This window comes from Vulpes lagopus, chromosome 20 (genome assembly GCF_018345385.1).
Source record: "Vulpes lagopus strain Blue_001 chromosome 20, ASM1834538v1, whole genome shotgun sequence".
NCBI classification, from domain to species: Eukaryota; Metazoa; Chordata; class Mammalia; order Carnivora; family Canidae; genus Vulpes; species Vulpes lagopus.
In genome coordinates this window covers 2,176,251-2,457,518 of record NC_054843.1, presented here as the reverse complement: position 1 = coordinate 2,457,518, position 281,268 = coordinate 2,176,251, and the positions used below count along the sequence as shown (strand labels likewise).

The following is a 281,268-nucleotide window of genomic DNA, read 5'->3' as shown; positions in this document are numbered from 1 at the left end:
AGTTCCTACTGTTTGTCAGAACTGTGAACAGGCGTGCGCCCAGACTCCGGCGTGGGCAGTGAGCGGCGCGCCCGCAGGGACGGAGTGGGCAGGGAGGGGCGGGTCTGCAGGGGAGGGGAGGTCCGGGCACGTGGTGCTCCGAGTCACCCCTCGGGCTCCCGAGCGTCTGCCAGGTGCCGCGGATGGTTTGGGAGCAGGAGCACAGCAGGAAGGGAACAGACAAGGTGGCTCCTCTCCAGGGCAGGCGTCTAGTTAAGGAGACAGACAACAGGACATGAGATGACGGGGGATATGCTTTCAGAAGCTGAGCCCGAGGGGAAGAAAGTGTTTCCAGGCGACAGAGCAGAGGGGCTGGGCTGGGGATGGGGCCTGGCACAGGGGGCTCCCTCCGGGTCCCCCAAGAGAAGGCAGAGGGAGTGGACACAGGCCAGGAGGAGGGCAGGGGGAGGCAGCTGAGGGGGGAAGCAGGCGAGGGGGATCTGAGCCAGCTCCCAGGCTAGAGAGTCACAGGGGGTGGGATCGCTGACATCATTGGACGTGCCAATGTGCCATGTGGCTTCTCTGGAGGTGCTTGGATGGGGACCGCTGTGTCCTAAGTGGGGATCTGGGCTCCAGCAGGGGTGAGGCATTGCCAAGCAAGGGTGGTGGCAGGGAAAGAGGCCAGGATGGGGAGAAAAGAGTTTGGGATGTCCCCCTGGCAGTGGCCAGGTCCTGAGCGTGGCTTCCCCACAGGGAAGGAGGGTGTGAGCACGGGGGTGTGAAGGGGTGATGGGGAGGGGGAGGAGGTCCACGGAGCAGCAGGGGGAGGTGAAGTGGTTTGCCCAGCCTAGGCCCTGCAGCAGATGGAGGACTCCCCCGTCCAGCCCAGGGGCAGCTTCCTGGGGGAGCCATGGGAGGACAGGCAGTGACAAGGAGGCGGGGCATGGGGGTCCCTCTGCAGCCACGGGATGGATCCAGACACTTCTGGCAATGCCAGGTAGGCACAAAATCAATAGAAAATGTAAGGTAGGACATTTAGAAAATGCAAAAGTACCTAAAGAGGAAAACAGAAACCACTAGTGATGCTATCGCAGTGAGACAGTTGTCCCCCAGCCCCAGCCCCATCTTTTCATTAAAACAGCGTGGACACCCTTTCCGCCGGCCTTTTGCACCTGCCGCGTAGGGAAGTGCCGCATTCAGGGCACCGTCACCGAATCGGGTTTTAGTGGCCGCCTGTGTCATCCCCGATTTACCCCCCTGCTGTCCTCCCCTCCGGGCCGACACCTGGGTCCCTCCGCCCAGGCTCTCCTCTGACATCCCCGGGGAGGAGGCCGGCTGGGAGAGGCTGCGGCTCCCCTGGCTGTGGAGAGGCGGCCAGGGTCACGACGGGTCGCCAGCGGCGGCGGGGACCACGCGGCCTGCAGACCCGGGAACCCGCAGGCGCAGGCTTGGGGGCCTTGGGGAGCCGAGCACACCTCATCGCCCGGTTACCAAGGCGACGCGGAGGCCTCCGACTGCCCAGGAGGACGCGCGGCTCCGGGCTCCGCACCGGCCTCTTGCACGCGCAAGGCCTGCCGAGGTGCCTGGTTTCCGTGTTTGCAGGATGGTCGTTGTGTTGTTCGTTTAGACAGAAAACACGGAGGCTTACGTCGCGGGGAGGGAAGGACGTCACGGGCATCAAGTAGTAAAAGTGACCGTAAGCTGGCGCCCCGACCGCGACAGCTCCCAGGCACAGCGTGAGCGGCGGTGAACAGAGTGGGACAAAGCGCAGTGGTGCTGGCAAAGGACAAAGCCCCGCCTGTGCTCGCGTCTCCACCGTGGTCCCCGCGAAGCCAGAGGGGACACAAACTGGGGTGGGGGAGAAAACAAGACAGCTCAGCCCCAAGCTACTGGGAGTAGCGGCAGCTGAGCGCGGGAGGCATCTGGGTGTCCACCGCAGGCTGTCACAGCCCAGCTCCCGCCGGCCCCGTCCCTGGCCTGGGCTCCCACGGCCCTCAAGTCGGCGGGACGAGTGCAGCAGAGGCTTTCGAGCCCCCCCCGCCCCCCTGCCCAGGGCAGGGAAGGCCGACGAGGGGCAACTTTAGAATAATAGGGCAAGTTCAGGAGCGGGGTATTCCAGAGAAGTTGGCCACAAGGGCATGTGGTCTGTGGGGCCGTGGGGTCACGGAGACGCCCAGCCTGCAGCTGGGGGAGCTCAGCTGAGCAGGGCAGCCTCCTGGGCTGGCAGGCAGCAGGGGTGGGGCATGCGGGCAGCGGACCCTACACAGGAGCATGAAAGGAGGTGCCTTGTGTCGCCTTGGCCTCTGGCCCCCCAATTGACTTCCCCTGACCATGCTTCCCCCCATCTGTCCGCTCAGGGAATGCCTCCCTCTGGGTCCCCCCACCTAAAGCCGGGCCACTCAGGGAAGGTGCCCAGACAGGGCCCGCCACACCTCCCCTCTCCCTTCCGGGTCCCTCCACCCCTCCTGGGTGCTCCCCCCAGGCTCCTGGGCCCCAGGCTCGGTGCTGCGACCCTGCTCCTTCCAGGCCTGAGCCGGCGTCCTCCCCGAGGGGTCCCCGGGGATACTCCACAGCACCCCCAGGCCCAGCCACTGTGAGTCCTCAGGTCAGATGCTCTCTCACCCTCTGCCCCCAAAACCAGATGAGGGAAGGGGAAGAAAGGACGAGGACGGAGACGTTCGGGTCCTAGAGGCAGGAGTCTTTGCAGGATTCCTACTGGCTGCAGGATGGGGTTCAGCGGCTCTCGGGACACCTTCCCCCCGTCAATCAAGAGCCTGCACCTCCAGAGGGAGGTGTCCAGATGCCCCAGGGCCTGAAGTTTGAAGCGGGCATGGCCAAGGAGGGTCATTCAGGCCAACTCGGCTTGCTCCACCCCTCCCCATCGGCTCGAGGTGACGGTGAGGTGGCTCCTGAGACCCTGTCACGGCAGGAAGGAGCCTCAGACGCCTTGGGGGTGGGTGGGTGAGTGGGGAAGCGCAAGATGTCCCCTAGCAGCGTAAATGCTTTTCTTATTTATTCTGATTGCTCTTTATATACTGAGAATATGAATCCTTTACCTCTTTCTTCCATATCTTTCTCATGGCTTGTCTCCTGATTCTCTTCCTGGAGGCCAATGCCGTCTTTTGAGTTGTGTCACCACCACGGTACCCCTGCCCTACAGCGGTCTGGTGTAATGACATTAATTCAGGGGGTTTGGTTGGGCCGCATTCCCTGGGCGTGAATGATGCCACCAAACAGCAAAGGAAAACACCTCTGGCCAGTACCTCAGTAAACGACTAAGCACTTAAGAGCTTATCTTGGGCAGTACAGACGTCACAGGTGCACGCAGAAGCCCGGAACCGCCCCGCACCCAATAAAAGCACAACCACGCCCACGACGGCTCCCGAGGTCACGGCAGTAAAAGGAGACAAGGGCCAAGGGCTGCTCCTCCAGATGCAGGGCACAGGCCCCCGCTCGCGCTCGGAGATGTGATAAGGGGTGGACTCGGAGCTCGTAAACCCTGTGACGGGGCGCCCGAGCCTCCCAGAGGCTGGCACCGCCTCCCAGAGACGAGGGCTCCAGAGGCCCAGCTCTGCAGCACCCTCCCTCCAGGGTCCCGCGCCCCTGCACCCTCCCTCTGCTCCCTCCCAAGGTGGTGAGCATGCCCATGTGGACACTCAGCTCCTCCGCCCGGCCCCTGGACCCTGTCCGCGGCCAGGATCCCAAGCCCAGACTGGAGGCTGACATTCCAGGGTACCGGAGCGTGGCCCTGTGGGCCCGGGGACAACACGTTCCCTTCTGCAGGGCTGCCGGGGGCTGGGCCTGCGGCGGGGACAGCGGCCAGGTAGGCGTGCAGGTGGCTCCCAGGGCACTTGTGGCCCACGCCACTGCTCGGAAGCAGGCCTCCCCGGGGACACCCCTCAGGGTGCGGGGGGGATGGGGCGCCCCTTCCACAGCCCGGCGGGAGGGGTCTTCGGGGCAGACAACACAGCCCAGAGAGGTGACTGGAGGGACGGGCATGGGGACGGGTCGGGAGACAACTGGAGCATCACCTCACAGAGGCTGACCAGCCCCTGGTCCTGCCGAATGCAGCCTGGGGACCAGGACCTGGGAGCCCTGGGGGTCTGAGTCCCAGTCTGAGTGGAGGGCAGGAGACGGAGCCGTGGGGGCCCCTTCACCTGAGCACCCTTCACGCCTTCCTCCTGGGGGCCTCCTGCATCCCTCCAGATGCCCAGCTCCTCAGGAGGTGGCCTTGGATTGTCCCGTCGGGAGCCATCCAGGCCTGCTGCCCAGGTGGGGGCACGGCCAGGGAACAGGGGGCCCCGCGGGGGCCGCCCTGCACACCCACCCCTCCTGTTGCCTCTCCAGGGCCGCTGTTGGGTCACCGTGTTGTTCATCTTTGGCCCAACAGGGGACCAGGCCCAGGGCTCAGCCAGGACAGGGAGGCCTGCCCCTCGCTGTGTGTTTGCCCTGAGCCCTGCACCCCCATGGAGGGGCCCAGCTGTCACGGAGCAGCATTGGGGAAGGATCCCTGTGTCTCTGATTTGGGGACAATCCCAGCTTCCTGTCATTTTATTATATTCAGGACACATGATTTTCTCCCTTTCAGAGATTTCAGAGAACTTTACAAATCAGAAAAATGCTTGCAAGCCTGCGGGGTCAATCTGGCTGGCAGGGACACTGGCCAGCGGCCCCTGCACACACTCACGCTCTCCCACACACTGCCACACTTGTGCTACACACGTGTACACACGTAGTAACGTCCGCACGCCCCCTCCACCACCCCGTCCTGTGTGGCCCGCCCTGCCTAGCCACCCCGTGTGTCCCCAACCCCGGGACACCAGTTGTCACCTCCATTCCCGGCCACCTGGCATCGCTGCAGGCCTCCCGGCCGGTGGGACACAGTCTACCACGTGCCCTCGGCTACACCCCGTGTTTACACGCCGGCCACCGTTCACACCGGAGGCTGCTGCACGTGTTTCCTGCTGGGAAGACCGCGGCCCCGAGGCCGGTTAGGACAAGGCCGGCCAACGTAGGCACCCTCAGCCGACCCGCCCGGTGAGCTGGGTCCCCAGGCTGCGGGAAGGTCCCCGGGCTGGGGCTGGTCGCCCGCAGGGTGGGGTCCTGGCTTTGTGGGGCCGGAAGGACCGGCAGGAGCACGGCAGGCAGGCCCGGGCCCAAGGCAGCCCAGACCCCATCTGCCGAGGGACGAGGGCGCCTGGAGGGAGATGCTGGACAGCCTGAGCGGGAGGGCGCCCAGGGAGCAGGGCTGGGGGGGTGACGCTGAGCCCGAACCGGCAAGATGGTCAGAGGCAAGAAGAGGGGCCGGGGTGGGGGGCGCGGTTTGCTCCAGGCCCCTGCCCAGCCGGAGAAGGAGCGTCCACCGGCCGAGTCCCCGGCCCGCTCCGTGCACGGCCCAGAGCTGACCCTAACAGCCCCAGGACCGCGGGCAGCCGCCACGTGGGGCTCCTGGGGGAACCTGCACGTGTTCTTGCATCCGGAGCACAGGCGGCGGACTGGGGGGGACTCCCCTGCAAGGACCGGAGCCAGGGAGCCCGGGCAGGCCCCTGCAGGACACCCCCAGCGTCCCGGCTGCCCCGCCCCTGTGCCCAGGTCCCCGCCATCAGACACCACCCGCCACCGCCTGACACCAGCGATCCCGAGCCACCAGCAGCGGCTTCTCCAGGGGTCCTGGGTTCAAGCCCATTTTCCTCAGGGGCATGCCTGTCTCTGGCTTGTCCCTCTCCTGAGCGCCAGGTGGGCTGCGGGGACAGCAGACAGCGGGCTCGTGGGGAGCGGTGATGTCACTGTCCCTGCCCCACGCCCTTCCGCCCTGCCCAAGGGCGTCCTCGGTTCACAGGCTGCTCAGCCTGTCTGAACTCCGGGAGCAAAGTCCCACGGTGCTGGTGGGGGTGGTGGGGTGGGGGGTGTGACCAGGACACGGCTCCATGGCCGCGGAGGCACCACGTGGGGGTGTGGTCCGCGCACCTGCCAACGGCCGGTCCCCTCGCAGCCTCCGTGCTCGCTGGGCTTCCTGGGATCGCCTGCACGTAAACCACCCCCACCCGAGCCCTTGCCTCAGGGCTGCCTTGGGGTGGGGGGAACCCCAAGTGGGAGAACTTGACTTCACTCCCAGCAGGTGCAGGAGAGCGGGGCAGGGGCCCCAGGCCCAGCCCCTTCCTCTCCTCCCCTCGCTAGCTGGGGGAGCCCAGGCCGGGAGCCGGGCAGCAGGGAATCGAGGGTCGGCTCAGAGCAGCTTCCAGAAGGCGGGGCCAGGAGGGCGATGGGGTCCGCTCAGCCGCAGCAGCCTCGTGCTCACGTCTGCTCTGCGGTAGCAAAGGCTCCAGGCGCCGTGAGGCCGTCCGCGCCCCCCCCCCAGAGCCCATGAAGCCCCCACGTCACTAGCAGATTAGGTTGGGAGGAAGCTCTGCTGCAGCCTCGGGGTATTCCATGGGGGAAGAGGTGTGGAATCTACTAGAACACTGCTGGGAGTGCTGTTCCTCACCTGCGGCTACGACCTCGTGGGACCATCCAGCAGCTTCGTGGGGATCCACCTTCGGGAAACCCCTCGCCCGCATCTTCAGGTACAAATTGAAATAAAACACAAGTGGCTGAGGAACTTTCTTTGCATAATAAATTCCCCAAAGGATTCCCTGAACCGCGGCCTGGCTGCTCTCGCTGGGCGGGGGCCTTCCCGGAAACAGGTCAGGGGTGACCAGGGGCCCAGCACGGGGAGAGGACGGGGCCAGCGGATGCCCTCGGGCCAAGCACGAGGTGCTGACATCTGCGGATCTGTCGTGGGGACTCCGCCGAGGCCAGGGCGACACAGCACCGCCAGGCAGAGCAGCCCCCGCCCCCCCCACCCCCCCGGCAGCCTCTGCGGGGCGCAAGCAGAAGCGGCGCCCTAGCACCCCGGGGCTTCGGGGGCTGAGCCCGACCTGCCCAGTGTGGTCCTCCTCGAAAAATGGGGGAGCCTCAAGGTGCCACCCCTGCTCCCCCACGGCACCAGAGGGCAGGGAAGATCGCATCCGGGTGGGGGTATTGCTTTGTAAGCTGTAACATCTACGTGAACGCATCGGGGCCTGGGGTGGCCTCACAAAGCACAGCAGGTGTTGGGGGGTCCCCGTCCTGGAGGCTGGCATGGGGGTCCAGGCCTGGGCAGGGCGGGCTCCCCCCAAGGCCGCTCTCTGTCCTGTCCGTGTGTCCTCCCGTGCTCCCCCATGACCGTGTCTGGGTCCTTGCCCCCACCCTCACCACCTGACTCCCGCCCCATCCCCGTCCCCGTGTGAAGGCCCCATCCCCAAATCCACCCCGTCCTCGGGGGTCAGGGCTTCCGTGTGGGAATCTGGGAGGGACGCAGAGCCCGTGCCAACACCAAGGAACGGGGGAGGGGACTTCAGGAGGACAGCTTCTGGACGCTTCCTCTCTTAAAGTTGTGTCGGGTCTTGTTTTACGGGAAGGGGGAGGGAAATCGAGATGCACCCCGGGGCTGAGCGCAGGAGACACCCTGACCAGGCCACCTGCGCAGCAGCTCTGCCCCTCGCCCCTTGGGGTGCGGTCACCGTGGGTGCCGAGCCCCTGCTGCCTGTCAGCCGGGGGTTTGTGTCCGGCGGCCCGTGGGCCGTGGGCGGGTCAGTGCCTCACCCCGGCCAGGGGTCCCAGCCATGGGGGTCTCCCCCAGGGAGCCCGGTCTCTGTTTCCAGAGCTGTCCCTTCTGCAATAGCTTAAAAAATAAATGAATGTGAGGGGCACCTGGGGGGCGCCTTTGGCTCAGGGCGTGACCCCGGGGTCCCGGGATCGAGCCCCACGTCGAGCTCCCTGCATGGAGCCTGCTCCTCCCTCTGCCTGTGTCTCTGCCTCTCTCTCTGCGTCTCTCATGAATAAATAAATAAAGGCTTTAAAAAAAAATGAATGTGAATGCGAATGAGCCAGCGTATGGACGGAAGACGGGACGAGGACAGCCCTGCCCGCGGGGACCAGCGTGGCTGGAGCCCAGGTGGGCTGAAGGGCAGCCAGGCAGACGGTTGCGCAGAGCACTGTGGTGGCAGGTCTGCGGGGCACTCGGCTCCCGGCGTCCTCCTGACCCTCCTCCCCCCACCCCCAGACCTGCTCCTTCCACACACAGCTGAGTGGGGCTGAGAGGGGCTCCCAGTCCCACTCTGCAGGGACGTGGGGCCAGAGGGGGTGAGGGGCTGCGTGTGTGCTGCATTTCCAGAAGGTTCTTCCCAAGTGCAGAGCGATATGTGAACCTGGAGATTCGCTGTGGTTCTATCAGTTTTCTCATTGATTAGCAAGGAGTCGGGGGCTGATGTTGAAGGTGCTCAGCTCCCGCAGAAGCTACTGGGCCCACCCGCTCTGCCCGCGCTGTGCCTGCCACCAACCGGAGACACGGCCTGGGTCAAATCAGCCTGGGGGTGGCACACAATGTCCTTCTCAGCATAGCCATCCCATAGGGCGGCGGCACAGGCCGAGGTCTCCAGGCCCGGACCTCACTGTGGTCAGGGGGGCATGGTGCTGGGGAGCAGCCCAGGGTGGCCCAGGGCGGCCCAGTGTGGCCTAGAGTGACCCAATGTGACTCACAGTGACCCACGGTGGTCTAGAGTAACCCAGTGTGCCCCAGGGTGCCCCAGGGTGGCTCAGTGTGGTCTAGAGTAGCCCAATGTGACCCAAGGTGGCCTAGGGTGGCTCAGTATGGTCTAGAATAGACCAATGTGACCCAATGTAACCCAGGGTGGCTCAGTGTGGTCTAGAGTAGTCCAGTGAGACCCAGGGTGACCCAGGGTGACCCAAGGTGGCCCAGGGTGGCCCAACGTGGTCCAACATGGTCTAGAGTAGCCCAATGTGGCCCGAGGTAGCCCTGGCTCAGAGGTCACCTCTCCTGCCGGCTTGGGGCTGCATCAGCGCATGCCTTGGCCTTGGGCCTGGTGGGTGTCCTGGGGCCCCCCTCAGGCCCACTGAGGTGTAGGGGCACCCGTGGGCACTGGTGTTGGCCCCCACCAGTGTCCAGCACCACACCAAGCTCTTCCCAGCATCTTTGTCTCATTCACCCCCAAGGGCCCACGCTGTCATTGCCACTTTATGCAGGAAGAAACGGGGTTCAGAGCTCCTGGTATGCAGCAGGGGGCACAGCCAGGCTCCACACCCACGGCGTCTACAGTGGCCCGGGGGCCACTGTCCACTTCCAGGCTTTCCCATCTGTGTGTCAGAAACCCTGCGTCGGGGGACACGCTGGATGGTGCAGGACCGCTCGTTCTCTGAGACCAGACTGAGTGTGGAAGCGCTGACCAAGAGCGTCAGGCCCGCTCAGAGGACACCCGCCCACCATTCCGCTCGCCAGGCTCCAGACGTGGCTCGGCCACCGACGGGTGGTGTGACCCCAACATGGCTTCCCCCCCGAGGTCCCCCCACTTCCTGGAGAGATCCCGGCCCCCTCCAGCCCTGACCCGACCCGACCGGGCCAGCAGGAGCCCGTCAGAGGTGGGGGAGCGGCTGTCAGCAAGGAGCCCCCACCCCGGGCTGCAGCCTGCGAGCATCCGGGACGCCACTTCTGGGGTTCCTGGTGGGATCCGAGCCCCCCGAGGCGGGTTCCCGCCGTGCCCTCTCACATGCTGGGCAGCGGCTCCCCACCGCAATCCTCTTCATCAAAAGTGCGCCGAGGGCCCTTGGGGGAACAGGATTGGGCCAAATGGGCCCCCACAGTGTCCTCTCAAAGTGCCACGTGTGGCGACAGGAACAAGGATGAAGCCCCTCCACGTTGTGAACACACAGGATCGCCACGTGGAGACGCGGCCTGGCCAACCCTGCTGGGGACAAGCGGAGGACTCGGCCCGTGACCACCCCCTGCTCCCTCTCCCTGCACTGCACGGTGTGCGGCAACCGTGCTGGACATGGGGGGGGAGGGGGGACTCTTCCCAGGCAGAGCCCACACCCCGGGTGCTCCAGGCCACCATCCCCTGCCCCTATCACCCCGGGGCCAGGAGCCAGACGGCCAGGGACAGCCCCGTGCCCCTCCAGCCCGCCCAAGTTAGGCAAACAGGCTGCCCCTGCCCAACCCTTCCTTCCCGTGGAAACCACAGTGAGGCTCCCGCCCCCGCTCGCCGGCCCGCTGCTTCCCCACGAGGGCATGTGCTGCGCCCCAAACTTCAGTGACCGGCCATCTCCTGATCTGCTGACCTCACCACACGGGCAACAAATAAAAGCTAGATTTTATCTTATTTATTTTATTATTTTTTTGAGATTTTATTTATTTGACAGAGAGAGAACATGAGCAGGGGAGGCGCAGAGGGAGAAGCAGGCTTCCCTTCCCACGGAGCAGGGAGCCAGACGCAGAATTCGATCCCAGGATCCTGAGATCACGACCTGAGTGGAAGGCAGATGCTTCACTGGCCGAGTCATCCCTGCCCCCTGTACCCCAAAAGGAAGATTTTAAAACCCAGTGTGTGCAGGGCCGACCCGACAATTCCTGCATCCTGGGAGCTCGAGGTCAGGGCTCCAGGCTCCTTGTCCCCGGCATGTGGCCCGCACTGCATCCGTGGGACCTGGGCCTGTGCCCTCGCTGGCTCCCCCACCCCGGGGCCCCACGGCCCACGTCCCCTCCTCATGGGGCAGCCTCCACCCCCCCCCACCCTCTGGCCTCGGGGGCAGGGCCCGTGAGGGGTCAGCTTCTGGTGTCCACAGAGACGGGCTGCCAGGGGGCAGGGGGGCTTCCTAAATACCCCCTGGGTCTGCCCCCACCCCGGAGCCGCTGAGCGCCCCAGATCCCGCGAGGGGGACGCCTGCCTCAGGATGGACCCCGGGACCAGGGAGGCAGCAGCGTCGCCTGGGCCAGCCTGGCCGCCTGGGCTCGCTGCTGGAGCCTCGGGCTGGCCCGGGGTCCCGTCCGTCCCGTCTCGTCCCTCCGTCCGGTGTGGCGTCGCCCGTCTGCCTATGTTCCAGCTAGTGTGGCCGGACGGCTGCCGCAGCCCCGGGCAGCTCGGGCCGTGCCGCCCTGGACCCAGCGGCCTGCGGCCCCCGGCGTCCTCACCTGCCATCCTGTCCTGCCCCCTCCTCCCCCGCTGCCGCGTGACTCAGCACCCCTAATCCCCAGAGCTCCGTCCTCCGGAGCGCCCGGGCTCCCTGCCCGTGCTGGAAGCCGGCGCCTGCGTCTCCAGACTCCGTGTCGCTCACACGGCGCTCCGACCTCCTGCGTCCACGCACCCGGTTCAGGGGCACCCTCGGGGCTCCCCGGTGTTGGAGGACTCAGCCCCCCTCCGCCTCCCCTGGCCCCAGCTGGCTGGCTCCCCACCGCATGGCCCAGGGACCATCTCCCAGAATGTGCCAGAACAGGAAGGCAGCAGCGACAGAGGGAAGGGGTGAGAGACCCCAGCGTCTGCTTGCCTGGGCGAGGCCGCTCCAGGGGGACACGGGGCCTCCCCAGGGGCAGGACAAGAGGGCAGACCTGGGGCACCCGGGGGGCTCGCAGTTAAGCATCGATTCTTGGTTTCAGCTCAGGTCACGATCTCAGGGTCATGGGATCGAGCCCCGTGTCGGGCTCTGTGCTCAGCGAGGAGTCGGCTTGGGATTCTCAGTCTCCCTCTGCCGCTCCCCCCTCTGCGTGCACACACGTGCTCTCGCTCTCTCTCTCTCGCTCTCTCTAAAGAAAAACAGAAGAGCAGGCCCAGAGGTTCCCCTTCCTAGGGGTTTTCCACAATCCTCAGGAGCAAAGAGCCGTGGCCTCAGGCAGGAGGGGTCGAGGTTCTTAGCTGGGGTCATGATGGGTCACGAAGATGCCCCCGGGGACCCCTGACCCCAGCGCAGGCAGGGCCACCCCACTCCACAGACCCGAAGGCGCGGCCCTGGACGTGGGCCGACGGGGACGGGACTTTGCCCTGTTGGCGTCCCTGGGGACGTCCCGGCCAGACACAGCTCACAGGGAGCCAGCGTGTGCAGCAGCTTCAGTTTCCATGTGCAGATGTGACCTCAAAATCCTGGCAGCTCCCTTTCTGATCTGAGTCCCCAGGACCTGCACCTGGGGCCCCAGGAGGGGCGGGAAGCGGATGACCCCAAGTGGAAGCCACACCCCAGCTCCGTGCTGCAGGATAATCCCCCAGGAGTGGGGGACCTTGCAGCGCCCCTCGGAGCAGAGGCATTGTCTCCCCTGGAACCCCGGCCCCATAGCCTTCCTGGGGCAGCAGGTTCTGGGTTTGGCCCTGGACTGGGGCTCCTGCGAGTGGCAAGCCTGGGAGGCCGCGTGGCCAGACCCCTCACGGTCCGTCACCATCGCAGCGATGTGGGCCAGGCCACCCGGCACCCAGCAGGCACGGCACCCCTCAGCTGCTCCCTGCTCCTTCTCCGTCCTCCCCCAGGGGCGGCTACGTGGGCGCTGACGTTTGCCACACTCTTACGCGGTGGGGCATTTGTCCTCGTGGGTGAAGTGCAGGGCACCGCGTGGAACAGAGTGTGCCGTTCTGCTGGACTTTGAGCCCACGCGCCTTTTGAGGCCTGTGGCTCTTTCGGTTGGGTTTTGGATCACATAATCCAGTAGGTTGGCCAGTGTCCCCTGGCCCCTGCCTGGATACAGTCCGCCCCGAACCTCAGCGTGGGGACCTCATCTGGAAACGGGGTCTTGGCAGGTGCAAGCAAGTTAAGAGGGGGCCTGGAAGGCAGGTCGTGCCGCCGGTAAGCAGACCCTCCGGGACCAGCCAGGGAGGCGCGCTGGCCTTACTACGGGGGTGACTCCCCCTCCCAGGGAGGCTCAACTGCACCAGCTAGCTGCAGGGGGGGTGGCTGGGGGGTGGGAGGTGGGGGGACAGCCTGGCCCAGCACCTCCCTCCGGGGCCTCCCCCCGTGGCTCCAGCAAAAGCAGGGCTGAGCCTGACTGCGGCGTGTGTGGTGGTGCAGGTGGTGCCGGAGGCTGTGGGCTCCAGGGACCCGAAGTGCAGGCCACAGCGTCAGGTGCCCACAGCCCCTGGGCGACAGTGACCGTGCGCCCGATTGGCCAAGGAGGTGGACTCGGGTGCCCCTTACCTGGAGGGAGAACGAGAAAGGCCAGGGGGCAAGATGATGGACAATCAGAAGCTAAGGAACAGCAAAGAGGAGGGAGGCGGGGCAGGGAAGCCACGGGTGCTCGAGGGGTGCGGGGGGAGGAACAGGCCGCATGTGGGGGCTCCCACCCGCCTCCCTGGACGTGCTCCCTCCTGTAACGAGCCTGCCCCCTGCCAGAAGCCCCGCCGGGTCCTCGCCAGCTGAGAACCCAGCCCTGATCCTCGCCGCTCAGACCCCGTGTCCCCATCTGTAAAATCGGGGGATTTTGCCTCCGAGCCACCATGCCAGTCAGGCCGTGCGCCCCTGAGAAGCGTTTACGGGGAGCCCGCGGCCACCTTTACAAGCGGGGAAGTAGTGACGCGAACGGAAACTGCTCGCCCACCACCGGCCAAGCGAGCAGAGCCCGGCCTTCGGCAGAACCGTCTGGATTTGTCCGTCTGCTACGGCCCGGACAGAGCTGCAAGCCCTCCGTGTGCTGATAGCAGACCCCCCAGGAGCCGGGCCCCACGGCGGGGGGCGCGGGGGACAGGAGGCCGCCTGGGCCTATCGTCCCGGGGTCTGGATGCCTTTCTAATTCAGGGCTTTCCTTAAATGGTCAAACGCGGCCTGATGGCCACCGGCCCCGTTATCAGCCCTGTGTTCGATCGCCCGCCACGTCCGCTGTCCCTGGGACACGTCTACAGGTGGGAAGGGCCGCTGTCCCCCAGCCCCGGGGTGCGCACGGCTGCACGACGTGGCCTGGGACGGAAACTGCTTCCTCTGAGCGCTCAGGGCCTGACCCCAGCCACGCGGGGCCCTGGAGCGCACCCGGCCTGGTGGGGGGCGGGGGGGGACACGCATGCTGGCAGCTCCAGCAAGTGACCAGACGTGTGCCCGTCACAGCGACAAAGTCAGCTCCATGCCCTGGGGCCCTGGGAAAGCAAGCACGTTCCTGAAATCAGGGAAGAGCCTGATTGGAAAGAGCAGGTGATCGATCTCGAGGGCTCGGAGCAGAGCCCTGCCCAGGTGCGGCCAGTGTGAGGGGGACAGTCCCCCAGCACCCCCCGTGGGGCGGCGACAGCGCAGCAGGGGAGGTGCCGACCGACACCGTGGGGCTGGGCCCTGCGGAGCACTGGGTGTGGGTCTGCGTGTCCCTGGCCGTCAGACGGCGCCGTCCCCCGTCCTGCCCTCAACGACCCTCCTCTCTCCAGTGTCCCCGTGACGGCGCCGTCCGTGCTGGACCTGCACACACGCCGCCTCCTGGCTCCCGGGGGAGAACGGGCCACATGGAGCCCCCGCCCCGGCTGGCCGTCAGGGGGTCCCGTCTCAGCAGGGCGCTCCCTGAGCTACGAGGGGCCCAAGCGTGGCTGGGCCGGGACACCCCGGGGGCCCAGGGGGCTTAACAAACAGGGAAAGTAGGTCCCTTTATTTATTTTTTAAATATTTTATTTATTCTTGAGAGACAGAGAGAGAGGCGGAGACACAGAGGGAGAAGCAGGCTCCCTGCGGGACTCGATCCCAAGACCCTGGGGTCACTCCCTGAGCTGAAGGCAGGTGCTCCACCACTGAGCCACCCGGGGGCCCCTAACGTAGGTCCTTTTATGGGAGCTCAGGGGACCCCGATCCTGAGGAAGAGGTCAAGGTGCCCCCCATCCGGGTCACCCAAGGCTGGTTCAGAGCATCACCACAGCGGTGGGATCCTGGCTCCGAGGGAGCCCCTAACGCCGCCCTGCCCGTCTGCCTCTGCTGCTCCTCCCCGGCACCCCTCCGTCTCTCTCGTGGCCCCCGACTCCCACTGGTGACCCCATCTCTACCCCTGAAGGGGAGGGTGTAGGCGTCTGGCTTCACATCACCGTGGGACGGGTTGCCCCGCACCCCCCACCTGTCGCCGTGAGTGTCGGGGGTACTGCCAAGCCTGGAGTTCGAAGCCCGTCCGTCTGCAGGGGTGCCACCGGCCACCCGACCCTCGTTCAGCCCCTGGCCTGTGCAAGACGAAGGTCCATGGGAATGAGCCGCCCCCACCCCCCTGCACATCCGGGTCCCCCGCCCACCTCCTCCCTCCTCTGCCATCCGCCCTCCAATCTGGGGCACGCGCCGTGGCCAGGGGTGGGGAGAAGAGGGGCTGCATCGGGTGCCCTGGGGCCTTGCTCTACCCTCCTAGGAAGCCCTGGGAGTGCACCTGTGAGCCCCGACTCGTGCCGTGCTAACTCTCTTGAGGTGCACCCTCCTTTCTGAAGAGGGCCTCCTGCCCAAGCCCCCGGGAGGAGGCGCATCAGCGAGCTCCGAGGCACACTCCTGAAACAGCCCGTGCCCCATCTGCTGAGCCTGCCCCCAAGCTCACTCCCCCGGCCAGGGCAGCCCGCTGGGTCTTGACCCTTTACTTTCTGGAAGCATCTTCCCAGTGGGGAGGACAGAGAAAGCCGCGTCTATCATCAAAGTGTTAAGAAGGGAGAGGCCTCGGGACCGCCAGGGCTCGGAGGCTGGCCGGGCCTCGAGGGGATGGACGCCCTTGCAGGTGTCCTCGCTCCATCTGCAGTGCCAGGCGCCAGGAGCCAATAGTCAGGCCACTGTGTGCCAAGCGCTGAGCTAGAGGTGGGGGGCGTCCCGGGAGAGCCCAGACACCCCGTGTCCTCCAGGAGCCTCAGCCCAGGAGAGGACACACGGGGGCCTTAGCTCCAAGCACGGGCTCCCAGCTCAGGACTAGGCCACGGCCCCGACACCACCCAGCGGGTCTCCGCACGGGCCGCCCTGAGCCCCCACCTCGCCTCCCTGGCCCTCGTGCCCAGCCTAGGGCCTGCACGTGGGGGTCCCTCCTGGGACCTGCATCATGGCTGGAAGGAAGGGGGTGCCGGGGGGCCGGAGGCAGGAGCTGGAGAGAACCGGTAAGTGGCTATGTTGTCTGCTGCCCGTGGCACAAGCTCATCTCGGGCACGTCCTTACACACGTGTGTCCCGGGAGGGCGATGGACACCATCCCAGGGCCCGAAACACAAACTGTACCAAGCGGAACCAAGAATGCTTGATGGGCACAGACGCCAGGCGCGTGTTCCGAGTCTCCTCCAAGCAGGAAGGGTCCCCGAGCCCCGCCTGGCCCTGGCCCTGGCCCAGCTCCCAGGAGAGGCGTCCCCTCCCAGCGACTCAGCGCCTCTCGTGGGCCATCCTGAATTGGTGGGGAGCGCGTGGGGCAGGGGGTTCTGGCCCCATCCTGTGACCAGGGCCTAGGGCCGCGCTGCTGGGTGCACAGGGGTGCGCTGGCGAAGGGGGTCTGCAAACAGCACCGTCCCTCGGCCGAGGCGGGTGCTCCCACGAGCAGGGGAGCGCCCCAGGAAGCGGCCAGCACTCCGAGGCCCTGTGCACCCCCTCCCCCAGTGTGGGAGTCCCCCATTCCGGCCGGGACCTGAGCAGACCTGAGCGGGACCCGGCAGAGGCTACGGGGACCCACGGGGCCGGGTGGCCTGCCTGCTGATGATCCCCCGCGGGCGCCCGGCGGGGACACAGAGCAGGGTTGAGGTGTCCGGGGGGGCTCCCTGCCTTGCCACCCCGGGGAGACGAGCGGAACCTGCTGAGGCTCCCGTGACGCGCGGAACCGCGCCTTTCCCTGGTGACCCTCCCGCCACAGGCTCAGCAATCGCCAATTTTTCCGTCAGGGCTTCCCAGTCAGACTCACGGCGCTGCTGGAAGTGGCCCCGGGCCTGACGTCAGCCGTTGGCTCAGCACGTGGGGCCGCTCGGTGGCGCGTGGCCCCGCGCCCAATGCTCCCAATGCAGGTCCCCCCCGGAGAGTCAGGTCTGGCGCTCCTTGGCTTGGGGGGCCCAGCTCTGCTCAGAGAGGGAGGGGGTTTGGGGCGCCCCATGCCTTGCCACCCGGCCCGGGGGTCCCCCGCACACGTGCACACGGCGCCAGTCTCTGGGCAAGTCCCGAGACCCCCAGCTCCGGGACCAAGGACTCGGCCCTCCAGACGCCCTGCGGGGGGACCCGCGCTGCCGACACCCCAGCCCTGCGGCTGGCCTCCCTCCTGACACTCCCCTCGCCCTAAAACCCTGTGTCAGTGGCTGCTGGCTGCATGGACGCACCCCTCCTTTCCGTCTACGTCTGGAAGTGAGCCGACGAGGGCGCCGACCTCCAACCTCAGCCTTCGGGGTGTGTCTTGAAGGGCTTTTCCCAAATTAAAAAATAAAGTATAAGCATTTAAGGGTTACTTTATATTCTTGAGATTTTTTTTTTTTGAGAGAGAGAAGGGGGAGGGGCAGAGGGAGAAGCAGTCTCCCCGCTGAGCAGGGAGCCCGATGTGCGGCTCGATCCCAGGACCCGAGGTCATGACCTGAGCCGAAACCAAGAGCTGGACGCTTAGCCAGAGGAGCCCCTCGGGTGCCCCAATATTTGACATTTACAAGTAACTGCTAACAGCAGATAAACTGAGTTTACTTGTTTTTTATTCTAAAAGGCACACTTTCCCCGGAGCCCTGGAACATTTGGGGTGCTGGTGGGACACTCGGGACAGAGGGGCCCATGGGCCTCGGGGCCGCGGGCAGGAGGGAGGGCGGGGAGGCTGGTCAGGAGGCCTCGGGCCCCCCAGCGGCACCACTAACCGCTCCCAGGGGCCGCAGCCACTTGCGTCCACCGAGGCCGCTCCCCGCACGCTCGCACCCTGCCCTCTGTATGGGGTCGTCCCATTTCCAGGGTTGAAGAAGGGATTCATGGACCCACTTCACAGCCGGAGACACTGGGGTACAGGCCAGGTTCTTGCAGGGACCCAGGTCCCATGAGCAGTCAGTGGGGGCCGTTCCTCTCCCCTCTCCCGAGTCCCCCCAGCCCACGTCCCCGCAGGCCTCCTCCTATACCCCGGTCCCCGGCCCCGCCTCCCTTCCCCCTCCACGCCCGGCCTCGCACCCTGAGCTCTGGACTGACCTTCAAAGTGGAGGCAACTGTTTAAATATTAAATGGTCCTTGGAACACGCGGGCTTCCATTAAGACTCTGAATCAAAAGAGAAAAAGAGGCATTTTAAAGATCGCTGCAGTTCTGAAAAGCCGAATTATCGATGTCTGTGTTCCGGGGCTGCATCCACGTCCTCCTCCCGTTGGCCGCGGGCGCCTGGCGGCAGGGCGGCTCCTGGGTGCTCCTCTCGGGGCGCCCTGGCCGGGAGCGAGCGCGGGCAGGGAGGGGACACGCGCCAGGCCCGAGGGGCGTCCGGCCGGCCTGCCCGTGACGGGCCTGGGGTCCCGATGTGCCGAGCGACGGCGCCGCCCGGGAGGGCCCAGGGTCCCCGCCACGCCTCCTCGGTCACCCAGGCCAGGAGCGGCCGGGAGCAGCAGGCCAGCGTCCTGCGTGGGGAGGGCCGTGGCCGCTCCGAGTGCCCTGTGTCCTCTGCCGGCCGCAGGCCTCGCGCTTCCTGCACAGAAACGAGAACTTCCTTCGTGAGGGACGTTTTGCCTAGAGAGTCCCCTAAAGGATGTCGGAGGAGGGTCCTGCGCCCGGCCCTGCCCGACGGCTTCTCCGCCTTCTGTCTCAGGTGCTGAAACAGGCCCAGGTGACGGCGCCGGAGGACGGGCCAGCGCCCCGCAGGTGCCCGTCGGCGCCCATCCAGGCCCGGGCTATGAGCAGCCGCCGGGAGCCGCGTGGCTGCCACGTGCCGTGCGTCCCACCGCATGCGAGCCAGGGAGAGACGCAAGGACACAGGCCCAGCCGCCAGCTGGGAGGGACACCAGGATGGAGAGGACGCCTCCCCGTCCCACTGGCCGCACGGGGGTCGCAGTCACTGGGAGGCCTGGCTGGAGAGGTGTCCCGGGCCTCGGACCTCATGACACCTGTGCCCTCGGCCTCCAGCGTCTCAGACGCACCCAGCACGTTGCGCCTGGCCATTCCTTGTCCCCTGAGTGACAAGCCCCCTCTGTCTTCCATCTGGCAGCCTCTCCTTCCCTGAGCTTGGGACCCGGGGGCAGGTCGCCCGGCACCTCTTAAGGTCCTCTTGTCAGCTCCTCTTCTGTCCCTTCCAGGATGGCCCATCCCCAGACCGCTCCAACCAGGGGCTCCTGGGACCAGTTTCCAAGACATCCCCGACCCTCCTGGGCACAGGGCAGCCAATCCCCAGGGCCTCACAGCCAGAGGGAGGAGGCGTCCAGCCCACAGCCCTGAGTAGACTCTGTCCGGGATGTGGGCAACCAGGATGCTTCACTGGGCCACGACTCCAGCCTGACCCCTATCGCCCAGCCCAGAGTGGCCAGATGTGACTCTGGGGCTCATCCAGGTCATGGGGCCGGGGCTCCAGGGCATGTCCACTGTGACCTAGTCGTGCACTGAGCCAGCCTGCTCACCCTCCCTGTGGCTGTGGCAACAAAGAAGATGCTTCTTTGTCCCCTCTAGGCCTTAAATACCTGGGTGACCCCAGATAGTTTAGGCTTGCTGGTCCAGCTAAGTCCACACCCTGCATATTCCTCCCCTCTACTGGGGTCCGTGGGCCCCCCAAACATCCCACCAATACCGCCCCACCACCACCAACAACACCTACACCAACACCAACGAATCTACGTCATCAGCACCAGCAGCAACATTTTGCCAACGTCGCGGCCACCATTAACCCCACTGCCATCGACACCGCTGCCACCGCCACAACCCTCAGCTCCGGCAAGGGAAGCCTGGCACGCAGAAGTGCCCAGCATTCATTCTCTCATTTGATACCCGGGGTCTCCCTTCATTTGCAAGTCTTCGCGGCCAACAGCTAGCTCCACCACAGAGGCTCCAGACGGGCGCCCAGCCCAGGAGCTGTGGGGAGCCCCAGGGAGCCAAGGGCCCAACCACACCCTGGCAAGCAAGAGGGTGACAAAGACGGCTCCCTCCTTCCCGCTGCCTCGCAGGTTGGAAAGGCAGTGAGTCAGGAAGGGGTATGCTGTGCCCTCAGCTGTGTCGCTTCCTAACGCTCCTCCAGTCACTGCATTCTTCTGGCCAGCAGCCACCTGAGTGCCATGGCTTATCCCCTGGTGCCCCGGGGCCATCCCCACCTGCCACACACACAACATGCATGCAACAGCCCCAAGACACACACAGCACACACACACAAGATATGCACAACTCACACACACCAGCCAGCACACACGTGCACACGTGTGCTATGATATTTTGTGCGTATGTGAATTGTGTTGCACTCTGATAAGCTGTCCTGTTGAGGCCTAGGACTAAGGCCATCCCCTCCGCAGGGATGGAACAGACTGGCTCAGCTGGCCAGAGGAGGGAGTTTTATCTGTCAGCCTTGGAGAAGCTGCAGACCCTGGAGAAGCTGCTGGCCCTGGAGAAGCTGTGACCCTAGAGAAGCTGCTGGCTCTGGAGGAGCTGTAAACCTGGAGAAGCTGTTAGCCCTGGAGAACCTACTGGCCCTGGAGTAGCTGTAGACCCTGGAGTAGCTGCTGGCCCTGGAGTAGCTGTGGCTCTGGAGAAGCTGCTAGCCCTGGAGAAGTTGCAGACCCTGGAGAAGCTGCAGGCCCTGGAGAAGCTGCAGGCCCTGGAGAAGTTGCAGACCCTGAAGAAGTGGCAGACCCTGGAGTAGCTGCTGGCCCTGGAGAAGCTACAGACCCTGGAGAAGCTGCAGATCCTGGAAAAGCTGCAGGCCCTGGAGAAGTTGCAGACTCTGAAGAAGTGGCAGACCCTGGAGTAGCTGCTGGCCCTGGAGAAGCTGCTGCCCCTGGAGTAGCTGCTGCCGTTGGAGAAGCTGCGGCTCTGGAGAAGCTGCGGCTCTGGAGAAGCTGCTAACGCTGGAGAAGCTGCAGACCCTGGAGAAGCTGCAGGCCCTGGAGAAGTTGCAGACCCTGAAGAAGTGGCAGACCCTGGAGTAGCTGCTGCCCTTGGAGAAGCTGTGGCTCTGGAGAAGCTGCTAACCCTGGAGAAGCTGCTAACCCTGGAGAAGCTGCAGGCCCTGGAGAAGTTGCAGACCCTGAAGAAGTGGCAGACCCTGGAGTAGCTGCTGCCCCTGGAGAAGCTGCTGGCTCTGGAGTAGCTACAGACCCTGGAGAAGCTGCAGGCCCTGGAGAAGTTGCAGACCCTGAAGAAGTGGCAGACCCTGGAGTAGCTGCTGCCCCTGGAGAAGCTGCTGGCTCTGGAGTAGCTGCAGACCCTGGAGTAGCTGCTGCCCCTGGAGAAGCTTCAGACCCTGGAGAAGCTGCCACCTCTCACCCTTTCCCGTCTATCCCAGGAGGCTGAGACCTCTCCAGGTATAAACCTCCTTGAATGGTAGGCAGAAAATCACCCCAGGCACTAACTCCACGGCCTGAGGACAATCAGGACTGGTTTGTACAGACTCACGTGCAAGAGAGAAAACTCAGCGAAGCAGCCCGGCCTGCCACACCCTCGCCTGGCTCCAGGATTTCACGCACCACATCCTCTGAAAAGAATCGGGTGGGTTGAGGGTGTGTGATTCCAGCTCTGTGACATTCTGGAAAAGGCAAAGCACAGGAGACAGCAAACGGATCAGGAGCTGCGCCGTGGGGGAGGGAGGGGCGGCTCGGTGGAGCACAGGCCTGGGGGGCAGGGCCTCCTCCGTATGATTCTGGAATGGGGCACACGTCAGCCTCCATTTGTCAGTACGGCCCGAGGAATGAACCCCGCGGGAACCATGGCTTCGTAGGAGCGCATCCACCCGGGCTCAGGGATTGTGAGGAGCCGAGCGTGGCACGCAAGGTGGGGCCCACGGGGGAGGGGTGGGGACTGCACTTTCCATCAGATCCTCTGCAAAGGGAAATTCCTATAAAAGGAACTAAGTCCATTACTTTGAAGGAGGAGGAGGAGAACCAGGCTGCGGCCCGGCCACCCGCTGCCCCCACCCCACCGAGAACCTCCTGCACCCCCACAGACACAGCCCACCCCAGGGAGCCTGGGCTCAGTGCAGCAGAGGCGCCAGCCTGTGAGCAGCCCCGCTCTAAGGAGCCGCCTGGCGCAGTCCCGGCAGGCGGGCAGGCGTCCCGGGGACTCCAGGCTGGGCCTGGGCAGCCTGCCAGGCCGGGGCCCGCACGTGCACACACGTTTGCTTTGACAAATCGCCACGTGGCTCCGTGGTGTCAGGACCTTGATGTACGGGGCGCGGAAGACTCCGGCTCCTACAGCTGGGCCCTTCCGTGATGCGCAGGGTTCGGGGCCTCGTGGGTAAGCCCCGCTCCAGGCTGTGTGCCGCCAACCAGGGCCGCGAGCTCCAAGGGGAGGCGCCGTGTGCCCCAGGCCTGCCCGCGGAGCCCTGTGCCTGCCGTCCTGCTGACTGAGCCTATAGCCCGTGCCCACCACCGCCCCACCCACAGCCACCCTCAGCCTCGGCTCTTGGTAGCGGGGCCTGGGTCAGAAGACCTCCCTCTTGTGTGCCTAAGGCCCATCTTCCTGAGTAAGTTCATTTTCCTAAGCAAACAGTCCCCGTTCCCAAACCTATTCTCTCTAGATCATTCCTTCAGCCAGCTTTTTCTCAACCAGGACTCCAGGACAGAAGGAGGCCCCTACAAAGAAACGACCTGAGTGGCCGTGTTCTGGATTCACCCAGGGTGGTGGGGGACCCCCCACGGGGGCAGACGGTAAGGCACGGGGGTCTCAGGGCCCGGGCTCTGCTCTCTCTTGGATCTCAGCGCAAGGACCCCCCCCACCACCCCCCCGCTCACCCTCGCCCTCAAGAACTACCCACAGGCCCCACCTCCAGATACCGTCCCGTTGGGACTGGGGTCTCCACGTGAGAATCTGGGAGACAGACGCCTTCAGACGGCAGCAATCATGAAAGCGTGGCGGCCACCCACCCTCCCGGGCACAGGGGCACCACAGGTTCTGTCCCCTTCGGCCAAGGCCATCCTGCCCTGACAGGGAGTTCCGAGCCCACTGGCAGCCGCGGCTGCGGGGAGCAGGTGGCGGCCGAGCGCCCACGATGTGCGCCTGGTCTCCAACCAGCTCTGATCCGCTGCCTGCCGCCCGCACCGTGTTCTTGCACAGGTCACCGTCCTCCCAGGAGCTGCCGGTGGCCCCCGGCCTCTCGGTGCCGTGTCCCCAACAGGACAGAAACGTATCTTTCAGTGGTGTCTCTTAGAAAATACCCAGCAACAGACAGTTGGAGACTAAAGCCCTCCGACACCCCATCTAAGTGACCCCCCTCCCCGGGGGGAAGCCCCAGGGGGACGTTCCTAAGTCCACCCACAGCGAGAGTCCCGGGTTCTCGGATTTCCCACTCGGACACGCGCTCCCCGCTCCCCGCTGCAGAGGAGGCCACGGGGGAGGGGTCCGGGGCTCGCTTTTTCCGGGACAGGAAATTTAAACGTTTTTAGACATGGCAGGAATCACGGATTTCACCCAAAGGACACGCTTTCTTTGATGTCACGTTGGATCACAAATCACAAAGTCCACGCACGATCGATCTTTGGAAATATCCAAACACAAGAAGAATGCTGGGTGGTTTGTTTAACCCGAGTGTGGCCTGGTCTTCCAGGAATCCCTCGGGTCCGCGGGGCCTTGGGCGCGCAGCTCCGGAAGCGGACGGGCCGGCGGGGAAGCACGGAGCCACGGCCCCCCCACGGCGGGCGGCTGCTGGCGCCCCACTCCCTCGGGCCCGGAGCTGTGGGGCTGGGGTTCTGTTGACCTCCTTCACCCCGGCTCGAGCGCAGGCGGGTTAGAGAATCCCCGGGAAACAGCTCATGGGAGCGCCGCCCTCCAGAGTGCCCCCCCTTCCCAGGGACGCCCCTCTGCCCCCGGGGAGCCTGTTCAGGGAGCAGCGGGCTCACCCCCAGTCAGGAGCACACCCCTTTGCATTTCAGTCCCTGCTGAAGACTTCCTGAAATCTGCTCCCTGGCTCGGCAAGAAAAACAGAAAGCCGAGCTGACGTTTCAGGTGTCTGGAACATTCCAGAGCTCTGGTCCGACTGCTCAGGGCCAGAAACACATGCTGACCATATCCTGACCTCAGGACGGCTCCATGAAGTTAATATTGTTTTTTTCTTAGCTAAATCCCTTGCATTAAAAAAAAAATTTTTTTTGAGCTTTCCAATGTTTTCCCTCTTACTTCTGGAAGCATTTATTTCGGGGCCAAACTCCAAGCTTCCAGCCCCTGGGAAGCCCCCTTTGCCTGAACTTGGAGCTGGCAGTCGCGAAGGCCCATCTCCGCGCCTCCATCCACAGGAGCTGTAAACCCGCACATGCACGTGCCACACAAGCACACCACACACGCACACTCATGCAGGTGCCGTGCATGCTCAGGTATACACATGCCACACACGCGTGCACACAGGCACACGCCCACTGCATGTGCCACACACACGCTGCGCATGTGCTGCTCATGCACACACACAAACACACACATACCTCGTCTGCACACTCACTCACACCCTCATGTCCCTCAGTCTGCCCCGAACCTGGAGACCTACTCTGTGTGCCCACAAGAAGCCTCTGGCTCTGAGGTTACCTGTGTCTCTCCCCGCACGGCCCTGCACCCCCAGTCCAGCCCCGCCCATCCCACCCCATAACCTTCCCTGCACCCTCTGAGAAAACAGGTGTCAGCAGAGGCCCACAGGGCTGCCTCTTGTCCCTGCCTCCCGCCGTAACTGGCCCCAGCCTCCTGAGAGCCTGGTTCCCTTGCACCCTCCCACCATGGGGGGGCCCCTCCCTCACTCCCTCCACGGGACAGGGGTAGGGGCTCCTCCTGGCTCCTCCTTGCCACCCCAGACCCCGTTCCTCCATCCTCTCTGAAGCCTTCATCCTGCCATGCATCCTTATAGACGATACTCTGTCCAGGTGACATCCCTCTGGGATGCGTGGGACTGTCCCACCCCCAAGGCACTGGCACTTGTTTCTGTCACTCTTGCCAACTCCACCCCAGTTCCTGAAGAAGCCGGTGTCCACCTGGACAGCCGTCCCCACCCCACCTGCTCAGCCTGCTGACCTCACCCAGCCTGCTGCCCTCCCTGCCCGCGGGGTCCTAGAGGGGTCGACCCCAGGCACCACCCGTCCCGGTAGCCCTGTCTCTCAGGCTCACTCCCCCCAGAGCCCAGGACCATTGGTCCCTTCCATCCTGTGTCCTCGCCTCCCTCCTGTCCCAACGGAGACACATCGTAGGAAGAACTTGGAGGTGGACAGAGTCCAGGAGGGCACACAGGAGGGGGGACGAGAAAGGGCTGGAGTGTGTGTGTGTGTCTGTGTGCGTGGTGTATGCCTGTGCATGTGCTTGTGCTGTGTGTACGTGTGGTGTGTGCGTGAGTGTGGGCATGTGTGCGCATGTGCACATGCGGTATGTGCACGTGTGCTGTGTGTGCAAGTGTGGGCATGTGCACTGGTGTGTGTGCGTGTGTGCGTGTGCACACAGGCTGTGTGGGCGTGGCCCACGGGGAAGCGAGCGCGGAGTGAGCGTGGCTGGGTGCTGGCTATCGGCCCCTCCTCTCTAATGGGACTCGGGCTGCACCGGTGCCCCCAGGGGAGCGGAAGTGGATGCCGGGCCCCTGGGGGCAGCCTGTTAAGCCCCCGGAGTGGCATGGCGGGAGCACCAGGGATGTGGGCAGGGAGGACTTGGCCGGGCCGGGGCTGCTGCTGCTGCTGGAGCAGGGCCCGTGAGTCCCTGCAGGTGGGTCTGACTCCGCAGTCCGGGGCGCGGAGAGGCGGGCAGCGCGCACCTGCTGGGGGTCCGGGCCTGCAGAGCGACGGGCCGCGGAGAAGAGCCCGAGCTGGAGGGTGGCAGGGACCCGAGGTCGAACAGCCACCGCCAGCCTCTGCTTGGTCCGCAGACACTGACGACCTCCTGACGTCGCATCACCGTCCCCAGGACCCACTGGGGGAGGAGTCCCCGGAGGGAGCAGCAGACAGGACGATGCTGGCGGGATGAGGTGGGAAGGGGCCCCAGGGGGAACACACCTGCCCTGCAGGCAGAGGAGCCCCAGACAGAGGGACAGAGGGGCTCCCGGGACACAGCGGGGAGCGTGGGTAGGCCGGTCCCCACCCCTCCCACGGCTCCTGGGCCTCGCAGAGCCCCTGTTCTTCCCTGCCTGTCCCCCCAGCCTGCTGTTCCCCGCGGTCCCATCTCCCTTAATGTCACTGCCCCCGGGACACGGGGCCACGGAAACCAGTAAGAGTCAATCGACCAGTGAGCACATCGCTGAGCACCTGGGAGTCGGGGGGGGGGGGGGGTGGTTCGGAGGAGGGGACGTGGCAGCTGGGCCAGGAAGGCTGGGGGGGTGCAGGGGCTCGGGTGGGGGCCTGGGTGCCCAACAGACATGCAGGGGCCCCCAGGTGACAGGACTCCTCTGCTCACAGAGGGAAACCCAGCTCGGAGGGGCCTGGGCCAAAGGGAGCCCGGGGGTGCAGGCACCCCACTCAGGCCAACGGGGCCACCACTTCGGAGCACTGCGCCCGGCCTGCAGCTGCAGAGCAACCCCAAGACCTCACATGTCCCACCTCCAGCCCAGCCATCTCCACCTGCTGGGGCGACCGGGCACACCTCCTGCCAACCTCTGACCCTCCAGGCCTCACCTGAACTCCACCCAGCGGCGTCGAGGAGACACTCTGACCCACACCCAAACCCCGACCAAGCCTGGCGTGGGTCACAGGGCTCTGGGGCGCCTGCCTGGAAGGGGCGCCGTCGCGGGGGTTCCCATTCCAAGGTGCGAACACGTGGACTGCACGTGCTCTGTGGTTCTAGGCACGCGTGCACACGTCTCAGTCCTTTTGCTCTCAGTGTGATGATCAGTGTCATTCTTCACAGAAAGGACTTCCTGGGGACTTCATCCCAGCAAACCTCGCTTTACGGAAGCACGGCTTTGTTTGCACGCGGACTTTTTACGATCTTTGCGTGGCCCCGACATAGCGAGCCCGCTGTTGGCGGCTGAGGCCCTGAGAGGCCTGGAGGGAACAGGCCAGCTCCGACGTGCGCTTAGCAGCTAGCTGGGGGGTCTGACTTGTCCACTTCTCTCTGTGTGTAGAGCGGAGGGTGTGTGTGAGGGCTGATGTGCGTGCACGTGTGTGGTGTGCTGTTGATGGGCATACGTGTGACGGTGGGCTCATGTGCAAGCGTGCATGGCACATGCAACACGTGACCATGTATGTGAGTTCGTGTGTGACTGTGGGTACACATGTGAGTACATATGTGTGCACGCTGTGGGGCATGTGTCCAATCCTAAGTGTGTGTGTCGGTATGACTGTGTGTGAGTTCACGCGTGAGCGAATATGGAGTGTGCTTGTGGATGCGACAGGCATGACTATGTGTGTGAGTTCGTGTGTGTGACTGGGTACATTCTTGTGTGAGCACACGTGTGCACATTGGTACACGTGCACCTGTGTGTGAGCATGTGCGCACATGCAACGGGGTGTGTGTATGTGTGTGTAAAGCACACTCAGGCTCCTTCACAGTCTAGTGTGTGTGTCTGGAGCATTTCTACTCAACGGCACGTGAGCCGTCACACCCTTGGCCCCTGGCCCCGGGGAAAGCCCACTGGTGGGTGTGAGCCATGCAAACAGGGCCCAAGAGCACAGATCCCCCTCCTCTCCTGGGGCTCCCGTTGGCACCGGCCCGTCCGAGCCAGGGCACCCGGGTGACTTCTCAGCTCCTCCAAGACGGGCCGCCCTACCCCGGCTGTCAGGGCCCGGCGGGCAGCCCCCAGGAGGGCCACGGAGTCGGAAGGGCCAGGTGCCTTGCTGCCCTGCGTATGGGAGGCCAGAGCCCCCTGGGCACCAGCAAAGAGGTGTCCCAGAGTGTTCTGGGGTTCTCCGACTCGGGCAGCATGCTCGTGGCCACGTGGGTGCTTCCTGCCACGGCTAGGCCAGCTCTGCGTCCTCCCAAGGACGCCCAGCCCCCGTGGGTTCCAGGTTCAAAGTGGAGAGGTCTCTTCCCATGCATTTGTTCAGAACTTTAAGGCTTTTTTTCCCCTAAGAAAGTAAAAGGAAACAGGTTTTCCTCCCATTGTGCTGGCAGTTGGTGTTCCTCCGAGTTTTGCTCTGCCAAGAGGAAAGCTTGAGGCTTCGCCCCCAGATCAAGGCCCCATGGCCTCAGAGGCTTCCCACAGATGCCACTTCCTCACCACCCAGCTCGAGAACCTGCCTGCAGGTCAGGGAAGGACCTAGACGGCTCAGCCGGCCCTGCACCACCCTTCTCAAGTGGCAAAACCGGCCTCCAGTGACCTCTCAGGGCCGTGCCTCACCTCCACCTCCCTCTTCTGCAGCCGCCTGACCTGCCCTCCCCCGATCTGGCTTGAAGACCCTCCTCTGCAGCCACCAGCCACACCTGCTGTTGCCCACCCTCCTGTGAGGGCAGGTCTGCCACCTGGGTTCCGTCCTGCAGCGCCTTCAGCACCACATGCCTGCATTCCCTCCCATGAGGGAATGAGACGGAGACCACCCTGCAGGTTGACGTGTTTCCATGTCAGACCACAGAGCCTGCTTCTGAGTCCCCATCACTGACCCCAACATGTGCTTAGTGTCCATGATACAAGGGCATCCTTGATGATTCCAAGACATCAGCTGGCTGGGGTGTGACCTCACGGGCCAGTGTCCTGAGCCAGCCCCATGGGAACCCCAGCATGAAGGCCGTGAAGCCCATGCAGACATGATCCTTTGGTCTGGAGCTCCCAGGGTATGGGAGGACTTGGGCAGGGATGGAGGGATTATGGGATTATGCAGGAATTTAACCACTATTTATATGATTTATATGAAAACACACACAGACCTTGGACAGCCAGGACAGGCAGGTCACAGGGACAACCACAAGTCCCCCCAGATCACTTGATGCACAGGGAGCCACAAAAATTCTCAAGGGAATGACAATCCATAGATGCCACCCCCTCGATATGACCCAATGCTGGAACCATCTGATAAAGACTTTGAAGCACCTGTTATAACTATGCTCCACACGGTAAAGGAAAATACATTTGAAGTGAGTGGAAAGATAGAAATCCTCTGTAGAGAAACAGACACTACAAAAACCAACTAAATAGAAATTTTAGAACCAAAAGATAAAAGATCTGAAATTAAAAAAAAAAAAAAAAGCCACATCATTGAGTGGGCTTCGTAGCCGAATGGCAGTGATCGGAAAGGGGAGTGAACATATGGAGAGATCCCTAGAAAATTTCCAGCCTGTACGACAGAGGGAAAAATAAGCTTGAAAAAAGAAAATGGGCAGAAGCTTAGGGTTTGGTGGCACGATAGCGAGCAGTCCGCCATTGACAGCACGGGAGTCCCGGGGGAGAGGACGGAAACGGGCACAGAAAAATATTTGACGTAATAATAGCAGAAAATGTCCCAAATCTGGGGAAAGGCAAATGGGCAGTTTTAACAAGCTCAGCAAATCCCAAACAGGCTCCACTCAAAGAAAACCGCGCCCAGCCGCATCACAAGCTGCTCAAAAACAAAGCAAAACAAAACAACAAAAACCACGAGGATCTCACGAACCCAAGAGAAAAATGATGCATTGCCCTGTAGGGAGGAGCAATTCAAGGGACCATCGATTTCGCCTCCACCTCACGGAGGCCACAAGAAGCCATCGTGGAGGAACCTGGAATGCAGATCGCTAAGGAAAAGAGGTTGGTGCGGAAGGCCACACGCACACGGTACACTTCCAACTCGGATATTCTGGAAAAGACAGAATGACGGCGACAGGAGAAAGGTGGCTGGGGTTGGGCGGAGGGCAGCGAGCCTATTCTGTAAGATACTCTATGGTGGCCGCGCGTGGTCGTTCTGCGTGTCTCCAAACCGCAGAAGCATGACACCAGGAGTGAACCCCACTCCTGAACCCCCATGTCAGCTGCTGGCATGGTTACTAGTAATAATGGGGCAGCACTGGCCACCAGTTGTGACAAACATGCCCCGTTCCAGCCGGCGGGGTGACCTCCGAGCAGGGGAGCAGGGAGTGTTGGCTCCTCCCTGGCTTTCCCGCTCAATCACTCTGCAAACATAAATCTACTCTAAGAAAGACCATTAATTAAAAAGAAATTAGGCACAAAGTAGACCAGAACAAACATCTTTTTTTTTTTTTTAATTTAAATTCAACCAGCCAACGTCTAGTACATCATTAATTTCAGAGGGAGAGCGCGACAGTTCATGAGTTGCCTGTAACACCGGGTGCTCATCCCATCCTGTGCCCTCCTCGATGCCCGCCCCCACCCCCGCCCCTCCAGCGACCCCAGTCCCGGAGTTCAGAGTCTCTCCTGGGTTTTCTCCCTCTCTCATTCCTTCCCATTCACTTTCCCTCCTTCCCCTGACCCTCTGGGCTGTGTCCTCCAGTCCCCGTGTGAGGGGGGCCGTGCGATCATGTCTCTCCCCGGCCGACTCACCCCCCTCGGCATCACGCCCTCGGCTCCCCCCACGTCACTGTAAATGGCGAGATCTCCCCCCTCTGACGGCCGAGTGACACCCGGGGTGAGCAGGGACCACATCTCCTCCCTCCAGCATCTGTTCGTGGACGTCGAGGCTCCTCCCGCAGCGCGGCCCCCGTGGACACGGCCGCTGGGAACGCGGGGGTGCAGGTGCCCCTGCAGCTCACCGCCTCTGGGCTGTGGGGTCGGTACCCAGCAGTGCAATTGCCGCCTCATAGGGCAGCTCCGTGTCCGGCTCCTTGAGGCCACCCCCCTGCCGTCCCCACGGTGGCCGCCCGCCGGCGTTCCCACCAGCCTCAGACAGGCTCCCCTTTCTCCACGTCCTCCCTGCACCTGTCGCCTCCCGACGGTGGCCGTCCTGATGGGCCTGCGGGGTGGGGGGGTCCCACGTGGTGCTGGTGGGTGTCCCTGACGCCGAGGGACGGGGAGCATCTTCCCGCGTGTCTGGGGCCCCGTGTGGGTCTCCGCTGGAGACGTGTCTGCTCACGTCCTCCGCCCATTTCTCGATAGTCAAACGTGTCTTCCGACGACGTGGAGGCAGGGGGCAGTGGACAGTGAGTCTAGAGGAGGGGGAAGCGTCTGGGGGCTCGTGCACGTTATCCGAGGCCGCCTTCCCGGGGCGCGGGGGGGCGCGAATCACAGGCTCGAAGCAGCCTCCACGGCAGACACACGGAGGTCAAGCAAGGAGCCAATCGCTAAGTTAAAATGGAAAACGACAAAATACTGAAGGAGGGAGCGGCCGAGGAGCGAGGCAGGAGCCCGAGTGGACCGACACACCGAGGGAGGAGCCCGAGTGAGCCCAGTGCCCGCAGGCACCGCTGTCAGCGCCTCAGCTCGGGGCCCAGAGCACAAGGTGACCGGCAGCTCGGGCTCGTGGGAAAGCCCCTGCACAGCGCCTCCACGCTCACGTGACCCAGAGGACCTCGATGTTGGGACGGGGGACAGCTCTCGGCAGGTACGTCCTAGAAGGGGGCCGGAGCCCCGGGAGATGGACGGTGAGCCTGCTTTAATCCAGACTCGGGTCACAGTGGGGGGCAGGGCTGTTTGGGGGCTGGCGGGTCTCCGGCCACTGCCCTGAGGGTGCCCTGTCACCCCAGGTGGGTTCACCTGCTGTTCCCCTGTTGGGGGAGTGGCATCCTGGGGTCCTGTGCCTCTCCGCGGTGGTGGGGCCAAGAGTGGGTTCTCACGGTCACGGAGCTGGAAAGCACAGGTGGTCCCGGAGCACCCGCGAGCACCCCCACTTTCCATCCTGACTCATTGTTGGCTCCCTGAGAACATCCCTTGTCTGGTCACTTGCTGGGGGTGCAGCTTCCGGGCTCCCTACCAGCCGTAAAAGGAAGCTGGGACCGGGGGTGGGGGGGCACCTGCTGGTGGGCTGGGGACGGGTCCGTGCACACCCGAGGCCGGGCCTGGGCACTACCCACCCTCAGGCCGCTACCCCAGGGCCTCTGGGGACGCAGGGAGGACCCGTGGGCATCACCTGGGTCAAAATACTGCTCTAGAAGGTGCCAGCTGAGGCCAGAGGACCCCAGCAGGTTCCCCGGAGAGGCAGCCGGGGACAGGAGCTCACAGGGACCCACGGCCACCGAGGGCAGGGCACGGCCAGCGTGGACAAGCCACAGACCTCTGCCTGTCTGGGGGCTGAGTCCCAGGAAGCTGGAAGATGGGGCTCAGCTTCCCAAAAAGAGGCCTGTGGCCACTTAGAAAAATAAAACTATTTTTCTACTTCTGCCGTCCTGGGACTGCCCGGAGTGGGGGCCGTGGGGGCCTCGGAGCTCCCAGCTTGTCCAGGGACAATTCAGGCAAAGGGCCAGCCCCCTCCGAGGACTGAGAATAAAACACAGCACCCCGTTCTCTGGGTTTGCCGTAACCGTGGGAACCGCTGGGTCCCTGTGAGCGCCAGGGGACCAGATGGGCCAGAGGCACGGAGAGCCTCACACAAGGGATGGAGATGCTCCTGGGGGTGGGGCAGGGGCGCCTGGGCGGGAAGGAGCCCAAGGAGGGACGGGGGGCGGGGCGTGTTTGGGGCTCGGCTCCTAAGGAGCAGCCCTGCTGGGGGACGCTGTCCGGACCCCACTGGTCCCACCAAGTCGGGAGGCCTCTGGGAGCCTCCCCAGCTCACAGCACAGCCAAGAGGTTCAGGGGGCACCTCCTCCTACCAACTGGCTTGGAGGCATGCTGGTCCCCCAGGCTGTGCGCATGTCCTGACCCCCCGAGCCCGTGGGTGAGGTCTCATGTGGAAAAGGGGTCTTTGCAGATGTGACCAAGTTAGGGACCTCAGGATGAGCTTCCCGGGAACCCCGTGGGCAGAAGAGAGGGGCCAGCGCGGGCCTCCCCGACCCGGTTAGGGCAGGTGGTCAGCCGTGCAGGCGCGTGAGCCGTGTGAGCGCGGACAGCGGGACGCGGCTGGGGCAGGGCCGGGGCTTGGCCGGGGCGGCCTCCTGGAGGCTCAGAGCCTCCCTGGCTGAGCACTTTCTCTGCCAGGGCCGCCCCGCCCAGAGTCCCTTTCCTGCCAGCCTGCCAGCCGGGGCTTTCCGCCTTACTCACCGCGTTCCCGGGGCTCAGCCACGTGGCTCCCCGCCCGTTGGTGGCTGTTCCGACTTGCCCGGGGCTGTGCGTGTATCTTCACGCCGCTTATGTAAGGAGGGCTTGATGCCACCAGCAGGCTCTGTGGTCCCAGGGAGGCTGGCAAAGCGGAAGCCTGTCCCCCGGGCCCAGGGTCTGGCCAAAGCCCGGCACCCGTCAGAGCACCCAGCCCTCCCCACCTCCCGAGGCAGCCCCCTCCCTAGCTCTGCCTTCCTCCCCTGCCCCCGGTCTCAGGACGGGGGTGGGGGGAGGCCTGGCCAAGAGGCAGGCCCACCGGCCGCCCTGGACTGTGATGCTCGAGGGGTCCAGAGGGAGAGGACCCCTGAGAGGCCTTACCCGGGCCGATGAGGCAGGAGAGGGAGGCTGGCTGGGGCGGGGCCCCCAGAGGCAGAGGCTGAGGCAGGATTCCTGTGTGGGAGGTGACCCTGAGCCCCAGGAGGTGAGTGGGGGAGGGCAGGACATGGGGTCCGCCCGTGGGGGCCTTGGGGACACCGTGGTCACATTCAAGGGCTGCCCGCCTGGAGAGAGGAAGGTGTTTCTGTCACGGCCAGAGGCTCCTGGGGCCGGGGGAGGCTTCAGGCGGCCGTCAGCGCGTCTGGGATGCCAAGTGCTCCAGGACCTACCCTCCCCAGGCTGGAGGGACAGAGCAGGAGGAGCTGCTCCAGCGGCAGAGACACAGTGGGGACGGGCGCAGGTGCAGGAGGACGGGGGAGGGATAGCTGGCTCCTCCCCGGTTCGTGGCCAGGCCCCCACCTGCCCGTGAGATCGCCCAGGCCCTGGGGTCGGGGGTGCCTCTAGATCCTGGGACTAGAGCCCCAGAGCCGAGCTCAGGGCCGGGCCTGGTGCCCCACGTGGCTCTCAGAGGCCGAGAAGCCTGGTGTCAGGGGGAGGCCGCGCCCAGGCCACCACAGGGGTGTGTCCAGGTGCAGAGCCGAGGGCACCTGGGCGCATCTGGGGTGTCAGGGGGGCCCTAGCCGGGGCCAGCCTTCCCAGCTGTCCCCCGGACAAGCCCCCACCCAAGCTCCCCCCGCCCCCCCATTTCCTATGGGCAGGAGCTCGGGGCCAGGACGTCAAGGCCCGGGGCCGGCTTCCAGGGAAGGCCGCGCTCTGGCGTGGGCGCTCGGCGCAGGCGCCGTGTCCCCGGTGTGTTGTCTTGCCCGCGGCTCCGGAAGGGGCTCTCCTCTTCCTGGACGCTCCAGAGGCCCAGCTCTGCTGCATTCCCCAAATAGGAAGTCTCCTGCGAGCGGACTCCAATTCGGCAGGAAGCGTCATTCCCTAAAGGGCCGATGGGCCGATAAGGAGCCAGGGGGAGAGCCCTCCGCAGGCCTTGGCCCAGAGAAGCCGCAGGAAGGGGCCGCCGGCAGGGAGGACGGGTCCCGGAGCTCGGGCCACCACGCCGCTGGCCCTGCGCCCCCGCATCCCCTCCGTGCTCAGTGCGCCAGCCGATCCCCAAGGACAGAGAAGTCCCCAACAGCGGAACAAGGGCCCCTCCCTGAAACAGTCCCACTTGGAAATATTATGACGCCACCTGATCCTCCCACGACGGGGAAATTGTTCTAAGCAGGAAAGGTGTGAGGGCGTGCCCGTGACGCTCACCCGACACAACCTCCTGCGTGGACTCCCTCCGTGGGCGCCACGACGTGGGACCCTCGGCCTCAGGGGCTGTGGTCGTGTCTCGGACATTGTTAGCCCCACGCGTGTTTGGAGGGACTGGCTCCGCAGGCAAAGGCGCTGTTCTCCATCCTGGGCACCAGGTCCCTCTGCCCACACGGGGCCCTGATGGGGAGACAAGGGGCCCAGCCCTCGGGCAGAGCCAGGCCGGCTCGTCCACGCAGACAGTGCAGTCTGGGGGCTCCCGGGGGGCGCAGCGGTGGAGCGTCTGCCGTCAGCTCAGGCCGTGACCCCGGGGTCCTGGGATCGAGTCCTGCATCGGGCTCCCCGCAGGGAAGCTCCTCCCTCTGCCTGTGTCTCGGCCTCTCTCTGCGTCTCTCATGAATAAATAAATTAAAAAAGAACAGTCCGGTTTGCCGCGGCTGCTGCTCTGATTATTCCCCCGGCCCCTCCTCCCCGGTCCTGCTGCCCAACCTGGAGACACCACAGGCTTCCCGGGCAGCAGCCACGTCACCCCGGCCTCTCGGCCTCGAGGGACGCCGCTGGGCCCCCAGGACGGTGGCAGTGGACACGAGCGGGGGCTCTGGGCCGGGGCACTGCCGGGAGAGTGTGTGGGCTCTGGGACACCCCAGCCTTCCAGCCCCGGGCCGCACCCCCTGTGGTGCATCCGCGGGTGGGACCCTTGCCCTCCCCGCCAGCGCCCTCGTCTCTGGAGGGGCCAGGGAAGCAAGCGCCCGCCCGGCCGCCCAGGGAGCCTCCGGCAGCAAGATCAAGCCCCTGCCCGGCCGGCAGCTCCGGTTCGTCGGCACCGTCCCCAAATCGGCCCCCGACAGCCGTTTGTAGGTTTTGCAGGGTTTGCCTTCTGGAGCCCGCCTCTTTCGGGAAGGGGCCCGGGCTGAGGGGCCCCTCGCGGGCCGGGGGGGGGGGCAGGGGCGGCGTCGAGGCAGCCTCAGACCAGAGGGGGCAGAGGGCCCGGGCAGCCCATGAGGGGGCCCCGTGAGCACCCAGGGCTCCGGGGGGTGGGGGCAGCTGAGAGCGGCCCCGGGCAGAGGACGAGGTCCCGGGTGAGTTCCCGCACACCCTCGGGCACCACCCACAACTGCCCCGCGAGGAGGAGGCTGCGAAGTGGGATTCTCGGGGTGCAGGTGCTTGCCCGGGACCACGCCACAGGAAGGGCAGAACCAGGGGGCCTCGCACACAGGGCTCCTGCGCCCCCGCCACCTCCAGTCGGGTTGCCACACACCTGGTCGGTGGGGACGAGGCTTGAACATGAGCCTCTGGGACTCCCTGAAAACTGGTGGCCCAGGAGAAGGCAGGGCTGAGCAGGGAGGGAAGCACAGGGCCCCCGCTCCCTGGACGGAGGGAGGGCAGGTTGGGGTGCGCGGGTGTCCAGGTGCGGCCCGGCTCGGCGGTGACGGAGCTCAGCCGGGGGGCAGGGGCCAGGGTGGAGAGAACGCAGGGGAGCACACGGCGCGGCCAGGGGCACAAGGTGGGCAGGAGGAGGAGGAGCTCACCCGGTGAGGGTCACAGAGGCCCCTGGGCCAGGTCGGGGGCCGCGGAGTCCCACGGACGGGGCAGGCGAGGGACCCCAGCGTGGGAGGTAGCCCCCGTGCACTGCCCGAGGCCGCCTGGGAACCGCTCATGCCCGGGAGCGCCCCCTGTGGGCCAGGCTGGGCCCACTTGGCATGTGACATCACTGCTGTCACCCATTTCCACGTGAGGAAACCTATCGGCCTGGGAGTCACAGGACTCAGAACTTTCCCTTCATCCAGAGGGACAAGCCTGTGGGGGCCCCTGGCAACACAGTCACACAAACCCCCCCTGGCCCGGAGCCCTGGCCAAGCCCCGGGACTGATACGGAGCCGGGGTGGGGGGTCCCAGTGACTCTCAAACCACGCCCCCCGGCCCCAAAGCTCCGTCTCCAGGCTCATCACCAGGTAGGACAGGCTCCTGGGCCCAGGCCGGGTTGGCCGCTGGCCACGTGTGTGAGCTCCGGCCGGCTCTGTCCCACAGGCCCGGGTCCCTGAGCTGGGGCGCGGGGGGCGGGGGACGGTCAGCTCCAGACTTGGGCAGACACCAGACAGCCCGAGTGTGAAAGAGCAGGGCCATCGGGGTGACCTCGTGAGTCACCGTCTCCAGAGCCAGGCCTCTTGCCATCCCGGCCCGGCCTGGAGGAGGGTGACGCAGTTTCCAGCGAGAGGAGCCCCAGCCTCCGTGCCGGGAATGCCCACGCCCAGGGTACGCCGCGTGCCCGCGCTCCACCGCAGACAAGCCCCGGCCTGCGGGGGCCGCCCTGCATTCCCGGGGCCGGAGCGCCGCCCCGCTCTCAGCACGGGCCGTGCGGGCACCCCGGACTCGGAGCCCCCACCCCGGGCGGCTGCCCCGGGCGCACCCCCACCCACACGCCGGGGGCTCTGGGCCCGGGGCGCTGGTGCCAGGTGCTGGGCTGGGGGCGCCTGGGGAGAAGAGCTGTAACCGGCTCGCGTCGGGCAGAGGGGCCGGGAGCTGGCGCCTTCCCGTCGGGCCTCCGTGGACCACCGTCCAGAGGACGACACCCGAGCAGAGCCGAGGTGTGTCCCATCGGCCTCTGACTGGACACGGACAGCACAGCCCGTGGGATCTGGCCCGCGGGAGCCACGGGCAGGCTGATCTGCCACGTGGGGTGAATCTCGGGGCCTCGATGTCCTTATCAGGGACGCGGGTGATGGAGTCCACTCTGGGGAGGGCGGCACGGCCCTGGGAGAGGGCCCCGGCCGGGGGCGGGCGGTGCATGTGCCCCGAGCCCCATGAGGGGCGCGGGGGTGTCGGTGCTCGATGTCAGGCCAGGAGTCCAAGCGAGCATCCGGGTTTGTGGGCACCCTGGAGTCTCGGGGAGCAGCCCTGACCGTGTCCCCAGCCCGCTTCCAGCCCCGCCGAGTCACCCCGTCCACGTGCCACCTCCCTGAGTGTCCACGCAGGTTGCAGGCTCAAGGTCATTCCTTGGCAGAGCTTGGCCACACACTGGCAAGGCCTGAGGTCCCCAGGAGACCCCGTCAAGGGCAGGAGGGGGCCAGAGACAGCGGGACCCCGGGGCCCGGGCAGGTGGTGGGAGGCGGGTGGGGCTCGGCTGCGCCCCCGCGTCGTCAACAGCTTCCGATTGTTGCCTAGAAACTTTGTTCTACCTTTTCAGCCACCAACACACCCCTTGTACGGCTGCGATCAGTCCCGCCCTGTTCCACAGCCGGTGGCATCTGAGGCGTCCTGGCTGTCACCCTGCACCCGGAAACGCGTCGCCTCCCGCCCACAAAGGATGACGGGTGACTTCCTCCCGCCCCTGCACCTGCCGGGCGCTGCCCTCCTCCTGTCGTCCCACCCTTCATTCTGCACCTTCTCCGGACATGCCGAGGACCCAGGCCCTCCTGCCCGCGGCCCCGTCCCTCGGGGACAGCCCGGCCTCGGCCGCCTCTGCCTCTAGAGGTCCGGCGAGTCCCAGAGCTGCCTGCAGCCTCCACCCACCGCCTTCGCCTTCTGCCAAACCAGCTCAGCCGCCTTCCTCGAGCCGCATCCGCAGACTCGACAGACCCACTGAGCAGCCCCACCGGAGACGGGCCCCCACGTGCCAGCATCGCGGGAGAAGAGGCTCGGGGCCAAACCAGGGTGGGCCCTGGCACATCTGCCTGGAGCAGGTGCACAGGGCGAGGCAGGGGAGCCACGCGGGGCAGGCCCCAGGTGCGGACACTGACGCCTCGCAAGCCCCAGCACCTGTCACCCTCCCGCAGCCCTGTCCCAGGGTTCAGGGGACACGAGCCCAGGAGGCGGTGGGGTTCCCCTGGGCTCGGGCTGGCACCACAACAGGACCGTCCACACACATCAGTCTCCCCGGCGGCCTCACAGACACATTCAAGACTTTGGGAGGGTCTGGGAAACGGTTCGGAGCGAGAGACAGGACATCTGTTCTATGAGAGCCAATGGCCTTAGTTGGCCGCGACGCCAACTCTCTAGACGATCCGTTTATCCAGAACGTCACAGGGGCCTGGGCGGGGGGGTGGGGGGGCTCAGTCGGCTGAGGGTGTCATTTGGGCTCAGGTCATGACCTCAGGGTCATGGGATCAAGTCCCCAGTTGGCTCCGGGGAGGCTGCTTCGCCCTCCGCCCCTCCCCGTCCTGTGCTCTCTCTCTCTCCTCCTAAATAAATAAACAAATAAATACATAAAGAACAAAACAAAACAAAAACAACTTCAGATCAGTATTTAAACCCAGTCCAGGCAGTTGGCTGCAGCCCTTCGCTGGCAGGGGCAGGAGCCGGGGCTGAAAATTCTGGCCAGGATCCAGGGCACGTTCAAAAGAAAAGACAGTGGGTCAGGCTGGACCAATGCATATGGGCAAAAATGGCTGCCGTAAGGCAGCAAGAAAGAAAGTTCTGGGACGTTGTGTCATTCACCAAATAGATCTCTTGGGTTCCTACGGCTCCCGGCAAACGGGCTTTGGCGGACGGACCTAATCCTGACGATGCAGCAGACAGTAGGGTCCCCGTGGTTCCACCTCTGCCAGCTGTGTGACCTCGAGCTGGTCACGCTCCCTCTCTGGGACTCAGTTTCCGCCTCGCAGGTGTAGTAAGGATTCAGGGACGTCACACAGCCAGGAAGTCCCTGGAGGTCAGTAATGCTCCTTGCAGGGCGGCTCCCCGCCACCCTGTTCCTTCTGTCCACCCCGCCCCCCGGGCCCCTATTGCCCCAGTATGACGTTCAGGGGGCTCGTGTGCAGAAGCTCCCGGCCAGCTGTAGGGAAGGGGTGGGCGGAGGGGGGCTCCCGGAGTCCCCAGAGCACGTCTCTCCTTCTTCCCCCTCCCCCCTCCCTCCCTCCTTCCTCCCGTCCCTCCCTCCTTCCTTCCTTCCTCCTTTTCTCCCATTTCTGTCCCTACCCCGTCACCCGGTGCCCAGTGCCACCCTTGGAGCAGCCGTGCTGGCACCCCCGGAGCACAGCCAGCCCCGTAGCACTGTGTCTCCTGCGTGGCCTTTGGAGACGCGCAGTGGGGGCACCCAGGTGCCCAGCCAGGTGCTGGCCCGGAGCCGGTTGGGGTCCCACCTGCGCTCAAGTCCCCGTCCCCAGCTCCGCTTTCAGGGGACCGCAAAGGAAGGTCCGAAGATCCGTCTCTTTTACATAAAACAGTGATGGATGGGCAGCCTGGGGGCTCAGGAGTTTAGCGCCGCCTTCGGCCCGGGGTGTGATCCTGGAGACCCGGGATCGAGTCCCGCGTCGGGCTCCCTGCACGGAGCCTGCTTCTCCCTCTGCCTGTGGCTCTCTCTCTTTCTGGGTCTCTCATGAATAAGTAAAATCTTTTTTAAAAAGTGAAAAAAACAGTGTTGGAAATGTTCTAAAAGTGGGTCACGGTTGTGGCTGCCTGACTTGGGAAAGTTACTAAAATTCACCCGCGACACCCCTAAAACAGGTGGATTTCATGGCAGAGAAATCCCACCTCGATAAAGTCGTTGTTGAACCAAACGTCCACAATAGGCCAGAAGTTCAAGCGGGGGGAGCCCGCGGGGCGGGGGTGCAGGCGCCCCGGCCCTGCCCGCCTGGGGGACCCGCCGCAGCCCCCCTGCCTCGCCCGTCCGCAGCCACAGGCCCTTCCTTTCTCAAGCGCGGTTCTGCAGCCCAAACAGAGGAACCCAAACAAACAACACAAGCGGCCCGAGCGCGGTGGCGGCGGCGGGCTTCCGGCTGCGGTGGGGACACTGTGTCGGGCCGCCGCGGCTCTGTGTGCAGGGAGGTGGCCGGCCGCCAGCGCCCGCAGCTGCACCCCGGGGCCCCCACCCCCTGAGGGGCCGTGAGCCCAGGGCGCCTCAGGGCAGGGGCCCGGCTGCCGGGCGGCTTCCCGCACCTCCCACCCTCTCCCCGGGCTGGAGGCAGCGCCCGGCCCGTCCGTGCCCCGGTGCCCAGCGGCGCCCGCCCAGCGGCCCAGCCCCCGAGCCAGTAGGAGGACTGACGGGTGGCCACCGTCCCGGGGTGCGCGGGGAAGCGCAGGCAGGGATGCTCAGCGGCACCCGTCCTGTTAGCTGTAACGCCGTACCGATCAAGCTTAATATAAAAACACAGGAAAATAAAAATAAAATAAACCACAGGGAGCCTCAGGATCGTTTTCTTGCCGTTCAAGGCTCCAGCGGAAGCCCCGCGGGCCGAGCGGGAGCGGCGCTGCCGAGCCCGTCGGGCCTCCTGCACAGCAAATAAAACGGACACAAGCAGCATCGCCAAGACGATGGCCCCGGCCGCGCGAGGACACAGTCCCCGACCCCCGTGTTTCCTCTCATTCTGCATCTTCCTCCTGCCTTGGTTTTAAACCTTCCTGGCAAAAATAAAAAATAAAAATAAAAATAAATAAACCTGGCTCATGGCTCTGCTTGCTTTAACATTTCCCTGGAATTTGGGTGATACGAGGTCGATGCTTCCTGGGGACCCAGAAGGAAGGGGGGACCCTCTCAATGAAGAGCGACGATGGGAAGGATAACCCGCCTACCTGCTGGCTGATTGCCTGATTTTGGACTTTTTATTAGGGAGTCGTCAAGACAGACGCTAATGTGGAGACAAGGCTGGCACGCCGATGGCCAGTGTCAACAGCGACCAGTGGGCCACAGTGGCTCCTGCCCACGGCCCACCCACAGCCCGGCCCCGGGGGGACACCCCCACCCAGACCAGTCCCGCCACAGCGCTGCACAAGCACCTCCAAGGACAACTCTTTTAAAAACTGATAATAAAGACTCCTAACTCTGGGAAACGAACTGGGGGTGGTGGAAGGGGAGGAGGGCAGGGGTGGGGGTGACTGGGTGACGGGCACTGAGGGGGGCACTTGACGGGATGAGCACTGGGTGTTATTCTGTATGTTGGCAAATTGAACACCAATAAAAAATAAATTTATTATTAAAAAAAAACACTGATAATATTAACCACACCCAGAAATGAAACGAATGGTTTCTTACTGGTGTCAGAGGGCGGACTTCCCGCCCGACTCACGGGGGCTGCAGGAGAGCTTCTGCGTGTCGCTACGCTGGGCTGATGGGAGTCGGTCCCCGGCAGGCCAGCGGCTGCGCTCGTGGCTCTGACTCCCGTGGATGTGGCCGAGGGGCCTCGCCCTGCAGCCAGGACGGGCCTCTGTCCTCTGAGCTTCTGGAAACCAGCGATCCCACAGGGAGCTCGACCCCAGCCAGAGTTGGGGTCTGTGCCATCCCGGGGTGCACGGCGTCTGGCTGGCCCTCGCCTTGAGACGGGCTGGAGGGGGGCTGGAGGGGGCAGCGAGCTCAACCATCCTGGCGGCGCCCACAGCCGGGCCGCCTCCTCCCTGGGAGCCACCAGGACGTGGGGCACGTCCGGGTTTCACGGGAAGTTGCAAAACGGCAATATCTGAATTCCACGGTTCAGGTCATCGGTGTTTGCTGGCTTTTTTCTCTTTTTTAAGATTCTATTTATTCATGAGACACACAGAGAGAGGCAGAGACCCAGGCAGAGGGAGAAGCAGGCTCCATGCAGGGAGCCCAACGCAGGACTCGATCCCAGGACCCCAGGGTCACGCCCTGGGCCGAAGGCAGACTCTGGACCACTGAGCCCCCCGGCGTCCCTCGTGTGTGTTCGCTGATTTTTATAAAGAATTCTCCTTCGTCAACGTGTTGTTTGCCAGGAAAGACAGGACGGAGACTTGATTCTGGCCCCTGTTTCCAAATACTGAGTCGGCTCCCCGGCATCCTGCTAAGCGATTAACAAAGATGAATAAACAGGACGACAGCACTGGGCACTGGTGCGGGCTGGGAAGGAGGGAGGTCAGGCGCGGAGGTGTGTGCAGGGCCCCGGGACAGGAAACCTCACCTGGCAACGCGAGAATGGGGCCAGAGGGAGTGAGCGCGCGACCCTTGTGGGGTTCCAGAAACCCCGTGTCATGTGCAAAGGTCCTGAGGCAGCAGAGAAGCCCAACTGCTCCAGGCTTGGCAATAAAGACCCCGGGGCTGCAGAGAGGGGGCCGAGGGCTGAGGGCCCACAGTGACGCACAAGTTGGGCAACCGGGGAGCACACACGGCTCCGAGCCGTCTCCACAGTCCTTCTGTGAATCTCAAATAAAAACCTATTTAAAAAGCAGGGGGGGATCCCTGGGTGGCTCGGCGGTTTGGCGCCTGCCTTTGACCCAGGGCGTGCGCGATCTTGGAGACCCGGGATCGAGTCCCATGTCGGGCTCCCGGCATGGAGCCTGCTTCTCCCTCTCTGTCTCTCTCTCTCTCATAAATAAATAAATAAATGTTTAAAAAAAAAAAAAGCAGGGGCCGCTCAGAGAGCTCTGGGCAGCAGGGGAGTGGCGGTGCGGGGCAGGGGGTCTCTCCGCTCAAACCCCAGAGGGGCAGGTGGAGGCGGGAGGGAGGCCCGGGGGAGCAGGCTACGGGACGGCCAGGCCTCAGGTGAGGTTTGGGCACTGAGGCGTCCTTGAGACTCCCGGGGGGGCGGGGGACAGGCGTGATGGACAGCCACGCGGGGCCCAGCTGGGGGCAGAAATATGGGGGGTGTTGGGGGGTGGACACGGGATGTGCAGCCCAGGTCTGGAGGGCAGGGGTCCTGGTCACAAGTGTAGACAGAGGGAGGCCCCTAGACCAGCCCTGGAAGCGGGGGGGGGAGGAAGGGCCAGGCCAGCAGGCTATGGGACCCAGACACCTCGAGCAGGGGGGGGGAGGGGGGCACGCTGGGTCAGCGAGGACTGGACCTCCAGCCAGGTGGGGGCCCCTCCTGCCCGAGGCTGGACAGTGAATGAAGGGGGCACACGGGGAGCACAGTATAGACGGCTCTCCCAGGACTGGGGGTGCAGGTGCAGACGTCCCTGGGGAAGCAAGGGTAGGAGCCAAAGATCTAATGGAGGGTCACAGGGACAGGTCACCTGGCTGCAGGCAGGGGGTAGTGGGGACCGGGGGGGACCAGACTGGGGTGGACTGGGGGGCAGGGGCAGTGAGGCGAGGCCGGGGCTGACTAGAAGCAGGAACACAGGGGTGAGGTTTCCGGGGCCAGCTGGGCGGAGGGAGGGGGATAACGAAGTTTCCAGGCAGCAGGACATCAACTGGGACCGTGTCCTGTGGCTGAACCGGGTGAGCTGGCTGGGAGGGCAGGAGGGGGTCCGGCACCCCAGAGGGGTGCGTGGGGGTGGGGGCCGGGAGCCCAGAGGGGCACGCAGGGGGTGGCGGGAGCCCAGCAGGGGCCGCTGAGCTGGGTGGGTGTCCGTGGTGCCGTCAGGCTGAGGGCACCCAGATGGAGGGTGAGCAGGGCCGGCTTCAGGAAGGAGGGGCGGGAAGGCCTGGGAGCCCCCACCCCGCACAGCTCCGAGGGGACGGGGTGGGGGGCGGCAAGAAGGCCGCAGGTGGTGGCTCGTGGCGCCCTGAGCACAGTCCCCTCGGGGGACCATCGGGCCGTGTCCCCTGAGCCAGCCCGTCCTGCAGGCCGCATCCCCTGAGCCCCGTGAGCCCCCAGCCGGGGCGGGGGCACAGTTGCGGGTGCCCAGCACCTGGGGAGCCCCGACGGCGTCCTCTCCTGCCCACAGCAGCCCCCAGCCCCCGCCATCCTGCCCGGCCTGACCCCGCGGTGCCCGCTGTACAGAGACAGACGCGGGGCTGAGCGGCTCCCCTGGCCCCGCCGCGTGTGGGGAGCGGGAAGGCCCCGGGTGGGTCTGCGCGGGTGGCGCCCGTCCAGCAGAGGCCGACCTGGGGGCTCCCGGGGCGACGGCATCCCCACCCCCGGGGCTGGTCCCCCCCATAGCGAGGGTCTCTGAGTGGCTAGAGAGACTTTGGGGGAGACGCCGTCTGGCGCAGAGCCCCGGAACCCCTCGGGGTCTCCCAGGTGCAAGGAGCCCACGGAGGCTTATGCACCACAGGCCCCCAGGGACCTAACCTGAGCTCCGTGTCAGTGAGGTGACCCCCCAAAGCCCCTGGAGGACCCGGGGGGGTGGGGGAGCTAACCCACAGAGGGAGGGGTGAGCCTCAGGGAGGGGCTGGGGCCGGACTAGCCAGTGACTCACTGAGTCATGCCCGGGCAAGGGGACCGCCACAAACCCCACTAGGACGGGGTTCAGAGGCTTCCAGGCTGGCGGGCGGGGGCGCCAGGAGGGCCAGGCCGTGAGAGGCATGGGAGGCCCCCACGCACACCTCAGCCCCCGCCCCGAGCCCCATGCGCTTCCCCAGTCCTGTCCTTTATCATAAACCCGGCGAGCCAAGCGCTTCCCTAAGTTCTGTGACCCAACGGTCACCCTCCGATGTACCGCCAAGTGGGACGGCAGCGTGGGGACCTGGGGACCCGCTCCTTGCGCCTGGCATCACAAAGGGGCGTCCCGTGGGGCTGAGCCCCCAGCCGGGGGGCAGCACTGCGTTGACAGGTGGGACGCGAGAACCGAGTAGAACACAGGAACACGGGCCTCCCCTTGCGGGTCCGTCACCCGCCGGGAGTGCAAACGGGCGACTGCAGGTCCTGCCCGGGCCAGGGCTTAGGGCCACAGGCCCCCCAGCTGCCCTGGCCGGTGACGGGGAGCCCACCCCGCCAACCATCAGGGCCACCCCGCTTGTCCTGTCTCAGCCCGGGAAGGGCCCGCCGCCGGTGACCCACCAGAGCCTGGGGTCACGAGCCAGGCCGCGGGGAGCTGACCCCAGCCCCAGAGGATGGTCCACCGTCCTGGACCCTCCCTCCCGCCAGGCGCCCCCTGCGCCCTCTCTCTGTGTCTCTGCCGCCCCCCATGCACAGAGCAGCCCCTCCCGCGTGGGTCCTCTCACTTCAGGGCACGTGGAAGGGGACACTGAGGCCTGGGTCACCTGGCCAGGTGCTGGCGCAGGGACGTGGGGGCCCAGAGCATTACTCAGGGCAGAGCCCGACCCTGGGAATAGGCACTGGAGGTCGCCGTCCCCGACAGGGGCCATGTGCTCCCCGCTGGCTGGCTGGGGCACAGAGCGCAGGCAGGTCGGGACCCCGGGATCACGCCCGCCGTGGCTGGCACGGGGCTCTGGCGAGGGTGCCCTCGCCCGGGGTGGCGGGAGGTGGAAATCGGTGCTCGGTGGAGCTCCTCGGCGCAGGTGACCGCGTTTCCTTCTCCCCACGGCCCTGGCTGGCGAGCTGGGTGACGGCCCCAGTTCGCAGAAGACCCGGCCCCCGGCCCGGCCTGTGGGTGGGGACAGACGGACGGCCACAGGCCTCGGTCCCCTCTCCTGGCCCTTGGTGCCCGCCCATGTGTGATGGCGGCACTGGTGGCTCTCAGGGACCTCTAGAGTCACGGACGATGGGGTGGACTGAGCACCTGCTCCAACGGGGACGAATGCTGAGGACACTGCGCAGGGACACCAGCCAGTCACGGGACGAGTCCCTGGAGGGGGGATCCAGAGACAGGGCAGGGACAGCAGGGGGCACCGGGGGTGCTGGGCGGGGACGCCGGGGGGGCGCAGTGGGGGGCTGCTCCAGGGTCCCCATCCCAGCCACCTCGCCCGGCCCCGTGTCCCCTAACCCACCAGGGCCCTGGCACACATCCCACCGTAGCAGCCATGTGGCCTCATCCAAGGGCACCCAGGCTGGCTCCGCCACTGCCCCATAGGAAGGCCAGCTCGACCGGCCGACACACTGGCTCACTCGGGAAAGCCTGGCCACCAGGGACCAAGACCCGTCCACCCCACGCGTGCGGCCATGATCCCCCTCCCAGGGCTGGGTCGTCGGTGCATGTAACCGGGCTTCATGTGTGTGCGCGTCTATGCAGGCAAGTGTCCCCTGCAGTGTGTGTGGGTGCAGCCTGCGTGCACAGCGTGGGAGCATGCACACTACATGCATGTGCTTGTGCACGGAGCACACATGGTGGGCACATGGGTGTGTGTGTGTGTGTGTGTGTGTGTGTGTGTGGAATGGCCTCTGGGTTCCCAGGATGTGTGAATTCAAGCCCTCGCCTGGTGGCACCACACCTGCCAGTCTCCCGTCCACCCACTCCTGCGGGGCCAGAAAGCGCGGGCAGGGGCTATTGGGGTTTGGGTGAGGGCCAGGCAGGGCTATGCGGTGCCCTGTCCCCCAGCCATCCCGGCGGAGGGTCCAGCGTCTGCCTGGGGGCGATGGGCTGCAGGAGGGACCCCCTTGACGGCCCTATGACACTGGGAAGTGCCAGGCACCCCACCTCCAACGCTCTGTGAGACTGTCACGGGGGGCTTGGCCAAGGGCACAGCTTGGACGAGGAGGTGGCCAGGCCGGAGGCACCCCCACCCAGGCCCGCGGTCCCCTGTGGGCTCAGAACCGGGAAGCCCTGGCAGCGGCACCCGGGCTGTTCCCAGGGGCAGGAAAGGGAGAGGCGGACACTGTCATCAGCCGCTGATAAGAGGGGGGCCTGGTGAGGTTCAGCCCCCGGGGGTGGGAGGGGCTGGGCGCCCCTGGATGTGGGTGCAGGAGGGCCGCTGCAGGGCTGGGGCGGGAGGTGGCAGGCCGGCCCTCCCTGGACCCACCCGCACACGCGTGCCCTGCAGCCTGAGAGCAGCTGGCTCAGATGCGCCAATACGAGCGGAAGCTGCCGGAACGCGGACCCCCGTGTGTTCAACACGAGAGGCCCGTGAAGGTGGGCAGAGGGCGGGAGGCCGGCCCCGTGATCGCCCACCCACGCAGGGGCCGAGCTCAGAGCGGGAGACAGGGTGGCGGCCACAGTGCCCGAGCCCGGGCGCCCTGCCTCTCTGCTTCCATCGCGCCTCGCAGATGGGAAAGCGAGACCCACGTGGCTCCAGCAAGGGCAGTCGGGAGAGTCCCCCGCAGAGTCCTCGCGGGACCCCGGGCGGCCCGTGCACACCTGCCATGTGCACCGGCGTCCCCGTCGGCAGGGCTGTGACCCCGCACGGGCAGGTATGTCCAAGGGCCCCGACCCAGCCCTGGTGGAGTGCGGGGGCCCTCAGGGCCGTGCTCCTGCTGCCCAGGGCCCCGGGCCTCTGTCTGCTGTTCTGGGACGTGAGCGGCGGCCAGCGTGGCCGTCCCACGGCGCGAGGACACCGGAGCTGCCCGCTTCTGTTCCCCAGCTCCTCCTTGGGCACGTCTGGGGCAGGAGGGGGACGGGCTGACTCCGGAAACTTCAGAGGGTGGGACCCTGGAACCAAGATCCTTTCAAAGAGCAGGAAGTCCTTGGCCGGAGGGTGGGGCTTCCCTTCGGGCTCTGAGGCCCTGACCGCAAGGCCAGGCCCGGGACTGGTTCGGACCTTCAAAGGGACCCGGAGCTGCCCCGAGGGGTCAGCACCCGCCTGGCTCCCGGCTGCCTCTCAGTCCCAGCGTGGGGAAGCCTTTGCCGTAGGACGGACGCAACCAGACGGTGACCCCTGGCCCCTGGGGCCCCGTGGGGTCGCCAGGTCGTTAGGGACACACCTGAGGGCTCCGAGCGACCCTGGATGCTGAGAGGCAGGGACCGTCATGCGCCCCCCGCCCCCGGGCTGTCCACCTGGGCCTCTGCTGGCTGACCGCGGCCACCACGCTGGGCCTCCAGACCCTCGCACCGGCCCTAGCAGATGGCAGGTTGTCCGGCCTCCACGCCGCCCCAGCCGGGGCTCCCAGACTTTTCTGTGAGTGATTAGCGCCCCTCGGGGCACCGTCTGCCGCACGCAGAGCTTCAACGGCATCTCACACCAGACCTCGCCCCTAAATGGCCGGTTTACAACAGTCTGGCTCAACCTCAGGTCGGGACCCTCGGGCCCGAGAGCCACTGCGTCTCACCCCAACCTCCCTGGACCGGGCAGGTGAGGGGCAAGCAGCCCCCATCCCGGCAGCTCCGCTGGGGCCACGGGCTCAAGGGCTCAAGCCCCCCCACCCCCGACGTTGCTGAGTGACCCGCACCCCAGCCTCCAGCAGCGGGGTTTTCACCGCGGTGGTTTTCAAATCAATGACAAGTTTCCTGCCGCAGAGGCAGCCGGACGCGGCGACCCGGCGTCTGCAAGCAGGCGGGCAGGGGGATCCTTTCCTTCTCGCAGCCTCCAGCGGGGGGCCGGCGAGCCCCCCACCCCAAGGACCTTCTGGGCCTCCCGCGCCCCGCGCCCCACCCGCGTGGGCTCCCTGCACTGCGGTGCCGCCCTGGGGTAACCAGGAGCTTCCGGAGCCGCAAACCATCCTCACCGCTGCGGAGAACAAGCTTGTGGGGCCCCAACAGCTCCTGCTGGAGGGACCCGGGGCCCACACCCGTCCCAGACAGAGAAGCAGCCACCTCCCCCTCGCACCCCAGCACACGTGCACACGTGCACACACAGGCACGCGCAGGCACACGCAAGGCAGGTGTCCCAGGGCCGTGAAGGTGACCGGGAAGGGTGGCCGTGGAGCAGGGGTCTCCAGTGAGCGGCCTGTCTGGACGCCCTCCACTCAGCTCCTGGGAGTGGGGACCCGTGTCCGCAGAGCGCCGTGTCCAGCAAACAGAGCCCCAGGCTCAGGGGCGGGGGGGTGCCCTGAGCCTGGAGTCCCTGCACACCAGCACCCTAAGAGACAGCAGCCCCATTTTCAGGGAACCTATGGGGGCAGAAGGGGTCACCGAGAGACCCCTGACGCACAGGTGACAGGTGGAGAGGCCCTGTGTGTGTTCAGTCTGCAAACCATCACAGCGGGTCGTGTCCCGGCTAGAGGCCAGGGCTCTCGGTGACATGATGGACGTGGTGGGTGCCCGTCCAGAGGGAAGACACGCGAAGTCACATGTCAGCGTCCCGGGGCGGCTGGGACTCGCAGCTCCGGGGATGAGGGTGTGGGCACGGGGGGCATCTGTCTCAGGCTGTCCCCAGCTTCTGGTGCTGGCATTCCGCGGCTTACGGTATCACCCCCACCTCGGCCTGCGTCGTCACATGGTGTCCTGCCTGTGGGCCTGTGTCCCAAGGTGCCCCGTTCACATGCACACGCCAGTCCCATTGGATTAGGACCCCTCAGACGAACTCACTGCAAAGATCCTCTTTCCAAATCAGGCCACGTCCACAGGTCCTGGGGGTTAGGACTTGAGCGTCTTTTGGGGGGCGTGGGGAGACGTGACTCAGCTCTAACAAGTAATAAATCCCCAGGAAACATGTTAAGGTCAAATTCCCATAAGTGGGGGATCCCTGGGTGGCTCAGCAGTTTCGCACCTGCCGTTGGCCCAGGGCACGATCCTGGAGTCCCGGGATCGAGTCCGACGTCGGGCTTCTGGCATGGGGCCTGCTTCTCCCTCTGCCTGTGTCTCTGCCTCTCTCTCTATGTTTATCATAAATAAATAAAAATAAATCTTTAAAAAAAAAATTCCCGTAAGTGCTTCAAAGAAAAATCTGGCGACCAGGGCAACCGGGTTCCACCTGGAATTCAGGAGGCACCGCCATTAACCTTGGTTGCTCTCCTCCTCGCCTACAGCGCCCTGCGGCTTGGGGCCCCCCACGGAGGGCTGGGGGCACCTCGCAGGAGCCCAGGCTGGCGGGCAAGGTCGGGGGGCTCGTGCTGCCAAGCGGGGCCGCGGCGCTGCGACAGCCAGCCTCCTGCTGCCCCGGACACGGGCACCCCTGGGTCCCTCCCCCAGGCCCCACTCTGACAAGCCACCGTCCGTGCCGGGGACCGTGGCTTGGATGTGGGGTCCTGCCTGCAGTCCCCTGCCATTTCCAGCGACTGCCCCGGCCCCCTCCCAGCCCCCACCCCAGGAGCCCGCTCCGGGAGGCCCCAGACTGTGAGTCTTCCCGGGAGGGAGGAAGCAGGCCTCACACCACCTTCTCCAGCTGCAGAGACGGGCTCTGAGGTGCCGGGCACAGAGCTCTGGAATGGGCCTTTTACACAACAGCGGGAGGAGGTGTGGGGTCGGAGGGGAGGGGAGGGGAGGGGAGGGACGGGCTGTCGGCTTGGGGAGAAACCTATAAAGCTTTGAATCCACTGTGTGGCCACAGGGCCCTGAGCCTGCACCTGCTCCTGGCAGCCCCTGCTGGGTGCAGTGTGACCCCCCACCCCTCTGCACCACAAGGGCAGTGCTTTGCCAAATTCTTTCCCTCAGGATTTGCACCTCCTTGTAATAGCAATGTACCAAGTGGGTGGAAGTTTCTAGAAATTATATATACAGCAGGAGAAAACTCGGAGTATTAGGAGCATCCCTTGCAAGGGCTTTTCCGGAGCCTCGGCACCCCTCCCTCCCCGCTCTCCTCCGCCTCCGCCCCGACCCCAGTCGTGTCCCCGAACCCACGACCTGCTTCCTGCCGCCAGCGATGAGTGCGCACTTGCCGAACGTACACACGGCGTCACAGGTGCACGCTCCGTCTGGCCTGCCTTCGCTTCATCAGCGGTCTTGGGCTCCGTCCCGCCGTGGCGCCCCCTGGCCCCCTGCGCCTTCCCCGGGCCAGCCCTTCACCTCCCGGGGCGTGTTTGTTTGGTTCCCGGTTTGGGGCGATGACAGACGGAGCCCCTAGAGCACGTGTGCACGCGTCTTCCACGGGTCGGTGCTCTCCTTTCTCTACGAGCGCCGTGGTCAGATCCTGTGCCTGCCGTGTGCTCGGCTTCTAAAGAAACTTCCAGACCGTTCTCCTAAAGAGGGCATCAGTTGGTCCTCTCGCCAGCAAGGACCGCGAATTCCCGCTCATTCCCAACCGCGTCCGCCCTTGGGAAGGTCAGTCCTGTGGATCTTAGACTTTCTCATTAGTGCACGGCGGCGTCTCGCTGTGGTTTGCACTCGGTTTCCCGGGTGACCAATGACGTGCACCTGTTTCCCTCTTCGCTGTCAGTGTGTCTTCTTTGGTGAAATGTCTATTCATATTTTTTGGCCTTTAAAAAAAAAAACTGGGGGATTTGTCCTCCTGTTTGGGTTTAGGGCGTTCTCTACATACTCTGACGTAAGTCCTTCGTCACGTACGTGCTTTGCAAAGACTTGCCTTCCGGTCCGTGGCTTGTCATCTGCTTCTTAACGGAGGCTTCGGAAAAAGCAAAAGTTCTTAATTTTGATGGAGTCCAACTCATCCGCTTTCTTTCACGGCTCACGCCTTCGGTGTGAGCTAAGGAATCTTTCCCCAACTCACGGTTATAAATATTTGCTCCTGTTTTCCTCTAGAAATGTTACAGTTTTAAGGTATATATTTAGGTCTACGATGTTGAGCTATTGTTGAGTCCATGGCCAGAGGTACGGGTCAAAGTTCCCTTTGTGTGCCTTTGGACACGCAATGTGTGGGAAAGACCCTCCTTCCTCCACTGACTGTCTCTGCACCTTTGTTGAAAGTGGGCCGTCTATTTCTGGGTCTGTTTCTGAACGTTCTATTCTATTCCATTCATATATTGTCTTCCCCGATGTCAACATGCACTGTCTTGATTGTGACAGTTTTTTTAAATTATTTATTTATTTATTTATTCATGAGAGACACACAGAGAGAGGCAGAGACACAGGCAGAGGGAGAAGCGGGCTCCATGCAGGGAGCCCAACGTGGGACTCGATCCCAGGACCCTGGTGTCACACCCTGGGCTGGAGGCAGATGCTCCACCGCTGAGCCACCCGGGTGCCCCAATTGTGATAATTTTATATTAAGTCTTGAAACCAGATGATATATACTCACTCCTCTTTACCCCATTTAGACTAGGTATTGTACGACTTTTACATGTCCCTAAGAACTTGATAGCTCACTTGTCAGCTTCTGCAAGAGTCTGATACGACGTTGGTTGGGATTGCTCTGGGGGAGCAGATCTATTTGGGGAGAACGGACGTCTGAACAAAACTGCATCTTCCCATCCATGAACATAGTTCATCTCTCCATTTATTTAATTCACCTTAACTTCCTTCAGGGATATTTTGTCAACTACAGTCAGAACTTACACATTTTTTAAAAATATTTTATTCATTTATTGATGAGGTACACAGAGAGAGGGAGAGAGAGGCAGAGACACAGGCAGAGGGAGAAGCAGGCTCCATGCAGGGAGCCCCACATGGGACTCAATCCCGGGACTCTGGGATCACACCCTGGGCCGAAGGCAGGTGCTAAACTGCTGAGTCACCCAGGGATCCCTGAGAACTTGCACATTTTTTTGATAAGATCTATCCCTAAATATTTCATATTTGGTGTTTTATTTAGATTTTGGATTATCTTTGTCGCTTGTAAACAGAATACACGGTACTTCTGCACGATCATCTTGTATTAACCTTGCTACGTTCACTCGTCCCAGAAGTCTTCTGCACATTTTCATAGGACGGCCCAGACCCTGGGTTCTGATTGTGCAGAAAGACAACTAACTACTTCCTTTCCAATCTGGATGCTGTGTTTTCCTTTTTCCTTCCTGTTGCACAGGGTGGGATGTTCAGAATGATGATGAACCGAAGTGGCGAGAACAGACATCCTTGCCTGCTCCTGACCTCATGGGCTGAATCGTGTCCCCTAACGCTTCCTATTATGTTGAAGTCCTAACCGACAGCACCTCAGAAGGTGAGGCTCTTTGGAAATAGGGTCACCGCCGATGTTGTTGGTGAAGATGGGGTCGTCCTGGAGAAAAGGGACCCTAAACCCAGTATGACTGTGTCCCCGAGAGCGTGGACACAGACGTGCACACAGGGAGAAGGTTGTGTGAGGATGAAGGCAGAGGTCCTGGTGATGCACCTACAGGCCGAGGACCAGCAAACACTGAAAGCTGCAGGGGATCCTAGATTCTCCTTCACAGTCCCAGATGGGGCCAACCCTGCCCACACCAGGATTTTAAATGTCCAGGCTCCAGGATGTAAGACAATAAACCACTCTTGCTTAAGCCTTCCAGGGTGGGTGCTGGGTTGCAGCAGCTCCAGCAGACTTAGGGTGGGAGAAGCATCCAGGCCTGCACCAGTCAGTGGGTATCAGCTGTGAATTCTTCATAGATGCCCTTCATCATGTTGAAACCCTTGTACTTGCAAATAAAATAATAAATGAAATTAAATGAAAAATGGTGCTGATCCGTGTCCAGGTGGCATGGCCTACCAGGTGTGCTCACTCCTCTCTGCAGCTGTACTCCCGGGTGCTGCTCACTCCGCCTGCCCGCAGGACACAGTCAGCGGCCACTGTCCTCCTGCCCCACCTGGCCATGGGGACACAAGCCTGGGGCACAAGCCTGCTTTGCCCCGGGGGGCTCCTTGGCCTGGGCAGGGCAGTCTCCCTGGCCTCCACCACCCCAGCTATGACATGCCGCGGCAAGGTGCTCTCCGTGGCACGAATGCAGCTCACCTGCCTGCTGTCCGGCCAAGGCAAAGCCGCCCACAGGCGCAGGTGCGGCATCTGCTCCCCTGGACTGAGCGTGGACCACGGAGTCAGCAAGCAGCTAGCTCCTCGTCCAGCGCACACTTGCGGGGAGCCCCCAGAGGTGGCGCAAAGGGCATGGAGACCCGGACCTGCATGCCGGGAGCTGCCGTACCCGGAGGCAGGCCTGTCAGGGTGACGGTGCTGGTGCTGCAGGGGCCGTGGTGGGCAGGGAATGAGTCTGGGGGGCGCAGGGACCCTGAGGCGCCAGCTCCGGGGTTTCGAGCCTGCAGCGTCAGGGCTCCAGGTTCCTGCAGAGTCTTTCCTGGGACACATCTGCCTTCCCGGGGGCTCGACAGTGGCCTGGAGAGCGTCCACCAGAGCCCCCGCGTGCCAGAGTCCAATGTGGCCCCTCTGCCAAGCCGCAGGGCCCCTTTCGCCCTGACCCTGGTGGAGCGTGGATGAGGGACACTCAAGGGAGCCTCAGAACGTGGAGGGGTGCTTCCCAGGCTTCCGGAAGTCACGTCCTCCCGTCCAGCCGCCCACCCACACAAACCTAACCCGAGACCCTGGGTGGTCCCGGCCTGGGGTCCCCCATACTCTCCCTCCCGCCCTCTCCGGGGGAAATGCTGTTGGTTTTGAAAGTAGCCCAGAGGCAGGCCAGACAAGCAGCAACATGCTGCGCAGAGGGTCCCGGGGCCCTGGCCCCCCACCCACCAGGACTCGGAGACGCCCCGACCCCCACCGGAAGCCCAGGCTTCTCTGCAGGCCTTCTCTCCGCCCCGGCCAAGCACACACGCCAGCGGAGCGGCTCCGGGGGGATGTCCGTGCGCCCCCGCCCCGCAGGTGGAGCTGGCACGTGGGGCCGCGGGACAGGCAGGGCTGGCTGTCTGCCCAGCCAGGAAGAGCTTCCTGCCCTACTGACGCCCGGCTCCGGCGAGATCGCATTTCAGCCGCGACAAAGGCTGGTAATGGAGGCGCTGGCCCAGAAATGCCCTTAAAAGGCCGAGGCCGGCCAGGCTCCGCGTTCCCAGGGGGAGCGCAGGGGGCCACGGGGGCGCCGACCAGGGCCGCCCCAGGAGCAGTTGCTGGTCACCATGGCGACGGCCGCGCTGGTCCATTTATAACTCCTGCTGGAGCCGGCGGCCCTGCCCACACCCTGCACACCTGGAGCCTGGTGGCCCCGCTTGTCACTGGCCTCCCAGTCGGAAAACAGCCACCTTCACCTGCCACTGACCACACTCCTGGTCGCCGCTGCCAACCGTGTGCCGGGGGGAGGCCAGGGCCCTTCCCTGTCCCGACCACCTGCTCGACTAGGTGGGGTCAGGAGTGAGCTCTGGCCTTTATCAGGGTGAGATCCAGATCCTGAACCTTGCTCAGAGCTCCTCCAGCCCTGTGGCCTGTCTGCTACCTACCGGCTCTCCTGCCCCCGGGCCTTTGCACAGCTGGAGCTGTCCCCTGTGCCGACCGCCCGTGCCCTTCATAGCTTTCATGCAGCAGCAGTGTCTCAACGCCGTGACTCCCCCGGCCCGTGCCCTCCCAGCCCACTTCTGCGGGGCCCTGCGCCGCCCTGGTGTTCACTGGGGCAGTGGCCAAAGGACCAGGAAGGGGAGCGAGGGGGAGAGAGAACGGTCGGGGCCACGGAGGCTCCTCCAGAGAGCAGGGTTCCAGGACGCTCAGAACCAAGGCAAAGTCCCCACGTGGGCCCAGCCATGCGAGGGTAGCACTGACACCGCAGGCCAGGGGTGGGCAGGGCCTGCGCTCCCCAGGGCTCCCCTCACCCCCTCCCTCCCGGCGTAGCCTGCACTGTGTCCCCAGGCTCCCACCCTCCTGCAAGCCTCCCTCTGTGCAATCTGGGCCTTCAGCCAGACACCCCCTGACCTCTCGGGGCCCCCCAGCGACAAAGGACAGTGTCCCCTGGGGGACAACAGGCGCCACCCACAGCAAAGGCCAATCCCACCGCCCCCCTCAGGCCCACGTGGTCTCGACGGCCCCCACCCAGCCCCACAGGCTCAGGGCTGTCAGGGTGAAGCCTCGGGGCCCAACCCCAAGAGCCGGAGATGCAGAGGCCACTCAGTGAAGGCCGGGGGGCTCGCGGGCTCGGGGGCTCGGGTCCCAGCCCCACCCCGCAAGTCCTGAGACTCGGCTGCTGTACGCCGGAGCCTGGGCGCCCCAGCCCAAGTCGGAGCGTCTCCTTTGAAGCGGAGAATCGGCCAAGCGGGTGCGCTGGCCGTCCCGGGGCGGCCTGGGCTGCCTCCGGGGGCACACTGCTGCCCGCGGCCTTGGCACCGCCCCGCGTCCCTGCCCAGCCCCCACCCCCAGCCGGATCCCCGGCCTCGCAGGCTCCTCCGGGCCCCGCGTGCAGTGGAAGCCGCCCTAGCCGTGGCTCCTCGACCCTCGCGTGGACGCCGCTCTCGGCTCCCAGGGCACAGCTCGGCCCGCAGCCTGGCCCGGTGCTTCCTGGCTGACCTTCCGCAGGAAGCCCGGACAGCGACCCCGTTCCCCCGGCTGTCCACGGGGTTGTGGACCTGCCTCGGGTTTGTGGGATCTCTTTTATGCACCGACCCTGTGGGCTCAAAGTGCTATAGACCCCTCTCCCGGGGTGTGGCTGCTCCTGCATCTCCCCAGGGGGGCTCGGCAAACTGACCACTTTAGGGCGCTCCAGGCTGCCTTGCGGCCCGGCTCGGGCTCTGAGCGGCCCACCCAGCACCCCTCCACCAGCTCAGCGCAGGGGCAGTGCTCCCCTCCTCCTCCTCTGCAGATGTGGAGGCTCCTCCCTCCGGGGGAGAAATCGGTCCTCGGAGAGGACCCTCCCGGCCGGCACCCCCCCTCCCCCGCTGCTGGCTGCAGCAAGACGGCTTCGGCTTCGGGGCACCTGCCCGGGGTGACAGCTGGGCTGGGAAAGGTCTCTGGGGCACATCTCAGAGGGGAGGGGCACCCCAAAACAGACCAACCACACACACGGCCAGGGCTCCTCAGCGGCCCAGGCTGGACGGAGTTCCCAGGAGCCGGGGCCACGGGACCCCCGACCCTCAGGACGGTGGCGGGCCGGCGGGGCTGACCCGGCAGGGGCTGGAGGCCCGACTGGCCCAGGCAGCCCCCAGTGCTGCTGCCAGTGTGAGTGTGGGTGGCCCTCGAGGACACAGGCCCTGGACTGGCCTCCGCGCTCCACACTGCCTGTCCTCACAGCACGTGGCCATCCTCTCGGCCCTGCAAGCACGTGAACCCAGGCCCGGGGCGTCAGCGTGAAGGGCAGCGGGAAGACAGGGCAGCAGCTGCAGCAGGAGAAGCCAGCTCCACGGGGCTCCCGGCTGTGCCCACAAAGCTCTGGTCCTCCACTCACAGCCACCGGGACAGGGACGACGGGACGGCCGCAGGGGAAGGGAACAGCGCCTGTGGGGCCGAGTGGGGCTGTGTTTATGGTCCCTGCTCTTCCTCAGTGCTGCCCAGCCCCTCAAACAGTGCAGCACAGTGGGTGGGGGGGGGGGAGGTGGGATGGAGGGAGGGGGTGATGGAGGGGGGATGTGGGGATGGAGGGTGGAGATGGAGGGTGGGGGGTGAAGATAGAGGGTAGGAATGGAGGGTGGAGATGGAGGGTGGGAGGTGGAGATGGAGGGTAGGGATGGAGGGTGGGGATGGAGGGTGGGGATGAGGGTGGGGATGGAGATGGAGGGTAGGGATGGAGGGTGGGGATGGAGGGTGGGGATGGAGGGTGGGGATGGAGGGTGGGGATGAGGGTGGAGATGGAGGGTGGGGGGTGGAGATGGAGGGTAGGGATGGAGGGTAGGAATGGAGGGTGGGAATGGAGGGTGGGGATGGAGGGTGGGGATGGAGGGTGGGGATGGATGGTGGGGATGGAGGGTGGGGATGAGGGTGGAGATGGAGGGTAGGGATGGAGGGTGGGGATGGAGGGTGGGGATGGAGGGTGGGGATGGAGGGTGGGAAGAGGTGGGGATGGAGGGTGGGGATGGAGGGGAGGAGGGAGGGGGGATGGAGGGTGGAGATGGAGGGTGGGGGATGGAGATGGAGGGTAGGGATGGAGGGTGGGGATGGAGGGTGGGGATGGAGGGTGGGGTGAGGTGGGGATGGAGGGTGGGAAGAGGTGGGGATGGAGGGTGGGGATGAGGGTGGGGATGGAAGATGGGGGGAGGTGGAGATAGAGGGTGGGGATGGAGGGGAGGAGGGAGGGGGGATGGACCACTGAGCTCTCAAGGCCACTGAAGCCTGTGCTTGTTCCCAGCCCAGGAAGGGTGTGTCGGGGCAGCGTGTGGGTCGTTGGGGGGAAGCCCGGGCAGGGCAGGGAGGCCTGTTCCCGCCTTCCCTGTCCTTGCCAGCAACACCCGCCTCCCACGCAGCCTCCCACGGCCTCCCCAGGACGAACTCCCCTAGTTCCAGGTGGGCAGGGCACCGGCCGTACTGCTCTGGCTCCAAGCTCTGGGAGACAGCATCCATCCCATTCCCTAGCAAAGCCAGGAAGCCGCCTTGCCACCCTGGCGACCCCCCCTCCGGGTGCTCTAGTGGAGACCCCCTGAGGAGGGTTCAGCTGGGGCTTGGACACAAAACCTGAGAAAGGCAGCAATCCTCGAAGGAGAAGAGGGGACAGAGTCCCCACCCCCACCCGGTGTTGCACATGCAGAAGTGTGGCCCATGCCCACCCAGGGGCCAGACACCTGTGGGTCCCCTGGGAAGCCTCTCCTGTAAGCCCAGCAGGGATCAGTGGAGCCCCCGCGAGGGCATGCCCACCTGTGAGCAACCAGGGTTTCCAGGTCACCCTTTGAGAATCTTCTTCCTTTGCGTCTCCTAAGAAAGTCACTGTTGTCGCTCCGGGGGCAGGAGAGGAGGGGATGGTGCACTTCGAACAGCAGAAAACTGCCGAGCGTGGGAGGGGACGGATGGGTCTCTGCAGCGCCTGGCACAGCCTGGCACCAGCCAAGCCATCACACAGGAGAGGACGGAGCTCAGCACCAGCTGTCGATAGGGCAAGCTCCACCGCCTCCTCCAGAAGGTGCCTGGGGTGGATGCAAGGTTCACGGGCAGCTACCGCAGAGCCCGGGTGAGGCCCCACAGCACAGAGGGGCCGGGTAGGTGCGGCGTCGGCTGGGCAACTCGAGCCTGCCAGCCGCTCAGCCTGCCACCCTCCACAACCCACTCCGTCCCTGCCGACAGAGACAGGAGGACAGGAGGGGGCTGGTGGTGGTCCCCAGGTGGCACAGCCCCATGGTGAGGTGGCCTGCCCCCTGGCAGGGTTCACTCAGCTAATATTCCGTGCCTATGGGTGCCAGGCAGGTCCCGGGCCGGAGGCCCTCCAGGCCCCCCTCTCAGACAGGACGCAAAAGCCACATAAGTAGCAAGAGCCGTGCGGGCTGGTGCAGGCATCCACGGTGCTTGGGGCAGCGGAGCCGGGCACAACAGGTGGGCCGCACGCCCGCTCCAAGTGCCATGGGACATCACGGAAAATGTCTAAGCAAGGGATTACGTGGTCAGGTCTGTGTTCCTAGAAGACGCAGCTGGCTGCTGGGTGGAGAGTGCACAGGGCACCGCAAGGAGGGACACTGAGCAGGAGCCCAGGAGGCCTGACGCCGCCACACGCGCGGCCCCGGGCCTGGGTCATCGCACCTGCTTTTCCGCCAGCTGCTGCCCCCAGCGTTGGGTGCGGCGGTGCCCCCGGGCAGCACCCAGCCACCGAGCTGGTCCAGCCCTGCCAAGGGAGTGCTTCCCCCAGAGGGAAGTTTTCTCAGTGGGAGAGTGGGGCAGGCTGGGGCGAGCTCAGGCCCCGCAGCCCTGGCTGGAGTGGCCAGAGTGGGGGTCCCCGAGCAGATGAGCAGGAGTGTGGGTGACGGCAGGCAGTGACGCCTGAGGGGACCAGTCTTATGGGCGGGGGGTCCGGCTGAGGGTCTGGGTGACCTGGGTGGCAGGTGGGACTAGCGCCCGGGCCCGTGGCTGATGGTTTCGACGGCTGACCACGGAGACGAAGCGGTGAAGGGGCAGGGCCACATTCAGACGGGAGGCTCGGAGAGGCGGGTGGAGCAGGAGCTTTGCCCCCCTGCGGGACTCCAGTTAACACAGACACAGGGGCCCGCACCCTGGCCAGCCGCAGACTCCTGGGCGCGGGGCCCTCCCTTCCCTCCTGCTCCGGGCTCAGCTGTGTGCGCACCCCCGGCCTCTCTCCAGACTGCCCCCCGCCAGGACCGAGAACCCCGCGGCCTCCTTCTGCTCAGAGGCCCCGTCCTGGTGGGCAGGACCCCGCGGAAGTGAATGGGGGAACATGAGGGACGGGGTCGGGACGTGCCCCGAGATGTCGCCAAGGCCCTTCCTGGCCTAACTCGGAACAGGTCTGCAATCCCGCGTGTGAGCCCAGGACTAGGATGTTTGTGCGCACACGCGCTCGGCCCTCCCAGCTGTTCCCAAGAAGGGCTCCAGCCTGCAGGAAAATTCTAGTAACCAGCTTTCTAGGAAGTGGCGGGGGGTGGGGTGGGGAGGACAGTCTCCAGGAAGGACAGAGCTCAGGGAGCAGCTGGGCAAGGGCAGTACGCTGCTGGAACGTTCCGCTGCCAGGGAGCAGGAAGGCCCTGGGTATCCTTGCTCAGAGCACCCTCCCTGCCGGACGCTGGCCTTCGCGCCGGCCCTCTCCGCCCTCCGACCCTGACAGGCCTGAGGCCCCGACGCCTGTGTCCGCCGCCCCAGCCTCCGCGGGCCGCCTCCCACCCGCTGTACCAGCAGGAAAAGCCCTGGCGCCAAGGAGACTTCGGCCACGAAAGAAGGGCCCGTGGGTCCATTCCTGCCGCTCTGTCACTCCAGCCCTGTCGGGGCGCGCCCGCCACGGTCCCCAGGCTGCCACACGAGAAGCGGGGGCTGGGGAGCGGCTCTCGGCAGGCTTTACCTTCAGGAGTGTGAGCCCTGTGGCAAGGTGACGTCCCTTCACTGGCCTGACCTCCCGCCGTGCAGGGTCACCGCAGGGCACGACCGCCCACGCAGGCCCAGTAATTATCCCCGAATCAGGCCTCCCCACAGCAGCTCCTGGCCGAGTTACAGCTCGCAGCTCAGACGTTCTCAGGGGCAGGAGAGAAGGGGAGGCCCCAGCAGGAGACCAAACGCTGAGTCCAGCGCAGTCCCCGCGTCCCCGACTTCCCCGGGACGTCCTCACTCCAGAACCTCCTTTCCTCGGGGCAAGCGGCCCTCACGGGACGTGGTGCTTCCGTGGTCCACACGCCGGCACCAGAAGGCAACGCCTGGTGGAGAACCCAGGACACAACCCGAGGCCACGCTGGGGCCGGGCCAGCCTGCCAGCGCCTCGGGGACCCCGGCGGCCTGCTCCCCACCACCTGGCATCCCACCCTGTCCTCTGCCCAGAATCCGCCTTCCCACCTGCAGACTCACCCCGACTCCCCGACTCTGCGCCCCTCCAGCCCTGGCTCCCCTGGTCGAGGCAGCTGCCCCTTTCTGCTGTGCTGCTCCAACCGTTACATGGTGTTCTCGGATCACGGAGGGACGCGGGCCGTGGAGGCCTGTCACCGTGGGAACGTGCTCTGGTCTTCCGGGCTGCAGGTCCCCCCGGGGCCCCGTTGTCCCCGCCGTCCGCCGCCCGCTGTGAGTACAGTCCCTGTTCACAGACTGCTGCGGTGGATAATTTGACCCCCGCCCCTGGAAAGACAGTACCTACGGATCTGTAAACAACAGAAACAAGATGAAATGTGGTTGGTTTTCTTGGTGTGCACATCTTCCAGTCCCTGGGAACCCAGGGAGGGGAAGCAAAAACGTGGCCCCTTCGCCCAGCCAGCAGCTCCAGCCCTGCTGCCCCGCACTCTCTGTTCTGGAAGAGGAAACTCCGGGAGCTACCCCCCCACTCCAGCCCCCCAGTTGGCGCAGCAGCCCCCGGGGGAGGCCGAGCCCTCCCAGCACAGAAACATAGCTTCCTTCTGGGTCGGCTGCCTCTCCTGAGCAGGGCAAAGCGTAACCCGGAGCCAAATGTTCCAGAAGGACTTGGAAAAGAGGAAGCATGTGCTGCTGAGCAGGGCAGGAGTTGTGAATCTGTGGGACAAGCGAAGCCACCAGGCTGCCCGAAGTGCTGTTGTGCAAGCTCGGTGGCTGCAGCCAGACTGTCATCTCTGGCCTGGGGATTAACATCGATGCAGATGGTGTGTCTTGGCCCAGAATCCGTGTGACTAATTGCTCGACAAACAGGAAAGCTTTTCACCTGCCCAGAGCTCTGTCAGGGTTTCCTACCAGATGATAGCATCAGGAGCCCGAGTACAGGCAGTTTTGTTCCTTGCCGGGAGTCTCTCCTGCTGCTGACGTCAACAGAACAGAAGGCAGTACCCGGTCTGGATGGGTGCGGGGCAGGGAGCTGGTCAGCAGGCATCTGGGCCTCTGGGACAGGGACGCTCAACCCAAGGCTGGGGCCTCTGGCCTGAAGATAGGGCTCTTCTCCCGGCAATTTCCAGGAATGGGATTTTTTCCAGCACAGCAGAGAAAACAAGATAAGGTTGTAGGACAGCGGGGAGTAGAGGTAGCCGCAAAGAAGGCTGGTTCTGCCTCAGGTTGGCCTGCAGCCCAGCACCCTAGTCATTCTGTTGCCGGTTTGTTGGGTGTTTTTTTTAAGATTTAATTTTATTTATTTGAGAGACAGAGTATTTGTATGCACCAGTGGGGAGGGGGAGAGGGAGAGGGAGAGGACAGAGAATCTGAGGCAGACTCCACACTAGGCATGGGGCCTGATGTGGGGCTCGATCCCAGGACCCTGGGATCATGACCTGAGCTGAAACAAAGAGTAGGACGCTCAACCAGATGAGCCACCCGGGTGCCCCCTGTTGCTGCTTGTAAGAGCAAACATGAGCCTGACCTAAGCTGGCCCCGAATGAGGAGGAGTTTCAGGTTTGTCCTGTAGAGCTCAGAGATGGCATCTGCCCCTGTCACCATCTCCTTAGGCCTAACCGAATGTCAGACCACAAGTACTCATGGTCTACAGCCAAAAATAAACAGATACACATCCCCAGAGATCGGGATGTGAATGACTTCGGTGTCATTAAGGGTCCTGTACCCATGGAGCCTCTGTTGAGCACACAAACCCCAGACCCCTCCAACATGGGGACTCAAAGGGAGGGGAGAGAATGAGAGGGGTCCCCTCCGAACCCCAGTCCAGCCCCCTTGGTGGAGCCACATGTGCCCTGGAAAGCCTTACTATGGACAACCTTAGTTTTATGCACGAAATGCTTGAACACATCAGACAGAAAACCATGACCCCTTTGTGACCAACCCTCCACTCAAGACACAGGTCAGGAAAGGCAGCACCAGGCCAGCCCCGGAGGGGGACTCAGTGACCCAGCCCCCCTCTCTGCGCTGCCTGCTTGACAATGTGCCCGAAGCAATCTCCCAGGATGCTGCTGCTTCTGGATTTTTATTCTTATATGTGCTTGCCCTGTACTCCTGGAAAGAAACCTACACACAGAGGCTCGGGCTTTCGTATTTGTAGCCAAATTCCCACTAGGATTTCACAGGCTTGGAGAACAGACATAACCTGGCAACCCAGCTGGACCAAGGGTCAGGCTCAGCAGTGAAGGAAGGTACAACAGACGCCACACACAGGCACAGCTCCCCCCAGGCACAGGCTCCCCCACGGGTACAGGCTCCCCCCAGGCACAGGCTCCCCCACGGGTACAGGCTCCCCCCAGGCACAGGCTCGCCCACGGGTACAGGCTCCCCCCAGGCACAGGCTCCCCCACGGGTACAGGCTCCCCCCAGGCACAGGCTCCCCCACGGGCACAGGCTTGCCCACAGGCACAGGCTCGCCCACAGGCACAGGCTCTCCCACGGGCACAGGCTCCCCCCAGGCACAGGCTCCCCCACGGGTACAGGCTCCCCCCGGGCACAGGCTCCCCCATGTGCACAGGCCGCCCCAAGAGGCACAGGCCCCCACACAGGCACAGCCCTTCACACACCCCCGTGTGCACACATGATATGCGGCTATATCCACTCACTGACCTGTCGGGACGTCATTACAGAGGCTGACCTATGTCCACACCTGCGTCGGGCACAAAGTGTGTGGTGTGAGGGCAGGCTTGTGGGATGGCCCCACGGCGGTGTGTACGTGGGAGGGGACGGGGAGAAGTCAGGTGGCCACTCAGCAGCAGGAGCAGGCACCACAGGAAAGTGGCGGTTGTGGTGCTAGCTAGAGCCACCCCCGGCCACCTAGGGGCTCAAGTGAGCTCCACAGCATGAGGACCCCAGGAGCCCAGGGCCTCAGCCACCGCCCCAGAAAGGCCTCTCCCTCCTCTCTCCCAGGGAGCCTGGACTCTGAGAAAAGGGAGGAGGTGCTGGGCCTCACCAGTGGGTGTGGGGGCTCCAGTCCACGGGGGGGGGGGGGGGGGTGGAGGCTGCCTCTTTCACCCAAGGGCAAACCTTCCAGCACAACCCCCAGGGAGGGGCTCCCCCAGAGGCAGGCAGAGCCAGGCAGGGGCTCCACCCTGCTCCCCACAATGCTTCTCAAAGGCACCTCATTGCAGACCAGGAGGACCTGAGGAGAGAACCCCGAGGTCTTGCTCCCACACACCCCAGGCTGCTATGCGGGCAGGATCACAGCCCAGCTGGGGCAGAAGGCCCCGCCACCCCCTGTGCCCGGCCAGAACCAAACAGAAACCACCTCTGACCAACAGGGATCTAGGCCACCATATGTGCCCCTGCCCCCAACCCCGTAAGCAGGGGGTACACGTGGGCGAGAAACTCATCTCGATGTGAGAAACCACCTCCCACTCTCCTAGCTGGAGGAAGTATGCTCAAATGCTACAGCGCAGCTCTCAGACTCCCCCCCACCCCCGCCCGCGGCGGGAGGCAGGCGGAGGAAACACTGATTCATCTAGAAGAGTGAACATGCCAAGTACAACGCATAAAGGCAGCCAGTGTGCGAAGTGTTTATAAAGATTGCCATGAAAACGGTTCACCTCAAAAAAGCAGCTTGGATGCTTAAGAGGTGAGTTTCCGGTCTCGGGAAAGTGTGCCTTCTGTGAGTTCGGTGCCAGCAGGAGGAACCTGCCCCACTCTGCCCTAAGTGGTACCTTCCAAGCTCCCGCTGTCCTTCATCTCTGCTCCATGGGCATCGAGTTAAAGATGGGAAAGAAAAGCAAAAGCGCCAGCCCTTCTGCATGGGGTCTCCTCTCCCCCGCACCCACCGCCCTGCCCATCAGCCCCAGCCCAGCCCCAGCCCGGCCTCCGGGAGCTGGCTCGCTGGCCTACAGCAGGCAGGGAGGTCTCTCTGCTCCAGGCCCGATGGCCTCCGCTCTAGGGGATCTCAAACAAAGAATGACACAGAGAAATACCCAGTGTTCCCAGCAAAGGCAACCAGCAGGCTGGAGACAGAAGGACATACTTTTATAAACTGACCTGCAGACACTGAACAGAACCTTTTAAAAATCAAAGTTTTCAATACTGATGATTAACCTAGGTCTCTCCCTCCGTGTTATCTGCCTGTTTCCATGCAATCAGGCAGCTACAGGAGCCTGTCATGGATCCCAATGTGTGGTCCAAACGCCACCTGGGTGGGTGGGCAGAAGAGGTAACCGGTGGCCATCACTGCTGTGTTCTATTTCCCCTGCCTCTCTGCCGGCCACAGGAGCCCCAAGGGACTGAAACCACTAGTCACCAGAACTGGGAAAACCCAGGAGCAGGATCAGACCCTGGCCTGGAGAACAGGTGAGCACAGGTGAGCATGGACGCACACCCAGCGGGGAGAGGCTGCCATGAGGCTGTGATCTCATCAGCTCAATGGCCTGGGCTCCCCCCCTACCTGCAGACAGTGAGTGTGAGGACTGAGCTGGAGCAAAGTGGACACAAGCCCCGGCGGCTGCCAGAAAACCAATGCGTCCAGCTACAGGGCCAGCTCCCAGGGCCTGTGGGAGGCCTTACAGTCTCACAGAAGTCATAGCGCTATCAAATGCCTGTCATGCCACAGCCCCATGTCATGTGATTCTCACACCCAGGGCAAGAGGTCACCTACCTGACACTGACGAGGTCCCCACAAATGCCGAGAGATTGTGCTTTCATACACATCTGTGGAGAGCAGCTCACTGCACTAAGCACTCCAGGATTCCTCCATTGCTAAAAACCTCTGCGGTGAGGTCTGCAGTCCAGGAGAGAGTGGACCCGGGACAGCTGAGGAGCTGATGGTGCAGGTGGCTGAGAGCAGAACTGGTAGTGAGCGGGCTCTCCTCCACCCCACAGGGACACATCCCCTCTGCCTCACCCATGCTCTGCACGACACACGTGTGGGGCAGCGAGTCAGGTGCCAGGTCCACCTCCAGCCTGGGTGTGGAAGTACAGGTACTGGCCCAGGGCACCAAGGCTGCAGCCTGGGGAGGCATGTGTCTCACTGGTCTTGGTATCGTGAACCCCTGTGGCTTATGGTGGTAGGGCTGGCAGGTGATCACTAGGCTGAAGCCAGACAGTATAGCCACCTACTGATCCTAAAAATTAAATCTATTCTTTTTACATTTTAAAAAGGACAATCAGATATTGCTCCTGCCCCCAACTCTCTAACAATGCACCATCACACAAAGCAAACCATGAAGGCTGTCCCATGCTGGTACCCAGACGCTCCCTGCTATCTTCAAACTTCCCCCAAACAAGTACTGCAGGGCCCTTGCCCCTTGCACCTACCCTTCCTGCTCCCTGGATTCTTCTCTCAGACGTCCAAGAGCAACTGTTTGCATAAAACCATTTATGCTAAAAAGCTGAACTATGAATATGCCTTCATTTTTATTTATTTTTTTAGTCATTTTGGGCTAGGTATGTTCTAAGAATATTAAATATGCATCCTTGGTGGGAGAGTAGCTGCTGAGGAAGCTCTGCTAGGAACAACTTAAAATCCTTACAATACAATACTCACAAAAAACACCAAAGGCTCCTAAAATATAACATACACGAATCTTTGTGTTTTGAAAATCACACTTGTAAAAATATTTCCAAATGACAATCACAAAATTCAACAAATGGTTGGGAACACTGGAAATCCACAGGCAAAAGAATGAAGGTGGGCCCTTACCTCACACCATACCCAAAAATTGATTGAAAATGGATCTAGGACCTAAACTACAGAGACAAAAATAATAAAACTCTTACAAGAAAACATAGGGGAAAATCTTCATGACTATGAATTTGGCAATGATTTCTTAGTTAAGGTATAAAAAGCACAAGCAACAACAAAAAAAAACAGATTGACTTGATAAAAATTTAACTCTTATACATCACGGGACACTATCAACAGAGTGAGAAGACGACCCATAAAACGGAGTGAATATTTGCAAATCATCTATCTGACTAGGGATTGATATCCAGAATATATAAAGAGCTCCTGGAACTCAACAAGAAGCAGCAAAATGCACAATTCGAAAAAGGATAAAAGACTTGAGCAGACATTTCTCCAAAGGAGATATGCAAATAGCCTGTAAGCACATGAAGAGATGGCTCAACATCACTGGGTCATCAGGGAAATACAAATCAAAAGCACAATAAGATACCACTTCACACTCATAAAGATGGCAGTAACAAAAACAAACAGAAAATAGCCGGTGTTGGCAGGGACATGGAGAAACAGGAATCCTCATGCACGGACACTGTTGGGAATGTAAAATTGTGCAGCTGTTGTGGAAAGCGGTTGGCAGTCCCTTTAACAGTTAAACATAGGACTACAGTGTGACACAGCAATTGCACGTTTAAGTATACACCCAGCAGTCTTGAAAGCGGAGACTCGGAGACCTGTGCGCCAGTATTCACTGCAGCATTATGCCAACAGTCAAAAGGTGGAAACAACCTATCAACAGATGAATGGATAAACAAAATGTGGCACAGGCGTACCTTGTTTTATTGCACTTTGCTTCATTATCCTTCACAGATACTGCTTTTATCTTTTCTTTTTTTTTTTTTAAACAAATGGAAGGTTTATGGCCTTCACCAAGTCTACTGACACTATATTTCCAATAGCATTTGCTCATTCATGTCTCTGTGTCACATTTTGGTAATTCTTGCAACATTCCACACTTTTTCATTATTACTACATTTGTTGTGGGGAGTCTGTGACCAGTGATCTTCGATGTTACTACCCTACCTGTATTGGGGTGCCCTGATGGCACCTATATAAAATGGCAAACTTAGCCAGTAAGTGTGGTGTGCATTCTGACTGCTCCACTCACTGGCTGTTCCCCCATCTCTCCCTCTTTCCTTGGGCCTCCCTGGCCCTGAGACACGGTATTGAAATTAGACCAATGAATAACCCTACGATGGCCTCAGAGTGTTCAAGTGAAAGGAAGAGTTGAACATCTCTCACTTTGAATAAAAAGCTAGAAATAATCAAGCTTAGTAAGGAAGGCATGTCAAAAGCTGAGACAGGCCAAAAGCTAGGCCTCTTGCACCAAACAGCCAAGTGGCAAATGCGAAGAAAAAGTTCTTGAAGGAAATTAGAAGTGCTACTTCAGTGAACACACGGATGATAAAGTGAAACGGTCTTATTGCTGATGTGGAAAAAGTTTGTGTGGTCTGGACAGGTCAAACCGGCCACAACGTTCCCTTAAATCAAAGCCTAATCCAGAGCAGGGTCCTAACTCTCTTCGATTCTGTGAAGACTGAGAGGTGAGGAAGCTAGCAGAGGTGGGTTCACGGGGTTTAAGGAGAGAAGCCGTCTCCACAGTGTAAGCATGACAGGTGAGGCTGCAACTGCTGTCGTAGAAGCTGCAGCAAGTTCTCCAGAAACCCCAGCTAAGGTCATTATGAAGGTGTCTAAACAACAGGCTTCCCAGATCGTAAAAACTCTTTTACATAGGAAGAAGATGCCATCTAGGACTTTCACGGCTGGAGAGGAAAAGTCGATGCCCAGCCTCAGAGCTTCAAAGGACAGGCTCTTTTGTCAGGTGCTAACACAGCTGGTGAACTTCATTGGAAGCCAATGCTCACTGACCATTCTGAAAATCCTAGGGCCCTTAGCAATTATGCTAATCGACTCTACTCTGCTCAGGCTCTATCGATGGAACAACAAAGCCTGGATGGCAGCACATCTGTTTACAGCATGGCTTACTGAATGCGTTAAGCCCATCGCTGAGACCTACTGCTCAGAAAAAAATATTCCTTTCAAAATATGACCACTCATTGACAGTACATCTAGTCCCCCAAGAGGCCTGCGGGAGATGTACAATGAGCTTACTGTTTTTAGGCCTGCTAATACAACACCCATTCTTGCAACCCATGGGTCAAGGAGTAATTTTAGCTTTCCAGTCTTATTAAGAAATCTATTTTGTAAGGTTTAGCTGCTATGGATAGTGATTCGTCTGACGGATCTGGGCAAAATCAATTGAAGACTTTCTGGTAAGGATTCACCATTCTAGATGCCATTAAGAACATCTGTGATTCGCAGGAGAGGTCAAAATATCAACTTTACCAGGAATGTGGAAAAAGTTGATTCCAGCCCTCATGGAGGAGTTAGAAGGGCTCAAGACTTTAGCTGGGGAAGTCACTGCAGATGTGGTGGAAAGAGCAGGAGAACTAGGATCAGAAGCAGGGCCTGAAGATGGGACTGAGATGCTGCAATCTCAGGATCCAACCTGAACAGACGAGGAGCTGCTTCTCACTGATGAGCAAAGAAGTGGAGTCTTGAGATGGGATCCAGGGCTGGTGAAGATGCTGTGAAGACTGTTGGAATGACAATGAACGATGTCGAATATTAAACATTCTTAGTTGATAAGGCGGCAGCAGGATGTGAGAAGTTCTCCTGTGGGTCAAATGCTATCAAACAGCATCACAGGCTACAGAGAAATCGCTCACGAAAGGAAGAGCTGATCAATGTGGCAAACTTGATTATTTTCTTATTGTAAGATGTGCGTGGCCATCCCAGCCTTCAGCAGCCACCACCCCAATCAGTCAGCAGCCATCAGCATCGAGGGGAGACCTTCCACCATCAAAAAGACCACAACTCCCTGAAAGCTCAGATAATGGTTAGCGTATTCTAGCAATAAACTGATTTTCAGACACAATGCTACTGCACGCCCAACAGACTACAGTGCGGTGTAAGCGTAACTTCTACATGCACTGGGAAACCAGAACATTAGACTCACTTTATTGCCATATCCGCTTTGTTGTGGGCACCTGGAACTGACTCCGCAATATCTCCAAGGTGTGCCTGCATGCAGATACAATGGAATGTTATTTAGCCATGAAAAGGAATGAAACTGAGACATGATACCACCTGGCTGGCCCTTGAAGACTTTGCATCCAGTGAAATAAGTGGGCCCAGAAGGACAAATATTTTATGAGCCCACTTATAGGAGGTATGTAGAGGAGCCAAATTCATAGACAGAAGTGGAACAGAGGAGACCAGGGGCTGGGAAGAGGGCAGCCGGGGAATAGGAGATCTTGTTTAATGGGTACAGAGTTTCGGTTTCGTATGATAGAAAGTATTGGACATAGACGGTGGTGGTGGTTACACAACACTGTGAATGTACTTAATGCCACTGAATTCTACACTTAAAAACGGTCAAAATGGTAATTTTATGCTTATCTTCTACGTCTATGTGGTAAATCCTGCCACAATTAAAAGACACTTGAAGAATTACAAGTGAGAAAAGACAAGTCTTCATTTTGCAACGTGCACTAGCACAAAGGACTCCTTATTCTACATCTGGAGACAATTTTAAATGTGCACACTCTCAGAGCAGAGGGACAGCTGTGAGCCTACAGACGAGCTCGGTGAAGACGCAGGTGTACCAGCTGTGTCTTGACCTCCCCACCTGAGCCTGGCCTGGAAAAGCATCAAAGAACCTCTACTGGGTTCGTCACTCCACCGTCCGAGCCAGCATACTCCCGACAGGGTGCTGTATCCTGTACTGCGTTCCGTACTACACCAGGACCTACGCCCAACACTCTACTCTGGTCAGAGGAGTCCTGCTCAGGTAGTCAGCATCCACGGCATAGGAGAAAACAGCAAACCTTGTCTCAGGAAATTAGAAGTCTAATTCTAATTCATCAACCTTTCCCCCTTCAAATTAATGTCATGGCAGGACAGCTCACGGCAGGACTGGTTAGAACCAGTGCAACAGGCACATTTACGACTCTCATTTGCACCCTTCTTTGTCCCTGGTCTGAGTGCCAGCCTTAGGCTGGTTTCAAGCCCCAGACCTGCGATGCTCTGCTTGGTGTTCCAATTAATTTTGAAATCCTCTGAAATAAGTTAAAGGCATGGGGCTATGTAAATATCCGGGATGAGGACTTCTCAACCCCACTCTGCGCCGTGCACAGACCCAGCTATGGAAAGCCAGCCTCAGAACCGCAGCATGGGTCTGCTTCTGAATGAGGATCTCTGAGCTCCGTGAGCAAGAGGGCTGCTCTGAGCACCGTCTCGGGCAGGATAGGGTGGCGTGAGGCCTGGCTGCTGCTGGCCTGACAGGCTCCAGGCCTTTATAGACAAACTGACAGCACCGTGGAGAAAGAAACAGTGCCTCAACTTAATGTCAGAGGAATTCTTTAAAAGAAAATAAATTTAAAAATATATGTGCTATTTTACTGCTTTTGTTTCTGATTTTATTTTTTATTTTTTTAAATTTTTATTTATTTATGATAGTCATATATATATATAGAGAGAGAGAGAGGCAGAGACACAGGCAGAGGGAGAAGCAGGCTCCATGCACCGGGAGCCCGATGTGGGATTCGATCCCGGGTCTCCAGGATCGCGCCCTGGGCCAAAGGCAGGCGCCAAACCGCTGCGCCACCCAGGGATCCCTTGTTTCTGATTTTAAATTCACAAGAGACCCAAACACTGCCAAGCACAAGCTTTTATACATACTTTTAAACTGAGATTTCATTAGAACTCATGTGTCCCCCTTGACCTTCACAGGAAAAACAGAAATATTAGAAAGGCTAAGCCATTCCTTAAGACTGGCTGTAAGTACTTTTCCTGTGATAGACACTCCACACATGGCATTTGTCATGCGTTTCTCCCTGAAGGAGTTTTCATGAGGACTCCTGCTATCCCTATAACACTTCAAAATTAGGAGAAAAAAAAAGTATCCTTCTTGATCACATCCATCTACTAATTAGCTAAGCTATACAACACTCATGTTTGGCCCAGTTCTGTGTCTCTATACACTGCAGATCCTGTTTTTGGCAGGAACAGACCCAGCATTTCTAGAGGCAGCACAAGCTCATTACGCTAGTTTATCTCCCATTACCTTATCAAACAAATACCCGAAAAGAAAATACCATGCTCGAAAAAGTACAAACACACAACATCCTCAATTTTATTCGCCAATAGTCAGACCTACAGAACCACAGCACACAGATGGATGGATTTCTGCACCCATGAATTTCAAACTGCCTCTTACAACAGCTCTCTGGCTCCGATGAGCTAGCAGTGCTCCGCAATCTGTCAGCCTGCAAGTCAGCACTGTGCCTTCCTCCAAGCCCCTGGCTTCAGCTTCAGCCATAAACTACACATTGCCTATAAGATCCATTTCTAAGAAGAATGAAATTACTCTAACATGCCACGCAGCAGAAACAGCTTATAAACGTATATTAGGCTGCCACCATCAGGGGATGACAGCTCTTTCCTTCACTCTGAGAGGATGCCCAGAGCCTAAGGGCCCGCAGCGTCACTGTGAGGGAAGCAGCCCAAGGGAGGAGCGAACGTGTTCCCTAATGTGACTTTATAGGGTGATATGGATGGAACTTGCACTCTGGCACGCACGGTGTCTGTGAGAAATGAAGTGGATCCCTCTGTGCTCTCTGCCAGTGGCCTAGGTGTGGTTGAGAAAGACATACATGGTGAAGGGATCCTGGGACACACCCACCTATGTCATGTGAAGAACTGCAACCAACTGCATGGACTCTAATCTATGAGGCCCTTTTCATGATATTTGTTATAGGAAAAATGGGACTTCTGAATGTATAGCCAAATGGCCCAGAACAATGGAAGGAGGGTTTTTTCTACCCACCAAGCACATGCATTATAATATACAACTTCCTAATAGCAAGTATACATTTCAGAAAACAATAGTTGTGCACATCAGTGACTCTTCTGGCTTTCTTTATTCAAAAATAAAACAGGCACAAAAAATAGAACTAAAATGTCCAATGTCACCTGAAATAGCAGGTTCACCAAAAGGTTTAAAGGTAAACTTGCATTTTAGGGTATTAATTATAACTAGAGAGAGAATGAATTGTTTTTCAAAAAAATGTATCTCAGGAAAATGCTGACCAATGGGGCAGATGGTTATTTCATCCTCTCTGTATGGGGAACCCACAGGTGTCAGAAAGTCTCCTGAGCAGCAGGAGCCGCTCTAAGACGGCCCTCTTCTAGGTGCAGGACATGGGCCTTTCTAGAAGACTGCCCCTGGGCCAGATTAGCCAGCCACCCACAGGAAGGAAGTTCTGTGGTTCTTCGCTTCCAGGAAGTTGTGTGGATACAAACACGTTCACGTCCCTCTCAAGCACTCACATTCTACCATCTAGAACACATGGCGCACAGTGATGGTTTCAGAACACAAAGTGGGGGCCTGGGGGAGGGGAAGGGACACACCAAGCATCCCTACACATCACGCTCCAGGGCGCGGAGGTCATCCAGGAGCTCCTGGGCCACGGTCTGCAGGTGGTGGTTGCGGCTCTTGGCCATGGCCAGGATGCGCTGCAGGGGCAGGGAGCTCCGGAACTCAGAGGCCGACTTGGATAAGACTTCCGGCTCCAGGACCAGAGACTGGACGAGTCGCAGTGCATGAAGACACACTTCTGCATCTGGGTCTGGGGGAGAGAGGGAATGCTTCTGGTTAGAATGAGACTCTACAAGAACGGAGGCAAAGTCTATTCCTCCAGAGCTCTTGGCCCTTCTGAATGACAGGTCTGACTCTCCAGCAACTACAAGCTGAATGAGAAACAGTGTTACTTCAATGTAAGAGCTCCACTCATAAGAGCGACACAATAAAACTCAATGACCATCTATTTAGTGACATCCTGTCTTCAAATATTACTCATAATCAGATCACTTTAAGATTCTGAACTAAAAGCACAAGGGCCTTTCATGGTGTTCTAATTCTGTCCACATAAGATTGTTTGAAGAAGTATTACTTCATTTGTATTCCACGTACATCAACCCCTCAGAGGCCACGTACAGGTACAGCAGCTCTTGGGGCCCCCAGGTCCCACAGAGTCATAGGCTACAGTATGCACAGTGTTGCCATGTTCCTGAGGAATTCTCTCTGGAGTTCAGAACCTGGTACCCTGCATGGACTCTAGCACCACTAAAACACAGCTAGATGCAAACAGCACGACACAAAGCTACGCTCTTAACCAGGATGGATCCAACTCTCCTTACTGCTTACTCCTCCCTACTGGGAAACTTTAATATGCCATAGATCCACTTCTTGATTGGATATCATAATTGGATCCAAGCTCAACATAGGTACCTCTTTCTTAGCACTACACTTAAACCTTTTAAGAAGTAAGCGTGGGTTGTAAGAGCAGACTTAAGTCCTCAGTGGGAAGTGTCACACACCAAGGCCACCCAGAGGCTTTTGCTGTTGACCCAGGGTTCCCAGGGCAGAGTGAAGACTGCTGTGCTCTACCCATGGAGGGGGCAACTTTCCCTACCAAAGGCCAGGTGCAGAGTGTGGCTGTCACAGGGAGGAGGCCTGGGAAGGCCCTACCAGCCAGACACAGATAACAGGGGCTGAACTGAGATGACAAACAGTTCCCCTCATCCTCCAGCATCAGCTCAGCAAACATTCAGCAGCCAGTAAGGGCAGTCTACAACTGGGACAGGAGCAAAGTAAGAAACAGACACAGAGGGAAGGTCAACAGTGAGGGGCAAACTAGGGTACTGAGGAAACCACTCAGGCACCTCAGCCCTCACCCTCACTCAGCACAGGGGAAAGAGAGGTATTTGAAGCCCATGGTACATAGAAGGCAAGCACGGCAACAACAAAACCCACACTCATCTCATCCCACACCAACAGCCCAGCAGAACGAGGCATGGCCATGTCCACACGTCAACACCAGTGACCTCATTCTCTGCTGCAGTGGCTGGTACACTGTGGCCCAGAGGCCAAACGCAGCCCAGGAACGGTTTCTATACAGGCTGTGAGCTAAGAGGGATTTTTACATTTTAAAGGGATATTTTTAAAAAGAGAGATAGAGAGAAGAAGAAGAATATGCAGCAGAAACCATATATGGCCCTAAAGCTTAAAATATTTACTCTCCAGACCATTACAGAAAAAGTTAGCTCTACTGCCCTGCACATAATGTCCAACGTTCAATCAGAAATGATGATGACAAAGCAATGGAGACAGAAGGCCCAGCGTCGAGCAATAAAGTAATCAACAGAGCCAGGCTGGGAGATGACCCAGCCACACGAACATCTAGAAAAGGAATCTGAAATAAGTATGATTCATAGATGGAAAAGCACTGATGTAGGGTTCCTACAGTACACCCCAAGCAGTGTAGTATTATTTAAAGATTATATTGTAACCCTAGGGCAAATAATAAGAAAAGTTTTTAAAGTGATAAGCCAACGGTGTAGATAAAATAAAATATTCAAATAATCTATAGCAAACAAAAAAAGAGGAAAAAATAAACTAGAGATATTTTCATATTTCTTTCTATATACATTAAATGAAAACTCTATAAATGCACTGACTGGAAGACAGAGAATGCATAAAACAGTAAGACCTTACTATACATTGTCCACAAGACACCCTAGATAAATATAAAGACAAAAGTTAAAAGTAAAAACAAATATTTAAAATATGCCGTACAAATACTACTTAAAAGAAGGCTACAGAGCCTATATTACTACCAAACAAGGTAGACTTCAGAACAAGAAATGTTACCAGGACTACAGAGTGACACCGCATAATTATAGAGAGGTCAACACAACATGAAGACATAATGGTCTCAATTATGTATGTACCCAAAAAAAGAGCTTCAAAAGACACAAAGCAATATATGATAGAACTCTATAGGCAAATCTATTCACAATCAGAGTTGAAAACTTTAATGCTATTTCCATTACTGACTTAAGAAAGGAAGGAAAGAAAATCAGTTAAAACACAGAACCCCTCAGTGAGAATGGGGAAAATTAACAAGGCAGGAAACAACAAATGTTGGAGAGGATGCGGAGAAAAGGGAACCCTCTTACACTGTTGGTGGGAATGTGAACTGGTGCAGCCACTCTGGAAAACTGTGTGGAGTTTCCTCAAAGAGTTAAAAATAGACCTGCCCTACGACCCAGCAATTGCACTGTTGGGGATTTACCCCAAAGATTCAGATGCAATGAAACGTCGGGACACCTGCACCCCGATGTTTCTATCAGCAATGGCCACAATAGCCAAACTGTGGAAGGAGCCTCGGTGTCCATCGAAAGATGAATGGATAAAGAAGATGTGGTTTATGTATACAATGGGATATTACTCAGCAATTAGAAACGACAAATACCCACCATTTGCTTCAACGTGGATGGAACTGGAGGGTATTATGCTGAGTGAAATAAGTCAATCGGAGAAGGACAAACAGTGTATGTTCTCATTCATTTGGGGAATATGAATAATAGTGAAAGGGAATATAAAGGAAGGGAAAAGAAATGTTGGGAAATATCAGGAAGGGAGACAGAACATAAAGACTCCTAACTCGGGGAAACGAACTAGGGGTGGTGGAAGGGGAGGAGGGCGGGTGTTGGAGGGGAATGGGTGACGGGCACTGAGGTGGACACTTGACGGGATGAGCACTGGGTGTTTTTCTGTATGTTGGTAAATTAAACACCAATAAAAGTTAAAAAAAAAAAAAAAGAAAGTGCTACAGGATGTTACCAATGTAATTAATTTTATGTTTTTAAAAAGGTCTTCAAATTATAATAGAGTCCTTATAATAATAAATAGGAAACAACCTTAAAATTTTTTTCTTTAAAAAAAAAAACAAAACAAAACAAAACAAAAAAAACACAGAACCCCTGAATAACACAAACTAATTGACTTTAGCAAGGTCAGCAAACAATGATCAATTGTATCCACATATCGGTAACAATACAATGGGAAAGGAATTTTTTTAAAAAAAGAGTATCATTTACAATAGCACCAAAAACATAAAATATTTAAGTATAAATCTTACAAAATATGTGCAAGATTTGTATGCTAAAAACCATAAAACACGGACATAAGAAATTAAAGACAACCTAAGTAAACTGAGAGATATAACACATTTATGGACCAGAAGACCCAATACTGTTACAGTGTCAATCTCTCCAGTGATCTATATATTCGGTGTAATCCCAATCAAAGTCCCAGTAAGGCTTGTTTGCAGAAATCAACAAACTGATTCTCAAATTTATTTGGAAAAGTGAAGGAACTAGGACAGCCAAAACAATTAGAAAAAGAAAAACTGAAAGATTCAGAGTACTTGATTTCAAGACTTAGTTATCAAGACAGTGTGATATGGTGAAGGGACAATCATAGAGACAAATGAAATAGGATTAGAGAAACCTGGAACAGACTGCAGTTTTGTAAAATCTCAACAAACACATAGATGCAATTGATATATTTTTTAGAAATGCATTTTAATAAAAAAAATAGCAGCCTTTTCAGATTGCCTGTCTGGCTTAAGTCAGTGGAGCCTGGGAATCTTGATCTCAGGGTCCTGAGTTCAAGCCCCACATGGGATGTAAGCATTATTTAAATTAATTAATTTTTTAAAAGGATTCCTCGGGGCACCTAGGTGGGCTCAGTTAAGCGTCTGACTCTTAGCTTCAGCTCAGGTCATGGTCTCACAGGTGGTGAGACTGAGCCACATGTCAGGCTCCACACTCAGCATGGAGTCTGCTTGAAGATTCTCTCCCTCTCCCCTGCCCCTCATGTGCTCTCCCTAAGATAAATAAATCTTTCATTAAAAAAAAATTCCTTAAGTAACTCCTAGCTGCCTTAATGTTGATATTTCATTAAAGACTAAATACAACCTTATCTTGACAAATAGTCAGACCTTCAAGGCCCGGTATACCCTACTTTCAACAACAGATTAGAAATTTATGTCATCTCTCCCCACCTCTTCCCTCCACAAACTTAAAAGTATATAATCAGTTGCTCTTTATCTTCCCCAGTGTAGCTCCTTAGTCCAGGGTCCCATCCCCATGCTATAATAAAAGCAACTTTCTGCACCATAAAAAAATTAATTAATTTTAACAAATAACAGCCTTTTAACAAGTGCTGGAAAAAGTGAACACATGTAAAACCAGAGAATGTGAATCCATACCTCACCTCACATTTAAAACTTACATGAAAATTAGTAATAGACTTAAATGTAAAACCTAAAACTAAAAAACATCTAAAACACAAGACAACATCTTTGTAACCTTGAATTTGGTAAGAATTTCTTAGATAAAAAACCAAAAGCACAATTCATGCAAGAAAAAAAAAAGAATAAGCTGTATCAAAATTGAAAACATCTGCTCTTCAAAAGATAGAGTTAGCAAATAAAAAGATGAACCTGGTGGCCAGGAGAAAATACTTGTAGAATATGTATCTGATTTATTTTTTAAAAATACCTGAATATAGACTATAAACTCAAATATACTCAATAACAAAACAAATAACTCAATAAAAATTATCAAAATATTGGAAAAGACACATCTTTTCATGTGCTTACTTCCAATTTATGTATCTTCTTTGGTTAAATGTATTTTCAAATATTTTATTCACAATGTCTTTACTCACAGTTGCCAAAAACTGGAAATAACCCTAACATCTTTCAACTGATGAATAGAGACCATGGTATCTCCATAGAGTAAAAAAAAAAAAAAAAAAAAAGTAAATATCAGTAAAAGAAATTAACAACTGATACACACAAATACATGATGAATCTCAAATGAATTACACTGAGAAAAAAGCCAGACCTCAAAATCTACACACATCATGATTCTGTTTATATACGCAAAACTACAGGAAGAGAAAAGAGATCTGTGGTTGCCAGGGCTTGGGAGTGAGGAGGAGGTGATCACAAAGTGGCGTAAAGAAAATATTCTGCAATGATGAAACTATCCTGTGTCTTGATTACAACAGTGGTTACATGGTGTGTGCCTATGTCACAACTTCTAGAACTCTGTAGTAATAAATGAATTTTACTCTATGTAAAATTATAACTCAATAAGCCTGACCTTTACAAAAAGAAACAATTACATCTCTGGACTCTTACCCTTTTCCCTGCCCCTAAGCAATTGCTCTTTCCCTTGAGGACTGGGAATTTATTTTCTAAAGAATCCAGAGCAGGGACATTCAGCACAATTGAAGATGGAGGCTCTGTCTGGAAAACACATGAATTATGTGAAAACACATCCACAAATTCTAAGATACTCTCTCTTCCCTACTCTGTTTCCAGAGTTTGTAGGCCTCTGCCCTATAGACAGACTAGATGAATCCTCTCCAGCCGATCTGAATAACCCAAGAGAAAACACCTAAGGGTGCTGACCTGTGGGTTCCCACTGAATGGCTGAACAAGCTCTCACTACAGTCAAGTTCCCAAGCCTCACCCACGTGCCAGGGCTCCCAATCAGCACAAATCCCTCCCATTGTTTTTTCTAGTGTAGGTAGCATACGGTGTTATGTTTCAGGTATATAATACAGTGACACAACACTTCTATACATTACTCAGTGCTCATCAGGATAAGTGTACTCTTGAATCCTCATCATCTATCTCACCCAGAACCCCACCCACCTTCCCTCTGGTGACCATCTATTTGTTAAGAGTCTGTTTCTCAGTTTGTCTCTTTTTTATCCTTTGCTCATGTGTCTCCTTCCTGTTTCTTAAATTCCACATGAGTGAAATCGTATGGTACTTGTCTTTCCCTGACTTCCTTCACTTAGCATAATATTCTCTAGCTCCATCCATGTTGCCGCAAATGGAAAGATTTCATTCTTTTTATGGCTGAGTAATATTCCATTGTACAAACACACCACATCTTTATCCATTCATCAGTCAATGGACACTTGGGCTGCTTCCACAGTTTGGCTATTATAGATAATGCTGCTATAAACATAGGGGTGCCTGTATCCCTCTGAATTGGTGTTTTTTGTATATGGGGGGGCTAAGTATCCAGTATTATAATTACTGGATCATAGGATAGTTCTATTTTTAACCTTTTGAGGAAACTCCACACTGTTTTCCCAGTGGCTGCACCAGTTTGTATTCCCACAAATAGTGCACAAGGGTTCCCCTTTCTCCACATCCCCACCAACACCTGTTGTTTCTTGTGTTGTTGATTTTAGCCATTCTAAGAGGTGTGAGGTGATATCTCAGTGTGGTCTGGATTTGCTTTTCCCTGATGATGAGTGATGTTGAGCATCTTTTCATGTGTCTGTTGACCATTTGTATGTCTTCTTTGGAGAAATGTCTGTTCATGTCTTCTGGCCATTTTTAAATCGGATTGTTTGGGTTTGGGGTATTGGGTTGTATCAATTCTTTATTATTTTGGATACTGACCCTTCGTCAGATATGTCATTTACAAATATCTTCTCCCATTCTGTAGGTTGCCTTTTAGTTTTATTGATTGTTTACTTGGCTGTGCAGAAGCTTTTTATTTTGATGTAGCCCCAATAATTTCCTTTTTATTTCCCTTGCTTCAGTAGATATATCTAGAAAAATGTTGCTATGGTTGATGTCAGGGACATTAATGCCTGTGCTCTCCCCTCTAGGATTTCTATGGTTTCAGGTCTCACATTTAATATATTTTGAATTAATTTTTGTGTATGGTGTAAGAAAGTGGTCTAGTTTCATTCTTTTGCACATAGTTGTCCAGTTTTCCCAACACTATTTGCTGAAGAGACTGTCTTTTTCCCATTACATATTCTTTCCTCCTTTGTCAAAGATTAAATGACCATATAATTGTGGGTTTATTTCTGGGCTTTCTATTCTGTTCCATTGATCTCTGTGTCTACTTTTGTGCCAGTACATACTGTTTTGATGACTACAGCTCTGTGATAAAACCTGAAGTCTGGAATGTAGTACCTCTGGTTTTGTTTTTCTTTTTCAGGATTGCTTTGGCTATTCAGGGTCTTTCATGATTCCACACAAATTTTAGGATTGTTCATTCTGGTTCTGTGGAAAATGCTGTTGGTATTCTGATAGGAATTGCATTAAATCTATAGATTGCTTTGGGTAGTTTAGACACTTTATCAATACTTGTTCTTCTGATCCATGAGCATGGAATGTCTTTCCATTCTTCATTTCATCTTCAATTTCTTTCATCAATGTTTAGTTTTCAGAGTACTGATCTTTCACCTCTTTCAGAGTACTGATCTTTCACCAGAGTACTGATCTTTAAGTTTATTCCTAGGTATTTTATTATTTTTGGTGCAACTGTAAACGGTATTGTTCTCTTGATTTCACTTTCTGCTGCTTCATTATTAGTGTATAGAAATGCAACAGATTTCTCTATGTTGAGTTTCTGTATCCTGTGACTTTACTGAATTCATTCATCAGTTCTAGCAGTTTTTTAGTAGTCTTCAGGGTTTTCTAATATAGAGTATTATGTTGTCTGCAAATAGTGAAAGTTTTCCTTCTTCCTCACCAAGTTGCATGGCTTTTATTTATTTTTCTTGTCTCATTGCTGTGGCTAGGACTTCCAGGACTATGTTGAATGAAAGTGATGAGAGTAGATATCCTTGTATTGTACTTGACCTTAGGGTAAAAGCTTTCAGTTTTTCTCCACTGAATATGATGTTCACTGTGGGTTTTTCCATATATGGCCTTTATTATGTTGAGATATGTTCCCTCTAGATCTATTTTGTTGAGAGTTTTTATCACGAATGGGTGTTATACTATAAGTCCCACCCTTAAATGTAAGAAGACAATGCACATCATCAGACCCCTGAGAAAAAGATGGTCATTATTTTCAGCAGAAACAAAAGGAGGGAAAATAAGAGTGTGTGTAATAAGAAGAGAAATTTTTTAAAAAACATTGCTGATACTTTCCTCAAGGAGATAAAAGAAGTTATATCATCCATTAAGCAAGAATGAAATGTTGTATTTTTTAATCCCCCCTAAAAAAAAAAAAAGGCTGTTAGAAATTAAATGCATGATAGTAAAGATGAAGACCTCAATAGGAAAGATAGAAAATAAAGTTAAGGAAATCTCTTAAATGTGGTGCTAAAAAAACAAAGAGATGAAGAATAGAAGAAAAGAGGACTAGAATAGGAGGCTCAACACCCAAATAACAGATATTCCAGAAAGAGAAAACTGAGTCAACAGAGAAAGGAAATCACTCAGTAATGATTCAGTAATTCAAAATAACTGATAAAAGGTTGCTAGAATTAAAAGACAAAAGTTTCCAAACTGAAATGGGACCTTTTAGTTTCCACCAAAATTAATAAAATATACATGTAACAGACCAGGCATATCAGTATAAAATTTCAGTTCAGAAAATGAAACAAAGAGGGATTCTATAAGCTTCTAGAGGGAAAAACAGACCACATACAAAGAATTAGGCATCAAAACTACTCAACATTGGACATTACAGGATAATGCAATAATGTCTTCAAAATTCAGAAATAAAAAATAATTCTATACCCAGCCAAATTATGACTATTATAGGTGAGGGTAAAATAAAGACATTCCAAACATATAATATCTCAAAAGTTTTTTGTCCCACACACCCATTCTCTGGAGACTCAACAGGACACGCTCCCCCTAAACAAGGGATATACCAAGAGAGAAGATGACATAGGATACACAGAATCAGGAAGGCTGACACACACAGGAGAATCAGCCTGGTGACAGTCTTGGAAGGGAACACAGACTAAGAGAAAGGTAATCATCTTATGTACCAAAACTGTGCAGGGAGGAAAGTAACAGAGAATTTGGGTCTGTTCAGGCCACATATCAGCAAATTCTGGTTATAAGCAATCATGGAAAATTTATTACTTGAGACAGAGACTGTTCCTGTAGATGGCTCAATTATGGGTTTGGAGATAAATGAATCAACTAGAGTGTGAAAAGGCATTTACCTGACTCCCACACAAAAATGACATAGATATGAAGATTATATGATGAGAGTTTTCAAGCAGCCAATATAAAAGTTATTCAATGAGTAACAGCAATCTGCTGGAAGCAAATAAAAAACAGAAAGTCTCGGAAAAGAAATCAAAGATATAAAGGACAACACAGGGGAAATGTTAGAACTGAAAAATATAATAACTGAAATTAAAAACTTGATAGAGAAAAAAATGGAAGGGACAGAGGAAAAATCAGTGAACTGGAAGATAGGAAAATAGAAATTATCGAATCTGAGTAACAGAAAAAAGACTGAGAAAAAAATAAACCTCCTGGGTCCAGTGAGACTGTAAAGAAGATCTAACATTCATATGGCTGCAAGCTGGAAAATACTCTAAGAAGCAATGGCTGAGATTTTACCCTATTTGGCATAACACAAGCATACAGATCCAAAAAGCTGAGCAAACTCAAAGTGGGACAGACCTCAAGAAATCTATGCCAAGACACATCATAGCCAAACTTCTGAAAACTAAGAACAAAGAAGATAAATATTTAAAGCTGCAGAGAGAAATGACACATTGTTTACGGAAGGAAAAACAATCCAATGATATTGGATTTCTCACCAGAAACCATAGAGACTGGAATAACATGACACAACACTTTCCACATGTTGAAAGAAAAGAATCATCAACCTAGAACCCTATACCCAGTGAAAATGTCCTTCAGAAATGAAGAGGAACTCCAGGCATTCTTAGATGAAGGAAAATTAAGAAAATCTGTCATCAGCAGACTACACTAGCAGCAAGGCTACACCACACAAACTTGTACAGAAACATTTGCTACAGCACTGCTCAATAACAACCTGTTGAGAGTGTAGCTCAGCTGCATCCTGGGATTGCTACCTCACCGTGCATTTCATTGGTCAAATGGCCTAATGGTAGCCTCTCAAGCACAGCCCGCAGAGTAACAAGCAAATGTTAAGTCCCTGCTATGACTTATCCCACAGCCCTTATGATCAACAACCCCCCACCTCACCTACCAGCATCTTCCCCTCATGTGCCCTCTACTTAGATAAGATCCCCCACAGGGCTTCCCTGAGTCCTAACTCTTCTGGTTTGAACTGACCAGTCCAGCCCTAACCCAGGAACCCCAGACCCTGATAAAGTCCACTTGGCCCCCTTCTACCCCTCCCCCCGTCTGCACTCCACCTTCATCTCCCAGTGTGACACCTCAAGGTGTCCTCTAGGACCTCTTTTTCAATTCCTCTTGTGGCCTACTGTTGAACCATAGCTCACCATCCAGCAACCTGTGCTCCACTTAATAAGTGTTGACAATTTATAACATGGCCCCAAAGTGGAAATGACCCAAATGTCCATCAAGTGGCAAATGAAAAAAACAAATTTTGGTATATCTACACAGTGAAATATCATTTGGCAATGAGAAGGAATGAAGTATTGTTGTACACACTACAATACAGATGATCTGTGAAAACACACTACATGAAAGAACCTACAAATTGTAAAATTCCAATTTTATGAATGGCCCAGATTAAGGTAAATCCATAGACACAGAAAGCAGATTAGCAGTTTCCAGGAGCTAGGTGAAGAGAATGGGGAGTGACCGCTAATGGGCATCCTGGTTTCTACTAGTAGTGATGAAAATATTCTAAAATTAGGTAGATGGTAGCCATGCTTGCACTACTCTGTGACTATACTAAAAACTACTAAATTATACACTATAAATAGTTGAATTTCATTTTTTGTGAATTACATCTGTTTTTAGAAAAAGATTAGTGGAAAAACTAGCAAAATTCTAATGAGCTAAAGATGAGGTTTCTAATAGTGTACCAATGTGGGTTTCCTATTTCAGTAACTAGTCTATGGTTATGGAAGGTATTAACATTAGGAGAAGCAGGGTGAGTATCACTGAATTATTTTTCTCCTACAGTTGACATGCCATTTTTTCTCACATGACTTTCAATATTTTTCTTCTTTGTACAATCTCACATGTACAACTTCTGCAACTTTTCTGAAAATCTGGAAGAATAAACTGAAGAGACAATTGCTAAACGACATTCTCTAAACAGGAAAAAATGATAAAAAATAATTTTGGAACACTAAGAAAAAAAATAATGAAAAAATAAAAATAAGGGTACATATTATATTTGCTGGTTGATGCAAAAATTATCTTAATGTCTGATATGGTTCTCAATATAAACAGATGGAATATTTAAGACAACTGTAGAACAGGGATCCTTGGGTGGCGCAGCGGTTTGGCGCCTGCCTTTGGCCCAGGGCATGATCCTGGAGACCCGGGATAGAACAAATGGGAGAAGATAAAGGGAGGGAAAGCTTGCACACTGCACTTGAACTGGAAAAAGGTTGACACCAGTAGATAGGGGTTAGTTATTATAATGAATGTAAAAATACATAATAAAAAGCATTTTTCTTGGATGGTCTTGTCAAAATGAAGTTAAATTTTACATCAACTGCACAAATCTGACATGTACAATTCAAACCTTTTGACAAACATATATATCCATATAATCCTAACAGTGTATGGAACGTTTCCGTGACCACTGAATTCCCTCATCCCCCTTCCCTCCTAGTCAAGCCCTACCCTTACATAACTGATGTTCTGATTCCTATCAGCATAGATTTGTTTTACCTCCTCTTGAAAATCAGACATGTGAGACCACACTATTCTTTTAAGCACTATTTCATTATTAAAGCTCAGGGAACTCAAAACAAATGAAATAATATTCTGCTTGGAGTTTTCCTATATTTTTACCCTTTTTGACCTTCTGGGGATATTTTCTTCTCTCAAAGTCCTATTGAGCAGTGCGATGGACAGGAAACCACTGCATCATACCAAGTTTCCTTCTAAATAGTACATGGATTTCTTTGTAAATGTTTTTTACATTTGGGAGTGAGAAGGACATGGTAGGAGAGAAGTGCACTAGGAGAGCTACTGGCAATTATAACCCAGCAGTGCGACTTTCCTGGTGACATCCCCCGTAGCACTGAGCTCTCACGTCACTGGTGTCTGTCACAAACGCCTCTGAGAAGCACGCAGCTCACACAGTCACATCTGTCCCCAGCAGCAGCATCTGGAAGGAGCTGTGCCTGTAGCCAGGCTAAGTAATGCATCACATCCATGCTGAACAGCTGAGAAGGAACTGGTGCTGCAAGGTGTGCCAACTCAGTGTGCACTGCCCACGTGGGGAAGGAGGATTGACTACCGGCCAAAGATTCAGTGGCAGGCAACTTCCCTATTACTCTATGCAGGGATTTGGGGAAAAACCCAAACTGGCAGGTTAGGATATAATCATATTTCAATAAAATAATAAGGAATTTTAAAATTGCAGTTCTTTGAACACAAGCAGAACTGAAAAGTTTAACCCAGGTTCCTTAGAAAGAAGGCCCTGACAGGCGCACCTTCCCTCTGACACCAAGGAAGGTCCAAGAACTCCCCTCGCCCACCTGCCCCCTCACTATCCCTTCCCATTCTACACACACACACTCATCATCACCGTCCAGGTAGCTCTATGGCCCCAAACTGTGTCCCCAGGACACTAGCTTCCCAGATGGTGACAGGTGTTTCCATCTACCCCACACCCACCCCACTGAGCAGAGGAAGGAAGGACAAGGACATGTGACTAAGACATCCCTACCTCCACACACCCTATTACAGACCCTATCACAGGCACTGACTCCCAACACCACATGCCTCAAGCCATAGGCACTCACATGGACGCAGAGAAAGCTCACCGGACCCAGCCCAATGGATTTCTTGACAGCTGAACTGGCTCCTTAAATAAAGCACAGCTCCCACACACACTCTCACACACCTATTCACACGCACACCCCCACAAATGCTTCCACACTCCCACACGCACTCATGCACACACAATGCTCCCACATACACTTGTACACACATGCTCCAACACACGTGCTCATGCGCACACACTCCCACACTGCAAGCTCCCACTGCTGCAAGCTTCCACATATACTCATGTTCACACACACCCACACACACACTGCCACATGCACTCATCTGCACATGGTCCAACACTCATGCTCACGCACATACACTCCCACACGTGCTGTGAGCTCCCATATATACTCACGCACACACACTCCCACACATGCTCCCACACACTCGTGCACATGTGCTCTCACACACACTCCCATACACACTCCCACATGCTCCCACATGCATTCATGCGCACACACACACATGCTCCCACATACTCTGACATGCACTTATGCACACAGGCTCTCACACACAACGCTCCCACATACACTCATGCACACGTGCTTCAACACACATGCTCATGCACACCCACACACTCCCTCATGCACTCATTCACACACACTCACACATACATGTTCCCACATATACTTGTGCACACATGCTCCAACATACACACTCCCACACGTTCCCACATGTACTCATGCACATAGGCTCTCACACACATACTCCCACATACACTCGTGCACACATGCTCCAACACTCATGCTCATGCACATACACTCCCACACATGCTGCAAGCTTCCACATATACTCATGCTCACACACACTCCCACATGCACTCATGTGCACATGGTCCAACACTCATGCTCACATACACACACTCCCACATGTGCTGTGAGCTCCCATATATACTTGTGCACACATTCTCACCCACAGACCTGTTCCCACATATACAGACATGCTCCAACACACATGCACATACACAACACTCCCACACATGCTCCCACGAGCTCCCACATACACTTGTGCACACATGCTCTCACACTCATACATACATGCCCCAACACATATGCTCATGCACACACACTCCCACATATACTCCTATGAGTTCCCATATACACTTGTGCACACATGCTCCAACACACATGCTCATGCACACACACATTCCAACACACATTCCCACATCCCCCCACACACACACACACATGCTCACACATACATTCAGGGGGTCCTTCTGTTCTCAGGCATATATGAAATTAAACACATTTGCTGTTCTTTACTTACCTGGTGATTAACTTTGTTTTTAAAAATTCATACATTTAAAGCATAAACTAAAATCTGAGGTGAACTGGGAGTTAGCTCCACGACAAGGGTGGCAGCAGCACCACTGTCATCTTAGCAAAATTATTTAAACAAAGGCTGGGGGATCCCTGGGTGGCGCAGCGGTTTGGCGCCTGCCTTTGGCCCAGGGCGCGATCCTGGAGACCCAGGATCGAATCCCACGTCGGGCTCCCGGTGCATGGAGCCTGCTTCTCCCTCTGCCTGTGTCTCTGCCTCTCTCTATCTCTCTGTGACTATTATAAATAAATAAAAAAAAAAATTTAAAAAAAAATAAAATAAACAAAGGCTGGGTAGGCATTTGTTTTCTCAGCTGTAAACTGAAGGTTTAAATCATCCACATCATTACCGTAAAGACCAAACGAGGACACACATGAAAGTGTCTATCAAAATGCTCAGACATAGTTGGCATTCCATAAATAGCAACTTCCACACCACAGGGCACAAACTTCACCCCTACTCTCTCCACCAGCGACCCATTCTTGCCACGTGGGCCTTTGGTGTCCTTCCAACAAAGCAGGGCACTCTGGCCCTGGGCTCTCGCACTGCTGGTCCCTCTGGTGAGAACACACTTTCCCAGATAAGGGCCCAACAATGACACCTGACTATTTCAGATTAAGGAGGCACCCACAAGCCCTTACATATAAATGTAAATGCATATTACTCCTGAAACACCACAAAAGATTTCTCTAAAATTAATTTTCTGTAGTGGAGGAAAAATTTATATTAAAAAAAATCCCATTAAAATAAAACCAAAATCCATCTACACAAATCAACCAAACTTGATTCTCTAATTCTTTAACCAGGAGAGAGTTACTAAGCTTTAAAGATTAAGACAGATCAAATTCACGATGTTTAATACTGCCGTAGGAGCCCTCATATTAAAATAACAGTCTGAGTAGATTTAGCACTTCGATATAAAAACAGTGAGCAAATACTTTGATGGGCAGCATCTAAGCCCAGCCATGCATCTTGTCATCCTTCTGTGAACGGCCCCTTGGCCAGCTACAGTGCTCTTCTGCTACCGGGGACCACTGGGGATGAGTTCCGGAGAGCCCAGCACCTTGCCCTATCTTCTCTCAAAGAGCCGATGAAAGATGAAACCAACACAAAAGGGCAACACACCCGAGGAATGTAGCGATAATCACAACAGGTGAGCATGGGGAAGGAGGGCAGGTGCACTCCATCCTGTCTGGAAAACTGTACAGAGATTGATAAAACCCATGAATTTCAAGGTGACTACAAAAGATTTGATCATAGAATCCTGGTTAAATTACAAAAACAATTAAAATACAATTTTATTTTTAACTTTCCCCCACAAAAATAAAAATCTACTAAATGAAACAAAACCAAACAGAAGCAAAGTGGTCTGTCCATCAACAGTTTGCTCTGGCAGAAGAAGAGGGAGGGGGTTGGCGGCTGCCCACACCCCTCCTCCAGGCAAAGGGCTCTTCAGCCTGGAGGGTCCGGCCAGGTGGCTAATGAAGAAAACAGAAACGGCTGGGGGCGGGGTGTGGGGTGTCTTCCGGGCACTTCCATCAGAGTTCCAGAACTGCCTCCAAAGCTATCAGAGATGAAGACTACATCCTCATTCCAATGACACCGCCACTGCCCAGGATGTCATTGGAGACTCTCCTGGAACCGCCCTCAGAGCTGATCTGTGAGCCACATGCAAACATCAGTGTCACTGCCTTAGATTCAGAGCCCACGTCCTCGGTAGGCGCCCAACGCTGAGTGTAGACTTCAACAGCCATGCCGCATTAAACCAGCTTATCTGAGCTTTGCGCATGTACCACTAACAAAGGGAAGGGACTGAGCGGCTGGGCTTTAGCCCCCAACCCACCCAATACCCACACAGCGAGCCCCTGGCCTCCCCAGCACACCAGCTCACTGACCACGGCTGGTAGTTCGGGAGCGCAGTCAACCTGCTGCATCTGCCAATGCTGCCTTCTCTGGGCCTCAAGGACACCACCCCTCCTGGGTTTCCTCCCACCCCATCTCCCTTGTGTGCCCTCCTCCTCTTCCTCCTGCACCGAAAATGTCAAGGCCTGGAGACAGCTGTGAAGATCCTGGGCAGTGCTCCGAGCGGGGGCCAGCCCTGGTCTGACAGGCGGTTTCCCAAGCTCATCCCGGCTCTCCTGGCGCTCTCTCCAACCCTTGCCAACCACATGGGCCTTCTACACGTCCACATTCTCATTGCCTGTGGCTGCCACAGGGCCTTCCCGCTGCCCTTCCTCGGCCTGTGAGGCTCTGCTCTCAGACCTCTGCTCGGCTTGCCATTCCACTCACACAGGCCTCACCCAAACACCTGGAGAGCAGCCTCACCCCATCACCCACTAGCCCCCCATGCCGCCCCGCCATTATCTGTATCATGTGACATGGGTCATTCTGTTTGTCCTCATGTCTCTCCACCTGAATATATAAGTTCCATGGTGAAGAACTCCATCTCGTTCACTTCTGACCCTCCGGTTCCTAGGACAGGGCTCAGAGCTCAAGAAACACCTGTAGTAAGTGAGCTGCCGGAGTGCTGCAAGCTGCCAGGTGCCCTGCCCACAGCACCGGCCACCACCGGACAGGTAAAGCCCCCCCAGCTCAGCAGCAGGGCCTCCAGAGGGGATGCCGAGCCCAACAACGTACTGCATGGGAAACAAAAGAAATACAACCTCCAGTCCTGCTTACCTAGAGATTTTTTTTCTTAAGTAAAATAATTCCCAGCCATTAATATGAAAAGATCAGAAAGTGCAAATATAAGTCCATCTGTAATATTTACCATGGGACACTAAAGAAGGAAATGATCAGACATGGGGATGGGGCATGTGGAGAGGCTCCCTAGACAGTGGTTTCAAGTGGATTTTTCAAGGTCTGCAAACATAATGCCTCAACCATTAGATGACTATGAGGTGGGTTAGTGCAACTTTATGTAGTAGGCTACTTCATTTACTTCTAAGTTTTTCTTTAAAAATCCAAAGAGAGATTATAACTTCAACCTTTATGAATTAAAATGCCCTCATAATGGATGTGAACATCTTGGCTTCTTCCATTAGCTCATCTGTTTCTGAATTACACTCTAGCAACAGATTCCTCACCTCGCTCTTTCCAAAATCACTCCTCAACTTTTTCAACACGACACTTTAGACAACAGATCACACACAGAGGGAAGTGGGAAAGGTGTTACTTATCCCAAGTAGGAATTTGCTCCCTTTCTAAAATACTCTTGCGTGGCAGATGGATCAGCTCTGATACACAGGCAGAGCCTGAACCACAACCAAATTAGTCCTACTTCAACACATGTCAAAACACATTAAAATAAGCAGATGTCAATAAGCATAACAGAAATACCCCTGGCAAACACAGGAGTCTCGGAATGGCATGTCATCTATGAAATGAAGGCAACACATAATTTTTACATTTCAAATTCCATGTCGGTTGAGCTTATGGATTCAGCCCGGCCCAGGAGAAAACGCACAAGCTCAGGCCGAGGGTTTGCAGTCAGGAGGCCAGAACATGAACACCACATGTGGAGCTTCCCAACTGCCAGGGTGTGACAAGTAAGGCAGTCGCATCTCTGAGCCTCTGTTTCCTTGTCAGTAAACAGGAGCACGCAGCCACCCCCAGAGTTTTTACTGAGCACAGAGGATCGCATGTGTAAGGAAGTGCTGGGCAGGGACTTGAACCAGAATTCCTACTGGGTGCTGTGCTTCTCCTGCAGGCCGACAGAACTTGGGCATCTCATCTGAAATACCTTTCCAAGAATTACCTTTTGGTTTAGTTTTCTGGGAAGTTTAGTCTACAGGTAATACATTTTAAACACGGGTTTGTGCCAGCAGATATGTTTCTGTTTACTGGTAGAGCACAACGTGGGAAGAAATGGTGGCAGGAATGTGAGGAGGTGGTGAGCACAGATGGCCTGCTTTACATGATTTTTGAGGATGGTGGTGGCTATCACCCCAAAGGAAAACATGAAGCTACCACATTTCTTCATATTATAATTTTCTTCACTGGACTTTTGCCCTCACACAAAAAGGAAAAAAGACTGAAAGAAAAAAAAAGCCAACAGCAGCAGGGACCTGCAGGACATCAAGCATGTCACTGGGGTCTTAGAAAGAGAAGAGGAGAAGTCATAAAATTTTGAAGAAACGATGGCCCAGAATATCCAGATTTCAGGGAAACTATAAACCACAGACCCAAGGAGATAAAACCCCACGGAGACATGTCATTATCAAAAGGCTAAAAACCAGTAATGAAGAGAAACTCTCAAAACCAAAAGAGATGTGTTCGGGAGACAGAAATGAAGGCGTGCAGGGCAGTGGACTCCAAATCTGAGACCACGTGGCCCAGACGGCAGCTGAACAACCTCGTGAAGGGATGAAGGAAAACATCTATCAACCACGAACCCTGCACCCAGCACAAGTATCTTCCAAAAATAATGGTGACTGAAGACCGTGTAAAACAAACTCATGGAATTCACTACCAGTGGACCTGCACCTCAAAAAGTGTTAAAAGTCCTCCATGCAGGAAGAAAATTATACCAGGTAGAAGTCAGGATCGTACACAAGGAATGAAGAACACCAGAAATAGTAAATATGGAGACAGTGTCCCTCATATCTTTTTGGGTTCTTTAAAAGGTAGCTGTTTAGTGGCATCTAGCTGGCTCAGCTGGTGGAGCATACCACTCTGGATCTCAGGGTTGTGAGTTCAAGCTACATACTGGGTACAGAGGTTGCTTAAAAATATATATATAAATAAATAAAAGGTAGATGTTCAAAGTAAAAATAATAAAACTGTATTTGGGGGTTTTCCACATATGTATGACAATTGCAAATGGAAGGGGGAAAGGAAGCTCAGTGTTGTAGGCTGCTTGCACTATACATGAGCAGTATGGTATGTTTTAAAGGTTGACTAAGATAAATTAAGAACGTATGTTTTATATCCTGGAATAACCACTGAATATTTTTTAAATAAAAAGGTATAGCTAATAAGTCGAAAATGGAGATAAAATGAAATCACAAAATATCATGAAATTAATCCAAAAAAAAAAAAAAGTAGACACTGAAGGGAAAAAAAAAAAGAAAGAAAGAAAACAGGACAAATAGAAAACAAAGAGCACCACTACAGATTTAAACACACTCAAGTTTATAATCACATTATATGTAAAAGATAATACAATTTAAAAAGTAGACTGTCAGATTAAGTTTTCTTTCTTTTTTTTTGAGAGAGAGAATGCACACATGCAAGTGGGGAGGAGGGGCAGAGGGAGACAGACTCTTAAGCTGACTCGATGCTCCATCTCAGGACCCTGAGACTATAACCTGAGCCCTAATCAAGAGTGGGAAGCTCAACAGACGGAACCACCCAGGAGCCCCTGTCAGATTAACTTTCAAAAGGCCCAACTATAAAGAGTTTGCAAGAATGAACGCAAAGAGAAACCTTGTTTAGAACCAGAGGCCAGCAGGGGGAGCTCTCAGCCCTCCTGGGCACCTGCTGACTGCAGGAAGAGACCACCCCAGTAGGAGGAAGGTTTCCTCCTCCCCTGGAGACAGCTCAGCCAATGAGAGACTAGCACAGCCCAGCCAATGAGAGGCCAGCCCAGCCCAGCCAATGAGAGGCCAGCACACTTCCAGCCCCCTGTTTACTTCAATGGACGTTCCGTTTACAACAGCCCCACCCCCTTTCCTCTATACTATAAAGAGCCTCCTTGGTACCGGTCTCCTGATTTGTCTATGGTGCTGTCCTGCCGGCTGCTTGTGGGCTGCGGTTCCCTGTTATTCCCAAATAAACCCCTTTCTGCTGGTAAGATAACTGGAAGTTTTATATTTAAGGTTATCACAAGGAAGTCGCAAAAAATATAAAGGCCGGGTGGGTTAAAAACATGGAAATATGTTTTTGATGTATTATATTAAAATATATATTCTATATTTCTATATGTCTTATTTTATATATACATACACATAAATAGATATACCAGCACTAATCAGAAGGAAGCTGCAGTGGCTATACTGACCTCAGCAAAGTGGAACTCAGAGGAGGAATCATGACCAGGGGTAAGGAAGGACCCTGTAACAATCAAGGAGTCAGTTCCCTTAGCAACATTAACAGCCCTAAACGTGCACGCACCTACTAACGGAGCTGCAAAACACATGAAGTGAAAACTGACTGAAGTGAAAGGAAAACAAAATGCAGAGATGGTCACAGATTCTGGCATCCTTCTCCTGATAGCTGACAAGATAAGTAGACAGAAAGCCAGGAAGGATAGATAAGACCTCACCAGCATTGTCAACCACCTTTAAAGTACTTCCACATCATTCCTGGGCCCTAAAAGAGGGAGGAGGCCCCGGCCATGGGCTGGGCAGGTTTCTCAGCAGATTGCCATCAAGCCTTCCTCTGGAAAATACTGCAGTCACTTCCATGTCCTTTCAACCCAGGAGCCTATTCAGCACTGAGATCTGACACAAACTAATCCAGCATCCTCTCCATCGGTGCCACACATGGCCCACTACTCTGAAGACACCCAACTGATCTACAAGTTGGGTGTTTACCTTCAGAGCAACAGTTCTCAATCCTCCTCCCCAACATACACACATCCATCCCTCAAGGATCCCAGTGACAACAATTGATGAGGAAGGCAGCAACCCGCCAGCTGGATCTCCATCACTACCCCATCGCTTCGCCCTCGAGACTCCTGGGACATGACCAAGTCAGAGCTGCTGGCCCTCCTCTCCTGCTTCGGGGTGGCTGAAGAGGGCTGGCCAGACCAGCCAACAGACCCACGGAGCTCTGGCATGCCTCTCTACTCCCTCTGCTCCTGGGCCTGAGGAGCCCACAGTGCACGTGAGGGCAGCAGAAATGCAGGAGTGCGTGAGGCCTTCCCTCTTCTTCCTTGCTTCTAACAGAGCTCCCACTATGCTTTTAAGACAGCCTGTTTATATTTGCTTCTGACTTCAGAATTGGAACTCAAGCTGTTTGGACCTCCAGGGTTTGGTAATTTTCAAATGCTACTGTGTGCTTATAACACAATCCTGCTAACAGGCAGTCAGCCTGTTAGGTCACAGCCCATGGACAGGCAATGCCTCGTTCCCATGCACGCCCACTTCATCTTCCTAGGGGCTGCAGTACCGGTCCTTCCCAACTTTGTTCAAAGCCTGTGCATTTCCACACAGAAGTCATAGCCTGTCATGAGAACGACACCCTTCATCTGGGTTCTGGACTCCTTGAGGAACTTGGGAAAATGCTGCACATCTCCAGCTGCAGGATGGGAGGAACTGCCACCCGACTACTGCAGGACACACTGTAGTGCTGGCCACCCTCTGAAGGACTGATTCTTCCCAGAAGACGGTGATAAAAACTTGCATGTGACCAGCAACTTACCACTTCCAAGTGCTTTCACACACTTACTGCAGTTCTACCACAGGGAAAATCTCTTTAGGCCAGAAGAAAATGAAACACTGCTGCCAAGTAACCCTGCTAAATAAGTCACCTCCGCTGACTCAGTAGGGATGAAAGAAATGGACCGTTAGGATCCTGCTGTGGAATAAGAAAATACCTAAAGGCATGTTGACAGTTGAAAGAGCAGCCAAAATTAGGGCAAACTGAAAGCCAGTGGCAGGTCCTAAGGGGATTTACATCATAACTCAAAAGTCCTTTCCAGATTCCCATGTCCGGTTTCATGTAAGGATAGCAACATCGGATGTGGGCTGCCGTCCTCCTAGGCCCAGAGCTCAGTGACTTAAATTTCTATGTGGATAAGAAGTTGAGGGTTTGCCACTTGCTTTGTACCTTTATGACTGTCCACAGCATTCACCTTGCCCCCAGCCATGCATGTGAATCAGCTCCACTAAAGCACCATACTCCCAGGTGTGGCCGTGAAGAGTGCCCACACCTCCACGAGTCTCAGTGTCTATGTGTAAAACAGACCTGTTGTAGAGACTACACAGTGTGGGGAGTATGGCCTTTAGTCCTGTGGCTGCCACACACCAAGGGCACAGGTGAGGTGCTGTGTTCATATTTGCTTCCAGTGCTGTTCACGACAGAAACAGGACATGGGGTACCAGGGATTAAAAATTAAGCCAGTCGCACATATTTTACATCATATAGAAGGCGGTACCTCCACTACCCCACCTCACATACAACAGCCTTGCCTTAGTGATGCTAAACTTTTTAAAGAATGGCAATTATGAATGACATTAAGAATGACAATTATGCTAAGAGTTAAGCGCTCTGTGCACAGTCTTGAAAAAGAATCATGTAAGTTACTTTTCTGGCTGATGTTTACAGTCGTGCAAAGTGAAGTGAAAGATTGCTACCTTAGCTTAGAGAGAAATTTCACTGAACATTATTTGAAGCCAAAATTATGCTTTCATTTATCCTGATGACATTCTCATTCCCAATTTTCACTCACTTTTGGTAACAGCTATCATTATTATGGCCTATAATGGACAAACCCTGGTGACTCTGTGTGGCCACTCTAGGCCCAAGGGCCGACAGCTCTTAGGGGCGTTCCGAAGCTCGCGTCAACATCACTGTTTTACAGATGGAGGCTGGGAGCACAGGCTGCTCACCAAACTTGGCTCAAAACCAAACTAATAAGTAGGATTTACACCCCATCCTACCATCTCCACTTCGCACACGTGGAGGCTCTACGAACTCTGGTTCTGCACTGCACATTTTGTCAAGAACAGAAAAGCAGGTAAGATGGTGCTGGCAGGATGTGTTTTCAAGCAAATGCAGATGTTACCTCCAACTATCACACCTTCTGTGCCTTCTTTCTGCATATTGAGAAACTTGGACCTGACTTAGGAAATTTTACTGGATTTACTACAGAACAGTGAGTCAGAACAGTTCAACTGAAAGTATAAAACCAGCTCAAACTGGCTTGAGCAGTAAGAATCCATCACCTCTTGTCAAGTGCAGAAGCAGGGCTGGATTCAGTGGTTCAGAGACATCATCAAAGGCCTGGATCTGTTCTTTCTGTCCTGCCCTCCAGAGCGTCACCAATAAGGCTGCCCTCCTCGCTCACACGGAGCTACAATGTGCATCCCTGTTCGTATCCAGCGCGAGAGAAGCCTCTCCACCAACTTTGGGGTCTAGATGGGCCTATTAGCTCATGCATCTACCTGTGCATCAGTGACTGTGGACAGATGGGTGCCACGCACTTGTCTTAAGCCCCAAAGCTGAAACCAATCAAGGCACAATGACGGGATCCCTACGACTGCCTCATAACACTAACCCTCAAACCTGCCTTACATATCAAAGGGATCTAGACAGATGTGAAAACCCAGATGCCTGTGCTTCACTCCCAATCAACTAAATTACAACCTTTAGGGATAGACACCTAAGTGTGAATATCAGGGCACAGGGGTATGTGTTTTCTTTCTTTTTTTCTTCCTTCCACAAAAGGCTTACTCTAAGGAGTTTAGGCTCTATTTCTCTAGGTCACATGGTCCATAAAAGGGAGAGTGAAGCCCTGAACAGATATGAGGAAGAAGACAAAGGATAAGCTGTCCACAGAGTCCTGGAGACACAGACACAACCAAACACATCACGGAAGAAAGGCACCGTGGTTCCTAATCCCAGCTGCACCAGGCTGGGGAGCAGTGTTACTCTCAGCCCTGCCCTGTACCCAGTTTTAGGTTATGCAAAGGCGGATTGTAATCTCAGACGTTGACGAGTCCTGTAACCTGCAGGAACGTGAGCAGAGCTCTAAGGGGCACCTTCCCAGATTAAACTGGCAGGGCGGTGCGGGGAGGGGGTCCTTGCCTCCTGGGCTGTTCCTGAGTGGAATCACAATGGTCTGTGGTGCCTTGGCAACTTCTCTACTCAATATAGGTCTCTGTGGCCTGCTGGGACAGTCTGGCTGGGAGTGTGATGCCAGCAAGACTAGAGGACGCTCCACCTGAGCATCTGCCGGTCCAGCCAGGACCTGTCTCGAACGGGACCATGTGACCTTGGGACAAAAACGTTTATCCTCTGTAAGTGCAGCACTTAGCATGTTATATTTGTGTCCAAGGAATATAACCCAACAAATATTTGGTAAACACTAACTCCCCAGTTTTTACCTTCTAAAGGGTTTTTCTTTGGACTTCTGAATAAAAATGGCTTCCACAAGGTTACATGACTAAGGTCATCAACAGGTGTTCACAGCTGGAAGGCCTGCAAATCAGGTGGGAAATCTCATCAGCTGAGGTTTCATAGTCTGATCAAGAGTAATAACCCTAAGCACCGGATCCCTCATGAGTGAGCTGATGAAGAATACTCAGGGGTATCTTTTCTCAAAGACAAACACAGAATTCACAGAGAGAATCATCATGAAAATTATTCTAGTATTAGGGGCCTATTGAAACAAACCACCAAAAATGAAGCAGATTTCACATTTTAGTAACCTACTTTTATGCCTGAAAAGAAGTCACTATGTAAAGACAAACTGCAAGGGATAATGACTCCTGATCCAGGATGTCAGGCTGCTGTGTGTTCAAAGTGAGACACACTAATGTTTAATTCTTTTCTATTTGAAAGGAGAATCTGACTGCCCTTGGCACAAACACCCAAAACTCCCATCCTGCCAGCCTGGCCCAAGCAGCACCCACCTCCTCATCCTTCTGAGCAGCTCCAGCTCCTGACCCCATGCGCCACAGAAGCTCTGCCCCTAGATCACCAGTCAGAGCCTTGTTTCCATTCCTGTTGATCTTCACGTTGTATCTGACCTTCCCAGAGAACTGTTTCCCCCTTTTTTGAAAATTTGTGCATTTCCATGTACTCTTCCACTGAATTGTCATGGCCTCCCTTTGACATGGCATTCAGCATCTGTCTGTTTTGTAGATGACAGCCCAAGCACCACAGAATCACCCCACACTCGAGGCCTCTGGCCTATTACACAAACTCGAAACTCCTAAGTTTCTCATCACCAATGACCTTCTGGATAGTTCCATTTGGATATAAAGTTTCTTTCTTTTTTTTTTTTTGGATATAAAGTTTCTACTGTTACTTCAAACTGAGCATGTCCCACACCAAACTCATCTCCCCATGTACACTAGCTTCCCTTTCTAAATTGTGACTGTAAGTCAGTTGTATCTTGATCAGACGACAGTAAATCTTAGATGGCTTTCAACTTGCTGGATTTGACATAATGTGAGCCAAATGTTTTCTGACATCCTTCAAGATATGAAGCAGTCATCCATCCACTCAATTCTATCAATAGCTGAAAATCAAACATTTAAATTATGTTTCTTATTAAAAGTGCTATGTAGGGGCACCTGGGTGGCTCAGTCAGTTGAGTACCTGCCTGCGGCTCAGGTCATGATCTCAGCACATGATCTCAGGGTCCCAGGATGGAGCCCCCATCAGGATCCCTGCTCAGCGGGGAGTCTGCTTCTCCCTCTGCTCCCTGCTTATGCTCTCTCTCAAGTAAACAAAATCTTTTTTTTTTTAAGTGTTATGTAAGTTTTGATTAATCAAAGAGAACAGGGCCCACCATCACCTGTAGAAAGGTTGACTTCTTTGGCCTGTTGGACCTTCTGAAGTACCAAGTATCAAGTCAATGATGTTTGAGGGGTTTTTGTTGTTTTTCTTAAAGACAAATACCACACTTACTGCATTAACAGTCTGAGCACTGGGCTAATGCAAAAAGTATTAGGAGGAATATTTAACCAACATAATAAAACATTTTTATCAAAAAACATTTGTAAATAGGGGTACCCGGCTGGCTCAGTCAGTGGAGCTTGCAACTCTTGATCTCTGGGTTGTGGGTTCATGCCCCACACTGGGTGTAGAGAGTACTTTAAAAAAAATAAAAAATCTTGGGGCACTTGGGTGGCTCAGTCAGTGAAGCATCTGCCTTTGGCTCAGAAAGTGATCCTGGGGTCCTGGGATCGAGCCCTATGTCAGGGTCCCTGTTCAGTGGGGAATCTGCTTCTCTCTCTCCTGCCCCTCCCCCCACTCATGCTCTCTTGCTGTCTCTCTCTCAAATAAGTAAAATCTTTAAAAAAATCTTTGTAAATAAAGGCCATAAACATTTTTTTAATCACATGGTTATCGTCACTGTTCATGTACAGAGATGCAACCTACCAGAACCACAACACAGACAGTGCTCTTGCAACACCACATACCCAGGCCAGCAGGGACCCTGAAGTCACACAGCCCAACTTGCTTAGCCTCCAAACCTCTCAGCCTCCTTCTGTGTACACAACCCTAAGACACAGAACCAAACCCTTCTCTGTGATATAACCAAGTTTCAAACAATGGCTTCTCATCACGGAGATGATATACAGCTTCAATCCTTCACTTGATATGTGTTTTAGAGGACCATCTGTGTTAAAGGCACTGGGTTCCATCTGTGAACCAAATGAAGATCCATACCCTCCGGAGCTTTCATTCCAGTGTGGCAGACAGACAGCAAAGCACCACGGAAGCGGAGGGAAAGTGTACATTCTGCCCAAGGTGACAGGTGCCATGGAAGATGAAGTGGAATCAAGGTGTGGGCGGGAGAGAGATACACAGCCCCAACAGAAAGGAAAACAAGGTTTAAACTAACTGAAGAAAAACAAGAGTGATTCACAGTAGCTTCCAGAGTAACTTGAAATTTGAGAAAAAGCTAAAGAACCACGACATGGAAGGACAAGATGAACTGACCAACTGCAGGATTCCTTCTGGAGTCTCCTGTCTCAGCACCTACCCTGGCTTCAGTGACGGACAGCACAGGTCACCTTCCTCCAGGCAGCCGAGAGCACCACCACAGGCAGCCCTAGACTCATGCCTAGTAGTAGGTCCATGGCCCAGAGTGGGAAAAATTCTCTTCTTTATCAGCTGTAGCCAGAAAAGTCTACAAGGAAGCCTCAGGTCCTGCTCCACGCATACACCCATCACCGAGACCATCACTTGGCACTGCTGGGTCCCTCAGTGACCAGTGGTCAATGTAGAAGGGGAAGAGGACAGGAGCATAGTGGGCAACCAGAGTGAGAGTGACAGCCCCAAAAAGGCTAAGTCAAGCGCTAACCTGCCCAGTCCAGAGGCCAGTCACGCCACCAAAGGTGGGGATTTGGTCTCAGACCAAGCTGTGTGATCCATCAATCTGAGGATCACCCCGGGAGTGTGCAGAACAGGAGGGGTCTTCGGGCAGTGCTGGGCCACATGTGGGTGGCTAATTGCCTGCAGGCCATGGCAAGGAGCCCCAGAGGCTGGGGGAAAGGTGGCATGGATTCAGGAGGTCCTGAGCTCCAGTCAGGGCTCAGGCCAGTGGAGAACTGGAAAGCAGATCCTGAATGGAGGCAAGATGAGCACGGTGGTCAGTGCAGCCATGGCCTGAGGGAAACCAGACACCGGCACCCAGCAATGCTGCGCTGTGCAGGGCTGCTTCCATGGTTTGTGGCCCCCAGGCCACCGCTGACAGGCACTGGGGGAGGCAGGCTTGTGATCACAGGAATTCCAAAGAAACCTAAGAGTTGGTTCCTACCAAAAAGAATTTTATGGTCTAGTTGGAGATAACTGGCATTTGTGAAACAAAAGAACAAGAAAATGTTAAACTGTTTCTAGGTAAAATGGAAACCAAAGGGAAGCAGCCCAATGTGGGCCAGGCGGCTGCAGAAGGCTCCCAGGAGGTGTGGCCTGAGCGGAGCCTGCAGATGGGCAAATGAGGGGGGTCAAAGCTGTGGGAATGTTTTACTACGCCATTTCGTGGGTGCATACATATGACAAAATGGGTCATACGTACACAGTTTGGGGCAGCTATTTTCTCTGAGCAACAAGATACTACAACTATCTTCCCGTGTGGCTTTTTTACACTTCGACAGCTGACACTTCAAGTGTTTTATTTTTTTATTGTGATAAAACTTACATAACATAAAACTTACCAGGTTAACCATTTTCAAGTGTACAGTTCATGGTGGAAGTCCACTCCCACAGCTGTACAACCATCCCCACTGTCCATCTATCCGTCTCTAGGACCCTCTGCTTACCTTGTAAATCTGACACTGTATCCCCGTGAAACATTCTCCTTCCCCTGCCCCTGGAGCCCCTGGTCTACTTTCAGCATCTGTGTGCAACTGCTTTATGCACTTCTTATGAGTGGACTCATGCAGTGGGATTGGCTTTCCTCACTCAGCATAATGTCCTCAAGCTTCAACCATATGGCAGCAGAGGTCAGAATGTCCTGTTCTGTGGCTGAACACACCCCCATATGGGTGCCCCGCCTCTCCTCTTTCCATTCAGCCACCGATGGGCATTCTGGTGGCCTCCATACCTTGGCTATTGTATGTAAGGCTGCCATGAACACGGCTGTCCAAACAGCTCTTCAAGATCCTGTTTTTGAATTGTTTGGGGTAAATACCCAGAAGTGGGATAAGCCCTCTCATTTTTGCTACAAGTCTTTGAAGCAGCAGTTTCTGAAACCCCAACCCTCCCCGTGTGAAACCGACAGCACCTGGCAGGGATTGGGGGCATTGTGTTCTGGCACGTTCTCTCAGCTTGAAGAACTTCTTTCCTGGTAAAGGAGGTCTGCTGCCAATAAAATCCCCCCATCTCTCTTTATCCGGGGGTGTGTTATCACCTCCACATCTGAAGAACAGTTTAGCTGGACATAGAATTTTTGGTCCACAGTCTTTCCTTTCAGAACTCTGAAAAATCATCCCCCTGCATTAGGACCGCTGTTTCTGACGAACAGAGAGCTGTTCGCCTTGCTGTGGATCCCATGCACGTGTTTCTCTCTTGCTGATTTTGAGATGTTTTCTTTGTCTCAAGTATGAACAGTTCGATGTGATACGTCTAGGTGTAGATGTGTGTTTACCTGGGAGTGCACTGTACTTCTTGGATTTCTAGACTGTTCTTCATCAAAGTTATCAAGTTTTCAGGCGTTCTTTCTTCAAATAATTTTTTCTGTTCCTTTCTCTCTTATGCTTCCTTTGGGACTCTGCACACACTGATGTACTCAACAGTTCCACAGCCTCTGAGTTTCCAACACTCTCCATTCTTCAGACCCCATGGTCTCTGTTGGTCCAGATGCTTCCCACCATAGCTCAAAGCTGCTGTGGAACCTGCTAGCAACAGCCTGGTTATTTCTGCTTTTTCCTTTTATTTTCCTCCGTGTACTTTGTTTGGGTTGTTTCAGTTTTTTAAAAAAAGCTTTATGGTAGATCTTTCAGATCATGAATTTCTGCCTTCCTATTTAAACTAATAAAATTTCTACTAAATACTTATTTAGATGCATTTCATCATTTTTGATATGTAATATTTTTGTAAAAATATGTAATATTTTTGATATGTAATATTTTTGTAAAAATATGTAATATTTTTATTATTTAGTTCAAAATACCTGATTTCTCTTATGATTTCTTCCTTCACTTATGGGTTACTTAATTTCTGCATGTGAGATTCTACTAATTTTTTTTCACTCATTTCCAGCTTCACTGCACTGTGGTCAAAGAAAATATTCCACATGATTCTTATCATCTGAAATGGTTGAGACCTGCTTTATAACCCAAAACTCTACAGTGTTTTTTTTTTTTAAGGTGTGCATTCACACATTACCCTGCACCCACATCACTGAAGTACAGAGTCAGCCGTCCCTGCTTCCCCCTTCCTGCCCACTCACATAGCAGCGCCCCTGCCTCACTGGCACCCAGTGCTGGTGCTGCTGTGCTGCCTTTGGCGCTCTAACCCCATTGCTTCATACAGCCCACGTTTCCTTAGACTCACCCACACACCCGCTTCTCCCTCTGTCCCTCATTCTCTCCCACATACTTGCTATCTGAGATCACACTCCTCCCTAGGTACATCCTGGGAAGGGCTCCAGAGACAGAGCCTCAGTTCCATCTCACCCCTGCTCTGAAAAGTATTTGTGGGAGGAGGAACATGCAAACAAGGGTTGGCAGCTATTCTCTCTAAGCATAAGATAGGACACTGTTGCCAGGAGGGTCAATTCTAAGAGCTACCCCCCTGAAGCCATAACTTTGCTGTCTGCCTACCTCTAAGACCATCTCTATCTCTAATATTCTGTGGTTTTCATTACAATGTGCCCAAGGAGAGGGTTTTCCTCAATCTTCCCACTTACAAGCAGGCGGACTTCTCACATTAAGTAACCAAGTTTGGCGAACTTCTCAGCCATTCTCTCTTGCAATATGGTTCCTGCCCCACCTGCTCTCCTCTAGCCCAGAACTCTGGTTACCCATGGGTTCCATTCTTTGTCTCTCCTCCACATCCCTATCTGTTATCCTTCAACCCTCTCTGTGCTTCATTCTTGATCATTTCTTCAGATCTGTCTATATCAATTTAATTATCTCTTCAACTATGTATATAATCTGTTTAATAAATTTATAATCACAATCATGACACTGTTCATCTCCAGAATTACTATTTGGTCCTTTTTCAGATCTGCCTGGCCATTTCTATAATCTCTTACTCTTTACTCATATATTAGTCCCTTCTTTTATTTCTTGAAACATATTAAACAAATTTATTTTATACCACAAGGAAAGGTGTATTTTATACTACCAAGGAAAGACCATAGAAAAAGGTTGGCTTCTGGCAAGTTTAATAAGCAAAGGGAACATACACAAGGCTTGTCTTGGCCAACCACAAGACCTGTGGGTCCTCACGCTCACCCACCAGAATAAAAAAATTAAAAATAGAACTACCCTACCATCCAGCAATTATACCACTAGCTATTTACCCAAAGAATACAAAAAAAGGATACATTTAACATGCACCCCAATGTTGGCATTATCAACAACAGCCAAATTAGGAAGAGGCTTGATTGTCCATTGACTGATGAATGGATAAAGAAGAGGTGGTACATATATACAATGGAAATTACTCAGCCATAAAAAAGCATGAAATCCCTCCACTAGCAACAATATGGATGGAGCTAGAGGGTACTATGCTGAGCAAAATAAGTCCGTCAGAGAAAGACAAACAGCATACGAGTTCACTCATGTGGAATTTAAGAAACAAAACAAAAACAAAGGAGGAAAAAACAGACAGTCAAATAGACTCTTAAGCGTAGAGAACAAACTCCTGGTCACCAGAGGGGAGTGGATGGAGTGATGGGGGAAACAGGGGATGAGGATGAAGGAGGGCACTTGTGATGATGAGCACCAAGAGTTGTATGGAAGTGCTAAATCACTATCTTGTGCCACTTGAAATTAATATAACACCCTGTGTTAACTGACTAGAATTTAAATAAAAACTTTAAAAAATAAATACATAAAAACACTTCTATCTTCAAAAAAAAGAAAGTTTACATAGAAGCCCTAAGTGGGTTTAGTCACGCATACCGTCCAGAAGGTCTCCACACCACATCCCTATCTCAAGGCTATGTCCTTGGGACGACTTGTGGGAGCAGGGAAGACAGAAGCTCAAACATCCCAAGGATTGGGTGCAGAGTGAGAAGCCTCCAATTGCTGGGTCCAGCTCACAAGCCTCAACCAGCCTCATGTCCTCTCAATGATTTCCCCTAAAAGCAATTTTCCTGCAGTCCCCAAGGGCTGGAGGAGTATCCTCAGTTTACCCCTGCAATGTTGGTAAATGCCTTTGGGAGTCCCTACAAGGCTACTCACCTGGGGTGAGACATGGGCTTCATTTCCTGTCCCCACACTCTGTGAGGCCATGGAAACCAAAAGTCATTTTGAGAAATGCCCTCAAAGCAGGTGTTAGTTCAGGTCTCTTAACTTCTCTGGCATCCCACTTTCACTTAGCTTTTGGGCTTTGGATACAGCTACTCTTTTTCTAGCTCAGAGGAGCAATTTTTGTATCTTTTTTACATCTCATTCAATATTTTGACTGCTTTCAGTAAGGAGAGTTGGTCTTGGATTCCTTCTGTCCTATCCTTGGCTTCCAATTCATGCCCTGCAAGGATGGACAATAGGGAAATCTATAGGAGGCTGCTGGAGTTCTTTAAAGGAAAGATGATGGAGGCTCAAGACCAGCTGGGAGTGGTAGATGGTGGTCAGATTCTGGACAGATTTTGAAAGTGGAGCCATTAAGATTTCCTAACAGATTGGATGTGGGTGTGAAAGGAAAAGGAGATGAGATTCACTCTGAGGTTTCTAAAGGCCTGAGAAATCAACATAGAGTTGTCATAGGAAGGTGTGAAAAGAGGTCAGTGTGGGAAAGATTAGGAACTGAGTCTGAACATACTGAGTCTCACTGTCCCTTAGGTGTCCATGTGAGGCTGTATGGATACCTGGTAGGGGTCATGCATACAGAAATATCTGAATGCTGTTAAATGCCTATGTGGAGATGGCAAGGAGATAGTGGGAGATGTGCTTTTGGAGTTCAGGACAGAGGTTTGGGCTACAGATACAATTTTGGTAGGACTACCAAAGTCTCCCACTGCTTAGACAACCTGAATAAGTGTAAGGTGGGAGGCAAATGCCTTCCTATCCAACACTGTGAACATAGTAGGAAATACATCACTAAAAAGTTAGCAGTGTGATCAAAATACTAGTTTGCATTAGCAGTTCCGTAACATGTGGTCATCATCCCAGCACACCCTATCCTCATCAGCCATCCACTGGTGTTCCACCTAGTTCTGCAACCTATGAGGAATGTTAAGAATGTAGAGAAAGCCTGGGGAAAAGCCAGCTACATAGATGAACAAAGGGAAGGAAAATGAAATCCAACAAACATTAAAGGAAATGAAGTTATGAAGTCAGGGATGATTAACAGCAACTGGTCCTATACTCTGGATCCAAGTACAGGTATTTGACAGCAACTTGCCACCTTCAGGTCAAAAGAAATAAAAGAAAATGAGTTTTCATTACAGCATGAAAGATTTAGATGAGGCATAAAAAGGGAAACTGACACCTATTTAACACTGACTCTGAGGTGTTGGCTGCATGTTAATACACACTAAGACCCTTGAGGTAGAAATCTTCACTTTGCAGATCAGAAAATGGGATTCTGAAAGGGTAGGTGAATTCCTAAATAGAAAATCTGCAATTTTAATGAGTCAAACGTGTCCAAAGTCAATACGCTTTAAAATACATCAAATCCCCTAAGAACCGATAAAAGAAGGACCCAATTACTGAGAGAAATAATGAAATCTTTTTCCGTAGATCTTCTAAAAAACTAGAAGAGACTTTTGTTTCTCTAGTATATTTCATAAAGCAGAGCTACCCAAAAGCAAAGTGGTACAAGAAGCCAGTTCTCAAATTCTCTCCTAGCTCTAAGCAGTTACAAGAGTCTGGAATTCTGAAAACAAACATACCACCACCACTGGGCACCAAGAAGCAAGGATTACTATTCAGAAAACTATTTTTGCTCCTATTTCTCTATTCCATAATAAAATACATACTCATCCTCTCAAAATACACACCAAATTCTGTAACAAATGTCAATTTTTAAGCTGAAGTAATTCCATACAGAATTCAGGGGTCAAACATCCTGGGCCTACTAGACCTTGTCTTTGTTTGACTATGATAACAGCTCTAAAGATATCAGGCAAAATGACCTTGCAAAGGATTTATGAGGGTTTTGGCTGTCCTCACTGTGTCAAAAGAACAAGCAATTATTTTCATGGACAAGAATGCCTAATGCCACAGTGGGAAAAAGTGTCATTAAGGCAACTTCACCACAGTTTCCTATTGTACGTGACCCAAAGTTTAAACGGGAACAACCATGTTGGTCAAAGAACAGCAGCTGTGGTGAAAGTCAGGAACTGACACTCTTGGGCTATTTGTACCTAGAGAGCTATATAAACTAGAGACTCATTACAATTGTCACTTCAGCCCAGACAATTTCTGGAGCACCACAGCTAAAATGGGCCCTACATTTAGCATACGGCCCTCTTTTGATGAGAAAGTTAACAGCTAGCAGAAGGTGCTGAGGGCTCAGTGGCTGCAAGCTAGCGTAAGTGAAGGGCATCTGGTTTCAGGATAACCGTCTCTGAGGACAAGCCAAGCTGACCTACAGGCAGGCAAAGGCGGGAAGTCACCCAGGACTAAAGCTTCCATGTCTGAGGTGCTTCCTACAAAGCAGCAATCCAACAAATTGGCCAGGAGATAGGGTCTGGAGCCCAACTGGGACAGAGTTCAGCAGGCTATAGTTTCACAAGTGCTGGCAGGAGACACATCAGCTTCCTGAGTCCAAGATAAAGAACTGCACTACTCACCAGCAACAGCCATACCCACACTTCGGCCAGTTCAATGAGACCCAATTCCATAGGGCCATGCACAGGCCATGAGTTGCATTACACAAGCTTAGGAACCCCATATCTTTCATAATGGGTGGTAAGCCTACCTAACCTTTGCCCTGGAGGGAAGCATTATCCTTACTGCATGCTTATAAACAAACCCACCCTTTGCTCTGGATAGAGATAGTACCTCTACCTACAATGGGTGCTCACTATATAAGCATCCTTGCAAAGATAGTAAGGAACAAAAGAGGTCAGCTCCTCTGCTCTTAAGACATAAAGAAACATGAGAGACCCCTGTCTCCCAACAATATCTAAATAAATGGACATATATACCATGTTCATGGATCATGAATATTGGAATTCATGAATATTGGAAGATGCAATATTGCTAAAATGTCAATTCTTCTCAAATAAAATGTCAATTCAACATAATCCCAATAAAATTCTCAACCAGGTGTTTTTTTGGTAGAAAGTGACAAACTGATTCTCAATATATCTGGAAATGCAAAGAACTTAGAAATAGCCAAAACAACTTTGAAAAATTAAAACAGTGTTGGAGGATTTACAGTAAATGACTTTGGGGAGAAGAAATGTGTGGGAAATATCAGAAAGAGAGACAGAACATAAAGACTCCTAACTCTGGGAAACGAACTAGGGGTGGTGGAAGGGGAGGAGGGCGGGGAGTGGGGGTGAATGGGTGACGGGCACTGAGGGGGGCACTTGACGGGATGAGCACTGGGTGTTATTCTGTTTGTTGGCAAACTGAACACCAATAAAAAATAAATTTATTATTAAAAAAAAGATTTATTATAGAGTATGGTATTGGCATAATGCTACAAAAATGTATCCATGGAACAGAAGAGTGAGCCAAAACCTCACCCTCACATACACTGGCATGTGATTTTCAACAAAGGTGCAGAGGTTATCGGGTGGAGAAAAGAGCCTTCACAACAAACAGCATCATATCAGCCAGGCAGCCTTATGTAAAAAAAGAACTGGGACTCCCACCTCTTACTACATGCCAGTATTAATCCAAAACAGATCATAGATCTGAATGTAAAATGTAGAACTATAGAACTACTGAAGAAAAACAAATTTAAGAAACTTTGTGATCTTGAGTTAGACAAAGCTACCCCAAAAACACAATTCATTAAAGAAAAAGAATAAGGTAAGGGGCACCTGGGTGGCTCATTAGGTTGAGCATCTCCTTTCATCTCAGGCCATGATCCTGGAGTCCTGGGATCAAGTGCCACATTGGGCTCCCTGCTCTGTGGGGAGTCAGCTTCTCTCTCCCTCTGCCCCTCCCCTTCACTTGTGTACTCTAAGAAATAAATAAAATCTTAAAAAAAAAAAACAATAAGTTAAACTTCATCAAAATTAAGAAACTGAGCCTAGGTGGCTTAGTCAGTTAAGTGTCCAACTCTTGATTTCAGCTGAGGTGATGCTCTCAGGGTCGTGAGGTTGAGCCCCACACTGGACTCCATGCTCAGTGGGGAGTCTGCTTGAGATTCTCTTTCTTCCTCTCTCTCTGCCTCTCTCCCTACTCTTGCTCTTGCTCACTCTCTCACTCTAAAATAATGAATAAATTAATAAATAAATATTTTTAAAAATTAAGAACCTCCATTCTTTGAAGATGCTCTTAAGAAAATGAAAAGACAAACCACAGACCAGGAGAAAATATTTGCATTTGTATCCAATATTTGGATTTGTATCTGGAATACACACAAAAAAACTCTTGATATTCAATTAAAACAACTCAATTTTTTTAAAGATGGGCAAAAGATATCTTATCAGAGAAGATACGTGGGTGGGAAATAAGCACATAAAAAGATGCTCAGTATCATTAGTCATAATAAAAATGCAAACTAAGACCACAACAAGGTGCCACTATGCCCTTGATGGAGTGTCTAAAGTTAAACAGAGGCCACACAAGCCCCAACAAGGACACGCATCAGCTGGAACACTGACACACCACTCTAGGGTGTGCTAAATGGTAGCATATACCACATACCCAGACATTCCACTCCTAGGTATTTACCCAAGAGAAATGAGAGCATATGTCAATGTAAAGACATACTAGAATGTTCATAGCAGCTTCACTTATAATAGCTAAAACCTAGAGACAATCCAAATGTCTATCAACACCTGAATAAGTAAAGCAATTTGGTATACCCACAGCATAGAACACTATTTAGCAATAAAAAATGATCAACTATTATCCCAAAATAACATAGTTGGATCTCAAAATAAATATGTTGAATGAGAAGAACTAGGCAGACAGAGTACAAGACATATGATGTCAGTTATATAAACACATGGAAAATGAAAACTAATTTATAGTACAGAAAGGGGGTGAATAGGTGTCTGAGAAGAGGGGAGCAGGGAAGTAAGGGAGAGGCACCACCAAGGAGCACAAGGTACCTTTTGGGGCTGATGCTCACCTTCACTACCTTTATTGCGGTGATGATTTTACAGGTGTATATTTATATCAAAACTTAATCAATTTTTTTGCCTTAAATGTGGGCAGTTAATTGCATATCAATTACAATTCAAAAAATCTGTTACATAAAATACGCATTCATCACCAAGTGGACCTGAAGCTCAAATAGAGATCAATCCAAATTACCAAAAAATAAGGAAAGTCCATTTTTTGCACACCTAAGTGAAATATGTACCTACTGAATACATAGTGTTAAAAGTTATCATGAGCAAATTGGGACAAAATCAGGTTAAATTTGTGGTCAGACACTGATTCTAACAACATTTTTGATATGTCCCCTGAGGCAAGGGAAACAAAAGCAAAAATGAACTACTGGGACTTCATCAAGATAAAAAGCTTCTCAGGGCAACAGCCTGAGATGTAGATAATTTGGCTAATGTACACAATAGCCAAATTATGGAAACAGCCCAATTATCTATCAACTGAAGATGGATAAAGAAGTTGTAGTATATATACAATGGAATATTAGCCATAAAAAGAATGAAATCTTACCATTTGCAACAACATGGATGGAGCTAAAGGGTATGATGCTAAGTGAAATAAGTCAGTCAGAGAAAGACAAATACCAAATGATTTCACTTATATGTGGAATTTAAGAAACAAAACAAATGAGCAAATGGGGATAAAAAGAGACAAACAAAGAAACAGACTCAACTATAGAAAACAAACTGATGATTACCAGAGGGGAGGTAAGTAGGGGCTGTGGGAAAGAGGTGACGGAAAGTAAAAATACACTTTTCTTGATGATGAGAGAAGTGCTGAACCACTATACTGTACATCTAAACTAATATAATATTGTATGTTACTTACATTGGGATGAAAATTTTAAAAAATAAAAATAGATAAATAAATTGGTGGTCACAGAGAAAAGATACAGTAGAAAGAGCTTTTATTTTAGAGATAACAAAAAACCCATATACACATAACACATATGGGACTTCAGAGGTGCAATCTCAGATTTTCTTAAAGATTTATTTATTTAGCAGCAATGTCCACAATAGCCAAACTGTGGAAGGAGCCTCAGTGTCCATCGAAAGATGATGGATAAAGAAGATGTGGTTTATGTATACAATGGAATATTACTCAGCCATTAGAAATGACAAATACCCACCATTTGTTTCAACATGGATGGAACTGGAGGGTATTATGCTGAGTGCAGTAAGTCAATCGGAGAAGGACAAACCGTGTATGTTCTCATTCATTTGGGGAATATAAATAATAGTGAAAGGGAATATAAAGGAAGGGAGAAGAAATGTGTGGGAAATATCAGGAAGGGAGACAGAACATAGAGACTCCTAACTCTGGGAAACGAACTAGGGGTGGTGGAAGGGGAGGAGGGAGGGGGGTGGGGGGGAATGGGTGACGGGCACTGAGGGGGGCACTTGAGGGGATGAGCACTGGGTGTTATTCTGTATGTTAGCAAAGTGAACACCAATAAAAAATAAATTTATTATTAAAAAAAAGATTTATTTATTCACGAGAGACACACAGAGAGAGAAACAGAGGCAGAGACACAGGCAGAGGGAGAAGCAGGCTCCATGCAGGAAGCTCGATGTGGGACTCGATCCTGGGATCCCGGGATCACACCTTGAGTCAAAGGCAGAGGCTCAACCGCTGAGCCACCCAGGCATCCCTCATATTTCTTTTTCCCCACATTCTTTCATCTGACATTCAGAGCCCCAGACAACCCACAGCACTGTTTTGTCCACAGAAAAAGGGACAGCTGAATGTCCTTTGCCAGCTGTTAAGACAGTTTCTCTTTTGGGGTGTCTGGGTGGCTCAGTTGATTAAGTGTCTGCCTTTGGCTCAGGTTGTGACTCTAGGTTCCTGGGATCAAGCTCCGCATCAGGCTCCCTGCTTGGTAGGGAGTCAGCTTCTCCCTCTGCCCCTCCCTTATGCTTCTGCGTGCATGCTCTCTCTCTCTCTCTCTCTCTCTCTTACTTTCTCAAATAAATAAAAATATTTTTAAAAATTAAAATTAAAAAAATTTTTAAAAGATAATTTCTCTTTGTGTCACAGAATCATAACTAACTGAAAGCAATACTTCAGAAACAAAACTAGAAACAACCTAGCATACCACTGAGTTCTCTCTAGTTTGAAATCTCTTTTAAAAAAAACACTAACAGGGCAGCCTGGGTGGCTTAGCAGTTTAGAGCCTGCCTTCAGCCCAGAGCCTGATCCTGGAGTCCCAGGATCGAGTCCCATGTCGGGCTCCTTGCATGGAGCCTGCTTCTCCCTCTGCCTGTGTCTCTGCCTCTCTCTCTCTCTCTCTCCCTGTGTCTCTCATGAATAAATAAAGCCTTAAAAAAAAAAAAAAACCACTAACACCTTAGGACAATCAACCCCTATTTCTAATACTTTACACCTTCCTCCAGCCACAGCAGACCAGGTGCCCATGCTGTATGAGAAAATGTACAGGGAAAGCCTGTCCTCACCACTCAAAAGCCACCACAGCAGTGGGATGAATCCTGGGCTCTCACTGATGTACTTCAAGCCTTTCAGGTTGATGCTCACGTTGTACAGGGACATCAGCAGTAACCTGGAACATAAAGAAGACAGATTGAGGTGACGCCCACGGGAAGTCTCACCCTAAATACAGCTCCTGGTTAACAGGGCTTTCCGACACTCTGCAGGCTGGGTGATGCACGTCAAACAATACTGATCTCCGGGACACTATGGGAAAGTGGGAAGCTCCAGCAACACAGCCACATAAAACCACCTTGTGAGAGCACACAGGACCAGGGTACACAATCACAGAGGGTCCCACAGGAATCTCAGGACCACATTTACTGAGTGATCTCTTTTATGACTGGTCCTGCATTTACACACAGGCAACCCTCAATGCAGAAGTATACTGGGCTCAAACAGTTCAATTCAGCTGCTGAAAATGTAATCCTATCTTTTCACTCACTGAACATTATCTATGATGTCTGGGTAGCCGGCTCAGGCCATACAAGTGTGTCTACCCCACAGCACAGGGGAGGAAGAGCACCCCAACCCCGACCATCTCTAACAACCGACAAGACAGTATCCAGAGTCACACAAGATCTTACAAGCTACCTTGCGAACTGACCATCATAACTGGTTAGTTAGAGTCCAATGAAAACTGGAAAACTGTTGGACAAGGGTTTTTTTTTTTTGTATATTTTTTTATTGGAGATCGATTTGCCAACATATAGCATAACACCCAGTGCTCATCCCATCAAGTGCCCCCCAGTGTCCATCACCCAGTCACCCCATCCCCCTGCCCCCCTCCCCTTCCACCACCCCTTGTTCATTTCCCAGAGTCAGGAGTCTCTCATGTTCTGTCTCCCTCTCTGATATTTCCCATTCATTTTCTCTCTTTTCCCCTTTAATCCCTTTCACTATTTTTTATATTCCCCAAATGAATGAGACCATATAATGTTTGTCCTTCTCCAATTGACTTACTTCACTCAGCATAATACCCTCCAGTTCCATCCACGTCGAAGCAAATGGTCATCTTCGTCCTTTCTGATGGCTGAGTAATATTCCATTGTATACACAGACCACAGCTTTCTTTCTTTTTTTTTTTTTTACCACAGCTTCTTTATTCATTCATCTGTCAATGGACACTGAGGCTCCTTCCACAGTTTGGCTATTGTGGACATTGCTGCTATAAACATTGGGGTGCAGGTGTCCTGGCATTTCACTTGCATCTGTATCTTTGGGGTAAACACCCAGCAGTGCAGTTGCTGGGTCAGAGGGTAGCTCTGTTTTTAACTCTTTGAGGAACCTCCACACAGTTCTCCAGAGTGGCTGCACCAGTTCACATTCCCACCAACAGTGTAAGAGGGTTCCCTTTTCTCCGCATCCTCTCCAACATTTGTGGTTTCCTGCCTTGTTAATTTTCCCCATTCTCACTGGTGTGAGGTGGGATCTCATTGTGGTTTTGATTTGTATTTCTCTGATGGCAAGTGATGCAGAGCATTTTCTCATGTGCTTGTTGGCCATGTGTAGGGTCTTCTTTGGTGAAATTTCTGTTCATGTCTTTTGCCCATTTCATGATTGGATTGTTTCTTTGCTATTGAGTTTAATAAGTTCTTAATAGATCTTGGATACTAGCCCTTTATCTGATATGTCATTTGCAAATATCTTCTCCCATTCTGCGGGTTGTCTTTGAGTTTTGTTGACTGTATCATTTGCTGTGCAGAAGCTTTTTATCTTGAATAAGTCCCAATAGTTCATTTTTGCTTTTGTTTCCCTTGCCTTCATAGATGTATCTTGCAAGAAGTTACTGTGGCTGGGATCCCTGGGTGGCGCAGCGGTTTGGCGCCTGCCTTTGGCCCAGGGCGCGATCCTGGAGACCTGGGATCGAATCCCACGTCGGGCTCCCAGTGCATGGAGCCTGCTTCTCCCTCTGCCTGTGTCTCTGCCTCTCTCTATCTCTCTGTGACTATCATAAATAAATAAAAATTAAAAAAAAAGAAAAAAAAAAAAGAAGTTACTGTGGCCAAGTTCAAAAAGGGTGTTGCCTGTGTTCTCCTCTAGGATTTTGATGGAATCTTGTCTCACGTTTAGATCTTTCATCCATTTTGACTTTATCTTTGTGTCTGGTGTAAGAGAGTGGTCTAGTTTCATTCTTCTGCATGTGGATGTCCAATTTTCCCAGCACCATTTATTGAAGAGACTGTCCTTTTTCCAGTGGATAGTCTTTCCTGCTTTGTCGAATATTAGTTGACCATACAGTTCAGGGTCCACTTCTGGGTTCTCTATTCTGTTCCATTGATCTATGTGTCTGTTTTTGTGCCAGTACCACACTGTCTTGATGATCACAGCTTTGTAATACAACTTGAAACCCGGCATTGTGATGCCCCCAGCTCTGGTTTTTTTCAATATTCCCCTGGCTATTCGAATTCTTTTCTGGTTCCACACAAATCTTAAGATTATTTGTTCCAACTCTCTGAAGAAAGTCCATGGTATTTTGATAGGGATTGCATTAAATGTGTAAACTGCCCTGGGTAGCATTGACATTTTCACAATATTAATTCTGCTATTCAACATAGTACTAGAAGTCCTAGGCTCAGCAGTCAGACAACAAAAAGAAATAAAAGGCATTCAAATTGGCAAAGAAGAAGTCAAATTCTCTCTCTTTGCAGATGACATACTGTACACAGAAAACCCAAAAGACTCCACCCCAAGATTGCTTGAACTCATACAGCAATTTGGCAATGTGGCAGGATACAAAGACAATGCCCAGAAATCAGTGGCCTTTCTATACACTAACAATGAGACTGAAGAAAGAGAAATGAAGGAGTCAATCCCATTTACAATTGCACCCAAAAGCATAAGATACCTAGGAATAAACCTAACCAAAGAGGTAAAGGATCTATACCCTAAAAACTACAGAACACTTCTGAAAGAAACTGAGGAAGACACAAAGAGATGGAAAAATATTCCATGCTCATGGATTGGACAAGGTTTTTAACAATACTGCAGAATAAATACAAAGATCCCAAAACTTCACACTGCAAAGCAATTTTTGTAAAAAGGCTACACAAAGATTTTGCAAACCCCTGAAAGAATAGATGAGCTTGTGAGAAGTGAAGGGAAAACATCCCTGATCAGGAACTGGGTAAGAGTGCAAATTCAGGGAGGCGTGTGCTGGAGAGGACAGATTCCACAAGCACATAGCTCAGAGCAACAGAGTGGCTTTGTGCAGAGTGACAGAAGGAAAAGCCTCAGACCAATGTAAGACAGGGACTCAGGTCACAGACCCCCACACAAAGCCAGGGAAGAGTAAGCTTTCAAGCTTGGCATGAATCCATACTTTATGGCCTGAAAATCCATAAGCCAATTATTTTAATACAAAGGAGAGTTGGGAGGGGCACCTGGGTGGCTCAGCCAGTTATGGTCTAACTCCTGGTTTTGGGCTTGGGTCATGATCTCAGGGTTATGAGATCGAGCCCTGTGTAAGGCTCACACACTAGGCATGGAGCCTGTTTAAGATTTTCTCTCCCTGTCCTTCCTCACCTCTCTCCTAAAAACTAAAACAAAAGTTTAAAAAAGGAGAGTTGGGATAGGAGCTCCTTCAGCTGCCTAGCCAAAGTAAACATCCTTTTGAAGGAAAGGTTCCTCAACCTGGTCTTCAAAGAATTCCCACAAATAGAGTACTAACAAACGTGGGTTCATAACAAAAATCACAAAACCATGAAAAACAAGATCCCATAAGCAACAGCACAAAGAATCGATGAAAGCCAAAACTAAAAAAAGAACTGTCAGATAATAGAAATATCAGATATAGAAAATGGCTATGTTTAGTATAAATAATATAAAAAGAAATTCAAAATACCATCAAGGAGCTACTATTATAAATACCCAGTGATTCAAAGGAGAACCTAATACTTAACAAAAAATGAAACTGTTAACAATCACAGAGTGAAAGTTCAGGGTACCTGACACAAGGGCCATGAGGTAAGGACAGGTACCCAACAGAGCCGAACAGAGCCAGGGCAGAGGGAAGGAGGGAGCCCAGACAAGAGGTCCCGAGGAATGAGAACTGGGAAACCAAGGACGGGACACAAATTTGATCGATCACCTCAGGGGAGCCAGGGTTGAAGAGTCAGGTAAAGCTAACTACCTGCTAGGACAGTCATTCTCTTCAGCAAAAGCTAACAGAATCCTGAGTCCAACAAAGACCTGCAATATCAGTGTACAATGGAATACTTAACCAGCAGGGCCCAGTAGGGTGTGGAGAGTAAGACACTTGCTTTGGGGGCAAATGTAAGGGGTGCCAAAACATTCGGTTCAGTAACCAGGATCTTTTAAATGTATTGTAATCCAAACGTCTAAAAACAAAAACAAAACTACTGCAAAAATCCTATAATAAGCAATACAATCAAATTTTAAATAAAGATGGGATCAGTAACAGTGTCATGCCAAGACACACTGGAGCCTGAGACAGAAGAAAATCAGTAACAGCCATTCAGTCCATTAACAAGGGCCTGATTAAATAAACTGTGGGAGGCGCATCCATGCACGCCACAGAAAGTGCTTATTACAGTTTTCTGTTAAAATAGCTGGTTTCAGGGCGCCTGGGTGGCTCCGTCGGTGAAGCATCTGGCTTCAGCTCAGGTCATGATCCCGGCGTCCTGGGATCAAGCCCCATCCATGTTGGGCTCCCTGTTCAGCAAGAGTCTGCTTCTCCCTCCCCTCTCCACTCATGCTCTCTATCAATCTCACACACAAATACAGTCTTTAAAAAAAAAAAAAAAAAAAAAAACAGCTGGTTTCTAGGCTCCATGGCTTATTCAGGACCTGGGACTTGTCCTGAAGCACGCAGGTTAAATATGGAAAAGTGAACCAACCCCCAGTGACTGAGAGCCTCTGCCAGGCAAAGCATGCAGAGACGGTCTTTCTCTCCCCATATTTAGATGAGCATTTTCAAAGGCAAGGCAATGCTACCAGGTTCAAGAAGACAACGCTAGACTAGCACCCGCGAGAGCAATGATGCCCGCTTCTCAGAATATGATCCTCAGCCTCACAGGCCACAGAATGAGCCAAACTTGCAAGTCCTTTCAAGTTTTCCTGACAATTTTTATACATATCCAAAGTCTATTCACTAGTAATCTGTTTAATGAGTTATTAAGAGCTGTTTAGAAGTTGTACTCATGAGGAAAATTCAGCACTTTAACTACAACTTTCTGGAGCCTCCAATCCAGGATTCTAAAAGTGAAGTTCTTACTTCAGATCACCAACACAGGTAGTTGGAAGTCCTTAAAATTAAATGTGCTGCCCATGTTGCTTCCATGCTACAATTCAGGTGAGTCATTGTTACAGAGATCGAATGGCCCACAGAGCCTAAAATATTTTCTATCTGACCTTTTCCAGAAAAAAATTGCAACCCTTCCCTTAGAAAATAAAAATAAAGTTAGCTAATCTTTAAATCTTAAAGGCAAAATTAACATCGGGGTGATAACTAGAATATAGGGCAAATTCTAGGAAATACATTCAGTTGAAATTCTTCACCAACTGCCATTTAACTTTAAGGCAGCAAAAAGGACTCACCAAATTGATAAATGTCTTTAAAATTCCTATTTGGTTAAAGTCAGCCATTGTTAAGAAGCTAGAGTGGAACAGATGTCATTGCAGTGACCACAGAACCACCTGAGACCTCATGCCATTGCTAGGCTACATCTCACAGAAGACCAGAGAGTGCTCCAAGGTCACAGAGGACTTAGCAAACAATAAACCCAGAAAACTTTCGTTCCTTATGCAAGTGCTTTCTGTTCCAAGATTTCTATCCTAACCACAAATATTTTGTAAATAATGTATCATGTTTCCAATTGCAAACTCAAGAGAAACTGCGCAATCCACTCTTCTGGCATTGAGGTATTAAAAGTAAATGTCCTTCCCCAAACTGCCATAGAACTAGGAATCAGACTTTTTATTCCAGTGACAAAAAAGGTAGGCAAATTTTGCTTCCTACCACAAACCTAAGCAGGGTATTTGTTATAAATGGACTTACAGGCTCAAAGCAGCAATTGGCCAGGCTCTGCAGCCTTGGAATTACAGATAAAGCCGACATTGGCAATGAAAGGAGAGCAAGCTAACAGAGGTACCGGCAAACTTGAAATGCTACAAAAGCAACACAAGCAGCTCTCTTTCAAGAAGGACACGGTCTTCACCTAGCTACAGCAGGCCTGGGGTTGAGGAGGCTGGCCTGGTAGGAAGTCAGAAAGCCCTTCCGACAGTCTGATGGACAACGCTGAGTCATTAGAAGTAAAGGTGATGCAACTCAACTATTGTGTTCATCTCGAAATTACAACCGGAAGTAACAAAGAACAAACATACCCGGTACTTCAAAACAAACCAGCAATGAAAATAAACAAAAAGGCACGACTGTGATGTCCACCCTCCAGAAACAAAAGCCACCAACTGGTCATCTGGAGTAAAATCTAAAGTAACCAAATTAGCACCATCATGTAATGCTAAGGAACAGTGAGCAACAAAACTCTTACAGATGACTGCAATATGCAGTTTCAGAGAGAGGCAAATAGTACAGCAATACAGTCAGACATCTCAGACCAAGAGGCCTAAAATTTTTTTTAAAAACATTTATTTACTGGGGCATGTGGGTGGCTCAGCTGGTAAAGTGTCTGCCTTCACCGCAGGTCATCATCGCAGGGTCCTGGGATTGAGCTCTGCATTGGACTCCCTGGTTTGAGGGAACCTGCTTCTCCCTCTTGTCCCTGCTTGTGTTCACTCACTTACTCTAATAAATAAATAAAATCTTGAAAGAAAAAAATATTTGAGTGAGCTGGAGAGCGCATGCACAGGGATGTGGGAGGGCAGCAGGAGAGGGAGAGTCCCAAGCAGACTCCCCATTGAGCATGGAGGCCAACATGGGGCTCAATCCTAAGACCTTGAGATCATGACTAGAGTCGAAACCAGGAGTCAGATCCTTAACTGAATGACCCACCCAGGCATCCTTTTTTTTTTTTTAAATTTCATTGAGCATTTACTAGGAGTCAGTTGCAGGAGCAAGTGCCTATCAAATGAAATTTTTTAAAGTTTTAATTTAAATTCTAGTGTTACCATACAGTGTAATATTAGTTTCAGGTGTACAATATAGTGATTCAGCACTTCCATACCTCCCCTGGTGCTCATCACAAGTGCACTCATGACTCCCCATCCCCTTTTTCCCCACCCCCCACCCCCTCACCCACCTCCCCTGTGGTGACCATCAGTGTATTCTCTATAGTTGAGTCCGTTTCTTGGTTTGCCTTTTTTGTCCCTTTGTTCATTTGTTTCTTATATACCACATATGAGTGAGATCATATATTTATCTTTGTCTTACTGTACTTAGCATAATACCCTCTAGCTCCATCCATGTCATTGTGAATGGCAAGATTTCATTCTTTTTTGATGGTTGAGTAATATTCTGTTGTGTACATAACCATTATTATCCATTCATCAGTGGATAGACACTTGGGCTACTTCCATAACTTGGCCATCATGGATAATGCTGCTATAAACATCAGGGTGCATATATCCCTTTGCATTCTTTGGGTAGGTAAATACTTGGTCATGCAATTGCTGAATTGTAGAATGACTCTATTTTTAAATTTTGTGACCCCTCCATACTGTTTTCCAGAGTGGCTACACCAGTTTGCAGTCCCACTAACAGTAACACAAGGGTTGGGGCACGTGGATGACTTCGTCAGTTAAGCATCTACCTTTGGCTCAGGTCAGGATCCCAGAGCCCTGGGATTGAGCCCTGTGTCGAGCTCCTTGTTCAGTGAGGAGCCTGCACTCCCTCTGCTTTTCCCCAGCTTGTACTCTGTCACTTAAATAAATAAATAAAATCTTAAAAAGAAAACAAAAAACAGTGCATGAAGGTTTCCCTTTCTCTACACCCTCACCATCACTGGTTGTTCCTTGTGTTGATTTTAGCCATTCTCACAGGTGGGAGGTGATATCACATTGTAGTTTCAATTTGCATTTCCTTGATGATAATTGACGTTGAACATCTCTTCACGTTTGTTGACCATCTGTATGTCTTCTTTGAAGAAATGTCTATCCATGTCTTCTGCCTATTTTTTAAATTAGATTGTTCGTGGGGTGTTAAGTTGTATCTGTTCTTTATATATTTTGGATACTAACCCTTTGTCAAATATGTCATTTGCAAATATCTTCTCCCATTCCATAGGTTGCCTTTTAGTTTTATTGACTGTTTCCTTAGCCATGTGAAAGCTTTTTATTTTGATGAAGTCCCAATAGTTTGTTTTTGCTTTTGTTTCCTTTGCCTCAGGAGACATATCTAAAAAGAAGTTGCCACAGGCAACTTAATGTCAGAGAACTTACTGTGTCTCCTCTGGGATTTTTGTTTTTTGGGTCTCACATTTAGGTCTTTAACCCATTCTGATTTATTTTTGTGTATGGTGTAAGAAGGTAGCCCAGTTTTATTCTTTTGCATGTTACTGTCCAGGCTTCCCATTTGTTAAAGACGCTGTCTTCTTTTCCATTGATTGCTCTTTCCTTCTCTGTCGAAGATTAATTGACCATATAGTTGTAGATTTACTTCTGGGTTCTCTACTCTGTTCCACTGATCTATGTGTCTGTTTTTGTGCCAGGACCACACTGTTTTGTTCACTATAACTTTGTGATATAACTTTGAAGTCTGAAATTGTAATGCCTCCAATTTTGTTTGCCTTTTCAAGGTGGCTCTGGCTATTTGGGATCTTTTGTGGTTCCATACAAATTTTAGGATTAAGTTGTTGTTGTTGTTGTTTTTAGATACGGTAATTAACTACAGAACCTACTTGTTTCAGATTCTGTGTCCCCCTCATTGAGTTAGAACCTAAAAACCAATGTATGTAACCCTAACCAAACATTGATAACTTTTTATCTACTATGTAACATTAAAGGCCCACAAAAAGATATAAAGAATACAATAGCCACCTCCCTGGTTAAGAAAGAAAATCTTATCACCATAGTCAAATTCCCTTTGTGAACCATGCCTGAACATAGCCATAGACACTCCAGGGAGGTGGGAGCCAACAGCTCCATTTGTCATGTGACAGAGCCACACACTTCTAGATACTTTCTCACAGCACATGTGCAGAGCTCAACAACTCCATCCTCCATGTCTGTCTCAGTGGCAGCATACCATATGTAATCTTCCACACCATGGTGAGATATTTGTCTACAATGACTTGTATAGTAATCATATATTTTCGCTAATGCATCCCAACTTTAACTGATCACAATCTATTTACCTTTTCTGCAGGTGACAGAGGCTTAGGTCTGCTACAAACACAGATGCTATGATGCTTCTGCACAAGCGTCCTAGTGTTTGTAGCTAAAACTTGTTCTGGAGTACATATGCAAAAGGGGATTACCTGTCCCAGGCATGAGCATATTGACCTCAACAGATGCTGCCCGCCTGCCTCCTTCCCCCTCCCATCAGCACAGTGGAAAGGTGTAAGCTTTCTCTGGGCCTCACATCTCTCTAAAGCTCATGACTTTTTTCCAGTGAAATAGAATGAAAAGTTATTTCATTATGGTTATAATTTGCAATACAATTGAAGAATCTCTTCCATACTTATGAAGCTTGTCAGTGTTTCCTCTATGAACTGCCTGATTATCTCTTTTACCCATGTGTATTAGATTATTTGCCTTTTTCTTAATGAAAATGCCAAATACAGATTTTAAAAAAATGTACACAGAATGATCAAACTAGATAGGCTGAAACCCTAAAAATACCTTTCAGAAGAAGCAAACCACCAGTTTGAAGTTATATTCAAACCACCACCTACCAATTTATAACCACTAGATGAATTCACTGGATGTTAAATATTTTGTGGCTCAAAGCTCTACTGACTGAAAAAGAATAATACATAGTAGTTCCCAGAACCCAAATGTCAGAGAGAAACATTTTAGAAGCTTGGTTGACCTTTGTTAATACCTGGAAATGCTACCGACTCTAAGGTATTTGAACATAATCTAATATTTGTCCTCAGAATGTACTTGCCTCTTAAAATATTAAACTGTTAACCAACATCCTATAAATGTGTTATAATGTCCTTAATAACAGCTTTCCTACTATCTAGGATTAATAAAGTTTTAATTGGAAATGATTAAGAAAGCCCAATCGTGTTTGAAGATTTCTTTTCCACTGGTATTAAGCTGTTCGTTATGTGAGGGTTTCAGGCCACCCAAATGCAAGGTAACACTTTGCATGACTTTTAACAACAAACAAGGTATAACCATAACCCAGAAAATGAATGTCTGCATCTCATTTGCTCACATAGCATCATTTACTGAGCACCTTTCTGTGTATTAGACCTTGAGAATACAGAGCAGAAGCACAGTCTGTGCCAACTACAAGTTTACAGTGAATGGAAGAGAGGCAGCACACCCATTGAATGCACTGTGGGGTACACTTAGAGGTCCAAGCTTAGTGTCCTAAGTGTAGTTCTAAAGCACTGACATGAATACATTTTGTGGAAATGCTTCCAGAATCACCTTTATAAAATACAGTCTGAGTTCTGACTATCCCAGACAAGTTCTCTCTTCTTTAGAAGCTAGGATTCTGTGGGGAAATTCAGCCCGCTGGTCCTTATGATGGTGAATCATCACTCAAGGAGGTTCAGCTCTGCAAATATAGCTACAACCACTCAGAGCTACATCTGTTCAAAGATGTAATAATGCTGGTTTGGTTATAAAGTATGAACTGGTTTTCCTGCAGAGCTCACAAGCTGGTTCTGGGAAATTTCATGTGCAGGACTTCTCACTGACTAAACCCTGCTGATGACAAGTGGAAGTTGTCATGTAGCAAGGCCAAGTACATCCCTAACTCCAGGGGCATTTCTTTTTTTTTTTTTTTTTTTTTTTTTTTTTTTTTTGGTTTTTTTGGTTTTTTTGGTTTTTTTTAAAGCAGACTGTCAGGTCCATCTCAGGACTACTGAAACAGGTTCTGCATTTTTTTAAAGATTTTATTTATTTATTCATGAGAGACAGAGAGAGAGAGAGAGAGAGAGAGAGGCAGAGACATAGGCAGAGGGAGAAGCAGGCCTCATGCAGGGAGCCTGACGTGGGACTTGTGATCCCGGGACCCTGGGGTCACGCCCTGGGCTGAAGGCGGCACTAAACCGCTGAGCCACCCAGGGGTCCCCAGGGGCATTTCTATAATCTTCCACCTCTAGGTGCCTGGGCACGAAACACCTTTGCAAATTTACTGTTCTCTCCGGCCTTCCCTGACTATAAACACCATATACTCCCAGGGCCCTGAACTATGAAAGGTACTGGGTCAATAGCCTATGGTTGGCACAGAGTAAACATAGTCCATTCACAGAGCATGCAGCTCAACCCCAAATCTGGGGATAGTGTTGCACTGAGAACCAGCGGTCTTCGTTCAGGAATGTGGATAAACCGATCCCTGGCAACCTCCTGGTCTCCTCTCCAGCTGGGCCTCCAGGAAACCCATCAACAACATCTCCAACAGGTCTGACCCTAAGCAGCAGCTAGAACAAGCTGCTAAGAGGTCTCTCATGGTCTGCTCGATAGGGTTGGTAAAATCATAATGAAGAACAGGCAATGAGAAACAATTAATGAGAAAATTAAAGACAAAAAACAGGGGGTACTTAGAAAGGCTGGGGTTAACCTGATTCCCAAAATTCAGATCTCCCACATGAAACAAAAAGTTTCTTTGTCCAGCCTCAGGTGTCAAAGACCAGGGCAACAGCGGTACATGTTACAGCAGTAGGGAAAAATACCAGGAGAGGATCAGGGTCCACCATACCAGGCTCAGCATCAGCATGAGACACAATGGCCCTCTGCAACCCAAGGTTGGAGTGCAGCCCCAGACACAGCAGAGACCTTGCCAACGCCAAATGCTGTGCACATGCCTGGGTGACCTGTGGCTGGGGGTGGAGAGCAAGGACTGATGCCAGTGGTGACAGGGAAGCTCCTGACATGGCACATCCTGACTGCTGGGTAAGAACTAGAAGTGCATGGAGAAGAGGCAGATAGGGACTTGCTATCAGCTGGTGGCACTGAACTTGGCGGATGGAGCCTGGCCTAGGGCTCGTCCGGGCTGTCCACAGGTTCCTGAGGGGCTATTTGTGAATGGAGAAGTGCTCACAGAGAGTGTAGCCCTAGCTGGTGTGGTAGGAAGGTGACCCCCTTGGAGGCCTGGAGGCCAAGGCTTATAAGATACACCACTGCAGCAGACAGCAGTCCAGCCGTCCTGCTGGCAGCACAAAGCACCTCAAGAGGCCCAGCATCAGCTGGTGTGTCTGGCCACCAGATATTGGAAGTTTCTAGATTTGGAGAGTGTTCCCCAAAAGAAAGCAGATAAACCAGGGCAATTGGGAAATTATAAAGCCCAAGTGGACAGAACAGTGAAAGAACTCACTGAGGCTGAGCCACAAGAATGTCCCACTTGTCACCCTGTGGGTGTGTGCCACCAAAGAAATGGCCCTGGGTCACACAGCAGAATCAAATCTATTACAAGGCTGCTGGCCCATGGGGACTTCAAGAGGAAGCAAAAGGAACCTGGTACCATGAGCCACCCTTTACCCTGGGAAATGTGTCATGTCATGTCATGGTAAACCCCAGGCTGCCCAAACTCTAGCAGAGACAGAAAATGGGCCCCAGTGAAGGTTGTCATAGCACAGCTGGGAGGTAAAGGGCTGAAGAGGAGCCAGTAGAGAGGGAGAATTTGAAAATGCTGAAGCAAGAGATGACAACTCACTGAGCAAAACCCCAGGGGACAGCTAATCAAAACCAGAGGTGCCAGGACCACTCACCCAAGAGTCCCAGAAGACCACAGGTTCCTCTGACACATGTAAGACGAAAGGGAGGATGGGAAGGTACCAATGAGGCAGCCACGATGAGTAAGCTCACACTCACACCCCCAGTGCTCCCTGGGGAACAGGAAGGAAAGCCTCTGCCGGGAGCCCATCTGCAGAGGACGGAGGAACAGCAAAGTGGCCAAGGTCAGAGTCTGAAGTCTGGCATTGCCACTGTGAGGACCAGAGTGGAGGGCAATGAGGACATGGAGAGGGCTCTGACAGGGGCTTCAGGCCAGGAGAGGGTCAAATGGCATGGATGCACTGGGAACCACCTTGTCCAGCATCACTGGGTAGCCCTGGATGCAGCAAAGGAGAAGGCCAACAATGGCTGGTCCAAGGCTGCAGGAGCGGGAAACAGTGGTGAGGGATCTGAGACTGCCGACAGGCAAACAGAAACCCTGGTGTAATCCACAATTGGGTCCAGGTGAGCTAGACAAAACGGGAAGCCGGGGAGGTCGGCAGGATGGTCAGGAGAGAAGACTGGTGAGCAGGAGCTCTCAGCAGGTTTAAGGGAGTGACAAGGACAAGGTACAGAGAGAACATGCACCTATGAGCGGCAGTGAGGTCTGCCATTTCAGAGGCTGAACAAAGGCCAGGGTGTGGCTGCAAGACTAGATTATTCACTGTGTAGAGCTCCCATCCCTGGACCCGAGAAAGGCAAGCAATCCTGACATCAGAGTATTGAAGAATCAACCACAAACATGATCAAGTCATTCAAGACAGCAGGGAATGGCATACAGGAGAAGCCAAAACCCCAGTGCTTGCTCAGTGGACAAGGGAGAGTAAGGGTGGACGGGGAGACATCTGGCTGCTTGAATTCTGAAGAAGGAAAAAGTTTTATATGAACTAGAAGAGAAATGGCCCCTTTTAAAAATGGACTTTAAAAATGAAAGCTAGGGGACCCTAGGGTGGTGCAGTTGGTGAAGTGTTTGCCGTTGGCTCAGGTCATTATCTCAGGGTCCTAAGATAGAGCCCCACACTGGGCTCCCTGCTCAGTGAGGAGACTGCTTCTCCTTCTCCTCCTCTGCCCTTCCCCCACTCATCCACAGGCACACTCTCTGTCTCCAAGAAATAAATAAAACCCTTAAAAAAATGAAAACTAAAAAAAAAAAAAAAAAAAAAAATGAAAACTACAACTTTTAGTTTCCAGTTCTACATGTTCAGGAGCTCAGTACACTGAAAGTCCTCCCCTCTTAGATCCCAAGGAGAAGGGAGCACACAGGGAAAACTGCTGCCCCAAGACAAGAAAGACAGGTGAGTACAGGGGGTCACAGCTTATTGGAGCAGGGGGTTATGAATAGACGTCACCGCAGGAGCACGAGCAGGGACAGGAAACCTGAGCTGGACTGGTGAACCACCAGAGGCTCAGTGTAGACAAGTGTGAGAACTAACACATCCAGGAGGACCCAGTCACAGAAGCCTCCACAGTACTGTGACACATACCTCCAGGAGCCCAACCAGGCTTCTAGAGCAGATATAGGGGAAAAGCACCCACAGTGAAACATACCCAGGTGTCTGTTCTTCCCAACGAGGCCTGCCCTCAGTGGAAACCAGTCAACCAGAGCCTAACTGACCTAGGGAAAGGAAATAACCAACACCAGCTCACTCCAGCCATCCTCTTCCACATAAGGGCAGCAGGGGAAGGAAAAAACTGAGAAACTCTTGAGAAGACGCGTTGGCTCACTGGAAGCCTGAGCCCTGATCAGAGGACTACAGAACACATCCCTCCCCGCCAACACCTCACCACCATGGTACTAAAGGTTATTTACAGCAGTTCCTTCGACTCAGGTCATCGTGTCTGGCTATCGAGAAAAAAAAAAAAAATCACAAGGCAAAAGGCTAAAAAACACATTTGCAGCCAGAGCAAGAGACAGAAGCAGACATGGCCGACATGTTGGAATGATCAGCCCAGGAATTCAAAACCACTCTGACGCATGTGCAAGGGCTCCAATGGATAAAGCAGACAGCAGGCAAGAACAGACGGGAAAACGTAAACAGAGACATGGAAAGAACCAGAAAGAAACAGAAATGAAGAATGCCTTTGATGGGCTTCTTAGTAGACTGGACATGGGTGAGAAAGTATCTCTGATGCTCTCTGATTTATTGGCAGAAACCCACAAAACTGAAATGCAAAGGGAACAAAGACAAAAATTAGAACAGGACACCTGAGGAGCAGAAATAATGACTGAGGCTCCACTAAACTACTGTCAGACACCAAATCACAGACCAGGAGGCTCAGAGAGCACCACCCAGGTCAGTGCAAAAATCAGTACATCCAGGCCCATCATTTCTAAACTGCAGAAAATAAGAGATGAAGAAAAAATCCTGAATGAGGCCAAAGGGGAAAAACAAAACAAAACAAAACAAAACCCTTACCTACACAGGGCCACAGGCAAGGATTACATCAGCTTCTCCTCAGAAGCCATGTGAGGAAAGGAGAGAGAAAGAGAGATTTAAAGTGTTGAGAGATGGATCCCTGGGTGGTGCAGTGGTTTAGCGCCTGCCTTTGGCCCAGGGCGCAATCCTGGAGACCCGGGATCGAATCCCACGTCAGGCTCCCGGTGCATGGAGCCTGCCTATGTCTCTGCCTCTTTCTCTCTCTCTCTCTCTCTCTCTCTCTCTCTCTGTGTGTGTGTGACTATCATAAATAAATTTAAAAATTAAAAAATAAATAAAGTGTTGAGAGAGAAAAAATAAAAAACCTAGAATTCTGCACCCAGTGAAATTATCTTTTAAAAAATGAAGGAGAAATGAAGACTTTCTTAGACAAATAATAATTGGAATTTGTTGCCAGTAGACCTGCCTTGCAAGAAATGTTTTAAAGCTCTTTAGAAAAAAGGAACATAAGTCAGAACCCAAATCTACTTTTAAAAAGGAAGAGTATGGAAAAAGAAGTGAAGGAAAAGTGAAAACTTGATTCTTACTTGATCCATCAGCAGTTCATTTAAAATAACAGCCACGACAGCAGTCGATGATCACAGCTTACAGAATGGACACGAGGCCTGGGAGGGAGGAATCAGGGTGACCACATGACCACAAGGCACTCCTACCACCTGGGAGCTGATACAGTGTTTTTTTGAAAGTGGAATTGGATTAGTTGTACATGTACTGCAAGCTGTTGGGCAACAACTAAAAAAAGTTAAGAAGGTGGTATAAGCTGACATGCTAAGAAAGGAGAGAAAATGGAACCATTTAAAATGCTCAATTAGGGATGCCTGGGTGGCTCAGCGGTTGAGCGCCTGCCTTCGGCCCAGGGCATAATCCTGAAGTCTGAAGATCAAGTCCCGCATCAGGCTCCCGTGTGGAGCCTGCTTCTCCCTCTGCCTGTGTCTCTGCCTCTCTCTGTGTGTCTCTCATGAATAAATAAATAAACTATTTTTAAAAATGGATAAAGAAGATGTGGTTTATGTATACAATGGAATATTACTCAGCAATTAGAAACGACAAATACCCACCATTTGCTTCAACGTGGATGGAACTGGAGGGTATCATGCTGAGTGAAATAAGTCAATCGGAGAAGGACAAACAGTGTATGTTCTCATTCATTTGGGGAATATGAATAATAGTGAAAGGGAATATAAAGGAAGGGAAAAGAAATGTTGGGAAATATCAGGAAGGGAGACAGAACATAAAGACTCCTAACTCGGGGAAACGAACTAGGGGTGGTGGAAGGGGAGGAGGGCGGGTGTTGGAGGGGAATGGGTGACGGGCACTGGGGTGGACACTTGATGGGATGAGCACTGGGTGTTTTTCTGTATGTTGGTAAATTGAACACCAATAAAAATTAATTTAAAAAATAAATAAATAAAAAAAAATAAAAGCAAAAATAAAATAAAATAAAATAAAATGCTCAATTAAAATCATGAAAGGCAGAAAAAGAGTGGAAGACAAAACAGGACAAAGACCAATGACAACAGATAAAGAACAGTCAGGAGTATGGTAGACAGCAGTCCAACTATCAGTAATACTGTGACCGGCAATGGTCCAGATGCATCTACCGAAGGACTGACATCAGAGCCAATCAAAAGACACGGCTCAACTATACGTAGTCTACAGGAATCCCACTTTAAATATAAACATAAATATATATTAAAAGTGGGGCACCTGGGTGGTTAAGTCAGTTAAGCATCCAACTCTTGGTTTCATCTCAGGTCATGATCTCAGGATTGTGAGACCGAGCCCTGTATTGGGCTCCGCGCTGGGCATGGAGCCTGCTTAAGATTTTCTCTTGCTTTGTCCCTCCTCCCCCCTTTAAAAAAATATAGATTAAAAGTAAATGGATGGAGGAAGAAATACCATGTTAACACTAATTGAAAGAAAGTAAGAGCAGCTATGTTAACTTCAGACACAGTAACTTTAGAACAAAGGATGTTACCAGGAATAAAGAATGGTATTACATAATGACAAGAGGGTCGATCCTCCCTCCACACAGGAAGCCTGCTTCTCCCTCTGCCTATGTTTCTGTCTCTCTCTCTGTGTGTGTCTCTCACGAATAAGTACCTAAAATCTTTCTTTACAAAAAAGTATAGGGGATCCCTGAGTGGCTCAGCGGTTTGGCATCTGCCTTTGGTCCAGGACTTGATCCTGGAGCCCCGGGATCAAGTCCCGCGTCGGGCTCCCTGCATGAAGCCTGCTTCTCCCTCTGCCCGTGTCTCTGCCTGCCTCTCTCTCTCTCTCTCTCTGTCTATCATGAATAAATAAATAAAATCTTTTTTTAAAAAAGTATAAATACAATTATACACCATGACCAAGAGGCATTTATCCCAGGTATGCAAGGCTGGTTCAATTTGAAAATCAATTAATGTAATCCATCACATCAACAGACTAAAATGAAAAATCACAAAATCATATCAATAGATCCAGAAAAACGCATTTGATAAAACCCAACATCCATTCATGACAAAAACTTTCAGTAGACTAGGAATAGTTTGCTGGACAAACTTGATAAACTAATTTCAGCTCAGGACATGATCTCAGGGCTATGAGACTGAGCCCCATAATGGGCTCCATGCTAGGCATGGAGCTGCCATGGAGAGGAGAGGAGAGGACAAGATAAGAAAGGAATGAAAGAAAGATAAATTGGGGCATCTGGGAGGCAGTTGGTTCAGCATCTGATTCTCGGTTGCAGATCAGGTCATGATCTCAGGGTCAAGATATTGAGCCCCGCATCAAGCTCTGAGCTTTGGGAGGGAGGGAGTCTGCTTTTTTTCTCCTGCTGCCCGCCACCCCCTGCCCCCGGTTTACAAACATACATGCACATGCGCCCGTGTGTACACTCTCTCAAATAAATAAATAAATAAATATTTTAAAAATAGGTATACAGATTGAGAAGGAAGAAATAAAACTTTGTTCACAGATGACGTTTAATTGTCTATGTAGAGAATCTAAAAGAATCAACCACAAAAACCTAGAACTAATAAGATTATACCAAGGCTTCAGGGTACCAGGTAACTATACAAAAGTCAACTACTTTCCTATATACCAACAATGTACAAGTAGAATTTAAAATTAAAAATGCAATACCATTCACATTAGCACCCCCTAAAAATTAAATACTCAGGTACATATTTAACAAGACATGCATAAGATCTGTATGAAGAAAACTATAAAACTCTGAGGAATTAAACCAAAGAACTAAATAAAGGAAGACAGAAAGAAAAACAGGAAGGGAAGGGAAGGGAAGGGAAGGAAGACAGATTGGAGCCTCTGGATGGCACAGTTGGTTGGTTAAGCATCTGACTCTTGGTTTCAGCTCAGGTCATGAGATCGAGGCTTGTGTCAGGCTCCAAGCTCAGTGCTGGAGTGTCTCTCTCCCTCTGCCCCTCCTCACTCATTCTCCCTCTCTAATAAATAAATAACTCCTTAAAAAAAAAAAAAAGAAAAAGAAAAGGATAGATAGCTTGATTCCACTTTCATGGATAGGAAGACTCAATCTTGTCAAAGTGTCGGCTCTTCCCAACTTGATCTATAGGTTCAATGCAGTCCCAATCCAAATCCCAGCAAGTTCTTTTATGTATATTGACAAACTGATTCTAAGTTTATACGGAGAGGGAATAAACTCAGAATAGTCAACACGGTATTGAAGGAGAATATAGTTATAGGACCAACCTACCTGAGTTCAAGACTCACCATAAAGCTATAATGATCAAAACAGTGTGATACTGGTGACAGAAGAGACAAACAGATCAACAGAACAGAATACAGCTCAGTGATAGACCCACACACATATAGTTAACGGATCCTTAACAAAGAAACAAAGGCAACACAAGGGAGCAAAGAGAGTATCTTCAACAAGTGGCACTAGAACTGGATGTACACACACACACACACACACACACACGAATCTAGACACAAACCTTACATGCTTTACAAAAATCAACTCAAAGTGAATCACAGACCTAAATGTAAAATGCAAAACTATAAAGCTCCCAGGAAATAATACAGGAGAACATCTACGACCCATACGGTGATGCCTTCTGTAGATACAACACCAAGATCTGTGGGGGAAAAAATAACTGATAAGCTGGACTTCATTCAAATTTAAAACTTCTGTTCTGTGAAAGACCATGTCAGGAAACTAAGAAGACAAGTCACAGCATGAAAGAAAGTATTTGCAAAAGACACATCTGTTAAAGGAATATTATCCAAAATATACAAAGAACTCTCAAAACTCAAAGCCACAAGAAGACATGGAGGGACTGTGAGTGCATGTGACCAAGTGACAGAGGAAGCCAGTGTGAGAAGGCTGCATACTGCGCGATTCTAGCTACATGACTCTGGAAGACACACAACTGTGGGGATAGTGAAGGGTCAGGGGTGGCCTGGGGCTGAGGGAGGGAAGAGACCAACAGGCAGAACATGACAGATCTGCAGGGCAGTGATAACACTCTGTATGGTACTACACTCATGAACGGTATGTTATGACACATCAGTTCAAATCGACGGAATACGCAACCATTAAGAGTAAACGTAAAGCATGGTCTTTGGGTGATTACGGGATTATGACGTGTCAACATAGGTTCATTGTTGGCAAAAACAAAACAAAACATTCCGGTGAGTGATGTTGATAGTGGAAAAGGCAATGCATGTGTGGAGGTAAAGAGTATATAGAAAATCTCTGTATCTTCCTCTAAATTTTGTTGTGAAACTAAAACTGCTCCAAAAAAATTTAATCTTTTTTTTGTCTTTCTTTAATTTATATCATCACTGTTTTTTAATTTAAATTTAATTAGCCAACATCTAGTAGTACATCATTAGTTTCAGAGGCAGAGTTCACATGCTGAGATCCCAAGTGGGGTCTGAGGAGAACAGTCCATACATGGGCTCTGCTCCCTGTCAGATGGAAAAGCCAAGAAAGCAAGCAAACATCTCTGAACCCCAGTGTGCCCATCTCCCACTGCAGGCCAAGGACTTCCTCAGATGCAAAGGCACAGAGCTCCATGTGCTGGAATCACAAAGACAGAGACGAGACGCAGCCCCAATAAAGCCTTGCCTCGGAAGTGCAGCAGGGCGCTGACTGGCCCCATAAACACTGACTTTGTACAGACCACAGAAGCGAGACAGACAATGATGTAATATCCAGAACACATCCAAAGCGAGTCATGAAAATTACAACCCAAAAGAAAACAAGCAACAGACATGAACAGGTAATTCACAGGGGAAAAAACTGTTATGAACATGTGCAAAGAGTGTCAACTTCACTGGTAATATCCATCTAGAGACAGGCAGACAGATGGATGTACACAACACAAGCATTCTTTATAAGACGGTAAAAAATAACGAAGCACTGAGGAGGTTGTGGGAGACCCAGAATACCACTGCCGTGTGGGTGGAAGTGCACACTTTGGAGACCCATTTGGCATCTTACCCAACCTGAAAGTGTTATTCCTTCCTTCTCAAATATCACACTTTAGGGACAGCTCCTGGAGAAGCACTCACACAGGTTAGCAAGGAGATCTCTGCCACAGATGTTCTGCACACTGTTACATGTGACGAGTAAAACCTGAATGTAAACTAGTGTCCAGGGGATCCCTCGGTGGCTCAGCGGTTTAGCACCTGCCTTCAGCCCAGGGAGTGATCCTGGAGACCCCGGATCGAGTCCCGCGTCAGGCTCCCTGCATGGAGCCTGCTTCTCCCTCTGCCCGTGTCTCTGCCTGCCTCTCTCTCTCTCTCTGCCTCTCAGGAATAAATAAATAAAATCTTAAAAATAAACAAACAAACAAACTAGTGTCCATCGGTCGGGGATAATTCATGTTACGCCTCCTTTAATGCAAAATATTTAAAAGAAATTAACAGAAATTAGATTAATTGATTTAATCTAATTAGGTTACATCCACAATGTGTAAAAACATACATAAAACTATATGAGCTATATGTTATGGTGTATTACAGATTGCTCATGGACATGTATTTGTGTGTACAAAAAATAAGAACAGACTCGAGAATCTGGTTCCAGATAAGATGGGAAAAAACACACCCCACCCTCTTGCTCCCACTGAATGCAGCCCTGAATTCTGAACGGAATACAGGGAGCAGCTACATGAAGCCCCTGAAGAGTAAACAGTAGCAGGCAGCCTGGGAAGTAGTCCAGAAGTCTAAGAACCAGCAGCCCCACAGCAAGTTTACCACTCAGCCCCGAAGCCCAGGAGTAGCACTGTCTCGCACAGAGCATGCACCAGGAGAGCAGTAGGAAGGGACTCTGCGGCAAGAAGGGCACCTACGTCACCCCCACTGTGTGGGAAGGAAATCTCCCTCACCTCTGGAAGCTGCAGAAGCACAGGACAGAGCAGGGCACATGCCAGCACTCCAGGTGAGGGGCTGGCAGGGGGCCCTGGGTGACTGACAAGTACCAAGCACACTGTGGGGAGTTAAGAGATCATGCAGGTGACCCCACAAGGCTGCTGAGAACCCCTGGCCTCACGTCAAGCTGGGCATGTGTGATTCTCACCACAAAGAGCACATCCCAGCCCGAGAAGTAAATTGGCAGTGGTGACCCAGGTCTCTCGGGCTGGCACAGATGGCACAGAGGAGGGGCAGAGCCCGCTGTACAGCGAAGGCTTTCTGAAACTGGAAGTGACACTGGAAGCACAATGGCTACTCTGAGCCTGTGACCTGGACCCAACCAGGCTGACTGCCTCATCAAACAAAAACATCAGCCTTTTTCACAGTTCAAACATGAACCAGGGGCTCAAATGTCCACGATACAACCCAGAATTACTCAGCCCACGAAGAGATGGGAAAAATCCCAACTCACATGGGAAAAGAGACACCTGCCCAAGATGTCAATATCTGACAAAGACTTTAAAGAAGCTATTATTATAAGCAATCTTCCAAGGAGGAAACCAGCCAGTCCGGATGAACAGTGTGGTAGTCAGAGGCCTAAAATGGCCAACATCTCCTGCCCTAATCCCCAGGGCTGGACACAGAACATAACCCCCTGGCTGTGCTAAGTTATATGGCAGGGAGTCATTGCAAACGTAACTGAGGTTACTAATCAGGTGAGTTCACCAAAAGGGAGTTTATCCTGTGATGCCTAACCCAAACCCATGAGCCTATCAAAAGCAGAGCCTTTTTTCCAGCTGGTAGCAGAAAAGAAAGTCCAAGAGTTTCCAAATGGAAGAAGGATTCAGTGGGCGGTCGGAGCTGGAAGATGGGTGGCTCCTCTGATCAGAAACTCGATCAACCCAGAAGCTAAGCAAGCCCCACATGACAGCCAGCGAGGAAACACGGCCTCAGGCTGGATCTGCTAGCAACTGGAATGTGCCTGCAAGCACAGTTTTGCCCAGAATCTCTGGAGACGAACCCAGCATGGACAACCCCTCGATCTCAGCCATGCAAAACCCTAGTCAGAGAACCCAGGTGAGAGCCCCCACACCCCGAGACTTCCCACCTGCAGAACTGTGAAGGAGGTGTTTGTCAGCCACTAGGTTTGCTACCTGGTAGAAACTGAACACAGATTTTGTTATGTGGAAGCAGGATGCCGTTATAACAAATACCTGTAAGTTTGCTTTCAGCTAACTAATATAACCTAAGTGTCATATAATAGCATTTTGGACTCACTGATTGCTCTAAGGTGAGAACATTCTTTTTGTTTCTTACTATTTTTCTAAAATAGTACTGAATAAAGAGTGCATCCCGCAATTCTCCAGGTAATGTATTTCTTCTATTTTTTTTTTTTAGAACTATTACCAAATTAACTGTGTTTACTTGAAAAAGAAGCCCAATCAGCAAATTCTAACTAATAAGTAAACAAACATGAACTTTTTAATATCATCCACCGTACACTTTGAGTTTGGTACACTGTCCTGGCTTCAAGTCTCCCAGAAGCTGCAGTATGGTGTCCAACAGCACCCGACTTGAGTTAACCAAGAATTCTCGACCACATGCTATGGCAGCAACATCTGCAACAAAAAGATAAAACAAAGCATCAAAATCAATGTTAACTTCAGAGTTCAGAAAACCTTGCCTGAGTATTTTTTTTCTGCCTGAGTATTTTTTGCTATTTTTCTCCTAACAGACCTAATGAAAACACAGAATAGCCCACAAGGTACCATCAAACAGTGTCATCCACAGAGCTGACAGCCCAGAGAGAGTAACTGACAACCACAACAGTTACTAGGACGCTGAGTAATGTCCTCTGTGATTAGCAGATGCCTCGGGAGCGGAATAGAGCACAGAATCTAAATTTGTCTGCAACCTGACCACAGCACAGCAGATGGATACCATGCTCCAGAATAGTGGATTAAACAGCTATGGGTAGTCAGGGTTCAAGCAGAAGGTGGATGCATATTACTTTATCTGGGACCAAAGACACTAAAATCCACTTTCAATCCTGGGAGAGAAATCCTTAATGACTTTGAACCACAATAGTAAATTGAAATCATGAGATCAAAAAAGAATATGAACACTAATCCTGAAAAGGCTCTTTTTCTAAATTTTACATTCTATTATGGGTCAGCAAGTATCATGTTTCTTCATGCCTGAGGGCCTGAAAAGCCAGCATGGAGATCAGACCAGGTAATCCCACTTGCTCCCATGGGACACTGCTGCCGCTAATACAGGCTCTATCAATGCTACCAAACACCCGTAAGGTTATAGCAATGCTCCAAGTGTATTTATGTGCATGTTGGTAAGACTTTTCTTTAGCTGGGTCTAACAATAAAGCATGATTCACAGGAACTAAAATTCCTAACTCAGAGGAGCAGGCCAAACTGGAAGAAAAGCAGGGCGGCAGCAGCCTTTTCATCCTCCGGATTTCAACAGGAATGCTTCCAGGAGTTCACAGGTCAACCTGGTATCTGCTGTGTGTGTGATCCTCGTAGATACCCTTTACAAGTTTAAGGAACTTTTCTTCAACTTTCAGTTTGCTAATAATTATCAAGAATGGAGGATGAATTTTATCACTTACTAGTTCTGTCTTTTATTAATTATAATTTGATGGCAAAATATAAACTTTTATCTATGCTACCAGACTAAATTTATGAAATCAATGCTCAGCATGCCTATTTATTTTTGACTATCTGGACTGAGAAAAATAAAAAGAGGTATATTAAGTCCCTTAAACCTAAGGGATTTTTTTCCCGCTTCTGTTTGCCTTTCCAGCAAATTTTGCCTCATAAATCAGTGCTGTGTTATTTGGTATATAATTTCACAACAGCTATAATTTTACTGAAGATGGGACCCTTCACTGACATGATCTTACCTTCTTTGTTCAATGAACTTGAACCTGATACTTATATTTTCTAGTATATGACACACTGTAATTTTAAGAAAGAAACACTTGCAGGGAAACTTAACCTTTAAGCATTTGGCATCAAAACTCATAAAAGTCATTTTAAGGCAGTTTTTCAGAGGAAAGCCTTCTTCCTGTAACTACAGCAGACCACCTCCTGGAAACCCCACAGAAAAACCTACATTTAGCTACGTCCTTTAGTAGCCAGCTTCCAGAGATGACTTCTCCACAAATCATGCCTCCAGCAAGCAAACCCTGGACCGGTCCCTGTCCCGTGACTCAAGTGTGACAGCAGAATGCACTGGAACTAACACTATGACTTTCAAGGCAAGGTGGGAAGGAGCCTGATGGCTGCTACCTTGGTCTCCTGCCACTTTCTCTAGAAGCCCAGAGTCACTAAGAAACAAACCTAACTATCCTGAGGCTGCCATGATGCAGAGACCACAGTAAGAGGATACAGTGAGAAGCCCTGAGACTACGTGAAGGGAGAGGGCCTCCACCAGGCCCCCGCTGTTCCAGCCCTCCATACTCTGAGACACCCCAGCTGAGGCCCCACATGCTGCAGAGCAGCAGCAAGTCACCCCTGCCAAGCCCTGAGCAAACTGCAAGAGCATAAGCAAAGTAAGTGACCATCCCAGTTTAAAGACCTCAAGTTCAAGTGGTTTGTTACCATAGAGAACAGGACATCACTAAAGTATCACTGAAGAAAAAGTTACAGAGTAAAAAACCTACTGTATCTCAACAGGCAACAGCACCCAACAAAACACAACAAAAACACAACATGGTACAGGTAAATAAAGTCCTGTACCATGTGTCCCGTAATCAGATAGCAAATGCCAAGCCTATAGTTCACTGCGTATCAATAACTAAAGAGAAAACTACAAAGTAAAATAAATATGACTAAATTCCTGCATCCCCCTATTCATCCATCTGTTTGGAACACTTAGGAGGCAACTCCAAGATGATCAAGGATTGCCAAAAAATGTACTTATGTTTTCTAGGTTTATTTTTCTTTAAAATTTTTACAGATATTTCTATAAGTTACCACAGTAATTATATAATTTAAGAAATGAATCTGGTGTCAGTTATGTGTGGTGTTAAAGATACAAAGAATTGAGGAGCACTCGCTGGCTCAGTCACAAGAAGATGCAACTCTTGATCTCAGGGTCATGAGTTCAAGCCCCAGATTGGGAGAAGAGATTACTTTTAAAAGAACATTGGGGGACGCCTGGGTGGTCCCCCAAGGGAGAAGTCTGCTTCTCCCTCTCCCTGCTCATGCTCTCTCTCAAATAAATAAATAAAATCTATAAAAAAAAAAAAAAACAGTAAGATCCCACTTCATGCTCACTTGGGCATGGCCACAATCAAAAAGTTAGTTAAAAAAATACTGATGAGTACCTGGAGCAACTGATGCCCTCAGACACTGCTGGTAGGAATGGAAGATAGTCCGACAAGCCCTCAAGTGGTTAAAGCCATATGATCATCTGACCCAGCAAGTCCACCCCTACTGCACATCCAAGAGAAATGAAAACACATGTCCACACAAAAGTTTGTACACAAATGTTCACAGCATCATTATTCATTATAACAAACCAACAGAAACAACCCAAACATCCATCAGTTGATAAATGAATAAATGGGTAGAGCCGTACAGCCATACAAAGGAACGACATGGACACACCTCGAAACCACCACCCTAAGAGAAAGCAGCCAGGCACTGAGGACCACATACTCTCTGTTTCAACCATATGAAATGCCAAGAACAGGCAAATCCAGAGGCAGAAAGCCAATCAGTGGTTGCCCACAGCTTGGGGAACAGCAGTATTGAGGAGTGATGGCTCAGGTTAGTGGGGTTTCTTCCTTATCAGGGTGATAAAAATGATTCAAAATGGACTGTGGAAATGGAGGCACAACCCTATGAATATATTAAAGCCATCAAAGTGTCATACTTTAAATTGGCGAATTGCAGAGTGCATTATTTTATCTCAGTAAAGTTGTTTAAAAATAAATTAACAACAGTAACAACAGGGTTACAATTTACACGTTCAATACATTAGTCTCTACTGCTCATCCTGGATCTGTTTTCTATGAACATCTCATCTGCAGCATGAACGCTACAGCATATTATAAATAATACACACAGAAGACTATACTTTCAGGGATCATTTCTATAGTTTGTAAATAATACATACCAAATTTTCTGAATTAACAAGACCTCTGTGTTATTGGACCAAATCAAACATGTCAGAACCATACCCGTGGAATGCAGAAACAAAATATGTCTTCAATGATCCTAAAATATCTTTTAACAATTATATCTAATATCACAGATTATCGTAAATCTTTCTGTATATGTACCTGAAAAGTTAAGTTCATGATCTAGAAAGCTAGGGAAAGCTAACTGTCTCCAGGAGATACTCGGCAATATCTGGAGACATTTTCGATTGTCACACTCAGCAGGCTGCTACTGGCCTCTCTAATGGGTAGAGTCTAGAGTTGTTAAACTCCTACAACACACAGGAAGGCCCCCACAGTGGAAAATTCTAGTGCTGAGGCTGAAAAGTGATGCTCTAACCAGGTTACCTCAACGACAGGGCATGCATCAACGACCCCTGCCTCTCAGAACCTGTCTCATGATCCAGAAGGCAAGGCTTATTGCCTGCTTGTCTCAGAGCAATTGCCACTCAGCCAAATTTGATAGTCTGCAGGCCTGAACTAGGATCACCTTTTAGCCAGACGGCACCACACACAGTATCATCCCAATCACTAACTAGAAATACCAGCACTTATCTTCTAGTCAATTAAGTAATCATGAAACGGTGCTCCTCCCTCCTTCTCATATGACAGTAGGTCAATGGAACACCCTCAACCCAGCCCCCTTAGTCCACGTGTCTGATGACAGAGAACCTCCTGGTTATCTCTCTAGTTAACAACTGTCCATGTCAGAAGAGAATGGAGGAAGGACGCTCCTGCCCAGACCCTGCCTTAGTGCTGCTTATTGCTGGGTCCTCTCCCACCAGGGGAAGGGGCAATTCTGAGCTGCTTATCAAGTCATGTGAGTCATGGTTTCAGAGTGTCTGTCTCCTTCTAGTGCTTCCAGTTACATCTGTTGCCTAAGTCTTAAATGATTCTGTTTGGCTATTGTCCTGACAGCTGATTCAATAAATGATTCAGACACAGAACCAAGATAAAATGACGGTGATCACTGCTCACACTGGAAATCAGCTCTCTAAAAGCCAACCTCACCTTTCAAGAGGTCCAACAACAGTGGTGAGGATCTAGACAAGAGGATCTGATGATTGCTCTTAGATCTCCACCACCTCCAACACCACCAAAGATACACACACACACATACAGAAAAAGATGGACTGTCCTGAAGACACAGGAAAAAGTAGCCATCACAGAGTAAAATGGCACAGCTGCTGTGGAAAATGGTCTGGCGGTTTCTCAGAAAGTGGAGCACAGAGCTATCACGTGATCTAGCAGTTCCATGCCTAGGTACATGCCTAAGAGAACCAAAAATATACATTCACACAGAAACTTATCCACGAATGTTCACAGCAGCATCACCTGTAAGAGCCAAAAAGTAGAAACCACCTAAATGCCCATCCACAGACTCTTCACTGCGGACTCGGACTGGGTGACACAAAACCATATGTAGGTCAAGGTACAAAACTGGCACCTTTTTCTTCCACACGCACAACCACTCAAGCCTAGGGTTAGAGCAGACTTCAGGCACCAAGAGTCTTCTTAGGAGATGAAACTGAGGGCCACAGACATAAGAACACAGGGCTGGTCAGAGGCAAAAGCTGAACTGGACACTGTGCCTCAACTTCCAGCCCATCTTCTCTCTCACACTGCTTGCCTGAAGTAGAGGTGATGGTCACGGACACAAGGGTGCTCTGCTATCAATTCTCAGGAGCTCCTATGTCCATGAGAGACAAACTGGATCCAATTCTGCCTATAAATTACTAACAATCAGGTAGCCTGAGTGGCTCAGCAGTTTAGCACCACCTTCGGCCCAGGGCCTGATCCTGGAGACCGGGGATGGAGTCCCATGTCAGGCTCCCTGCATGGAGCCTGCTTCTCCCTCTGCCTGTGTCTCTGCCTCTCTCTCTCTCTCTCTCTCTCTCTCTCTCTCTCTCTCTCCGTATCTCTCATGAATAAATAAAATCTTAAAAAAAATAAAAATAAAAATAAATAAAAATATGGGATGCCTGGGTGGCTCAGTGGTTGAGCACCTGCCCCTGGCTCAGGGTGCGATCCTGGAGTCCCAGGATCAAGCCCCACATCGGGCTCCCTGCCTGGAGCCTGCTTCTCCCTCTGCCTACGTCTCTGCCTCTCTCTCATTGTGTCTCTCATGAATAAATAAATAAAACCTTAAATAAATAAATAAATAAATAAATAAATAAATAAATAAATAAATAAATAAATATTACCAACAATCAAAAAGCAATTTCGATTCTTTAATTATTATGTAATATTGTTTGAATGAATAAACCAAGAATTAAGATGCAAGGGGTACAATTATAACTGTCGAATAATAAAAAAGCAAAGAAAGTAGTTACAACTAGAGCAATAAGTTTTTTCCTTGCAAGCTAAGCAAGTTCGTCCCCCAGGACTGTGATAACAATTGGCCATCTATATTTGTACTCCTATAAAAGTTACTGAGGGGCGCCTGGGTGGCTGAGTGGCTAAGCATCTGCCTTCGGCTTAGGTCATGATCCCAGGGTCCTGGGATGGAGCCCATCCGGCTCCCTGCTCAGCAAGGAGCCTGTTTCTCCCTTTCTCCTCTGTCCCTTCTCCCTGCTCGTGCTCTCTCTCAAATCACTAAATAAAATCTTAGACCTACACCTCCATTCTTTAAAAGGGGTGAAGGAGATAATATGCAAAATCACAACTTATCTTGGACATTATCAGAGAGCTGATGCCAGAGATCAACCCACTACTGTAAAATCAGAAAAGGCAGGTGCTCCAAGGAGAGATATAAGGCAAGCATTTCTTACTTGAAGCAAACACTGGATGTCATAAGGGCCAGTAAGAAAAATTTGGCTAGGGGATCCCTGAGTGGCTCAGCACTTTAGCACCTGCTTTTGGCCCAGGGTGTGACCCTGGAGTCCCAGGATCAAGTCCCATATCGGGCTTCTTGCATGGAGCTTGCTTCTCCCTCTGTGTCTCTGCCTCTCTCTCTCTCTCTCATGAATAAATAAATAAAATCTTTAAAAAAAATTTCAGCTAAAAGTTAAAAATACTACCAAATCAGCAGTTATCTGGGGCTGACAATGGACAGAGGGCACAGTGACAAAAGGAAATGTGGGGGAGGTTTGAGGGAGGTAATTGGAACTGTCCCATACCCTAACTATGGTGGCTAGAGGACTATATGCATTTGCCAAAACTCACAAAACAGCAATAAGGTAGAAGAACAATCTGTAATGGGGGAGTTTACTATATGCAAAATTTAATTTTTTAAGGTTTTTATTTAAATTCCAGTTAGTTACCATACAGTGTAATAATATTAGTTTCGTGTACTATAGAGTGAATCAACATTTCCATACAAAACCCAGTGCCCATCAGGACAGGTGCACACCTGACTCCCCATCACCTATTTCCCCATCCCCTCCCTTGCCTCCCCTCTGGTGACCATCAGTGTGTTCTCTAGACTTTGGGTGTTTCTCAGTTTGCCTCTCTCTCTTTTGTACCTTTGCTCATTTGTTTTGTTTCTTATATTCCACATGAGTGAGATCATATGGTATTTGTCTTTTCCTGACTGACTTATTTCACTTAGCCTCATACCCTCTAGCTTCATCCACATCGTTGCAAATGGCAAGATCTCACCCTTTCTGATGGCTGAGTAATATTCCATTGTATATATAGACCACATCTTCTTTATCCATTCATCTGTTGCTGGACATCTGGGATCTTTCCATAGTGTGGCTATTATGGACATTGCTGCTATAAACATCGGAGTACAGGTGCCCTTTTGAATCACTACATTTGTATCTTTGGGATAAATACCTAGTAGTGCAATTGCTGGGTCACAGGTCATAGTTCTATTTTTAACCTTTTGAGGAACTTCCATACTGTTTTCCAGTGGCTGCACTGATTTCATTTCTACCAGCAATGCAGGAGGGGGTTCCCCTTTCTCCATACCCTCGTCAACATGTGTTGTTTCTTGTGTAGTTGATTTCAGCCATTCTGATAGGTGTGAAGTGGTATCTCATTGTGGTTGTGATTTGTGTTTCTCTGATGATGAGTGATGTTGAGCATCTTTTCACCTGTTAGCCATTTGTATGTCGTCTTCAGAGAAATGTCTATTCATGTCTTATGCCCATTTTTTAACTGGATTATTCATTTTTGGAGTGGTGAGTTTTTTATGTTCTTTATATATTTTAAATACTAACCCTTCATCAGATGTGTCACTTACAAATACCTTCTCTGATTCCATAGGTTGCCTTTTACTTTTGTTGGTTGTTTTCTCTGCTGTACAAAAGCTTTTTATTTTGATAAAGTCCAATAGTTTATTTTTGCCTTGGTTCACTTTGCTTCAGGAGACAAATCTAGAAACAAGGGCTATGGCCAATGTCAGAGAGGTTGCCGCCTGTGTTCTCCTCTAGGATTTTGATGGTTTTAGGTCTCATATTTACGTCTTTCATTCATTCTGACTTTATTTTTATGTATGATATAAGAAAGTAGTCCAGTTTCCTTCTTCTGCATGTGGCTATCCAGTTTTCCCAACACTCATTTGTTGAGGAGACTGGTTTTTTCCCCCCAGTGGATATTCTTTCCTGCTCTGTCGAAGATTAACTGACCATATAGTTGTGGGTTCATTTCTGGGTTTTCTATTCTGTTCTATTGATCTATATGTCTATTTTTGTGCCAATACCATCCTGTCTTGATGACTACAGTTTTGAAATATAACTGTAAGTCAGAATTGTTATGGTTCCTACTTTGTTCTTTTTTTTTTTCTCAAGGTTGCTCTGGCTATTCGGGGTCTTTTGGAAAATTTGTGGTTCCATACAAATTTTAGGATTGTTTTTTATAGATCTGTGAAAAAATTCTGTGATAGCCTATATAGAAAACCTGAAAGACTCCACCAAAAAACTGCTAGAACTAATAAACAAATTCAGTAAAGTCACAGGATACAAAATCAATGTGCAGAAATTTGCTGCATTTCTATACACCAATAATGAAGCAGCAGAAAAAGAAATTAAGGAATCAATTCCATTTACAGTTGCACAAAAACAATAAAATACCTAGGCATAAATCTAACCAAAGAGAGGAAACACTTGTATTCTGAAAACCATAAAACACTTATGAAAGAAACTGGGATGACACGAAGAAATGGAAAGGCATTCGGTGCTCATGGATTGGAAGAACAAATATTGTTAATATGTCTATACCGCCCAAGCAATCTACACATTTAATGCAATACCTATCAAAATACCATCTGTATATAAACTTTTTTTTTAAAAGAATCCTTGTTTTAGAAGGCAGAGGATCTATCTGACAGCTAACCCAAGGTCTCTACTGTTACTGCCTACTCCTCCCATAGGACAGAAGCTTGGTATTGGCGATGCACAAGCCTCCACAACCTCTGTGAAGCAGCACTTTAATAAAGTACCACCAGAGTAAGTAATTTCCCAGTAAAATTCACAATGCCTAAGTGAAATATAAATGCGCACTTTGCGACTCTTTGTGAGTATCCATGTAAGCCACTCCCAGGAAGAACAAACAAGGCCCAGCTGATCTTGTGTCAGGCAACAGACTGCTTTACCCGCTGGCCAACCACCTCACTGCTCCACACTAGTCAGCTACTCAAGTGGCTCAGACTCACAATCTGGCGGAATGACGAATCATATTTGTCATAGGCCTGTGTCGTCCTCTGCAAACAGCAGAGAATCCAATCATCAAGTCTGCAAATGCCATAGAAAAAAGACCTTAAAGCAATTTGAAAAGTTGGAGCAGTACAAGCCCCCTCCACCTGAAGGTGTGATGTCTGAAGCATGCCACACCGTCCTGGGAAAGGGCTGGGCTAAGTCAGGACTTGCCCCGGCCACTGTTAGAGTCTCAAGAGCCACCTCAAAGAAGTATCACAAATTTTTAAGGGATTATGAAGAAAATGTCTACACAGGATCTACCTCGTTAGGATTTCAATAGATGAAGGATAATGCCATGAAGAAAAATAAGATTTCCTCTCTTTAATAGCAGAGAATTACCCTAAGAGTAGCATAGGATAAAGCAGAGAAGAAAGAGCAACATAAACAGAGTAAAAACATAAAGAGCAAAACTCACAGTCGTGGCAATGAACCGAACCACTTCACTGACCTCAGAACAATACTACTCACTAGTATCCACCACCTCCCACTACACTAAGATAGGATTTATTAAATAGTCATTTGGCTTTATCGCTTACAGCAGTTTTATCATAGAATTCTATCATAAGAATAACTATAATCTTTGGAAGACAATTTAGGTTTTTGGAATTCTTTAATTATTGTACCAAAACAAGAGCAAGGGCTTCTCTCACTCTTAGCTTAAGGCTTCTATTTTAGCTAGATGTTAGTAAAATGATTCCAAATAATGAGTAGCTAAACTTCCAGTTTTGACTTTTTTCCATGTACAGAACTGAACAGAACATGCAAATTCATCCTGTGTTTTCTAGATCAGTCTTCTTACTCACTGATGCTTATCAGAATCGCCTGGTGGGGGGATGCTCCCCAACACACACACACCTTGTACCTATCCCACACCCACTGAATCAGATTCTCTAGAGTAAGAACCAAAGGACATTTAAAAAGCTCCTGGGAGATGTTCCTGCACACACACACCTGGCTGTAATCATCACTCTAGACACACTTCTAACAGTCACTGTGCCTAAAAAGAATTACTTACTTGTTACAATCCCAGCCAAAGCAAACACAAACTGATTTTCATCAGAATCAAGCTCCTTGACATCCCCATCCAGTGACTTCACAAAACTCTCCATTGTTTGACCGGTGATACTGAAAAACTTCAAAGCTTTATCCTGAAAGTTTGGAAAGGAAAGTATCACACCCCTGCACAAATACTCATACAATACTTTATAAGAGTACAAGCACACAAAAGGAAGACTCTGTTTTAATTACAGAAGCAGTATTTAAAAGTCTGCTCCTTCATTACAAGTTCCCATATCAAAAAGAACAGAAAAAGGAAGTTTGGAATCTGTAGAAAAATTACCCTGCAGCCTGATAGAAAGAGCAAAATAAAATATACGTGAGGGAACAGCACAAATTTATACAGTGGTGGAAGTGTTAGGGTGAGTTCACCCAAAATACTCTAGGAATATGCTAGAAAAATATGTTCTCTGTTGGTTCTTGGCATGAAATCACAGGTTTCAACCATGGGAGAATGGATTTTCAAACAAAATCTTAACAGAAACTTCAACATGTCAAGAGATGAAGGCAGTAAGCAGGCTTCTTGGGCAGTTTAAATCTTCATTACTTAGGAGAAGTCCCTCCAAGTATGCAGAACCTCTGAAGCACTCCCTGGGGTGTCAGGGTTCTAAGGAATAGCGTAAAAGCTAACACATTTACAAATGGAACAAGGCAACTTCATGGGCTGATATAAATGTACTAAGACTGGGTTGTGGTGATGATTACACAGCTCTGGAAATGAGCTAAAATCACTAAATTGTATGCTCACAGATGGGTGAATCATATGATGTGTAAATTACACCTGAATAAAGCTCAATAAATGTTAAAACACAATTTCTCCACCTAAAGTCACACACAATTATTTCTCTACGTCATAAGTAATTTATTGCTGGCCTCGTATCTGTATCTCTGTCCAAAAGCACACCCCTCTCCTAGAATGCAGCCACAAGCTCTCTGGCCCCTCTCGTCCTCTGGCACCACACTTGCCTTCCCTGCCCCCCACAGCAGGGTACTGCGTGAGCCATTCGGAGGGCCTTTCAGTTAGTCTTCCTGTCTTGTCCCCATGCCCACCCTGCTCCTACCTACCCTCACTCGAGGTCAGGACAATCTCCCTGAAGTCTCTCTTTTCACCACTCTTTTACTCAAAACCCTCAGGAATCCAGCCTTACCACCTTCCAGATAAAATCAGCAACCTAGCATCTGAGGTCTTCCAAAATCACATTCCATCCTCCTTCTGGATCATTATCTCCCCATAACTTTACCACACTAGCCCTCCACTCTCTGTCAGCAGACCTGGGCACCATCCCTAAAACTAACTTCAGGCTTCTCAGCCCATGCCCTTGATTATGCTATCTCTCCCCTCCCCATTTTCTGCCCTTGCCACCTATTCAAGTTAATCAAAGCCCATTTCAAATCTCTCTTCTTCTGGAAAGTTTCCTGAGTGTGGATGAGTGTGGATGTGTGTGTGCACTATTAATACATATGTTGAATAACACGTAACTTTAAACAAATCAAGTATTATGGTACCTGTGGGGTAACATACATAGAAGTACTTTAAACTTTGTTAAGTGTGTGTAGGTCAAGCAACGATATGGAAGCGGTACTATCTCCACAAATACCATACAGGTTCTGGGAGAGTAGGTGTCTTATTTCTTTCATTTTACGCACCCCCTAGAGCACCAGCTTACAGTGGACTCTACATACTGGTATGCCACCACTGTCTTGGTGAACGAACGTAAGACATGGATTTCATCTGTAAATGCCTTCGTACACACTGTACCCTCTGTGTCCCATAAACACTGATCAACAATATCCAGGGAGCCCAGCGGTCGTGCTTACTCCTCCCAGAATGGCTTTGACGACGTCCTCACTACTGGAGACACCCCACAAAAGGGTGCAGGCTGCTGCTCCCATTTCTGTACAGTATTCTGCTTGTTGCAGGAGCTGCTGCTTTGCTTCATTCAGCTGCTGTCGAAGAGCAAGTTTCTCCTAAAATCAAAACAAAATGAAATCAACAAAATGAACAGCATTCAACTTTAAAATACCTCTATTGTGTTTCTTATACAAAGATTTTTTTTTTAATGCACGTAGAATTATAGAAAACATGTTGGCAAATGAAAACTCATCCTTAGCCACAATCTATGTATTTTTTTAAACTTCAGAAGGAAAATTACACTCTCGAAAAAGAACATACTGCTGTATTAGAGTTTATAAGTATCGCCAAAGACTTGAATTCATCTTCTTCAAGTAAAATGAAACAGAAGGCACCTCAGGTCCCAAGTGGCTACACCTAGAATCAACCCCAACTGGGCCACCTGAACAAAGTAACAACCAAACACAGCAGTCCACAGAGCAACACTTGTAGTGCATGACCCTGCCACCCCCAAGTGGCTCACCCCACTGTACAGATGTCAGACGACACAGCTAACCCGGCTAGGACATTTGGGGCAAAGACAAGAAGTGCGAAGGAGGGCCTCCCAGGCATGCCGAGCACAGTCAAGCTGAGCGTCCGTGTGACAGGAAGATAGAGGCCAGCGGGGCTTCTGAAGAATATAGCTGGCAAATCCCAGCCAGGGTTCTCAACAGTGACTTGTCCTCCCGATGTTCCCTCAGACCACACAAACAATCCTAAAGGCTCGCTGCAGGCGGCTCTTGGGCAGTATGGGGATTCCTGATCCCCCACCTCCATCACTGGTTGCACTACTCTTGTTACCTGAAGTTCCCTTAAAAGGTGAGAGCATTTCCTTACTTAACAAGAGATAAACTTAAGAAATACAGAAACCTGGGGCGCCTCATTGGCTCAGATGGCTGGGCATCTGACGTGATTTTGGCTCAGGTCATGATCTCAGGGTGGCGGGATAGAGCCCTACATCAGGCTCCAACGCTCACTGGGGAACCTGCTTCTCTTGTCCTCTGCCCCTCCTCCCCCCCATTCATGTACACACACACTCACTCAAATTAATGAAGACATCTTTAAAAAAAAAAAAAAGAAATATAGAAATCTACTTAAATTCATTTATACCAAAGTAAAATTAGAATCATAATAACAGTTCTCAAAGTTAAAGTATTTTATGGGCACCTGGTGGTAAAGTTGATTAAGAGTCCAACTCTTGACTTCAGCTCAAGTCGTGATCTCAGGGTTGTGGAATCGAGGCCCACATCAGGCTCTGTGCTCAGCAGGGAGTCTGCTTGATACTCTCTCCCTCTACCCCTCCCTTGTTTGCACACATGCACACACATGGTCTCTCTCTTTCTCTAATAAATAAATCTTTAAAAAGTTATAGTTTTTTTTAAGTTATATTTTTTTAGATGTTTTCGTTTTTTCTTTTAGAGAGGTGAGTGCAGGACAACTAGGGGGAGAAGAAAAGGAATCAGTGGGCCACAAACCAAACTTTGGTGACTTCGTAACTTGGTCTAGGGTGGCCCATTCACATCTACCCGGGGATGATGTATTTGGTATACAGAATCTCTTACACATACAGACATATATTCATACTCATTTTAGGAGAAAAGATGATCACTAATCTATGACACATGCTAATAACCATATACTCACCATATGACCCAACAATTTCACTCCTAGGTATTCCCCAAGAAAAAATAAAATATATATCCACACAAACACTTGTACATGAATGTTCACAGTAGTGTTATCCGTGAATCAAAAATTGAAAATAGCTAAATGTCTATCAACTGATGAAAGATTTTTTAAAAAGTGTTACAACAGACAGGAACAAACAATTGACACATGCTAACATGAATGAACTTCCAAAGCATTACACCAAACATAAAGGACTGCATATTGTATTTCTATATTTCCATAAAATATACAGAATAGGCAAATCTATAGAGAGAGACAGAAAGCAGATCCATGATTGCCTAGGGCTGGGCCAGGGAACAGGACTAACTACAAACAAATATGTGATGGAAATATTCTAAAAATTGGACAAAATCCAGCACTCACTTGTGAGAAAAATTCTCAGCAAACTAACAACAGAAAGGAACTTCCTCAACTTGATAAAAAGCACCTATGAAACACTACAGCTAAAATCACACTTATCTGTACAATAGGGAAAGTTACAAATGAATGGGGTTTGGGAGCACATGGGAAATCTGTATTTTCCACTCAATTTTGCAGCGAACCCAAAGGAATATAACATAAAAACAAAATCTTACCATTTGCAATGACATGGATGGAACTAGAGAATACTATACTAAGTACAATAAGTCAGTAAGAGAAAGACAAATACCATACGATCTCATTCATATGTGGAATATAAGAAACAAAACAAATGAGCAAAGCGGGCGGAAAAGAGAGAGAAGCAAACCAAGAAACAGACTTTTTTTTTTAATAAATTAATTTTTATTGGTGTTCAATTTACCAACATACAGAAAAACACTCAGTGCTCATCCCGTCAAGTGTCCCCCTCAGTGCCCGTCACCCATTCCCCCCCACCCCCCGCCCTCCCCCCCTTCCACCATCCCTAGTTTGTTTCCCAGAGTTAGGAGTCTTTAGGTTCTGTCTCCCTTCCTGATATTTCCCACACATTTCTTCTCCCTTCCCTTATATTCCCTTTCACTATTATTTATATTCCCCAAATGAATGAGAACATACACTGTTTGTCCTTCTTCGATTGACTTACTGCACTCAGCATAACACCCTCCAGTTCCGTCCACGTCGAAGCAAATGGTGGGTATTTGTCATTTCTAATGGCTGAGGAATATTCCATTGTAGAAACAAACTCTTAACTACAGAAAACACACTGCTGGTCACAAAAGGGGGGGTGGGAGGGAGGCTAGGTGAAATGGGTGATGAAGATTAAGGAGTGCACTTGTCATGATGAGCACCAGTGATATATGGAAATGTTAAATCACTCTACTGTACACCTGATACACTAAGATAATGCTGTATGTAACTAACTGGAATTTCAGTTAAATTCTTTTTTTAGGGATCCCTGGGTGGCGCAGCGGTTTGGCGCCTGCCTTTGGCCCAGGGCGCGATCCTGGAGACCCGGGATCGAATCCCACATCAGGCTCCCGGTGCATGGAGCCTGCTTCTCCCTCCGCCTGTGTCTCTGCCTCTCCCTCTCTCTCTGTGACTATCATAAATAAATAAAAATTTAAAAAATAAAATAAAATAAATAAATTCTTTTTTTAAAAAGGGCTTTTTTTTTTTTTTTTTTAATCATACTTACTGGTAAAAGACTGCTTTCCCCCATGATCAGGAACAAGGCAAGATTGTCTGTTCTTGCCACTCTTACTTAACACGGTACCAGAAGTTCCAGACAGTGTAATCACACAAAAGAAAGAAACAAAAGGTAGAGAGAGTAGAAGGAAGAACTAGAACTGTCTCTACTTGCAGATGACATGATTGTCTATATTAAAAAAATCTCAGGGGAAAAAAAAAAAATCTCAGGGAATCCAAAAAAAACTCCCAGACCTCATGCATGAGTTCAGCCAGGTCACATGTTATAAGATCAACACACAAAAAGCAATCACATTTCTATATGCTAACAACCAAAAAGTGGAAACTACAATTTAAAACACCATTTAAAAGTGTTCCAAAGAAAACAAAACGCATCCCGGCTGCTGGGCCCATGTGTCCTGTGGCCAGTCTGCAGACCATGCTGAGTCAGTGCTGCTAGGCCTAAGCCTCGCCAAGACTCTCACCACCATCCACCCAGCTCGGCCCCAAGATGCTGGTGGACCTCAGAAGGCAGCCTGGGCCCCTGAGCCCACAGGAGGTAGAGGAGCAGCTGCAGCATCCACTGCAGGTCAAATACAGCAGGGCCAAGGTTGGTACACTGCGCAACGTACTGACGCCCACCCAGGTTAAGAACCAGCCCATCAGTATTGCACGGGATAGCCTTGATCCAGGTAAATGCTGCACGTTGGTCATGACAGACTCAGAAGCTCCCAGCAGGAAGGCAATCTGCCAGGTGCCCAAACACAGGCAATGGGGCTATTTTCTGGGGTCAACACATGGGGCAACGACATGAGTAGTGGCACAGTTCTCTTCCATTACATGGGATCTGGACCTCCCAAGGCCTTCACCCTTTACTTCTGGCTGGTTTACATGCAGGATGGGCCACTGAAGTGTGATAAGGCCATTCTCAGCAAACAATATGGAGACCACTCTGGTAAATTCAAAGTGGCATCTCCCCACAAGAAGTATGAGCTCAAATCCCTGGCAGCCTGCACCTGTTATCAGGTTGAATGGGACAGCTGTGTGACCAACTCTGTGAGCAGCTGTCTGGGAAGTGGAGGGACGCCAGGAGACAGGGACAGGCAGTGCCCAGCGTGCTCTCAAGCTCAGTGATGCATGTAGATTTCTCCCCTTCCCCGCTCCCATTCTCACAGGCAAGACCTGAGCCATCAGATAGTGGTTTAGGGTGACTTTTCCTTCTGCCTGTCCTCTGTAATTCTACACGGTCACACTCCTTATGTTTTGATCAAATCTAATCCTCCATTTTGGAGGACTAGCAACCCAGAATTTAAAGAAGAAAAAATTCAGGTGAAAAGACCAGGTCTACAGTAATAGAGCAGAACATCAAAGAATCTTTAAGGGAGGTTTAAAAAAAAAAAAAAATAGATTCACTGCCTCTGTCTTTATGAGCCTGAGTCCAGAACTGTGCATAACAGCATCTTCTGGGTCACGTTTTCTCGACAGTGTCTCTCACACCACTAGCCCCCAGTGTGTTACATCTAGGACTGATTACTGGGGGCCAGCGTCTCTGGTTCCTTTAAAGAGCAGTACTGGAAACAGCAATAGGGAGAGTCGCTTTGTGGTTCAGGCGCAGCTATCTAGATAAGCTGCAGGCCTGGGTGAAAGGCGGTCAGAAATCCCCAAGCCTGCACCTCTTAAATTGATCACTCTTTACTCGTGGAAGAAAGCCAGTTTGGGGTTTCAGAAAGCTGTATTAATTCTGCTACTTGCTTATAGTTGAATAAAAATGAAAACATTGTGTAGAACCAAAAAAAGAAAGAAAGAAAATGAAAGGCTTAAGTAAAAATCTAACAAAATGTGTACAGGATCTGTGTGCTGACAATTACGAACCACTGATGAAAGAGATTAAAGACAACTTAAAGGAGTGGAAAGATGTGCTTTGTTTATGGGCTGAAAGACACGACACAGACAAGATCACAGTTCTCCCAAAACTGACCTACAGACATAGCACAATCCCCATCAAAACCTCAGCATCTTTGTAGACACAAATGAACCTATAATGAAATGTATGTGGAAAAGTAAAGGGCCTGTCTAGACCATTTGGAGGAAGAAAAAAATGGGAAGAATCTCTTTACCCAATGCTGAGGCTCACTACGTGGCCACAGTAACCATGACAGTGAGCTCTGGTAGACGAACAGGTGGAGGGGCCAGAGAACAGAACAGGCCAGGGGAATGCGCCCAACTGATCAGTCACAGAGTGCAAGAGCAGGTCCATGGAGGAGATGTCATGTCTTCCACAAAGTACAAGATCAACTGGACAAAAACAACAACAACAAAAAAAAAAACAAAGCTCATACCTTGTTCATGATCATGGAAGCAAAAATCAACAAGATTTGTTCATCCTCACCAGATTGAACATTTTTGCTCTGTGAAGACCCCATGAAGATGAAGCAACACGCTCCAGCCTGCAGAAACTATCTGTAAATCACATCTCCAATGAAGGAGTTCCATCTAGCATATATTAAAAACTCTCTAAATTCAACAGGAAAAAAGAACAATCCCATTAGAAAATGGGTAAAAGATATGAACAGATATTTTACAGAAGAGGATACACAGACAACAAAAGAGCATGTTAAAAGATCTCAACATGATTAGCCATGAGAGAAATGCAAAGTACAGTCACCATATATCTACCAGAATGGCTAAAATAAAAATGGTGATAACACCACTTGCCAGTTAGGATGTGGAAGAAATAAATCACTCATGGACTACTGGAGGAAACATAAAATAGGGCAGCCACTCTGCAAAACAACTTGGCAATTTCTTACAAAACTAAATGTGCAGGGATTCCTGGGTGGCTCGGTTGGTTGGTCTGCTGATTCTTGGTTTCAACTCAGGTCATGATCTCATGGTCATGGCTCTGGTCCCCCCATCAGGGTCTGCACTCAGCAAGGAGTCTGCTTGGGACTCTCTCTCTCTTCTGCCCTTCCCCCGGCTTGTGCCCTCTATAAAATAAATAGATAAATCTTTAAAATAAAAAAAAACTAAACATCATTAGTACACAATCCAGTGACCATACTCTTGGGCATTTATCCCAGAGAAATAAAAACATACAATCACACAAAAACTTATACACTGATGCTCACAGTACCTCTATCATAATAATGAACAACAGCAAATAACCCAAACTTCAATGGGAGAATAGTTAAATGAACGATATTTCTACACTACGGAACATTACACAGCAATAAAAAGGAACAGACCATTGATTCAAGAAAGAATTTTGATGAATTTGAGTGATAAAAGTCATTTTCATGACATTCTTAAAATATAACTTATTCTTAAAATATAAGTCATTCTTAAAATATAACTATAGAGATTAATGTGTAGCAACTATGTGTTAATAGATGAAAGAATTCAGTATCTTGAATGTGGTAGTGGTTACATGAATCCATGTATGTGATAAAACTGCACTGAACTAGGGAGCCTGGGTGGATCAGTCGGTTGAGCGTCTGACTCTTGGTTTCGGCTCAGGTCATGATCTCAGAGTTATGAGATCAGACCTGTGTTGGGCTCGGCTCCGTGCTCAGCACAGAATCTCCTCATCCATCTCCTTCTGCTCTTCCCCCCGCACCCCTGCTCCTTTTCTCCCTCATTCTCTAAAAAAATGAATAAAGGGATCCCTGGGTGGCGCAGCGGTTTAGTGCCTGCCTTTGGCCCAGGGCGCGATCCTGGAGACCTGGGATCGAATCCCACGTCGGGCTCCTGGTGCATGGAGCCTGCTTCTCCCTCTGCCTGTGTCTCTGCCTCTCTCTGTCTCTCTCTCTCTCAATCTCTCTGTGTGTGACTATCATAAATAAATAAATAATTATTTTAAAAAAATAAAATAAAATAAATAAATAAAATAAATAAATATTTTTTTAAAAACTGCACAGAACTAGTCTCTCACACACACATTCCCCCCCACACACACACACACACAGGAGAGCATCCAATACTGGTGAGATACATCACTAGATAAGACCAGTGGACCCAAATAAGCCCTGTGGGTTATACCATTGTTGGTCTCCTGGCTCTCACCATGTCCTGCAGGGATTCCAGACACCCACCACTGGGCAAACTGGGTACAGGGCACAAGGGGACTCCTGTCGATTTTTCTATACCTTCCTGTGAATCTATAATTCTTTACTTTTTTAAAGATTTATTTATTCATGAGACACATAGAGAGAGAGGCAGAAACACAGGCAGAGGGAGAAGCAGGCTCCATGCAGGGAGCCCAGTGTGGGACTCGATCCTAGGACCCCGGGATCATGCCCTGAGCCGATGGCAGACGCTCAACTGCTGAGCCACCCAGGTGCCCCTCTAAATTCTTTCTAAAAATGTTAACCAAAATCAAAATGGACTGTGAACACTGTACAACTGCGTACACTCACTAAAACAGTCAAACTTCACTTTTACAACAGATTATTCTGTTATGCAAAATATATCTTAACAAAACTGCTTTGAAAAAAGAAACAGTAACCGAGTCCTGACATGTTTACATACTTAAAATGAGTATGGATTCCTTCAAAACCCTCTGTAGTTCATCTCTGTAACTAAAATACACTATCAGTTAATTTTTTCTTTAGAAGGTTTCCTGAAATAATATACAATGTTTACAACAACTTCCCTTTTACTATCTCAAAAGTAGCAACTCTTTCCTAACAAAATCACAGATAACCATACATGGGCAGTCTTGTGCAAGTTAGTAGTTAACTCTGAAAGGTACGTGCACAAGAAAACGTGCAGAGAAGGCGAAGGCAGAGGCCAGCAGCTGAAAGACCCCCTAGAGAGCAGGGCTGAACTCGCACATCATCCAGGACAAGTTCACACAGGCGGGAAAGCCAGGTCAGACACTGTAAAAGCTCTGCTGGCAGACCCTTTGTCGAGAGCCTCGTGCGCCCTCACAGTGACAGCACGGGCCTCTGGTGGTGTCACACACAGGGGAAGCCGGGCCCTTTCTCCTCTGGAGTTCAGAGGCTGCCCCTCCAGGAAGACCCACTCTCCCGGCCAGCCCCCGCGCCCACAGCAAGGCCCAGCTGGCCTCCCCTGATCTGATTCCACCACTGCTGGGGAAACATCTCAACTAAGCAGAGAATCAAGCTTTCCTTGCCCGATGGCCATTCTCCCGGGGTTCGGGGTGGCTGCTCATCCAGCACACTTATTTATGATTTTGAGTCCACACTTTGTTTTCTCCTCTCTTCATACATACTGGATCCAGTAACTTCTGTCTTTCCCAATGACTTACTTCTACGCATACTGTAGTACTTACTAGCAGTGCTCTAATTTGGGATCTAGCCCCTGCATTCTTTCCTGGTTCCTCAAGTCTAAAATAAGCCTCCAGAGTCCAGCCTCATGAGCTGTAGAGATCTGGACGGAGACCACAGAAAAGGCTACGGAAAAGGCAGCTGTCAGTTCTCTACAACAAGAAGAGATGTGGCCTTGTAACAGCAGACTTGAAAGGGCTCCCATCAGTATTAAATTGGCAGGACAATTAAACAGGAAACGTGACTGGAAATAGGAAATAGTTTAACCTAAAATATTCCCACATTTTAACTAAGGTCAAATTGTCAGGGCAAAAACACACCACTGATCTGACACTAACTTCACCAGGGCCATTTCATCCTCTATACTGGCACTTTACCAGAATGGCTTATTTTTTTTAGATTTTATTTATTAGTGAGTGAGTAAGGGGGAAGGGACAGCGAGAGGGAGAGAGATGAAATCTCAAGCCGATTCCACGCTGAGCAGGGAGCCTGACGCAGGGCTCAGTCGCACAACCCTGAGATCACAACCTGAGCCAAAATCACGAGTCAGATACTCAACTCACTGAGCCACCCAAGTGCCCCATGAATGGTGCATTTTTAAGCATTGCCTCTAAAATGTCCACAAAACATGCATTTTTCCTATGCTTATCTACTAAAAAAAAAAAAAAAAAAAAAAAAGGAAATCTAAGATTCTGTCCAATTAAATTTTAACCTTAACAAGGACATCTCAGCAAATTCAGGAAGTACAGAACCTAACAAGTGCATTGTTAACTTTTATCAGATCCTTCCTGTCTGTTGGTCAACTTCTTTCAGACCATGAAACTTTTAGGCCCAGACAAATTAGCCACCGTCATCTTAAATTATTGTGATCTAAACATACAACAAAGCTAAAATTTCAACTTTGATTATGTGACTGACATTCAACCTAACTCAGTTTTGAGACCGAAACTCTTTCCCTGACCTTTCCTTCTTGCTCAATGTTAAAGTCCATACAAAACCCACCAGTCCTGGAAAACCTCCATAGCAGCCACAGATATTCAGAATTCCTTCACATGAGGCAGCAGTGGACCTGTGACCAGCTACCTAACCTCCTTGAGGCTAACAGTGCCTCTGACTCTGCTGTGCTAGGAGACGCACAGGAGATGTTCGATGCACAGCCAGTGGCTGGCCACCTGCCAGCACACAGGAAACGACAGATACCAGCTACTGTTACTAGTACTGTTAGTGTTTTACTACTTCAAAATAAAAAATACACACAACCTGACTTTTATCAGAAGTGATAGGATAGTTCTAGCTTTACAGAAGAGAAGGGGAAATCATTTATTCTATAGAAAAAGAATGTGTAATTTTTTTAAAGATTTATTTATTTATTCATGATAGACACACAGAGAGAGAGAGAGAGAGAGAGAGAGAGAGAGAGAGGCAGAGACACAGGCAGAGGGAGAAACAGGCTCCATGCAGGGAGCCCAACAAGGGACTCGATCCCGGGACTCCAGGACCACGCCCTGGGCTGAAGGCAGGCACCAAACCACTGAGCCACCCAGGGATACCCAAGAATGTGTAATTTTTAAGAAATACTATTAGTAAAAAAAAAAAAAAAAAAAAGAAATACTATTAGTCTCGCCAAATATTAAAACACATTAGGTGTTTCTTAAAGATTAGTAAATGATCCCCTAGGTTTATTACAAATATTTCCAGTTAATACATCTCTGATTATAAATTATTAAGTGCATTTTTCAGAATTCTTATTATACTATGATTTTTAATGTTCTGAAGTGGTCTTTTAGACATAAAAATTAGAGTCATCTGTGTGGTTAAGTTGGTTGAGTGTCCAAGTCTTGATTTCGGCTCAGGTCATGAACTCTGGGACCTTGAGAATGAGCCCTGCATCTGGCTCCATGCTCAGTGAGGAGTCTGCTTCTCTTTCTCTCTCTTACTCCGTCCCTCCCTTCCCTCCTCAGCCCCTGGCCCCCCACTTAGACACATGTGAGTACTCTGTCAAATAGATAAATATTTTTTAAAAAATTTTTAAGCTGGGGCACCTGGGTGGCTCAGTGGTTGAGCATCTGCCTTCAGCTCAGGTCATGATCCCAGCTTCTTCCTCTGTCTCTGTCTCTGCCTCTCTCTGTCTCTCATGAAAAAATAAAATCTTAAAAAAAAAAAAACCTTTTTTTAAAGTTAACAGGAAGTCATAATTACAAGCCTACCCAGTAAATATTCTCCATATTAAATGGTCATAAAATCCAAATGTTCGACTATTTTCCAGCCCTTATTATTTTTTAAGATTTATTTTAGAAAGCGCACATGTATGCACACGCACAAGAACACCAGGAGGGGGAGGGGCAAGGGGAGAAGGAGAATCTCAAGCAAACTCCCCACGGAGTATGGAGCCCAACGCAGGGATCAATCTCAGGACCCTGAAATTGTGACCTGAGCTGAAATCAAGAGTTCGACACTTACTGACTGAGCCACCCAGGCGCCCCCAGAATTACATACATTTTAAAATACGATCTCTTGAGGCTTAAGGGCTAGGAGGGCTGCCGGCCACTCGGCTCTGTGGGGGAGCAGCCCGGACACTGGCATGCTAGCATCGTACCTTCTTGTCTCTCATGCTGTCAGCCTGCAAGGTCTCTAGGCGGGCTTTGAAGTGCTCACAATCCATTCTCAGTTGCTCTAACTCTTGCTCTTTCCTTTCCAGGTCTAGAAGAAGAGAGACACAACAACACTCAGCATTTCAGACCATGAATGTCCTCTAAGAATCCAATGAGCCAAATCTCTCAAGAAAATGGGCATGGGCTGCTCAGGTGTGATTATTCACAGAACCAGTCCTTCAATGACCAATATTCTAAAAGTTCTGCTCTTCAGGTTTTTGCCAGTTTCTAGCCCATACCCAAAGGCACTTTTCTTGTTGTTGTTTTCAGTCTTATGTTTTTAAGCCCTGATTTTACTGCCAAACTCGTACTGGAGGCTCTAAGAAAGTGGGTTACGTAAGGGACTGACGGCAGGGCTGAGAAACCCGACTGTCTCGTGGCACAGACTTGTATCTGCTCCATAAAAAGCAGAAGGCAGCTCGGTGAGTAGACGGTGCCAGCCAGGGCTGATTCACAGTGCTCGTCTCACCAACTGGCAGACTGACTCAGGAGGAAGAGCCGCAGCGGCCGTCAATGGAGGGGCGGAAGCAATGGTGATCAGACAAGAGAAGGCCGCGGTGAAGGCGGGCAACCGTGGCAACTCCCCACCACGTTCATTTAGGTGGTGATTCAAATAGCCAACAAAATCCCCAAAACATCCACGTTAGTAAGTCTGGAATCACAGGTATGGTCAACTTTAAAGAAAAGATATTATGGTGCAGAAATACTGACATTTAAAAAGCAAAGTAATGAAGTGCCTTGACCTCAGGAACTAAGAAATCATCAGTGTCTATGCTAACACGTACCCGGATCTGAGGAGGCATACAGCACTCGGAGCTAATGCAGCAGTGCTTGTGGACACTGACTCCCAAATGTTAGTCTGCCAGTATCCCCTACAGGGCTGGTTCAACACAGGCTGCGCCCGCCCCCCCGCCCCCGCCAGCGTCAGAGTCTCCGATTCAGTAGGCCTGAGGTGGGCCTGAAGAATCTGCCCTTCCAGCAAGCTCGCAGGTGGGGCAGATGCTGCTGGTCTGGGATAGACTCTGAGAAAGACGGCTTCAGGGCCACAGCCTGGTCTCTGGTCATTAACAAAATGAAAACAACACGCAACTAGTGAGAGCCAGTGAGGGAGCCCAGCCACAGGAACCTGGGGACAGAGACAGCAGGTGGTGGGAGGCAGCAGGCAGCGGCCTGAAAACTGGCGCCCCCCTCCACCCGGGGAGGAGATGGCAGGACAGCGCTCCCTCCAGGGAAGTGCGGACAAGCCCAGGGGGTGGCTTGGCGGCCCAGGGCTCTGAGAAGGCAGGGGACTGCCAAGGACAGCAGGGGCATCCCCAAAGCGCGGGAGAAATGAAGGGAGTCAGCAGTTTCCAGGCACCCTTTGCCCTAGAGGGAAGATTAGCACCTAAAGCCAAATATTCGGTTACAGATTATGAAACTGGCTGGCACAACTTGTCTTAAACGGTGTTTCTCAGAAACCATGTAAAGTGGGACTATTTTTTTCTAGCTCAAATCAGTTCTCCTCTCTGCCCCTTCCTCCTACAATGCATCACGCCACAACAGGACTCTCCTGGAAGTCTGTGCTCTGCGCTGCAAATCCTGGCCACCCAAGAAATCAACTGTCAGTCAAGTGCTAGGCTCTAGAAGCTACACAGTTGCCTTCTGTGACAGTGTTAAATGAAAACTTATGTCATTTATAATTATGAATGAACTATGAAATGCATATGCTCATAAAAAGAAACAAAATGAAAAGAACTAAAATAAATCGGTACAAACTTTTTCTTCGCAGTTCACTCTTAAATTCTCTTGTATCATCAAGCTGTACGTCACTCAAAGGTGGCAAAGATAGAAAATTACATCTCTACAGGCCTTACGACGTATAAACACACATGGGAATTCATCCTGGCCCCACAGATTTTCCTTAGGGTAACCTCACAGTCTCTGGCCCTGTGTAGCCGTATATCCATAGGCTACCATAACAAGGGGACGGGGTCAAACGTTCTACTCCCCCACGGGCACCCCACAGAATTCAAAGTCAGCATGGTGGGGGGAATGCCACACCCGCCCACCCGGGCACCGGAGGTGGCAGGTGGCTTTCAGCTGTACAAGGCCGCCACCTCGTGGCCAGATGGGAGCACGGCTGCCTTCTCCCAACCAAACCCTCACCCTGCTTTTTCAGCGTGGCCCCCCCGCAGTGCCAACAGCCCTGAACAAACCCCACAAGGGCAGGTATTTTCATGTTTCATTTTCTGATACATCCCAAATCCCTACAACGGTACATGGAATTTTATAAATATTTGTTACACAAATGAATTTTACTTCTCTGTAAGTTCCTTCTGCTAATCCTTGAAGAGAGAAAAATATACAGCCACTTTGATTATATGTCTCATCCTCATAATGAGAATATACCACTTCTATGATTTTTTTATTTTAAAAACCAGGGACAGAAAGAATATGGACAGTGAACGATACATTATCTTACCCAGCTTCGATGTCAGAATAGGGAAGAAGCTGCCATCCAGCCTAGGCTGTCTTGTAACTACTAATCTTTAGCATTCATAAGGAAGGAAATCTCCCTGTAACTGTTAACTGAATGAAATGGCGGCTAAGACAGACTACTAATACACAGAAATAATCTACATCACAGGCCACTTCTGAAATTCACAATCCTTTTTTGATAGTTTTTTTTTAAGATTTTATTTATTTATTTATTCATGAGAGACAGAGAAAGAGAGAGAGAGAGAGAGGCAGAGACACAGGTAGGGGGAGAAGCAGGCTCCATGCAGGGAGCCCGACGTGGGACTCGATCCCAGATCTCCAGGATCACACGCTGGGCTGAAGGTGGCGCTAAACCACTGAGCCACAGGAGCTGCCCTGGTAGTTTTAATACCATGAGAAAGGCTGTATCTCTCACTGCTTAACTTATCCACGGGAAGGGTGCAGAGAACTATTACCAGCAAGAGGGAGAGCTACAAATGAAAAGCAGCATTTCTGAAACCCTGAGCAAAGAAACGTAAAGCATACATAAGGGATCAATTTCTCTACCCTTTAGCACCTGGCATGCTTAAAATAAGAATAAACTTACACTTGTTGTTTCATGTTAATATGAAAGTATCGTTTTTGACCAAAACAGCTAAAAGTCTCAAACCCAAAATAAAGTCTTTCATAGCTAACCTCTCCCTTCCTAGCACTCCATAATAGGTTTAGAAAAGAATTCACGATTAGCTGCTAATGGAGCCCATCTTTACTGTGAACTGAGATCTGGAGGGTATGTAACAAAGCACCACAGACTGGACAGCTGACAACAGAAACATCCTGTCCCCCAGTTCTGGAGGCTGTGGGCCCGAGACCAAGGTGTCAGCAGGCCCACGCTCCCTCCGAAACCTGTAGGCGAGGGTCCTTCCCTGCCTCCTCCACCTTTCAGGAGCCTAGATCTTCCAGAGTTCCCATCTGCCTCCACTGTCACTGGGCCTTCTCCTGGTCCCTTCATATCAGCTTACCTATACACGTGTGCTCTATGTCCAAATATACCCGTTTACAAGGACACCAGTCATACTGGATCACGGCTCACCCTAAAGACTTCATTTTAACTTAATCAGCCTGTCAACAATATACATACCTAAAGTAAAAAAAAAAAATGGGGGAAAAAAAGTGAAAAAAATGAGAATATTTCAGGATTCATTAAAAAAAAAAAAACAACACCTTCAGTTAAAGAGCTTAAGTGCATTTGAAATCCTACCCACTATAAGCCAGCCAAACAACACTTTAATTAGCTGTCAAACTTTTAAAACAAATCAAAGGGGTTGGGGGAAACGAGTTGGAATCAGAACGTGCAAATAGCATTTTTTTCTCTCCACTGCCAAAAATCTGCTCCCCAAACCACTCTTCTTCTTCTAACTTAAAGGCCATTGGAGTTATCTTTTATAAGATGAAGAAAACGTGTGACTAACAGGAATTTGTTCTATATTGGCATTGCCAAATGGACTTGGCAGTACCTTGTATCACTAACTTCAACATCTGAGTCTCTTGGAGCTCCTTAGTCTACCTGTAAATTACTAAGGAAGAGGGTCAAATTTTGCCCTTTGAATATCCCGACATTACCTAGCAGTGCTTGACAGATGCCAGGCAGATGGCGAACACCTCCCTGACTCACTGACTAAATTCGCTGGGCACCTGAAAACAAATACCATCACAGAAACCTAAGATCAATCTTACTGAATTCAAATGAGTTCTGTGAACGTATTTCTCAAACCAGAGTCAGGAAATGTTTTCAGTTATTGGCATAAGAATACTACTATTTTTTTAAGATTTTATTTATTCATGAGAGACACACGGTGGGGCGGGGGAGAGGCAGATACACAGGCAGAGGGAGAAGCAGGCTCCATGCAGGAAGCCCGATCCCAGAACTCCAGGATCATGCCCTGAGCCGAAAGCAGTCGCTCAACCGCTGAGCCACCCAGGCATCCCTTAAATGTTTTTTTTTAAGATTTTATTTATTTAGAATAAGATGTTAATGGTGGGGTGTCAGGAGTGATATATTCCAATAATGTACCTCCCTATTTTCTCCATCTTGGCTACCTTCCCACTTCCTCTGTCCATAAGCCCCTGTTTCTCTCCTGAGTCTCCCAGGCCCCCATCTGCCAGACCATCTCCACGTGTCCTTTGGATCCGTACTACACCACGCTCAGTGCTCCCAAGAGGCTAAAGTCAACATCCACAGCAATTGGGCTCTTTGGCTTTTAGCTTCCTGTTATATTTGAACAGCAGCAGGCTCCAAAGGGACCAGGGACGAAAGGAGACCTGCTGGGACATCTACTTCCCCTGTGTCATCCCTGACAATCTTCCAGTAACTTCACCTTCTGTGCAGCTGGCAGCTCTAAGGAAAGCCCTGGCACCCCACTCCTCCAGTTCCCGGGGCTTTGTGATCCTCCTGTGTATTCCCCAAACTCTGTCCAGTCCTGTCTGTCCTCTACATTATACTCCAAGATTCCCCTTTTGTTCCTGCCAAACATGGACATGAGACACTGATATTGTCTCACTGGGTCACAATAAACTTTTGGTTCAAATGATCTTTTTTTTTAAGACTTCAAGTAATCTCTACATGCAATGTAGGGCTCAAACTCATAACCCCAATATTGAGAGTTGCACACTCCACTGACTGAGCCAGCCAGGGACCCCAATAATCCCTTCTTGGCATTCACTCTTTCATCATAAACTTCATGATTCTCTCTCTTGTTCAGATTTCTATAGGCCAGAAATAATAATTTTTCTCTGAGCTGAAACAGAGGTCTCCCTCTTCTCAATAATACCAAACTCTTGGGAAATTAATCTCAAAACACCCACCAACGCTTTTTTTAAAGATTTTTATTTATTTATTCATGAGAGACACAAAGAGAGGCAGAGACACAGGCAGAGGGAGAAGCAGGCTCCATACAGGGAGCCTGACGTGAAACTCGATCCCAGGTCTCCAGGATCGCACCCTGGGCTGAAGGCAGCACTAAACCGCTGATCTACCCAGGCTGCCCCCACCAATGCTTTAAAGACCATGTAGTACTGTGGTTTTCAAACCCCACTGCTAACAACCCAAGAGTGCCTAAAGGACACATATGTTCTATAAACAGCACTTTATCCATTTTACAATGTTTTTCAGACTTTTTATTTGGGAACAATTTCAAACTTACAAAACATTGCATGAAAAAAAATACCTATATTCCCTGTACAATATACAATACAATACAATACAATACCTATATTCCCTGTACCCAGACTTACGTGTTGGCAACGTCTCGCATTATTTGTTCATCGTTTGTACCACATACAGACACACACACACACAATACGCGTTCTGAGCCCATTGAGGGTAAGTTACATACATCGTAAGTACTTCAGTATTTCCCAAGAATAGGGATAACGTCCTACACACCTACTCTATACAGTTATCAACTTCAGAAAAATGAATACAATATCTTTATCTAATCTGCCACTAACATTCCAATTCTGTCAAATGATCCGAAACTGCCCTTTATGTAGCATTTTTTCCCTTCCAAGTACAACCACCAGTCTAGGGTCACGTGTGGCCTTCAGCTGTATCTTTAGCCTCCTTTAATCTGGGACATTTCCACAGCCTGTCTTTACTGTATGACATTAAAATGTGTTTTTTAACAACTTAAAAGTCACAACCACATATATGAAGGACTCCCATTTCCAGCTATGATGGTGAGGTAGCAGATCAATCCTCCCTTGAGAACAATTAGGAAACTGGAATTTAAACAAACTAACTCCTTTGAAGGTATGTGGGGACCACTGAGTCACAGAGGCCCTCAGGCCAGGACCCAGAGAGGAGGAGCATTCACAGCGGTACAGGAGCCCAGCCTCCCACCCCATTCCTCCTGGGAATCTTAGCATATTCCAAAGCAGCACAGGCAAAGAGGCAGCAAAGCTGGGCAGAGCCGTCAGTGGTAGCACAGAGCTTGGGAAATGGAAATAAACCACAGAGCTGCTGGACAGCCAAGACTTATGGTGGGTCATGATCCCAGAGGAGATGGAAGCACAGAAGAATGAGGTGACGTCAGAGCCAACTCCCTCTACTAGGCGCTCAGCAAGGCGTAAGCAGCACACGACAGCTGCAGAGGCGAGCAGACAGTGCGTGCAATGAGGTAGGGGGTGGTGAGGAGGGGCACGGCTTGCCAAAGAAAAATACTATCATCCAAAGTCTCTACAAATTTTCAATTTAAATAGTCCATTAGTCACTTAAAATGACCAAGATTACCAAGAGGGAAAATGGACACTACAAGCAGACCAATAGCTGATCCAGATACTGAATTTGCCAGATTCAGACTTAAACTGTGATTAATGTTCCAGCAAAAAGACAATTTCATCAGGGAGCTAGAATAAAACACAACCAAGTAGAAAATCAATATAAAAACTAATAAACACTAATAATGAACATTATAAAAATAAATAAAACTAATAAAGAATTCAGAATCAAATCCCCACATACACAGCCATTTAGATCAAAACTAATCCTGTTAGGCAGCTTCAGTGGCCCAGCGGTTTAGCAACGCCTTCAGCCCAGGGTGTGATCCTGGAGACCCAGGATCGAGTCCCACGTCGGGCTCCCTGCATGGAGCCTGCTTCTCCCTCTGCCTGTGTCTCTGCCTCTCTCTGTGTGTGTCTCTCATGAATAAATAAATAAAATCTTAAAAAAAAAAAAATCCTGTAGAGGGACGCCTGGGTGGCTCAGCAGTTGAGCATCTGCCTTCGGCCCAGGGTGTGACCCTGGAGACCCGGGATCAAGTCCCACGTTGGGCTCCCTGGATGGAGCCTGCTTCTCCCTCTGCCTGTGTCTCTGCCTCTCTCTCTCTGTGCCTTTCATGAATAAATAAATAAAATCTTTAAAAAGAAAAAAAAAAAAAACAATCCTGTACAACAGGAGTAGGAGATTGTCTTTTCAATAAATGGTGCTGGGCCAATTGGCTATATACAGCTAGCAGCTGTTTTTTAAACATTTAGGGAATCACACAGTACCGTCATCATCACAGAAGGTTCTACTGGACCATGTAGATAGAGACAAGGTGCTGCTGCACAAATTTTTTTTTTAAGATTTTATTTATTAATGAGAGACACGGAGAGGGGGAGGGGGAAAGGGAGAGAGAAGGAGAGGTAGAGAGGGAGAGAGGGGGAGAGAAAGAGAGAGAGAGAGGCAGAGACATAGGCAGAGGGAGAAGCAGGCTCCATGCAGAGAGCCTGACGTGGGACTCAATACCGGGTCTCCAGGATCAGGCCCTGGGCCGAAGGTGGCGCTAAACTGCTGAGCCACCCAGGCTGCCCTCCTGCACAAATTTTAAATTGCACAAAATAATTTTTTCTGTTGCTACAGAAAATTAGACAAACCTCTCCCCAGTATATCACGGCTACGCTAATTTCTGTTCATTACTGACGTTTAAGGAACAAAACAAGGCTGGTTCACAATATAAACATTTTTATTTAAATAAATAAATTTTAAAAGGTTAAAACTAACATTGCAGATTTAAAGTCATCAAATGAGACTGCAATTTATGTTTGGTGTCAATAGGAAATGTTACACAATCCCACCTCCAGACGCCTGCCACTAAGATGTCCAATTGTTCCTAAATTATATCATCTGACATCTCAAAGGCAGCATAGGTGTTTGACAAGTGTTCTACAGGACAGGCCGACTGGCTTTTCCACCATCTTCCTCCAAATGAATCCATGCCAGTAAGACAGGCAAAGAATTATCAGACCTTGTGACTTCACCATGAAACAAAAACATCTGACCCCACTGCCTTCAAGCTTCCAGATCAGTTTCATTGAAAAGCATCCTGATGCTGCAAAGTGAAATGTTTAAAAACTCACCATTTGCAATTCTTTACCTTTGTGATTTATGTCTTTTTCTTGTAACTTAACAGCCACAACTAAAAACAGAAACTGGACACTTAGGATGGCGCTGCAACTGATTTCCAAAATCTAATATTGATTGTATTTTGTTTTCATCAAAACATTTCATTGTATCGACTTTACAAATAATGTTCTAAAACAGAATTTTTTAAATATGCAGAAAATATAACTTTCATCTATTTTACATACTGAACCACATAATATATAGGATTTTATTTTTGAAAAATAAATTAGTTAAGTGACCGACTCGTGATTTCAGCTCGGGCCATGATCTCAGGGTCGTGAGATGGAGCCCCACGTCAGGCTCCATGCTCAGCATGGATTTTGCTTGGGATTCTCTCTCTCCCTCTGTCCCTCCCCCCACTCACACGCACATGCCCACACTCTAAAATAAGTCCTTAAAAAACAGGATTCTAATTTAAAACAAACGTTTTTGACACACATTGACACAGTAAAACTCCATTATTGTTAGATGAACACACTTGGGAAGGGGTGAGAGGCAAGGGAGCGAGCTAACTTTTACCTAGTACTTCCCCATCTCTGCTTTGCCAAGGTCATCTGTGGAGGCCTGAGAACACCGTGGGAGCCCCATTTTACACAGATTAAGAAAGGACAGAAACAGAATTCAAACCAGGTCCCTCGTACTCCAAGCCTCCCTAAACCTTTTTCAAATTCGCAGAGTGATGTTGTTTAAGTCAGAATGCCAAGTGCTGGGTCAGGAGCGGAGCTGTCTTCAGTCCACCAGGTGTCCAGCGGCCCCTCCACCTGAAGAGGTCCTTTCCCGAGGGCCCCCCGAGCCGCACACTACGCGCCTGTGCTTCCCAAAGAGTCGTCTCATTTGAAGCCTTGCTTCAAGGTAAACATCACTGTCCCCTCTACAGGCAGGGAAACACCTGAGAGCCCACAGAAGCAGCGCGCCAGCACTCCGTACTTCCACTGTCAGGCTCTGCCCTCACTTCTCCACCCAGACTAACCATTTCTTCACATGTCCCTTCCAGTCCACCCAGGCAGCCATAATCCTGCTCCCAAATGGAGTCCAAGACCTTCCTTGGTGAGTACTCTATCATTAATTCTCCTTTATCTTCCACTCAATTCCTCAAGCTTATTCTACAGGTAAAAAAAAAAAAAAAAAAAAAAAAAATCATACCCTTGAAAATGTCATTTTAGTCGCTATTTTGACATGATTTCCATGGATAACTTCCACCTGCCTCTCATCTCAAAATAAAAATAATTTACTATTATTTAGTCTCCCATCAACTACTGACATTTACTGACCTTGACTCTGCTATACCCCAATCCTTGCTCCACGTATCAAGGTGAAAAATTAGCTTATTAGTGGGCAATCAACTCTACTCTCATCTGTGACTTTTATACCATCTGAAAACACCTTCCTCTTACCCCTCAAAGCATGCCTGGCTCCTCAATGCTCATATATTCTCAGAGATCCTCAGGGAACACCCTTCCCATGAAGACTCCAAACTCTACCACTTACCTACCCAATTTCCTAAAGGGAGTTACTATGCTAAAATCAGAATTAAGTCCCATTCACTACGTGACACTCATTTTGTCAACATGAGTCCTTTATGGCCTGAGCCCAAACAAGCCAACCCCCTAGGCTCCAAAAGCAGCTTCCCCTCGAATCAGGTATAGTTGCCCTCTACTCTCTTCCTGTCTGCATTCGTTCCTCCCTCTGTGTTGCTCTTTGTCATTCCTTAAGCTGACACACACTGGAGAAGCAAAAGAAACCCCAATACTGCTCTAAGACCACGGGGCCAGGAGGGCAGATAGATCAGCATGTCCATCAGCTCTTGCTGTCACCTTGTGATCCTTGGATCACCTCTGGGGGAGCCACTCTCGGGGCCATGGCTCACCAGATTTGTCTCAGAAGGCCCAGGGAAGAGCCAGCAGCCCTCCTCCTCATAAAAAGAAAAGAGAGAGAAACTTTGTTTCCTCATGTCACCCAAATAGTAAAAATTCAACAGCCAAAACTAAGTGAAAGATGCCTTAGAAGGACCTCTTGTGGGCCAGGCCTCAGGCCAGAGATGCAGAAGCCTTCAAGGGCCAACTCAAGTTCAGAGTTCATAGTCAAGCCTTGAGCGTGAGCATGACACCAAATCCACTTTGATCCTCCCTTTCTCTTAACACCCAGGTACCTCTAGCCCTAGCTTTGTGATACTGAGCAATTCAGAAAGAAGAGTATGCAGAAAAGGGGTGGGTGGGAAGTCCCTCGGGACCAAATATTTGGGCACCGAGAATACAGTGGGAGGCAAAAAGAGGGGCCCTGCCCTCCCACCAACCTACATCATAGGATGACAATAAAAATGACTTTATCTGAAGGAAAAGTGTGGTGTGCTGCAACACCTGACAGGACCAATGGGAAGACAGACCTTATCTAGGCAGACGAGGAAATGAGACTGTGCCTGAGGCTAAGTCCAATAATACAAAGTGTTTTGGGCCATGGTACAGTTTTGCTTAGGTTTTTGGGTGGTGGTGCTTTTTTGGAGAGGGGGTGTTTTTTGGTCTGTATCCTAAAAGCAAGGAGAAGCCACTGAAGATATCAGCAGGGAAATGACATAACCACACCTAACTATGAAAAACTACACAGGCGGGCAGCCCGGTGGTTCAGCGGTTTGGCACTGCCTTCAGCCCAGGACATGATCCTGGAGACCCGGGATCGAGTCCCACGTCGGGCTCCCTGCACGGAGCCTGCTTCTCCCTCTGCCTGTGTCTCTGCCTCTCTCTGTGTGTCTCTCATGAATAAATAAATAAAACCTTTAAAAAAAATTAAATAAATAAAAAAATAAAAACTACACAGGCTACACAGTCTGGGGCAGACTGGAAAGTGACAATGAGCAAACAGAGAAACAGGAGGCAGAGATAGGGGCCTGGACTCAGACGTGGCAGCAGACGCAGGCTAGTGAATCCAGGATGCAGCCATGAGGGAAAAAACCTGCTTGTGCCCTGAGGAGACTGAGAAAGCCCAGTGTGAGGTGGGCTAGGGGGATGGACGGCACGAATGAGTCAGAGGCAGGAAAGGAGAAATCTGTCCCGGAGTTCGCCACTGCTAGGCCAACAGACACATGAAGCAAGCTGCCAAGTTAACAGGAAACAATGTTTCTCCCAAGAACACACTGTGACAACGACCCCTTTCAGTGACTGCTGATTTCTTATTCACAAAAAGTCTATTTTGTAAAATCTCAGACTGTCAGAAATTTTGCTGTTTGGAATTATACCAGTAAAAAAGGAACATCCCGCTGTTCCCTACAGGATCAAAGTCACTGGGACACAGGGCAGCAGCCTTGATTTCTAGCTAGTTGCAGAGCTTCAAATAAGGAATTTCCAGACACAACGTTCTACACGATCTAAACTTTGTACTTCTCAGGACGCCTGGGTGGCTCAGTGGTTGAGTGTCTATCTTTGGCTCAGGGTGTGATCCTGGAGTCCCAGGATCGAGTCTCACATCATGTTTCCTGCAGGGAGCCTCTGCCTGTATCTCTCCCTCTGCCTGTGTCTCTGCCTCTCTCTCTGTCTCTCATGAATAAATAAATAAAATCTTTAAAAATAAATAAAATAAACTTTGTGCTTCTCAAAGACACGAGGCCGTGGTCCATTGTAGTAGGATATGGTGATGCCCCCACACACGGCCCTACTCTGCTTGGAGGCCATCAAAACATGACTTAACGTGCACTTCACCTAAATTCCACCCTCCCCCAAAACCCACCGCGGCTCTAGCCTCTTGTTGGCAAGATGCCCATGGTTCTTTTGGGGTGTGGCCTCTCTTATTGCAAGAAGCCAATAAACCTGACCAAGGACCCATGGGTGCTTCCTGATGGCCGCAGGCTGATTAGGTTGGGACAAACACTGAGAATTTGAAATGATGGTGAAATACACAAGGAGAAATGCCAAGTAGGAGTTGACTCAAGGCCCTAACTAAGCCTGGGGTTCTGGGCCAAACCTAGAAGCCACTGGCAGCAACATGGGAACTGAAGCTGTGTGTACATGAGACTGCCCATGGAAAGGCCGTGGAGTGAGGCGACTCCACAGGAAGCTCCACTAGCCAAAAGGCTGCTGCAGAGGACGCGTCAGCAAAGTAGACCAAGACAAAACAGCCAGAGCAGGAAGACGTGACTACAGGGTCTGGGGACGGCGAGGCAAGAGCTCTTAAAGTCTAACTCTGATCACATCATCACAGATTCAGTTCTTGTGCCCCTCGCTCTCATATATACATTTTTGATTTTGTGATCTCCAGACTGACTCGTGCTAACCAATTCATGAGACCCTGATGTCGTTTTCAGAATGCCAGTTCATTAATTTGCCGAGACGCAACCACTCAGCCCACTTGCATGCTCTGCTACGGGTCAGGACTTTCCTTCCCTGAAGATAAATGCATTCAGGTGACTGGCTGCTCTCAGAAGGTCACTGGCTGAGCACGGGATCAGAACAAGGGACTCCGAAGCCAATGGTCTGGAGCTACGGTATAACCAGGGACCTAGAGCACAGCCAACAGGGTGTCCATGGGAGACAACATCCCAGATGGTGAGATGTGTGGAGGAGGGTAGGGGTTGGTAAGGCACCCAGAGACTAGCAACAGCCCTCCAGATGGAGGAAGGGGAGACAAACGGCTACCAGCGTCAAGTCCAGCAAGAGCTGAGACTGTCAAGGAAGCCCTGGGGAGGAGTCATGGCCATGGAGAGAGTAGGAGGAGACCCCCAATCTCTCTCTCTGCCCATGATGCCTTCCATGGCGAGCCCTGTTGGCAGCCAGCAAGGAAGTCAGAGGCAGGCAGTGTGCAGCTGACCTCGCCCAGAGCAAACCACAGGGCAGATCTGAGGATTCCAAAGAGGAAGTAAGGACAGGGGACTGCAGTGGTCATGAGCGTTCTCCCTTCTAACTGCGTATGGCTGCCCCCTTGGCCAGGTACATCAGCCCACGCCAGAAACGCGTACTGTTGAATTCAGGTATCTTCTTGTCTGGACCAGTACTAGAGACACACTCTGGGCCACTCAGAAACACTTGTCCTGGGCAGCCCGGGTGGCTCAGTGGTTTAGCGCCGCCTTCGGCCCAGGGTGCGATCCTGGAGTCCCATGTCGGCTCCCTGCATGGAGCCTGATTCTCCCTCTGCCTGTGTCTCTGCCTCTCTCTCTGTGTCTCTTATGAATAAATAAATAAAATCTTTTAAAAAAAAGGAAAAGAAAAGAAAGAAACACTTGTCCTAGAGACCACTCAGGGATGGTGGGGAGTCCAATGCACAGCGTTAGACCAGCCTTAAGCACCAAAGACTCACTTAACTGTAATCTAATATGTTAGTTAAGTGCAGAATCAGTCCCAGAATCTTAGAACTTCGATAAGGCTCCCAGACTGACACCTGACGTCAGAGCTCAAGGTGAATCTCAATCTCTGAATGGACAAGTCCTGGCAATTCCGGACTTAAATCAGGGCTGGAAACTGACTGGTGGCAGCTGGCAGGGCGGCATCTGACTCTGGATTTCAGCTCAGGGCATGAGCTCAGGGTTGTGGGATCGAGCCCCACAGCAGGCTCAGAGCTCAGCACAGAGTCTGTTTGGGAGTCTCTCCCTCTCCCTCTAAAATAAATCAATCAATCTTAATAAAAACAAGACACGGGCTTGTCTGTTCACCTAGAAACAAGTAAATACACACATATCTCTACTGAGACTTTTAACTCCATGCAAAGTTTCCACAAGGCAGGATTTTTCACTTATACCAACGCTTAATCTTTAGAGTGGAGCTTTCTAATTCTAAGAGTATGGAATCTTCACGCCGAGGATGAGAGGCAGGTAGAAACAGGAGCCAGTAAGGGAGACCCCAGGGAGCTGGCCACGTTCCCCCCAGCCAGCTTACTAGGGATGTGTGAGCTCTGCGCCCCAGGGCACCTCACCCTGAGTCCCCACCGACTCTCCCAACTGCAGCCACAGTGGCAGTTCGTGGAAGATCAGCCGTGGGCGCAGACTGCCGTCCCATCCCTGCCTGCTCACTGCAAGTCAGACTCACTTTTCTCTACAATCTTCAATTTCTGGAAGCTTTCCAGCACCTCCCCATTCAGGATCCGAGGTAAGAAGTCCCGGATCTGCATGACTTCAGTGGTCAGCCGCTCTAGGTCCTTCTTCCGGACTTTAACGAATTCCTCTTTAGTCCCCACGTGCTAAAAGGAGGAGCAGATTTTCCCATTATTACACATCTTTCCTGACGACTGCTGCCCGAGTTGGCTGGCTTCCTTCCTTGGACACCGCCTGCTCACAAAGCTTTCAGAAGCTCATGGTTACCCACCGTGCCCTCTGCTCTGCACACTTCAGAGGGGGAGCAAGTGTCTCCCTTCCCATCCACATGCCAGTGCCCCCCCAGCTGACGCTGAAAATCAGGCAGCTCTCTGGTCCCCCACCCCCGGGGCCTGAGGCCAGCCGGACAAGCTCAGTCCCCCCACCACCAACAACCCCCCCCCCAAGGCCGAGGCCAGCCCCAGCTCCGGACAGGCTCTGGTCCCCCACCCTCACACCCCACCTCCATCCCCCGAGAGCCAAGGCCACCAAGGCACTCGTTCCCCCACCCCTGGGGGGAGGGGGGCCGAGGCTGATGCTCTGGACACGCTCCGGTCCCACCCCCCACCCCACCCCCACCCCCGGAAACCGCGACCTACACCAGCCAGACATGCTCTGGTCCCCCACCCTGCCCCCGGGAGCCGAGGCCGACAGCAGCCGGACACGCTCGGTGCCCCCCCACCCCCGGGCCCAGCTGCCCCGGCCCTCTGGGAGCGCCCCCCCGCACCTCCGCTGTTCCGTTCATCTCCCCAGCCGCCCAGGCCGTGGGGGGGCAGGCCGGGTGACCGCCTCCGGCCCTCACCGTGGACCGGACACTGCCCGGCTCCGAGCCCGGGTCCCCCACTTCCCGGCCCCCGCACGACGCCCCGGGGCCGCACTGTCCCCGCCACGCCCGCTGCCCCCTCCCGGGCCCCCTGCGCGGGTGGGCACGGCCCGGGCGCTCCGGGAGCACCGCGCCACCAGTCACGGGGTCCGGCCTCCCCACTGACCCCGCAGGCCTCCTCGGCGCCGCCCGTCTCGCCCATGGCCACCGCCCGGCTGGTGCAGCCCGGCTCGGTGGGCCCGGCTCCCTGCTCCCTGCGGCCCGGCTCCCTGCGGCCCGGCTCCCTGCTCCCTGCGGCCCGGCTCCCTGCGGCCCGGCTCCCTGCTCCCTGCGGCCCGGCTCCCTGCTCCCTGCGCCCGGCTCCCTGCGGCCCGGCTCCCGGCTCCCTGCGGCCCGGCTCCCTGCTCCCTGCGGCCCGGCTCCCTGCTCCCTGCGCCCGGCTCCCTGCTCCCTGCGCCCGGCTCCCTGCGGCCCAGCTCCCTGCTCCCTGCGGCCCGGCTCCCTGCGGCCCGGCTCCCTGCGGCCCGGCTCCCTGCTCCCTGCGCCCGGCTCCCTGCTCCCTGCGGCCCGGCTCCCTGCGGCCCGGCTCCCTGCTCCCTGCGCCCGGCTCCCTGCGGCCCGGCTCCCGGCTCCCTGCGGCCCGGCTCCCTGCTCCCTGCGGCCCGGCTCCCTGCTCCCTGCGCCCGGCTCCCTGCTCCCTGCGCCCGGCTCCCTGCGGCCCAGCTCCCTGCTCCCTGCGGCCCGGCTCCCTGCGGCCCGGCTCCCTGCGGCCCGGCTCCCTGCTCCCTGCGCCCGGCTCCCTGCTCCCTGCGGCCCGGCTCCCTGCGGCCCGGCTCCCTGCTCCCTGCGGCCCGGCTGCCCTGCTCCCTGCGCCCGGCTCCCTGCGGCCCAGCTCCCTGCTCCCTGCGGCCCGGCTCCCTGCGGCCCGGCTCCCGGCTCCCTGCGGCCCGGCTCCCTGCGGCCCGGCTCCCTGCTCCCTGCGGCCCGGCTCCCTGCTCCCTGCGCCCGGCTCCCTGCGGCCCAGCTCCCTGCTCCCTGCGGCCCGGCTCCCTGCGGCCCGGCTCCCTGCGGCCCGGTCCCTGCTCCCTGCGCCGGCTCCCTGCTCCCTGCGGCCCGGCTCCCTGCGGCCCGGCTCCCTGCTCCCTGCGCCCGGCTCCCTGCGGCCCGGCTCCCTGCTCCCTGCGCCCGGCTCCCTGCTCCCTGCGGCCCGGCTCCCTGCGGCCCGGCTCCCTGCTCCCTGCGCCCGGCTCCCTGCGGCCCGGCTCCCGGCTCCCTGCGGCCCGGCTCCCTGCTCCTGCGGCCCGGCCCCTGCTCCCGCGCCCGGCTCCCTGCTCCCTGCGCCCGGCTCCCTGCTCCCTGCGGCCCGGCTCTCCCTGCGGCCCGCTCCCTGCTCCCTGCGGCCCGGCTCCCTGCGGCCCGGCTCCCTGCGGCCCGGCGCCCTGCTCCCTGCGCCCGGCTCCCTGGCTCCCTGGCCGGTGCCCGGCTCCCTGCGGCCCGGCTCCCTGCTCCCTGCGGCCCGGCTCCCTGCTCCCTGCGCCCGGCTCCCTGCGGCCCGCTCCCTGCTCCCTGCGCCCGGCTCCCTGCGGCCCCTCCTGCCCGCCCCGCTCCCTGCGGCCCGGCTCCCCCTGCGGCCCGTCCCTGCCGCTCCCTGCTCCCTGCAGCCCGGCTCCCTGCTCCCTGCGCCCGGCTCCCTGCGGCCCAGCTCCCTGCTCCCTGCGGCCCGGCTCCCTGCGGCCCGGCTCCCTGCGGCCCGGCTCCCTGCTCCCTGCGCCCGGCTCCCTGCTCCCTGCGGCCCGGCTCCCTGCGGCCCGGCTCCCTGCTCCCTGCGGCCCGGCTCCCTGCTCCCTGCGCCCGGCTCCCTGCGGCCCAGCTCCCTGCTCCCTGCGGCCCGGCTCCCTGCGGCCCGGCTCCCGGCTCCCTGCGGCCCGGCTCCCTGCGGCCCGGCTCCCTGCTCCCTGCGGCCCGGCTCCCTGCTCCCTGCGCCCGGCTCCCTGCGGCCCAGCTCCCTGCTCCCTGCGGCCCGGCTCCCTGCGGCCCGGCTCCCGGCTCCCTGCGGCCCGGCTCCCTGCTCCCTGCGGCCCGGCTCCCTGCTCCCTGCGGCCCCGCTCCCTGCGCCTGCGCGCCGCGCCCTCTGACCCCGCAGGCCCCACAGGCCCGAAAGCGCGAGAACGCGCGCAGCGAGGCTCGAACCTCCAGGAGCTGGCGCAGCATCCTCCGCCCGGCGAGCAGCGGTGGGGCTCGGCGAGGTTCCGCGGCGACGCTGCTGCCTTCACGGCTTTCAGACTCGGTGCCTGCAGAGTAGAAGGACGCGGGGATGCAAGGGTGAGCGGCAGGTCAGGTCGACAGTCCCGGGGACCTTCCCGACCCGCGGGGGGCGCTAGGCCAGGGGCGGCGCGCAGCGGAGCCGAGGCTCCTCGAGGGGTCCGCCCGGCTTCGGAGGGCCAGCCCGGCCAGTCGCCAGTAGCCCAGACGACCACCTGCTCGGGAAGATGCCACCTGGTCCATTCACCTGCCCCGCGGGCCCAGCGTGTACCATCGGTGCCGCCAGGGCGGTCCAGTGTACTGGGTCCTGCGCAACTAAGACCTCGTCTGTTTCTGAGGCCAGCAGGTTGCCAACAATGCCCAAGGCCCCCGAATGTTCTCCAGGCAGGAGAGCACACTCGCAAGCAACCACTCTAAATCCGTCCCCATGCCAGGACCTGTACCAGCCCATTATCCCCTGCATCCGTCCTGTACCTAGCCCCGGCATCCCCTGCACTGGGACCTGACCTCGTCCCTGCTCCTGCCACCCCTGCACTGGGACCTGACCCTGCCATGCCCTGCACTGGCACCTGACCCTGACCCTGCCGTCCTCTGACCCAGGACCTGACCCTGACCCTACCATGCCCTGCACTGGGACTTGACCCTGACCCTACCATGCCCTGCACTGGGACCTGACCCTGACCCTGCCACCCCTGCCACCCCCTGCACCAGAACCTGACCCTGACCCTGCCACCCCTGCACTGGGACCTGACCCTGACCCTGCCACCCCTGCACTGGGACCTGACCCTGACCCTGCCATGCCCTGCGCTGCCACCTGACCCTGACCCTGCCATCCCCTGACCCAGGACCTGACCCTGACTCCAACCATCCCCTGACCCATGATCTGACCCTGACCCTGCCATCCCCTGCACCGGAACCTGACCCTGACCCTGCCACCCCTGCCACCCCCTGCACCAGAACCTGACCCTGACCCTGCCACCCCTGCCCTGGGACCTGACCCTGACCCTGCCATCCTCTGCACTGGGACCTGACCCTGACCCTGACCCTGCCATGCCCTGCACCGGCACCTGACCCTGACCCTGCTATCCCCTGACCCAGGACCTGACCCTGACCCTGCCGTGCCCTGCACTGGGACTTGACCCTGACCCTGCTATCCCCTGACCCAGGACCTGACCCTGACCCTGCCATCCTCTGCACTGGGACCTGACCCTGACCCTGACCCTGCCATGCCCTGCACCGGCACCTGACCCTGACCCTGCTATCCCCTGACCCAGGACCTGACCCTGACCCTGCCGTGCCCTGCACTGGGACTTGACCCTGACCCTGCTATCCCCTGACCCAGGACCTGACCCTGACCCTGCCACCCCTGCACTGGGACCTGACCCTGACCCTGCCATGCCCTACACCGGCACCTGACCCTGACCCTGCCATGCCCTGCACTGGCACCTGACCCTGACCCTGACCCTGCCGTGCCCTGCACTGGGACTTGACCCTGACCCTGCTATCCCCTGACCCAGGACCTGACCCTGACTCCAACCATCCCCTGACCCATGATCTGACTCTGACCCTGCCATCCCCTGCACCGGAACCTGACCCTGACCCTGCCACCCCTGCCACCCCCTGCACCAGAACCTGACCCTGACCCTGCCACCCCTGCCCTGGGACCTGACCCTGACCCTGCCATCCTCTGCACTGGGACCTGACCCTGACCCTGACCCTGCCATGCCCTGCACCGGCACCTGACCCTGACCCTGCCGTCCTCTGACCCAGGACCTGACCCTGACCCTGCCGTGCCCTGCACTGGGACCTGACCCTGACCCTGCTATCCCCTGACCCAGGACCTGACCCTGACCCTGCCACCCCTGCACTGGGACCTGACCCTGCCCCTGACCCCCCTGACCCAGGACCTGCCCGTGACCCCAAGCATCCTCTGCACTGGGATCTGCCCCGGGCCCCGACACCGGGGCGCTGGGGGGCGCTGGGGGGCGCTGGCTCCGAGGGCAGCAGGGGCGCAGACCCGGCCCCTCAGGGCGCCCCTGACGGGGCTGTCCCAGCATCCCGCCCGCAGCCCCCGGACTGCCGTCCGTCTCGGTCCGGCGCCCCGCACGCGGACGCCGGGGCTCGGCGGGTGACCGCGGGGCGGGCCTGAAGACTCGGGGCCTCCTCCGCGGCCAGCCGTCCCCTCCAGGCGGGGACCCGGCGCTCGCTAACCTCGCCGCCACACGCCGGCTGCCGCGACGCCCCCCAGCCGAGGCCGAACCGCCGCGGGCCGCCCTCGCCCCCGGGACGCGCTTGTGAGCGGCGGCGCCCGGCGCCGTTGTGACGCCATCAGCGCGCGCGCCGCCCGGCCCCGCCCCGCCGCCTTCTGCGCAGGCGCGGCCCCGAGCTGCTCGGCGGCGGCGGGAGGCTGCGGCGGCGGGCGGCGGGCGGCGGGCGGCGGGGGATGGTCCAGCGGGCGCGATGGCCCCCGCCATGCAGCCGGCCGAGCTGCAGTTCGCCCAGCGGCTGGCGTCTCACGAGAAGGGCGTCCGGGACCGCGCGGTGAAGAAGCTGCGCCAGTACATCAGCGTGAAGACGCAGAGGGAGACAGGTGGGCGCCGGCGGGCAGCGGCGCCACATGGCGGCCGGGGGGGGGGGCTGCCCGCGGGGGTTTGCGCCGCGCTCGCCCCGACTCGGGGGCGGGAGGGGGGGACGGACGGACCGACCCGACCTCCGGGGGGCGCCGGTGGACGGGGGGGCTCGGAGAGGTCCAGAGGGCGGGGAGGGGGTGGGGAGCGGGTCCGGGAAGGCCTCTGCGGTGGCGAGCGGAGCGGGAGCGGGTGCAGGAGCGGGAGCAGGTGCGGGAGCGGGTGCGGGAGCAGGTGCGGGTGCGGGAGCGGGGCCGGGTGCGGGTGCGGGAGCGGGTGCGGGAGCAGGTGCGGGTGCGGGAGCAGGTGCAGGTGCGGGAGCAGGTGCGGATGCGGGAGCGGGTGCGGGACCGGGAGCGGGTGCGGGAGCAGGTGCGGGAGCGGGAGCGGGTGCGGGACCGGGAGCGGGTGCGGGAGCAGGTGCGGATGCGGGAGCGGGTGCGGGAGCGGGAGCGGGTGCGGGAGCAGGGCCGGGTGCGGGAGCGGGTGCGGGGCCGCGCTGCCCTCCAGGCCGTCGGGGCTGCAGCCCGAGGCTCCCGGGCCCCGACATGCCCTGCAGCCCCCGGGGGTGCGGACCACTGCCCACGGCGGAGGCTGTGCGCTGCGCTCGGATTAATTTTGACGTGTTGACTGCCAACACTTCTGCCTTGCGAGTCTAGTCGACAGAACAGGTATTGGGACACCCCCACCCCCCACCCCGGTGGCCCAGGGCGTGACCCCGGGGTCCTGGGATCCAGCCCCGCCTGGGCTCCCCCGCAGGGAGCCTGCTTCTCCCTCCACGTCTCTGCCTTTCTCATGAATAAGTAAATAACCTAAAAGAAAGAAAGGGCAGGCGTTATCTGTCTCTGTACTGACTTTCTCAGTTCGTTTCGTTTTTGAGGAGAGATGGAAAAGGACCACCCTGGGAAAAAGAAAATACAGTTCTGTGGGACGCGCCCCAGAAAGGAGCAAAGACCAGATTTCTGACTTCAGTTCTGCTTAGGGATCTCGCCCAGAGGCGACGTTTATTATCACAGTTTCGGTCCCGAGTGCTCAAGTTGCCAGAGCAGACCTGGCTGCTCCCAGCGCAGATAGGATGCACGGACAAGGTGCTTCCACCTGGGTGTCCCCCGTGGGCACCCCAGACTCGAATGCCCCAACGTGATTCATTCTCCTCCACCCTAAAACCTGTTCTCTCTTGCTTCACTTTTGCTGCCTGTGTTCTCTCATCTTAGGTGCTAGTTCCCGCCATCCCCTCAGAGCCAGGCTGGACGCACCATAACGTCCTGGATGGCTCTTTCCAGTCTTCTCCTCACCCCTCATCCATGGTCTCTTGCTGCTGCTACCTGTTTCGTCTGCTGAGTTACTCTGCCCTCACCATTTATCTCATCTAGACTCTGAACTTGCTTATTTCCTAGCCAATCTCTTTAAGTCCATTTGACCCTCTATTGAACCTGTCCTCCACAAACCAGCCCGGGTCATCTTCTAAAAACGGTTCTGATCACGTCACCACCTTCTTGGATTTCCAGGTCTGCAGGCAATGGTCTGTCCTCCCTTCTCTTGCCACTTTGGCCCCTACGTGACTGCTTTGTGCTAACTCTTGGTATACATGCATCGTTTCTCTCCTCTCCACCTTTGCTTCTCTTGTGCACTCCTAGCATTCAGTTCAACATCACTTTCTCCAAGTGCCTTCCTACCATCTCACACCACCCCTCCAGGATTCCAAAATATCCAGTGTGTGTCTGTCATGGCACTTAGCTGTGTGGCTTCTTCGTTCTCTGTTACTGTATCACTCTTCCCCAAACACTGTAAACTTCCGTCTGTCTGCTTAGCTGGAAGTGGGAGCACATCCAGGCATACCGGGCTTGCCTCCACACAAGAACACAAGAAAGGCCAGATGCAGTACATATGGGCTGAGATGGCCAAACAGAGCTTGATGAGCGGGCCCAGGATCTGCAGGGACATGGGCATGAGGCCACTGGGTCTGCACCAGTGCCCCCAGGTCCTGTTTGGTCAGTGCCCATCATGCCAAGAGAGACTATCTATCTTGTTCACCACCACGCCCACGTTGCGTGGAGTATGCTGGGCCTCTGAAGAAGGAACTGCATGGTGAATGTCACAGACGGTGACAGTGAGGCATAATAAGCCGGGCCTCTGCCGCCACTGTACCCCATGGACCTGAAATGCAAGTTGGGGAGTAACTTGACCTGACGTGTGTGTCTCCTTGACAGACTCACAGTTTGTTGTGTTTTGTTTCGTGTGTAGTAAAGGAAATCTGAAATCTTAGTCTTACTGGTATGAAGAACTGCCCACCAGCAACATAAATAGCTTTGTGGGGGTTTGTTTTTTTGTTTTAAGTGATCTTGGGGCACATGGGAGACTATCGGTTGAGCATCTGACTCTTGATCTCCCCTCAGGTCTCAAACTTAGGGTCATGAGTTCAAGCCCCACCCTGGGCTCCACACTAGGCATGGAGCTTACTTAATAAAAAATTAAAAAAAAAAAAAATCTCTACTCCCAACATGGGGCTGGAACTCACGATCCCAAGATCAGGAGGCAGATGCTCCACTGACTGGGGCAGCCAGGAACCCCAGAAGCTTTGTAAACAAATAGGGAACTTTTGTAGTGCTTAAAGCAGCTAAATGATGCTCTGGTGTTGTAACTTCACACAGAGCACGTACAGAATGATCGCTATCTATGGTTTTACCCATGAGAGCTCATTTGTACCGTTCATTCACGTCTTCAGCAAACACAGAGCACCTACTGTGTGCTTTTACTATTGTTGGCACTGGGAATAATAGAGCAGGGAATGAAAAACACACACACACCCGGCTTTATTGATTCTGCAACTGTAAACATGTAACATCTGCAGAAACTGGGATGGATCTTAAAATCAACCTTGTGCCCTCTTGCTCTCATTTGGTGGCACGTAAGAGAACCATACATCTTACGGCTGATGGGGCTTCAGATTCAGTATTGGAGGAAGTATTTCTTCATACTAACAGGCTTAGGGGTCCCTTGTAGGTAGAACAGATGAGAGCTGCAGATGTTTTGACTGACCAGCTGTGGACTCACCCCAACCTAAAATGCTCCTGAGCTCATTTCATCCTGAGAGTAGCAGTCAGGGTTTTCTCATTTCACAGTTTGTTGAAATTTACTCTGCCCATGTCTCACTTCATGTTCGCCTCATTTGCTGTGAAATAACTAAACCTATATTGTTGCCAGAAACCTGGTGGCATTGGTTTAGGAAGTCAACCCCAAGAAGACAGAACAAAAAGCCCCTGAGGGCGGAACCTGCTTCAGATACATACTTCACCCTCAGAGTGAGAGGAAATTAAATGAGCATTTCTCTGTTTCGCTTTAAAGCCTTCAAAAATGGGTACATTAGGCCCCCAGTGATGGAATGAGTAAGTCATGGGATGAAAGGTACAGTGGTGTAGAGAATATAGGCCATGGTAGTGTAACAGTGTCGTGTGGGTGACACATGGTAGCTCCACTTGTGGTGAGCACCTGACACTGATGTAACACTGAGTGTCGGCTGTAAGTCAATTTACAAAAAATGGGGGGTTCCTGGGGCTGTCAGTGGAGCCAGGGACTCGATCCTGGGGCAGTGAGTTTGAGCCTCATGAGGGTAGAAAGTACTTAATAAATAAAAGTTCTAAATTTATTTTTTTTTTTAAGTCTTAAATAAAAACTAAATTCCTGGGCGAAAACAAGTGATTTTTATACATATATTGAAAATATGTGTTTTAAAAGGGAAGAGAGCTTCAGCAGCCTGTGGGTGGAGAACACAAGACAATCAAACTACCTACCAATAGCACTGAAAAGCGCTTTACTCTTACAAAGTGCTTCTCATACATGCCTTTAATTTTGACTGTGACCCTAAACCGTACACATATCACAGGTGAGGGAACAGGCCCAGGGGCTAGCTGATGGTTTTCTACATAGCACGGCTAACAAGTAGCGAGCTGGGGCCTGGCCATGGGTTTGTGTCCTCTGCACTCTGCTACCTCGCTTAGGAAGAAGCAATCTGTTTTCACGCCTGACCCCCTTTCCTGCGCACTGCCTAGGAGTTACTGTCACCCTCTGACTGTTGAAATCCATAGTTTTCCATTACATAAACCTCTCTAGCATACATATCCTTTGCACCTTTGCCCATTACAGGTGTGGGGTAACCACAGATACTTGGTATGTCACAGTATCACTTAGAGTTGGTGTGACACACTAGTGCTCTTAGAACCATCTGGAAATATACGCTGTGCTGCTTTTAAGTGAAAAGGGCCAGAACGTGGAATGTGTAGAACCCACGACGCTATGTAGGTTACACACGCACAGCTATGTGTCTGTGTGTGTCTGTACTATACGTAAGCATTATGTCAAAGCACAGGACGGATCTGGAAAGATGCCCAGTGCCCCTAAGCCAGACCAGGTTTTTTTTTTTTTGTTTTTTTTGTTTTTTAGATTTAATTTATTTATTCATGAGACACACACAGTGAGGCAGAGATACAGGCAGAGGGAGAAGCAGGCCCCATGCAGGGAGCCCAACGTGGGACTCGATCCCGGACTCCAGGATCACACCCTGGGCTGAAGGCGGTGCTAAACCGCTGAGCCACCCAGGCTGCCCAGCCAGACCAGTTTTAAGGGGAAAAACCAAAGCACAGCTTCATGAAGGAGCTCAGCTGATGGCACCAAACTGTTTTTCTCCATGGCAAACCTGGCTTCTCTAGATGGGCTCCCTTCTCACACAGGCTCCCCAGCAGCTGGTGAGGTGGCCGAGTGCAGGTGCACACTACGTCCTCTTCAAGCCTGCTTGAAGGCGAGAGCAAGAGCCTCTGAGATGGGGTCATCTGTCCAGCCTTGCAGCAGCCCTGTAGCTGAGGGAATTCATGCGTATTCGGCATAAGCGCAGCTTGCTGGCTCCCCTTTCTGTGGTCCGAGCCCCACGCAGACCACTGTCTCCCTTCCCGAGCCCTGCCTGGAAGAGGGGAGCACTGGAGGGGGCTGCAGACCCCGGGACTGCCCAGCGCCAGGCCTTACACAGGAAACAGCGTCATCCAATCCTGTTTGCTGTTAAGGTGGCTGGCGTTCTGGTTTTCTAGTTTCATTATGAAGAGCTTTCTACACAAATGGAAGAACAAAAACGGCCCTTGGTAACACCTTAGTGACCTTGTGCAGTACTTTTTACCTTTCAGATAAATAGAGTACTCAGTACTCCGCTTCAGGACCAGTTAGTACCTGCCTGGTCTGTCCCATCTGTCCACATCCGCCTCCCACTGACATCTCCACCTCATTATGGGGCTCCAGAAGACGGGCTCTTTTTAACATCACCACAGTACCATTATTGTACCTTTTTTAAAAGTTGCTTCACGTGAAATAACTAATCCATTGAGTTTTCCCATCATTTTGTGAATTTGTCTGTGACACATCAGAATCCAAGCGAGAGGCAGCCGTTGCATTCAGTTGGTCTGTCTGCCGTTCCTATCTTTTCCCTTTGCTGTTTACTTGTTGCTGGAACGGGCCATTTGCCCTGGTGACTGTATCCCGTGGTCTCACCTGACATATTCCTCTGTCCCCTGTGTTTCCCCACAGAGTGGTTAATAGTCAGATTTGACGTGTCAGTTAGTTTTGGTTTTTGTAAGAATACTTAGCAGGTGGTGCTGTGGTCTTCCTATTGATAGGTGACTCTGCAAGCTAAGGTGGATCAGTAGGTTCGGGTGTTAGCGACATGTGATTTATCCATTCTAAGTTCCCCCCATATATTTTTCATCCGATGTTTTCCCAGCCAGCCATGGGTGATCCTTGCCCTGCCCACTAATTCAGTAGTCTTTTATTTTTTTAAGATTTTATTTATTCATGAAAGCCACACAGAGACACAGGCAGAGGGAAAAGCAGGCTCCTCTCAGGGAGCCTGATGCTGGACTCGATTCTGGGACCAGGATCATGCCCAGAGCCCAAGGCAGATGCTCAACCACTGAGCCACCCAGGTGTCCCTAATTCTTCATTAGTCTTAGCATGATTGAATATAAACACAGGTCACTTTGACAAAGTTACTGTGGTCCTGATTGCAGTTGTCTCAGCTCCAGGGGAATTTATCACTCACTGTAGCTGTGCTAGCAATAGCTAGGCCCCCAAGGTGTGGCTTATAACAAGGTGCCCGAGGGTCGGGGGAGCCAGTTGCCATGCCATGAGGTTTGCCCAACTCTTAAAGGAAATGCATTTTAATAAATTTTACTCTTTAGCATACTGTTTTTAAGTAGAAACTAACAATCAAAATGCACCGTAATAAAATTGTTGATATGAAAAAGGTCTTTGGTAACTTGGAAGTCAATACCTATATACCTCTAAAGGTTCACTCTCACTCTGAATACAGTAAACTTCAATACATCAAAAAGGATCTGTTCGCCACCTTTTAATTATTTTTGGTATATTGAAATTACATTGATGCCCAGTGTATACGTACTTGTATGCATTCACCTAGTTTGTCCTTCTTTGATATTCCAAAATATTTTTCCTAGTACCCCTTAATGAAGTATTAACACAGACCATTTGTAACATGCACCAAGACTCAAGGGTTGTTTGTTCTCCATCGACTTGGAAACTCCAAGAATGTATACTCACCTGGCTTTTGAGATCCCATATGTCACTCAGCAATTATGACATCTGGGGTCTGCCCAGGAGCTAGAATGTATGACTTGTGGCTTAGTCGGAGGTAGTACAGGGCTTAAAAAGGAGTCCAAACAAGGCTAACCAATATGATGTCACTTAAAACAAAGCTAATATTGCCCAGGAAATGAAAACTATAACCAGGAGGGAAAGAAATCCAGATATAGCCATGTTTGACTTATTGCCAGGATCTTTAAGACAATATTTTTGCAAGGGCACCTGGGTGGCTCAGTTAAGTATCTGCTCAGGTTGTGATCTCAGGGTCCTGGGATCAAGCCCTGCATCAGGCTCCCTGCTCAGTGGGGAGTCTGCTTCTCCCTCTGTCCTTCCCCCTGGCTCATGCTCTCTCTGTCGCACACTCTCTTTTTCTCAAATAAATAAAATCTCTAAAAAGCGGTGGGAGGTTATCTTTGCAAAAATATCTCAAAGCTCTGCCAGTTTCCCCAGGGCCAGTTGTATGGGACTTAAGCAAATCCTGTATCTTTTGTAGGATTTGCAATTTCATTTTGTAAGAATAATGCAAATGTTGGTATGCAGAGTGATATGCTAGATTTGGCAGAGAGGAGCACACAGAGGGAGCTATTTTTATAAATGACTACCTCATTAATAATTTTGTTGTAAGGACATGGACTTCCTTACACTCCTCAGATGGTGAGGACACACCACCACTACCACCTGCCCCATAGATGATAAAACTACGTGATCTATATGTGTTTATTTTGTACCACAAGGAAGTGTATGCTTCAAATTTAAAAAAAAAAAAAAGTGGGTGAGAGAATGAAGATGTTTGTGGTGTTGTTCCTGTCACGTGGTAGGTAGTTCTAGACCCTGCGACAGGATATGTGAGGACTCTAAAGTAAGATGTCTGTGCTGTTTTGTCCTCTAGGAGGTTTCAGTCAAGAAGAACTTCTAAAAATATGGAAAGGGCTCTTCTACTGCATGTGGGTGCAGGACGAACCCCTCCTACAGGTAACATACAGTTCCCTTTGTCAGATGACTGGTGCTTTGGCCCAGATGGATAAAAAGGGCTTGCTCGTTTTATGTGTCTGTCTCCTGTGCACGTAAACAAATTGAAGTCGCTGCTCAGGGCTCAGTTGCCCGCCTCTTGTCCATCAGAAAGGGATATACAGTGGCCAAACAGAGAAGTTATCTTTTCAGATAACGAAGAAGAGGCATAAATTAGAAGTTTCTTGTTTCTCTGTCATATTTTCATAGGTTGGTTCCGTGGAAGGTTTTACATATTTTGAAGCTTCTGTTTAGTATGTTATTATTTGTGGTCAGTAATGTCATGGCTCTAGTCAAAGAGCCTGTGAGCACTGGGCTCCAAGCCTACCCCTGGCATGATCTGAATGGGTGCCGCGACTGGGCAGTCACCCTGCTGAGGGTCGGGAGCCTAGTAGAGCAAGCAGTGGACCTGCCTCTGACAACCTCTACCCTTAGAGTCAACGGGAGACTTGGCACAGATGTGCATGTGCTTCTAGACCCATCTGCCGAGCATGCTGAACCCCACCAGCAAAACAATTTAAGAAAATGACTTTCGCTGTCTACAGAGCTTTGTCCTAGTGCATAAAAGCAAACCTGCCAATGTCGAAGTGGAGAGTAAGCCTTGAGGAACGCTATTTGAAGCCCTTCGATACGTAAAAGATTATAGATTTTACTTGTCTGGATTTTGGTGTGCAACTTTACCACTTTCCCCAAGCCATGTAATAGCCTGCTTTGATTTATTGCTTTTACTTCACTGAACATATTTTGAGTAGGACAGCAGGGCAAAATATTTTTAAGTTACATTCAAAAGTAACAAACCAAACGACAGCTTTAGTGAAGAAAACAGATGAACAGGAGCATCATTTTCATTTAAAATGGGAGTTCATTTAAAATGGGTGAGGAAGACGTGAGCCCAGGTAAAGTAAATGCAAGTCATACCAAGGATGGCTGTTCTTTTTTTATGTCACTTGTGAACAGGATTCTATTGACACTTCCCAGGGCAGGTCTCTTCTTAGACCCAGACCACCAAATTCTCCCCACCAGTGATCTTGCTGCATTGTAGCAGGACTTATTCTTCACATGGCCCTTTTGCCCTGGACAGAGCCTGGATGGGTGCCATTGACCTTCGCTTCTTGCCCACCCCTGCACACACACCCCCCATCGCGGCCTGGCTCCAAGCGAGTGAGCCTAGGATGGGACTTTCTGGTTCCACACACACCCCTGAGGAGTGACAGTCCCCACATCTAACCACCAGGGATCCCCTTGCTGGCATCTGTATGCCAGAATTTGGTGGCTTAGGGTAGGATGTCCACGTCAGTTACGTTTTTTTTTTCCAGCTATGTACTTTTAAAGCCAAGAATTGACAGTTTATTTCTGTAGTTCATTTGAACTGAAACTAGAGATACTTTCTTAAACCTACAGCGTGATCCTCGGAGGCATTATTACATTGGCACAGTAGTCCACTGAGATTGGGAGTTTCGCATTTGCTAAAATTTAAACAGTGATGTAACAAGATGCCCAGACCCCAGCAGATGCTGTGACGTCCGGTGCTGCCGCGTAATAACCCTGCTGTCTCTCCCCGACCCCACCTTTGCAGGAGGAGCTAGCGAACACTATTTCCCAACTCGTCCACGTTGTTAACAACTCAGAGGCCCGTAAGTCCTGATGTTTTCATAACTTTCAGAACTTCCTCATTCATCAGCTTGGGTAACTTGCATAGGAAACTAGGCAATATTGTTTGTTCTTCCTTCAGAGTTTCCTCTTTCCAGGGGGCTTGTTGAACTTGTGCCCAGGGCTGCCAGGGTGTAGATGTCGGGCGACAGACCTTCCCTGTGAGAAAGCCGTGAGGAGCTTAGATGTTGCCCCCAAAAGAGGGCCAATGAAAGAGGCATATCGTGCAGTATTATGTGACCTCTGAAAGATTTCAAAAATGAATGAATATATACGTATACATTTTTTAAATAAATGAAAATCTCCTGAGTCTCCACATTCTGAGTTGCTTTAATAAAACTCAGAGGTGGGATGCCTGGGTGGCTCAGTGGTTGGGCATCTGCCTTCAGCCCAGGGTGTGATGCTGGAGTCCTGGAATCGAGTCCCATGTCGGGCTTCTTGCATGGAGCCTGTTTCTCCTGTCTCTGCCTCTCTCTGTGTCTCTCATGAGTAAATAAATCATTTTTTAAAATAAAAATAAAACTCAGAGTCTGGGCATGCATATGCCACTGTTTGCTGTCGCCTCTGGGTACCAGGACATCCTGAAGACTGGAGCCACATAAGGGCATCACTGGTAGTAAGCCATAAAGTAAGGCTTTTTAACCACAAAAAGAAAAAAAAAAAAAACCAAAGGGAGAAAATGAATTATTTCTGAGACATTCAGGTTTTGATTGTGCTGACAAAGGAAGAAAAAGACAGCAGAATTGGTTGGATCTGCTTAGCGCTCTTCAGAGCAGAGCCATCCCACTGGCCTTAGAAACCCCAGTGGCTCTGTGTTTCAGCCGGGTCCCAGCTGACCCGTGATGAGCAGAATTCTACACATGGAATATTATCTAGGTTTTCAGATATCAAGAAAGAATTGTGCAAAAAGAAGTAAAACCAAAAAATCCAACAGTTATTTTTGGATGGAAAAGTGGTAGATTCGTGGCTCAGAAGAGAAAAATAGAATGTTTTATTAGAGCTCAACCAGCTGACATGGAACATGAAACAAAAAGCTGAGTTTCTATGCGGATCATCCAAGTGTTCATCAAAATTAATGGCTTTGGATTGATTGTTAGGTGTAGGTGGGCAGAAAGGGCCCATGGATGTGGCTCAGAGAATTTTTGATTTTAATAGAAACAAGGCTTTGCAGTGGATAAAGAAAAAAGCTTCATAGAGCATTACAGTTGAATATCAAGATATTATCAGCCTTCCTGTTATAATAGGCTTTTGTGGGAATGGAAAAAAAATTACTGAGCATATTTAATTATGGACCAAATTTTCTAGCTGCCAAAAAATTCTTGGAAAAAAGTAAACAATCAAGAATCCTAGTTTGTTTCCCTTTGTTACTTTCTTGCTTTATGGCAATATGTGAATCTGAAAACCAAGTATTCAAAAGCTTTTGTTCACTGCAGAACACCTGTTCATTCAAACCTTTTGGCAAACAATGAACCGAGAGTGGAAGGGGATAGACCGGCTGCGCCTGGGCAAATATTATATGGTAAGATCTGAAGGCCCTTCCCCCAGTGCGCCTCCGAAGCCTGTAAAGGAAGGATGTTGAGCTTCTTGAGAGCAGTGGGAGGGCTTATCTGTGAAGCAGAGCAAGCCTCAGGCTTAGTGTGGCGAGAGGTAGCGGGATCACGGGACGGCGTTCGACTAGGTCTCGCAGGCCGCTCTGTTTTCTCTTTCAGCTGCTGGGGGTGAGTCTGGGGATCCTTAGTTAACACTTCCTGGTGAAAAGTTCAATGAGATGACTGTGACTGTGTTTTCGCTTTGGAGACGCAGGCTGTAACCAATTTCGTTGGTCTCTTCAGTCTGCTGACTGACCGGCATTTCTTACTTTCCCTTTGGTAACAAAAGTTGTCTATCTTTAGCTGATCCGCCTGGTCCTGAGGCAGTCCTTTGAAGTTCTCAAGCGACATGGCTGGGAAGAAAGGTTGGTAAAGTATTGGGGTAAGCATTTGGTGGCTTTAAAATGTTGAAAGGGATAGTGTGACTTTCAAGCGTTCCAGTTAGCGAGCTAGTAGGAGTGGCGTGATTTCTGCCTTCCCCTCCGTCGACTGAGACTCAGAACCTCCTTAGGCGTGAAGAACACAAAGCCCAGGAGAGGCTCCTGAGGGCGTGGGGGCACATGCGCGTGTATACCGATTCCAGGGATTGCTTTTCCCTCCTAGCACATTCTCAGCCTTGCACTGTTTGTTACGCATTGTAGCACAAGAACAGACGTGACTGTTTTCTTTGGGGGAAGAGGGAAGAGCTGGCATGCTGCAGTTAATAGGACCGCATGTGTTATTTTCTCCAGCCGAATCAAGCTCTTCCTGGATGTCTTGATGAAAGAAATCCTGCATCCTGAGAGCCAGTCTCCTAATGGAGTGAAGTTCCACTTCATTGATATTTATCTGGATGAACTATCCAAAGTGGGAGGGAAAGAGGTAAGAAGCAGTGAGACATCAGGCCCGGGATGTAATGAGACCACAGCGGACCTGACCAGGGACTCTGGTTCTCCGCATGTTCCTGGAGCTGGGGAGAAAACACTGTGGTCAGCACCGGCCTTAGCAGCGACAGGAGCAGCATAAATTGGCTCAACCTGTCTTTTGACAAATCCTTCCCCATCTGGGAATGTGTCCTAAGCAGCTAATAGGACACGTGAACAAAGATTGTGCGCTAAGGATGTTCTTGAAGTCCTGCTTATAAAACAATTGAAAGCAACTGACACAGTCCAATAGTAACACAAGGACACGCTCACCATAATGATTTTTTGTTATTTCATCTTACAGTTTCTGACAATATCTCTGTCGATTGAACCTGTCTCTAGAGCAGGGAATGCAGAACAGCATGGGTTAGTGGGGTGGTTTTCTCTGGTCATTGCACTTTGATGCCCATGTGGCTGGAAGATGGCCATGAGCTGGCTCCGAGCATCTGGGCAGTTCACGCAGAGTGCGTTTTCAGCATTGACAAAGGTGTTTCCCTGATCTAACCCTATGTAAAAAGTGTGAACGGCTCCTTTTTCTAGGACATACAAAAAAATTGTGTTTTGTTCCTAAATTTCAGCTTTTGGCAGATCAGAATCTCCAATTTATTGATCCATTCTGCAAAATTGCTGCCAAAACTAAGGAGTAAGTGAATCCCATGCTTGTTTTTCTCTGCTTCATTTGGTCCTTAATTGTGGGTACTGGTGTTAAATTGTTGAGAGGCTTGATGCAAGACACCTGTGATAGTTTAGCCAAACCCCAGAATAGCTGAACTCTGAATTTCTGTTAGCAAGACTTGTGATGCTTTGAGTCCTCTACCTGTGCTCTGCCGGCTTGACCACAGACCTTCAGGAGACACACACCCCCCACAGTCACAGTTCTGTCTGCCTTCAGCACGTGGTGCTCCCCTGGCTCTGCACAGCCACAGCCGGCTGGCGTGGGAGTGTGGTCAGGAGAGCCAACACTGTGGGCCGGGCGATGGGCCACATTGGGCCCTGGGGAGGCTAGACTGGGCCATGCACCATGTGCCCCATCACCTCTGCTAAATGACCAGGTCTTCTGTTGTCATCACCTTCTCTCTGCTGTACTTCTACCCCCCAGCCAGACATTGGTACAGACTATAGCTAGGGGTGTGCTGGAAGTCATCGTAGACCAGTCTCCTTTCGGACCGGAAGAGACCCTCGAGGAACAGAAAGCCCAAGGGGGGGAGAACGAGTTCTCCGAAGATGAGATGCCTGAAAACGAGGTGGCGTGGAGAAAACCAGTCAGTAAAAAAAAGCCTGGTAAGATGATTCCCTTGAACAGTCTGTCTTTTTAGATAAAGTTCTCCTCAGGTGAACACTTTAGTACATACATTGGAGTCTCACTGAGATAACCTAAGACCTCATCAAAGGGAGCCCTGCCGTGAGCTCCCCGAGAAGGGAAGCCAAGGGGCGCTGACACACGGGAGCCCTCCGCGGCGTGCATGTGCTGCCTCCCAGGGTCACGGGAGTCCCTCTAGGGTTTCACTTTACCATTGCTCTTGCTTTGGCTTTTATTTTTGTTGTTTGGATTTTTGATGTATTTAAACATCCTGATGTGGACTTGTATCTCCAAGAGGGTCCTTGGTGCTCACATGGCGAACACACGCTCATTTCCATAGCGCTGCCTCCTGATCTCTGTGTCCCTCTTTGGGTGAGTAACACCCGCTGTGGACTATGATGGCCGGGGCCAGTCTTATCCCGCAGGGACTGCATGTGGAGCCCACATTTCCAGTTGCAGACCCCTCCCACCCCAGCAGTGGTTTACAGCATTTCAGGGCTTAGCATTAGGTAAACGTTCAGGTCCGGGTGTGCACATGCTTTTAAAATGTCACACAGACGTTAAAAAGCAAAGATTTCGGGATCCCTGGGTGGCGCAGCGGTTTGGCGCCTGCCTTTGGCCCAGGGCGCGATCCTGGAGACCCGGGATCGAATCCCACGTCGGGCTCCCAGTGCATGGAGCCTGCTTCTCCCTCTGCCTGTGTCTCTGCCTCTCTTTCTCTCTCACTGTGTGCCTATCATAAATAAATAAATTTAAAAAAAATTTAAAAAATATATATAGATTAAGATTTAAAAAAAAAAAAAAAAGCAAAGATTTCAAAAATTAGTGGCCAGAGGAAATTTAATTAAACATTTTTTTATGACAAGACCCAAAAGTCTATGGAGCCTGGTTTGGTATGTGCCTTCAAAAATCTGGAAGGATATCAAAATGTTAATAGTTGGCTGCATGAAGCAGAGTTAGTGGGTGACTTCTGCTTTGTACTTCTGTCCTAAATTTTCTACAGCAATCATGTGTTATTCCTTAATTGGAAAAATAATTCTTTTCAAAAGAAGAAAATCTTTGATCTTAAATTCAGTGTAGATGAATTAACCAGCTGACCTTGAGCAGGTTTCATGCAGTCGTGGGGGCTGTCCCCACTCCCTCCTGCGCGCCCGGCCTTTGTCTCAACCAGCCACCCTCTCCTAGCTCCTTCTGTCGTGCTTGTGGCCCTGGACCCGCACATGCATGCAGGGCTCTGCTGAGTCTTCTCGAGGCTGTGCCCAGAGGCCCCACCACTAACAAACAGATAAGATTTGAAAAGTTGTGAGTTTTCCTTGGTAGTTTTATCTGCTTTTTCATGGGCATTAGTGCTCTTTGAGTTATTTCCTAAGTGTTAATAGTTGCATTAGCATTAACTTGTGTCTGCTGCGGCAGCCCCCTGAGTCGTGAGTGTGTTATCTGCATAGATTTCTACCCCGGCCTCAAGTTTTCCTGAAGCCGGGGACAGACTCCTGAGTGAGCTCTGCTCCGCTCGCCCGGCCTCCAGCCCAGGGCCTCCCATCCCCCGCCGCCAGTGTTAACGGAAGGCAAAACTCGCCGGAGGGCGCTGAGGGCAGCAGAGGTCTTGTCTGTGATGATGTAAAAGGCAAAATGTGTGATTTCTGTGGGATTTATTTTAACAAAACTGCTTTGGAAGATGACAAATGTATTTGCAGGGGTTTTCTCTTTGAAGAGACACTGAGACAGTGGCTCCTCTGGAAGTAGTGACTGTGTTTAAAGAGCTCTGTCTCTGGGTGTGTTTCGATAGCGCTGGGCAAGCAGCACTGCAGAGAGGACGGGGTCCACGGCGACGGGGAGAGAGGCGGTGGGCGCCTGGAGGACGCTGGGCCCCTGCTCCAGGTTGGTAGAACAGACTGGCTGTGGAGTGGCCTGGCTAAGTGGGAATTAGGGTCAGAGTGCGTTATCCCCAGGCCCGCGGCTCCCGTCGTCTTTAATCCCTTTGCTCGCTGACGTCACCTTCCTTACGATGAGCTTACTGGAGGCACATTTAAATGTGACAGAGTTTTGAAAGCTGTCAGTCTTCATCTCGGCGTGCGCTGTTAGGATCCATGCGCTCCCTACGACAAAGGCAGCTCAGCGCTTTTCCAGTAAAGGTGACTGTGTTACCAAGCACAGGTCGGCTTCTAGATCACACTTCCAGAGAGCCACACCCAGGCCAACTCTGTGCTGTTTTCTACCAGTTTTTCTTTAAAGAAAGAATAAACAGGATGGATGAAGAATAGCATCCCCCAAGAACAAATAGAACAGGCTTCTCAGAGATCGCACTGAACCTTTTGGTCACTGAGTCTCAGCACTCCCTTGTTCCACCGGCCTGCTGCCGAATGCGCCTGGGAGCCCACACCGCTGGTTGCCATCACCTGTGGAAGTGACTTTCTGAGTCAGTGTGGCTTGGCTGCGGGCTTACGTTTTGTTGTTCTCGCGCAGTTCGACTACAAGGCTGTTGCGGACCGGCTCCTGGAGATCACCAACAGGAAAAACATCCCACCCTTCAACAGGAAGCGTCTCTCCAAACTCATCAAAAAGTAAGTGGCTGTGGGCACAGTCTGTGGACTCTCGCAGTGGAGGCTGTGTCCCCGGCCCTCATCACGTCTAGCCGTAGCCTGGGCGTGCACACAGCAGCAGGAAGGTTTCGTGGAACAGCTGCTCCCCTACCCACACGTGTATGCTTCACGTGCCCCTAAACTCAACTCTGGCCACTGCGTCCTCGTGGGGCAGCAGCAGCACATCAGTAACGGCTGTTCGTACCGCCAGCGATTGCCGCGTAAGGGCGCCACTCTGAGTGTTGTCGGCTCCCTCACCTCCCACTGTGGTCACGCCCGTGCCAGTCTGCCACTCCAGTCATTGAGCACAGAGCACCCTGGCTTCTTGCAGTTGGTGACCAGAAACTGACCACCCACTGTGTGAGCAGGCTTTCCTCCGAGCACTTGACATAAGTTAGTTCCTGTGAGGAGAAGCCCTGCAAGGCTTTTCTAATGTCCCACCTCACTGATGGCTCAGCCAGGGCACGGGGCTTGCCCGAGGTCCCTGCTGGCAGGTGACGGAGCTGAGCTGGACCTGCTGTCGGCTCCCCAGGTGCTCTGCCCCCCACCCAGCACTGCATGGGGTGCTTCTCCACCAGGTGAGCAGAGAGGACAGTGGGACATAAGCAGAGACATGGGCTGCTTTGGCCTTGAGAAAAGTTTTTAATTTCTTCTGTTACACATGAACGAACCACAGTGGACTCTCTAGATCGCCACGTCCTTGAGGGCAATGCGCCCTTCACTTCGAGCCTTCATATCACACCACCGTTAGCCTCCCCTCCTAGAAGGAAAAGAAAGTGAACTAACGCACACCCAAGTAGCACATCTGAAAACTGGTGTGTGTGTGTGTGTGTGTGTTTACAGAACACAGAAAGAAGAGGTTTTTTTCAGGGACTCTTATTCTCTGTTTCAGGTTCCAGGATCTTTCTGAAGGTGAGGGCATCAGGATTACAGCTGGTGATGTTACATGAACATGGCCCAACTGAGGCACTTACAGCAAATACTGACAAACAGGATTAAGAGACATTGGGAACATAAGACAGCCTTTACTTGTGAAGGCCGTCAGCTGGGCAGAGCTTGTGGGAGGCCTCCGCACCAGGGAAGGGGGTAGACTGGGCCAAGGGGTCATCGTCGTTTAGGAAGATACCAGTTTGATTCTTTAGGAAGAAAAGAGTTGACATCTCAGGCTCCCTTTCCTTTGCCGTCATGGTCAGGTGTGCCCCAAGGGAAAAGCTGTTGTCCGTAGCCAGGGACATGTGAGCAAGCCAGCACACCCTGCTCCCCATGTACACCTGTGGGCTGCTGAGCCCCAGGGGGCGTGCTGTCAGGGTGTCCCCCATGGGGTGCAGTTCCTGCATCCACCGCAGATTTGGGTTGGGAAGGTAGCGAGGTTGCAGAATTCAGGGTGGAGAATGCCGGTGTGAGGTGGGGACAGAGTTGTGGCATCTCAGAAAGCTGACTGGATGCGGCTTTGGTGTCCAGCAGGCAGTATATCTCAGCTCAGTTTTGCCGAGGACATTTCTGCTGATGAAGAGGAGCAAATCCTCAACCGAGGAAAACACAAGAAAAAAGGAAATAAACTTTTAGAGAAAACCGAGCTGGAAAAAGAGAGAGGTGAGCCTCCAAGCTCCACGTGGGTGAGGGAGGAGGAGGGCGCCTCTACACTGCTGGGAGGCTGGGCACAGGGCTTCCAGGGTCAGGGCAGAGCCAGAGCCGCAGCTCGGGTGGCTGAGGAGGAAGGATTCTCACCCGCAGCCTCCCTGTTTCCTCCTGGGGCCACCTTCAGCAGGTGAGGGTGTAGCGGCTGCTACACAGACTGCGCCCTGGAGCAAGTGTGGTGTGTCTGCCCTGCAGCTGTGGTTTTCACGGGCCTGGAGACTCATAGTCCTGAGTGTGGCCGTAGTCCCGTCTCTGTGGGAACCGGCATCGGGAGGGTCTGGTCCCAGCTGGGCAGGGAAAGGACGGCACCTGACGACAGCCAGCGGTCCGCCGCATGTCAGGCACTCCTTCATGGGCCTGGGTGTCTTTCTAGGAAACAAGTTCTTTCTTGCTGAGGAAGAGGAGGGTGAAGCCAGTGTTCAGAAGAGGAAAAGGAAGAAGAAGAAGAAGAACCACCTCCAGCCTGAACATTTAGGGTCGAGCGCTGAAGCCATGCCCCCAGAACAGAACGGAGGTGGCGAGCCGGAGGCCGGTGCGAGCAGAGCCCCGAGGACGCCGGCAGCCACCCCAGGCCTCCAGGAACAGGGCGGCGCGGGGCCCCCCGCAGCCCACAGCAGGAGGAAACGGCCCAAGAAGAAGAGCTCCAGGGTCCAGGCCGGGAGCACGGAGTCCACAGCACTGCCACCCCTGGAGGACGCGGCTCCTGGCGGCCCCTGCAGCGCCCGTGCTCAGGACCCGGCTCCGCGAGCCACCCCCGCCGGCGGGGCCCCGGTCCCGAAGAGGAAGCGCAAACTCGGAGCCCTCCCGGTCAACGGCAGCGGTCCCCCCGCACTGGCCTGGCCCCCGCCTCCGGGCGGGAGGCTGAAGAGAAAGAAGGCGGAGCACGGCAGCCCCGACGTACACAGCCCGTCCAGTCAGAAAACTGCCATCTTGAAAAAGAGGAAGAAGGTGAAGGAGACGTCTGACTTGGCAGCGCGTGGCGCGGTGTTGGAGTCCGAGGCCACGCTCAGGCAGGCGCTGGTAAGCCAGCCCCCCGGGGGGCGGCGGCCGAGGCCCCGATCTATAGGGGCGGCCCTGGTCTATAACAGCCTGGACCAGGAGGAAATAAACAGGTGCCGCTTCTTGGCGGCTGGGACCGTCGTCCTGGACCCCCCACCCCGCCAGGCTGCTCCCTGGGGCTGCAGAGGGCTGGCAGGAAGCCTGGGAGTGTCCCCCAGCTGAGGCCCCCTGCAGTATGCACAGGCAGGGGGGCGTCCCCGTCAGACGCTGCTCTGGTGTTCCTTCAACGCGCCCGCGGCCAACCTTTGGCCCTTTGAGGGCCAAATTTCTTCTCTTTTTTGCTTATTTTTTTAAAGAAAAGCCTGTCTGTGCTTACACGTCTAGAATCAATTAAGCAAGGAGTGGGCTGTGGATCTGCTTCCCACGTCGCCTGTGGCCCTACGGCATGTCTGTACCAGTGTCAGCAAACCGTTCGACCGTGACGCAGAGGCACGCTGGTGGTGAGGGCTGGCCCAGGCAGCCTTCCCTCCTCAGCAGCAGCAGCAGTACTTACAAAACCTCATGACCCCAGGGCGCCCGGTATTTGCCCCAGCCCTTCCCAAACGGGCCTGCTGACCACGTCCAGCACCCGCACGGGCAGACGTGGGTAACGGGCACCCGTGTGCGCTCAGCCAAGTGCTCATCCCAAGCTGATGGAGTCTCTGAGTGATTGAGTCTGCTTGTGGCCAGGAAAGGTCTCAGCTGGGGAAGCACCCGGAGCTCTCCCCTGGGCTCCGGGAAGCCTGTTGTGACCTTAGACCTTCCTCGAGCATCTCTGTGGCGGGTACCGTTTCCCTTGGGCCTCCACGCCCGTTCATTTGGTGCCCTGTCTTCACTAAGCATCAGGGGAAATCTCCGCGTCTCATTTCTCAGGCTCAGCAACCTTCCTTGGCGTTGGAACTATTGCTCATAAGCCGCAGGGTCAGGGGAGCTTTTCCTCCCAAAGGGGGCCTGGTGTCTCTCGCTGGTGGGTGAAGGCGTGTGAGAGAGGCCTCCTGGGTCCACCCCTCGCTCACACCACCGGGGGGCTCCTGGGGGAAGGCCTCAGCTTCTAGGCCAGGAACGCCAGGACCTTGCAGAATCCAGCCCTGTGATGTTAACTACATCGGGCTTCCAGACCCTGGGACCCCAGAACCAGAGCAGGGGCCTTGCTGGGGGCGGCAGGCAGCTGTAAAACCCCCGGTGAGGGTCCTTTATCTCCCCACAGTGCACCTGCAGGTCCTAACGGCGTGCTCTCTCGCACCAAACTTCTCGGTGGACGATGAGGTCTTTGGTCAGAAATGAGAAAGTGCGTTCAATTATTTAACAAGTGGTCTTTGAAAAGCAGAAATCTTCAGGAGCCCTAAGCTAGAAGATCCATGAAAGTGGTTCTTGTGGCTAAAAAGCTAGGAACCCTGTGGCCCTGTCGGCGTGGTGCCGCGTGCCTGAGGTCTGCGTCCTGCCGTGTCCAGGAGCTGTTTGCAGACCCGGTGCAGGAGGGGGTGGGGCGTGGGGTGTCTGAGCCAGAGACGCTGTGGCCCATGGGCCCCACGTGGCCTCCCTGCACACACGTGTGACCTCCCCTCTCCTCACCCCTCCCTCGTGCAGGGAGACGGGGTCGCCTTAAGCCCCTCGAAGAAGCAGCAGCTGAGGACGGAGAACGACTTTGTGAGGTTCAACACTGCCTTCTTACCAAAGCCGCTGTTCTTCAGAAAAGCCAAGAGCAGCGCCACTGCCACTTCTGCACACCCTGCCCTGCAGGTTCGTGACCCCACTGCCGCCCTCCTGACCCCGACCGCGCCGCCTGCATGTGCCAGGCCTCTGCTCCTGCCCGCGGCCTGCAGGTTCCTGTCGAGGGAGCCCTGGTCTGCCGCACTGGGGGCCCCTGGGGCCGGGTGGCTCTGGGGCTCTTGCCTCCTCCTGGTAGCACAGGCTTGTCTCTCAGTGATCTGGGCCAGCCTGAGGGGTTGGTCCGCGGGAATCGAGAGTGCAGCACGTGATGCCTCATCTTAGTATCCCCGGGGGTGGTTAGGGTGGGGGAAGGAGCAGATGCTGCCCCGGGCGCCCATGGGGGGTACAGGGTGAGGCGCAGACTGAGGCTGACAGGGCCTGCCGTCAGGATGGTGCTGCTGGGCCACCCTGCCAGGAGGCCACGAAACAGTGGCTGTTTTGAGAAAGGAGGGGGTGCTGCGTAGGTACCTGCTGGAACTAGCAGAGGGACAACTGCTGTGTTAATACACACGCGTGCAGAGTCTCAGACACACTTGCCGATGATGCCACAGACAGATCTGGCTTCTCTTAAAAAACGTTTATGGTCTAAAAGCAAGTGGTGCAGGGCAGGGTGACGGGGTTCACGTGGAAATGAGCAGCCACATCTGGGAATCTCCCAAATAGGAAACCACTAATTCTGATGAATTGTTAGATCATCTAGATGAGTGTGTGTGGGCACCTCTGGGAAGCGCATGTGTGGGACCATCGTTCTGTGCACCCGTAAAACTATAAAGCTCCTGGTGAACGGGAGTCCTAGCGTGGAAATGGCAAGCCTTTTCCTGTTACGTTGAAGGGTTCAGGCATCACGGGGTACCCGGTCTTCCTCCCCAGTCCTAACGGACGGCACGGTCGCTGTCTTATTCCCTCTGTTGTCCTCCCTTTGCAGCGAGACAAGATGCCGTCCAGCTCCAAAAAGGTCACCTTCGGCCTGAACAGAAACATGACTGCGGGTGAGTGTGGGGCCAGCCTCCTGCAGGGCTCCTTCCACAGAGGCGGCTCGCGGGGGACATGGGCTCTGACCCGCTCCAGAGTCAGAAGTCCAGAGCCGAGCTGCCAGCAGGGCATCCAGGGCCGGGTGTGGAGGGGTGTCCTCGGGGCCTCTGGAAGGGGTCTGTCTGGCGGGGGATGCATTGAAAAGCCGTGTCCTCGAGCCTGGGCACCCAGACCGCTGCAGGCCCTCGTGGCCTGGGGACCACTGGCAGCCCCCAGCCGAGCTGCGTCTGCTAACATTGCGAGCCGCGTGCCCAAGAGAAGATGCTTTTAGTATCAGTGCCTTTTGCTTGTTCTAACAGAAACCGAGCTTTTTAAAAGGGTGTAATGTGTTTAAGATCTGACCTTTCATAAGGCCTACACGTAAACATACGTGTGAAGGGGGGAGACCTTGGGGGAGCCTGAGGTGCCCCTGTCCTTGCCAGGCCTTGTTTCTGGAGCTGGAGGGAGTGTGGGGAGCAGATCAGCTGGAATGAAAGGCTCTTCCCGGGATCCCTGGGTGGCGCAGCGGTTTGGCGCCTGCCTTTGGCCCAGGGCGCGATCCTGGAGACCCGGGATCGAATCCCACGTCAGGCTCCCGGTGCATGGAGCCTGCTTCTCCCTCTGCCTGTGTCTCTGCCTCTCTCTCTCTGTCTCTCTCTGTCTATCATGAATAAATAAATAAAATCTTTAAAAAAAAAAAAAAAAAGAAAGGCTCTTCCCGCCTGAGCTCCCTCACCCCCCTGCCCGACGCCCCCTCGTATGCCGTCCGTGGACGTTTGTTCATCCGTTCTATGAAGCAGGATAGTGAGTCCGTGACCTCTGGAAGCTCGGGGCCCGCTCTCTGCAGGGCCTCGTGACCGCACGGGCCTGGCTGGGCTGCCGGCAGTGGGAACGGGGGACGGCACTGACGGGGGACAGCACTGGGGCTCTGGGCAGGCCAGGAATGCTACTCCGCTAACGCGTGGCCTTGCTTTCATCCGGGGCAGAATTCAAGAAGACAGACAAGAGTATCCTGGTCAGTCCCACGGGCCCCTCCCGAGTGGCCTTCAACCCTGAACAAAGGCCCCTCCACGGAGTGTTAAAGACGCCCACGAGCTCACCCACCAGCACCCCCCTGGGGACCAAGAAGCTGCTGACCACCACGCCAAAGAGAAGGCCGACCGCTATGGACTTCTTCTAGGATAGTAGCAGGGTCCTTTTAGAGACTGTTTTTGTACAGATATTCTATAAATTATAACTTTAAAAAGGTGGGGCCTTTTTTTATTGTTTTATAAATCCCCATAAATTGTATAAACAAGGTTCTGAGTGGGAGCTGCTGCTGCTCCATCCTTCTGTGGGGGCTGTGGGCGTCTGGCTAAAGGTTTTGCAACAGGCTGTTGGCACATGAGCCCCTCAGGTGTGCGAATGACCTCTGTGACCCCCCACCGGGTGGGAGCCTGGAGGTGCCGAGAGCTGGGGTGCTCGGCGCCGTGCCTGCCATGCCGGGTGGCTTTCCGGTGGCCTTCCTCCCTCCCCTGTCCGTAGGTGTCCGGCAGGTGCCTGTCACCGGGTCAGCAGGAGGCTCATAGCCTCTCTCCACGGGCCTGCGGCAGGGGCAAGGCGAGAACAGCCTCCGCCCTCAGGACGCCTCCTTCCTCCCCTGGGCCTTGTTCCCCTCCTTGTGTTCCTACCTCTCAGGCCAGCCCAAAGTGTCTTCCCTGGTGAGTGCCCCTGGCGGCGCTCACCCGGGACTCCGAGCACACTCCTTCCTCCGGGTCCTGTGCTCCGCCTGCCCTTCTGACCTTTCTCCGTAAGCCTTCGAGCCAGTACCCCAGTGACTGGCGTGCCCAAAAGCAGCTTTCCCGACTTAGACTAAAACTCATTTCTTCAGAGGTGTGGCTGCAGTGTCTGAAAACCTGCGTTCCTGCTGGAAGGTGGAAATCAGCCGTTAAGAATTGTTCGTATTTATTTGTTCGTAGCTACCTTTTATCTGAAATGCTGAAGCTTGCACTTAAGGTTCTTATAGACTTCTGATGTTCGTTAATGACAGACGTTGGTGGCAGGTGCTCAGACATGAGCGGGGGAAGCAGGGACAGAGCGGAGGGAAACCGCACCACCCCTGAGCCCCCTGATGGACAGGATGCAGATTCCAAAATCAGGTGGTCACCTCTGGAAGGCCCCTGGAGTTTACGGCACCATGTTGAGTTTACAAGATAACAAATCGCACACCTAAAGAAGAGGTCTGCGACGTGGGGGCTATGGTGTTGGCGCGCGGGTGCTCCGTGCTTCTCCAGCCCACCCTCCACTCAGGGGACCTCAGGCCTCCTGGGACGAAAGCTGCCTCCGCCCGATGCAGGGTCCCCAGCGTATCCCCAAAACCCAGGCAGCCCCCTTGGCTCCTCCCCACGAGAGGGCCCCAGCACTGCCTCAGTGGGACCAGCCAGCGCCTCTCGTGACAAGGGAGGCCCGCTGGGATCGCGGGGTTGTGTTGATTCGACTTTGGTTTCTTAATCACGTCATCGGGGTGGGGCCCTGCGTGCAAATACCGCCCCTGCAGGGTCAGGAGGCCCCCCCAGAAGGAGGGATGAACCTTGTCCTTTTCCTGCTCTGTAATAAAGTTTTGTCATGATTAGTCCACGAGAAGAGAAGTAACTAACACTGAGCTGTCAAATAGTCATTGTACTGAGAAGTCTTATGTACGGGATGGTTTTGTGGTGCTTGCATGGGGTTTATGTGCTGCATTCAGTAAGATACTCAAATCACGTTCAAAACCAAATCTGATAGTGTGAGAAGATGAGATTTGAACATTCAAATATTTTTAACTTTTTGTTTTACAAAAGAAGTTTCATGATCCTCAGCCAGATTATTTTTGTAACAGTTTTCATTTTAGCTTTAAAGATGGAGCACGTAGTCCAGCGGCGTTAAAGGTGTTTCATCAAGAGGTTCGAGGGCCCGGTGGGCGCGGCCGCCCCTGGGTGCATGCTGGACGCTCCCTGCCCAGAGGCCCCGGAGGAGAGTTAGAGACGCCCCTGCCGCACCGCTGCGCCTCGCCATGGATGCCATCCCTCCCTCCCTCCTCCCTCCCTCCCTAAATCTGTCCCAACTTACTCCATTTTGTGGGTAAGTTCAGTGGGTTTACTGTGGCTTAATTTTAATGCCTACATTTTGGCAGCAAAGAGGAAAAAAAACTTTTTCTTAATTCACATTATGTATCCACGCAACAAGAATGTGTCACACAAAGAAAATGTATTTAGAATACCAGTTTTCTACTCAATGCATGTTCTTTTCTTTGACAAAGTTGCCAAGGGGACTTGGAGTCCAAAACTGGAAATAACTCACATTAATGCTGGTGTTCCTACGGTATTTTGTAAAACGGTCATCTTCCCCCGACCCCACACGCCTGGTTAGTTTTGTACAATTTGGTATCACAGTTTATAAACGTACAATCCTTTCTGACTCCTGTTTACCTGAAAGCACAAAGGAGGGTCCGGGAAACCCGGAGGCGATGATTAGTGTGGGAAGAACATGACACGGAACCGTCCTCTGATCTGTCTGAACCGACCAGGCTCTGCCGGCGGGGACGGTGTGCTCACCACCAGCCTGTACGCGCGCCTGCACAGTGCCTGTCGCGTCAAAGCCAAGTCCAATAAACCAACCCTGCCTTTGCACTCACGTCTGTACCTGATGTTGGCTGTCCGTGCGCGTGGAAATACGCCGCTGTGGGACGACGGGAGCGCAGGGAGGCAGAGCGTGGCGGCCGGTGGGCCTGACCCCAGGGCTTTTAGGCCCATTTGCCCCGGAGCCAGCAAGGGGCTGCCAGCCGCCGCTCCCGGGTGGGGGGAGCGGGAGCAGAGGTGCCCTGCTTCTCGTGCTGGGGACCAGCGACGGGCTCCGTGGGTGGGCGGGCAGGAGGCGGGCACTGTGCTCTTGACCCTTACCTGCACGTGTTCCCACACAAACTTCCTCGGCTGTGGTGTGGATCCAGCACCGGTTCCCCAGAGGGCCAGTAACCCACAGAATAACAACTGGAATACCAGTGAGGCCTGTCCCCGCCACGCGCGGTCCTGCCCTCCCCCACGTCTCAGCACCACATGCACGTCCCTCCGTCCGCTTCTGACAGCGGGCAGTTGGGATTCGGGCTCTTGCTGCTGTAAAATGTAGCTCCGGGGTCAACCTGGGGCTTCCGTTCTACACCTCGTGAATGTGAACTCCCAGAAGGAGCTCTAAGGGCCCCCGGGCCTGACCGTGCTGCTGCCCGGCTCTAGTTCTCCCTTCGCCCCGGTGGGGCGGCACAGGGCCTCCGCCCACACCCACCGTGCAGGCCTCGGGGAGCAAACCTGTTCCCGGGGGCTCGGGGTCAGGAGTCCCATCACTCAGCCACCACAGGCCGGCAACCACGCACATCAGGTTTGGTTTGGTTTGGTTTTCAAATATTGTATTTATTCATGAAAGACCCAGAGGCAGAGGCAGAGGGAGAAGCAGGCTCCCTGCAGGGAGCCCAGTGCAGGACTCGATCCCAGGACCCCAGAGGTCACGCCCTGAGCCAAAGGCAGATACTCCACCACTGAGCCTCTCAGGCATCCCAGGATCCTTTTATTCTTAAAAAAAAAAAAAAATTAAAAATTACGGCACCCCAGGTGGCGCAGCAGTTTAGCGCCACCTTCAGCCCGGGGCGTGATCCTGAAGACCCGGGATCGAGTCCCACGTCAGTCTCCCCGCAGGGAGCCTGCTTCTCCCTCTGCCTGTGTCTCTGCCTCTCTCCCTCTCCCTCTCCTCTTTCTCCGTGTCTCTATGAATAAAATCCTTTTTAAAAAAAATTAAAATTATACATTTACATCAAAATGTTGACAGTGGGTCATAGAATCACACCAATTTTTATTTATGAACTTGACTTATTTCTTAAATTCACAGATCTTACTTCTTAGGACAGTCTTGAGTTTACAGAGCCCCCGAGCAGGTAGCGCAGGGCGCCCGCATAGCTTCCCGCCTGTTGACGACACCTCCGCCGAGGGAGCCACACTGGTCACGACCAAGGAACGGGCGCGGTTTCATCATCGTTAACTGACGTGCCCGCCTGCAGCAGGCTGACCCTTGGAGGTGTGCGTTCCCCGGGTTCGGGTTCGGACACATGGGTGATGACCGGCACCCACCCCCACTGGCTCCTGTAATTTCGCTCCCTGAACACCCTCGGCGCTCTGCCCCCGGAGCCCCGGCAACACTAGCTTTTCGTTTGATTATGTTGCTCGCATAACCCTTTCCAGAACGTCGCATCGACGGAGCCCTGCGGCGTGCAGCCCTTCAGATTGGCTTCTCTCACCTCGCCATAGGCATTTACGCTGCCTCCGTGTTCTGATGGCTCATTTATTTCATTGCTCGATAGTCCCCCATTGTCTGGCTGTGACACGCTCGGTTTGTCCATTCGCCTGCTGGAGGACGTCTCGCTTGCTGCCATTTGGGGGCAATTATGAACAAAGCTGCAATAACCACCCGTAGGCAGGGGTTTTGTGTGGTCACAAGTTTGCAACTCACTGGGCGAATACCAAAGAGCGTGATTGCTGGATCGTACGGTCCAGCTATGCTCGGCTCCCGAACAGCGCCAGACGGCTCCCGAGGCGCCTGCGCCGCTCTGCGTCCCCACCAGCAGCGAAGGGGAGCTCCTGTCGCTGCACCTCCTCGCCAGCACGTGATGCTGCCAGTGCCCTGGACTTGAGCCACCTCAGCAGGTGTGTAGTGACATCTCGTTGCTGTTTTAATTTGCGTTTCCCTGCCGACATTCGCTGCTGAGAACTTCTCATGGGCTCATCTGTTATCGGCACATCCTGTTTGGTGACGTGTCTGGTCAGAGTTTTTGCCCTTTATTGCGCCTTTTTTTTTTAGAAGCATAGTTGATACAGGATGTTATATTAGTTGCAGGTGCACAGCATAGTGATCTAACGATCCTGTGTAATATGCAGCGTTCACCGCCAGAAGTGTGGTTAGCACCTGTCGGCACACGACGCTAGTACCGTATTATTACCGACTGTGTTCATTTATTGAAAACTGAGAGTTTGGGCTTCTGCATCCCCCTCTCCTGGTTACCCCCTCATCCCCTCTAGCAACTAGCTGTGTGATCACTGTATTTATGAGCCTGTTTCTGGTTTGTTTGTGCATTTGTTTTGCTTTGTGGGATTCCACGTAGAAGTGGAATAATACAGTACCTGTCTTTGACTGACTTATCTCACTTTACTCTCTAGGTGCGTCCGTGTCGTTGCAAATAGCAAGATCTCATTTGTTCTGGGGTGTGTGTTTTCTTATTATTGACTTTTTTTTTTAATTTTAAGAAATTTGTTTATTTGATAGAGAGAGAGAGAGAGCACAACCAGGGGGAAAGGGGAGCAGGAAGGGGAGAAGTAGATTCCCCGCTGAACAGGGAGCCTGATGTGGGGCTCAATCCCAGGACCCCGAGATCATGACCTCAGCCAAAGGCAGATGCTTAGCCGACTGAGCTCCGCAGGGGCCCCCTTATTATTGACTTTAAAGAATTCCTGAAAAAAAATAAAAATAAAAAAAATAAAGAATTCCTGGTATATGTTGGACACAAGTGCTTTATCAGCATTTTAAAACAGAGATTTACAGATTCTCTGTGATGCTGGGACACATGCAGTGACACTCAGACCACTGACAGGGCCGCACAAAGGCTGAGCTGGGAACATCCGTAAACTGGACACCACCAAGGAAGGATTCAGTGAACTTAAAGATATGTCAATAGAAACTTCCCAACTGAAATGCAAAGAGGAAAAAAAGTGAAAAAAAAATGAATGGAAGATCCAAGAACTACAGGAGAATTACAAAGGGTGTAGCACGCCCACGATGGGAGTCCCAGAGAAGAAGAAAGGAACAGGAGAAATATTTGAAGTTATAATAGTGGATAATTTCCCAAAATTAATGCCAGACATCAAACCACAGATCCAGGAAGCCAAGGAAACGCCAAATAGGATAAAATACGATCATCATCATCATCATCATCTACACATAGGCATATCACATCAAAACTGCAGAAAATCAGAGACAAAGAAAATCTTGAACGAGGCCAGAGGAAAGGGAGCAAAGGTAACCGGGCAAGAGAGAAGAGGGAAGTGAACCCCCACCTAGAGTTCACTCCAGTGAAATCTCCCTCCAAATGGAAGGAGGAGTCAAGACTTGTGGACAAAGCCAGATGGCACGTGTTGCCCGCAGATCAGCCCTGCAAGAAATGTTCAGAGAGCACCCCCCCGCCCCAGGCCATGACACGCGAAGCCTGTCTCCCCGCTCCCCGAGACGGAAGCTGAGGGGCGCTGGTCAGGCGTCTGGTAGGGTGACCCCCACCAGGCCCATGACGAGCTGGCTCTGGGCACATCAAACCGGTTGCCTTCCTTCCTGCTGCACCAAGCACGGGGGATCCGCTCTGGTCCCCACAGCTGGATCCAGGAAGGGCTCCTGGAGGTGAGCCCACATGAGGGCCCCCACCCCACGAGTGTAACTCTCAACCTGGTCCACACTCAGCCCCCACTAGGTTGTCAACTACAGTTTATCTGGTGCCACAGTTAGCCCTTCTGGAAGCTTCCACCCCCGGGGCAAGCCAGCCACAGCTGTGACCCTGTGGTCTCATCCCTCCAGACTTGAGGGTGGCGGTCTTCGTGGGCCCTCGGTGCCCTGCCAGGTCTAAGGAGAGTCGCAGACTGTCAGCCCGCTCACCTTCCCTCGTGAGGACCAAGTGATGGCGGCCGAGCTGAGGCTGGGGGTCCTGGCCTGGTCTGCGTCTGAGCGGTGAGGATACAGACCTGTGGATCCCTATTCTGAGTCTAGACTTCCTCGAAGAATTCGGTTTTCTTTTTTTTCCTTTTCCTTGCTTTGAATGTCCTTTTTTTTTTTTTTTAATTTTTAGAACAGCCTAATTGGGATATATTTATACACCCTAGGGTTCACCCATTTAAAATGCACAGCTCCGTGGTTTTTAATATATTCACAGAATTGCACATCTATAACTGTGATGCAATTTTAGAACATTTTCCATATGCCACCCCCCTCAAGTCATGTGCTTGCTCTCTATTACTCCCTGTTCCCTCCCCACTCCCTGCCCCACCCCTCACCACTCCCCTACTTCCCTTCTCCATGGATCTACCTATTTTGGACATTTCACATAATGGACGCCTACCCTCTGGGGACTTTTGTGACCTGCATCAGTGTTTTTTGGGGAAGAAAAAAATCATCTACCTGCCTCTTTTAGCCTGTGCTGGAGTTCAGGTCCTCACTGGCTGAGTGCACTTCTCAGTCTGATCCTCATCCAATGGTAAGAGGCACCCAGGCTCCCTCTCCCCCTGCACCCCAGCTCCTGGCTCACCCCCCCCCCCACCCCTGGGCAGTGTCCAGCAGAGCCTGGGAGTCCTGGTCACAGAACACATCAGTCCCCAAGACACTTCTCAGTGCTTTTCTCTAGTGTTTGATCACATCTACTGTTACAGAGCACCTGCCAGGGAGGGCACCCACACAGGATGCTGGCCCTGCCTCAGGTGCCATGGCATCCATCGCATCCAGCCACCCCACAGGGTAGGGACAGGAAAAGGCAGACACAGCAGAGCAAGAAAGCAGAAAGGCTGAAGGGCCAGACTGGAATGCTAGAAATGGGAGGAAGCCACTGGAAGCCACCGGTGGATAGGGAGAAACGGAGGGAATAAGACTCCGTGTGCCCTGATGGATGCAGCACCACGACAGCGTCCTGTGTCCTCTCTCCACCCCAGCAGCCACATCCCGGAATTGGGGCAGAAGGTACGGGCACCAGCGACCTCCCTGCTGGGACTATGAACCCTCTGGGGACTGGCTGCCCAAGGGGAGCAGACATTGCGTTGCAAGGGCTGAGCACTAGGCCACCCTGGCCCTGGGGACAGCAGGCTCAGACACGGTCGTCTGGGTGGGGCATCCAGGCCCTTCCTGGCAGGAAGGCTCATCATCTGGAATGACCCAGAACACCCAGTCACACTCGTAGTTTTGTGGTTTGTTTTGTTAAGATTTTATTTATTTATTCATAGACACAGAGAGAGATTGGCAGAGACACAGGCAGAGGGAGAGGGAGAAGCAGGCTCCATGCAGGGACTCGATGTGGGACTCGATCCCAGGTCTCCAGGATCACACCCTGGGCTGCAGGTGGTGCTAAACTGCTGAGCCACCGGGAAAGCCCTAGTTCTAAGCAAGGCCACACCACCACGTCCGGGGGGTGGGGGTGGGGATGATGACATGTGAGTTGGGGGGACACAGTGAACCCGTAACAGGCAGCAAGGATGTCAAGTTCACCTCCAGTGGGAAGTGACACCTTTCTGGGGCTGGGATCCGCCAGCCTTTTCCCAGGTCAGGTCACAGTGCCCCTGTGGTATGGGGGCAGGGGGGGTGGGGCATGAGGGTGGGCACAGGCCCAAGTGGGGTTCCAGCTGCAGAGTGCTGCTCTGAAGGTGTAACCACCAGGGCGCAGAGGTGCAGGAGCCCCTGGCCCCAAGGGGACCCAATCAGACCAGGCTCAGCCACATGCCACTGACAAAACCCAAAGGCAGAGACACGAGTGGCCGTGAAAAAAGAAAGGGATTTATTTCAAGGAGGCCGACGCTGGGAAGACAGCAGACAGGTGTCCCAAGGCCTGTCTCCGGAATGCTGGAAAGACTCCCAGGTTTATGGCAGGAAAAGTGGGGCAAAGTCAGCACGTGCAGGCGGGCCTCGAAGGTGAGGTGCAGCGGTGTCTTGGGGTCGGTCCCGCAGGGTCTCGCCCGCAGTCCTTACCGCCTGAGGCTGTAGTTTGGGTTCCCGTCACGGGGTGCTTTGCCTGAGTTAAGGCTTGAGCTGGAGGGAAGGTAAAGGGTTAGAAAGTCCAGCTCGAGGTCAGAATGAGGTCATTCTGGAATGTTGGTGGAGTCGGGAGCCGACGGCCAAGAAAGAATTTTTGAGATGTCTGGTGCAAAAAAGGTGGTTTTATGAAAGCCGGGGGTCAGGATGCGTGGGGACAGCAAGTTGCCCCAGGGCCAGGAGGGCTGCTGGTCCTCTACTTGGGAGCTGGGGGAGGAGAGGGGGAGGGAGGTGGCCAGGAGGTCTCTGAGACTCCAGAGGACGCTCGGGCTGCTGGAGGCCCTGCCACTGTCACGCGGGGCTTGTCTCTGTCTAGGAAGTCACTAGGGTTAGGACACCCGGGAGTTTCCTGGGGGAGTGGTGCACTCTGCACCACTCTGCACCCCCCCCCCCCCCCGCCCCCGCAGGCCTTGGGTTATAAGGACATTTTACTTTATTTGCATTCCCTTCCACCTTTGTTTCCCACATGCTACGGAGGGGACGGTGGCCCTGGGGCCCCTGGGGCTCCAGAAGTTGAGTCTCTGGGTTTCTGGAAGGGAGGTTATGGAGTAAGAAGGCCTGTAGGTCACGAAGACGTTGGTGCACTGGTGGACGCTCATGTCCTGCAGGGCCGTGGGCTCCATCCGTTTGCCATGTGTTTTCCCTCCCCGTAGTTTGGGGGCAGCCAGGAGGGCCTGAGGACTGCCACACGCACCCCAGCTGGGAGCGGGGAGAGGGCTGCGGGCTGTCGGCTTGCGCTTGGCCCTCAGCTTGCTTTCTGCTGCCTCATCAAGAATGGAGGGGGTTGACGTCGTTCAAAGGTCTTAGGCGCTGGGCTCTCCCGGTCAGCAGGGCAGAGGTGCCCACCCAAGCTGCTGGCCGACCACAAGACCCGAGGGCTTCCCATTTCGTTAAAGAAAACCGTTTCTAGCACCCTTTACACAATGAGCCTCTACGATCAGAGGCCGCGCCCAGACTCCCTCCGGGTGTGCCCTTCCGATCTGGGCATTTCAAATGCCACCAGGGTTTAGGTGAAAATGTGCTTACACAGCTTACACGTAATCGCATCCAAGTGGAAAGCTTTTCAAAAAAAATTACTAATCTCTGGCATATGGTCTCCAAAATCGGCCTCAGCTTCCAAGGCTCCCCGTCCGTCCCGGACACACTTTGCCCCCAGCAGCTCAGAGGGGCTCCCAAGAGCTCTCTTGGAAAGCAAGCTCAGAGCAGGAGAGAATTCTCAGTTCTTTCTGGGTGAACTGCCTCTGGGAATCTCCTGGACTCGCCCCCGCACACCCCTCGCCTCTCCAGCCACGCTCCCCACAGGGGACCCTGCAGTCAGCTGCCTCCTCCTAATCAGTGAAGAGCGACCCTGCAGGGCATCTGCTCCGCACTGGGGACAGTGTCCTCTCCCAGGAAGGGCAGGCCTGCCTCAGAAGGACACGGGAGGTGGTGCAAGGGGTCCTAGGGGGCCCCACATCCATCCCCCACCCCCCGACACAGCAGTGAGGTGCCACCCATCCCCTGGCTGGCCAGGACTGTGAGAATCTTTTCAACGGACTTGTGGTTTCTGAAGGTCTTTACTATCCAAGTCATCGGGAAAGAGGTTCGTTTGTGGTTGATAATTAGCAGCATAACAGTGCTCATAAAATCCCAAATTCACTCACCTGCCCAACCTGAGTGGCTCCAGAAGCACCTGCTGAAGTGAAAGAGCGCCCCGGGGGCCAGGTTCAGTGAAGTGGGACAGGGCTGGGCCTTGGGTGATCCACCAGCTTCTCCAGGTGACTCTCCCGGGACTAGTTTGGGAAGCAGGGACACGGGGAGTGAGGAGCCTAGATTTCCAAAGCCCAGGAAATTCACCAAAATGTCGTGCCCAGGGAGATGACCTCTGCCTCCGTCAAGGAAGAGGGTACCAGAGCCTGAGACCCCTCGAAGCCGGTTAGACTCTCCCCCCACCCTTTGCTCTTCTGGATTTACCTGTGGCTCACAGTGTCAGGGGTGGGGATGAAGAAGGGGGAGGGTGCTCATGAGGTTTGCGCAGGAAAGCAGGGCTCAGTAGGTGAGAGATCAAGGTGGGGAGGGGTGACATGAGCTGCAGAGGGATCATCAGGCCCTCCTAAGAGCCAAGGGCCGCTGACCTCAGAAGAGCACAGAGAAAAGGCAGTGAGGCCAGCGGTTACCCTGCTGGGCCCTGCCGTCCGCAGGGCTCTCACCAGCACCTGTCTCTGACTCTGTAACCTGTGACTTCTCCTCTCTTGTCATGTGACACTGGATGACCCTCCACTGCACGAGGTGTTGAGGATTTTAAACGTTAACAGGTGAAATGGGCTTGGCACGTGGTAAGGGCTCCATAGACGTTAGGCCTTACTACCTAGTGTTAGGATTAATTAGGATCAAAGAAGGGATCCCTGGGTGGCGCAGCGGTTTAGCGCCTGCCTTTGGCCCAGGGTGCGATCCTGGAGACCCAGGATTGAATCCTACGTTGGGCTCCTGGTGCATGGAGCCTGTTTCTCCCTCTGCCTGTGTCTCTGCCCCCCTCTCTCTCTCTGTGACTATCATAAAAAAAAAAAAAAAAAAAAAATTTAGGATTAATTAGGATCTAGTTCCTCCTGAAAACCTGGACCGCTGAGGCGCAGACCCCCCCACCCAGCAGGGAGCCCACGCAGGACTGGATCCCAGGACCCCCGGAGCATGATGCATACTCAACCCAGGGAGCCCCCCAGGCGCCCCGCTGCAGAGGTTTAAACACAAGCCGCCTTGGGTGGCCACAGGGACCCAAGTCACCCAGTCCTGAAGTCGGAAGCCCCCCAGGGAATGGCTGGGCCCAGTGGAGGTGAAGCCCCAGGTAGTGACTCCAGGGCGGGAGGGCTCTGAAGGTGGAGATGCGGGGGTGCAGGGGCGCGGAGCACACAGCCGGCAGGCAGGAGGGTGGGCCACGTGTCCGGGAAGGGGGGGGCACCTCGAGGTCCCCAAGGGTCTGGGGCAGCGCGGGTCTCAGCGGCCGGAGCCCCCTAGCCGGGCGGGCGCAGGGCCAGGGATTCCCGGCGCCGCCGACCGAGCCGCCCCGACCGCCCTGGGCGCCCGCGCTCGGGGCCACAGGCCGCGGACCCCCCATCCCCGCCCGGAGCGCAGCGCGGCCGCGGCGGCGCTCGGGCCTCCCCGTCCGGGGCGGGGCTCCGAGAGGCCCCGCCCACGCCCGGCTGACCACGCCCACATCCGCCTGGCCCCGCCCACGCCCCGCCCCGCGGGCCCGGCCGCGCTGAGGTCACCGGGAGCCGAGCGCCTGCGCCGAGCGGGGCCGAGCGGAGCCGAGCGGAGCCCAGCGAGCGGCGCACGCGGACGCCCGGCCGGCCCGGCATGGAGGCGGAGTGCCGGGTGCTCTCCATCCAGAGCCACGTCGTCCGCGGCTACGTGGGCAACCGGGCGGCCACGTTCCCGCTGCAGGTACGCGCCGCCCCGGCCCGGCTTACGTAACCGGCCGGGGGTCCCCGTGACCTTGGCGGGCCGCGGCGGGCGGGGGCGGGGGCGCGGGCGGCGGGGCCGGGGGTGCCCCCCCAGCTGTGACGCACTCGCTGCCCGCGCGGGCCCGGGGCTCCCGGGGGCGGTGCCCTCCCCGACCCCGCCCCGGGCCTGCCCGGCCCTGCCCCGGGGGCGCCGGCGGAGGGCGGGGAGGCAGGTGTTTGCAGCGCGCACCTGCGGGGGGGGGGGGGCAGGTGCGCTCCCGCAGCCCGGGCGGGCCCCGCCTTGCCGGGGACTCTCCGGGGAGGTGGTCGCGGGCCCGCGGGGGGCGGACAAGGCCTCCCTGCAGGTGTCCAGTGGGGCCCGACCCTCCGGCTTTGGAAGTTGCTGGTCGCTCGCGTCGCAGCCTGTACTTAATGGCGGGCTTCCCCCCGCCTCTCCCGCCTGCCCTTGATGGGTCCCACGGGCCAGGCACCCAGGCTTCCTCTTGCAGCCCCAAGGTTGTGGCTGGGCGGCCCTTGGAGGGGCAGGAGGACGCCTGGATGCGGTGCGGTTTCGTGCCAGGCCAGAGGCAACACCAGGGCGATGGGCACCTCCTTGCCTTGTCCGCCGGCAGGGGTGCTGGGGCTCGGGACAAGGTCGTGGCTCCCCTGCACCGCCCACCGTGGCCTGTTGTCCCCCCTGCTCTCCCTGCTAGAAGCAGGTGATGCGCGCCCCTCGCTCCTTGGGGGTAGGGGGAGCTCTGCCGCCTGTAGGGATTGCGTGGGCAGGGTCACTGGGTGGTGCTGTGCTTGGGGAGAAGGGTGCAGGGTCTCTAAGGCGGGGGCCCTGGAGAACAGCCCCAGGAGGGTGGGGGCAGCCCTCGCCCCTCTTGGCCAGGGAACCTGGGGAGCTGCCCTTGGTAGAGGTATGCAGGGCACCTGCTGGCTTCCCTGCGTCCGGTGCCCAGTCCCTCCTCCCTGTCCTCTGCACACACTCCCTTCTCGCCCCCTGCACCGGGCAGATGTCCCCCTCCTCGGCTGGCCTGGGTCCTCCAGTGATGCCCCTCGTTCCTTCCGGGCACGTGCTCTCGGCTTCCACACCAGTTACCCTGGGGAGGGGCTCCTCCGGGCAGCCCACCTGGGGAAGAGTCCTGCTAAGGTCGGAGCTGCGGTTCTTACCTGTGCCCAGCATCCTCGCCCGCGTGCTGGGGCTGTGGGACCTAGGCTGGGGGGCGGGTGGTATATGGTCATGTCATCTGCCACCTGTCGTGGGGGGCGGACGGGCATCTCAGCACTTCCTCCCGGGGTTGTGGGGCCCAGGAGGAGCGTGGCAGGGTGTCTCTGAAAGCAGGGGCCATTTGTTCGCTTTGTGAACCTGAGGGGGCCACCTTCCACACGGAGCTCAGTTGCTTCACCTGTAGAATGGGCGCGATGGCTGCTCCCAGGGAGATGGGGTATGTGGACATCTCTTGGAGGTGCCAGCTGCTGAACGAGGTGTGCCAGCAGTGCCCAGGGTGCCGTGCTCACCTCCCACCGCGCAGGAGGACCAGACGGCTGGGAGGGCTGGGTGGCACATAGGTGTGTCTGGAGCATCTCCTCGCAGCTGGGATCCCTGCCCCGAGGGGATGTGGGTAGGGTCTTCAGTTGCTTCCCTGTGTGTGTGTTTTGCCCTCATTACCTCCCCTTCCTCCTAATTACCTAAACAGGATACAGTGTTTGGGGATGGAGCTGGCTGGCAAGGGGAGAAACCAGGGGTGCTGGTCCTCCAAACAAGCTGGACCCCAGACACAGCAGTGTCGCGGTGTTGGGGCGGCTGTGACAAAGCACCGCAGACCGAGCGACTTGCACTCGCCGAGTTTATTCTCTCAGTTTTGGAGGCTGGAAGCCCAAGACGAAGGTGCCAGCACATCTGCGTCCCCCCCGAGATGGCTCCATGTGCCCTGGGGAGGTGTCTTCACCTGCTTCCTCTGTGCATGTCTGTGTCCCCATCTGGGGGCCAGGGTCTCCACAAAGGAATTTGGGGAACACAGTTCAGCCCCTAATAGGAATCATTTCCAGAAATTTCTTCAGTTCACTGGACACAGTGCTTCCTTGAGCAGAGTCTAGATTTCTTATCAGTCCACAAACACTCGTTTTGGCCCCCGTTGCTTAGCTCTGGGAGGATCAAACAGCTCCGCAGGGTGCCCTGCAGGGTGCACCACAGTCCGGGCCGGCACTTTGCCCCCGGCCCCCACCACCTGCATACCACTGGAGCAGACTGGGAAAGGGTGGGGATGGCCCGCCCACTGGCCGTGGACCAGCCTGAGCACAGGCTGGGCTGGGCCGGATGGAGCCCGAGCAGGCTGGGGCCTCACACTTGCAGATTCCAGCAGGGGCTCCGAGGGGAAGCGTCGTGTGTCATGGGGGGGGGGGGGTCCTTCTCAAGTGGGCTGGCACCTACTGTACGGCTGGGCTAGGGCACACTGGGGCACACAGCTGGGCACGGGAAGGGAACACAGGAGGGCAGCACGAGGGGGGACTGGCCCGCTGTCCCTTGTCTTGGGGTCTGGCTCTGGGACCGGCCGTGGCCTGCCAAGCCTTCCCAAGCCTCGCGTGCAAAGTGAGACGGGTCCTGGGGCAGTCGGGGCATCAGCTCCCGCAGGGAGTGTGGCGCACAGGCGGGAGACTGGCTGCGGGGCGGTGGCGGTGGCGGTGCTGGGTCCCCACTGTACACGCCTGCAGGCTCAGGCGGGCAGCCCGTGGACGGCGCCCTCCCCGTGCGAAAAAAAATGTGCAAAAGAGAAAGGACCAGAACCTTGGCCCTGCCTCTGGATTGGCTTCCAGGCCCGAGTCCAAAGTATATTTTCATGAGCAGAGACGGGAGGGAGAGCCCCCGGCGGGGTGATCCCACGTGCGTGGCCCCCGCAGTCCTGGGGGAACTGGCAGTGAATGGGGGGCGCCTCCCTGGACGGGCCGGGCCTCCCCGCAGCTCTGGCCTCCCTTTCCGGGGGCAGGAAAGGGCAGGGAAGGACAAGGTGGGGTGAGCTCAGGTGCAGCCGGCCGCCTGCTGCCTCCCGCCAGGCACTGGTGTTGGAAGTTGGAAACCTAGACTCCTCCGGGCGGGGTACGGTCCCTGCGAGCCCCGCGGTGCACGTCTGCACGATGGCTCAGCGGCACCTCCTTGGGGGGGGGAGCGGAGATCCCAGGATCCCCCAGGCCCCCCCCCCACCTGCTTCTGTGCTGTTTCCATGAAGGGGCAGCAGGCCCTGGAGGCCCCGGGTGGTGTGAGGCCCTGGGGCCGCCACGCTCCTACGTTGCAGATGGGACGCGGGGGTTAAAACCGCAGATTGTTGCGCTGCGCTGGGGCCTGGAAGTGAAGTCGGGGTGTTGGCGGGGCCACTCACCCTCCGAGGGCTCCAGGGGAGGAGGACAAGTGTGACCTCTGTGCTGGGGAGGGGACTCACTGGGGGGTCCCAGCGGAGGGGCGCAGCCTCGAAGGGTCGCCTCCAGGAGCCCTGAGGATCTGACTTGGGCCTTCGCTCAAAACTCATTGAAACCCCACGTCACCGCCAGGACGTGAGACAAGACCCCGGGAGTCCTGGGAGCTCGTGCGGGGCCTGCCGCAGAAGCCAGCCTCGCCCTGACTGCGGCCCCAGGACGTCTCTGGTGGCTGGTGGACACCTGGCTTTTGGACGGGGGCCTGTTGCCCACGCTCCGCGGCCCAGGCCTCCCTCAGGACGGGCTGGTGGCAGCAGGCGGTGGGGAGAGGCCCCTACCTGGCCAGTGACATTGGCTCCATCAGCCGGGCAGAGGGATGGCAGGGCCACCGCCGCTGTGGACCCGCGCCAGGCCGCACAGCTGCAGGGACCTGGGCACAGCAGGGTCTCCCAGAGATGCAGGACGATGTGGGGATGGGGGGGACATCCTCTATTTCCAGCCTTTCACCGTCCAGAGCCCCCAGAGCCTCAGGCAGCCTTCCTCAGCAGAAGATCTTTACATCTTTCCCTGAGCGCCCCGGGGTAGACAAGGCCTTCTGCAGCAGAAGTGCGTTTGGAAAATACCAGAAGCACGTCACCCGGCCCTTTAAAAGACACGTTTTTTGCCTTAATGGTTTTCCTGGTGATGCGTGTTGGCAAGCGGCACGAGGGCCGCATCCAAAAGTGCACATCCCTCCTGCCCCATGTGGTCATTCACATCCTTGGGGGTGGCGTGTTGGGTTTGGAACGCATCTTCTGGAACGTTCCCTCGTGCTCCGGGCCATGTAGCTCTCTGCTTGCTTCATTCCCTGCCCCTTGTGACGATTCCCGTTTCCCTGGCCTCTGGAAGTCCCCGGTCGGATCCGGAATGTTCCAGTCCTGCGACGTTGGTGTTACTTTTGCTGTGTCTCCGAGAAGGTCCAGAGTTGCTCAGTCTCTTCATTTCCTCTTTCTTGGATCGGGACGGAGGTTTCTGTTGTTCTCCTTGCTCGTCGTGGGGAAAGCAAGAGCTCAGCCGGCCCCTTTTTCTGATCTTTTCTCAGTGTGTCCGTGCACGAGTGTGTGAGGAGCACGTGGGCGTGTGTGTTGTGTGTGTCGCCCTGCTCCCGGTGGCGCCGACTCCTCGGTGAGCGCTCCTCTCTGGGGCCCGGGGTGGCACCCTGGCTCGTGGCCTTGGTCATCCCCAGTGCGCGCCTGCCTGCATGGGGCCCGTTCTGCTCCCAGGGTGCCCTGGAAGCGTGACACCAAGGAACGGAACAAATGACGGAGTTTCTGGAGGAGAAGGGAAGCCAGCGGGGGGCCCCGGGACATGTGACAGCATCCTGCCCTTGGCCGAGGGGGCAGCGCCTCTTCTCCCTGCCACCCAGAGCGGCCGCCCTGCTCTCTGTCCATACCCGGGTGCCCTGAGTGGGGTGGGGGGCCGCGGTCTTGGCATTGAGCACTCTGTGAGCCCGGAGGTCAGGGCGCGGGACCACGGGGAGCACACACGGGGCACACAGGGCCGTGGGCCTGAAGGCGAGCCGCAGGCTGCCGCGGGATGCGGGGCTGTTTGCAGTACAGGTTCCCGTTGGGGGTCTGAGGACAGCAGACGTGGGTAGCGTGGAGTAGTCACGGGGGCGGGCAGGACACCGGGCACTTAGTCCCGAGGCTGGTCAGGATCCCAGCAGTCATGTGACACCCCGGTGGCCCCTCTTTCTTAATTCTGATTTCAGCTAAAGAGCAGCTAAAGGTCTTGCAAAACAAGCCGTGGTGAGGATTCTTGAGGACCCTGGCCCCTCTCCCCCAGAGGAACCAGGGTGGTCAGGGCAGGAGGTGGGAGCTATGCTGGAATATTCTAGAGCTTCCTCTTTCCTGCTGTTCTGAGTGCTCTGCGTCCCCGCGAGGGCGGATCGCCCGCTGAGCTGCTGAGTTAATGACCGTGTCGTGCGTGGCTGTCAGCAGAGTGGGCTGATGATGCGGCAGGAGGGGATCGGGCCACGGAGAACATGCGTCAGCCGCCCAGGGCCCCCCCACGCGTAGCCGCCCTCGGGAAGGGCCTCGGGTCTGCCTGGGGCAGAAACGGCAGCCGCGGGGGGCAGGCCCCGGAGCTGGTTTGGTCCCGGCTGGTGGCTGGACAGAGTGTTTGCGAGCCCCCTCCCCCGATGAGTCCCTGCAGGTGTCACCTGCCCCCACCGCCCTGCGCCCCGAGAGCGTGCCGAGAGGCATGGGAAGCAGGAGCGATTTCCAAGCTGCCCGTCCAGCCTTGTCTTGGCAGGACACGGAGTGCTTCCCATGCCCCGCGCGCACGTCTGCACCCCATCCTCTAGCAGGTGGAGGGGCCGCTTCCGCGGGCAGGGTGCCCACCACGGGACCGTGCCAGAAACGCCTCCGGTTTGGGCCGCCGTGAACCTCAGTGGTTCTCTCGAGCCCGAGACCCTCACGTCCTCAGTGTGGCTGTGCTTCGTGGTCACGGGGCTGCCGGGTCTTCCTGGCAGCTGCGCAGAAGGGCAGGGGCTGGTGGGGGACGGGGTGGGGGGCGGGAAACGGGCTGGTGGGGCACGGGGGCTGGGCTGGTGGGGGATGGGGTGCAAGGGTGGGGGGATGGGAGCAGGGGCTGGCGGGGGACGGGGTGGGGGGATGGGGTCAGGGACTGGCGGGGACCAGGGGACAGGGGCTGACGGGACGGGGTGGGGCAGGGGCTGGTGGGGGACAAGGGGCCTGCTTTGCTGTGGGGCTTCCTGGCCAAGGCTGCAGGTCTTTTCTGAAATGGGAGTGGGTTTGCTCGTGGAGCCCGGGCTGGGGCCTTGGCCACGCCAGCCTTCGTCCAGAGGCACAGAAGACAGTGGACGCACCCTAGGGTCTCAGGTTGGCAGGAGGGGAGCCCCAGAACCCTAAAACACCCCCAAAGGCAATCTGGGTGGCTCAGCAGTTTAGCGCCGCCTTCAGCCCAGGGAGTGAACCTGGAGACCCGGGATCGAGTCTCACGTCGAGCTCCCTGCATGGGGCCTGCTTCTCACTCTGCCTGTGTCTCTGACTCTGTCCTCCCTCTGTGTCTATCATGAATAAATAAATAAAATCTTTAAAAAAATAATAAATAAAACACCCCAAATCCAGGGGCCACGGCAGAGGCTGAGAAGGAAGGCGAGGATTGAACGAGGTCGTGGGGGCTGAGAGGAAGGTTGTCTACGTTCAGATTCGCTCGCAGAGGTGCGAGGTTTCAGAGCTCTTGGGGGGCAGAAGGTGGGCAGCAGCTCTGCGGCCACCGTGCGGAGTTCGTGGAGCCCTGGGGTACGCAGCCCGGGGGGCCCGGGCCTCCTCCTGGGGGCAGGGCAGGCCCCTGTAGGTTGGGGGGGTGAGGAGAAGAGGGCCCAGGGTGGAGTGAGGACCGACCTGCTGGGCTGCAGAGGAGCCCGGGCACTGCTGGCCCCAGACTGGGGCCCTGTGGGGTGGGGGGCAGTGCTGGGAGGGGGGGCTGGGCTCGTGGGGGGGTGGGCAGCCAGCGTGGGCGGAGGTGGTGCTCCCTCTCCTGCCACAAGGCTCTTTTTCCGCTCGCCTCCCTCGGCCCAGCAGCATTTCTTCCTCTTTTTTTTTTCTTAAACTATCTGGTGACCGACCATGTGCTGTGCTGGTCAATGTGACCAGGGGTGGGGTGGGGGTGGGGGAGGCCGAGTCCTGTGCCCATTTCCGTGGTGACCACACTGCGCCTGGGTGGAAGAGGTGGGCGCGGTGGCCTCTGGTGTGGGATTCGGCTGTAGGCCCCTCGCTCGGAGTGCAGGGAAGTGTGGGGGCAGGAGGCTAGGGGAGTCGTTCTGTGTTGTTCTGTGTTTTCATCTTACTTCGCTAAGTTTCTAGTAGCAGCTCTCCGTGAGACGGGCTGGCACGACCGCCGGCTGGGCAGGTGCCCCGGGCCGCACACCTGCCTCTGCAGCCCCTGAACTGAGGGTGGACCCCCCTCCGGGCAGTGTTCCTGGTGCCCAGACCATGGTCGGGGAAGGTGACCCCTCCGCGGTGGTGCCCACGCTCACGGGGGGTGCACGGGGTGAGCAGGCCCCTCGGGTGAGCGCTCCAAGGCTCCCCGCAGGCCCCGGGGACTCCCACCCCCCAGGGCGCATGACCCGGGACTGTCCCCCACCCCGTGCAGGGCAGCTTGTCCATCCGTGGGGTCCAGAGTGCTCGGGGCCCTGTTCCCAAGGACGAGACTCCTGAGGCCTCTGCAGGGACGGGAACTGGGGTGTGTGTGCCTGGGGAGAACCCAGGTGCCTGCAGGGTGCGTGCAGGATGCCACACCAGCCACCGGACACACACCCTGTCGCTGGTCCCCCGGGGGACAGGAGGATGAGGGGCGGGCAGCAGGGTCCACTCCCCTGAGGGTTTGCTGGGTGCTAACCAGGTGCCGGAGTCCCCGTTCCTTGGAAACTCTGGGTCACCCCTCGCTTTTACGGCAGGCCTAGGTCGGTACCCGTGTGTGCCAGCCGCGGGACCCCGGAGCCAGTCCTTGCTCTGGAGGAAATCCCGTTCCTGGAAAAGCCAAATGAGCCGCGAGGGCTTCAGGAAAGCTCAGGGGTGGGTGCAGCCCACTGGACAGGGCAGGACCGAGCCCCTGGCGCCTGCGCAGTGGGGCGCCGGCAGGTGGTGCATGCCCTGCACGCGGCCCGTGCACTGAGTAATTAGCCCGGGGGTGGCCTCCGCTGCTGTCGTGCAGAAGCGAGAAATGGGGACTTCGTTCCTGGATCAGCTGCCAGCTTCAAAGGATTAGTTATCTACACATCCAGGGGCGGCGGGGCCGGCTGTGTGGGCCGGGTTTCCGGGATTCGTGTCGTGGTTTCTTCGGACTTGACTAGGATCCCAGGGGACTTGAAGCAGCGCGGGCCGAGTCTGGGGACGCGGGCGGATTTGCGGAGGGCCACTTCCAGCCGTTGAGCTTAGTAAGACGGGCGATTTTTGTTTTATTTCTCCAAGTGCTGATAGTCCCCGCTTAAATATTTTGGAGAGGGTTGTTAGGTAGGATCGCAAGTGTGTAGCTCAGGGAACCTCACAGAGGGCGAGCTCGCCTGTGGGAGCCCCCACCCCGGCCCCGCACCCCCCAGGCAGCCCAGTGTGAGCAGCACCCAACGCCCGGGCAGCCCCTCCTGACCGCCGGGGTCGTGCTGCGTGTGTCTGAGCGTTGGGGAGCCCTGGGGGTGGTGGGTGGTGTGGGGGTGAGTCGGGGAAGAGGCCGGGCGGTCCCTGGTGTGCAGGCGCATGAGGACAAGGACGCCCGGGCCGGGCCACCCGCTCCCCCCGCGTCTCCCACACGCCCACCAGTCCTTGTCCTTCCGTCTGTCCCCCCTCCCGCTCCCTCCCTCCCCAGCACATTCCTCAGACCCCCGCCCACCCCCTCTTGGGACCTGAGGATTTAACGTCCCTGTGCCTGGGTATCTGTTCGTCCCCCCTAAAGTTTGTCGCAGTCTCCCCGCCGCTGGGTCCCCTGTCCTGTCCGCAGCCATAAAAGGCTCCTTGTTCCGTCCCGTTTTCCTGAGGTTGGGGAGGGAGAGAGTCCGAAGGTCAGTGGGCCACGTGGAGCCCGACGGCGCTCGGTTTACGGGGTGGAGGCGCTGAGGCCCTGGTTGCCCTCGTCCCACTGGGGTCGCGTCCGCTCCTCCATCAGCAGCGGGGCTCATGGGGCTCCGGCTTCCCACCCCCCGCGGGGCCGCAGTCCTGGCGCTGGTGTGGGTGCCTCCTGGGGGCCCACCGTGTGCGTGTGGCCTGTGTGGTTGGGGTCTCCCCGCAGCCTGTGGGCGGCCTCAGCCGTCGCCGAGGACAGAGCCCCGGCAGGAAGAGGGGAGACACCGCACCCGCTGGGGTGGGCTGGGGGCCAGGGCTGGGGCGGGGCGCCAGTGGGACGCACACAGGACAGGCATGGGGGGTCATGAACATGGGCTCTGTGCCTGTGTGTCCTAAAGAACAGGCTCGTATCCTCCTGGAGCCCCAGTCGTCACGGAGCGCAGTGGTGGCCCACCTGCCACCCGCTGCAGTTGTCACCCGCCAGGCTGACACCAGGGGAGATGGGGGTGACATAGCCGGGAGCGCCGAGGACAGGGGACAAGGGCCCCTTCCAGGCTGACAGGCGGCCCCTCTGAGGTCTCACGCAGGCTGTGCTGGCAGGTGATGTGGGCCCAGCGCCAACCCCAGAGGGAGCCGTGTGCGGGGACAGAGGGGTCAAGGGGGGCTGTGCTCTAGGGAAGGGGGACACGAGGGTCTGAGAGGCCATGTGTGTGGCCTGAAGCAGACTGATGGGGAGGGACGCAGCGGGTGCCCCGAGAGCTCTCAAGGGGACCGTGTAGCAGGGCCAGGGTCCTGGGTCGGCCTGCAGTGATGCCAACCGGGGCCAGCCCGGAAGGTCGGGGGACGAGGCCAGTGGGTCTGGCAGGGTCCCAGGGTCAGCGTGGGACACAGGGGCTGAGGGCTGGGCCGGGAGGGTCCTGATGTCCACCGAGACCTCTGATGACCCAGGGTCGTGGGGAGGGCCCCACGGAGAACGGGGCTCGTCCCCTGGAGGGCTCTGCAGCGTCCCGTACGTCACATTGCCTGAGTGACTCTGTACCTACCTGTGAAACGTGGAGCAACAGGAAAGATGAGCTAAAGGAAAGACTGGCCTGGGATTTGCCATTCTGCGGGCACGCCGCTGTCCACGTGGGCTTGTGGGGACGTCTGGCCATCGTGGACGCGGCCTTTCTTCTCCTTCACTGAAAAAGGAGCTCTTAAATTTTTTTTCTCTCCGTCCCCGCCAAAGAGTTCCTACTTCTTATAAACTTCATTTCTAACCCCACGGCCCTGGCTCCTGTGCGCAGGCACCTGTCCCTGTGCTGTGAGCAGCAGGCCCAGCTGGCCACACGACCCCAGGCTGGCCGGGGCTGACGCCGCAGCGGGGGTGCGAGAGCCAGGTTCCCGGGGACGGGGCGGCCGGCTGTGCCACCGGCGGGGAGCCCTGGGCCCTGCCCCCCAGAAGGGCGGTGGCCTCGCACCCACACTCCTGGAACAAAGACGGCCTCAATCCTCTCTCCGCGTCTGAACAGATGGGCGCCTCGCTGTCTTGCACTTGCAAATATTTTCACTTGGCAGGACTTGCAGCGTGAAATCGGGGAGTTGCCGTGGGTGGGGCCGTGGCTCCGAGGCTCGGCCCTGCAGGCTGGTTGCTCCCCGACGGACCTTGCGAGTGCAGCCCCTCAGAGGCCACACGCGGCACCGATGCGCAGACGTGACCCCGAGTCGGGGAGGGAGAGCCGCCCGCCCGCCCCCGGGTCCTGGCTCTCTTTCACCTGCTCCTTCTCTGTCTTGCAGGTTTTGGGATTTGAGATCGACGCGCTGAACTCCGTCCAGTTTTCCAACCACACAGGTAAGGCCTCGGCGGGGAGCTGGGCGTGGGCCCGAGGAGCGGCCTTGGGCCATCTGGGGGCCCTGCAGAGGCCGCCCAGCATGTGAGGGGCGGCCTGACCTCGGGTGTGGACGGTGCATTTGGATCTCGGCCCGGCTGCTTGGCCGAGTGATCCCGGGGCAGGCTGGCGAGCGTCCCGGCTCCGCAGTCTCCTCTGCCGCAGGGACGGGCTCTGGCCCCTGCGGCGGGGCCGTGCCCTCTTCCGAGGGAGCCCCGATCCTGCAGGATCCTGATTCCCTGTGTCAAAACCCAGCGCCTCGGGAACTCACGCGGTGCCTCTGTCTCCACGCAGGGGACCCAGGGACTTCTGTGCCCACAGGCTTTGAAACAGAATTGCTAAGTCAAGGGCACGTGAGGGACGCTGCCCTGGAAGGGCCTCGGGGTGTCCAGACACGCTTCCCGAGCTCGCTGCCCTCGCCGCCCGACCCCGGGCCTCGGGAGGCGCCCTGCCCTGGGACCCCACGCTGCCGTAGAGCCTGGGGAGCGAGGCCCCTCCCTTCCTGGAAACGTCCCCACATCACCTCTTCTGAGGTGACTGCACGCAGACGGAACCCAGGAGCACAGAGCGTCCCGGAGCTGGCCTGGCAGGGCGCCCGCAGGGGTGCGGTGGGTGCTGGGCTCAGCCCGCGCGCTTGGGAGAGGTAGCCCGCAATCCTCTTGGTGCGGCTTTTCTTGGAAGGGCCGGGGTGTCGTGAGTCATGGATGGAGGGGAAGAGTGACACTTGGGGTTCAGAAGAAAAGCCTCCAGTTCTCAGCGAAAGCCTGTCCCCGCCGTGGCTGTGACATTTGGAGAAGCCCCAAGAAGCTTAAATGGATTCAGTGAACTCAATTGATTCATCCCGCGTGTTCTGTTACGTGTCTTAACCACCTTCCTGTTTGTTTAAATGAGCCCGACTGGCTCGGCCACTGAGCGTTGGAACCGTGTTGGCTGCTGAGTGTCCCGTTGTGTCGTAACCAGCGTGAGGCCAGCGGAGCAGCGACCCGGCTCAGCAGCTCCTGCTGCCCAGGGAGCGGGTTCCGGGATGAGGGGAGGGGGCTTCTGGGGGCTTCAGTGGCGGCTGGCTGCCTCCTGGGCTCCCACAGAACCTCCGCAGGTGCTGGCCTGGCCGTCCCGAGGGGTCCAAGCCCCAAGGGCGCCTCTGGCCTGCCTGGGAGGGGTGGGTGGAGGCCAGGTCCCCGAGGCCTTCCTGGGGGCGGGGGTGTCATTAGGGCCAGAACGCAGCGGTGAGGCCAGGGGCTGACTTCCAGGGTGGCCAGCTCGAGTGGTTCCTGGCGGTGCCCCCACCCAGCCTCCAGATGCCGCGGGTGCCTGCCTGGTGAGGGGAGCACCCCACCCGTGGGCTCGGCGGGGCTGTCTGTGCAGCCTGACCACGAGTCTGGGCTCAGTCCTGGGCTTTGGGCTCAGAAGAGCTTAGGGTGTTTTTGTTTTGTTTTGTTTTGTTTAAAAGAGAAAGAGACAAAAAGTATGTGTAGAGTTGGGGGGCAGACGGAGAAGATAGAGAATCCTTTTTTTTTAAGATTTTATTTATTTATTTGAGAGAGAGCACAAGTAGGGGGAGGGGCAGAGGGAGAAGCAGACGCCTCGCTGAGCAGGGATCCCAGTGCAGGACTCCATCCCACGACCTGAGCCAAAGGCAGATGTTTCACTGACTGACCCCCACCAGGTGCCCCCATTCTTACCCTTTTATTCTATTCATATTTTTTTAAACATTTTTTTTAATCTTTATTTATTTATGATAGTCACAGAGAGAGAGAGAGAGGCAGAGACACAGGCAGAGGGAGAAGCAGGCTCCATGCACCAGGAGCCCGATGTGGGATTCGATCCCGGGTCTCCAGGATCGCGCCCTGGGCCAAAGGCAGGCGCCAAACCGCTGCGCCACCCAGGGATCCCCTCTATTCATATTTTTAAAGATATTTTATTTCTGTATTTGAGAGTGAGCGGGAGGGAGAGAGAGTCCTCAAGCAGACCCCCTGCTGAGCACAGAGCCCGCCGTGGGGCTCGATCCCATGACCTTGAGATTGTGACCTAAGCCAAAACCAAAAGTCCATGCTTAACCAACTGAGCCACCCGGGCGCCCCGTTACCTCTTTTTTAAAAGAGCCGGAAGCAGGAAGCACTCACCGCGGGTCCCTATCAAGGCCTGCGTGTCTGGGGACAATGACGTGGCTCCCACTGCCTGGCCGAGGCCTCACTGTTGGTCGCTTCCCCCACGTGGTCCTGCTGTGTACTCAGCCCTTGGCTCACAGCACACGTGACGGGCCAGGACGTTCCAGCCACGCGCCGTCTGTGCCCTGCTCAACAGGTGGCCGCGTGGACCGAGTGTGGGGACCCCCTGAGCAATGCCTGATCACTGCAGGGGCTTCTGAACGCGGCTGCCCACATCACTGGTTTCCTGGGGCCGTGACCATGGGGCACGTCCGGCAGCTCTGTTCCCAGGGACGCGGTCCCGCTAGCAGTAATCCACCTCTTTAGGGTCAGGAAGCCCTTCTTTTCTTTAACAACATCTCTGCGATGGCATTTATGTGCCTCGGGGCTGTTGCACCTGGTGGAGTGTGTAGTTTGGTGGCTGCGGGTTCACTCCCAGAGCGCACGTGTTCACCGCTCCCGTGGAAGCTGTACCACGTGACTCCCTGTGCCTCACCGTCGCCGTCCTCCTGGCCCCTGCCCCCACATCTGCTCTGTCCCCGTGGACTTGCCTGTTCTGGAGATTGCACAGAAGCAGAATCACAATAGGTGATCTTAAGTGACGGCTGCCACTGAGCCCGGCGTTTCCTTGCTCGTCCGTGTTGTAGCCAGTGCTCCTGTCCTGTTCACGGCCAAGTAATGCTCCCCTGCAGTATGGACGGACCACATTTTGCTCCGTGTCTGCTTGGTGATGGACACGGGTTTATGAATTGTGGCTGTTCAGCACACTACTGCTGGGGGCACCTGGGTCTCCTTCTTGATCTCTCAGCATCGTGAGATCAAGCCCCCGCATCGGGTCTGCTTGCGACTCTCTCTGCCCCCCACATAAATATTTTTTTAGATTTTTTTTTTTTTTTTTTTTTAGATTTTATTTTATTCATGAGAGACACACAGAGAGAGGCAGAGGGGGAAGCAGGCTCCCTGCAGGGAGCCCAGTGCAGAACTCGATCCCGGATCCTGGGATCATGACCTGAGCCAAAGGCAGATGTTCAACCGCTGAGCCACCCCGGCGTCCCAATAAATAAATTTTTAAAAAAGAAATGAATGCGGCTTCTGTGAGCATCATTCTGCGCCCATTTCTGGGGCCGAGTTAGTTTTGTCCAGGTCCGTGTCCCCAGCTGCACGCTTGCCGGGCCAGACGGTAACTGATGTGTGATCGCGTGGACACCTGCCAGGCTGCTCTCCGCGGTGGCGGCACCACTCTTCAGCCCTGCCAGCAAGGTCAGAGGGCTCCCGGTCTCCGCCTCCTCATCGGGACTTGTCCTTTGACTTGTCTCCGTCTTCTTCATGGTAGCCAGCCCGGTGGTGTGAACAGGATGTGTTAAAAAACGAAACTCAGCCGAGTAAATTTGCAGATCTAATTGGTTTCGTTCAATGATTCATGAATCGGGCGGCATCCCATCTGGCAAGTGGAGGGGAGCATCAGTGAGCTGAGTGAAAGAGGTTTTTAAAAATTTATTTTAGAGAAAGAGAGAGAAGGCAACGGGGGGCGGGGGGCAGGGTCCAGAGAGGGAGAGAGAATCCCAAGCAGACTCCTTGCTGAGCGCAGAGCCCGATGCGGGGCTCAGTCTCACGACCCTGAGATTCTGACCTGAGCCGAAACCAAGAGTCAGATGCTCAACTGACTGCGCACCCCCCAGGTGCCCCTGTAGGAAAGGTTCTTTTTTTTTTTTTTTTTTAAGATTTTATTTATTAGAGACACAGGCAGAGGGAGAAGCAGGCTCCACACAGGGAGCCCGACGTGGGACTCGATCCCCGGTCTCCAGAATCCCGCCTGGACTGAAGGCCGTGCTAAACCGCCTGAGCCACCGGGGCTGCCCTGAAGGAAAGGTTCTTAAAGGCGGAGAGAGAGTGTTAAAAAGACAAAGGAAGAAAGGAACCGAGTCGCAAGGGATGCCTGGCTTGGGCAAGGTCGGCCCTCTGAGGGGAGCAGGAGAGTCTACGGGTCAGTTTCCCAGGACTGACCTGGAAAGTCCATGTTGTCGGGTTAAGGGGTTCCCCTCCAGGGGTGAAAAACTGCAGTTAGGTTCAGCAGTAGGTCTTGGTTTACCCACTCGGGGCCTTCGCGCAAGTGACACCATTTGGGGCCTGTTTCTTTTTCACAGAGCTCGTTGTGGCTCAGTCAGAAACAACTGTGGGGATCGCTGGGGGGCTCAGCGGTTTGGAGCCGCCTTCAGGCCAGGGCGTGACCCTGGAGACCCGGGATCAAGTCCCACGTCCAGCTCCCTGCACGGAGCCTGCTTCTCCCTCTGCCTGTGGCTCTGCCTCTCTCTGAGTATTTCTCATGAATAAATAAATAAACTCTTTAGAAAAGAAAAAGAAACAACGGTAGGTTGCGGCCGCGAGCCTCCGTCCCGGGTGAGCGGGTCTCCCAGAGCAGGGCTGGCCGACTGTCCCCGTGGAGGGCAGGCAAATAACTGAGGCTGGGCACTTGTGCGCCTGTAGTGTGGAAGCAGCCCGACACCCCCTGTTAGGACGGGGACCCGCGAAGATCCCACAAAACCTGCACCTTGTGGATGAAAGCTGAAAATGGACTTTCTTCTAATTCTCACAAGTCATGAAGCGTCACCCTCCTTTTTTCCCCCAACCATTCTCGGCTCCGAGGGCAAAAGCGTGCGGCAGGCTGGGCTTGGCTCACGGGGCCTGGTGGGTTGGCCCCTCCTCTGGGTCTGCGTTTCTCAGATTTGCTGTGGATAATATCCCGCTGGGGCCTCACTAGTAAAGCTGTGCTGGGCTCACCCCCAGAGACCCACTCACCTGGCCCGGCCCGTGCCTGAGAGAGAATCCGCACGTCAGACGAGCCCCCGGGCTGCTGGTGCTGCCAGTCTGAGCGGCCCTGCTGGGAAGGAAGGGTGATGAGCCCGAGGTCAGAGCAGCGTTCCTAGGGGTTACAGATGGCTGCAGGGTGCCGGGGATCCCCAGGACCACCCCCGGGTTTAGCAGTTTGCCGGGGGACCCCCCAGGACTCAGCACAGAGCAAAGTCCACCCAGGGCAAGGGCCATGGGGAGAAGTCAGGCACCAGGCCTGCACTCCCAAGCCACACGACCACGTTCTCATGGGTGGGACGGGGATGGCCACCTTAGCCTGTGCGGCCAGGGGTCCTCTGCACGGCAGCAGCATCCCCTAGGAGTCCTTTTGGCTCCTCTCATGCCTGTGTGCCTGGTCACACTTGGCCCTTGCTCAGATCTTGACCCGAGAGCGACTCTGGTCGCAGCTCGGTCTTAGGGGGCTGCAGGACAGGATGTGACGAGCCCCGCCTGCCGGGGTGCCCGGGTAGCGGTGGCTGAGCCACTGGACCAGGATGGGGAAACATGCGCAGCACAGGCTGCAGAGCAAGTGGCCGTGACATGAGGGGTGGGCCGGGCACCCCCACACGCCCCCTGGATTCAGGGAGAAGGCACGCAGCCACGTGGTGTCATCTGTGTCAGTGTGATAGGTTCCACGGCCGTCCACAGGCAGCGTGGAGAGCTGACCGTCCCTGCGGCCCTGGATTGACTCCACACGGAGCGGGCCGTGGAGGGGGACCCTAGGGTCAGCAGTGAGCACCTCTGGCGGTGTAAGAGCCAGGGGTGCATGCAGGGGGCCGTGAGGCTGGTGCTGTCGGGGACCGTCCGAAGGCGTTGCATCGCCCACGGGGAAAGGACTGTCCCCTGGCATCACTGAGGGCGAGTGAGCAACTGTTTGGGCCGCAGAAGGCCAACGGGTAAGGCCGTGCCCTGCCCACGTGCCCTGGGTGTCCCGGCCCTGAGCGTTCCCCTCTCCCCACAGGCTACGCTCACTGGAAGGGTCAGGTGCTGAACTCGGATGAACTCCACGAGCTCTACGAGGGCCTCAAGCTGAACAACGTGAATAAATATGACTACGTGCTCACGGGTAAGAGTCCAGGGATGCTGGGTGCTGGTGCTGGGGGCCTCGAGCTAGCGGGGCGTGGGCCCGTCCCTGGTCCCGGCGTCCTTCAACGAGGGATGGCCCCTGCCGCCGAGTAGCATGACCTTGGGGGTCCTGGATGCATGGTGCTCACTCAGATGGGCTGTTCTGTGTCCCATAGTTCTGGAGGCGTGTTGGGGGGACACGGGTGTTGGGAAGGGGCTGGGGGTGAAGACACCCAAGTGAGGCGACGTACTGCACCTGGTGCATTTAATCATTAGGTTTGTGGTAAAAATATCTATTTGTGGGGCCCCCGGGTGGCTCAGCGGTGGAGCACCTGCCTTCGGCTCAGGGCGTGACCCTGGGGTTCCAGGATCGAGTCCCACGTCGGGCTCCCTGCATGGATCCTGCTTCTCCCTCTGCCTGGGTCTCTGCCTCTCTCTCTGTGTATCTCATGAGTAAATAAATAAAATCTTTAAAAAAATACATTTACTTATAGTTACATACACAGGAGTGAATACGCTTGTTATTGACAATGGAAAAGACAGAAGGAGGACACTTCCCTGTACACTGTCACCCGTGGCCTTTTCCCTTCTTTTAAAACTTGACGTTCCTCTTGGGAAATGCCCAGTGTCCCCGCAGTGACTACAGAGGCCGGGGACGCTTTGTCTTAACCCCGGCTGCGGGATTGGAGAGCTGCCGCCGCGCTCTGCTGCGTGGGGTTTTGATGGGGCACTTCCCCCGGGCCGTGGGCCGCTGATGCGAGCCTTCTGGCTTCTGGGGGGCCCGGATTTCCATCCCAAAGGTTACACGAGAGACAAGTCCTTCCTGGCCTCCGTGGTTGACATCGTGCGGGAGCTGAAGCAGCAGAACAGCAAGCTCGTGTATGGTAGGTGCTGGGCCGTCACCCCTGGGGTGGGTGGACCTGGGGCCCTCGAGTGGGTGGCTCGGCGCTCCCCCCTCACAGTCCACCTCTCCCGGCCCCGAAGCGCCGAGTGTGCTGGGCGCGCAGGGGCGTGTGCCCTCAGGGCTCTGGGAAGGGCTCGGGACGTCTTCACGGCGGCCCTGCCGTCTGCGTGGGGCACTTGAGAGAAGCGGGTCGGGTACGTGCAGTAATCCGCATCCGCGTGTGAGGCCTGGGGCGGCCAGGCCCTGCGGTTGGGGCGTGTGGGCCACCGTTGGCCCTAGAGAGGGCGGCGGAGGGTCTGGATGTCCCGAGTGGGGCCCAGCTGTTCCGGCCGAGGCCGAGGCCCCGCTGAGGCGTGTGCCAGACCCGTCTGTCCCTAATCCCAGGCGGCAACCCCAGCCCCTAGGGTGTCCCCAGCCAGAGGCCTGTGCAGGTAAACGACACGGGAGACTCGGGTTACTCTTTCCCCTCTGGGACTCAGGCGTGTGCGTTCCGGGCCCTGCGGGGTCCTTCCACGTGTGTGACGCTCCCTCCGCCCGGGGGGAGCTCCAGCGGCCTGACACGGGGGCCCCGCCGTTGGGAGCAGGAGCCGGGCTTATGACCCACGCAGGACCAGTGTGGTCTTGTCGCTTCGGCCCCACAGGTTGGGCCTTCCCAGCCGTCCACGCCGGCCCCCGCCCTCGGTCCCCACCCTCAGTGGGAGCGCCCGCAAGGCCGGTGGCTTTGCCCACACTGCGGCCCGCGGCCCGAGGGGAACGTGCTTGTGTGGGGCAGACGACACTGAGGCCACAGCAGGTCCTGCCGCCAGGACGAGCGCACGGGCTGCTGGCCTGTGTCACTGTCCCGCGACAGGTGCAACCGATGGTCAGATAGAAATCAGAGCCCTCGGTCGTCTAGGACGACAGCCGCCGGGCAGCGGGGGCGGAGGCGGTTCGCAGCCGGAGGTTGGGCAGGGCCGCCCTCCCGCGGGCGCGGCGGGTGCTGGTAGCTGTGCTTTGTGTCTCCGCAGTGTGCGACCCGGTGATGGGCGACAAGTGGAATGGCGAAGGCTCCATGGTTAGTGACTCCACGCAGGACGCTGCGCACGCCGCGTGTCAGCCGTGCCGGGGAGCAGGGCTGGGCCGGACCCCACCCCCCCGGGGCCCCATGTCCCGCTGCATCAAAGAGCAGTGCCGGGCGCGGCCGGCTCAGGCCCTGGAGCAGCGGGCGGCTCTTGACCTCGGGGTCATGTGCTCCAGCCCCACGTTGGACGCAGAGATTACTTAAAAAAAAAAAAATCTTTCAGAAAAAAAGTAGCCACACTCCACAAACGAACAGACGTGGCTGTTGCCTAATAGAATTCTACATGTGGACACTGAAATAGGAGTTTTCTGTGGTTTCTGGGTGTCCCACAGCGCCGCGGCTGCTGTTCGGTTGGCTCTGCCCCAAGCACGTGAGGGCAGGCGGCCGGAGCATCGCGACCCTGGCGGGGCGGACAGCGGGGGTGCCAGCCCGTGGGGAAGGCGGAAACCCGCCCCCGAGGGTCACCCTGCGCCCTCCGAGCCGGACTGGGCCGCTGGCGGGGTCAGCCCTGGTCTCGGGCCCGCAGCCTGGGCCACACGGCTCCCGTGGCCTCCCGCGTGCGCCTCAGCCCGCGCCCCTTGTCGCCCTCAGTACGTTCCGGAGGACCTCCTTCCCGTCTACAAGGAGAAGGTCGTGCCCGTGGCGGACATCATAACCCCCAACCAGTTTGAGGCTGAGTAAGTGACTTGAACCCAGTTGGGCTTTTAGATGCCTGCCGGTCAGGCGGGGCCGTGGGGTTCCTTCTCGGGAGGCCCCGTCTCAGGTGGGGGCAGGAACTAGGCACCGGGGGGCCCTGGCCCCCGTCCTGTGATCGTGCATCTTCCTAGACGGCAAGAGCTGGGGGACACGCGGGGGGCGCACTGAGGCAGGGGCGGGGGGCGCAGGCCCCGGGTGGAGCTCCCGACACCACGTCCCAAATCCTCGCATGAGGTTAAAGGGAGCCGGGCAGGGGCCGCGTCTGATGAAGAACCGGTGCCGGGGTGGGGGAGTGGCACTGAGCGTCCAGGCGGGTCGTCTGCGCCCTGAGGTGTGGACCTGGGGCTCCCTGACCCAGCCCGTCCGTCCTGGGGGACCGCGAGCCCTCGGGGAGTGATGTTAACCGTTTCCAGTCTGCGTTTCCAGTGTCCGTGGATGTTGGTCACTCTCACTGGCCACGACGCGGGGCCCCGTGCTCCTTGCCGTCGTTACGTTTTACTCTCCACTCGTCTTTACGCACGTCATGGTGGCCACTGGGTCTGTGATGGCCACAGATGCGGGGTTCCTGCGGGGATGGGAGGAGGTCACCGGTGCCACCGTGGCTTTGGGGGCGTTTCCAGCAGGACGCAGAGAAGCAAGGTCTCACCTGTGCTCACCTGTCTTCCAGGTTATTGAGTGGCAGGAAGATCCACAGTGAAGAAGAAGCATTAGTGGTAAGACCCCCCCGAGGCCTGGCATGGGACACGTGGCCCCGCGCACGGCGGAGAGGGCACAGCCACACACCCCGGGGGTGGGAGCTCCCGCGTCCTGGCTCCCAGCTGCCAGGACCTGAGGACGTGTCGTGAGCCCCCATGGGCACCTCGTCGGGCGCCTGCAGCCCTCGTGCTCGTCTGGGTGCAGGTTCACCTGCTGCCTGGTCAGGGGAGCCGGGGGGGCGTCCTGGGGCGGCCGTGGCAGTGCCACAGAGCAGGGGGCCAGGGACAGCACTGATTCTCTGGTCCTGGGGCCAGGAGCCCAAGATCAGGGCGTTGGGGGGACCGTTCTCTGTCTACACCTGTAGGGAGGAACCCGTCCCTCACTGTCTCCCGGCCTCTGGGGTCCTGGGTTTGTAGACCCATCGCCAGGCTCGGCCTCTGCTTGCCAGGGGCGTCCCCTGTGCCTCTGTGTTCTCGTCTCTTACTAAGGATGCCAGGCAGATGGGATACAGGCCCCGGCCGGTGACCTTGTCTTAACCTGCATGTGCACATATGTGGGGTGTTGAGCGTGTCAGGGCGCACGTGTGCAGGTGTCTGCGTGCATGTGTGAGGGGCTGACTACAGCGAGTTGGCGTGCACCTTTGGGGGCCGGCTGGGTTCACCCGGGACCCTCAGGGACGGCTGACGGGGGGGACTGGTGCACCTGAGACCCTCAGGGACGGCTGATGGTGGGGGACCGGTGCACCCAGGACCCTCAGGGATGGCTGACGGGGGGGACTGGTGCACCCGGGACTCTCAGGGACGGCTGACGGGGGAACTGGCTGGCACCGAGGCAGGCAAGGTTTCTTCTTTGAGGATCTTTTCACCTTTCTGCCGAGGAGCTTGTTGCTGGTCAGTCGTTTAGCCTTCTATGGGGTTCCTGGGCCGTGTGTCCAAGCGGCACACCAGGGCCCTCGCTCCGTCTGTGGCTGGGCCTCAGAGGGGTGCCCTCTCTTCATCGCCCGGGAAACAGATCCGAGTAGCAGGTCCCATCACGGCCATAGCAGGCCCGAGGGGCTGTGGAGCTCTGTTTCCCCAGCGTGCAGCGGGCTCGCGGTGCAAGGTTACAGAGGCGTCCACCCCTCCGCTCGGAGCTGGCCCAGCGCCTTGGGGCCTGCGAGTCAGGTGACCCTCCCCACCCCGTGACGCACCCACAGGCTCTGAGAATTAGAGGAAGGTCCTGCGTGGTGCCTGGCACAGGGTGGCGCTGGGTGGGTGGCACGCCCCACGTGTGTGACCACCCGCAGCCCGTGCTGGGCTCCGGAGCAGTCGTGCCCGCCAGTGTGATCACAAGCCCTGGTCTGAGGCTTTTGCTCAAGGACAGGCCCTCTTCCAACTGTGAAGGAAAAGCCGCTTAGTGGTCACTGCCGTGTGACCCTCTGGCCCATTTCCTCCCTGCTCGTAGGCCCTAGGCTGAGCCTAGTGGTGCAGCCACACGGGGTGACTTGGGGGAGCCTTCTGGGCCAGGGGACCTGGCTTGGGATCACGCTGGCCCCAGGACCAGAAAGCCAGATGCAGGCACCCACTTCAGGGTCAGCATGGGAGCCCTTCCCGGGGCCCAGAGTGACCCCCAGCAGGGCGGGCGACCTGAGTGGCTTCCCGGGTGCTGCCCCCACGGAGGACCATGAAGCCACCTCCTCCTGGAGACGAGCCCCCTTCCCTGAGCCGAGCACGCCCATCTGGCTGAGCACTTACCCAGGCATGTGTTCTGGGAGGACAGCTGACGGGGGGACTGGTGCACCTACACCCCTCCAACCCCCCCCCCCCCCCCAGCGTGTCACCGGGCACACAGCAGGAGCTTCGCTGAAAGAATAAATGGGCACATGAGTGGCTTCCCTGAGCGGCTGCCCCGGGGGAGCCACGGCTTGATGGGCTGAGTGGTTTTGCTGCCCTGGAGCCAGATGAGCCGGGTCGGGCGTCCAGGGCCGCTTGCCCCCCACCCCGCCCCGCAGTGTGAGTACAGCAGGGTGTGGGGTCCGCAGGTGCATGGCTTCGGGCTTCAGGCACAGGGACTCGGCCTGGTGGCTCTAACCTGACGAGCGGCACTCCGCACGCACGGACTGGGTGCTCGTGTCCTCCGCCTCCGGTCTCCACCCCACGAAGCCCAACCCCCGTTACAGGGCGTTCGTGGTGCAAGTGCCGGTCGTGCCTGGCTGCTTGGGGCGCTGGGGGCCCTGGCACAGGTGGCCAAGCCGTGGCTGACGTGCTCCCCGTGCTCCGGCAGGTGATGGACGTGCTGCACGCCATGGGCCCCGACACGGTGGTCATCACCAGCTCCGACCTGCCCTCCTCGAGGGGCAGTGACTACCTGATCGCACTGGGGAGCCAGAGAACTCGTGAGTCCTGCGGGCCTGGGCTCCCCCTGCCGCTGCAGCCCGTCCCTTGAGGCCTCGGGCTTTGGGTTCAATACGATAAAGAAGAGATCCCTGCCCCACTCAGGTGGTCAGCATCCTGAACGCCTGTCTCCCCCTGAACGATCACATGGGAACAGAATCCAGGGGTTCCTGTGAGTTGGGGTGCAGAGGAGCTCCCCACGCTCGCCGAGCCGCTCTCAGGGCCAGCGTCCATCTCACGGGCTCAGGGGCACATGGACGGCCTGGCTGAGCCCAGGACCCGAGAAACCGGGTGTGCACACACCCCCCCTCCCACGGAGCAGGAGGGCCCGTGGGGCCTCGTGCGCCCCTTGTTAATCGTGTAAATACCGCCCAGGTTGGCGTTTTCGGTCCGAACGACACACGAGGCCGGGGTCACGCCCACCGCCGCAGGGGGCACGCAGCCTGGTCAGCACTCCCTCTGTGTCCGTGGAGAGCTCGCCCTGCACCCCCACGCACACACCCCCATTTCATCAGTTCACGGTCCCCACGGCCAGGGGGCGCCATCCGCGTCCCATCACACGCCCTGGTGTGTGCCGCTGCGCCGTGCTCCCTGCCCCTGGCCACCCCGCTAGGGCTTGTGTCCCCGTTCTTCCTGGGGATGGCGCATCTGTCCCGCGAGCCCCTGGTGGGCAACACTGGCCCTCCCCGCCACCCCCGGGCAGGGAGGAGTAGGGAGGGGGACAGGCGGTCGTCTGCCGAGCCCGAGTCTCAGGGGCCGTCGGCCGTGCTGTCTTCCAGGGAACCCCGATGGCTCTGTGGTGACGGAACGCATCCGCATGGAGATGCACAAGGTGGACGCGGTCTTCGTGGGCACCGGGGACCTCTTCGCCGCCATGCTCCTGGCGTGGACGCACAAACACCCCAACAACCTCAAGGTCAGCAGGACGAGCTCCCTCCACCCTGCCCCCATCGGGGACGGTCTGGGGGCCACTGAGGCTTAGATGGGAGGACTGCGTGTGCCGTGCTGGGGTTGGCCGTGTCGAGGCCCACCGTGACCACCGTGTCGAGGCCCATGACATGCAGCACGTCCAGGCGAGGTCGGGGGCGTTAGCCGAGCCCCAGGAGGGGCCGTTGCAGCCTCAGTGAGTCTGTAGCCGGGAGCATCTCCCTGGAGAGCAACCCAGTAGACGTTGGCCCTAAAGTGTCATCGCCCCAGTGACTCGATAGACTCAGAGGCTGGAGCCCCGGGGGCGTGAGGGACAGGGCTCCGAAGTCACACTTGCAGAGAGGCTCATGCTGGGCGCTGTCCGTGTGTCCATCTGCCCCCCTCCCCCTGCCCCTTTGTGTGTAAATGTTCACACATGTAGCATGTAGACGTTTTGTGTGGACGCTGCTGGGTGAGGGGGCAGTTGCTACCGATCCGGGGTGTCAGGGTTCCCTGTGCCTCTGGTGGAGCGCAGCAGCCACCACCGCGTCCCCTGGCCGCCTCCTGCACCGCCAGGCTGTCCCGGCCACTGGCCCTCTGGGTACCGTGGTGGGGAGGAGGCCGGCGGCCCCGGGCTGGAGTGAGGGGCGGTTAGGAGACAGCAGCCAGCCTCCACCTGGGCTGTGTCCATCAGGGTAGGAGGACCTCGCAGGGGGGCTCTGGAAGCCGGTCCCCCTAAAGCCACCGTAAGGGCCCCGTCCCCCCGGGGGGCAGGCACATGCCCTCCCTGTCACTCAGTGCCCTTGTGAAAGGCAGGCTTGCCCAGGCCCGGCCCCTCCTGCCTGCGAGGCTCAGGGTCGGGCCGCGGGTGACCACACACCTGCTGCCTTGGTTGGCGGCCCCCGTGTCATCTGGTACCGGGCACCTTGGCCGCTGGTGCCCTGCGGGGGGCCTGCTGCTGGGCCGCTCGAGGCCACGTCGGGCTCCCGTAGGGCCCTGCGTCATGGAGCTGGGCGGGAGGGGGTTCCGTGCGCTGCTCCAGCTCCCGCTGAGCCCCGAGTCTTTGACTGTGAGACGCCAACAAGGACCTTGGCCGACTGCGGGGTAGGAGCTCTTTTCCGTGTAGATGCTTCATTCCAGAAACACTTCCTAAGCACCGACTCCGTACCAGACACCACGGGCCGGCCCTTCCTTCCCCGGAGTACGGGGGCCAGAGGGGGCCCGTTAACTGCCGTACGCAGGCATCGGCCCGACGCCCCGGGACCTTTGTGGCGAGCTGTCCCGGGGGGCGTGGGGGTACGTGCTGGTAGAGCCAGGGCCCTGGCGCCTCAGGGTGGACACCGCGCTCGCAGACGCCGGAAACCCCATCCAGGCTGCGGGCGTCACAGCCGTGTGTATCGCCCCGCAGGTGGCCTGTGAGAAGACCGTGTCTGCTATGCATCACGTTCTGCAGCGGACCATCAAGTGTGCCAAAGGTACCTGCCGGCCAGGCCCGGGCACGCGAGGCGGCTGGCACTGAGTGCGGGGAGGGGGCGGGGGAGATGGCGCCTGCCCCCCTGTAGTGCTGGCAGCAGGTCCCCGAGGCTCCTGCCACCTCCACTGGCCCTGGTGTCGGGGTGGGGACTCCAGAGGTGACATGGGCGACCGGGGCTGGCGGGCGGGAGGGGCCGGGGGCGGACACTCGGGGTCTCCGCTGCTCCGTCCCCATCACTGATGCTTTGTCCTGCAGCCCAGGCAGCAGGAGGGCTGAAGCCCAGCCCGGCGCAGCTGGAGCTCAGGATAGTCCAGAGCAAAAAGGACATCGAGAACCCGGAGATCGTGGTCCAGGCCACGGTGCTGTGAGGCCCGGGCGCCGCCCCCCCCGCCCGGCGTGTGCTGTCGCCCTCGTCGTCCTGTGAACACGTAGCGTCTGCCTTAGAGCTGTGAATGAAACTTGGTCTTTTTTGCTTTCATGAGTGTCCAGCAGCCACTGGTCTTAATTGTGAAAATGTGCTGGTCGTGCTTCCCAAAAGTAACAAAACAATCACAGAAATCTGTAACTCGGGGGCCGCGGCTCCCGGCAGCTCTCCTGGCTCAGGGCGTCCGGTCCCGAGCGGGCTAGGGCTGGGAAGCCCGGGGTTTGCGTCCCCCAGGAACCATCGAGGTTTAACCACTTGCGTCTGGAAGAATTATGCCAAATCTCTGTGTTGTCGCTCTGACCCGACCCTCTTTGCTCCCGCTTCAGACGTCCTGTTAGTCACTGCGCTGTCGGGTAGGTTGCCAGGGATCGTTTCACCACGGGGACAGGTCCATACCAGCTGGCCGGCGCCCTGAGCACTGTGCGGTCATGCTGGGGGGCACCTTTCCAGGACCCCGAAAATGCAGGCCGGTCTGCAGGCCTCACCCCCTTCAGTGGGACCTTCCCGTAAGTCATGAGTGTCCATGCCAGGGACCCGCCGGCTGGCGTGATGGAGACGAGGGGGTCGAGGACAGCTTGTGGGAGGACTGACACGTTGTGTTTCCCTTTGGAAAACTCCCCCGGGTTGTCGCACGGCAGGTCGCGTTAGGCAGTTTGCCCCCCCGTTGGGACCTGATACACATGTGGCGGTGCCGAGATGGGTCCAGAGGGCAGTGGGGCTGCGGCCCCAGCATTGGTATCTTTACCCGCCCAGGCCGGTGACCTTGTGCCCTCGCCCCTCCCTGCCAGTCCTGCATTCTGTGCCAGCCGGGAAGCTGGAGGCCCCTAGAGCCAGCCCCGCTGCGCCCACTCCTCAGAGGGGATGTTGGGCATCAGGGAGGGGCCGGGCCAGCGGAGCAGCCCCCGCGTGCCTTGGGCAGAGACCCCAGCCCAGGCCTCGGCACTAGGACACTTGTCCACTGCGGGGGGGACCTCTCTGGCCCCACGGTGTCCAGAATTTTGAGGACCCCCCCAGGCGTGGCTGCAAGCGGGGAGGGGTGCCCATCCTGAAGACGGCCTGCCTCGGTCTTAGTACCCGGCCCCGGCCCCAACCCCACTCCGGGGGGCGCAGAGGTTTGCCTCTCCCAGGAGCCGGCAGCCTGCGGCGGGCCTGGGGACCAGATGGTGGCTCCTGGGAGAGCAGATCCCCCAGCTGCGGCAGTTCCTGTGGCCTCCTCAGTGGGGTGTTCTTCACGCTGGTGAAGACCCCAAAGCAAGCAAACGCCGGTCCCAGACGCTCCCACGTGCTCTTCTTTCCCCCACTTCCACATCCTGTGTCTTAGTGCTCCCGCCTCCACGTCCCTGCAGGCTCGGTTGTCGGCGGCTCCTGCAGTGGCCACGGGTTGGTGTCGTGTCCTGGTTCTGGGGCCCGGCCTCCACTTAGCCCTGGGGGACAGAGCCCGGCCACCGGTCCCTGCAGGGCCGCCCCCTCCCCAGACCAGGAGGACGGGGGACCCGTGGCCGGCAGCCTCCCCGGCAGGGTGGGCACAGGGACCAAAGTCAGCCTGGGCCTGGAAGCACCTGTCACTGCCAAGCAGAGCTGGGGAGCGGCCGCGCCACCAGCCGGCAAACGGCTTCCCCCCCTCTTTTTTAATACCGAGAGCACGTGTGAGACTGTGAGGGAAGCTCCGTGCGTGTCTGCGGCGACGTGGTGGGACGCCCCCCGGCAGCTTCGGTGTCCGGCGTGGGGCCCGCTGTGCGTGTCCGGCGGCCTCGGGGAAACGCCCACAAACACGGTTTGACTCTGTTCCCCACCTTTTATTTCCAGGGCTCAGCCTTTGCGCCCCTGCCCCCGTCCTTTACTTCCCTGTACCGTGCGCAGGATGGAAGTGCTCCACGCTTCCTGGCACATCGCGAACGTCCTGGTGGGACCCGGGACCATTTCCTCTGTCTCCTCCGACTCCAAGGCCCCGAGCACTGGGACAGGTGGCGTCCCAAGCCCTCTGCACCCGCGGCGGGAGCCGGGCGACCCGAGAGCGTCTGCAGAGTGCGGGGCTCCTGTGGGAACAGCGCGCGCGTCCCCGGGAGACTGTCCCACCCATCCTGGCGCGACCCCCACCGCCCCCCACCCCCCATGCCCCTGGAGGCCCCGGCTTGTCTGTGCTTAGAATTTCCCATCCCCGAGTCCACTGTGGTCATTAGCCGTGGTTTTTTATACAGGTTGGGTCCAAATTAGAATTGATCTTTGTTTCTACTCTCCGTAGTCTAGTAACGTGCAAAGTAATAATTATATATATTTTAAGACGAGAGATGTATTATTGGTCCTAAATCGCCTGCTTGTGACCAGAGTACAGATTTCAATAGTTTTTTCGAAGCTTCTGTAGACCTCAGAAGATGAATTACAAGATAACCTTTTTTTAAAACCATTTTCAGATCATTGCCAAGTCCCGCTAAGGTAATCGTGTCGACCTGCATTATTTTTGTAATATATGTCAGCGATGGTAAAAATGATGCTGTGTCGTCTTGTTCTTACACGTGTCGCAACCAGTTTTTAAACCGGGCGTGGTTTGGCGTCCCTGCCCCGATGAGTAAGCGGAGGGTACGTCTCGGGTTCTGCCGGAGGCCCTGCCTGCACCGTGACACCCGCGAGTCCCCGCTGGAGGTGCAGGGTCCCGTCCCAGCTGCGCCATCCAGGAGTCGTGCTGGGGGTGGAGGGCAGGGTGACTCCTTGCTTCTGGGGAGGAGGCGGGGGGCGGGGGCCAGGCCAGGGCCCTGGCATTACTGGGTGTCCCCAGGCCGCTCCCGACTCTGCCCTCCTTGCTTGACCTCACGTTTACCCTCAGTTGAAAAGGACAGTAAAGGAGGTGACAGTTTTCTGGCCGCTGGTCCCGCCCTCTCCTTACCCTCCTGCCCTTTGGTGGGACCCCCTGCCTGGGGCTTCGGGTCCGTATCTCCCTGAACCAGAGGCACCCTGGGAGCACTCCGTGTCCTGGCACCAGAAGAGCCGGGGTCCCTGTCTTCTCTGCGCCCACCTGGTGGCTCGGGCGTCCCTCTCACACGTCTCCCTGCACGACGGTCTCATCAGGAGACCCACCCCAGCACCTGCCTGAGACAGAAGTCAGGGAGGGACGCCCAAGTGGGCAGAGGGGATCACCAGGATGCTCTGAGTGTGGCCCTCGCCGACCGTGTCTTGGGGGGAGGCATGTGGCCCCTAGACTGCTGAGCCCACCCGAGTTCCCTCCACTCCACCTCCCGCCGCTGGGCTGTGGGGGCCTCCCTTCCCACCCTGTCACCCCACGCAGCTCTTGGCTCAGACGCTTCCTGTGGAGCCGGGTTCTGTGTGTTCACGGAGGGGGCGCATCAGGTGTATGTGCCGGGTGGGCACTCGGAAGGCCCCCCCATCCCTGGGCGGGCAGCTGTGGGATGCCAGGACCACTGCCCCAAGCCAGGAAGCCTCGCACTCGAGCCGGTGGGTCTGGAGGGATGAGACTCTGCCCCCCCAGGAGGACGTCCTACTTCATTTCTGCCCCGGGGGCGCTGGTCAGGCTGGACCCTCGCAGCACAGAGACCAAGCACCTGCCACGTGTGGCCACAGAGCTGATGTGTGTGGGTGTGTGCACGCGGTGGTGGGAGGGGCTTCGCCGGTGAGAAGGGTCCTGCCCCCCCTGCGGGTTTGGGCCCCGCTGTGGTGGCCCAGTCCAGCCGTGCACTCGCAGCCTCGGAGCTTGCACACATCACACGGGGCGCTCCCGTGGTGCGCGGGGCCTTGGGGCCGTGCTGGCATCAGGGCTGGCCCCGGGCTGGCCCGGATTCAAATCCCGGCCTTCTAGTGCGCACGTCTCCCCATGCGCTTTGCAGGTTCCTCTCGGTGCAAACCGTTTTCTGTTCTGTTGCGTGAAGATGCTGATTAAAACAGTGTCTTGGGCAGCCCGGGGGGGGGGGGGGGGCGGCTCAGCGGTTTAGCGCCGCCTGCAGCCCGGGGTGTGATCCTAGAGACCCGGGGTCAAGTCCCACGTGGGGCTCCCTGCATGGGGCCTGCTTCTCCCTCTCCCTGTGTCTCTGCCTCTTTCTCCCTCTCTCTCTCTCTCTGTGTGTCTCTATGAATAAATAAATCTTTAAAAAAAAATAAAAGTGTCTCATGGACCGACTTCCCGCCTGTCCCAAGAAGTTGTGCTCGCAGACACCCCCCACCCCCGTGTCTTCCTTTGCTTAAGACAAGAATTTTTGAGTGACTCTTGTTCTGACTTGGAGAATATCTTCAAACTTTCTGTTAACAGGAAGTTCTTCCCGGAATTTTCATTTTAAATCCTGGCGGGGGAAACGGGTGGTAAAGGCCTGGCTGCTGAGGGAGCCCCGCAGAGCCCTGCGCCCGAGCAGGAGACTGTGAGCCCGGCCGCAGCTGCGCCCTGGGAGGGGGTGCAGCTCCCCCCGCCCCAGCCCCGCAGCTCCCCACCCTCGAGCCCGTTCTGGTGGGAACGGCCTTCCTGAGGCCACGGGCCACGCACCTGGCCTGGGTGTCACTCACCGACCCGCACTGTCCTGTAAGGCCCGAGAGCAAGGGTCCCGGCCCTCCACCCTCTGCAGAGCAGAGCCGGGCAGTCTGGAGAGGGAGCTGGGGTGCCCCCGGCGCCCCCCGCTGTGCTGGGCTGAGGAGCGAGGTCCCTGGCTTCAGAGCTCACCCAGGCCCCAGCTCGTGGCACAGGGGTGGGCGGAAAAGGAGAGTTGACGGGCTTGGCAGCACCTTCAGCACATCCCATAGAACAGAGGGAAGCAAAACGCACAGGGAGACTTTATGCCCTTACTGCGCCTCCCAAAATATCCGGGAGCCCTGTCTTGACGGGCGGCGTAGATGGCACTATTTTGGGAGCTGGTTGCGCATCCTCATGTGCCACCCGGAGCCAAGGACGAGGCTTGTGTTGACAGGTGTCTTGAATGCTTTGGACTTTACAGCTGCATATGCTCTCTGATTTAGAATTTTATTTTATTTATTTATTTTTTAAAGATTTATTTGTTTATGATAGACACAGAGAGAGAGAGAGGCAGAGACACAGGCAGAGGGAGAAGCAGGCTCCATGCAGGGAGCCCGACGTGGGACTCGATCCCAAGACTCCAGGATCGTGCCCTGGGCCAAAGGCAGATGCTCAACCACTGAGCCACCCAGGGATCCCTGATTTAGAATTTTAGTCGGGATTCTGGCCAATGGTTGCAAAACCAGACGGACAGGGGGCCCGAGACGCTGACTCAGAGCCCGACCCGAGCTGGCCGGGCCTTCCCGGAAAGTAACTCCGAGGTCAGCGGCTGCAGGGAGGGGGCGAGGGGCCGCGGCCCCGGAGCAGAGCCTGTGGCGCCCCCGGGCCCGGCTGCTGCAGCTGCGAGGGAGGCGGACGGAGGGCCTCTGGGGTCGGGCCGCTCTGGGGCCGCTCTGGGGCCGCAGCCGTGCGTCCGTGGGAGGTTTACGGCCTCCAGCAGCGCTGTGCAGGCCGTGTCTGTGTCCTCTTGACTCGCGATTATCCACAAATAAATCTCTTTCTGGCCATGGTGTCACAGGGCAGTGATTTCTTTTCCTGTCGGGGACTCCCTGTTAATTATCCCCTAGTACCTGAAGCCCCCCAGCCTGGCCCCCAGCCCCCCGGAAGAGCCTTCTCCACCGCCAGCGCCAGGAGGCCCGGTCCCCTCTCTCCCACCTGCTGTGCCCTGAGGGCAGGGGCCCCCGGGGGGGGGGGGGCTCCCTTCCCCACCCCGGCAGGGCAGAGTCTGAGAAGTGCTTCAGTCACTGCTCAGGTTCCACCGCCTGGGTCCCAGTTCCTGCATCCCGGGGGGTGGGGGTGGGGGCAGCGCTGGTCCTACTGGCCCGGCGGGTACTGCGCTCCCACTGTGACTCACCCACACTTTGTGAATAAGTCCCCGGGCAGCCTCCAGGAACGCCAGGCTCCTTGCCGTGCCAGCAAGGCAGGAGAGGGTGGGAGAGAAGGGGGGACTGCTGTACCTCCCAAAGGCCTCAAACTCCACCTCTCGAGCCCCCTGTTGGCTCTCCTGTGCCCCTAGCTGGCCAGCGAGGCCCTCCTGGTGGGCGACTTTGTGGCTGCTGAAACCCACTCCCACAAATGCGGTGGCTTACAGCAACGCAGAGTCACTCACAGTCGTGGAGGTCAGACAGGTAAAGATGGGGGCGCAGGGCTGGGTCCTTCTGGAGGCTCCAGGGAACCTACCCTCTGCCTTTGCCAGCTGCACTCCTGGCCGGTGGCCCTCCCACGTCACAGCCAGCAGTGTAGCCTCTCTAGTGTGACTCTGGCCCCTGCCTCCTCTTAAAAGGACCCCAGGATGACATTGGGCCCCCCAGAGAGTCCAGGGTCACCCCTCCAGCCCAAGATGCTTAGCGTAATCATCTGAACCGTCCCCTTGCTGCATAAGGTTACACCCGCAGGTTCCTGGTGATGAAGTCTTGGAATACAGGTGAGGCCCGGAGCCGACGGCCAAGAAAGGATTCCGGAGACGTCTTTGGTGCAGAGTGGGGGGTTTATGGAAGCCCCAGGACGGACCCGTGGGCAGGAAGAGCGGAGGCCCGGGGCCTGTGAGGGGAGGCTGGTTACACACCTGGGAGTCGGGAGGGGTTTCGGGATGGCGTCCTCTCGAAGGAAGCTTGGAAGCGAGGTTTCCAGGACCCTGAGGGGCAGCTATTGTTGGGCAAAGGTCACTTATTACCCTCTAATAAATCCGAGGCATGAGACCCTTCAGATGTGTATCGGTGGGCCGTGTGCTTGGGGATGATCGTCAACACGTATCTTGGGGGTTTAGAGATAAAGGACATTTCTAAAGGAATTTTTACATGTTAAAGTAGATCTACAGGCCCCTGGGGGTCGGGCTGAGGTTGCCTTCTGCCCTTAGCGAGGTATGAACATCCAGGCAGCTGAGTCCGTAGAGGAAGGTCCCTCTGCCTGTTTTGAGGACTTGTCGATGTGCCTTGTCCTCAGCTAATCCTCTGTCCCCCCATCACTGGCACATCCCCAGGGACATCCTTCAGCCCTCTGCGTCCTGTGATGGGGATGGGGGGGCACCTGGGTCCTCACACGGTCACCCGTCTCTCTCTGAGGCTCCGCTTGAAAGGTCCAGCAGAGGACCATGCGTGGCTGTAAACAGCAGCTGCAGAGAGGATTCCTGGCGCCGGCGTCCCCTGGAGGGTGGGAAGACTGGCCTCGGGTCCAGGCCCCACCTTGGAGACCACGCTGCTGCGGGCTTTCCCAGGCTGGGTTCCTGGAAAAGAGCCTGCTCCCCACCTCGAGCTAGAGTAGTGGGGAGGGAGCGGGGTGCCATCCGAGGGTGTCAGGTGAGGCCAGAAGAAGGGACAAGGCAGGGGGAGGGAGAGAAGATGCATGGCAGGGTGTGACCACGACCAGGGCTTCCAGGTCACCCATCTCCCCCCATCTTCTCCAGTGGATTGAAGTCCAGCCCATGGGGGTGGGCGACTCTGGGCTTTTGGGGTGTGCTGCGTAGCTTCAGGGCAGGTGTGGGTCCCACTGGGTTGGACGTTGGTGCCGGAGCTGCTACCGCAGAGGCCAGGGCAGGTGGGGATGGACAGGCTAGGGTGGCCCATTCCCGGGGCTGCGGAGGTGAGCTGGGTAGGGTATGATGGGAAGCCCTGAATCCGATGAGTCCCCCCTCCTCCAGCGTCCGGTCACTGTGGACTCTGCTCATGGTCACCGTGCCGTGGGAGTGCCTGCTGGAAGCCCACATGCCTGTGTAGTCCCGAGAGGTCACCAGGTCCCCGCACGGGGGCTGCACCTGTTGGCACTCCCAGCCCACTGGGGGGTTAGCAAGCTTCCAGACGTCTGCCGGTGGAGCAGGACGGAGACAGGGCCTCAGCGCGGTTTCACTCTGCTCTTCCCTCTTAATCAGGAGAGCTACAGGGAGGGGCGTCCGGGGGGCTCAGTCGGCAGAGCGTCTGCCTTCGGCTCAGGTCCTGGGATCGAGCCCCTTGTTGGGGTCCCCCCTCAGCAGGAAGCTTGCTTGTCCCTCTGTCCTCACTGGTGCTCTCCCTCTCCCTCTCCTTCTCTCTCTCTCAAATAAATACTTAAAAAAAAAAAAATCACAAGTCTGTTCTCGAGTTTGTAATCTGTCTTGAGTTCTAGATGAAGACCCCGTGTGCGGACCTGGACCACGGAGAATTCACCCGTCCCCTGGCCCTTGTGTGCTGGAGCCGTGTCCCTGCCTTTGCAAGGGCAGAAAATGCCTTCAGGCCACTTCCCAGCAGCTCGGAGTCTCGTAGGCACCCACCTGGGGATGACAGCTGACCCACGCCGACGATCGGGTCCAGTGCACGGATGCTGTCCATTCCTTGTCCTTCTATCTCCAGGACAACGTGCATCCGATGCCATCTGGGTCCGTGGGCTGTGGTTTCTGCCCCCACCGCGTCCCAGGAGCAGTTAGGGAACAGGTGTGGTGGGGTGTGCCCCCCCACCCCCCCGAGCTGGTGAGGATGCTGGACCAGGGCGGACCAGGGCATGGCCCGGTGCTCTGACCCGTGTGGCTCCAGGGGGAGGATGCAGCATCTGGCTTTGGGAAGAGTGACACTGGCCGAGGCTTCTGAGCAGAGGAGAGGAAACTCACCTGAGGGCAGCTGGGAAAGGTGCCCACCTGCCTGGGGAGCTGGAGATTCGGGGTCTGTGACTCTCAGGGCTGGGCCTGGTCCCTGTGTTCTGGGTCCCAGAGAGACAGATGGCACTCGCAGGGGCGAATGGCGCTGATAACGGGGCCATTCCAGGCGGGGGTGGGGGGCACGACTGGGGGGCGACACCAGCCTGGCAGGGTGGGCTAACAGTGGGTGAGCTGCAGAAGTGCAGGACAGTCGTGTCGCAGAGACCGCAGGCAGGACAGGAGCCCCACGGTCCCTGGCGGGGGCGGACGAGCTCTGACCCACCGGTTGTCTCCCAGACCGGCTCCGGGTTGCTGTCTCCGTGCTGAGCCGCCGACAGGCTACACCTTCGCTTCAGTGCAGAATCGGCCACGCCAAGGGGTCGAGCAGGTCACGAAAGCTTTTACCCTTCTCGTTCCAGGGCGGCGGGTGGACGCACTCGGCTCGCACGGGGGCTCTCTCCCCGAGCCGGGAAGCTGCTCGCTCACGACCCTGGCGCCCTCTCCCTTCCCTCGCCATCCAGACGGCCCGATCCTTCGGCCCCAGACGCCGAGTGGTTTGGGAATCAGAGACCAGCTCGAGTCCCTGACAACTTTCTGCCACGACCCGAACCACACGGACCCCTCCCCAGCCCTTGCTCTCCCCCTAACGGTGCGCTCTTTATTGACGGGACGCAGACACGGGGCAAACCAACCACAGGACCGGCCACTCGTGGCAGGGCCCCTCTGTTGAAAACCGGAGCTGTGCTGTTGCCCGGGTGCCCCCGGGATGAGCACACGCAGCTCAGAGGGTACACTCGAGACCCTTCCAGGGGGAAGGCTCAGTGAGGCCGTACGGTTCTTCTACACGTACATATAATTTTTTTTTGAAAATTTTATGTATTCATGTGAGAGAGCAAGAGAGAGCATGGGCAGGGGACGGGGAGACAGAGCAGACCCCCGCTGAGCAGGGAGCCCGACATGGGGCTCGACCCCAGGACCCTGAGATCACAACTGGAGCCAAAGGCAGACGCTTCACCGGCGGAGCCACCCAGACGCCCCTTCACGTACATCCTGTTATGTGAACTGTTGTGGCTTCTTGCACGCACATCTGTGTTTCTACCAGAGTGTAAGCTGGTGTGGGAAGGCGCCTGAGTACACAAGAGCTAATGCTCTAGAATCAGATTTCCCCAAATCTGGTCATTAAACGGGGAAACTAAGGCCCAGAGACAGGACGGAGTCGAGGCAGGTGTGGGGAGCCGTGGTTAGAACACAGGCTCCTGGATCCTGGGACCCCCACCCACTCGCCGTGACCTTGGGCGCTCCCCCGGGGCTCAGCTCTGCGGGGGGAAGGGGTGGCGGCCAGCTCAGGCCAGCGCGTGACCTAGGAGGGGCCCCACATGGCGCAGCGGTCACAAGGCTGTAAAACAGCCACATAAACATGTCACTCGCACCTCTTGATGCTTCTGGATGTGATTATGGTTTCGGATGAAAGAAAACACCAAAACAAAGGAGAAAATTCGCAAAGATCTACAAATATGTATTTAGAGACTATAAGCCCTCGATGAACGTGATGAAGGTCAGTGAGTGACTGTGCTGACTTTGTCTCGCCCACGGAAGTTAGGAGCAGTGACCAAGACAGGTGCATGACGGCCCCTCCCTGCTAAGTGGCCCCGCAAAGCAACGGCATTGGCTTTTGATCCCAGACACGCCCAGAGAGGACGGAACCACATGGAACCACATGGAACCACATGGAACCACGTGGACGGGCCCGCTCAGAGCGGAACTAGAAGTACGCCAGCTCGTCGTGCTTGGCTTTGTTGGTCTGATAGCTGGACAAGGCCAAGGGCTTGTTCTCATGCGGGAGACTCTGAAATACTCGAAGGTGCACAAACTCGTCATCGTCAACTTGGACCTGGAATGGGGTGCGGTCGGGGGAGGGGAGTGAGGGGCCGGCAGGACCTCTGACCCCACGTGCCCCTGCTGGGCCAGCCTGCATGGTGCAGGCCCTGGAGTCGGGGAGTGGTAGCCCCCCCCCCCCCCGGCTGCCCCCCTTCCCCACTGCGGCTCTGACGCTCACCTTGATGAAGTAGTTTGTCCCCGCGACCACCTGGCTCCTGAATGTCACGGCCTTAAAAGTAGTGTACTTCTTATTTTCCCGCTCTTCCAGCTGGGCCTTCACCTGGGGGCCGGGAGAGAACGTTAGTGGCCTCCCTCCCGCGAGGGGAGCTCACAGCTTACCTGCTCACGTTGAACACTGTGAACACTTCCCGTGCGGCCCGTTAGGTTTTCTCCACCACCACCGACTGTTCTTGATCGCGGAGGGACGTTCCGCCGTTAGCGCGCCCCACGAAGCGCAGAACACGACTCCCTCGATCTGCCCGTTTCCATGGTGGCGCCTCGGCCCACCTCCGCCCTTCCAGCTCCACGAACGTCATGGGGTCATTTAACATTCTCACCACGACAGCACTATATGCAGGTTTCCACCCGTCTTCCCTTTTACTTAACCCTCGGACGGGTCGCTTGAAAGGCTGCGTGACTTTTTTTTACTCTTAAAAATTGAGTAAAATGGGATCCCTGGGTGGCGCAGTGGTTTGGCGCCTGCCTTTGGCCCAGGGCGTGATCCTGGGGACCCGGGATGGAATCCCACGTCGGGCTCCCAGTGCATGGAGCCTGCTTCTCCCTCTGCCTGTGTCTCTGCCTCTCTCTCTCTCTCTGTGTGACTATCATAAATAAATAAATAAAATTTAAAAAAAAAAGCATTTAAAAAAATTGAGTAAAATGTTTCAAAATTTTCAAAATTTTCAACTAAATACAATCTTTAGTTGAAAGGTACTCTCCCGTCTCGTAGATGTGCCCCGGTTCTCTGCACCATTCCCCTACTGGGGCCACTACAGCTGTTCCTCAATGTCTCCCACAACATAGGATGCAGCGGATTCTGGGCTCTGCAGGTAAAAAGCACTTTACTGATCTTTAGAGGATTTCTTTAAGAAGCAGAGCCTTTGGGCACAAGCTGATCCTGATCGTTTGTGTCAAAGAGCAGTCATACTTTTGGGTCAATGTTGTTTTCCAAGGCTGTGACCTTTTAGGAACTGAGCATCTTGACGGCAAAAGGAAAACAGGTTTGCCTTTTTTTAAAAAATGATTTTTTAAAGATTTTATTTATTTAGGAGAGAAGAAAGGGAAGCAGAGACACAGGCAGAGGGAGAAGCAGGCTCCCTGTGGGGCGCCTGATGCAGAACTTGATCCCAGGACCCTGGGATCACACCATGGGCCAAAGGCAGATGCTCGACTGCTGAGCCACCCAGCGCCCCCCCCCCCCCCCCCCGCTTTTAAATTTAAAATCTAAGCTAGTTTACAAGTGCTCTAGCTGCCTACTGGGTTGACAGTAGGCCCTGGAGTGCACAGACTTTGTGTTGGAGGGACAGGACTAGTTCCAGAGGGTTGTTGGGTTTCGGGTCATCGGGCCACAGGGCACAGGCTAGCTCCTGGGAGACGGGGTCGGGTGTGTGTGTGGGGTGGGGGGTCACCATCATGACACAGGTGAGTCACCATCCAGTCCAAACAAAGGCTGTGTGTGTGGCCCTCAGGGAGGTGCCCCTGCTGGGACAAAGGGACAGGAGGCTGGCCTCTGGGCAGCACGGGGCGGGCGGGTCACCGTCCTGCTGCTCCTGTGCTCTCTCTGTGTAACCGCCTCCCCACCTGGGCCTACCTGTGTCTGAATTCTCACCTGGAGCCCCCTTGTTTGTGCGAAGCGCCATGCTAGCTCTGCAGCGAACAGGCTCTGCGGGCAGCTTACGAAGCTGGGGCCCAGGGGTTTGGGAAGGAATCACCTGTCCCTTTGCCTGCTTCAGGGGGTGGCGGCAGGAAAGCCCTGCTGCGGGGACGGGATGGTAAGAAAACCCCAGCGGAGGGGAGGGAAGGGGCAAGGGAAGGAGCAACGTGGCAGCCTCGACTGTGCAGAAGGGCAGCTCCGGGCACCAGTACTGACCCGGGAGGGGGCTCGGAGGCCCGGCTGGGCTGGGGGGCTGCGGGTCAGCAGCCTGCGGGGACGGGCCTGGGCGGAGGCGGGGGAGGGCACAGGACAGCACCAGGACGGGGCCGGGATGCGGGGCGCTCCTGGGCGGGTGCAGAATGTCCCCTGACCCGGTGGCTGCCTCAGTTTCTCCCAGTGCCAGCACCGCGGCCGCAGGCCACTGTCACATGGTCAACACGGGCCTGAGAGCAGGCGGGGGAGGAAGGGCAGGGCCTGGGCCCGGGGCTGCGGGGAGCGGGGGCGGCGCAGGCGGGGCTCGCGGCAGGGCCGGCAAATTCCTTTTTCACGGGTCCGTGGGGGTGAGTCACCGGCCTGGGCGGCGGGGAGGGGGAGGGGGGGGGAGGGGGAGGGGGAGGGGGAGGGGGAGGGTGCCGGGGCGGGGGTGGGGCGGGGGAGGAGGTCGGGCCGGGGCCGGGCCGGGGCCGGGTGTGAGCGGGGGAGGGTGTGGGGCCGGGGTCCCCCCTGCGCCCGGCTCGGCACCTGCGGCGCTGCGGGAGGCCCCGGGGCCCGGCGGGTGCGGCCCGCGCGCTGCCGCCTACCTGGTCGGCGATGGCCTGGGTGTCGGCCGTGGCGGGCTGCGAGGCGCTGGGCGCTCCGCACATCATGCTGGCGGCGGCGGCGGCGGCGGCGGGAGCGCGGACGGAGGCGCAGGCGGAGGACCGAGCGGCGCGGCCCAGCGGAACCCCGAGCCCCGGAACCCGCTCCCCTTAAAGCGGGCGGCGGTCACGTGGGGCGGGGCGGGGCCAGGAGGGGCGGGGTCTGGGCGGGGCCGGCAGTGGCGGGCGGAGTCGGGGGCGGGGCCAGGAGGGGCGGGGCCAGGAGGGGGCGGAGTCGGGGCGGGGCCAGTGGGAGCGGAGTCTAGGCGGGGCCGGCAGTGGCGGGCGGAGTCAGGGGCGGGGCCAGGAGGGGCGGGGCCAGTGGGGGCGGAGTCGGGGCGGGGCCAGGGGCGAGCGGGTCCCCTGCTGCCCCGCCCCCGCCCCCGCCCCCGCCGCCCCGTGCGCCCCAGGCGGCCGCCCCCGGGGCCCTCGCCGCGCGCACCGTGTGGGCGCTCGTGGTCCTGCCCTGTAGGGACGTCCCCGAACCGCGGCCTCGGTGTCCTCCGGTGGCCGGTCGGGCGCGGTGGGGGCGGCCCCACTCGGGGTGGGCTCTGCAGGGGACGGTCTGGAGGCGCCCCGCGTGCAGCGTTGGGGCGGGGTGGGGGCGCCCGGGGGAGCCGGGAGCTGCACGGGAGGTGAGAGCTTGCCCCGGGCCCAGGGGAGAGAAGCCCAAGCGGGCGCGAGCTGGGGGAGTGGGGGGGGACCAGGAGCTGCAGGGGGGCCGAGTCCAGGGTGCGGCCTCAGGGCGCTCTGCATTCAACCGGCCCCGCACCCCGCTTGTGCCAGCGGATCTGGACAGTCACCCGCATGTGACCCAGAGGCACAGGGAGGGCGGGGGGGGGGGGCTGGACACAGGAGGCTCCAAGCTGTCCAGGGAAGGGAGGAGCCGGCTCCCCCGGCTTCGGCCGGGCTGGGCTGGGGGCTGCAGGGTTTGTGGTCAGATCGAGGGCATTTAGGGCAAGATCTGGGTGAGAATTAGATTCAACCACCCAGGGATGGGGGAGGGTCCCCTTTATTCGGGGCGGGGGTAGGGGCCGTGCTAGGAGCTGTCAGGACAGGACTGGTTTTTTGAGAAAGGGCCGGGCCCCTGCCACCCCATGGCCCACCCCTCGGTGGCCGCGGGCGTCCTCTCCCTGGGTGCTGACTCTGCAGGAGCCCACCCGCCCCGCCGGGTGCCGGGCTGACCTGGAGCCACTGCGGGAGCCTCCCCGGAGCAGGTGTGTGGGGAGACAAGCCTTTCTGGTACCTGCTGGGGCAAAGCCCGGTTTGTAACTTTAGGAAAGGAGGGAGGACAAGGTGGGAGGACAAGTGGTTGAGCCGGGGCGGGGGAGCTGAGGAGGAGAGGGACCTGTTCACAGCCACATGAATGTGCCACTGAGTCAGATTTGACTCCATAAAAATAGAAAGCAAAGCATCAGAAATTAATTGTCAACGTGGGGAAAGGCAGGCGGTTCCCTGGCTTTTCCTTGTCACATGGCTCAGTGGGCTTGGCCCTCCTCCCCTCCCCCTCCTCTCTCCACCCTGCCCAGCAGGTTTTGCTCCCTCTTGCATTGGGTTAAAAAGAACACCACAGGCCCAAAATGGAGCCTTTAGGTCACGTCACCAGGCCGGGACCTCATGCCTAACCTAGCCACAACCTGCCCCAGAAATGTAGTCTTAACTGGCCAGTAGGAATCTTCTGGTGGCACCAAGGAGATCATCTGTCCCATGGGTTCTCCTCCTTCCCCTAATGGAAGAGGAGGGAATCTGCAGGATCAGGCCCCTGTCCCCTGCACTCCCCCCCCCCCCCCCACGAGGGAAGGTGACCTTTTCCAAAATAATCTTCTCTTCTGCTGATTGTCCTCCCCTGTTTCTGCCTACACTATCCCTACACTCTCTGCAGCTCCCGGAGCACCTGTGTGCTTGCTAGATGGGATGCTGCTCTCAGTGGACCGTTGAATCAAGCCAGCTAGCCCTTCAAACGCACACAGTTGAATTTTTATAACACAGGCCTCCTCGGGACGGGTCCTCTCTCCCTGCTGGACCTTGCTCCGCATGCGCTCACGCTGAGACAGGAGAGCCAGGTTCTTGTCTCACGGAGTTGAAGAAGGAATTTCATGGACAAAGGAGAGTGAGTAAAGCGATTAAGAGTTTTATTATTATTTTTAAAGATTTTATTTATTTATTCATGAGAGACACAGAAAGAGAGAGAGAGAGAGAGGCACAGGCACAGGCAGAGGGAGAAGCAGGCTCCACGCAGGGAGCCCGACGTGGGACTCAATCCCGGGACTCCAGGATCACGCCCTGGACCAAAGGCAGGCGCCAAACCGCTGAGCCACCCAGGGATCCCGATAAGAGTTTTATTAAAGAGGATTCAGAAAAAGCTCTCAGGACTGTTAGGGATCCCAACAGGGCTGCACTGGGGGCCCGTAGGATTGGTCTTTTATTGAAATCCAACCAGGGAACTTTAAACATCTTTATTGAGAGCACCATGGAGTAAGGACTGGTGGTGACGTCTTTAATGGCCCATTTCCCTTTTAGGGTCCAGTAAGTTCTCTGTTGGATCACAAGTAGCTGTTAGAACAAGACACCGAGGACCAGATGGTCCTGTTTGTTTCTTCCTCTCTGGTTGCCTTACACCTCCACATTTTTGGGATTTTTGTGAGCCTCATCCCATGGCTCCCTACTTCTCGCTCCCTACCTAGCCTTCCCTTTCCCCTACTCAACATTTTACAAATAGGAGGGTAATACCCTGGGAAGTAAAGACCACCCAAAGGACGGTGAGCAAAGGCTGTTAATTCAGAGCTGGCTTGTGGCTGGGGGTCCCACTGTCACCTGGGTTTGGCAGAGACTCACAGCAGGCAGGGGTGGGGGACAGCTTGATCATGGAAAACAAGGAATACTCGGGTCTGTGGGTGGGCTCACTACAAGCTGGGCATCCTGTGGGATTGTTTTCAGGGCTGGATTCGGTTTTCTCTGGCTGTCCTGAGCTAGAAGGGGAAGAGAAGCTGGCAGTCACAGCCGCCTCCTAACTGGTCCGGCCTTGAGGCCGCAGAGGCCTGTGGCCATGGTCTGGCTTCTAGATGGTGGTTGTAGAGGTTGTGTGTGGGTCAGAGTTCTCTGCTCACACCTGGTTCCAGACAGATGTTTTACAGCAGCCCCAGCAAGGAGGCTCTGGAGGCCAAATGCTCAAACTCAGATGCAGGCAGGCCTCCCTCGTACCGCTCTGTGGCACAGGACTAACTGCTGAGCATCTCTGGCCCTCTCTGTGGGGATAATACTCATAAGCAACCTCAAAGGGTTTTGAATTTTGTTTTTGTTTTTGTTTTTTCCTAAGTACTAAATGAGGGACCCCTGGGTGGCTGAATGGTTGAGCGTTTGCCTTTGGCTCAGGGCGTGACCCCGGAGTCCTGGGATCGAGTCCCGCATCGGGCGCCCCGCAGGGAGCCTGCTTCTCCTTCTGCCTGTGTCTCTACCTCTCTGTGTGTGTCTCTTGTGAATAAATAAATGAAATCTTAAAAAAAAAAAAAAAAGGTACTAAATGAGTTACTAAGAGTGAAACATTTGGGGCAGCGTCCGAGCCCCCAGGGTGAACTAATAGTGTTATTACTATGACTGCCTATAATTAGTACACTAACGTAAATCTCTCCCATAATTAGCATTACTTTTTCTGTCCAAAGGCTCTGGAAGACTGACTGACACTTATCTCTCATTCCTTAATGCCTCGGGGTTCTCATGTTGCTGGAGCTGGAGAAAAAGACCAAATATCCTGTCTGCCCAGCCAGGGTCCTGGAGCTGCTCCAGGGCCTCGGACATCGCTTCAGCTTGGAATCTGTGAAGTCCCTGATTTTCCCCGGCGTAGGGAAGCCAAGGGCTTTTTGTCTCAGCGTCTCGGGGCCCTTTCTTCCTCAGCAAGGTGCTCATCTCTTGCTTTCCTCTTGGTGCTCGCAGGCAGGTGATCCACAGACCTGCTTCTGCAGCTAATCAGTTGTGGCTTGTGTTCCCATATGCAAAAAATTGTCATCAGAATCGGTTGCTAATTCCTTTTTTTTAAAAAGATGTTATTTAGGGGGATCCCTGGGTGGCGCAGCGGTTTGGCGCCTGCCTTTGGCCCAGGGCGCGATCCTGGAGACCCGGGATCGAATCCCACGTCGGGCTCCCGCTGCATGGAGCCTGCTTCTCCCTCTGCCTGTGTCTCTGCCTCTCTCTCTATCTCTCTGTGACTATCATAAATAAATAAAAATTAAAAAAAATTATAAAAAAAAAAAAAAAAAAGATGTTATTTAGGGATCCCTGGGTGGCGCAGCGGTTTGGCGCCTGCCTTTGGCCCAGGGCGCGATCCTGCAGACTCGGGATCGAATCCCACGTCGGGCTCCCGGTGCATGGAGCCTGCTTCTCCCTCTGCCTGTGTCTCTGCCTCTCTCTCTCTCTCTCTCTCTCTCTCACTGTGTGCCTATCATAAATGAATAAAAAAAAAAATTAAAAAAAAAAGATGTTATTTATTTATTCATGAGAGACACAGAGAGAGAGGCAGAGACACAGGCAGAGGGAGAAGCAGGCTCCATGCAGGGAGCCCGACGTGGGACTCGATCCCAGGACCCCGAGGTCATGCCCTGAGCCACCCAGGCATCCCAAATTGGTTGCTAATTCAATTCTAGCCTAAGAAACCCTTAAAAAAAAAAAAAAGAAAAAGAAAAAGAAAGGAAGAAAAGGAAAGATGGAACATTTACACAGCTAAGCATTTACCGGTTACCAGTTCATCTCCGTTCACAAGGGGAGGAACAGTGAAGCTAAACCTAAAGCCAGGGGCCCCACGCGGGCACAGCGCGGTCCTGCCTCCCGCATTAGCGCCCATCACACGCCTGGCCATCTGCGCTTGCTACAAACCAAGTGGACCATGGCTTTAGCTCTGAGCCAGGGCCCTCAAAGGGAGCCAGCGCCTGCAGAGGCAGCCCTGAGCCCCCTGAAGGGTGGAGGGAGCTGCAAAAATCGGGGCGAGTCAAAGGAGGGAACAGATGTACCATCTAATCAACTAATGCAGGCAAGGGGTGCCCTAAGCAGAGAAGCCTCAGCACAACCCAGGGGATGCCCGGGGCCCAGGTGGGGGGCAGTGGACCCTCTGGGTCTACCTGGTCCACCTGCCTGGGCATGCCAGAGGTTCTCCCCGTGTGTCCTAAGGACCTGCGTCCTGGGTGGGGTCCCCAGCGGGCAGACAGGGCACTGGGCCTATTCCTCACTGTCCTGTCACACAGGAGGCACTGAATAAAGATTTGCTTCTCACACGCTGCTGTGAATCAGAAATAAAACCACGGTTGGAGCCATCAATACCAGGAGTTAAGGACAATTCTTGGGTGGAGAGAAAGTTTATAAAAATTTCCATCCCAGAATTTAGAAGCACGTCAATGGTCAGCCCCCGTCCATAGCAGGGGGCTGTGCGGCTGGAAGGGCTTCTAGAAGAGCGTTTCCCCTGTTTCCCTGCCGTCTGCTCCACCAGTTACTTGTCGAAATGCGAGTTTGCAGCCTGTCCCTGGAGACTCGGGTTCCTGGGGGGCTCGATGGGGCCCGGGCACCTCGGGATTGACGTACTCACTGAGCTGTTGACGCCTCTGAGGGTGGGATGCAGGCATTTAATAACTTTGCTCCCTGTGATCTGCTGTATTTTTCCAAAGTTTTATTTAAACAACTATTTTTGTTTTTTTAGGAACAAGAATTGTTTTATGTTGGAATACTGCATATTCTTGGGAAGTTAATATCACGGGGGAAATGGTAGGGGTGTTACTGAAAAGCAGTTGCAGGGGGCCCTGGGTGGCTCTGTCGGCGAAGCGTCTGCCTTCCGCTCAGGCTCAGGTCATGATCTACGAGTCCTAGGATCGAGTCCCGAGTCGGGCTCCCTGCTCAGCGGGGAACTTCTGCTTCTCCCTCTCCCTGCCCCCCCCCCACATGGGCTCTCTCTTGCTCTCTCTCTCACATAAAATCTTTAAAAGAAAAAAAGAAGAGCAGTTTCAAAACTGTCGATCTAGTGTGATGAATATAATTAACAAGTTACATTAGTAAATGAACGTGTAATGAATGAAAATCTCATGCACCGAAAAGACCGAGATGCGTGCAAAGTTGTTCCTTCAGCCCCCGAGGCTGTGTCTGGCTCCTTCCTCTAACTTCTCTTATTTCCCTAATTATCTATAATGAAAAATCGAGAGCATCAACATGAGGAAGAGGCCGCCGTGCGATCCGAGTGGGTGAGCTGGAGCCTGGAGGCAAGGTCCGCGGCTGCAGGCGCGGGGATGGGGGCCCAGAGCAACGTGAATCTTCGGGCCCCTCACTCAGAAAATATGAAGGATTTCAAGATGGTGGTGACAGAGCCACAGCAGTCCTCCTGAGGGTGGGGACCCCGACGGGCCACCTGCGACGTGGCCCTGGCCGGCTCCTGGGTGCCCGGGCTCAGCCTGGGCGCACCCTCTGCTTTGTGTCTTGCGGGCTCCGGGGCAGAAATACAAGCTGGAGCCTCTTCGCTCCCCCACGAGGTGGCAAAAATCGTACCCCCCTCCCTGGCAGCATATTTTGGGGGTTTCCTGAAGGGAGAGTCCTAGGTGCGGGGAACCGCCCGCGAGATGGTGCGAGTCCGGGTTCCACCTTCCGTACCCTGGGCCCCGACCGCCGGGATCTGCAGCAGCTCCCCGAAAGTCACGTGCACCCGGAACCCGAGCCGGTGACGTTGGTCTGGAAGTGGGGTGTTTGCAGATGTCAGCAGTTAGGAGAGGCTCCTAGTGGATCAGGGAGGGCCCTAAACCCAAGGGCTGGTATCCTTTATAAGGAAACCAGAGGACCAGGGAGATGGGCAGGAAGGAAGCCGGGGTGCACGGGGAGGGGCGGGGGCCCAGACTGCGGGCCGCGGGGAGCCCAGGAGGGGGGAAGGACCCCCCAGAGTCTACAGAGGGCACCTGGCCCCGCCAACATCTGGCCCCGAGGGAAACCGACATCCCTTGCCCCACACCCCACACGCTTCCACACCTGCACACACAAACACACACACACACACACACACACACACACACACGCTCTGGGGCCTGCCTGTCTGCATCAGGGTGAGCCTGGAGCCAGGAGGCCGAGTCGGGCAAACACACAGGATCCGCGAACGCGGAGTTTGCTACGCTCTAAAAAGCCAAGACACAAGGACGGGGATGAGAAGCGGGTCTGCGTGATACCGCGTGGAAGCACCACGGTCCTCGCTCCCTGAGGAGTCTGCGGGCGCCTCTGTCACTACCTGCACCCCCTGGGCAGGTGTCCCTACGCACTGGGACCACGCCGCCGTCCTGGGGGCAGACGGCACAGGGTGATGTGCGTGGAAGTGGAGAGAGACACCCGTTCCCCTAGTTCCCACCAGACTCTTAATATTTAGAACGTTTTCTACTGAACTAACTTCAGGCCCCAAAGATGGTGTAGCTTCCGCAGACTCTGCATCCAGTTGCCCTGCATGTGGCCCCATACAGAGGCAGGGGCGGCAGCGATCGGGGCAGGAAGGGTCTGGGTTTAGGGCAGGGGAGCCGACCCACAGGGTGACTCATTGCTCTTCGTCCCCGCAAAGTCATCCCTCTGGGCCGCACTCCTCCCACGCTGCTTGTGCACACTCAGTTTCTCAGCCTCTTTCAGGACCTTGACCTTTTCGAAGAGTATAGATCACCTGTTTTGAGGACTGATGGTCTTTGGGGCTTCTGGGATATTGCCTCATGATCAGATGGGGGTGATGCAGTTTGGGCAAGAATGCTGCTGTTGAGGCAAAATGAATAGAATTCGAGATTCTCATCTCTAAAAGTCAGAATGAGAGTTTTCTTCGAGCCCGTTATGCTCTGGAGCGTGGACAGTCTTCACGGGGCCGCGTGCTCCTTACATCCTGTGAAAGGACTAAGGAGTCACAGTCGTGCGGCGAAGGAATGCGGGAGCAGGAGCACGCGATCCCCTCGGCTGGGGGCCCCAGGGGGGCGGGCCCCAGTTGGGCTCCGGGTCCTGTGAGGGTCGCGGACAGTCACGCCGACTTGGAAATCTGAACAGGCTCCCCTCGTGTACGAGCCTTTACAGAGGTTTGCTCGCGTCGCCGCCACGGTGAGGCTGTGTCCTCTTGGCACATCTTACTGAGGGTGCCTGGCACCCGTGGGTCTTACCGCTGGCGATGTTGACTTCCGTCCAGAGTAGAGGTGCCCGCCGGGTTTCTGCACCCTGACTTGCTGCTTCCCTGTGGGAACCAGTAAGGACCTTTGAGACTCTGCAAACACCAGAGTTCCTGTTGTACTTCGGCCACGCACTTGAGCGTCCACTGCCGGTTCTAGCCTGGAAGGCACAGCTGGCTTTGAAAAGTTTCCCAAAGAGGGATGATTCTGCATTCAGGACAGAGCATGTTTATTTATTTTTGAAAATATTTTGAGAGAGCAATAGAGTGTGAGCACGAGCAAGTGTGAGGGAAGCGGCAGATGGAGGGGGGAGAGAGAGGATCTCCAGGTGCCCTGCTGAGCACAGAGCCCGACAGGACAGGGGGCTCGATGTCACGACCCTGAGACCACGACCTGAGTCAAAATCAATCAGAAAGGGAAACAGAACATGAAGACTCCTAACTCTGGGAAACAAACTAGAGGTGGTGGAAGGGGAGGTGGGTGGGGGGTGGGGGTGACTGGGTGACAGGCACTGAGGGGGGCACTTGAGGGGATGAGCACTGGATGTTATTCTGTATGTTGGCAAGTTGAACACCAATAAAAAATAAATTTATATATAAAAAAAGAGTCAGAAGCCCAACCGACTGAGCCACTCAGGCACCCTGCACATTTCTTTTTCTTTTTCTTTTTTTAGTTTTTATTTATTTATGATAGTCACACACACAGAGAGAGAGGCAGAGACATAGGCAGAGGGAGAAGCAGGCTCCATGCACCGGGAGCCCGACGTGGGATTCGATCCCAGGTCTCCAGGATCGCGCCCTGGGCCAAAGGCAGGCGCTAAACCGCTGCGCCACCCGGGGATCCCCCCCCTTTTTTTTTTAGTTTTTATTTATTTACGCACATTTATTTCTTAGATACACTGCATAGTATGCAAATATTTCATTAGCTGCAAACATCCAATCGTTGTTTATACTATAAGGCATATTTTAAAACTATATGTTGGGGATCCCTGGGTGGCACAGCGGTTTGGCGCCTGCCTTTGGCCCAGGGCGCGATCCCGGAGACCCAGGATCGAATCCCACATCGGGCTCCCTCTGCCTATGTCTCTGCTTCTCTTTCTCTCTCTCTGTGTGACTATCGTAAAATAAAAAATAAAAAAAAAATTAAAACTATATGTTGGTCCATTTCATTGACTTTTTTTGTGTGTGAAATTTCATGTCACAGATTCACTATGATTATTAAAATTGCTCTTTTCTTCAGACTCAGTTGTCTTCTGTTTTCTTTCTCCTGCTTTCGGACTGTTCCCAGCCTCACCTGCTGCCCTTTGTAGAGACTGACCTTGTTCTCGTTCACGGCGTCGCTATTTATGGATGGCACTTAAACAGTTGGTCAAAAAGTTCATTCTGCTGCTAAAACCAGTTTCTAAAATGCTTCCCAACATTTTGTCATGGAAATCTCCAAACATAGAGACTGTGGGAAAAACAGGGCAACGAACACCTGTGCTCCTGCCACTAGGGTCAACCTTTGCTAATATTTTGCCGTATTACGTGATTATTTATTGCATTAACTTCCAGACATCAGGAAGAGCAGAGTCGTGGAAGTCAGGATGGTTCACTGTCACCACTCTGCAGTTGTCTCCTAAAACTTTCCTAAAAGTGGGGATCCCTGGGTGGTTCAGCGGTTTAGTGCCTGCCTTTGGCCCGGGGTGCGATCCTGGAGTCCTGGGATTGAGTCCCGCATTGGGCTCCCGGCATGGAGCCTGCTTCTCCCTCCGCCTGTGTCTCTGCCTCTCTCTCTCTCTGTGTCTATCATAAATAAATAAATAAATAAATAAATAAATAAATATTTTTTTAAAAAGTAAAACTTTCCTAAAAGGACATCCTTTGACAGCTTGTATTGGCAAGCTACCGTCCGTAGGCCAGATCCATCACATCACGTGTTTAGTTTTGTTTTTTTTTTTCAGTAACCTCTATGCCCCAACATGGGGCTCGAACTCATGTCCCCCAGATCAAGTGGTGTGCTCCACCGGCTGAACCAGCCGGGCACCCCTCATTCCACCTGGTTTTGAAAATAAAGTTTTATTGGTACACAGCCATGCTCGTCATTAACATATGGTCTGTGGCTGCTCTTGCACCACAGTAGCAGTTGTGTGGCCCATGATTCTGAAAACACTATCTTACCTGTGTTGTGGAAGAGGGTTGACACAAGTCCTGACTGCTCTGCTCAGAACCTCATGAAGTACACTGGTGTCTGGGAATGTGGGTGTCCAGAGGGTTCCCACCACGTGATAAAGGTGTCTCAGTGGGCCAAAACCATTTGCACAAACAATGTGGCTTGTTGACCTTAAAAATAAAAAGTTATTGTTACCAGCTACAATGGGTTTATTCAGGAGTAGCAGAGAATCGTAACTGGAAATAAGCAAGCTACCGAAAAAACCGCTGGTCCGACGAAGGAGAGAAACTATTTTGTGGGGAAGAAGGAGGAAGTTGGAAGAAGCAGCTTTGCACAGAAGTCCACTGGAGAAAAGCAGGAGTTTGGGGTGATGACAATTTCTCACAAGCTACGTTGCAGAAGCGGCTAGTTTCTTGTAGGACGTGCGGTGTGTGTCCTTCCCCGTCGGGACCTGTCACTGCCGAGTCTCCCCTGCGGAGGGTCCTTCTGTTGGGTCTGCAATTGACCATTCTCCCCATAACTGGGGCTGAGTGGTGGGGATCCCCCTTCCAACTTCCCATCCCCCCTACAGTGAGGTTTCCCTGCATTAATTGTCACAGGCTTGTGCTGAACACTTGCTCTCCTGCTGGAAGTCTGGAATTTTGCTAGGAGCCAGGCAGAGAGCTCCCGGGTGACTGGCTCCGGGTAGGAGCCTGGCGCTGACCTCTGACCAGGTTCCTGGTACATAACATCTCACATGTGTGTACAGCTCTTTGCTGGGAAATTAAGCAAGTTCTACGTAACCCCCACTGCAAGAAGCTTCTGGAAGCTTCCTCCTTGACTCATTCCACAAGTCCTTTTCCCTATGCTAATTTTGCTTTGTATCCTTTTGTCATAATAAACCACAGTCATGAGTCCTCCTAGCACATCAGGGAACCTGGGGGTAGTCGTGGGGTCCCTGGACACACACAGAAAAAGCCTGCTGAATCCCCTTCTAGGTAAACACCACTGTCACACCTAAGAAACTATTCTGCGGGGATCCCTGGGTGGTTCAGCGGTTGAGTGTCTGCCTTTGGCCCAGGGTGTGATCCTGGAGTCCCGGGATCAAGTCCCACATCGGGCTCCCTGTGTGGAGCCTGCTTCTCCCTCTGCCTGTGTCTCTGCCTCTCTCTTGTGAATAAATAAAATCCTTAAAAAAAAAAAAAACTATTTTGCGCTAAAACGGAAACATAGTCTGTATGAAAGCTTTTTCAACTATTTCCAAAATGACTTTTTTGCTTTTTCTTTGAACCAGGATCCAATCAAGATTTGTAAGTTGCACTCCCCCTCTACTCAGTCAGTCCTTGTTTACGATGTTAACGGTGAAGACATCAGGACAGCTGCCCTGCAAACTGTCCCAGACCTGGGTTGGTGGTTTTCTACACACTGTGGGCAGACAGCTCCTACGTCCTGAGACCTGGGGTGCAGCCCAAGAGGCTGGGCAAGGTTCAGGCTAGACTGCCCCACAAGTGATGCTGGCGGTGGTGAGCACTCTCACTCTCACTCTCAGATGCTGGGGTTGGCCAGCTCTCACTCCACTGTAGATGCTCCGGTTGTGAGCTCTCACTCCGGTGTAGATGATGCTGGGGCTGTGCGCTCTCGCTCCACTGCAGATGCTGGGGCTGTGCGCTCTCGCTCCACTGCAGATGCTGGGGCTGTGAGCTCTCACTCCGGTGTAGATGATGCTGGGGCTGTGCGCTCTCCCGCCACTGCAGATGCTGGGGCTGTGCGCTCTCGCTCCCGGGTAGATGCTGGGGCTGTGCGCTCTCGCTCCCCTGCAGATGCTGGGGCTGTGCGCTCTCGCTCCCGGGTAGATGCTGGGGCTGTGCGCTCTCGCTCCCGGGTAGATGCTGGGGCTGTGCGCTCTCGCTCCCCTGCAGATGCCACCGGCTACTTCCTATCGCGCTTTCTCGAATCAACGACCAGGCGGTTGTAAGCACCGAGAGCAGCCCGAGGCCACAGCGCCCCCTTCCCTGCGCGGTCCTGGGCCCTGCACACCGCGAACCCCACCGTGGCCGCGCCGCGCCCCCGCGCCCCGTCTCGGTGCTGCCGGCGGTGGAGAGGCCCGTGGTTGCGGCTGGAGCCTGCAGCTCCGCCGGCGCCTCCCGGGGCCCGGGCCTCCCCCTCCTCCCGCCAGCGGCTGCGGCCGCCCGTCCGCTGACCCGGGGGCACGTCGCCCGGATCAAGGGTTCACCGGGCGGCACGGGGCCGTTCTCCGATTCCACCGGCCCTGCGCTCGTGGCGAACGGCAGCCCCGCAGCCGCCGGGCACGCGCTCAACGGCCTGTCTGTAATCACGCGTGTCCCGGGCCCACGCGGGCTCCGGCAGGGCCAGGCGACACGGCCAGCGCCCCGCCCGGCCGCTAAGCGGCGGTGTCCGCGGCCGCGGCAGAGGCCGTCGCGCCGTGTGACGTCACGGGCGCGCCCCAGCGAGACCGCCGCGCCCGGGGCCGTCTGCGCACGCCCGAGGGCGACCGGCGCCGTGGAGTGACGTCGCGCGCGCGCGCGCAGCTGGCGAGACTGGGTCCCGGAAGCCGAGGGGTCGGCGGCGGCCGCCATGGCTCCGCGCGCGCAGCTCCCGCCGGAGATCCAGCTGGCGCAGCGCCTGGCCGGAAACGAGCAGGTGACCCGGGACCGGGCGGTGAGGAAGCTCCGGAAGTACATCGTCGCGAGGAGTCAGGGGGCCGCAGGTGGGCGCGGGCGCGGGGGGCGGGGGGGAACCTCGGACCACGTGGGTCCTCCCCGCGGCCCGGGGGTGCGTCCCGGACCTGCCGCCCGCCGCCGGCCCCCGCGGCAGCCTGCTCGGTGGCCGTCTGAGCCCCGCCGGGGCGGGGGCCGCGCTTGCGACCTCCCTAGGGCTGCAGATTGCGGAGTCGCGCTCGGGCCTCGTGGGGCGGAACCCGGGCTGGGCCTGCAGGCTGCTTAAGGAGCATCCCCCTCCCCCCCAGGGGATGCCCGTCCTGGTGCCAAGGCACCCGGCACCGTAGGTCGCATCTCCGGAACCATTTCAGGTGATTTACTGGTTTGAGTGAATTGACTTTTCCTGCATAACACGGAACAGTGCGCGGACCCCGGAGCGTGGAGCCGGAGGAGGCCTCCCTCGCCCATCCACGCGGCCTGCGATGTCCAGAAACGGGAGAACGGCGGCTCCGACTCGGATACTTGGACATTCTCAGTGGTTATTGAATAATGAGATGCCTTTTACCTGCAGGAATACTCTGAGCCGCAGGCGCAGCGGGTTCTGAGTTGAGAGGATGGCGGGGAGGCCCAGGTTCTCTAACGGCCAGAGTCTTTTTAAATTTTTTTTTTTAATTTTTATTTATTTATGATAGTCACACAGAGAGAGAGAGAGAGAGGCAGAGACACAGGCAGAGGGAGAAGCAGGCTCCATGCAGGGAGCCCAACATGGGACTCGATCCGGGTCTCCAGGATCACGCCCTGGGCCAAAGGCAGGCACCAAACCGCTGTGCCACCCAGGGATCCCTAATGGCCAGAGTCTTTAACGGCTTTGATCTCATGCAGGCAGTCACACTTCCGTGGCTTTGATCCTGGCGCTAAGCACTTGGGCTGGCTTTGAGTGCTGCTGTTTTCGATGCAGGTGGTTTCACTCACGACGAGCTGCTGAAGGTATGGAAAGGGCTGTTTTATTGCATGTGGATGCAGGACAAGCCGCTCCTCCAGGTGAGTATGAGGAGGTCGCGGAGGTAGTAGCTGGAGCATCACGTGGTTCACCCTCGTTTTAGCGCAGCCAGAGCCGCTGAGCGGAGGTTTACAGCTTCAGTGCTTTATATTTTTACGGGCAGAGGGCCGAGGCCGTTGGTAGGAGTGTGTGTCGTGCTGCTGAGGTGGGCACCGTGGTGACAGGCGATCGATCGCCAGCACAGGTGACAGGTGCAGACCTGGGTTGTCCGTGTGTGTCCAAGCTGGCAGACAGCGCTGAGATGACGGAAACGGAGGGACAGGACCCACGTCTTCTGAGAACAGGGTTCTGCTGGGTTTTTTTTAGAATTATTATGTATTTTTTTTAGAATTATTTTTCTGAAAAGCAGACTTTTTATTTTTTAAAAGACTTACTTATTTACTTATTCATGACAGAGAGAGAGAGAGAGAGAGAGAGAGAGGCAGAGACACAGGCAGAGGGAGAAGCAGGCTCTATGCAGGGAGCCCGCCGTGGGACTCGATCCCAGGACTCCAGGATCATGCCCTGGGCCGAAGGCGGTGCTAAACCGTTGCGCCACCCGAGCTGCCCTAGACTTTTTAAGGAGCAGTTTTCGGCTTGCAGCAAAATTGAGAGGAAGGTGCAGAGAGTTCTCGTACACTCCCTCCCCCCACACGCGCACAGCCTCCCCTGCCAGAGTTGTGTGTCTCTTACAGGTGATGAACCTGCCTGACACAGACCACCCCCTGGAGTCCCCAGTGGATGTGAGGGTTCACCCTTAGTGTGCATGTTCTGTGGGTTTGGATGGGTGTGTGGTGACACACAGCTGCTAGGACAGGAGCTCACATGTAGCATCATTGCCCTTTTTTTAAGATTTTATTTACTTATTTACAGAGCATGCATGGGTGGGGGGCAGAGACAGAGAACCCCAAGCAGACTCCCCACTGAGTGCAGAGCCCCACGCAGGGCTCCATCCTATGACCCTGATTGTGACCTGAGCTGAAACCAAGAATCAGACCCCCAGCTGCCTAAGCTGCCCAAGCCACCCAGGTGCCTTTAATGCTAGCTTTTTTAAAACCACATTTCTCAGAGTGAATTGTTTACTTTTTTTCAGTCACTTGGGTGGCGAGGGTCCTTACTTACAAGGCAGATTCTTGTGTGGTATTTGATGCCTCCTACGCTGGGATCTCTCAAGGGCAGGCCTTGGGATTGTCTATCCAACAGGTGCACTAGGGGACGCTTCGCACAGTGACACAGGCAGGCGGCGAGTAGTTTCTGGGGTCTGGTCAGTCTCTTGTGGCTGGTTAGGTGACCCTGTCTGTCCTGTGCCCTCCTTTGACCATTAGCGTCTTGCTTGAGGCTCAGCGTTGGTGTTGGGGGCAGTGTCTGCCCTTGCTTGTGGTGAGCATCTGTTGGCTGGCTGCAGGGAGGTTGGGGGGGGGGGTCTCGAAACAGTGCAACTTGCAGACCTGAAGCACGCACAGTAGAAGGGGTGGTGGGAGTTGGTTCTCAGTGAGTGAGTGTGGATTTACTGTGTTTGTCTTTCTGCTTTTGCTTCTTGTTGTAAGACCACGTTTCTTTGGGGTCTGAGAGTTTTGTACTGTTTACTACCCAGGAAGAACTAGGGAGGACCATTTCCCAGCTCATCCATGCTTTTCAGACCACAGAGGCACGTGAGTATCCTCATCCCGGGTAAGCCCTTTGGGAAGGACAGAGCCGCCCTACCAGACGTGGAAGGCTTGCGATCTAAGACCCTAAAGCAAGAGGGAGGTCCTTGTCCTGGGTGCTGTCTGCTGGTACTTACGTGCGATATGCTGTCCTAAGTGTCCAACAGTATTAACTGATCCAGCATGGACTGAACGAACTCAAGGCTGAAGGGCCACTAGCTTATGTTTTAAAATGAGAATGGAAACTTGGGGCGGTGTTGCCAAGTTGCCGGATTGAGTCACCTGATGGTCATGGTGTTCCCTCAGTGCACTCGCATCTGTTTTGGTCCTGCCCAAGATCCCTAGTTCTCAGCCCTGCTGCCTGCCTGCTGTGATCACTTGGGCATCTTTAGAAATCTTGATGTCTCGACTCTAGGCCCAGTTTGATCAGGCTCTGGGGGTGAGGCCCGGGCACCTCCAATGCTCGGGGTGGGGACAGACAGGTGGGACAGCGTCTCTAGCGTAGATCGCTGTGGCTGTTGCTGGGGAAACCCTGGTTACCTGGATGGATTTAGTTTGGTTAGAGTAGGTAGGGTAGTCACAGTTAGGGAGGTGCACAAGGAGGTACAGTAACCACTGTCTCTGTTAGGGAGAGTCATTAGCATCTGAGTAATTAGCGGAGGCACGTCTGCTGTAACTTTCACCTGAAAACCTGCAGAAGAGTCGCTGTGCTCAGCAAAGGCCAAGTACAAAGCATTCACTTGGTGACAGTTGAGTGAGTTAGTGAACTGGGGCTTGCCCGTCGTTGAGCCATCGGACCGGCCCTTTGTTGTAGGAGAAACTTGCAACAGGAGATCAGAGAGGCCACATTTGTTTGCTGAGGTCCAGGCGTGGGCAGGGCTGCTTCCCCAAGACCCCTCTCCTGGGCATGAGGACTCCGTCTTCTCCCAGTCCTCACATGCTCATCCCTCTGTGTGTCTGTGTTCTCATCTCTTAGAAGGACCAGCCAGACAGGTGTAGGGCCCACACCAGTGACCTCATTTTGCCAGAACTCTTGAGAGACCTCATCTTCAAATAAAGTCTTACTCGAGGTCTTGGGTTTAGGGCTTTGATAGAAATTTGGGGGACACGGTTTAGGCTGTAGCACCGTGTGTCTAATGTAATGTTGGGAGGGTTTGTGCCTGGTTAGGTTAGTGGATGTAGTGGGACCAGGGGTGAGTGTCAGGCAGGGACCCAGCCCGAGCCAGGAAGGGAGAAGAGTAGGCTCATGGGCGTCAGGCAGGGATCCCGGCCCGAGCAGGAGGGGGAAGAGTGGGCCCGTGGGCTTCAGGCAGGGACCCCAACCCGAGCAGGAGGGGGAAGAGTGGGCCCGTGGGCATCAGGCAGGGACCCTGACCCGAGCAGGAGGGGGAAGTGCAGGCCTGAGCAGCTGCTTCTCTTGCTGGTGGCTTTGCCAGCTGCTCTGAACTCGTTCTTCCGAGACCCTGGCTGCAGAGGTTGGAGCTAGTGCTGCTCTTTCAGAGGTGCCTTCTAGCCCCCATTTCTGCTCCCGGTTTGTATCGTGGCCTCTGAGTGGGGCAGACTGGGCTGCACACGATGTCCTGAGCAGGTTTCTCCATAATCTCTGACCTCCCTTCCAGAGCGGCTTCGGTGTTCCCCTGTGATTCTCTTCTGGTCTGTTCTCCTCCTTCAGAGCACCTGTTCCTTCAGACGTTCTGGCAAACCATGAACCGCGAGTGGACGGGCATCGACAGGCTGCGGCTGGATAAGTTCTACATGGTGAGGAGACCGCGTGCTCCTCTGCGGGGCCCTCGGGTGCCGGTGGCAGCGTGGGGACAGGGCTGGGGGGGCACAGCCTAGAGCGATATGGCCTCTGAGCCTGTCCTGCCCTGGCAGGTAGTGCCCCTGAAGACTGAGCAAGGGCTGTGAGGGGAGCCCAGGCCTTGCCTGGTGAGCGCAGGCCGAGGGTTGCCGAGTAGGCACAGACCTCTATTTCAGCAGTGCCTAGATTTCCATTCGAGGAGAGGGTTAAAATGGCCCATCTGGGGAGCTCAGGGCTGCGGCCATCGCACCCCTGCTAGAGGAGCCTCGAGCCTGTGAGCACCAGCAGACCGTCGTGCAGTGCGAGCCCTGATGCAGACCCTCCATCCACTGACAGCTCTGGGTGGTCCGCTATGGGCTTTGGGCCCCGGAGGTGTCCGGAACGGGGGATTCTGGGGCAGTTGGGGCTGTGTCCCCCTTGACGAGGGTCTCCATCTGTGTCACAGCTCATGCGGATGGTCCTGAACGAGTCCTTGAAGGCCCTGAAGACGCAGGGGTGGGAAGAAAGGTGCGTGCTGGCGGGATGTGGAGAGCAGCTCTGCGCGGCCCTGGGGGTGGGGCCGTGTGTTTCTCTTGCGGTCATGCGTCGTGAAGAGAGGTCAGGTGGGGAGCAGGAGGGGGACCCGATGGTGCTTACGGTGAAGCATGTTTCAAATTAGTTTGTGCGTGGTTCCCAGAAGTGAACGTTTTCAATGTTGGTAAGTTCTTCCTATGAAACCAATTGATTTCTCTTGTTGTTATGATATCATTTGTCAGGTGATTCCCAGCTAGGTGCTGTGATTTTGGTGTAGCGTGGTATATTCAGCTGTCAGCAGTGCTATTTGTTTTGGTTCTAGAAATATTTAATTCATCCAGACTTGTCACTTTTGGCAGGGGTGCTTGCGATAGGGGCAGTCTGTGTCCCCCAGATTAAGAGGGAGACTGTGTTTTGTGGCCAGCCTTGGGCTTCCCCAGGCCTCTGAGGCCACTGAAAACGGCGTGTCGGCAGAGGGCAGGGGTGGCTGGCCCCAGGCCGAGGACTCCATGTGGAGGAACCCGGGAAGCAGCTCTCCCCCGTCTCTGGCCTCCCGGCTCCTTTCTTTGCCTTCCTGGGCAGTTCCCGTGAGCACGGTCCCGTGAGACGTGCTGTAGCCTCCTGTCACGCCAGGCCTTTGTCTTTCCACTTGGGGCCCGAGCACAGAAAGGGAGCCTGTGTGAATGTTTGCACGCCTGGCCCTTCGTAGCCGAGACGCCTCTTGCCGCCTGTGCTGGTGCCAGCAGTGGTCACGAACCTGTAACCATGAGTGCTTTGTGTGGGAACGGACCCGGGCCCAGGCTGCCTCCTGTGCGGGTGGGAAAGCTGGGCGCTCGCCCGTGATGGCATCCTGTCGGAGCTCCCGTGACGTGGAGGACTGTCGCTGGCTCGTAGCCGCCTGGTGTGGCCGCCAGTAGGCCGCCTGCCCTACTGGCCTTCTTCCTTCCTCAGGCAGATCGAGCAGCTGCTGGAGCTGCTGACGACCGAGATCCTGCACCCCGACAGCCAGGCCCCCAGCGGGGTGAAGAGCCACTTCCTTGAGATCTTCCTGGAGGAGCTGAGCAAAGTGGGCGCCGCTGAGGTGAGGGCAGGGGGCTGCGGGTGGAGGCTGAGCCCCTCCCCTTGCGTCCGCACAAGGGACTGACACAGCCCCCCCTCGTCGTAGCTGACAGCAGACCAGAACCTCAGGTTCATCGATCCCTTCTGCACAATCGCTGCTCGGACCAAGGAGTAAGTGGCAGGGGGCTTCCTCCTCCCTGGGCCCCCAGGAGGACTGCCCGTGGGAAATGGCTGCTCCCTTTGGGAAGAGAGAGTTTGGGTGTGTGCAACCAGGTCGCCCAAGGGGTTGCTGCTAAGGGCAGGAGGGCAGGTCGCGCCCGGCCTGACTGGCCTGCCCTGGTGCCTGCTGCCCCTCAGCTCCCTGGTCTTGCATAACATTACTCGGGGCATCTTTGAAGCAATTGTGGAACAGGCCCCATTTGCCATTGAAGACCTTCTGAATGAAGTGGACTCACAGGAGGAGGACGACGACGACGACGACGAGGACAACGAGGACGGGATGTCGGAGGATGATGAGTGCAAACAGGATGTGCCATCCGGAAAGCCAGGTAATGGGGTCATGGCGCATCCCATGTGGTGGTGCCCATCCTGGCCCAGCAAGCTTCAGGGGTCCCCTCTCATCTGGTCCCCTTGTTCCTGGGCCTGTCCCCAGCATCTCTCCTCGGCTTGGCAGCCTGGGTGACCTTTAAAAACAAGCACATGTGTCCTCCGTCTCCCAGTTCCCCCCGCCCCCCATGCTTCCTGACTCCCTGGCTCCTTTCTGACCTACGGTTCATCCCTGGTGCCTCCGCCCCCGCTCACCCCTCCTCTCTGATCCCACTCGGACCACCTGTTTAAACACAGCCTCTCCACCCCTTCCCTGTCTCACTCGCTGGGTTTCTCTACAAGGTATCTTTCTGGCACAAATTCTGTAAGGTTTCTTAAGTTACTTATCCAATGTTCGTGGCCCTTTCTCTCCCTGGATGTTGGCTCCCCCAGCACAGGGAGTTCTGGTGATCACGGCTGCGACCCTGTGCTGGGAGCAGCATCTGTACTGAGGTGCCCATGGTGGGACTCAATCCCGGGTCTCCAGGATCAGGCCCTGGGCTGAAGGTGGCGCTAAACCGCTGAGCCACCCGGGCTGCCCATCCACTTGGGGTCTTGATACTAATAGGGTCCTTGTGGTCCATCCCTTGATCTCAGGTGGGCTCATGGACTGTGTTGTGGCCCATGGTTGTGAGGGTGCGTCTTCCACCAGTTTCCAGATTCTTCCCTGCCTCCGACTCTTTTTCTCTCGTGGTGAAAGAGAACGTTCACCCACGTTACGTAAAGTTTACTACGTTAATCTTTTTTTTTTTTTTTTTTAAAAACACGTTTGTTCAGCGTCGTGATCAGACTATTATATTTGGCAATCAACAGCGTGGGTGCAAAAAAAAACCCCTACATTAAAAACTCTTCTTGGAACGCTTTATGCTTTCCACAGAACAGAAACTAAAATACTCTGTTGTACAGTTAGTCCCAGATCTGGTCTCTTAGTTTTTGCCCACACGCGGGAGTGTCATCCAGAATGTGTTCTCTTGCCAGCGACTTGGCCCTGCCGTCACGGTGCGCGGCTGAGGACGCAGGTCCTCGTAACCCACAGCTTCCCCAGCTCTCCCCTGCTGCTCCCCCAGCGCCCCCAGCACAGGGGCCAGGGCTCTTGCCTCCATATTTCCTGGGTCCAGAGGTTTTTTTTTTTTTTTTTCGAGATTTTATTTATTCATGAGAGACACAGAGAGAGGCAGAGACACAGGCAGAGGGAGAAGCAGGCACCCTGCGGGGAGCCCGACGTGGGACTCGATCCCGAGTCTCCAGGATCATGCCCCGGGCCGAAGGCGGCGCTAAACCGCTGAGCCACCAGGGCTGCTCCCCTGGGTCCAGTATTTGAAGATTGTTGTAACTGTCAAACTCCTGCAGCTTCCGCCAGCTGTGGAGCTGCTCCCGTCGTTACCAAATCCCGTACCAGAGCCATCTCACCCACGGAAGGGTCCTCCACGACCAGAGTGGTCGTTCCCATCAGACCACCTCCATGGCCACCACTGAAGTTTCCAGAACCTCTCTGACCTCTGCTTGGAGGAGGCACCGGCTGTCTGCTATTAGGGCTTCCCTTACCTCGCGGCAGGAGCCCTTCACAGTGTGGTATTTCTGAGCGACGGTCTCGTGTGCACAGTCATGGTCATCAGGTATTACGGAGCTGGGCAGCCTCCCACCGTGTCGCTCGGTCACGTCAGTTTTCCCACAGCGCTTGAGGGGATCTCGTGGTGGTCTTCAGTGGCATCTTGCGTGCCACCAACAGAAACCTGTCTTGGCTAAGCGGGCGCCAGGCCTTTGAGAATCTTCTTTTGAGACACTCGTCTCTGGTTCCACGGCTCTTCCACCGACCCCGGGTGGCCTTGTGTTCCCAGCGGCGTCCCCCTCCTCCGTGGTGGCGGAGGCGACAGACCCAGGGCCTTGGGGGCACTTGGTGTCTGGGTCTCGTCACCACGCAGCCCGACAGCGTTCGCCGTTGCCCAGGCTCCTCGGTGGTTAGAGCGCTCAGACTCCCGGTGAACGGCCCTGCAGCTGTCTGACCTGGACTTAGACGTGACAGCGCTGGGTGGGGGCCTTGACCGGGGCTTCCCCAGCAGCATCGCGGGCAGAGGAGAGTTAGGCGTGTTTAAGTGTACACGTTAGTGGTGTTCAGTGCGTTCGCCAGCTTGTGCAGCCGCCGCCACCATCAACCTCCAGAACTTTCCATCCTTCCTCCTGACACTGTGTCCCTGGTAACCCCCCCGCCCTGAGCCCCTGGCGCCCACACTCTGCTCTCAGCATGAGAGATGGGACTGCTCTGCGTCCCTCTCAGCGTGTGTCCATTGCTTTAAGGTTGAGGAATAATCCACTCGTTACACTTACCCTGGGGACCCTGGGGCTTCTTCCGTGGTTTGGCTCTTGTGAGTAATGCTGCAGTGCGCGTGGGTGAACAAGTATCTCTTAGAGACCCCACTTTCAGTTTGGGGCGTATACCCAGGAGTAGGATTGTGGGGTCACACACGATTCTTTGCCTCATATTTTGAGACCCCTCCCCCCACGCTGTTCCACAGCAGCTACACCATTTTCTGCACCCACCACCACCAGCAGCGTCCAGGGGTTCCAGTTTCCTGGTTCTTTGCCAGGAGCCGCCCCAGGGCTGTGAGGGGGTCTGTCTCTCTGGTTTTGGTCAGGATGTCCCGGATGATTGGGGACGCGTCCGCTCCATTCCTTTGCTTTCAGGCGAGTCGCGACCTGCTGAGCGTTAGGCACTCCCTCTGCCTCGGGAGTGAGTCTAGGACACTCACGCCCTGTTGGGCCTGATTTGCACACATCTCGCCCCATTCTGTGGGCTGCCTTGTGGGTAGTGGCTTTCAATGCACAGAAGTTTTAATTTTCATAAAGTTCAGTTGGTCTCTTGTCACACATGCCCCCAGTGTCCCATCTGAGAGTCCTTGGTACGTGCAGTCTCGTCAAGGGTCTACTCTGTTTTCTTCAGAGTTTTATTATTGGGAGTTCTTACGTGTAGCTCTTTTATCCTCTTTAAGTGAATTTTGGAAATGGGTGGAGGGCCTAGTCTCATGGTCTTGCCGGCGGATGTCCAGTTTTCCAGCTCCCTGTGTTAAAGAGCCTGTCCTTCCCCGGGGAGTGGTCCTGGGGCTCCCACAGAAAGGCTGTTTGGCCATTTAGATTCAAGGTCTAAATTCTCTTGCTGCCAACTCCCCCGTCCCACACACTGGAGTGCTCCTGGGTGGTTTTGTTCACCCCACCCCCTGCCCCAGGTGTGCCCCTAGCACATTAGCCAGCCCACCTGTGCATCTTGTCCATCTCTTCTCAGCAGCTGGAGTCTCCCCAACACAGGCAGATCCAGGGGTTCCTGGCAGCCCTTTGTGCCTGCCTGTGGCCCTGCCGTCCTCATCCTCTGTCACGCTCTCCTGCCTGTTGCCCAGAACCGTTCTGTAGGTGGTGACATCAAAGCCCCAAATCCCCTGCAGCCCTGTCTTTGCGGTCCCTTAGGCCTACCCTGTGGCTGGACTTAGCTCCCCTTCTTCCCTGATTAGGGAATTTCTGACGCTATGTTGGCTTTGTAAGATGTCTATTCATGATTCCCTCTTAATTTTGCTTTAAGGAAGAGGCTCACGCCCACCTACCCTGGGATGTCTCGTTCCATGGCACCTCACCCCCAGTGTGAGGCCGTCCATACCCCAGCCCGCACCTGCACGCCCCACCCGGGTCCTGGTCCCAGCAGAGAGGACTCTTGGTTCCCAGGTGCCTGGGTTGGGGTCCTCTGCACACCAGGCATGAGTCTTTGAATTGATGGGTTCCTTTTGTTCCAGGCTCCCTCCGTGGAGCTGCCTGCGACCCGAGCGATGAGCCGGTGGGAGATGGCGAGGACAGCGTGGGCCCCGTCCTCCAGGTGGGTGGACTGGGCTGGGGCCTGGCCCTGCCTCTGCACTCTAGGAAGGCAGGGAGTCCTGGAAACCAGGGCTGGGGGTTGGCCCGTGGGGCTTAGGCTTCACGGCCGGCCCACGTGCTCCTGCTGGCCTTGTGGAGCACGGGGCAGGTAAGAGCATTGCTGAGAGGTCACCTCCGGGCACACTGTGTCAGAGCCCAGTAGAAACAGAACGCTTACTAATTGGTGAATTTGGTTGCTCGGCAAATTAGAATTAGGTATATTGGCTTAAATGACGTCTGTTGAGATTAATGTGACTAGTGTTGTTTTTCCCTGTTCTGATGTGGCTGCCCAGTTGCAGAGGCTGGCCGAGATGGTCCCTTCACAGGGTGGTGGCCACGGGGAGCATGTTCACTGCCTCCTGCATCGTACAGTGTTTGCAGAGGGGACTCAGGAGGGCGTCGGGGTGTGTCCTTGTGACCCCGCCTGGTTCATGCACTCCCCCTGCTGGGTGCACGTCTCCGGGACACCTGGGAGGTGACTGGTGTCTTTGTGCCGCAGTTTGACTACGAGGCTGTGGCCAGCAGACTGTTCGCGGTGGCCAGCCAGCAGAGCACCCCTTCCCAGAACAGGAAGCGCCTCTACAAAGTGATCCGCAAGTGAGTTGCCTGGAAGGTGGCTGGCAGTGCCCTTGCCCCTGCCCTTGGAGTTGCCCTCACCCCCATCTCAGGTGGCCTCAGTCCTGCCCTTAGAGTGCAGGTGGAGGGCTGTCCTCGGGGGAGGGCCCACAGGGGTGCCTGCTGGGGGGCCCCTCCCACCCCCAGCAGAAGCTGCAACCATGGTGAGCCCCTGTCTCTCTTTTCAGGTTGCAGGACCTTGCTGAAGGTGAGCATCTCATGCTGGGACCCTGGCTGGCAACTCCCCCCTCCTCCCCTCCCTGGGATGCACACTGGCTCCACTGGTTGCTGTGGAGGCAGGGCTTTCTCTCTGGGAGAGGGGGCCTGATGGCTTCTGCTGCTCCTCCTCGCCAGCCCCCGCTGTGTGCTGGCTCCCAGGGCAGGGCGGCCCGAGAACCTGCATTTCCGGTGAGTTCCCTGGCTGCCCTGTTGCGGGTGTGCTGTGCAGCAGACGTGGGTGCTCAGTGTGCTCCCAGTGCAACTGGTGATAAGGCTTGATGAGAAGACAGGGGCGTCTCTCACATTACCACAAGTTTTAAACGTAGAGTGACACCAGGAAGATTTACAGTGAACACTTCCACGGCCCCCACCTTGGTTCTACTCTTCGTATTTTGCTGTTCTTGTATTGTCATGTGTCTTATCTCCCTCCCCCCATCAGACTGTTCCCGCAAGTACTTCGTGCTCACCATGAGCTAAAGTTCAGTATTTTTAGGTAAAATTTCATACAGTGATGTGTGTTAATATTGTGTACATGTGGTGGGTCCTCCACACACAGACCCCTGTCGACATGGAGAGTTTGGCCATTGGCCCAGAAAGTGATCTTATCAGCCCCTCCTCAGCCTAAGCTTTTCAGGGAATCCATCGTGATGTATTGGAACCGGCCCAGGGCCCGGCTTTCGCTGATGTCCTACTGCCAGCACCGTCTTGGGCTGGTCGCAGCCGTGGTGGGCCTGAAGACGTGCTGGGCACGAGGACGGGGCCTTCTTGCACCAAGGGCGTGGGTGGTGCCTACACGGTGGTTCGCAGCCCTGCACATGCACCCTGAAAACACCCTAACCTGCCTTCAGCCTCCTGATGGCCTGCTTGGTCCTTAGGCCTCTTCCCAGAGGATGATGTGCCAGAAAAAGCCTACAGGAACCTGCAGGAAGAGGGGCGGGAGCGGAGGACAAAGAAGCGTTTGCCCACATCCACGTCTCACAAGCCAGGTAGGACTGGCGGTGTCTGCTGGTGGTGGGGCTATTGTACCTGCTGTCTGTGTCCCTCCCATCGCCTCCTCCCCAGCTTGTCCACGGGACTGTGGTTTGGCCCAGTGGACACACTGGGGTGGGGGTGGGGGCCTGCCCCGTGCTTCTGCACCCTGCACCTAGTGCCCACCACAACCCCGGGGCAAAGGGATACAGAAGGGGACAGGTGGTAGCCCCACCCCAGACTGAGCCCTTCCGTGTTCACCCACATGTCCTTCGTGGTCTCAGGTACTGGCGCGTCTGCCCTCTGAAGCTCTCCTGATTCACCCCAGTTCTGCTTTCACCCGTCTTGGCTTACGCCTGGGCCCTTGCTGCATGGCCTGGCTTGTGCCCTGGTCCCCAGAGCCTGGCTTGTGGCTGTGTCGTGCACCAGCTTTGGTCTGCTGCATCTTGTGCTTGAGCCTGCCCACCCCCCGGGTCACACCTTTACAGGCTTCTTTCTCCTGGGTTGGCCTGCCTGCTTGTTCTCCTGAAGGGCCGCCTGCTGGCCCTGGAACCCGACATCCACACAGGCAGGATGCTCTGGTTGGCCGTGGCGGGTCTGCTCCTGAGGCCGTTAGGTCCCCTCGTATGCCCTTTGTGCAGCCTTGGAGCTGGCACCTTTAGTCAGCATGGAAGTGGGGTAACCAGGCCTTCACAGTGCCTCGGTCACGTGGCCCTGCTGTTTTAGGGAAAGGCAGGAAGGAGGACTCGTGTCCAGACCTGAGCTCCGGATCTGAGAGGATGACGAAGAGGCGGCGGCGGCGGCGGCGGCAGGGCTCAGGGGCTGAGCCCACTGGGCCACAGGAGCAGCCCGGGGTCCCAGGTCAGAGAGGGCCTCGGAAGAAGAGGCGGCGGTCTCGGGCGGGGGCCAGAGTGAAGGTGGCCGGCAGCCAGGAGCTACAGACCAAGCAGCAGCCGCTGCAGAGCCGGAAGTGACCCCAGCAGGCCCAGCATGCGGGGAGGCGCTGTCCCTGTAGATCCTCCCGGTTTGCGCTGAGTTGAGTGGGGACAGGACTGTAGGCTCTCAGCCACAGACTGAGACTGTGGACGTGGACACTCACAGCTCCCTGGCGTCCTGAGTCAGCAGGGCTCTGGCCCCTTGCTCCGTGGCCGGGCCCAGGGAGCGCTGACGCTGTGCTGACTTTGGTCAGGCCAGGAAACCTCCCGAGAGGTAAACCTGCCTGGCAGGCAGCCCTCCTGGGGTCGGGGGCTGGCTGCACGTCGCGGGTGTCTGTGAATAAAACGCTGTGTGGTTATTAGGAACGAAATCCTGCTTCTGGCGCGTTCCTGCGGGAAGATTTTCAGGGGTGTGGATTGACAGGTGCTGTTCCCGAGTGGTGTTTGTATCTTGGACCCGACGTGTGGGGAAAAGCTGTTCATACATGTCTCAAAATTTGGAAGAAGACGGCAAGTGGTAGCTGCGGTTGTCAGGACGTCGGCTTCATAACCTTGTATTCGGAGCTGACCCTGAACCTGGGTGTGTCGGGCCCATTGCACAGGGAGGCTCATGTGACAGTGGGCAGGCCCACTGTGCCCCTCATGCCTCCCTGCGGCGCCTCTGATTCCGTTTCCGCCCTGCTGCTCGTCCTGGAGGGTCCAAGGCAGTGACACGTTTGCTGGACCCTGACCAAGGGCCGTGGGAGGGGCCCCTGGCCCACGAGTGCGGGTTATGAGGACAGCAGGTGTGAGCCAGTTCTGTGTGGGTTCTGGGTGGCTCCCAGGCGGCACTACGTGTGGTCAGGGCTGCGTAGGTGACAGGTGGGCAGCGTCTGGTGCTGGGCTGAGGTGTGTGGGTGAGCCCGGGGAGAGGCGCCTCCAGGCTTCAGCTGCACCCCTGGTTCCTAACGCCTGCTGCGTGCTGGGGGAGGTGGTGCTTGCTGATCCTTACGTCTGCTCAGCTGGGTAGGCAGAGGCCCGGGGCCGGCTGAGGCTCGGGGGTGCAGGCTCACTCCCCTGGAGGTGACAGTTCCTGCTCTCCAGAGTGACCTGGGGGGACAGCGCAGCTGGGGGCAGAGCTCAGAGATGCGCACAGGGAGGTGGCCTGGCCGACACCCCTGAGCCCTCCCACCTTCGCCGGGGGTCCCCCTGCCACCCCTGCTGCTTTGTGTGTGTGTGTGTGTGTGTGTGTGTGTGTGTGTGTTTGTGTGACAGGGATAGGCTGTGCTTTATTTTTTTCGGTGAAATTTCTTTGGTCAAAAACTAAGGAAACAAGCACATCCTAGAAGTTTCTGAAAAAAATGGAAGTCCTGCCTGCCGTCTTCAAACAGGTGTTGGCAGGCTCCCGAGTGCCGGTTTCGAGGCTGTTCTCAGGCCACGCTGTGGTCCTTCCCTCCTCGCTGTGGCCTGTAACTTCCTACTGCATCAGCCACAGCCAGGAGGGCGTCCAGCCCGGCGGGGTTGGGGGGCAAAGTGGGGGGCGGCTTTCGCCCAGGCTGGAGAGACCGCAGGGGTGCCGGGGGGTGTCTCGTGGGGTGGGGGCCCGCGTGGTGAAGGTCCAGCAGGGGAGTACCCGGCCGTCAGTTGTGCACCTGTCCCTGCGCTAGCGGGATGGAGGGTGGACTTGGGGACAGCCCTGCCGGCAGCCCCAGGTTGGGACGCTCTGGCCAGTGCCTTGGGAGGCTCGAGCCTCTTCAGACTGCCTGGGCAATAACCTCTCGGTCACTAGGGGCCTGACAGCAAGGGGCTGCTCCTCAGCCCGGAAGTTGCCCTAATAAATGCACCCGACTCCCCGTGGTCCGTGGGCTGCCGGGGCGGAGGGGCGGCGCAGGGGAGGCCCCGTCCCGTGCCTCGTACCCCGCAGAACAAGGAGGGCCCCAGGGGGCACCGCACCTGCCCGCCCCGGTCAGGCTCCCAGCCCGGCCTGTGGGGACCGGTGGAGTCTCTGGTGGGAACATTTCCTCAAATGACCCTTCTGTGAAGACGCGCAGCCCGCTGAGCCCGGCGGGGCCGGGCTTGGGCGCCCCACCGGGAGGGGCCCCGCAGCTTGTAAACTGGGCCGGTTCGCTTCCCAGGTCGGATTTGGCGACCCGACGCCGTGTCAGGCGGTGCCTTGTGTCCCTGCGGCAGCCGTCCTGGGTCTTGGGGCACCCCTCCCCCCCGCACAGTCTCCGGCGGCTTCCCTGCCCTGATCCGTGATGACCAGACGTGTCCACTCGAGGTCACCGTGCAGGGCTGCTCCCGCAGCGTGGCGTGTGCGCGAAGGTGCACCTCTCGAGCTCCTCCCCGCCGGTCCCCTGTCCCCAGTCCTGGCTCTGTCCATTCCCCGCCCCCCCCCCCTGCAGAAGGGACGGTGGAAGATGGAAGAACCATGCCGGTTCTGTCTGTCAGTAACCCAGTCCCTCGGCGTTACCCCGCGGGTGTCCTCTCCCCACCTGGCCGTCCCCCGAGGCGGCCTCCTGTGCATGGAGCCCTCCATCCCGGCCAAGGGGCAGGCCGGGGCTCAGGGAGGGCGGAGGCCCAGC

At 54.4% G+C, this 281,268-nt stretch overlaps 6 protein-coding genes, 2 long non-coding RNA genes and 1 pseudogene across 16 annotated transcripts; 5 read left to right on the top strand and 4 right to left on the bottom strand.

The window, feature by feature from the left end:
* Positions 1-30,374: 30,374 nt before the first annotated feature.
* Positions 30,375-34,309, bottom strand: LOC121479518. The gene is made up of 3 exons (XR_005984741.1): positions 32,798-34,309; positions 31,358-31,447; positions 30,375-30,945 (listed from the first exon to the last, which is right to left on the bottom strand). It is a non-coding gene; the product is annotated as an uncharacterized LOC121479518 (long non-coding RNA).
* Positions 34,310-72,616: 38,307 nt separating this feature from the next.
* Positions 72,617-179,354, bottom strand: LOC121479507 (heat shock transcription factor 2 binding protein). Its single transcript, XM_041735166.1, has 9 exons — positions 179,106-179,354; positions 176,823-176,923; positions 173,766-173,916; positions 159,305-159,408; positions 148,075-148,224; positions 146,216-146,348; positions 135,875-135,992; positions 112,711-112,814; positions 72,617-73,343 (listed from the first exon to the last, which is right to left on the bottom strand). The coding sequence occupies exons 1-9, from the start codon at positions 179,221-179,223 to the stop codon at positions 73,135-73,137; spliced, it is 1,188 nt and encodes a 395-aa protein (XP_041591100.1). The 5' UTR covers positions 179,224-179,354; the 3' UTR covers positions 72,617-73,134.
* Positions 151,932-152,631, top strand: LOC121479428 (annotated as a pseudogene).
* Positions 179,252-204,232, top strand: RRP1B (ribosomal RNA processing 1B). Of its 5 annotated transcripts, none has more exons than XM_041735139.1 (16): positions 179,252-179,484; positions 187,050-187,132; positions 188,745-188,802; positions 190,252-190,337; positions 190,711-190,772; positions 191,139-191,268; positions 191,888-191,952; positions 192,409-192,590; positions 194,396-194,487; positions 195,073-195,170; positions 196,081-196,100; positions 196,650-196,781; positions 197,200-197,846; positions 199,452-199,604; positions 200,500-200,563; positions 201,572-204,232. In XM_041735139.1, the coding sequence occupies exons 1-16, from the start codon at positions 179,355-179,357 to the stop codon at positions 201,763-201,765; spliced, it is 2,196 nt and encodes a 731-aa protein (XP_041591073.1). In that variant the 5' UTR covers positions 179,252-179,354; the 3' UTR covers positions 201,766-204,232. The 5 variants fall into 5 exon arrangements, with proteins under 5 accessions (XP_041591073.1, XP_041591072.1, XP_041591071.1 ...); XM_041735138.1 differs by lacking the exon at positions 201,572-204,232 and adding an exon at positions 201,029-201,560 and having other exon boundaries at positions 196,653-196,781; XM_041735137.1 differs by lacking the exon at positions 201,572-204,232 and adding an exon at positions 201,029-201,560.
* Positions 204,233-213,640: 9,408 nt separating this feature from the next.
* On the top strand, positions 213,641-241,749 carry PDXK (pyridoxal kinase). The gene is made up of 11 exons (XM_041735167.1): positions 213,641-213,830; positions 224,581-224,635; positions 230,628-230,732; positions 231,532-231,615; positions 232,643-232,689; positions 233,287-233,372; positions 234,059-234,104; positions 236,350-236,461; positions 237,239-237,375; positions 238,774-238,840; positions 239,095-241,749. The coding sequence occupies exons 1-11, from the start codon at positions 213,744-213,746 to the stop codon at positions 239,205-239,207; spliced, it is 939 nt and encodes a 312-aa protein (XP_041591101.1). The 5' UTR covers positions 213,641-213,743; the 3' UTR covers positions 239,208-241,749.
* Positions 241,750-249,367: 7,618 nt separating this feature from the next.
* CSTB (cystatin B) lies at positions 249,368-252,607 on the bottom strand. Its single transcript, XM_041735176.1, has 3 exons — positions 252,424-252,607; positions 249,929-250,030; positions 249,368-249,763 (listed from the first exon to the last, which is right to left on the bottom strand). The coding sequence occupies exons 1-3, from the start codon at positions 252,487-252,489 to the stop codon at positions 249,635-249,637; spliced, it is 297 nt and encodes a 98-aa protein (XP_041591110.1). The 5' UTR covers positions 252,490-252,607; the 3' UTR covers positions 249,368-249,634.
* A 268-nt stretch (positions 252,608-252,875) lies between these two features.
* Positions 252,876-256,614, top strand: LOC121479516. The gene is made up of 3 exons (XR_005984738.1): positions 252,876-253,115; positions 254,470-254,590; positions 256,140-256,614. It is a non-coding gene; the product is annotated as an uncharacterized LOC121479516 (long non-coding RNA).
* A 414-nt stretch (positions 256,615-257,028) lies between these two features.
* On the bottom strand, positions 257,029-265,348 carry LOC121479228. The gene is made up of 2 exons (XM_041734692.1): positions 262,781-265,348; positions 257,029-260,686 (listed from the first exon to the last, which is right to left on the bottom strand). Exon 1 carries the CDS (start codon positions 265,346-265,348, stop codon positions 264,239-264,241), a length of 1,110 nt encoding a protein of 369 aa, XP_041590626.1. The 3' UTR covers positions 257,029-260,686; positions 262,781-264,238.
* On the top strand, positions 265,255-279,075 carry RRP1 (ribosomal RNA processing 1). 5 transcript variants are annotated; one of them, XM_041735148.1, is made up of 13 exons: positions 265,255-265,479; positions 266,388-266,470; positions 268,063-268,120; positions 269,787-269,872; positions 270,361-270,422; positions 271,380-271,509; positions 271,594-271,658; positions 271,845-272,035; positions 275,849-275,928; positions 276,466-276,563; positions 276,770-276,789; positions 277,676-277,786; positions 278,496-279,075. In XM_041735148.1, exons 1-13 carry the CDS (start codon positions 265,347-265,349, stop codon positions 278,741-278,743), a joined length of 1,365 nt encoding a protein of 454 aa, XP_041591082.1. In that variant the 5' UTR covers positions 265,255-265,346; the 3' UTR covers positions 278,744-279,075. The 5 variants fall into 5 exon arrangements, with proteins under 5 accessions (XP_041591082.1, XP_041591084.1, XP_041591080.1 ...); XM_041735150.1 differs by having other exon boundaries at positions 276,770-276,989; positions 278,496-278,662; XM_041735146.1 differs by lacking the exon at positions 278,496-279,075 and having other exon boundaries at positions 276,770-276,989; positions 277,676-278,488.
* The last annotated feature ends 2,193 nt before the right edge of the window (positions 279,076-281,268 follow it).

Excerpts from the sequence above, each read along its gene's own strand:
- LOC121479228 (XM_041734692.1), bottom strand. The coding sequence starts at position 265,348 with ATGGCGGCCGCCGCCGACCCCTCGGCTTCCGGGACCCAGTCTCGCCAG.
- CSTB (XM_041735176.1), bottom strand. The coding sequence starts at position 252,489 with ATGATGTGCGGAGCGCCCAGCGCCTCGCAGCCCGCCACGGCCGACACC. Across the intron at positions 250,031-252,423 it reads CCCAGGCCATCGCCGACCAG|GTGAAGGCCCAGCTGGAAGA; the intron begins GTAGGCGGCAGC and ends CCCGGCCCCCAG. Across the intron at positions 249,764-249,928 it reads GGACAAACTACTTCATCAAG|GTCCAAGTTGACGATGACGA; the intron begins GTGAGCGTCAGA and ends ACCCCATTCCAG.
- LOC121479507 (XM_041735166.1), bottom strand. The coding sequence starts at position 179,223 with ATGGCGTCACAACGGCGCCGGGCGCCGCCGCTCACAAGCGCGTCCCGG. Across the intron at positions 148,225-159,304 it reads ACAGCATGAGAGACAAGAAG|GAGAAACTTGCTCTTCGACA; the intron begins GTACGATGCTAG and ends TTTTGATTTTAG. Across the intron at positions 112,815-135,874 it reads CAGTGTACCAAACTCAAAGT|GTTACTGCTGATGTCCCTGT; the intron begins GTACGGTGGATG and ends TTTATGTTCCAG.
- PDXK (XM_041735167.1), top strand. The coding sequence starts at position 213,744 with ATGGAGGCGGAGTGCCGGGTGCTCTCCATCCAGAGCCACGTCGTCCGC. Across the intron at positions 232,690-233,286 it reads GGAATGGCGAAGGCTCCATG|TACGTTCCGGAGGACCTCCT; the intron begins GTTAGTGACTCC and ends TGTCGCCCTCAG. Across the intron at positions 237,376-238,773 it reads AACACCCCAACAACCTCAAG|GTGGCCTGTGAGAAGACCGT; the intron begins GTCAGCAGGACG and ends ATCGCCCCGCAG.
- RRP1B (XM_041735137.1), top strand. The coding sequence starts at position 179,355 with ATGGCCCCCGCCATGCAGCCGGCCGAGCTGCAGTTCGCCCAGCGGCTG. Across the intron at positions 196,782-197,199 it reads CGAGCTGGAAAAAGAGAGAG|GAAACAAGTTCTTTCTTGCT; the intron begins GTGAGCCTCCAA and ends GTGTCTTTCTAG. Across the intron at positions 200,564-201,028 it reads GAACAGAAACATGACTGCGG|GCCTTGTTTCTGGAGCTGGA; the intron begins GTGAGTGTGGGG and ends TGTCCTTGCCAG.
- RRP1 (XM_041735146.1), top strand. The coding sequence starts at position 265,347 with ATGGCTCCGCGCGCGCAGCTCCCGCCGGAGATCCAGCTGGCGCAGCGC. Across the intron at positions 265,480-266,387 it reads GAGGAGTCAGGGGGCCGCAG|GTGGTTTCACTCACGACGAG; the intron begins GTGGGCGCGGGC and ends TTTTCGATGCAG. Across the intron at positions 271,659-271,844 it reads ATCGCTGCTCGGACCAAGGA|CTCCCTGGTCTTGCATAACA; the intron begins GTAAGTGGCAGG and ends GCTGCCCCTCAG.